At 45.8% G+C, this 288,358-nt stretch overlaps 3 protein-coding genes across 8 annotated transcripts; 2 read left to right on the plus strand and 1 right to left on the minus strand.

The window, feature by feature from the left end:
- Positions 1-684: 684 nt before the first annotated feature.
- Positions 685-148,131, minus strand: CAPS (calcyphosine). 6 transcript variants are annotated; one of them, XM_063916585.1, is made up of 6 exons: positions 148,044-148,131; positions 145,077-145,122; positions 26,831-26,974; positions 25,931-26,108; positions 2,637-2,846; positions 685-1,772 (listed from the first exon to the last, which is right to left on the minus strand). In XM_063916585.1, the coding sequence occupies exons 3-6, from the start codon at positions 26,965-26,967 to the stop codon at positions 1,671-1,673; spliced, it is 627 nt and encodes a 208-aa protein (XP_063772655.1). In that variant the 5' UTR covers positions 26,968-26,974; positions 145,077-145,122; positions 148,044-148,131; the 3' UTR covers positions 685-1,670. The 6 variants fall into 6 exon arrangements, with proteins under 6 accessions (XP_063772655.1, XP_063772673.1, XP_063772691.1 ...); XM_063916603.1 differs by lacking the exons at positions 145,077-145,122; positions 148,044-148,131 and adding an exon at positions 107,413-107,519; XM_063916621.1 differs by lacking the exons at positions 145,077-145,122; positions 148,044-148,131 and adding an exon at positions 54,428-54,452.
- VMAC (vimentin type intermediate filament associated coiled-coil protein) lies at positions 141,870-150,056 on the plus strand. The gene is made up of 2 exons (XM_063916635.1): positions 141,870-142,759; positions 148,066-150,056. The coding sequence occupies exons 1-2, from the start codon at positions 142,590-142,592 to the stop codon at positions 148,373-148,375; spliced, it is 480 nt and encodes a 159-aa protein (XP_063772705.1). The 5' UTR covers positions 141,870-142,589; the 3' UTR covers positions 148,376-150,056.
- Positions 150,057-207,309: 57,253 nt separating this feature from the next.
- NDUFA11 (NADH:ubiquinone oxidoreductase subunit A11) lies at positions 207,310-255,243 on the plus strand. The gene is given in 5 exon segments (XM_063916647.1): positions 207,310-207,489; positions 207,924-208,016; positions 250,368-250,490; positions 255,072-255,137; positions 255,140-255,243. Coding segments are annotated over 5 exon segments (408 nt in total). The 5' UTR covers positions 207,310-207,410; the 3' UTR covers positions 255,187-255,243.
- Positions 255,244-288,358: the final 33,115 nt, after the last annotated feature.

A 288,358-nucleotide genomic window follows, 5' to 3' on the forward strand; every position in this document is an offset into this window, starting at 1 on the left:
GGCAGTGCGTGAAAATAGAAGATGCCCTTACCCTTGTCTATTTTTTGTCACACAAATGTTCCAGTCAGTCATAGGGCAATATTCAATTGATAAATCGCGCCCAATCTCCCATCTAAAGTGATGGGCGATTTTCAATTGTCCCCCATTATCGCCCCTATCGCACCCATATCATGGCTAAACCCAACTAGTTTGGGTCACTTTTTGAGCATTTCAGCTCACGACCCCTAGGGGTAGCAATCTGAAATGCTATCACACCAGTCGGCAGAAACAACTGAATAGCTGCCGACGGGCGCGATAGAGGGCGGGGGGGGGGGGGGGGGGGGGCAGAAACACTTGAATTCACCCATAGAGCTTATTTTACAAGGTTAATCATTGTGATTAAGTGTTTTCTTGTATACTAAACAATGGAATGTAGTTTATTTTTAGGTAAATCTTTTGTGAAAAAACAAAGCCATCATACACATTGCATACTATACATTTCCAACATGATTTCAGATTTGTTCTATGACAAACTTGTGTTGCTGTAGTTTTGTAACAGTCATGTTTACTATAAAGCGATGATAAAGAATTTACTATTGCCAATTATAGCAGCAACAGAACACTTTGTACCGACGACGCATTTACTCATGCTCACCAGATTCATTCCTACTATACACCGAGTTATACAGTTATAAATGACACTAATTAAAGAGGACATTTTTGTTTATTATAAGTATATTTAAGTTGGAGTCATGCAATAGTTACACAATATACTGCTATAAATCAACGTAGAAAGTATAAATAAGGAGAAGGAGCACCTTTGTTGCTTTGTTTATATTTAGGTTAAACGTGCAAAGTCACAAATTGTACAAATGTAATTTATATACCACATCTAACTGTAGGTTAGATACCTTCTATAGAAGAGTGCTTCTATTATATATATTTTTTCCTGTAGATTTTAAGTATGCAGGGGTTTGGAAATTTACAGTCTTCTGTCTACATCTGCCCCCCACCCCAAACTGAAAATCACCTGGCTGTCATCAGCAGTTTACACTGAATAGTATTAAGGGGTTTAGTATGAAATACGTGCAATCAAAATCCTGACAGTCAAAATTCCGACAAGGTCAAAATTCCGACATGGTCAAAATACCGACATTTAAAATGTTGACAGGTCAAAAAGTCGACATGAGGTTTCACTGTTTTTGTGTGTAGGTCGACAGGGACACCGTATAAGTGTACCGTGGCCCCTCGCATGGCTCTCCATGCTTTGGGTACAGTGCCTCGCTGCGCTCGGCACCCTATTATATTCCCCCTCCAGGTCCACTGGGATGGTAAAGTATCAACAAGTCAGTTTCGATTAAAAAAAATCATCAAAAGCTCATGTCGACTTTTTGACTTGTCGACATTTTAAAAATGACGGTATTATGACCTTGTCGTTATTTTAAATGTCTGTATTTTGACCTTGTCAGGATTTTGATATATGGTCAAATGACCACATCCCGTGTGAAGCAGTGTGTGCTACTTAGTTGAAACCCACCTGCTTTGATTTTTGTAGCATGATAGTGCTGGCTGGCCATAGACATCCTTGCAATCCCCTGCATGTGCAGGAATGGGTCACTGTGATATATTTTATAGGATCTATTCTTCTACATGTCAGATTACTTTATTAAGCTTTATAGTAAGTAACAGTGTTACATTTTCCATGCATTCTTCATCATGACAACAAAATAAGCATCACTGTCTATGGACGCGCTGACCCCACTGTAGTAGTTCAGGAATTCTTCTGCTGTCACCTGAACAAAACAAACACATGGTTAGAGACACAGACGTACAATATGTTGTCGGAAGGTGAATGACACCTTGATTGAAAAGTAACCAAATTAAAAAAGGATCCATCAGGGGGACAACAGTTAAGCACAGGTTGAGTCACCCATATATAAAAGGCTTGGGACAAGTCACAAGAAGTACTTTGGATATCGGATTATTCCGTAGTTTGGCAAAATTGAGTACCATAATAAAATATCATGGCGATGGGACCCAAGTCTAAGCACAGAATGCATTTATGTTACATATACACCTTATACACACACAGCCGGAAGGTCATTTTAGCCAATATTTTTAATAACTCTGCATTAAACAAAGTTTGTGTACATACACACAATTCCTTTATGTTACATATACACCTTATACACACAGCCTGAAGGTCATTTAATACAATATTTCTAATAACTTTGTGTATTAAATAAAGTTTGTGTACATTGAGCCATCAGAAAACAAAGGTTTCACTATCTCAGTCTCACTCAAAAAATTCTGTATTTCGGAATATTCCGTATTTTGGAATATTTGGATATGGGATACTCAACCTGTATGGGATCAGTAGCTAGAGGGAGTGCTTGGGCAGCCTCCAGGTGAGTTAGCTCTCCATTTAGAATCACATGAATATACGTATGACCAATAGTGGGGCTATTATCATGTAGTGTAGGACCACCTGGCAGAGACGCCTTGACGTGGCTTATGACCTACCATATATTTGCAAATGAGTGTAAATGAGACATCTGTGTTTTATTAATTAATATGTAGGATGCAAGTCTCTTATGCTGGCCCATTGTAGAGTGCTGGAGGAATTTATGTCTTATTGTTTTTCTTCTTGATCATACCTGTCCATCCTTCTTGTTTGGTGAGTCGAAGCTGTCCAGAAAATGTTGGAATACCTGTCTCTCATTCCACTCTCCATTCTGATACTTCTGGTGACATTTTGGGTTGTAAACACCCTTGAGGTCTTCAATAGTAACAAGTCCATCACCTGTTTTGTCCATTTTATGAAAAGCCTCTAGTATGACTTGCCTGCGAGCGTTAGACATTGGTGGCTATGGAAGACAGTACATGAAATCATTGTTATTACAGCTCCCCTGTTCTGTAGGGGCTGTACACCCCTAGACTACCACATTTCCTTATTATCAGCACCAGTTCAAACTGTGCATATTTTCCAGTCTACCTTTTCTATGATGACTGCAGTTTCTCCTCTAGGCCAGGGTTACTCAGTTAAATTTAGGAGGAAGGAAACATATTCATTATTAATTATAGAACTTAAAAAATATATATTATTAAGTATTATAAAGATAGTAGGGGTTCCTTAATGTGCTATTGTTAATCAATGTGGTAGAGTTCAACAACGTCAACAATAGAACAAATCTGTTTTCCAATATAAATATCTAGGCAGCTTCCCCAGAAAAAGAGCCCTTTGCCGATATTGGGCCTACGAGAGTTAATGTAAAGGTGGTTATCTCTGAGGAGCGCTCTAATTTAATAGATACTTCAATTACTATAATACCTATGGATATGAACTGAGGATGTTCTGCTAATACCTTATATGCACATACACCCAAATAATAAAAACTTTTTTATTGTTAAAATACCATAAGATGTATATTAGCTGATGTAAGCCATCCAAGTTGTTTGGTCTTTGAAAGATTGCCATCCCTAAAACGTTTTAGGAGTGTTCGTGCACACACTAAGCGCATGTCTAATATTTTTTTTCCAACAGCTGTCCAGGTGTTAAACAACCACCAGGTTAAGTGCTAATCTTTTTTAAAATGAAGCATGTTTACTGTTTACCCTATCGCGCAGAATGTTCATATTGAAATTTTATTGACATCTCGTTGCTGTTTTGTTAATGACAAACAAAGTGTATTATTATTATTATTATTATTATTAAATGACATTTTCCGACAAGAGAGATGTCAAAGAGCTCAAGGGCTTGTATGCCTATTAAATTTTTGCTAATATAATGATAATAAAATATTATAATAATAAAATATTTTATTTCAACCAACGCATTACATCTGTGGCGTCTTCTTCAGAGGTGTTAAAAGCATATATAGAACAATCTTAACTGGATTCCACAGCTTAGTAGCATTTAGCTGGATTTCATATTTGTAGAGTTCTACGGACTTAAATTAGAGTCAAGAATCCTAAATGGATTGTATAAATGTTCTTAACAGACTCTGCATTTGGATTTCAGACCATACAGATGTATTTGTTTGATTGCTGCTGGTCAAAATAAGAATTTGGACAACTGTTAAGAACATTTATACAATCCATTAAGGATTCTTGTCTCCAATTTAAATCCATAGAACCCTACAAATATGAAATCCAGCTAAATGCTACTAAGCTGTGGAATCCAATTACGGTTGTTCTATATATGCTTTTAACACCCCTGAAAAAGTCGCCACAGACTAAACACGTTGGGTGAAATAATAGGATTTTAATACCTACCGGTAAATCCTGGGGACGCTTCAAGAACCATGGGGTATAGACGGGATCCACAGGAGACATGGGCACTTTCAGACTTTTAAGGGTTGTGACCTGGCTCCTCCCTCTATGCCCCTCCTCCAGACTCCAGCTATAGGAACTGTGCCCAGGGAGATGGACATTTCGAGGAAAAGGATTTCATTTTAAACTAAGGTGAGATACACACCAGCTCACACCACAAACACGCCGTACAACATGGCATTCAACAGAACTCCAGTCAACGGCATGAACCATGTCAGCAACAGGCTGACTATAACAGAAACAAAACCTGTGTGTAAACATAACTTATAACTGCAGATAGAGTCCGCACTGGGACGGGCGCCCAACATCCTCTACGGACTAAGAGAAAAGGATTTACCGGTAGGTATTAAAATCCTATTTTCTTATACGTCCTAGAGGATGCTGGGGATGCTTCAAGAACCATGGGGTTTATACCAAAGCTCTAGAACGGGCGGGAGAGTGTGGATGACTCTGCAGCACCGATTGGCCAAACATGAGGTCCTCATCAACCAGGGTATCAAACTTATAAAATTTTGTAAAAGTGTTTAAACCCGACCAAGTAGCTGCTCGGCAGAGTTGTAATGCCAAGACCCCCCGGGCAGCCGCCCAGGACGAGCCCACCTTTCTGGTAGGGTGGGCCATTACTGATTTTGGTAACTGCAATCTAACCGTAGAATGAGCTTGCTGAATCGTATTACAAATCCAGCGCGCAATAGTCTGCTTGGAAGCAGGCGTCCCAATCTTGTTGGCAGCATATAGGACAAACAGAGCTTTCGTTTTCCTAAGATGAGCCGTTCTGGTGACATAAATCTTTAAGGCCCTGACAATATCAAGAGATTTCTCTGACGTCCTAGTGGATGCTGGGGACTCCGTCAGGACCATGGGGAATAGCGGCTCCGCAGGAGACAGGGCACAAAAGTAAAAGCTTTAGGATCAGGTGGTGTGCACTGGCTCCTCCCCCTATGACCCTCCTCCAAGCCTCAGTTAGATTTTTGTGCCCGGCCGAGAAGGGTGCAATCTAGGTGGCTCTCCTAAAGAGCTGCTTAGGGTAAAAGTTTTGTTAGGTTTTTTATTTTCAGTGAGTCCTGCTGGCAACAGGCTCACTGCTACGAGGGACTTAGGGGAGAGAAGTGAACTCACCTGCGTGCAGGATGGATTGGCTTCTTAGGCTACTGGACACCATTAGCTCCAGAGGGAGTCGGAACACAGGTCTCACCCTGGGGTTCGTCCCGGAGCCGCGCCGCCGACCCCCTTGCAGATGCCGAAAAGTGAAGAGGTCCAGAAACCGGCGGCAGAAGACTTTTCAGTCTTCATAAGGTAGCGCACAGCACTGCAGCTGTGCGCCATTGTTGTCAGCACACTTCATAGCAGCGGTCACTGAGGGTGCAGGGCGCTGGGGGGGGCGCCCTGGGCAGCAATGATAGTACCTTATTCTGGCTAAAAATACATCACATATAGCCCCTGGGGGCTATATGGATGTATTTAACCCCTGCCAGGTCTCAGAAAAACGGGAGAAGAAGCCCGCCGAAAAGGGGGCGGGGCCTATTCTCCTCAGCACACAGCGCCATTTTCCCTCACAGAAATGCTGGTGGGAAGGCTCCCAGGCTCTCCCCTGCACTGCACTACAGAAACAGGGTTAAAACAGAGAGGGGGGGGCACTTATTTGGCGATATGACTATATATATTAAAATGCTATAAGGGAAAAACACTTATATAAAGGTTGTCCCTGTATAATTATAGCGTTTTTGGTGTGTGCTGGCAAACTCTCCCTCTGTCTCCCCAAAGGGCTAGTGGGGTCCTGTCCTCTATCAGAGCATTCCCTGTGTGTGTGCTGTGTGTCGGTACGTGTGTGTCGACATGTATGAGGACGATGTTGGTGAGCAGGCGGAGCAATTGCCTGTAATGGTGATGTCACTCTCTAGGGAGTCGACACCGGAATGGATGGCTTATTTAAGGAATTACGTGATAATGTCAACACGCTGCAAGGTCGGTTGACGACATGAGACGGCCGGCAAACCAATTAGTACCTGTCCAGGCGTCTCAAACACCGTCAGGGGCGTTAAAACGTCCTTTTACCTCAGTCGGTCGACACAGACACAGACACGGACACTGACTCCAGTGTCGACGGTGAAGAAACAAACGTATTTTCCTTTAGGGCCACACGTTACTTGTTAAGGGCAATGAAGGAGGTGTTACATATTTCTGATACTACAAGTACCACAAAAAAGGGTATTATGTGGAGTGTGAAAAAACTACCTGTAGTTTTTCCTGAATCAGATAAATTAAATGAAGTGTGTGATGATGCGTGGGTTTCCCCCGATAGAAAATTATTGGCGGTATACCCTTTCCCGCCAGAAGTTAGGGCGCGTTGGGAAACACCCCTTAGGGTGGATAAGGCGCTCACACGCTTATCAAAACAAGTGGCGGTACCGTCTCCAGATAGGGCCGCCCTCAAGGAGCCAGCTGATAGGAGGCTGAAAAATATCCTAAAAAGTATATACACACATACTGGTGTTATACTGCGACCAGCGATCGCCTCAGCCTGGATGTGCAGCGCTGGGGTGGCTTGGTCGGATTCCCTGACTGAAAATATTGATACCCTTGACAGGGACAGTATTTTATTGACTATAGAGCATTTAAAGGATGCATTTCTATATATGCGAGATGCACAGAGGGATATTTGCACTCTGGCATCAAGAGTAAGTGCGATGTCCATATCTGCCAGAAGTTGTTTATGGACACGACAGTGGTCAGGTGATGCAGATTCCAAACGGCACATGGAAGTATTGCCGTATAAAGGAGAAAAAGACAACGTCTTTTCAGCCTCAGTCCTTTCGTCCCCATAAGGGCAAGCGGGCAAAAGGCCAGTCATATCTGCCATGGGATAGAGGAAAGGGAAGAAGACTGCAGCAGGCAGCCCATTCCCAGAAACAGAAGCCCTCCACCGCTTCTGCCAAGTCCTCAGCATGACGCTGGGGCCGTACAAGCGGACTCAGGTGCGGTGGGGGGGGTCGTCTCAAGAGTTTCAGCACGCAGTGGGCTCACTCGCAAGTGGACCCCTGGATCCTACAAGTAGTATCCCAGGGGTACAGATTGGAAATTCGAGACGTCTCCCCCTCGCAGGTTCCTGAAGTCTGCTTTACCAACGTCTCCCTCCGACAGGGAGGCAGTAGTGGAAACAATTCACAAGCTGTATTCCCAGCAGGTGATAATCAAAGTACCCCTCCTACAACAAGGAAAGGGGTATTATTTATTCCACACTATATTGTGGTACTGAAGCCAGACGGCTCGGTGAGACCTATTCTAAATCTGAAATAGTTGAACACTTACATACAAAGGTTCAAATCAAGATGGAGTCACTCAGAGCAGTGATAGCGAACCAGGAAGAAGGGGACTATATGGTGTCCCGGGACATCAGGGATGCTTACCTCCATGTCCCAATTTGCCCTTCTCACCAAGGGTACCTCAGGTTCGTGGTACAGAACTGTCACTATCAGTTTCAGACGCTGCCGGTTGGATTGTCCACGGCACCCCGGGTCCTTACCAAGGTAATGGCCGAAATGATGATTCTTCTTCAAAGAAAATGGACGATCTCCTGATAGGGGCAAGGTCCAGAGAACAGTTGGAGGTCGGAGTAGCACTATCTCAAGTAGTTCTACGACAGCACGGGTGGATTCTAAATATTCCAAAACCGCAGCTGTTTCCGACGACACGTCTGCTGTTCCTAGGGATGATTCTGGACACAGTCCAGAAAAAGGTGTTTCTCCCGGAGAAGAAAGCCAGGGAGTTCTCCGAGCTAGTCAGGAACCTCCTAAAACCAGGAAAAGTGTCAGTGCATCATTGCACAAGGGTCCTGGGAAAAATGGTGGCTTCTTACGAAGCGATTCCATTCGGTAGATTTCACGCAAGAACTTTTCAGTGGGATCTGCTGGAAAAATGGTCCGGATCGCATCTTCAGATGCATCAGCGGATAACCCTGTCTCCAAGGACAAGGGTGTTTCTTCTGCGGTGGCCTGCAGAGTGCTCATCTACTAAAGGGCCGCAGACTCGGCATTCAGGACTGGGTCCTGGTGACCACGGATGCCAGCCTGAGAGGCTGGGGAGCAGTCACACAGGGGAAAAAATTTCCAGGGAGTGTGATCAAGTCTGGAGACTTCTCTCCACATAAATATACTGGAGCTAAGGGCAATTTACAATGTTCTAAGCTTAGCAAGACCTCTGCTTCAAGGTCAGCCGGTATTGATCCAGTGGGACAACATCACGGCAGTCGCCCACGTAAACAGACAGGGCGGCACAAGAAGCAGGAGGGCAATGGCAGAAACTGCAAGGATTCTTCGCTGGGCGAAAAATCATGTGATAGCACTGTCAGCAGTGTTCATTCCGGGAGTGGACAACTGGGAAGCAGACTTCCTCAGCAGGCACGACCTCCACCCGGGAGAGTGGGGACTTCATCGGGAAGTATTCCACATGATTGTGAACCGTTGGGAAAGACCAAAGGTGGACATGATGGCGTCCCGCCTGAACAAAAAACTGGACAGGTATTGCGCCAGGTCAAGAGACCCTCAAGCAATATCTGTGGACGTTCTGGTAACACCGTGGGTGTACCAGTCGGTGTATGTGTTCCCTCCTCTGCTTCTCATAACCAAGGTACTGAGAATTATAAGACGTAGAGGAGTAAGAACTATACTCGTGGCTCCGGATTGGCCAAGAAGGACGTGGCACCCGGAACTTCAAGAAATGCTCACAGAGGACTCATGGCCTCTGCCGCTAAGAAGGGACTTGCTTCAGCAAGTACCAGGTCTGTTCCAAGACTTACCGCGGCTGCGTTTGACGGCATGGCGGTGGAACGCCAGATCCTAAGGGAAAAAGGCATTCCGGAAGAGGTCATTCCTACCCTGGTCAAAGCCAGGAAGGAGGTGACCGCAAAACATTATCACCACATGTGGCGAAAATATGTTGCGTGGTGTGAGGCCAAGAAGGCCCACGAAGAAATTTCAACTCGGTCGATTCCTGCATTTCCTGCAAACAGGAGTGTCTATGGGCCTCAAATTGGGGTCCATTAAGGTTCAAATTTCGGCCCTGTCGATTTTCTTCCAGAAAGAATTGGCTTCAGTTCCTGAAGTCCAGAAGTTTGTCAAGGGAGTACTGCATATACAACCCCCTTTTGTGCCTCCAGTGGCACTGTGGGATCTCAACGTAGTTCTGGGATTCCTCAAATCACATTGGTTTAAACCGCTCAAATCTGTGGATTTGAAATATCTCACATGGAAAGTGACCATGCTGTTGGCCCTGGCCTCGGCCAGGCGAGTGTCAGAATTGGCGGCTTTGTCTCACAAAAGCCCATATCTGATTGTCCATTCGGACAGGGCAGAGCTGCGGACTCGTCCCCAGTTTCTTCCTAAGGTGGTGTCAGCGTTTCACCTGAACCAGCTTATTGTGGTACCTGCGGCTACTAGGGACTTGGAGGACTCCAAGTTGCTAGATGTTGTCAGGGCCCTGAAAATATAGGTTTCCAGGACGGCTGGAGTCAGGAAAACTGACTCGCTGTTATCCTGTATGCACCCAACAAACTGGGTGCTCTTGCTTCTAAGCAGACGATTGCTCGTTGGATTTGTAGCACATTTCAACTTGCACATTCTGTGGCAGGCCTGCCACAGCCTAAATCTGTCAAGGCCCATTCCACAAGGAAGGTGGGCTCATCCTGGGCGGCTGCCCGAGGGGTCTCGGCATTACAACTCTGCCGAGCAGCTACGTGGTCGGGGGAGAACACGTTTGTAAAATTCTACAAATTTGATACCCTGGCTAAAGAGGACCTGGAGTTCTCTTATTCGGTGCTGCAGAGTCATCCGCACTCTCCCGCCCGTTTGGGAGCTTTGGTATAATCCCCATGGTCCTGACGGAGTCCCCAGCATCCACTAGGACGTCAGAGAAAATAAGATTTTACTTACCGATAAATCTATTTCTCGTAGTCCGTAGTGGATGCTGGGCGCCCATCCCAAGTGCGGATTGTCTGCAATACTTGTACATAGTTATTGTTACAAAAATCGGGTTATTATTGTTGTGAGCCATCTTTTCAGAGGCTCCGCTGTTATCATGCTGTTAACTGGGTTCAGATCACAGGTTGTACAGTGTGATTGGTGTGGCTGGTATGAGTCTTACCCGGGATTCAAAATCCTTCCTTATTGTGTACGCTCGTCCGGGCACAGTATCCTAACTGAGGCTTGGAGGAGGGTCATAGGGGGAGGAGCCAGTGCACACCACCTGATCCTAAAGCTTTTACTTTTGTGCCCTGTCTCCTGCGGAGCCGCTATTCCCCATGGTCCTGACGGAGTCCCCAGCATCCACTACGGACTACGAGAAACAGATTTATCGGTAAGTAAAATCTTATTTTTGACTCCGCAAAGGCGTCAGTAGGCACCGCTACCACAATAGGCTGGTTCATGTGGAACGATGAAACCACCTTCGGCAGAAATTGTTGACGAGTCCTCAACTCCGCTCTATCTTCATGGAAGATTAAATAAGGACTCTTGTGAGACAAAGCCGCTAACTCAGACACCCACCTTGCGGATGCTAAGGCCAATAGCATGACCACTTTCCAAGTGAGAAATTTCAACTCTACCTTCTGTAAAGGTTCAAACTAATGTGACTGAAGGAAATGCAACACCACGTTAAGATCCCATGGTGCCACTGGGGGCACAAACGGAGGTTGGATGTGCAAAACTCCTTTCACGAAAGTCTGAACTTCTGGAAAGAAGGCCAATTGTTTCTGAAAGAAAACCGATAAGGCCGAAATTTGTACTTTAATCGAGCCTAACTTCAGGCCCGCATCCACACCTGATTCCAGGAAATGGAGGAAACGCCCTAACTGAAATTCTTCCATAGAAGCCTTCTTGGATTCACACCAAGACACATATTTTCTCCAAATACATTGATAATGTGTAGACGTTACTCCTTTTCTAGCCTGAAGAAGTGTGGGAATGACTTCACTGAGAATACCGTTTCGGGCTAGGATCCGACGTTCAACCGCCAAGCCGTCAAACGTAGCCGCAGAAAGTCGTGATATACGCACGGCCCCTGCTGTAACAGATCCTCTCGTAGAGGAAGAGGCCAGGGATCTCTTATGAGTAATTCCTGAAGATCTGGATACCAAGCCCTCCTTGGCCAATCTGGAACAATGAGGATCGCCTGAACCTTTGGTCTTCTTATGATCTTTAGCACCTTTGGAATGAGTGGAAGTGGAGGGAACACGTACACCGACTGAAACACCCACGGTGTCACCGGCGCGTCCACTGCTATTGTTTGTGGATCCCTCGACCTGGAACAATATCTCTTGTTGAGACGAGACGCCATCATGTCTATTTGAGGAATTCCCCAAAGACTTGTCACCTCTGTGAAAACCTCTTGATGAAGATCCCACTCTCCTGGATGGAGATCGTGTCTGCTGAGGAAGTCTGCTTCCCAGTTGTCCACTCCTGGAATGAAGATTGCTGACAGAGCGCTTGTATGTCTTTCCGTCTAGCTGAGAACTTTTGTGGCCTCTGCCATTGCCGCCCTGCTCTTTGTTCTGCCCTGGCGTTTTATGTGCGCTACTGCTGTTATGTTGTCCGACTGTATTAGGACGGGCAGGTTGTGAAGAAGACGTACCGCTTGAAGAAGACCGTTGTAAATGGCCCTTAACTCTAGAACGTTTATGTGTAGACAAACTTCCTGGCTTGACCATTTTCCCTGGAAGGTTTCCCCCTGTGTGGCTGCTCCCCAGCCTCGGAGACTCGCATCCGTGGTTACTAGGGTCCAGTCCTGGATCCCGAACCTGTCACCCTGTAGGAGATGAGAGCTGTGCAGCCACCACAGGAGTGAGATTCTGGTCCTGGCGGACAGGATTATTTTCCGGTGCATGTGCAAATGGGATACGGACCACTTGTCCAACAGGTCCCACTGAAACACTCTGGCATGGAATCTGCCAAATTGAATGGCCTCTTAGGCCGCCACCATCTTCCCCAGCATTCGAGTGCATTGATGGATTGACACTCTCGCTGGTTTCAGAATTTGTTTGACCAAACACTGAATTTCCAGAGCCTTCTCTTCTGGAAGAAAAACTCTCTGTAATTCTGTGTCCAGAATCATTCCCAAAAACGACAGCCGTTTTGTCGGATTCAACTGTGACTTCGGCAAGTTTAGGATCCAACCATGTTGTTGTAGAACTGTCAGTGAGAGCGTAATGTCCTGCACGAGCTTGTCTTTGGATCTCGCCTGTATCAGGAGATCGTCCAAGTACGGGATAATTGTGACTCCTTGCTTGTGAAGGAGAACCATCATTTCCGCTATTACCTTGGTGAAAATCCTTGGAGCTGTGGACAGCCCAAATGGGAACGTCTGAAATTGGTAATGACAATCCTGAATAGCAAACCTCAGGTAAGCCTGATGCGAAGGATATATGGGGATGTGTAAGTAGGCATCCTTTATGTCGACCGACACCATGAAATCCCCTTCCTCCAGACTGGAGATCACAGCTCGGAGAGATTCCATCTTGAATTTGAATATTCTTAGGTAACGATTGAGGGATTTCAGGTTCAGAATTGGTCTGACCGAACCGTCCGGCTTCGGGACCACAAACAGGCTTGAATAAAAGCCTTCTCCCTGTTGAGACGGGGGAACCCTGATAATGACTTGATTTAGATACAACTTTTGTATTGCATCGCATACAACCTTCCTGACCGGAAGAGAAGCTGGTAAGGCCGATTTGAAAAATCGGTGAGGGTGAAAGTCTTGAAACTCCAGTTTGTACCCCTGGGACACTATTTCTAAAACACATGGGTCCAGGGCCGAACAAGCCCAGAATTGACTGAAGAGCTGGAGACGTGCCCCTACCGGTGTGGACTCCCGCAGAGGAGCCCCAGCGTCATGCGGTGGATTTGGCAGAAGCCGGGGAGGACTTCTGCTCCTGGGAACCTGCCACAGCCGGAGATCTTTTACCTTTTCTTCTTCCCCTATTAGCAAGGAAGGAATAACCCCGGCCTTTTTTGTATTTATTTGGCCGAAAAGGACTGCATCTGAAATTGGTGTGCTTTCTTTTGTTGTGGAGGAACATAAGGCAAAAATTACGACTTACCCGCGGTAGCCGTAGATACCAAATCAGTGATACCCTCACCAAACAAGACACTACCTTTATATGGGAGAGACTCCATAGCTTTCTTAGAGTCAGCATCAGCATTCCATTGATGAATCCACAATGCCCTCCTAGCTGAAACCGCCATGGCATTGGCTTTTGATCCCAAAATGCCAATATCTCTCGCGGCCTCCTTTAGGTAGGCCGCAGCGTCCTTGATATAACCCACAGTTAACAGGATACTATCCCTATCTAGGGTATCTATATCAGATGACAAGTTATCTGCCCACTTTTCGATAGCACTACTCACCCACGCAGATGCGATGGTTGGTCTGAGCAGTGTACCCGTGGTGACGTAAATGGATTTTAATGTATTTTCCTGTCTACGATCCGCAGGATCCTTAAGGGCTGCCGTTTCAGGAGATGGTAAAGCCACCTTTTTAGACAACCGTGATAGAGCCTTGTCCACAATGGGGGATGACTCCCACTTTTCCCTATCCCCAGAGGGGAACGGATACGCCACCTGAATCCTTTTGGGAATCAGAAACTTTTTGTCAGGATTTTCCCACATTTTTTCAAACAGAGTATTCAGTTCATGAGAGGGAGTAAACGTTACCTCAGGCTTCTTTCCCTTATACATACAGACCCTAGTATCAGGAACCGCAGGGTCTTCAGTGATATGTAACACGTCTTTTATTGCCACAATCATGTACTGAATGTTCTTTGCCAATTTTGGGTCTAATCTGGCATCACTATAGTCGACACTGGAGTCAGTGTCCATGTCGGTATCTGTCTGACAACTGAGCAAAGGAACGTTTTGTGACCCCGACGGGGTCTGAACCTTTGATAACACATCCTCAACAGATTTCTTCCATTCCTGGTTCTGAGAATCAGATCTATCTAATCTCTTATTAATTAAGAGCCACATTAGCATTCAAGGCATTCAACACATTTACCCAATCAGGAGTCGGCGGTGCCGACAGGGTCTCTCCCACAGCCGTTTCTGCCCCCAACACAGTCTTCTCCTGGGAAGAGCACTCCGCCTCAGACATGCCGACACACGCATACCGACACCCACAGACACACTGGGCCAAAGGGGGACAGACCCACAGTAAAGCCTGTCAGAGAAACACAGAGGGATTTTGCCAGCTCACACCCCAGCGCTCAATCCCGGTTCTGAAACGTTAACATAAAGCCTCAGACCCTGCAGCGCTTTTATAATACTTATATTTGCACCAAATCAAATGTGCCCCCCCCCCTGTTTTGCACCCTGTCACCTGTACAGCAGTGTTGAGGAAGGACCAGCGTCTCTGCAGCTCAGAGAAGGGAAAATGGCGCTGATGAGAGCTGTGAGGGCTAAGCCCCACCCCCTCAATGGCGCGATTCAGCCCCGCTATTTCTAAATATAATCACACTGGCGGGGGTTAGGATTTTGTGCCTAGGCCAGAAGTTCCCAAACTGTGTGCCGTGGCTCCCTGGGGTGCCTCGGGACACTTGCAGGGGTGCCCTGGGTTGGTGGTCCAGGACCAATTCAAATTATTCATGGTCAATATAATAGGCAAAACCAGTGCTGGTGGCTGCCATTCATAAAATATGTGACCAAACAGAAGCAAATCTTGTCCCTTACCACACAACTGACCCTAAGGATGACATATAAACGCGATCTACTTAATGTAATATTTATTTCTAAATTTCTCAATAAGAAAATTTTGGCCTAGCGTCACCGTGAAAAAAATTCTTATATTCTAGGGTGCCGTGATTCAAAAAAGTTTGGAAACCACTGGCCTAGGCACTTAAAATCCACTTTGCCAGCCTTAATGAGGAGTTTTATGCTGCCCAGGGTGCCCCCCCTGCGTCCTGCACCCTGTAGTGCCGCTGTATGTGGGAGCATGGCGCGCAGCGCGATCGCTGTGCGGTACCTCAGAAGCCGTCACTGAAGTCTTCTTTCTTCTTCTACTCACCTGTCTTCTTACTTCTGGCTCTGCAAGGGGGGTGACGACGGGCTCTGGGAGTGAACCCCTAGGCGTACCTAGTGTTCCAAACCCTCAGGAGCTAATGGTGTCCTGTAGCCAAGAAGCAGAGCCTTTAAACTCACTAGAAGTTGGTCTGACTTCTCTCCCCTAAGTCCCACGATGCAGGGAGACTATTGCCAGTAGTCCTCCCTGAAAATAAAAAACCTAACATAAAGGGGTATGTGCAATTAGCGGCGAATCGCGGCAAATTATCGTCCGTTTTTCAATTCGACACAATTCGACAGGCTAATTTCGGCAAGTGGGTGCCGAAATTGACCATATGCAATAAAAACGAATTCGACAGTCCCGCTGCCGAAAAACGGCCGACTTGACGGATTTGTTCCGTTTTTTTAAAAACGGGGAAAAACTCGGAAAAAAATGGCGTTGGGTCCCCCCTCCAAAGCATAACCAGCCTCGGGCTCTTCGAGCTGGTCCTGGTTCTAAAAATCCGGGGGGAAAATGGACTGGGATCCCCCGTATTTTTAAAACCAGCACCGGGCTCTGCGCCTGGTGCTGGTGCAAAAAATACGGGGGACAAAAAGAGTAGGGGTCCCCCGTATTTTTTACACCAGCATCGGGCTCCACTAGCTGGACAGATAATGCCACAGCCGGGGGTCACTTTTATACAGCGCCCTGCGGCCGTGGCATTAAATATCCAACTAGTCACCCCTGGCCGGGGTACCCTGGGGGAGTGGGGACCCCTTCAATCAAGGGGTCCCCCCCCAGCCACCCAAGGGCCAGGGGTGAAGCCCGAGGCTGTCCCCCCCATCCAAGGGCTGCGGATGGGAGGCTGATAGCCTTGAGAAAATGTAAAGAATATTGTTTTTTCCTGTAGTACTACAAGTCCCAGCAAGCCTCCCCCGCAAGCTGGTACTTGGAGAACCACAAGTACCAGCATGCGGGGGGAAAACGGGCCCGCTGGTACCTCTAGTTCTACTGGAAAAAAAATACCCAAATAAAAACAGGAGACACACACCTTGAGAGTAAAACTTTATTACACACCTGCCGACACACACATACTTACCTATGTTGACCGGCCGACTGCAACGTCTCCTGATCCGACGATCCGGGGTACCTGTGAATCAAATTATACTCACCTCAATCCAGTGTCCAGATATAAATCCACGTACTTGGCAAAAAAACAAACCGCATTTACCCGGACCACGCACTGAAAGGGGTCCCATGTTTACAATTCAGACCCCTTTCCCCGAATGCCGGGACACCACGTGACTGCTGTCAGGAGGAGAGGGGGCATGCCAGCAGCTCACGGAGCGCTGGGCATGCCCCCTCAGTGACCAAAACGGGGGCGTGGCTTGCGATTGTGGGTTCTCCTTCAAAGCCATGCCCCCTTTTCAATAAGCCACGCCCCTGTGGGGTAAATGTATTATAGTGGCACAGACCGTGCCGCTATAACATTTCCTGCTTCACCTCATTACCGAGACAAAGCAGGGAGAGACAACGACAAGATGTACTAACATCTTGTCTGCCGAAGCGCGGGAGCGAAAACTCCCCCCTCTGGCAATGTGCCCCGAGCACACAGCGCTTCAGCTCAGTCTGAAGCGCTGTGTCTCCCTGGCCTCCAAATTCCCCAGATCTCAGTCATATGTTATACACTCAGCAACCATAACATTAAAACCACCTGCCTAATATTGTGAAGGTCCCCTTCGTTCCTTCAAAACTGCTCTGATGTAGACTCCACAAGACCTCTGAAGGTGTTCCTTTAAGTCAAGTAAGTTGTGAGGTGGGGCCTCTCTGGTTCGTACTTGTTTATCCAGCACCTCCTACAGATCCTTGATCTGACTGAGATCTGGGGAATTTGGAGGCCAAATCAACACCTTGAACTCTTTTTCATGTTCTTCAAACCATTCCTGAACAATTTTTGTAGTATGGCAGGGCACATTATCCTGCTGAAAGAGGCCACTGCCATCAGGGAATACCGTTGCCATGAAGGGAGGTGTACTTGGTCTGCCACAATGTTTAGGTAGGTGGTATGTGTCACATGAATGGCAGGAAACAAGGTTTCTCAGGAGAGGATTTCCCAGAGCATCACACTGCCTCCGCCGACTTGCCTTTTCATGGTGCATCTTGGTGCCATCCCTTCCCCAGGTAAATGGTGCGCACACACTCGGCCATCCACATGATAAAACGAAATGTGATTCATCTGACCAGACTACCTTCTTCCATTGCTCCATGGTCCATTTCCGACACTCATGTTCCCATTGTAGGCATCTTGTCGGACAGAGGTCTACAGGGACATATTGACCTGCAGCTACACAGACCCATATGCAACAAGCTGCAATGCACTGTGTGTTCTGACACCTTTCTATCATAGTTTGCATTACCTTTTTTCAGCAATTTGTGCTAGAGTAGCTCGTCTGTGGGATAGAACCAGACAGGCTTTCCTTCACTCCCCATGCGCATCAATTGGGTGCCCTTGACCCTGTCACTGGTTCATGGTTTATCCTTACTTGGACCACTTTTGGTAGCTACTAATCACTGCATACCAGGAACACCCCACAAGACCTGTCCCGGTTTGGAGATGAGTCGTCTACTGTAGCCATCACAATTTGGCCCTTGTCAAAGTTGCTTAGATCCTTATGCTTGCCCATTTTTCCTGCTTCCAACACATCAAATTGAATAACTGTTCACTTTCTTATTAATATGTCCCACCCCTTGGCAGGTGCCAGTGTAACAAGACTATCAGTGTTATTCTCTTCACCTGTCAGTGGTTTTAACATTATGGATGATTGTTGTTTAATAAAATATAATAAATACAATTATGCGGCCGGATGTAATAGCGCCTGACTTCGGCGGCTGTGCGGGATGCTGGCCGAACGCAGACAAATCATTTACAAGACAAAACCATGACTTGTACATAATTGCCCCTTTAAAAAAAAGTCCTAGTTCAGCCGGCATCCCGCACGGCTGCCAAACTCAGGCGCTATTACATCCGGCCCATAGTGTCCACTGCAGCACAGAGTTGGGTGACATTAGGCTCCTGATAAGTGCTGGTGTTACTGTACACTGCTTCATCAGTCTGGTGAAAGTTGAAATAAACTGAAACATTGGGGCGTGGCCACGGCGGTGAAGGAGTAGGCAGCGGATCCCGGGAGCTCCCCGATTTTACAACTCCTGCACCCATCCTGTGTCCCTCCGGAGTGTCTACCCCCCGGTGCTGGTCCCCCCTCACCTCCGAGCAGCGGCGGGCACCTTTGTCCGGGATCTCTGGGTGCTGGCTGGCCGCGGCGGACGACTTCCGGCATTGCGGCCTGTGACTCCTCCGGATCCCCGGCCTCGAGTTTGGCGCTCCCGGCCGCGCGGCTCCAGGGCCCTCTTGACGGACGGACGAACGGGCGGGCGGCGCTGTCTGGTGCTGGGCACATTGCAGGAGACACTGAAGGCCCTCCTGTACCTGGCTGAAGGGGACCTGAGACTCCTGGCTGGACAATAAGGCGCAGGTACTCCAGTGAAGGGGTGAAGTGCTTAAAAGCCTGGGGGCCATTTTGGGTGCAGTTCCATAGACAGCCTCAGCACACAGCTCTCCCTGTCTACCCTGCAAGGACTGCATGCACACTGCAACTCAATGCACTATTGTGTTACACTAATAGCTCACAGTGTATTACACACCAATACCCTGCTTCTACCTGGAATTTGCTGCAGGACATTCTCCCCTCAACAACATCAATATCATATACTATTTTTTATTTTTACACAAAGCCTGTGCTCTTGTCCATTGATATTTTGACCCAAAGATCCGTCACGGCTGCTTCCCAGCTTTAGAAGCATATAGCCTGCTGTCTTCTAATTATACTTTATACTACAACTCTACCTGGAGGAGTGGGTGACCGACATCTGTCAATATGGTTAAGGGTGGCCAGAGTGCGGCCGCGGCCAAACTAGAAAGATTTGCTAGGCAACCCAACCCCAGGGGGTCATCGGCTCCACCTCAGGGTGCCTCTCCAACACACTCAAGCTCCCCTCCTGCGTCTACCGCCAACTCCCCAACGGCAGCGGAGGCGCCGTCTATTCAGCAGGTGTTGGAGGCTATAGCCGGTAGTGAGCAGCGTCTCTCCGATAAGATGGAAAAGGTGCAGTGCGACCTCTCCTTACTTCGACAAGATGTTCAGCGTATACGTGAGAGAGTAGGTGAGGCGGAGACGCGTGTCTCCAACTTGGAGGATGTGTGTGGCCCCCTTAAGCAATCCGTGTCCGCAGTGACCCAACAGGTCTCATCTCTCCAAACCAAGCTCCTAGACATGGAGGGTCGACTGCGCAGAAACAATGTCCGATTTGTGGGTCTGCCTGAGAGAGAGGAGGGCTCGCAGCCGGAGGACTTCCTCGAATCCTGGCTCAAAGAGATCTATGGTGCTGAGTCCTTTACAGCACAATTCACGGTGGAGCGAGCGCATAGGATACCATCTCGGCCGCTACCTCCTGGTGCCCCTCCTCGCACCTTCATCGCCAAATTCCTGCACTATAAGGATCGTGACTCGGTCCTCCGCCTTGGCCGTACGAAGGGCCCATTGGTCCGCAACGGAGTCAGAGTGTCGGCCTTCCCGGACTTTGCCGCGGACGTCCAGAAGGACAGGGCCCAGTTTATGCCTATCAAACGACGTCTGCGGGACCTCAACCTCTCATATTCCATGCTGTTTCCCTCTCGGCTCCGAGTGGTGGCGGATGGGGAGACCAAGTTCTTTAATTCTCCTAGAGAGGCGGCCCAGTGGCTGGACGGATATGCGCCGGGTGCCCGTCAGCTAGCTCCGGACTGATTCCCTGCGCTGAAGATGCTGGGATCTTGACCACCGGAGGAGACGACCACAATTCGGGGAGCCCCCCACCTTTTGCATTGGTGGCTCAAGACTTTTCACGTTCAAGTGCTACTGGTTAAGAGGGTTTAGGTTAAGTTGAGAATCTGGGCCTTCTTAGCATTTGGTAGTTGGGATTGGCGTTTTGGGATATAAGTATGCCAGAGTTCGGGGTGGTGTACGGGGAGGGGAGGGATGGTTGGGAAGCTGCTAGTTGCGGCTCTTCTTGTTGTTTTTGGTTTTCTTTCTTTAGTTTATTATTTTTCATATCTATGTTTTTTCTGAAACTAGGATGTTTGATATACCAGATATTATGGCTTATAACGCAGAGCTCTTATGAGATATATGTTACTATGGCTAGTGGTGCTGATTTTTGGATATATATTGTGAGATGTCTATCCGTGTGGCACATCGAGTATATCTGGGGTCATGAGTGACTTGAAATTTCTGGCATGGAATGTCCGGGGTCTAAATAACAAAATCAAACGTTCTTTGGTTCTAAATATGATTAGGAAATATGACCCGGATATTGCATGCCTTAGCGAGACCCACTTGCAGGGAAATAGGTTGTTATCTCTAAGACGGGCCTGGGTGGGATGGGCTTACCATGCCTCTCATTCCTCCTTCTCCAGGGGTGTGTCTGTTCTGATTAAAAAAACGGTGCAATTTGAGTTAATATCGGTGAAAACTGACACATATGGCAGATTTGTATTTCTGGAATGCAAACTGAGTTCCCAGCCCTATTACATTTTGGCAGTGTATGTCCCCCCTCCTTTTTCATACGCTGTATTGCAGCAAGCTGCATCTTTTATAGCTTCCTCCCCTACCACTCCGGTGATATGCCTGGGCGACTTTAACAATATATTAGATGTCTCTTTGGACCGATGGCGGTCTCCGAATGATGTGATGGTGGGTAGTGGTACTACCAAATTTGCTGATTTCTTGAATAATTTACAATGGGTAGATGTGTGGAGGCTTCGCCACCCTGCAGTCCGTCAGTTCTCCTGTTTCTCCAGCACATATGGCTCCTTTTCTAGAATAGACCTGGTACTGGTGTCCCCCGCCCTTATCCCTGCAATCACTGACGTCCGCTACGAGGCCCGAGGGATCTCTGACCATTCCCCTTTGCTGATGACTCTCGCTGTGAAGGGTCAGAGGGGACACTCTTATTGGAAGTTGCACCTTTCTTGGCTGACTCAGCTAGGTGACTGCGGTGACCTGGAGACTCAGTGGGAGGGTTACTTTAGCGACAACACAGGATCTGCCCCGGGAACTATGGTATGGGATTCATTCAAGGCTTTTCTGAGGGGCTCTTATATAGGACGCATAGCAGCTCATAAAGTGTCCTCTAGAGAAAGGGAAAAGGCCCTGGAGAGTGACGCCAGAGATTTAGAGTCCCAATACTTGCTAGATGGTACCCCCACGACGAAAGCACGTTGGCTGGTGGCCCAGTCGGCCTGGCTTGCCCACCTGTCCGATAAAAACTCACGGTCCCTCCTCTTTAGGGCCACTAATATTTATATGCAGGCTGATAGGACGGGTGGCCTCCTGGCCCGGCTGATACATCAGGATCGTCCTGGGACTGTAATTACACAAATGTCCGATGGGGATGGGTCCTTTGTTGACACCACGCCGGACATTGCGCAGTTATTCCGATCCTATTACACCAAGGTTTATAGCTCACAGTCGACATGCTCCACTATGGATCTCTCCCACTATTTGGCGGGTATTCCGCTTCCCGCGCTCCCCTCTGAGGCCCGTGAGGTACTGGAAGCGCCCTTGACACTCGCGGAGGTGACTGCGGCTATTGGTGTGTCCCCCAATGGCAAGGCCCCGGGGTGTGACGGAATTCCCTCAGAGATATACAAAACTCATGTTGATTTTTTTGGGCCAAGGCTCCATGCCTTATACCTAGATATGTTTACCAATAATGAACTTCCCCCCTCTATGTCAGAGGCAATTATAATAGTGATCCCAAAGCCCGGTAAGGACCCTAGGTCTCCGGACTCCTATAGACCGATATCCCTAATCCCCACCGACGCTAAGATCCTGGCAAAGATATTGGCAGTACGACTTAACACAGTGATCACCTCCCTCGTTCATCCAGACCAGACTGGCTTCATGCCTGGGAAGTCCACGTCTATTAACCTACGTAGACTGTATACCATTTTACAACTCCCACATGACTACCCTTCTGACTCGGCTGTGGTCTCGCTGGACGCGGCCAAGGCCTTTGACAGTATTGAATGGGCTTATTTATGGGAGGTGATGTCTTGTATGGGCTTTGGGCCCAACTTTATCAGATGGACTAAATTACTGTACCAGCATCCGAGTGCCAGGATCTTGGTAAATGGCTATGTATCCCCCTCCTTTCAATTGTCCCGGGGTACCAGACAGGGCTGCCCCCTATCCCCCGCACTGTTTGCTTTGGCCATCAAGCCCTTGGCCTGTTTGGTACGATCGCACCCAGATATTGTGGGAATTTGCACGGGCTCACGCGAGGATAGGATAGCACTTTATGCCGACGACATGTTATTATTTTTGCAAGACTACGCCAGGTCAATGCCCGTTCTGCTGCGTGTGATTGAGGACTTTGGTGCTCACTCGGGCCTTCAGATCAACTGGTCTAAATCATATATTATGCCAGTCATAGGCCCCCCTCCTACTGTTCCAAAAATTTCCCTACCATTATGTTGGACAATACAATTTAAATACCTCGGAATTCAAATAACTAATGACCCTTCTGATTTCATCCCTCTGAATCTGGACCCGATCATGCAGCAGATCATGTGCAAATCCAAAACCTGGTGTAGGCTTCCACTGACGGTGTCTGGCAGGGTTAATCTCATTAAAATGATCATACTGCCCAAACTTTTATACATTATTCTTCAGTCCCCTGTATATATCTATCCAACATTCTATAGGAAACTAAATAGTGTTCTGTCCTCACTCGTTTGGGCTAACAAACGACCTAGGATACAATTAAATACCCTCACAAGGCTGCGCTCTGATGGCGGCCTAGCTTTGCCTAATTTCCAGATGTATTACTACGCTGCTCAGCTGACTCATATTAGTGTATGGGTGCAGGATTCTGGTGATGATTCCTTGCAGTGTGAGTTTATTCGCTGCTATTTTCCTCACCTCTCTCCTATGCAGGTGCTGCTGAGTGGGAGCGTGGCCCGGTTTCTTCCCCCTATTATTTTTCAGGCCTTAAAGATATGGCGGGCCCTGAGAGACCTCTTAGGGTACGACGACCTGGACCCAGACACCCCCCTTTGGTACTCTGACTGGCTTCCTGAGTTGCATGCGCTTGAGGGACGGGAGGTGTGGGCCCCTAGATCTGTGGTCTCTATTTCCCAACTCTATCTAAATAATTTATTCAAATCCTTTAAGCAACTGAAAGATGAGTTTGGGTTACCTAACTCCTATTTTTTCAGATACCTTCAACTTCGACATGCCCTCCAGTCCCAGTTTGCAGAGTCCCCCCCACGAATCCTCCCATTTCCCATCAAGACTTTTGTAACTACATTGGGTCGAACTAAGATGGTTTCCCTTGCGTATGGATATCTTCTCACCAAACTCCATACGGACCCTTTGACGCGTCTCCGTGGAAAATGGGAGGAGGATGTGGGTCTCATGGGTGAGGAGGACTGGGCCCTTGCTCTGGAATACCCTGCTACAGTCACCAAGTCCCTCAGATACCAACAAATCCAATTCTTCATTCTACATAGAACATATATGACTCCAGCTAGACTGGCCTCTTTTGGGACTGGCAGATCTGGCCTCTGCCCTAAGTGCGAGGCGGATATGGGAACATTTTGGCATATGGTGTGGGATTGCCCAAGACTACGAGTGTTCTGGTCGGGGGTTAGGTCAATACTGGAGAGTACGGGAGTGACTGGCGGACTGCTTACCCCACAATTCTGTGTTTTGGGGATAGGAGGCTCTACTTCTGAGACTGGCCCGGTGGATCTATATGCTCTCAATGTATGTGCCTTGGCTAAAATTTGCATTGCGAGGCTCTGGATGGCCCCTAGCGGCCCTTTAGTTTCTGCGCTCAAGACCTTGGTTAATGATACAATATTCAAGGAAAGATATATTTATATGAAACAAAACGCATCAGCCAAATTTGAAAGAGTCTGGTCTCGTTGGCTGGAATCTCCCCACTCCCACCTGGTCCCTCAATCATAGTGGATATCGAAGAGCTATTGTGCCACTGACCTACTGTATAATGATGTATGTTTAGATGGTTGGCAGCTGAGCTCTGCGGGCTCGCCTACTTACATATACGACTGATAAGGTCCTGGTTTAGATGACTATTTCTTACTATGTTTCTTTCTATGTTTCTTACTTCTTTCTTTTTCTTTTTATGTACCCTTTTTTGGGTTAGTTTAAGGGCGAAAAATCCAAAAAAAATGTCATGGTGATTTATATATTGGTTGCGGATGTTGCAGGCTCAAACGTGCCGATAAACTGTATGTAAACGAGGATGTGATTAATTTGATATATGTGATATGCCGTTGATATGCAATGTCTGTAACTTAATCTCCATATTATTGAATAAAAATTACTCTATTTAAAAAAAAAAACTGAAACATTGATGAGCAGCTTAAGTGTTTTTCACCAAAGTTTGTTACTGTACAGACAAGTCCTGTGAGTGCTGCGGTTTCTCCGGACACTCTATATACTCCGAGTGTACTGTACATATAAGTGGTGGAGAAGCTGCACTATTAGAGAAAGTCCTTGCTGCTCTGGGGCACAGCCACATTCACTGTAAAAGTTCTTGAATTGTGCACTAGTTCTCTGCTGGCAGAGATCAGATCTTGTCCTGTCTATAGAATGGCTGTGGTATGGAAGGTAGATAGTAACTAGGTCGACAGTGTCTAGGTCAACCACTCTTAGTCGACAGTAACTAGGTCGACAGGGTCTCTAGGTCGACATGGTCTAGGTCGACAGGTAAAAAGGTGGACATGAGTTATTTATGTTTTTTTGGTGTCGTTTTCTTCGTACAGTGACCGAGAACCCCAATTAGTGCCCCGAGTCCCCTCGCATGGCTCGCTTTGCTCGCCATGCTTCGGGCAAGGTGCCTCGTTCTGCTACCGATTCACTCAGCACAGATTACCATTCCAATCGTAGTCCACGTGGATCGTTAAGTATGAAAAGGTCCAGCAACAAAAAAAAACAATCGGTAAAAACTCATGTCGACCTTTTGACCTGTCAACCTAGAGACCCTGTCGACCTAGTTACTGTCGACCAATAGTGGTCGACCTAGATACTGCCGAGCTAGAGACCGGATCCCCTATAGAATGGGACGTGTATTTTACAAAAGCGTTAAACACAAAAAAGAGCCACATGTAATAAAGCAATACTGATGGCACCTCCCTTCCATGAATAATATAATGCATACATTAGGATAATCTGAGCAATATTGTTTTTCTAACAAAATGGGTGGTTGTAAAGTAATAGTAGGTATGGCTTTTGTTGTATATTCTATCATATTCCAATGGAGTCATCGCAAGCCTATGCTCACTTCTAAAGTTGCGGAAGCGGCTCATGATACTGCATAGTTGTTGCACTCCACCAGGTGTGATAGACAGACTATATAGATGTAACATTGCAACACATTTTACCCTGCATCTGTACTGCCTTCGTAAAGCAGGCCTCTTTCTTTAAGAAATAAGGACATGTAATTAAAGTCCATCTTCCTCAGTTCTTACCCTGACCGAGTTTAGGAATTCATCAAAGTTGATGGTCCCATTTCCATTTGTGTCAAATTGCTCGAATATTTTCTGTACTTCTTCTGGCTGTAGAGGTACTCCATAGTTTTGGAGACCGTTGGAGAATTCTTCTAGATCTACAGAGCTACTGTAGTTATCATCCATGATACGAAAAGCCCTGTTTTGGGAAAAATAGAATATGTTTGGAAAAGGAACAGGAAGGAAGAGGAGAAAGGACTGACTACTCCAGGTGGTAAATTTACTAAAGGTCGATTTAAAAACAAACTTAGTCAATGTTAGGTTCCAGGGGCTGAAACACATAACAGGTGATTAATAAATGTGTGTTTTGGCCTTGGAAGTACAACATTGATTTTGCAATGGGTCCTGCAACGTCGGAAGCAGGACAGCAGCAGACTGTCTGCTGCCGTCTGTGGGGTTGCGAAGGCCTCCATTTGTGAATATGGAGATGTGTCGCCACCATTTAGGGGAAAGGAAGAGGTCAGGGATCTCCATCATAGGTGTGTTTGAAAAATGGCAGTTAGGAGCTGATTGGCTGGTATTTTATCTCTTTAGAAGGGGTTTCTCTTCATGTTACCCTACTCTTGCCAATCTTCCATGTTACAAATAAAGGTATGAAGAAAGGGGTAGTTAATTCAAGTGCATTAATTTCTAGAAATCTCTCAGTGATTACTTTTGTTAGATCTGCTACAAGTTAGACAATGAAGAAAGACATGTGATTGTTTGCTATGGGATTTTCTGCACTCGCAGGGAATAAGCCACAAATAAAACTTTAAACAGTGAAGAAAGACTATAAAAATGCATATAAGGCAGGAAGAAAAAGTACTGGAATGAATAACTCTATTAGTAATATCCCAGATTTCCTTTGTCCGTTTGCTGTACCTTCCCAAACCTTTAATTCCAGATGCCCCTCTTGCAAGACACTGCAATCTCAGCTTCTCCACTGGGTCCTGGCACTGTGGAATCTGGCGTCGAGCCTTTTCCATCATGTCTCGCTCCAGTTGGGATATTGCAGCCATGTGTTATCTGCCACAAACAACAGACAGCATTAATGATTAATGGATATAGACAGGATAATTTTAGTTGGGTGCAAGCCCTGTTTTTTTAACACATAATCTGTATTTTACTAATATGCAGGCACACCAACAATGTATGCCTGTATCTGTTTTATTATTACTCCATACCCCTGGCTCCTGCTTCCTTATAGCTGGAAGCAGGGAAGGCCTGGGGGCCAAAATCAGCCCTGGCACGTGCGTGCACGCACGCGCCTTTGGCCCTGGCTGGAAGCCGAAAAGGGAGGTACAGCGTGTGCAAGCAAAGTCACAAGACATTAAGGCCCTGATTAGGATTTGGAAGCAAGGCAGAACTGCATGTGAGTTTGTATCTGAAACAAATAATTTTGCAATACATGTATATTTTTCCTGTGCAGGGTAAATACTGCCTGGTTTTGCATGTAGCCCACAAATGTTAAACAGCTTTATTTTTACACTGCAATTTATATTTCAGTTTGGACATGCCCCACCCAAATCTAACTCTCTCTGCACATGTTACATCTGCCTAGGCTTACCATACTATCCCTTAAAACCGGCACACTCACAAATTACCCAGGTTTTACGGCTGTTTAAAAGCAGCTGAAATGCAGGTTTAAATTAAGCCTGTGTAATTCATGAGTGTCCCGGTTTAACAGGACAGTAAGCCTATGTGTGACCCACCTGAATCACCTGCCCCACCTGCAGTGCCACATTGTTTTGCCCAGTTGTCTGCTTTTTTTAGTTTGCTTCCACATCTGAATAACCCCGTAAAAGTGTGCTCACATATTTGCAATGTTAATAGAGGTTGAAGCAGCAGCAGAAATTCATGTGAAAAGGTACGCAACCACTAGTGCAAAGAGCCATGCTGTTGATGTTGTAGTCTTATTAAAAAAAAAAAAAGTTTATATTTATATTTTAAAATGTAAAACTATGTTGAGGTCCCCTCCATAATTGATCTAAGTAGCAATGCTCTTGGGCTGGTTGTGATAATTGCAGATGATTACTGAGGGGGTAATTCAGACCTGATCGCTAGGCAGCGATTTTTGCTGTCCTACGATCAGATAGTTGCCGCCTACAGAGGAGAATTTGCTCTGCAAGTGTGCGATAGCATGTGTAGCAGAGCTGCACAAACTGATTGTATGCCATCTCTGCTCAGCCCAGGACTTACTCTGCCGCTGCGATTGTTTGCTGCTGATAGGGGCCAGAGCTGACGTCAGACACCCTCCCTGAAAAAGCCTGATCCCAACCGGCGTTTTTCCGGACACTCCTGTAAAAAAGTCAGTTGCCACCCACAAACACCCTCTGCCTGTCAATCACCTTGTGATTGCCCGTGCGGTCCGTATTTTTGCACCATCCCATCGCTAGGCCGATGCCTGGTGCTGCGGTCGCATGCGCAGTTCAGATTTGATCGCCCACTGTGTGAAAACGCACAGCGGCAGCCAGGTCTGAATTACCCCCATAGTGTGGGGCAGTGACGTGAGGTGAGGCTTTCCTGTCATACTCCAATATACACCAGAGTTTTGACTATATAAAGTATATGAAAAATCTAGAGAATATATTATAAATATGTTTTTGTATTATTCTAATCAATTTTATAGTGAAAATTCTGGAGTAAAAAGTCTATGGCAGGTGAGGCAACCTATCTTTTCCGCACATCTCTGATCAATGCTCACCAAATTTACAGCAGCACTGTATATACTGCTGCACCTGTGTATAATGCCCACATGAACTCTTGGCATAGGCATTTCTATCATGGGTGCAATGGATCCAGGGATCCCGCACCGCACACACTGCACTCATATTGTCTTAATACTTACCTTCCAGAGTCCCACAACTGGCGCTGCAGCTGCCGCAGCAAATAAACCACTTCCAAAATGGCTGCCACTTATGCGCAGTAGTTAAACAGTCTCTGGACCATGGCGGGCACCATCCATTTTTCCGGAGACCTGTGCATGTGCAGTAGACTACGTCACAGTGCAGTAGCCTATGGCGCCGTGAGGAGGAGGGGGCCCACCCTGAGTCTGTACACGGGCCCCCTCCTCTCTTAAAATGCCCCTGACCCTTGGGCTCATATTTTGTGTGTAAATCTGGCTCTGGTACTAGCCAGTGCATTACCAGCCATTTACCTCACCGCACGTCCCTGGTGTGGGGTGACCCTACAAAGGCTGCAGACAGCACCAGGCCATTAGAGAATTACTGTGGGTTTAGGTGAGTACTACATTGGGAAAAGAGGGATTAGGGAGTCTTTAGGGAGTTTTTCTTTTTATATGACACTACAGTGGGCCCTGGATACCAGTGTATGCTGGCTCTCAAAGTCATACAAGTGCTACAGTAGCAGGCTCTGGCAGCCATGAGCTTCCTACAACTTGTAAGTCTGTAAGAGTCACCATACCCAACCATTTTATGGTAGTGAGGGCTTGCTGGGGACAACATCCCAAAATAAAAAGAAGTATACTATTTAATACTACTACCCCAACACCCACCACATTGGAGTGATGGGAGGGATCCCAACGCTATCAACACTTTTACAGGCCCAATTCCCCAGGGAAAATCAGGCTAGGTCTGGGCCACATTATTACAGGGGGTTCAGCAATAACTGCTGCGACCTAGCCTGTGAAAGCTGACATACATTAGATTACTTTGGTTAAAGGGAAAAGCCAAATCAATGTGTCCATTTTTTTATTTACAACCTTTTAAGCAAATTAAAATGACATTCATCTTCATGCAGACACATTTACATGTTTATTTTGAATTTAAAGTATTGAAACATATATACAACTCAAAATAAGTGGTAGTGTGGTATATACATTATATAGACAAAAGTATTCGGACGCCAGACCATTACACCAGGAAGAACTGTAATGACATTGTAGTCAAATACATATACTTTAATATGGAGTTGGTCCCCCTTTTACAGCTATAACAGCTTCCACTCTTCTTGGAAGGCTTTCCACAAGATTGAACTAGAAATAGATGTTGAATTGGCGCTCCACAAAATACACAAACCCAGTTAGACTCTGACGGCCGCTCACCAGTTGTGGGCGGGCTGCCCCAACAAATTATCAATAAGATACAAAAAAAGAAAAGTGGGAGCGCTGAGAGAGTCTAATTATTAGATTTATTAATAAAACAGTGTTTTAAATGACACATAAAATAACCTAGTGGAAAATACATACAGTTTATTTGATAAAAACCATATAAGACAATGTATTATACGGCTGCAATATATCACCTGAAATGAATAATAAATAAATATTTAGGGGGATATTCAATTATCGGCAAATTCGCAGCAATTTTTCGCCCGAAAATTTTTCGCGGCAATCGGCCGAAAATTGCCGCGAAAACGCTCCGTTTTTCAATTTTTCGCAAATTCGCGGCAATTTTTCGCCCGAAATTTTTTCGCGGCAATCGGCCGAAAATTGCCGCGAAAACACTCCATTTTTCGACCTATTCAATTCCGACCGGGTTTCACGTGAAAATTCTTGCAGTGAAAAGTGCAGGTGAAAATGGGGAAATCAGCCTGTACCCCAAAAAATGCTAAACTAACATAGGAAAACAGAAGAGAAGTGTGTTAGAGATCACATTAGAGAGTTTTTGGGGACTTAAATTGTGTGAAATGGCGGTTATATGCATTTTTTTTTAAATGCAAAAAAATGATAGAAAGCAAGTTTTTTTGAGCAAAATATATGCTCTCATTAAATTTGGGGTACATGAAAATGGGTATAAGTATATATTTGGGTCATTTTAGGGTACTTTAAAAAAAAGTGGAAACAGACCGATTACTCCCATCTGCAAGCCTAAAAAACACCTGTCCCACTCATAAAGCACCCCAATATACCTGTCCCATACCTTGAACCCCAATTTCCATCACTTTTTACTTTTTCACCCCAAAAATGACATGTCATTATTGGCCAATTAAAAATAATTAAAAACTTCAACGTGCCTAATTAGTCATAAAGGGGGGTGTCCCAGGAGTTCTGTACCATATCCAAACATTTTTACCTTAAAATAGTGACTTTTCCCAACTTTTCACCTGCTTCAGAGAAGGTGAAGTGAAATTAGTGAAAACATGATCACCGATAAATTTTCCAGGATAATTGAATAGGCTGTAATTGCATTTCACGTGAAAAGTCCGGTTTTTCACCCGAAAACCGGACTTTTCACGTGAAAAGTCCGTTATCACTGCTAATTGAATATGGCCCAAAGTCTTTATGGACTGATGTGAATGATGAAGTAACACTTCATATAAAACAATATTTCGGCCGTGCGTCCACAGACTGAAATGTATTATGGGTGAGAGACTAGCCAGAGGTACCTCTTATTGTAATCGCTGCTGTTGGAATGAATATAGTCTCTCCTCTCCTTATGCGCATATGAGCCCCGCTGTGATGTTAAAGACGGCTCGACTTAGCCGAGCGGGCAGCGTCTCAATGCTGGAATCGTGGACGCTGGCACTGAGCTAATTATATAGTGCTGGTTAGAAAGAGCCAATCTCTCCTGTTATGCGGTGTCCGATGGAAAGAAATCTTTTGATTGTAGACGCTGTACTGAGCCGGGTATGCAGCGGCTCGATGCAGTAGGTGTACAGACAGTTACACCGCTGGTAAATTGTCTGTGAATAGCGGTAAAAATCCAATCGGTACACCCGGTATAGGAGGATGTCGGGTGAATATGCAGTCAAACAGAGTCCTTTAGTGGAGTGCCTTAGATTGTGGGTGTTTCTGTGGGAATTTGTGCCCATTCATTCTGTAGAGCATTTATAAGGTCACGCACTGATGCTGGACAAGTAGGCCTGGCTTGCAGTCTCCATTTCAGTTCATCCCAAAGGTACTTAATGGGGTTGAGGTCAGGTAACATTCTTTCACACCAAACTCATCAAACCATGGCTGGGATGTAATGAGAGCTGATAATCCTGCCTGTGAAATTATCTCACCACATCAGACATTTCAAATGTGCGTCTATTTCCCGGAACGCGGCAAATGTGATGGCGTACATCTATTCTCCAGCTTCTGCATATCAGATCTGAGTTGTCATGGTATTTAGACTACAAAACGTCCGATATTTTCTGACCAACTGGAATGCGTCTTGAAATGTAGGAGGACCACAGTGTCAGAGAAAGTCTCCCATTGGCCCCCCATAAGTCCCATGATTAAAGCAACACACACCCTAAATAATCCCCAGTCCTCCAGGATATACAACAGAACATGTTTAAAATGCTTCACAGTCCAGTGTCTGTGTGCTTTACACCACTGACCACTCCATCTGATGCTTGGCATTGGAGTTGGTGATGTGAGGCTTGATGCAGCTGCTTGGCCATGGAAACCCATTCCATCCCGCCACACAGTTTTTGTGCTAAAATTAATGCCAGTGGAAGTTCAGAACTCTTCAGCTACGGAATCATCAGAGCTTTGGTGACTTTTCTGCACCATGCGCCAATGCAGTCGTTGACCTCATTCTGTGATTTTACGTGGTCTTCCACTATGTGGCTGAGTTGCTGTTGTCCTAAACGCTTCCACTTTCTAATGCTGGGGCAGATGTATTAAGCCTGGAGAAGTGATAAAGCACCAGCCAATCATTATGGGTTTGAAAAATGACAGTCAGGAGCTGATTGGATGGTGTGTCATCACCCTGCTGCCGGCATACCCAAGACTGGAATCCCCGTCGGTATACTGATGGTCGGGATCCCGGCCTCTGGTTTTAAGTACTGATCCCACAACATGCATCCCAACTGTTCCAATTCCAGTGGAATTTTTTCGCAATTCGTACACTGCTCCGCAGTCCCGGGCGGGGGGAGGTGGAACCTTTGATCACTGCTGCATTGCAGTGGGTGATCCCTGAATAGGCATTTAATCAGTACAGAGAGGTGACCTGGGGGCTATCCAGCTGCTCGGGGAGCACTGGGCATGCTCCCAAAAATTATGGAAACAGGTCCATTCTGCAAGGCCACGCCCCCTCTCACCTGAGACCACGCTCCCTTTGCGGGTCACACGCGAAGGTCCAGATCTAAGGACAATAAAAGTTGGGAGGTATGCAACTAGCTACCCTTAATACAGTCCACACATAACTTAACATATGTTCCCTATATACACTCATAGAACCAACTAATCCCATGACAACATTGCTGTGTAACTGGATGATAGAACACATAAAGATCCTGTCGGGTTGCCAGATGAACTCTTACTTATTTTAAGGGGTAGTCATTTACAAGGCATGGTTTTGCCTTATAAATGATTGCCCCTTTAAAAAAAAAGTTTGGCCGACTTCCCGTACCTCTGGAATACTTGGGTGCCATTACATCCCACCGATGGTGTGTGTGTGTATACAAACGCACACAACTTACATAATTATATAGAAGCACTCTCAGCTGATCTATGGAGACTCTCAGCTGGTCAATGACTGATGGGTCAGGGTCAGACTCACGAGAATCAGCCGTCTGCAGCATACAGAATCAGTGTTCACCGGCGGGTCCTGTCTCTGTCCCAGGAGCTATCCTGTCCCCTATCGCAGGTGTTAGCATGGCTCTTGGGACAGAGCAGATTAACTATGCAGCAACAGCAGCGGTTGCACTGTAGAGCTCCATTGGTAGAGCAGCAGTCAGACTTGGATCCCGCTGTGAAATCCACAGGTGCTGCTGTACATGCAGACAGAGCCGGATTAAGGGGGGAGCCCAGGGGACACGTTACCCTGGGACCCCCATAACTAAGGGCCCCCCTGTGCATGCCGTCAAGCACTGGCAGTTTTGCATATTTTTTAATTTTTTATTTTTTAATAAAGTTCAGCCATTAGTGGCAGTGGCGCAACCTTTCCCCCCTGCAGACGGATTGTGTGTTTCAGAGACGGAGACAGCCTAGTCTCAGTCTCTGCACCCGGCGTGAATGCTCCTCAAAGAGAGCTCTGGTCAGCAGAGTTCTCTGTACTGGACATATAACTCACAGTGGAAGGAGCTGCTGAGCATGTGCAGCAGCAGCTCCTGTGTTTAACTCACATGGACTCCGGAAGAGTCTCCTTCTCTTCTGTTAAATTGGTTAGTGCTGTGTGTGTGTTTTTGTAGTTATGCTGTGTGTAGGTGTGTAGTGTGTGTGTGTGTATGTGTGTGTGTGTGTGTGTGTGTGTTTGTGTTTGTATGTACGCATACTGTTTGTGTATGTGTGTGTATGCTATGTATTTTTGTTGGTATGCTGTGTGTTTGTAGGTGTGCAGTATGTGTGTGTGTGTGTGTGTGTGTATGTTGTGTGTGTATATGTATATATGTATGCTATGTGTGTTTTTGTAGATATGGTGTGTGTGTGTGTGTATGGTGTGTATGTTTTGTGTGTATGTTTTGTTTGTATGTATGCTATGTGGATGTAGGTATGCTGTGTGTGTGTGTGTGTGTATGTTAACAGTTTTCTTCTTGTAGTACTGTCGGGTTTAGGATTAGCTGATGTACTTCATTTTGTGACAGGCAGATTATACAGACCTGTACTGTTGAATCAACAGCTTGCAAGGAAGTGATAGCAACTCCAACCTCATCTGAATTAGCCCCATTGTGCTGAGCTACATATGCTAAGTGCTTGATTATGAGTTGGATGCAGCCACAGCCATGTCTGCGCCTTTTGTAGCAATGAGTAGATCTACCCTGGTGTACAGGGTGTCGCCATAGCGTTGGGGGTGTGGTCCAGACAACGGATCCGTGTCCGGACCGTTTGCTGGGTGGGCTGCGGCAGATGAGCAATGTCACATACAACCGTTGTGACCCAAAACATGGTGGCCCGGCGTCTGGCTTGACAGCTAGGCTGCCAAGGCAGGGGGCTAGCCTTACGATGCGACTGCATCGCTGTTTAGTGATGCACTTGCATTTTAGCAGGGAAGGGGGGACCCGGCATGTGAGGCGGCCTTGCCCTGTGCTGGGTGGCCCCCTATATGCTAGAGAACAGAGTGGTAGTTTTGTGATTTTTTGCAAAACTGTAACTCAAGCTGAATTAGGCCCTCTGCCACAAAGTGTGGTGTTGTAAAACATATAATGTATGTTAGTCAATGGCACGTGTTATAAAGCTGAGCAGTTGGAAACACTTTAGGGAGGTAGACCAATAAGAGTAATGTATGTGAGCGGTGGTACTGGTAGGTGCAAATGGTTCAAGACTCATCACACATTGCCACTGCATTGCCAAGTCCCTTCACTTGCTGGATCTGGCTGTCTCTCTCTTGAGATACTTGGATACTGGATCTGGCTTTCTCTATCTTGAACTACTTAGAAGGTTGCCTCAAACTCTGGCTCAGATCCCCTTCTGCATGCAGTATACCTGGGAGTCCTTCTCTTAAAGGTGTCCCAGTTAGCCGCACATAATCAATACAGATCCGTCTCTGTATGCTGCTACTGCTGGTTTCAGTTAGCTGCAGGCCCCTCTTCTGGTCTTGACAAAGGAGGCTCACCTCTGAAACGCGTTGATGCCACAGACGGGAGCCTACTGAGGAGGAGATGGAATGCAAGGGAGATCATGGACACCCAATGCCCGAGGCTGTTGCCGCACTAGCTGTCTGAAACCACCCGGGATGCTTTTGCACGTCTGCGGGGGGGGGGGGGGGAGGGGCATGTGCCCGGCATGCGGGGTGGACTAGCTCTGTGATGGGCGTCCCGCCGCATGCCTAAGATTTTGATCGTAGATGTGCGTTTTTTCACACATCTACGATCAGGTCTGAATTAGGCCCTATGTGTGCACAAAAAGTGGAAGGCAAGCATGAAGGCAGATTAAGACTGAGTTTATTGTCAACTATTTCAGCTGTAAGTATTAAAAAAAAAATCATCACTTAGTTTTTCATATATAAAACAGTGTAAAGAGAGAGCTTCCCCTTAGTGTGCATGTGATACATTTGGACTAATAGGAAGCAATGAGGAAGTTCTGTTCGATTTTGCAGCGGATTTTAATGGGGATTTGAAGTTTGATTTGGTAAGACATTTCATAAATTCAACTCAAAATCGACCAGCATCTAATTCGATTTGAAAATCAAATGCAAAAACGATTTTTAGGAAATAAGGGATTTTTCTAAATTTTGGAAACTCAAAAGAAATCGATTGCAATCAATTTTGAAGATTCATAAAGTGCTTATCAAAACTGAATTTTAGTAAATATACCCCCGGTCTCTAAGGGAGTAGGTGTGGCCCACGGGGGTTTTCCCTGTACCCCTGTGGGCCAGTCGAACCTTTTAGTGAACCGAAAGTCATAGTGAAGTAATCAAATGTGAACATGGCTGCACAAACTGTATGTGACTTTACTCATCTGCTTTTACTCCATTGGATCATTTATGGTTTAATCTTATTGGTAGTGATATAGCCACAATGGGGCTAATTCAGATGTAGTTGGAGTTGCTATCACTGCTGGTTCCTTGGAAGTAGTAGTGATAGCGTTGTATGGTAATGCAGCAGGAGGCATTTACGTATTACAAGCAGAAGCCTCCTGGTGCAGTAGTGATCCGACCCACATCCCAGGATGCAGGCATTGGATCAGGCACTCACCATCAGGTGTTTTTTGGCACCCATGGAGACGTGCAAGCCACCCGACGCAGAGGCCAAGTCTCCAGGCAACCATGGAGATCCCTGGCCTCTCTCCCCCTTCCCCACAATTGCGGCAACACTCCTCCGTTTTGGCAAACGGAGGCCGTCGTCACCACCCATCCCATAAACAGCAGCAGTCAATCACTGACCTTTATCGCAGGACGCATTTGTGCACATGCATAAGGGTCATGTGCAAAGTACCGATAATCAGTACTTTTCAGTGCATAATAACACAACAACCACAATAACCCCCAATGTGTGTAATGACCCTCTAAAATGAGATTTTGTTTTATGTGCAGAATACTAAAATGAGTTACAAATGTAACCACTTGCCTGTACACCAGTAAGAAATGCCTGCTTCTAGCAGCCGCATAGCAGCTGTCACTCTCAGAGGCACTTCCCGAACTGCTTCCTAGTTCCCTCCCTGTCTCTACCGCGCTGCCAATCAACGCTGATTGGGAGGACGGCAGTACCCCCCACCCAAAGGTGTATCTAGGGGTCGAGCGCACCTGGCAAAGTAAAGGACTGGTATATATATATATATATATATATATATATATATACACACACACACAAAGGAATTGGGTGGTTGTGCAATCAATGTCCTTTGTTTTTGTCCATATAAGTGTCCGTATTAGTGATTGATGTGAATGCAGGCACCTCTTGTAACCAACACTGTCATTCCAAATGTATAGCAGCTAAAATAGGATTTTAATTACCTGCCGGTAAATCCTTTTCTCGTAGTCCGTAGAGGATGCTGGGGTCCATATTAGTACCATGGGGTATAGACGGGTCCACCAGGAGCCATTGGCACTTTAAGAGTTTAAGAGTGTGGGCTGGCTCCTCCCTCTATGCCCCTCCTACCAGACTCAGTCTAGAAACTGTGCCCGAGGAGACGACATACTTCGAGAGAAGAGATTACACAGATAGTGGCGAGATTCATACCAGCTCACACAAACATGCGAATCCGGCCAACATGCCGCAACAACTCAGCAACAGCTGAAACATAAAAATGCAGAACTTACCTAGGAACCAGGCAATACTGAACCATAAAACCAATGCAGGAAAACGAAGCACTGGGCGGGTGCCCAGCATCCTCTACGGACTACGAGAAAAGGATTTACTGGCAGGTAATTAAAATCCTATTTTCTCTTACGTCCTAGAGGATGCTGGGGTCCATGTTAGTACCATGGGGATATACCAAAGCTCCCAGTACGAGAGGGACAGCGCAGAGGCTCCTGCAATACTGCCTGACCAAACTTGAGGTCACCAGAGGCCAACGTATCGAACTTGTAAAACTTGGCAAACGTGTTCGAACCAGACCAAGTAGCAGCTCAGCACAGCTGTAAGGCTGAGACACCCCGGGCAGCCGCCCAGGAAGAACCCACTTTACGAGTAGAGTGGGCCTTAACCGATTTCGGACACGGCAATCCTGCCGTTAGAATACGCATGCTGGATAGTGAACCTGATCCAGCGCGAAATCGACTGCTTAGAAGCAGGACACCCAATTTTCTTGGGATCGTAGAGGACAAATAGAGAGTCAGATTTCCTATGACGAGCAGTCCTCTTCACATAGATCTTCAAAGCCCGTACAACATCCAAGGCCTTTGAAGCAATTGAGGAGTCAGTAGCCACTGGCACCACAATAGGTTGGTTTATATGGAAAGCCGATACAACCTTAGGCAGGAACTGTGGACGAGTCCTAAGTTCCGCCCTGTCTTCATGGAAGATCAGATAAGGACTTTTGCAAGATAAAGCCCCCAAATCCGACACGCGTCAGGCAGAAGCCAAGGCCAACAGAGTGAGAAACTTGATGTCAGCCTCTAGTAGAGGTTCAAACCAAGCAGATTGTAGGAACTGCAACACCACATCTAGATCCCAGGGTGCCGTTGGTGCCACAAAGGGAGGCTGGATGTGCAGAACCCCTTTCAAAAAGGTCTGAATCTCAGGGAGGACAGCCAACTGTTTTTGAAAGAAGATGGACAAAGCAGAGATTTGGACCTTGATGGATCCCAATCTCAGGCCCATATCCACTCCTGCTTGCAGGAAAAGGAGAAAACGTCCAACTTGAAACTCCACCGCAGGAAACTTCATGGCTTCACACCAAGAAACATATTTCTTCCAAATACGGTGGTAATGTTTAGACGTCACCCCTTCCTAGCCTGAATCAGGGTAGGAATGACGTCACTCGGAATACCTTTCCGAGCTAAGATCTGGCATTCAGCCGCCATGCCGTCAAACGTAGCCGTGGTAAGTCTTGATAGGCGAACGGCCCCTGCAGCAGCAGATCCTCTCAAAGAGGTAAGGGCCTTGGATCTTCCAGGAAAAGACCCAGTAGATCCGCATACCAAGCCCTCCTTGGCCAGTCCGGAGCAATGAGGATTGCCAGAACCTTTGTTCTTCTTACCAGCTGAAGGACATTTGGAATCAGAGGAAGTGGAGGGAACACATACACTGATGTGAACACCCACGGTGTTACCAGTGCGTCCACCGCCACTGCCTGTGGATCCCTTGACCTGGAACAGTACCTCCCCAGCTTCTTGTTTAGGTGGGAGGCCATCATTATATGAGGAACCCCCCACCAACCGGTTACCTCCTCGAACACCTCCGGATGGAGGCCCCACTCCCCTGGATGGAGATCGTGTCTGCTGAGAAAGTCTGCTTCCCAGTTGTCTACTCCCGGAATGAAGATTGCCGACATCGCTACAGCGTGCCTTTCTGTCCAGAGGAGGATTCTTGACACCTCTAACGTGGCAGCCCTGTTCTTCGTTCCACCTTGTCGGTTTATGTAGGCCACTGTGGTCACGTTGTCCGACTGCACCTGAACAGCCCGATCCCGTAGAAGGTGTGCTGTTTGCAGAAGAGCGTTGTACACGGACCTTAGCTCAAGGATGTTTATTGGGAGAAGAGATTCTTGATTCGACCACCTTCCTTGGAAGGTTTCCCCTACAGCGACTGGTCCCCAACCTCTTAGACTTGCATCTATGGTTAAAAGGATCCAGTCCTGAATTCCGAACCTTCGACTTCCAGAAGGTGAGGAAGTTGTAGCCGCCAGAGGAGTGAAATCCTGGATTTCGGAGACAGGCGTATCCTCTTGTGCATGTGTAGGTGAGAGCCCGACCACTGGTCCAATAGGTCTAGCTGAAAAGGTCGAGTATGAAACCTGCCATACTGCATAGCCTCGTAGGCGGCAACCATCTTCCCCAGAAGGCGCATGCATTGATGAACCGATACCCGGGTAGGCCTTAGGACATCCCGTACCATTGCTTGAATCACCAATGCTTTCTCCACCAGGAGAAATACCCTCTGCACTTCCGTGTCGAGGATCATTCCCAGGAAAGACATCCGCCTTGTCGGTTCCAGATGAGATTTTGGAAGGTTTAGGATCCAACCGTGCCTCCTGAGCAGTTGTGTCATGAGCGCGATGGACTGCAACCACATTTCCCTGGACGACGCCTTGATCAGGAGATCGTCCAGATATGGAATTATGTTGACTCCCTGTTTGCGGAAGTGAATCATCATCTCCGCCATCACCTTGGTGAAGATCCTTGGTCCTGTGGAGAGGCCAAACGGCAGCGCCTGGAACTGATAGTGATCATCCATCAGAGCAAACCGGAGATATGCTTGATGCGGCGCCCAAATGGGAATGTGGAGGTAAGCATCCTTGATGTCCAGAGACACCAGGAACTCCCCCTCCGTCAGTCCTGAGATGACAGCACTCAGAGATTCCATCTTGAATTTGAACTCCCTGAGATAAGGGTTCAAAGACTTTAAGTTTAGAATAGGCCGTACTGAACCATCCGGTTTTGGTACCACAAAAAGGTTTGAATAATAACCCTTGTTCCACTGCTGAAGTGGGACCGGAACAATGACCTCTGACACCACCAATTTTCTGATGGCCTCCAGAAGAATTGTCCTGTCTGCCAACAGGGCTAGCAAGCCTGACTTGAAGAAGCGGTGAGGCGGGGGAGTTTGAAACTCCAGTCTGTACCCTCTGGACACTATATCCAGTACCCAGGGGCTCAGACCCGACGACAACCAGACGTGGCTGAACTGCCGGAGTCTTGCCCCCACCTGACCATCCTCCATGCGGAGGACTTAGGGGTATCAGAAGCGGGCTTCTGGGTCTGGGAACCTGTGGGAGCAGGTTTCTTTCCTTTGGCACAACCACCTCTGAGGAAGGTGTTCGAAGGCTTATTTTTTCTAGGCTTTGCGGGCCGAAAGGACTGTGAAGTGGTAGAGGAAAAAGGCTTCTTCGTAGCCGGTGCCGCTGAGGGGAGAAAAGGAGACTTACCCGTGGTAGCCGTGGCAATCCACGCATCCAGCGCCTCCCCAAAGAGAGCCTGACCTTTGTATGGCAGGCCCTCCACACACTTCCTGGATTCCGTGTCCGCAGACCATTTGCGCAGCCAGAGACCTCTGCGAGCCGAGACGGACATGGAGGAGATCCCCGCAGCCATGGAACCCAGGTCCTTCATGGAATCTACCAGGAACCCTGCAGAGTCCTGAATATTACGTAAAAATAAATCAACGTCACCTTTGTCCAGCGTAGTCGATTCCTCCTGCAGAGTGATTGACCACCTGGCAATAGCTTTAGCAATCCAAGCACAGGCTATAGTAGGCCGCAATATAGCCCCTGAAGCCGTGTAAATGGATTTCAGTGTAGCATCCACCTTGCGATCTGCCGTGTCCTTTAACAGGACCGGTAATACCACCTGTTTGGACAGCCTGGAGACAGAGGTGTCGACTATCGGTGGGGACTCCCATCTCTTCCTATCTTCCTCAGGGAAGGGAAAAGCCACCAAGACCGTCTTGGGAATCTGGAATTTCTTTTCCGGAGTTTCCCATGCCTTTTCAAAGATAGCATTCAATTCTTTGGATGCCGGGAAGGTGAGGGGGGCTTCTTATGATCTGTAAAGAAGGCTTCCTCCACCTGTTCTGGAGCTGTGTCAGAAATGTGTAAAACATCCCTAACAGCCTCGATCATCAACTGCGCCCCCTTGGCAAGTGATGCCGTTCCCCTCAACACATCCCCGTTACCGTCTGCAGCGTCAGAGTCGGTGTCCGTGTCATCCTGCATAATTGCAAGTGCACGTTTTTGCAAATGTACCGCAGGGGACCCCGAGGAAGCAGGATCAGACCATACCACCATAGAGGAATGGAGGACCTGAGTGGCATGCTCAGTCCTAGCAACTATATCAGAAATCTGAGAAATAGTCCCACTCAGAGAGACTAACCATTCTGGCTCTCTAGCTGGGATCTGCGCTAAAACAGTGCAATCCTGATTACAAGGAATGGAGTCTTCCTGGGAAGATAAATCCTCTGCAGCATATGAAACAGTGTCCCTAGACATGTTGTCACACACACTCAAACACCCCACAAACACACAGGGTATTATGTAGACAGAGTTTCCCCCCCAAAGAATGGCAGAGAGACACAGAGATTGGAGCCAACCCACACACAGCGCTATTAAAAGGTACAGGGAGTCCCCAACCAGCGCTGACTGTGCCCCATAATAGGTGACACAACCTGTTTACAGCCTCCTCCCCCCCCCCCTTCTACAACCCCCTTGGTACCGTACAGATAGCTGGAGATTGCTCTGGAGGGACCTGGATCCACTTGGTAGTGAGTGCAGGTAGGAAAAATGGCGCTGAACGTTGCTGGGTCCGCTCTGAGGAGAAGCTCCGCCCCCTCATTGGCTCTGTCTTCCCGCTCACTGAAAGATTATACTGGCCAGAGGGGTTGTGCTGGCCTGGATCCGCAGACCCCGACAGACTTGCAGTGGACAGTGTAGGGTCCGGCGCTGGCCCAGGGCGCCCCTCCCAGCGCCACACCACAGTACAGCTGAGCCATCCAGGAGCGCGGTTAAGACCGCGCTCCTTACCCTCTGGCTGCCTTCTTCACACTGTCCCCCCGCTTGCAAGGGGGGACAGTGACTCACTTGCCACATCTTCAGCTCCCTGAGGGGGTGGCGGCCAGCTGCAGGGGCGAGCGTTCCCCTGCGGCGGGGCGCAATCAGACCCCTCTGGAGCTTAACGTCCAGTCAGCGAGAGCAGTGGCTCAAGACTCCGCGAGGCGGACACCCCGCCCCCCCCTCAGTCCCTCGCTGCAGGGAGGCTGTCGCCAGCAGCCTCCCTGTAAAATAAAAAACTCTGAAAAGAAAGAAAAAAACTCTTTTCCTAAGAGAACTCTGTAGAGTTCCCCTAGCTGTGACCGGCTCCTCCAGGCACATTTTCTAAACTGAGTCTGGTAGGAGGGGCCAGCCCACACTCTTAAACTCTTAAAGTGCCAATGGCTCAGGGTGGACCCGTCTATACCCCATGGTACTAATATGGACCCCAGCATCCTCTAGGACGTAAGAGAAAAGAAAATGACGGCGCACTCAGTGAGATAAGATATCAAAGGTATTTTACTAACAAATATCAAGCTCACGTACATCAAAGTTTAAAATCACAAGTGTATGGTTGGTTCACCGAAGCCTCCGGAAAGCAACAGCGGCACGTTCCACACAGCTCCAGTAGCAGTAAGATCATCAGCGTCTCAGCCTACGGACATCGTACTCAACAGGTGTAAGTCAAACAAGTCCTTCCAGGCCACGTCCAACGCGTTTTGTCACTATTGGACTTCGTCAGGGGGTGTGGTCTCTGCCCTTACAGCTACCTTTTTAAAGCTGTGGCTCTTAATTGATCTAATTATTTATACAAAACACTCTAACACAACCATTATGATAAGATCAGCATAAAAACAAACATAATCCATTCACTAATCAATCTTTACATTTAAAAGTATAAGAAGACATCTAACCGTACACTTGTGATTTCAAACTTTGATGTACGTGAGCTTGATATTTGTTAGTAAAATACCTTTGATATCTTATCTCACTGAGTGCGCCCTCATTCTCTTTTAGCTGCTATATATATATATATATATATATACACATAACATATATTTCTCTTACGTCCTAGAGGATGCTGTGGTCCATATTAGTAGCATGGGGTATAGACGGGTCCACTAGGAGCCACTGGCACTTTAAGAGTTTAACAGTGTGGGCTGGCTCCTCCCTCTATGCCCCTCCTACCAGACTCAGTTTACAAAATGTGCCCGGAGGAGCCGGCCACAGCTAGGGGAGCTCCATAGGAGTTTTTCTAGTTTTATTATTTTCATAGAGTTAGGCACAGGGAGACTGCTGGCAACAGCCTCCCTGCTTCGTGGGACTTAGGGGGGAAGTAGTGTCCAACCCTGAGAGGTTAAGGGCCACTATCTCCGCTGAGAGGACACGGAGCTCCTGAGGGTGATGATCGTTAGCCGCCCCAGGCGATTGCTCGCTCCCGCAGCATGCCGCCACCCCCTAACAGAGACAGAAGATTGCAGTGGCGAGTGAGTCACTGGCCCTCACAGCAAGCGGTTAGCCGGTGTGAAGACGGCGAAACAGGGTGGGAGCACAGTACTAACTGCGCTCCGGAGGCTCAGCGGTACACAGTGTGGCGCTATGAGGGGCGCCCTGAGCCAGCGCCTATACCCTACACTGGTCACCAAGGCTGTCAGGGACCTCGGTAACACTGCCAGCACATTTCCGCAGGCCAGAATAAAGAAGTGAAGAGCGGGAAGCAGCGCCATGTTCAGGGGGCGGAGCTTCTCTTCAGAGCGGAACCAGCAGCGTTCAGCGCCATTTTCCTGCCTGTAGATCCAGTACAGAGACGCTGACAGGGAGAGCTGTCCCTCCAAGCAACTCCAGCTATCCTGTGCGTTACCAGGGGTTTGTAGAAGGGGGGGGGGGGGGGGAGGCTGTAAAATGACTGTTTAGTCTATTAAGGTACACAGTCAGCGCCAGGTAGTTATATTATAACTACCTAGGGAAACGCTGTGTGTGTGCTGGCTCCAAGCTCTGTGTTTCTCTGTGGCATACTTGGGGGGAAACTTGTCTGACATTTTCCTGTGTGTGTGTGTGTGTGTGTGTGTGTGTTTGTTTCTCACATAGCCATGTCTAGGGACTCTGGGGGTGATTCCGAGTTGATCGCAGCCAGCAACTTTTTGCTGCTGATGCACTTGCCCAGATTATGCAATATGACACGGATACCGACTCTGACACAACTGACGGTGATGGGGATGTGCTGAGGGGGGCGACATCCCTGGCTAAGGGGGTGCAGCTCATGATTGAGGCTATTAGATATGTGTAAAACATGTCTGACACAACAACCTGAGCAGGTTGAGGAGGCTTACTTCACGGATTATAAGAAAGCTAACCTTCCCTGCGTCTAAAGAATTAAACGCTTTGTTTGAAAAATCCTGGAAAAACACGGAGAAAAATTTCCAGATTCCCAAAAGGGTTTTGGTTGCTTTTCCTTTCGCTGAGGAGGATAGAAAAAAATATGAAAACCCACCCATAGTTGACACATCTGTTTCCAGACTATCAAAGAAGGTGGTTTTACCTGTCCCTGGATCTACCGCGTTAAAAGAACCAGTTGATCGTAAGATTGACACTACACTCAAATCCATATACACTGCTTCAGGAGTGGCATTAAGGCCTACTATTGCCTGTGCATGGATTTATAAAGCTATAGCAAAGTGGTCAGGCACATTACTAGAGGACTTAGATACAATGGACAGAAGTGACATTGAACTGTTTTTACGTAATATACAGGATTCTGCGGGGGTTCATGGTGGAATCCATGAAGGACCTGGGTACGCTGAATGCACGGATATCTTCCATGTCTGTCTCAGCTCGCAGGGGACTCTGGCTACGCCAATGGTCTGCAGACATGGAATCCAGGAGAAGTGTGGAGAACCTACCCTACACAGGTCAGGCTCTATTTGGGGAAGCGTTGGATGTGTGGATTTCCACGGCAACCATGGTTAAGTCACCTTTTCTTCCCTCAGCTACACCTTCTATGAAGAAACTATTTTCATCCTCTACATCGCAGTCCTTTCGGACCGCTAAGACGAAAAAGTCCAAGCCTCCTACCATCTTCTTTAGAGGTGGTCATGCAAAATCCAAAAAGCCTGCTCCCTCAGGCTCCCAGGACCGGAAACCTGCCTCTGGTTCCTCAAAATCCTCAGCATGATGGTGGACCGCGAAGCCTGGAGGACGGGCTGGTGGGTGCGAGGCTCAGACATTTCAGCCACGTCTGGGTGTCGTCCAGCCTGGACCCCTGGGTACAGGATATTGTATCCCAGGGGTACAGACTGGAGTTTCATGAACTCCCTCCTCACCGATTCTTCAAATCAGGCATGCCAGCATTACTGATAGACAGGGCAGTCCTACAGGAAGCCATTAAAAAATTGGAAAGGTCAGCGGTCATTGTTACAGTTCCACTGCATATGCAAAGCAAGGGTTACTATTCGAACCTTTTCGTGGTACCGAAACCGGATGGTTTGGTCAGACCGATTTTGAACTTGAAATAGTTAAACCCTTATCTGAGGGAGTTCAAGTTCAAAATGGAGTCTCTGAGAGCGGTGATATCAGGTCTGGAGGAGGGGGAGTTTCTGGTATCCCTGGATATCAAGGATGCGTACCTCCACATTCTGATTTGGTCGCCACACCAGGCTTATCTCAGGTTTGTACTGTTAGACAGTCACTATTAGTTTCAGGCACTGCCATTCGGTCTCTCCACGGCACCAAGGGTGTTCACCAAGGTGATGGCAGAGATGATGGTTCTCCTCCGCAGACAGGGAGTGAACATAATTCCATATCTGGACGATCTGCTGATAAAGGCGTTGACCAGGGAGACCTTGTTGCAGTACATTGCTCTCACGACTCGTCTGCTCAGGTAACATGGTTGGATCCTGAACCTTCCGAAGTCACATTTGGAGCCGGCAAGGAGATTGTCTTTCCTGGGGATGATCCTCGACATGGAAGTGCAGAGGGTGTTTCTACCAGGTGGAAAAAACGTTGGTGATTCAAACAATGGTCCAGGATGTCCTGAAGCCAGCCCAGGTATCGGTTCATCAGTACATTCGCCTTCTGGGGAAGAAGGTTGCCTCCTACGAGGCTCTACAGTACGGAAGATTCCATACTCGATCCTTCCAACTGGATCTCCTAGACAAGTCGTCGGGGTCTCATCTACATATGCAGCTGAGGATACGTCTGTTGCCAGAAGCAGGGATTTCACTCCTCTTGTGGCTGCAAATGTCTCACCTTCTGGAGGGCCGCAGGTTCCGTTATTCAGGACTGGATCCTTCTAACCATGGATGCAAGTCTCCGGGGTTGGGGCGCAGTCACTCAAGGGGAAACCTTCTAAGGAAGGTGGTCAAGCCTGGAATCCAGTATTCCAATAACCATTTTGGAACTATGATCCGTGTACGGTCTTCTCCAAGCGACACATCTTGTGCGAGATCATGCCATTCAAGTACAGTCGGAAAATGTAACGACGGTGACCTACATAAACCAACAGGGCGGAACGAAGAGCAGAGCTGCAATGTCAGAGGTAAAAAGGATCCTCCTCTGGGCAGAAAGGCATGCACTGGCGCTGTCAGCAATCTTCATTACGGGAGTAGATAACTGGGAAGCGGACTTCCTCAGCAGACACGATCTCCATCCAGGGGAGTGGGGCCTCCATCAGGAGGTGTTCATGGAGGTGACAAATCTTTGGGGTGTACCTCAAATAGACATCATGACCTTCCATCTCAACAAGAAGCTTTGGAGGTATTGTTCCAGGTCGAGAGACCCGCAAGCAGTGGCGGTGGACGCCCTGGTGACTCCGTGGGTGTTCCAGTGTTTCCTCCACTTCCACTCATTCCAAGGGTTCTAAAACTCATAATGAGAACAAGAGTTCAGGCACTCCTCATTGCTCTAGACTGGCAAAGAAGGGCCTGGTACGCGGATCTTCTGGATCTACTGCTGGAAGATTCGAGGCCTCTTCTTCTTCAGGAGGACCTTCTCCAACAGGGGCCGTTCACTTATTAAGACTTACCATGGCTACGTTTGACGGCATGGAGGTTGAACGCCAGATATTAGCTCGGAAGGGCATTCCGAACAAGGTTATTCCTACCTTGATACAGGCTAGGAAAGGAGTTACGTCTAAACATTACCATCGCATTTGGAAAAAGTCTTGGTGTGAATCCAAGAAGTTTCCTACGGTGGAGTTTCAACTGGGACGGTTTCTCCTCTTCCTGCAAGCAGGTGTGGATATGGGCCATCGTTTGGGATCCGTAAAGGTCCAGATTTCGGCCTTATCCATTTTCTTCCAGAAACAACTGGCTTCCCTACCTGAGGTTCAGACTTTTTTGAAAGGGGTTCTGCACATCCAGCCTCCCTTTGTGCCGCCTACGGCACCCTGGGTTCTTAACGTGGTGTTGCAGTTGCTCCAATAGGATTGGTTTGAGCCTCTACAGGAGGTTGAGGTCAAATTTCTCACGTGGAAGGCTGACACTTTGTTGGCCTTAGCTTGTGCTAGACGTGTGTCGGAGTTGGGAGCCTTGTCTTGTAAAAGTCCCTACTTGATCTTCCATGAAGATAGAGCTGAGCTCCGGACACGTCAGCAATTCCTTCCAAGGGTTGTGTCGGCTTTTCATATCAACCAACCTATTGTGGTGCCAGTTGCTACTGACTCTTCCATTCCATCAAATTCCTTGGATGTGGTAAGGGCTCTGAAAATTTATGTGAAGAGGACTGCTCATCACAGAAAATCGGACTCTCTGTCCTGTATGATCCCAAGAAATGTGGGTGTCCTGCTTCTAAGCAGATGATCTCTCGCTGGATCAGGTTCACTATCCAGCATGCGTATTCTATGGCAGGATTGCCGTGTCCAAAATCTATTAAGGCCCACTCTACTTGTAAGGTGGGTTCTTCCTGAGTGGCTGCCCGGGGTGTCTCGGCTTTACAGCTTTGCCGAGCAGCTACTTGGTCTGGGTCGAACATGTTTGCTAAGTTCTACAGGTTCGATACTTTGACCTCTGAGGACCTAAAATTTAGTCAATCAGTTCTGCAGGAGCCTCCGCGCTCTCCCTCCCGTTCTGGGAGCTTTGGTACATCCCCATGGTACTAATGTGGGCCCCAGCATCCTCTAGGATGTCAGAGAAAATAGGATTTTAATTACCTACGGTAAATCCTTTTCTCGTAGTCCGTAGAGGATGCTGGGCGCCCACCCAGCGCTTCGTTATTCTGCAGTGGTTATTTGGTCAGTACTGCTTTGTTCTTAATTAAGTACTGCGTTACTAGTTGTTTCAGTAATGTTATTCAGCTGCTGCTGAGTTTTTAAGCTAGTTAGCTTGGTTTGCCTTGTTGTGTGAGCTGGTGTGAATCTCGCCACTATCTGTGTAATTTCCTTCTCTCGAAGTATGTCCGTCTCCTCGGGCACAGTTTCTAGACTGAGTCTAGTAGGGAGGGCATAGAGGGAGGAGCCAGCCCACACTGTTAAACTCTTAAAGTGCCAGTTGCTCTTAGTGGACCCGTTTATACCCCATGGCACTAATGTGGACCCCAGCATCCTCTACGGACTACGAGAAAAGGATTTACCGATAGGTAATTAAAATCCTATCATAAATAAATAAATAAATATATATATATATATATATATATATATATATATATATATATATATATATACATACATAATTATTGCACATTTAGAGACAGCAGCTGAGCCCCTCAACGCCCCCACCCGGGTAGTTCCTCACCTGTTGTGACAGCCAGCAATTAACACAGCAAGCAGCAGCGGCAGCCACTGTAAGTGGTGCCGGGGTCTGGCACTGCATCGCTCTACTAACAATAAACTCTACATAAACTACACCTCCCAGCAGCCCTTGCTGCTAGGAGCTTTTGGTTGCAAGGGCTGCTGGGAGGTGTAGTTTATGTAGAGTTTCGTGTTTGTAGTGCGGTGCAGTGCCGGACCCCGGCGCCCACTGCTGCTTGCTGTGTTCACAGCTGGCCCTTACAGCAGGTGAGGAACTACCTGGTGCGGTGGGAGGAACGGATTCAGCTGCTACCTACTGGCCGTGGGTGGAATCCCTCCTCTGCTGGTGCCCCTGGCGAGTGCCATCCTGGCCAATAGGTAGATACGCCCCTGCCCCTACCCCCACCCTGCGGCTGCACACATTAGCAGTCCTGGGGGAAATGTAATAGAAGCTGCCCTTACCTTCCCTGTGTACACCGAAAGGCTGCAGAGAGGAGCAGCCACCGGAAAATGCAAGTTTGCGATTGTATTGATCAGGGCCGGTTCTAGACTTTGTAGCGCCCTTTGCAAAAGTTTCCTTTGGTGCCCATCCCCCACTCCCCCATTCAAAACACAGTTAGTGCGCAATATAGGCACACGTAAAAAAATAGGGGAGTGGCTTCATGGGGAAGGGGCGTGACCACAGAATAGTACTAATTCACATTACACCGCACAGTATTGTCCGTCAGTCACATTACACCACATAGTAGTACCCCTTATACACATTAGGCCAGGTAGAGCCCCTTATAAAACATAGGAAAAACAAAAACATAGAGGAAAAATAAAACCATGTCCTTTACATTATTTGTAATTTTTCCTCCTTATATTAATGCCCTTTACACATTCTGCCTCACACTGTAATGCCCGCTACACATTATTCCACACATCGTAATGCCCATTACACATTATGCCACACACAGTAATGCACCTTACACATTATGCCACAGGACGTAATGCCCATTACACATTATTCTACACAACATGATGCCCATTACACATTATGCCACACATCGTAATGCCCATTCCACATTATGCCACACACAGTAATGCCTATTCCACATTATGCCACACATCGTAACGCCCATTACATGTTATGCCACACCGTAATGCATATTACAACTTATGCCACACACTGTAATGCCCATTACACGCTATATCCCACATACCATAATGCCCATTACAACTTATGTCACTCACTGTAATGCCCATTACACGTTATGCTGCACACGGTAACGCTTATTACAACTTTTGCCACAGACTGTAATGCCCATTACACGTTATGCCACACACCGTAATGCCTATTACAACTTATGCCACACACTGTAATGCCCAATACATATTATGCCACACACCGTAATTTCATTACACGTTATGCCACACACAGTAATGCCCATTACACATTATGCCACACACCATAATGTCTATTACAACTTATGCCACACACCATAATGCCCATTACACGTTATGCCACACACTGTAACACCTTTTACAACTTATGCCACACATAGTAATGCCCATTACACGTTATGCCACATACCTTAATGTCTATTACAACTTATGCCACACACCATAATGGCCATTCCAAATTATGCCATACACCGTAATGCCTATTACAACTTATGACATACACTGTATTGCCCATTACATGTTATGCCACACCGTAATGCCCATTACACGTTACGCCACACACCATAATGCCCATTACACATAATGCCACATACAGTTATGCCCCTGACACCATTTTATGCTCCACACACAATAATGTCCCTTAAAAATGATGCCCCACAGTAAGGTTTCTAATTACTTTTAAATTGTCTGCTCATTGCCATGGGTCTAATGCTTGTTGCCAGGAGTCTTATGCTCATTTCCGGGTGTTTCCTGCTCATTGACAAGGGTTTCCCGCTTTGGGATCCATGCACGTTGTATGGGGTTTTCTGCTCATTGCCAGGGGTTTCCTGCTCCTTGCTAGGGGTCTCATGCTTGTTGCCAAGAGTTTCATGCTCAATGTCAGGGGGTTCATGCTCTGGGTTCCATGCTCATTGCCAGGGGTTTCCTGCTCATTGCCAGGGGTCTCGTGCTTGTTGCCAGGAGTCTTATGCTCATTTCCGGGTGTTTCCTGCTCATTGCCAGTGGGTTCATGCATGTTGTTTGGGGTTTACATGGAAGAAGATGCATTTCTGCATCTTCTCCTGCCGCCAGAGTTCCCAGAGTTACTAGATGCTAGAGGTCTAGTAATACCTCTAGCGTATGTCTCCCTGCTTTCCTCCAGATGCTAAAGGTCAAGTAGGACCTCTAGTATCTGTCACCCTCTCGGTGTCGGCTGCAGCGGGCACCCACGCAGCTCCCGGCACCTATTGTGAGTGTGTGGGATGCGGACGGGCCCCTGCGGGGTGACTGCTGTTGCACCCTCAGGCCACAGCGCACACCAGGTTGCCTCACTGCTAGCCTGCACCTAAAACCACTCCTGTTTTGATGGTCCAGTATATCTTGATGTTTAACTGATGTAAACAAAAATAATAAATGGTTATTATTTTATTTTTTTGTATAAAATCATGTTGGATATATTTTAAATAGATGTTCTTAACATAATTCAGTCATAAAAATCCCTGACAATTTCTGAGCTTTTGTAAAAAAAATTAAGCCAGTTAAGTGGTTAAGACATTCCCAGAAGTCCCAGAAGACATTCCCTAAACATAGACAACATGCCTCCATTTTCAAAAATGGGGGGTCAGCACCACCCCTCCCCGCCCCAGAAATGTAATCAGACTGTCAATCAATGACAGTTTGATGCCAGCCTGCATCCTATGCCACATGTCCTTGGTTTTGACCATGCTCAAAGTAACAAACAGCGGTACTTTGCAGCGATGGGCGCAGGTGCAACTGCACCTGAATGAGGCCCTGTGCTGATATAAAACAGATAGTTTTGCCATGGCTAAAAACGATCAATCAAAACAATCAAATTACAAATCTTTATTAACTGCTGCGGTGCCTATACAAGCTGCAGTCAACAGCAGCTGTCCATTGCATGTTGGTGATGTTAGAACTGTATCAAGCCACAGCCTATGCAGTTTAATCATTTAATCGTCAGTTATTATCACTGTTCCTGACATTGCCAGTGGATATGTCCTGATTATTTATTTCACACACACTTTGATATATTTTTTATTACTAGATTTTAAATTATTGTAATTTTATAACATTATTTCTGCCACGACAATACTGTTTTGCATCAGCGCAGCTCCAGCTATTAATAGTTCATTGTTTTGCATTTCCTACTGAGTGTCTACAAACTTACATTAGGCTGCTGTTGAAACATAAAAACATGGATAGAATATGATTGCTTATTACATACCAGAGCTTGGGGGCCTAAGCAGCAGTGCTGGTAAAGGTAGTAAATGGAAGTCGCAGTACATTCAGTGCACAGTGGAGGCAGCCCAGCAGCTGCTGCAGTGCTGGGTTCGCTCCAGCGTGAAGTGAAGCCGCAGTACATTCAGTGCACAGTGGAGGCAGCGCAGCAGCTGCTGCAGTGCTGGACTCGCTCCAGTGTGAAGTGAAAACAAGGGGTTGGGGGGGGTCATGTGAGCATGCCCCAAAAAACATCAGTATTCAGGGTACATGGCTTAGCGGAACTAATGCCACACCCTTTGAGGGTGTCCCGATCTTCACATCTCAAATATTGGGAAGTTATAACCGTATTATTAGCTATTAACATATATACTTATAAGTACCAATTTAGTAATTGATATTAGCACCTAGCACTGCAGTCTGATTCAGGGCTTTGCTCTTTACACTATGAGCCTGAGTTGCACACCTGTTTTCAGCCTCAAACCTGTGACTGCGTCACACTCATCTATTTTCTGGTGAAAGCAGTCCTGATCGTCATCAGCACACATTTTCAAAAGCCCTAATCTTGGTGCAAGAAATCAGTCTAAAGTTGGATGGACCACTGCATACACTCCCCACTGACTGAGATGTTCTGCTCCTAGTGACCAGTCAGGATACTCCAGTATGCGTGGAGAATTTTTTTTTTTAAAGAGAACAATGTGTAGTAAGGTCTTTTTAAAACAAATGGTAAGTATTTGATATACTGTAAAGGATTTATTCACTTATATCGTGAATGGTCAACCCAGGGTATGTATATTACAAATAATGAGAGGCTGATGGAAACACACCTTACTTACACAAGCAAAGGTATAAGAAAACCTATAAAGGTATCTTTCTTGATATTTCCCCAATTATATAGACTAATACCGTAGGAATTTTGAAAGCAGTTGTCTATAATGAAAACGTCGATAGGCAATTATGTACCTGGCACTCACAGTTAAAACTGTTGTGATCCTCATATAGCGGTTTCTTTGGATGGCGATCGGGGTACATAGGTTCTCTCACCCTGATGCGATGGTTTGATTAGACGCTCAGATATATGTGGAAGAATATAATACAAAACACAATATGTGTAGTACTGTTATGATTTCAAAAAATATTGCTGTGGGGTAATGTTAAACCCCCTCGCAATAGTACCAGTGAGCAAAAGGTGGTGTCCTTCAATTAAAAGGGATCTCGTCCCAAAAAGACACACCTGACTTACACAGAAAAGGTGTTTTACAAGCTTATAAAGGTATCTTTTTCACCGTCACGGCTCAAGTTGGGCCGGTCAGTATCAACGGATATACAATGGACCAAATGAAATAAGATGGGTATCAGCGTACCTAGCACTCACATAGCGGTTTCTTTGGACATCATTTCGACCGTATTCATAAAAAATATGTATTTATTCGGTACAAAAATTATATATAACAAAAAAGTGAATTAAACAGCATAGAGAACTATATTGCATGGGGAAGCTCTGAGTGAAGTAGGAACCTGGGGGACCAAAAGTGGCCAACTTGGGTCCCAATTGACAGATAAACAATGTATGTAAAAAGTTGGTGTCCTACCTTCCTTCAGAGTGCCGCACCCAAATCCACCAGTATAGTATCCCCTCTTGCCCAACGCGTTTCGGGTCTCTGGGGACCCTTTTTCAAGGCATGAGGGGAAATGCCCATCTCTGGGCTTTATATAGCAGTGTGTGTGATCAATAGAGAATGTACTTCCTGTTCCAGAATCCTAACCGGAAGTGCGTGGTCCGTGACCGGAAGTGAGCGGGCCGCGACCGGAAGTGCACGGGCCGCGATGTTTATGTTATAAATACTTTATTCTTAAGGTCTCCGCTGGCTTCTTAGGTATATTTCATCCACCAGCGGTGCTTAAATAGCCTCTCTCTTACATTCTTTCTTGTTTTAATGTGACTGATTGTCACCGGAAACGGAGGCATTCTGTGTAATGTAGTTTTCTTGTTGTGAACAATGGAGGATGCACTTCCTGTTTCGGAATCCTAACCGGAAGTACGTGGTCCGTGACCGGAAGTATGCGGACCGCGACCGGAAGTGCACGGGCCGCGATGTTTATGTTATAAGTACATGTTACTTAAGGTCTCCGCTGGTTTTTTAGGTATATTCCATCCACCAGCGGTGCTCAAATAGTCTTTCTCTTACATTCTTTCTTGTTTTAATGTGATTAGTTGTCACCGGAAACGGAGGCATTCTGGGTAATGTAGTTTTCTTGTTGTTGGGATGAAAGACTACAAACAAAGAGTCATAACATCCGGAAACGGGTTTCCTGGGAAACGTAGTTCTTTCTGTCTATGCAATAAATGCAATAAAAGCAGAGTCCCTTGATAAAGCCTAATATTTATCTTACCTAAAACCCTCTAAAAGGTGAAAGAACACAGTACGCTATTGGCGTATGGTATACCGTAAGGGTACGCACGTTGCGTAACAATCGTTAAGCCGTAGTCGAGACGCTCGAGCGTCACGTTCGCTCACGGCCAAGAGATCACAGGCAGGCACGCAATAGGCTGCCGACTAACGTAATGATATGCTACTAGCGTAGCGGACGCTTGGGACCACGAGGAGATCACAAGCGGCGCTGATGCTCACAATGTTAAACCTTTATAACTATACCATAAACAATGTATTTATGCAATAAACCTTGGTGCAGTGATAGGGTGTAAATGTAACACAGTGTAACCTTATTAACTTGAAAGCTGTACGAGCGTCTCCGACGCTCTGAGAATACTTAGAAATATAATAAATACACAGATACCGGTATTAGGTTCTAACACCTTATATGAACGTTCTATTTGCAAAAGAATAATACAATACAAGTCATACACTACCAAAATAACATTGACTACCTAACCAGATAACTACACATGAAATACAATAGCAGTACAATAACACTTAAGAGAAAGAGAGAGAAAGAGGAGAAGAGAGAGAGAGAGATATGGCTCACAATAACAATAAAGGCAATATGGTTGCGGAGAAACTTACGCTCAAGGGAAACAATCGCATGCGCCTCTGGATATCCAGCTCCCGATTATCAGTGGTGAGAACCGTTGAAGAGAATAGAGAGCTGGCCCAGGTCGGCTTGTCCTTTTATACCCTACACATAATACAGTACAATGGTCCCTATATTCTTATTGTTCATTGGACACAGGAATTCGTCTTCGCATTATAACAAAAGGTCATAGGTTGATTCATACAGGTGGGCTGTGACTATTTCCAACTGCTCAGGTGGGTGGGAAACTAGGTTTCCCGCCGCATGGATAATAAAGTGCAAATAATAGCAAATGTCCATAAACTTCTTATGTCCATAACTATTCGCACGAGCGATTAATCTGCTTCAAACCAACACCGGAATATTGCTAATTAAATACTCTTCCGATGGATACTAAACACCACTGTATAACCTCTGTCTGACCCTTCGTATCAAACAAAGAGGGATCTCTTTGTCTATGAACATGCTACATTAACTAAACTTTCAGATTCTATCAAAGGGACCATAATCTACAAAATACATTATATAGTTAAAATATGTTACGAACGAGTCGCCTGCTAGATGCACATAAACTTTACCGTAAATGCGCACACCGTGCGCCTGCGGGTGCCCACAGCGGCGAGTATGCGCACGCACGGCAGGGCTCATGAACGTGCAACAGGCACTCGCATGAGGTGCAAATATGACAGTGTGTAGCGTGATATTTTTCTGACTTTGACAGTCCACCCTTTGGCAGTCACCAATAACTGCCACTTTCTAAAACATTTCAAAAAGAGAAAAATATATGTCATGTGTAAATATTTCTATGGTTGGGTAGGGGAGGAGAGGAGAAGGTGAGAAAAGGGTATGACCTAGTGAGATAGCAGAAGCATGTGTGTATGAATCCATGTTTGGGGGGTCATGTATCATCGTGCCGTACGTGTCTTAAATCAAGCTTCGAGGTATTGCGAAGTATACATTTGAATTCCTTCTTATCCCGTGGTACGGGTCTGTGGATGGGCTGTCAAACTTTACCGAGCTCTTTTCGGCTTTTGGTTGCAACAAAATGGGGGAGCACATTTTAGTTGATGATACATGAATGGGGGAATATGTGAATGCTGATATCTGTGCCTGTATTCCCTATCGACTATGTGTGTTATTACCTGAAGGTTGTAGAGATGAAGATAAAGAACACTTATGGTAAATGCATTGATAAACTATGTGAGTTTAATATACATTTGCCGATTGAGGTCTTGTCTTGTCTTGTCTTGATGTACATGTTGACTGTAGTCTCTTTGTGCTTTTGCTAATAAACGTAAGCAAAGCTTTATCAATGTCCATAGACTTACAAAAAATGTTGGGCTAGCGTAAAATTAAAAGTACTAGGGATATGGGGGTCTATGGCATAGTCCATCAGTTGTCTGTGTAAAAGGTTGTCAAATTCTTCTTTAGTCCTTCTGTTGTCTGCATACAAGGTCGTCAAATTCCTCTTCCAAGCGGGTCTTTTTACCTTGGAGAAAAACGAGAAACAGGTGAAAGAAACGGACCGTGGAATCACATTTTCATCACAACATTGTCTCTATCGTTGGGTCATAAATCACATCAGTCGTTGTTATTACAGTATCTTCACTCCTTAAACTCATCACTCGGGCGCTACGTTTACACTTTGTTAAAATCCGAACGCATCTAAATATCAGACCGACCAATATGATGACACCCAGAACACACAAATGGAATTTCCCTACATCCATGATAATACCTTGGGTCCATTCTCCTAAACCAGAGAACCAATTTCGCGGGTTCAACCATGACACCCAACTGGTCAGCTCATTACCCACAGCGGCAAGGGTGAGATTGTGTTTCCTTCGGAACTCCCATTTTAATTGGAGAATGTCGTCCATCTTTTTGTCTATGACCTCGACCGGGTCCTCGGTGCTGTTTGTGATATACGTGCAGCACTTTCAATTATTCTAGGGATACCGTATCTACACACAAATTCCTGCACAATTTTCTTAGCAGTAAACATAGCGGTATTTGTGGCCGCTGGAAATGCTTCGACCCAATTTGAGAACACATCTATACAAACAAGTACATATTTCAAATTTCGACAAGGGGGTAATTGTATAAAATCAATCTGTATTACCTGAAAAGGGCCGCTTGTAGGTGGGATATGAGATGGTTCTGTTGGTATTGCCTTTCCGATGTTCTTCCTCAAGCAGGTAAGGCATGACATTGCTCTCTTACCTGCATGGGATGAGAATCCTGGGGCGCACCAATATGCTCTTACCAACTTGCACATTCCCTCCTTGCCCAGATGAGTCAGCCCATGTGCTGCTTCAGCTAAACATGGAAGGTATGCTCTGGGTGCCACTGGTTTACCCTCTCCATCTGTCCAGAGTCCTGAGGACTCCTGGCCATATCCTTTTGACCTCCAAACTGCCTTTTCCTGTGTGGAACACAAATTTTGCATTTCACACAACTTCTGTGTGTTGATGGTATTGAATACCATCAATTGTGTGGTGTCTGTCTGTCTGGGGGTACCAGCTGCTAACTTAGCAGCTTCGTCTGCTCGGCTGTTACCAAGTGATACTGGGTCTTGGCTATATGTATGTGCTTTACACTTGATAAAAGCCACTCTGTCGGGATCCTGTATTGCTGTTAGAAGTCTTTTGATGTGGGCTGCATGCGCTATCGGTGTACCAGCTGCCGTCATGAAATTTCTGAGGCGCCATAGGGCTCCGAAATCATGGACTACCCCGAAGGCGTATCTAGAATCGGTGTAGATATTGGCTGATTTTCCCTTAGCCAATTCACATGCTCTGGTTAGGGCAACCAGTTCAGCAACCTGGGCTGAGTGAGGTGGGCCTAGCGGTTCTGCTTCTATGGTGCCTTGGTCATCTACGACTGCGTATCCAGTACACAAGTCTCCCGAGTCCGTCTGTCTGTGACAACTACCGTCAGTGTAGAAAGTGAAATCTACATCTTCCAGTGGGTTGTCACTGATGTCAGGCCTTGCTGTGAAATTTTGGGTCAAATATTCCATACAATCATGTGTGTCATCCCTTGTATTAAATCCTCCTTCCCCATCACTCTCATCCTCCACCCTTTGTGCCTGTCCAGGCACACCTGGGCGATATGTTGCAGGATTTAATGCACTGCATCTCCTTATGGTGATGTTTACGGGGGCCATTAATGCCAATTCCCATCTTGTAAACCGCGCTGATGAGACGTGCCTGGTTTGGGCAGAATTCAGCAAGGCTGACACTGCATGTGGTGTATGAATTGTGAGGTTGTGTCCTAACACTACATCTTCGCTTTTTGTAACTAGCAATGCTATTGCAGCGACACTTCGCAAGCATGTGGGGAGGGATCGCGCTACCGTATCTAGCTGAGCGCTGTAGTATGCTACCGGCCTGCTGGTATCACCGTGCTTTTGGGTTAGGACGCCTGCCGCGCAACCAGCACTTTCTGTTCCGTACAGCTCAAAGGGTTTCCCATAGTCTGGCATACCTAATGCTGGTGCCTGCGTTAGGCACTGTTTAAGTCTCTCAAATGCCATCTCGGATTCGTCTGTATGCGAAATACGATCAGGTTTGTTTGATGAAACCATCTCCTGCAAAGGTAATGCTAGAATGGAAAACCCTGGGATCCAGTTACGGCAATACCCACACATTCCTAAAAACGTTCTGATCTGTTGCTGGGTTTGTGGCAGAGTAATGTCTCTAATTGCTTGAATTCTATCAGCGGTCAGGTGTCTCAGTCCTTGTGTTAGACAGTGTCCCAGATATTTTACTTTAGGCTGGCATAATTGCAACTTGTCTTTGGAAACCTTGTGTCCTGTGTCTGAAAGATGAAACAGGAGCTGTTTCGTATCCTTCAGGGACGCTTCCAGTGAATCTGAACACAGTAGTAAATCGTCCACATACTGTATCAATATTGATCCACTCTCTGGTTGGAAAGACTGTAAACAATCATGCAAAGCCTGTGAAAATATACTTGGACTGTCTATGAAACCTTGTGGTAATCGAGTCCATGTGTATTGGACTCCTCTGTATGTAAATGCAAACAAATATTGGCTGTCAGGATGCAGGGGTACCAAAAAGAAGGCGGAACAGAGGTCAATAACAGTGAAAAATTTTGCAGTGGGAGGGATCTGCATAAGGATGACAGCTGGATTTGGCACTACAGGGAACTGACTCTCAACTATTTTGTTAATCCCCCTTAGATCCTGCACTAGCCTGTAACCCCTCCCCCCACTCTTTTTCACAGGGAAGATGGGACTATTGGCAGTGCTGGATGTTCTTACCAGAATGCCCTGTTGTAGCAAGCGCTCTATTACGGGGTATACTCCTAATTCCACCTCTGGCTTCAGAGGGTATTGTGGGATTTTTGGAGCTATCCTACCATCTTTTACTTGCACAACTACTGGAGCTACGTTTGCCATTAATCCAGTGTCTTGTCCATCTTTAGTCCACAGTGACTCTGGTATTTGGGATGTCATTTCTTCTACCTGGGATGGATTCCTATTTATCATAACAGTATGTGACATTAATTTTGATGGGGAGTCTAACATGTCTCGCACTTCCTGAGCGTGATTCTCAGGTATGTCTAAGAATACACCTTCAGGAGTGCAATAAATGACGCACCCCATTTTACACAATAAATCTCTTCCCAGGAGATTAGTCGGTGCCGATGCTGCCGGCAAGAAGGAATGCTTGGTATGCAAAGGCCCTATTGTAATCTCTGCTGGTTTGCTAACAGGGTAGTGCTGGACTACTCCCGTTACTCCCATGGCTGGAATTGTCTTACCAGTGGTTCTCATGCCCACTGTCGAATTTATCACTGATTTGGCCGCCCCCGTATCTACAAGGAAATTTAATGATTTACCAGCTACATCAATTGTGACCTCGGGTTCACTTCCAAGGCTTGCAATCAATTTCACTGGCTGCAGATTACAGGTATGGCCACACCCCTATTGGGTATGGTGACCTCCCTGAATCGCGCTGGCAGCAACTACTTGAGAAGGGGGTAAATGGGAACTACCAGAGACTTGCCAGTCTCGTTTTGGGGGATACCTTTTTGTTTCCCCTGCATGTGGCTCATGACTCCGTCTCTGCGGTCCCTGATCCCAATTTCGTGTGTCATATCGTTGTCTAGGGGGTTGATATGATTTTTGTGTGTTTTTCACTTTACAGTCTCGTGCAAAATGTCCCTCTCTATGACAGGAATAACAAGTTACCACATCTGACTTACCCACAGGGTTTGGAGATTTATACAAAGGTTGCCTTGTGGTCAGGGCCTGTATACTTACTGCCATTAACTTATCACTTTGTGACTCTCTGTGTCTGGTGATATTGCGATCATGATCAACAGCGGCCTCTCTCAAAGTAGCCACCGACAGACCTCGCCAACATGGTTGCGTGGTCTGTACTCTTGTCTTTAATGCTTCTTTTAAACCATCCATTAGCACAGATACTGCTACTTCTCTATGATTTACATTTGTCTTAATGTCTTCAATGCCTGTGTATTTAGCCATTTCTAGTAGTGCCCTATGAAAATACTCAGCAGCTGTTTCTGACTCTTTTTGTTTAATGGAGAAAATTTTGTTCCATTTAACTACAGCTGGAAAATACTCTTTTAACTGTAAATTTATCCTCTTTACATTGTCTTGGTTGTACACATCCGTAAGGGGTACATCCTCATCTAATTTACAGTCAGCTAAGAATTGTGCTGAGTCGACATTGGAGGGTAAACATGCCCTCAGCAATATCTGCCAATCTTTGTTATTGGGCTCTACCGTATTCCCTAGGTCTCTAATGTATTTCTGGCTAGCAACTAGATCTTTTCTAGGGTCAGGGAATTCAGACACTATTGCTCTTAATTCCATTCGGGAAAATGGGCAGTGCATGGCAATGTTTCTGACAGGAGTGACTCCTGAAGTGTCCGTTTTCCCATTTGGCACTGCTATTACCCTAACGGGATTAAGTTTAATAACATCATTCTGAGTAGATTCTACAGCCTGTGGTGATATGGTTTCAGCATAGTGTATGGTGCCGTACTTACCCGTTGATACGACCTCACCTGTCCCTCCGCTAGGGGCTTTTGATACTAATCTCGGGGGTTGGGACGTGCCTACTGCTGTTTCTGATATGGTGGCTGCTAGAGAGAGCGCCGATATTGTTGCCGATTCGTCCTCTTGATCACACTCCTGGGGAAAGTTTAAAAAAGGGTACAACTTGCACGGGTTAATACTTGCATTACTCATCTTATTCATATTATCCTTAACATTTATACAGTTACTAAGTGCCTGTTTATTACACATTAGTGCGTCATTCTCCGCAACCAACTTCTCTCCCGTTATGTAAGGTGGCGGTGGTGCCGTAGCTATCAGTTTCCTGATAGGGTTAGATCCCGCCGCCTGAGCCAATCCTCTCTGTATTTCACCCTCCTGTTGCCATAACTGTAAATAATCATAATGTTTGATCCGTCTCTTTGCTGATTTAATGAGACATATCCTTCTCCTTAGATTTAGTAACACATCTGGGCTAAAGCTGCCTACTCTTGGGAACTTCTCCCCGTCATGTACAGTCATTCTTTCCCATTCATCACATAAAACCTCTGTGTGTGAACCGTATTTTTCACACATTACATACCTTGCCGACCCGATTGGTCGGTTTACTGAATCAACCCGAACCGAGGTTGATCGCCCCCTACCTGAACAACTGGCCCCCATAACTTGCAGGTGTTGCTTTCACTACCTCTGACCTTCAATCAGGGTCATCAGCGAACCCTTACAAAAACCAAGATGTCCGGGGCAGGCCGGCGGTGGCGGTTTACCGAGTACCCCACTCACTCCTCGCCCACGTTGGCCAGTACTGCAATCACTGTATCCAGAGCTGTTGTACCCAACCTAGGGCCCCTATAAGCCTTTATTTACTGGGGCGTGTTGGACCTACCAGTCCCCAGCAAGTATCGGTTGTTGGATAGTTCCCGAGTGACCAGCGAACCTCCCTTAAAATAAAAAAAATTTCACAAATCACGTTAAAATGTACAAATAGCGTTTATGACCCCTCTAGCATACGCAAATGGTACTGGGTCAAATTACTAACTAATGCACACAATTACGTGCGGTACAATCGTTCGGCACATAAGCAACTAATCTTATGTGCGGAGCGACCAGTGGAATCGAAAATTGCGGCTGCGAATTCCTTCAGCCAGAGCTTTAATGGCCTATATGGGTTCTGCACCAACCCCCTGGGTTGTGCTCTTTTCTCTATAGCGGACTTCTTAGTCTGCTGTACCTGGACCTCCTGGTCTGTTCCGGACCTCCTGGTCTGTGCTACAGTAGACCTCCTGGTCTGCTATACTCTAATGCTCAAATTTATGTTTAACAAGGGATGCCTCCCCAGCCACCATGCACATCACTTACATGTATGTACCTCACGAGAACTCGACTTCTTGTGGTTCAACCCAAAAATTGTAAAAACATATATATGCAAACACTCACTCACCACATGTACACTTTACTTTTGTTTCTATTTCTGCGCAGAAATTTCTTTCCTTTAGACCAGATGAGTCGTAAATTTAGAGAAGGATCTATTAGTTTAAATTTCGGACACTAAAATTGACTTGCGCTATTTATCGCGTTGCCACCTTTTCGCCTGTTAAAATAATACTATAGTGTGATTTGAATTATGTGGGCTTACCCGGACGCTCCGTTGCGTAATATACGCTGCGTGCGTCGGCCTTTACGTTGCGTACACTAGTCTAACCCTTTTGTTAGAAACACGTGTATGCCAGCCAGATATGTCCACAGAAATACAATTAACACGTTTATCAATGTAGATGGTCTTCAATCATCTACAGAGCACCACCCAGATCTCTCCTTGTATCTTAGGCAAAGCTGTGTGCGTGCTTTACAAATTACCCCTTAAATGTATTACTTTTACTCTTTAACTACTAATAGCAACAAATCTTTCTTAGCACGTTATTAATTGTGAAATGGCAAACAGGAGAGTGATATGTGAAAATACACGAATGAAAAGAACTGCAGATATATGCGTGCGTGCGTACGCAAGACAGAAATAAACAGTTTTAAAAGACACTAGCGTATTGTTCTTACCTCCGGTTCCGGATTCCTTCAGCACCCTTTACTAAGCGAAGCAGACGCTTATCCAGTCAGCACTACGAGGAATATGACCTCCCGCCCTTTCCTGATGGATAATGTCTGCTGAAATTACCTAGTGCAGATATGTGAAGGACGGACGAGCCGTCAATTGATAAAGCCTAATATTTATCTTACCTAAAACCCTCTAAAAGGTGAAAGAACACAGTACGCTATTGGCGTATGGTATACCGTAAGGGTACGCACGTTGCGTAACAATCGCTTAGCCGTAGTCGAGACGCTCGAGCGTCACGTTCGCTCATGGCCAAGAGATCACAGGCAGGCACGCAATAGGCTGCCGACTAACGTAATGATATGCTACTAGCGTAGCGGACGCTTGGGACCACGAGGAGATCACAAGCGGCGCTGATGCTCACAATGTTAAACCTTTATAACTATACCATAAACAATGTATTTATGCAATAAACCTTGGTGCAGTGATAGGGTGTAAATGTAACACAGTGTAACCTTATTAACTTGAAAGCTGTACGAGCGTCTCCGACGCTCTGAGAATACTTAGAAATATAATAAATACACAGATACCGGTATTAGGTTCTAACACCTTATATGAACGTTCTATTTGCAAAAGAATAATACAATACAAGTCATACACTACCAAAATAACATTGACTACCTAACCAGATAACTACACATGAAATACAATAGCAGTACAATAACACTTAAGAGAAAGAGAGAGAAAGATGAGAAGAGAGAGAGAGAGATATGGCTCACAATAACAATAAAGGCAATATGGTTGCGGAGAAACTTACGCTCAAGGGAAACAATCGCATGCGCCTCTGGATATCCAGCTCCCGATTATCAGTGGTGAGAACCGTTGAAGAGAATAGAGAGCTGGCCCAGGTCGGCTTGTCCTTTTATACCCTACACATAATACAGTACAATGGTCCCTATATTCTTATTGTTCATTGGACACAGGAATTCGTCTTCGCATTATAACAAAAGGTCATAGGTTGATTCATACAGGTGGGCTGTGACTATTTCCAACTGCTCAGGTGGGTGGGAAACTAGGTTTCCCGCCGCATGGATAATAAAGTGCAAATAATAGCAAATGTCCATAAACTTCTTATGTCCATAACTATTCGCACGAGCGATTAATCTGCTTCAAACCAACACCGGAATATTGCTAATTAAATACTCTTCCGATGGATACTAAACACCACTGTATAACCTCTGTCTGACCCTTCGTATCAAACAAAGAGGGATCTCTTTGTCTATGAACATGCTACATTAACTAAACTTTCAGATTCTATCAAAGGGACCATAATCTACAAAATACATTATATAGTTAAAATATGTTACGAACGAGTCGCCCGCTAGACGCACATAAACTTTACCGTAAATGCGCACACCGTGCGCCTGCAAGTGCCCGCAGCGGCGAGTATGCGCACGCACGGCAGGGCTCATGAACGTGCAACAGGCACTCGCATGAGGTGCAAATATGGCAGTGTGTAGCGTGATATTTTTCTGACTTTGACACCCTATTGTCGGAAGTGACGATATCCAAAGAGCAGTAGTTGAAATAAATATCTAAAAAGGAACCAAAATAAATGAATTTTTTCAAAAATTGTATTTAAAAAAAACCCCATAAAACTTGAATTTAATTGGTTTAAATAGCTGGTAATAAAATTAATCTTTACAAATCCTATAGTTGTATATATCTAATAATTTAGAAGAATGTGGTAAGTACATCCTCATATCTCCTTCTAAAATTGTAAAACTGAGCTCTATGGCTGGTATAAAACCGGTGAAGCGGTGTGGATTTTTATATACAATGATTATGGTAGATCACATTGTGCTTCTATATCTAAATGGGGGATGGTATGATATATTATGCCTATAAAAGAAGCATAGGTTTAGTAATTCCAGCATAATATAAATATTAAAAAGTTGGACGTTATAGTGCACATTATGTGGATGACTTTTAGCGAAATAAAAGTGATCGGAAGGAGGTGCATAGAAAGGAAGTTTATTTAGAGAAACCATTTCAACTCGAAGTCATGGTTTAAACCATTTGGAGTGAGAGTGTTCAATGAGAATATCGTTTTCATTTCAAGACTGGCTAAGTTCTTTTCAATGTTCTTATCCCTCCATGTTGACTTAACATGCTTTAGTCCAACAAATTTGGTTATATGTTTGGTAGAACAGTCATGTTTATTTTTTAAATGATTGGAAAGATGGTGGGTTTCAACTCCTTTTTTCACATTACGCAGATGTTCTCCTATTCTTGTCTTTAGCGGTCTGGTGGTCCTTCCGATGTAATTCAGGCCACATGTGCATTCTATCATATAAATGACGTTGGCAGTATTACATGTTATGAAGTCTTTGATCTTAAAACGTGTATCATTGATGGTTATCTCGCAGTGTTTACTTGTTGGATCTTTTATATTTCTGCATCCAATGCAAAGTCCACATCTGTGGAACCCCTTAGTCCTTGTAAGGTTACGGGTCTGTATAGGTAGTGCGCTTCTGACAAGTTGGTTCTTTAGGTTTCTGGATTTCCTATATATGAATTTCGGTTTATTAGGTATAATGGTTTTTAAAATAGGATCTTTCGTAAGGAGGTACCAATTTTTTGTGATGATCTTTTCAACTTGTTTGTGTTGGGCATCATATTGCGTTATAAATGCCCATTTTAATTGGTCATAAGATGAATCTTCTCTCTCCTTTATGTTCCGTTGTAAAAGAGTTGTGCGGTCAATTGATTCTACCGCCATGATTACTTTATCCAGATCTTCTTCATCGTATCCTTTATCGATGAAGTTTTTTTTTCATTTCTAGTGTTTGTTGTTTGAAGACTTGGTTTTCGGTACAGTTTCTTCGTACTCTCATAAATCGGCTTTTGGGGACTCCTTTGAGCCATATGTTATGGTGTTGGCTGTCTCTAGGGATGTATGTGTTTACATCCGTAGGCTTATGGTACGTCATTGTATTCAGTTTATTATCTTCCTGGTAGATGGTAAGATCGAGAAAGTTAATCTTCTCTTGACTGCTGGTGAGGGTAAATTTCAAATTCATGTTGTTCTCATTTAGTTGTTCAAAATACTCTTGTAGATCCTCTTCAGTACTAGTCCAGAATAAAAGTACGTCATCAATGTACCTGTAGCAATGTGAGAGGGACCTGCCCCAAGCTATGCCACCGTATATGGTGTTATTCTCCCAGTAGCTCATGAACAGGTTGGCATAGCTTGGGGCAAATTTAGTGCCCATAGCTGTGCCGTTTTTTTGCAGATAGAACTCTCCATTAAAGAAGAAGTAATTATTTTTTAAAATAAAGTCGATGGCTTCTAAAACAAAATCCTTTCTTTCTTGTTTGAGGTCCGTTTTCTCCAGAAACCATGATGTTGCTTCCAAACCTTGTTCATGTTTAATACAGGTGTAGAGAGATGTGACATCCGCGGAGGCCATACACATCCCTTCCTGCCAACGAATGTCCTGTAGCTTGTTAATGGCATCACCAGTGTCTTTTAAATAAGAGGGGTTGGAAATAACAAGGGGTTGTAGAATGGAGTCCACTAGAGATGATAAATTGGATGTGAGACTACCAACTCCGGCTATGATCGGCCTGCCTGGTGGGTCCACTAAACTTTTGTGGACCTTGGGTAATATATATATGGTGGGGGTGACAGGATTGTCGATGTTCACATAGTCGAATTCCTCCTTTTCTAGTCCCCTTTGGAGGTGATGTTTGTTCAATAATGTCAGGAGTTTGTATTTTATTGCGCTGGAAGGATCATTCTTTAATTTGGTATACGTTTCTCCATCAGCCAATTGTCTATTCACCTCTTTGATGTAATCTTCTCTGTTCAATATCGCGATGCCCCCACCCTTGTCGCACGGTTTAATGATGATACTTTCATCTTTGCTTAATTCTTCAATAATCTTCCTCTCTCGTTGGTTAAGATTGAATTTTATCTTGGGTTTTTTGAGATTTTTGACTTCGTCGAGCACTATTTTGGAAAAGGTTTCAATGAAGTTACCCTTGATGTGTGCGGGATAGAACTTGGATTTTTTTCTTTTTGTTGCTTGCATTCCTCAATGTGTCTTCACCTGCAGTTCCCGGGGTGTCAATATTCTCCTCCAATGGCCTTCCTGTATTCTTCTCTTTTTGCGCAAAAAATTTTTTCAAGGTAATCTTCCTGATGAATTTCTGAATATCTATGTATTTGTCGAAATCATTCATATAAGTGGTTGGAGCGTATTTTAAACCCTTATTTAGGACCCTCAATTCTTGATCTGTGAGTGTTCTTTTACTTAGATTGAAAACTAAGTTGATGTTGGGGGGTTCTTTCTCACCAGAGTTGGGTTTAGGTTTACTTCTCTTTCGTTGTATTCCTCCTCCTCTGCATCCCCTTTTCTTATAAGGTGGTTTCTTCTTTGGATTGGGTGTTTCGGTGGTAGATTTTTTTGACTCTGATAGAGTCTTGATTGATTTTTTGTTGTCTTTGTGGTTACTGTAATTACTCTGGGGGCTCATGTTCGACCCGTTTGTGGAGATCTTTCTCCTAAAAAAGATTGTCTATTTGATGGTTCCTCGACTTTCTCCAGGGATCTCTTTCTGTCCCTCCTCTGTTTGGTCTGTTGACGGTCTATTTCTTTTCGTTCATAGTGAATATGTCTTGGGCTATAACGCCCCCCGGTGTGTTGCTCCCTTTGATAATTCCGTTCTTCATGACTGCATCCTCGTTGGTGTCATTTCTTTGAAAAGGATCTACGGTGACCTATATAATAGGTGTCCCTGTCTTCGCGATGGTGTTCCGACCCATATTGATATCGTTTCCTTGAAAATGATCTACGGTAACCTCTATGATGAGTGTCCCTATCCTCATAACGATGCTCCAATTTGTGTTGATAGTTCCTGTTGGAATCCTTTCTATATTGATTTTGTTCATAGAAGTTTCTTCTTTCCTGAATAGGGGTGATATTCCCTTGCCTTCTTCCTCTGTTGTAGGTGTTCCATTGTTTCTGTTCGACTCTTGTGTCGTAGCGTTGTCTTGCATCCAAGTGGTCATGATAATTCTGTGGATTATACCGTATTTGATGTGTCCTTATATTATACCTTGCTCTACTGGTGCTAGGTTTTTGTCTTTCCCTGATAGGATCGTCTCTTTGTCATCGTGTCTGGTCCTTTCTCTTGTTACCTCTAATTATTCCAAATTTATAGAAGTCGTAGTCTCTCTGTAGTTTACCCTGTTTTTTCTTCTTAAGGAAATCCGTGTTTTTATGTATTTTTTCTATGATGTCTTTTTCCAAATTTGCAAACGTAGGTAATTTGTTGAATGGTTCTATTAGTGTCTGTAGTATTTCTATCCTTTCGTTGGTTTCTTTTAACCTGATTCTTCTTTCTCTTAATATGATCAAAAGGAGTGAGAGCGAGCACTTTTCTAGAATATTGTTCCATTCGTTATGGAATTCCTCTGAGCCATCTTGAAAGGTTGGTGGTTTGGTGATTCTGAGGCCCTTTGGTACGATTTGTTCTGCTTGATACTTTTCAAGAGTGGCAATTTCCCACCAAAGTCTATTTTCTTTTAATAGCCAATCTCCCAGACGATCCATTGCTGTTTCAAGATTATCGTCGGTCATTTCGACCTCGTCACCCTTGAAATTCATTTTGAGTGCTTCTTCAATGATGGCTGTTCTTCCTTCACGATGCTTGAACATGATGCTGCCGGAAGGGCTTCAATGGGATATTTGAAAGGTCAAAAAATAGTGTGGAGAAGTCCTTCGTGGCGCTTCTAGTGTGACGGTTGTTGCCTGCAAAATACACTGGTAACCCTATCCCGAAGGGTATAAGTGATAGAAAAATCTGTGGTTGTGTGGACTAGATGGCGCTACCGTTCAAGTGGTGAAGGTGGAGAGAGCAAGAAAAAAAACGCTTGGACTTAGCTTAAAGTTGAGGTCTGAGATGTTCTGCTCCTAGTGACCAGTCAGGATACTCCAGTATGCGTGGAGAAATTTTTTTTTTTTAAAGAGAACAATGTGTAGTAAGGTCTTTTTAAAACAAATGGTAAGTATTTGATATATATCATACCATCCCCCATTTAGATTTAGAAGCACAATGTGATCTACCATAATCATTGTATATGAAAATCCACACCGCTTCACCGGTTTTATACCAGCCATAGAGCTCAGTTTTACAATTTTAGAAGGAGATATGAGGATGTACTTACCACATTCTTCTAAATTATTAGATATATACAACTATAGGATTTGTAAAGATTAATTTTATTACCAGCTATTTAAACCAATTAAATTCAAGTTTTATGGGGGGTTTTTTTAAATAAAAAAATTTAAAAAATTCATTTATTTTGGTTCCTTTTTAGATATTTATTTCAACTACTGCTCTTTGGATATCGTCACTTCCGACAATAGGGACTCTGCTTTTATTGCATTTATTGCATAGACAGAAAGAACTACGTTTCCCAGGAAACCCGTTTCCGGATGTTATGACTCTTTGTTTGTAGTCTTTCATCCCAACAACAAGAAAACTACATTACCCAGAATGCCTCTGTTTCCGGTGACAACTAATCACATTAAAACAAGAAAGAATGTAAGAGAAAGACTATTTGAGCACCGCTGGTGGATGGAATATACCTAAAAAACCAGCGGAGACCTTAAGTAACATGTACTTATAACATAAACATCGCGGCCCGTGCACTTCCGGTCGCGGTCCGCATACTTCCGGTCACGGACCACGTACTTCCAGTTAGGATTCCGAAACAGGAAGTGCATCCTCCATTGTTCACAACAAGAAAACTACATTACCCAGAATGCCTCCGTTTCCGGTGACAATCAATTACATTAAAACAAGAAAGAATGTAAGAGAGAGGCTATTTAAGCACCGCTGGTGGATGAAATATACCTAAGAAGCCAGCGGAGACCTTAAGAATTGAGTATTTATAACATAAACATCGCGGCCCGTGCACTTCCGGTCGCCGCCCGCTCACTTCCGGTCACGGACTACGCACTTCCGGTTAGGATTCCGGAACAGGAAGTACATTCTCTATTGATCACACACACTGCTATATAAAGCCCAGAGATGGGCATTTCCCCTCATGCCTTGAAAAAGGGTCCCCAGAGACCCGAAACGCGTTGGCCAAGAGGGGATACTATACTGGTGGATTTGGGTGCGGCACTCTGAAGGAAGGTAGGACACCAACTTATTACATACATTGTTTATCTGTCAATTGGGACCCAAGTTGGCCACTTTTGGTCCCCCAGGTTCCTACTTCACTCAGAGCTTCCCACACCCCCATGCAATATAGTTCTCTATGCTGTTTAATTCACTTTTTTGTTATATATAATTTTTGTACCGAATAAATACATATTTTTTATGAATACGGTCGAAATGATGTCCAAAGAAACCGCTATGGGAGGATCTGAACCATTTGAACTGTGAGTGCTAGGTACGCTGATACCCATCTTATTTCATTTGGTCCATCGTATATCCGTTGATACTGACCGGCCCAACTTGAGCCGTGACGGTGAAAAAGATACCTTTATAAGCTTGTAAAACACCTTTTCTGTGTAAGTCAGGTGTGTCTTTTTGGGACGAGATCCCTTTTAATTCAAGGACACCACCTTTTGCTCACTGGTACTATTGCGAGGGGGTTTAACATTACCCCACAGCAATATTTTTTGAAATCATAACAGTACTACACATATTGTGTTTTGTATTATATTCTTCCACATATATCTGAGCGTCTAATCAAACCATCGCATCAGGGTGAGAGAACCTATGTACCCCGATCGCCATCCAAAGAAACCGCTATATGAGGATCACAACAGTTTTAACTGTGAGTGCCAGGTACATAATTGCCTATCGACGTTTTCATTATAGACAACTGCTTTCAAAATTCCTACGGTATTGGTCTATATAATTGGGGAAATATCAAGAAAGATACCTTTATAGGTTTTCTTATACCTTTGCTTGTGTAAGTAAGGTGTGTTTCCATCAGCCTCTCATTATTTGTAATATACATACCCTGGGTTGACCATTCACGATATAAGTGAATAAATCCTTTACAGTATATCAAATACTTACCATTTGTTTTAAAAAGACCTTACTACACATTGTTCTCTTTAAAAAAAAAATTTCTCCACGCATACTGGAGTATCCTGACTGGTCACTAGGAGCAGAACATCTCAGACCTCAACTTTAAGCTAAGTCCAAGCGTTTTTTTTCTCGCTCTCTCCACCTTCACCACTTGAACGGTAGCGCCATCTAGTCCACACAACCACAGATTTTTCTATCACTTATACCCTTCGGGATAGGGTTACCAGTGTACTTTGCAGGCAGCAACCGTCACACTAGAAGCGCCACGAAGGACTTCTCAACACTATTTTTTGACCTTTCAAATATCCCATTGAAGCCCTTCCGGCAGCATCATGTTCAAGCATCGTGAAGGAAGAACAGCCATCATTGAAGAAGCACTCAAAATGAATTTCAAGGGAGACGAGGTCGAAATGACCGACGATAATCTTGAAACAGCAATGGATCGTCTGGGAGATTGGCTATTAAAAGAAAATAGACTTTGGTGGAAAATTGCCACTCTTGAAAAGTATCAAGCAGAACAAATCGTACCAAAGGGCCTCAGAATCACCAAACCACCAACCTTTCAAGATGGCTCAGAGGAATTCCATAACGAATGGAACAATATTCTAGAAAAGTTCTCGCTCTCACTCCTTTCGATCATATTAAGAGAAAGAAGAATCAGGTTAAAAGAAACCAACGAAAGGATAGAAATACTACAGACACTAATAGAACCATTCAACAAATTACCTACGTTTGCAAATTTGGAAAAAGACATCATAGAAAAAATACATAAAAACACGGATTTCCTTAAGAAGAAAAAACAGGGTAAACTACAGAGAGACTACGACTTCTATAAATTTGGAATAATTAGAGGTAACAAGAGAAAGGACCAGACACGACGACAAAGAGACGATCCTATCAGGGAAAGACAAAAACCTAGCACCAGTAGAGCAAGGAATAATATAAGGACACATCAAATACGGTATAATCCACGGAATTATCATGACCACTTGGATGCAAGACAACGCTACGACACAAGAGTCGAACAGAAACAATGGAACACCTACAACAGAGGAAGAAGGCAAGGGAATATCACCCCTATTCAGGAAAGAAGAAACTTCTATGAACAAAATCAATATAGAAAGGATTCCAACAGGAACTATCAACACAAATTGGAGCATCGTTATGAGGATAGGGACACTCATCATAGAGGTTACCGTAGATCATTTTCAAGGAAACGATATCAATATGGGTCGGAACACCATCGCGAAGACAGGGACACCTATTATATAGGTCACCGTAGATCCTTTTCAAAGAAACGACACCAACGAGGATGCAGTCACGAAGAACGGAATTATCAAAGGGAGCAACACACCGGGGGGCGTTATAGCCCAAGACATATTCACTATGAACGAAAAGAAATAGACCGTCAACAGACCAAACAGAGGAGGGACAGAAAGAGATCCCTGGAGAAAGTCGAAGAACCATCAAATAGACAATCTTTTTTAGGAGAAAGATCTCCACAAACGGGTCGAACATGAGCCCCCAGAGTAATTACAGTAACCACAAAGACAACGAAAAATCAATCAAGACTCTATCAGAGTCAAAAAAAATCTACCACCGAAACACCCAATCCAAAGAAGAAACCACCTTATAAGAAAAGGGGATGCAGAGGAGGAGGAATACAACGAAAGAGAAGTAAACCTAAACCCAACTCTGGTGAGAAAGAACCCCCCAACATCAACTTAGTTTTCAATCTAAGTAAAAGAACACTCACAGATCAAGAATTGAGGGTCCTAAATAAGGGTTTAAAATACGCTCCAACCACTTATATGAATGATTTCGACAAATACATAGATATTCAGAAATTCATCAGGAAGATTACCTTGAAAAAAATTTTTGCGCAAAAAGAGAAGAATACAGGAAGGCCATTGGAGGAGAATATTGACACCCCGGGAACTGCAGGTGAAGACACATTGAGGAATGCAAGCAACAAAAAGAAAAAATCCAAGTTCTATCCCGCACACATCAAGGGTAACTTCATTGAAACCTTTTCCAAAATAGTGCTCGACGAAGTCAAAAATCTCAAAAAACCCAAGATAAAATTCAATCTTAACCAACGAGAGAGGAAGATTATTGAAGAATTAAGCAAAGATGAAAGTATCATCATTAAACCGTGCGACACGGGTAGGGGCATCGCGATATTGAACAGAGAAGATTACATCAAAGAGGTGAATAGACAATTGGCTGATGGAGAAACGTATACCAAATTAAAGAATGATCCTTCCAGCGCAATAAAAGACAAACTCCTGACATTATTGAACAAACATCACCTCCAAAGGGGACTAGAAAAGGAGGAATTCGACTATGTGAACATCGACAATCCTGTCACCCCCACCATATATATTACCCAAGGTCCACAAAAGTTTAGTGGACCCACCAGGCAGGCCGATCATAGCCGGAGTTGGTAGTCTCACATCCAATTTATCATCTCTAGTGGACTCCATTCTACAACCCCTTGTTATTTCCAACCCCTCTTATTTAAAAGACACTGGTGATGCCATTAACAAGCTACAGGACATTCGTTGGCAGGAAGGGATGTGTATGGCCTCCGCGGATGTCACATCTCTCTACACCTGTATTAAACACGAACAAGGTTTGGAAGCAACATCATGGTTTCTGGAGAAAACGGGCCTCAAACAAGAAAGAAAGGATTTTGTCTTAGAAGCCATCGACTTTATTTTAAAAAATAATTACTTCTTCTTTAATGGAGAGTTCTATCTGCAAAAAAACGGCACAGCTATGGGCACTAAATTTGCCCCAAGCTATGCCAACCTGTTCATGAGCTACTGGGAGAATAACACCATATACGGTGGCATAGCTTGGGGCAGGTCCCTCTCACATTGCTACAGGTACATTGATGACGTACTTTTATTCTGGACTAGTACTGAAGAGGATCTACAAGAGTATTTTGAACAACTAAATGAGAACAACATGAATTTGAAATTTACCCTCACCAGCAGTCAAGAGAAGATTAACTTTCTCGATCTTACCATCTACCAGGAAGATAATAAACTGAATACAATGACGTACCATAAGCCTACGGATGTAAACACATACATCCCTAGAGACAGCCAACACCATAACATATGGCTCAAAGGAGTCCCCAAAAGCCAATTTATGAGAGTACGAAGAAACTGTACCAAAAACCAAGTCTTCAAACAACAAACACTAGAAATTAAAAAAACTTCATCGATAAAGGATACGATGAAGAAGATCTGGATAAAGTAATCATGGCGGTAGAATCAATTGACCGCACAACTCTTTTACAACGGAACATAAAGGAGAGAGAAGATTCATCTTATGACCAATTAAAATGGGCATATATAACGCAATATGATGCCCAACACAAACAAGTTGAAAAGATCATCACAAAAAATTGGTACCTCCTTACGAAAGATCCTTTTTTAAAAACCATTATACCTAATAAACTGAAATTCATATATAGGAAATCCAGAAACCTAAAGAACCAACTTGTCAGAAGCGCACTACCTATACAGACCCGTAACCTTACAAGGACTAAGGGGTTCCACAGATGTGGACTTTGCATTGGATGCAGAAATATAAAAGATCCAACAAGTAAACACTGCGAGATAACCATCAATGATACACGTTTTAAGATCAAAGACTTCATAACATGTAATACTGCCAACGTCATTTATATGATAGAATGCACATGTGGCCTGAATTACATCGGAAGGACCACCAGACCGCTAAAGACAAGAATAGGAGAACATCTGCGTAATGTGAAAAAAGGAGTTGAAACCCACCATCTTTCCAATCATTTAAAAAATAAACATGACTGTTCTACCAAACATATAACCAAATTTGTTGGACTAAAGCATGTTAAGTCAACATGGAGGGATAAGAACATTGAAAAGAACTTAGCCATTCTTGAAATGAAAACGATATTCTCATTGAACACTCTCACTCCAAATGGTTTAAACCATGACTTCGAGTTGAAATGGTTTCTCTAAATAAACTTCCTTTCTATGCACCTCCTTCCGATCACTTTTATTTCGCTAAAAGTCATCCACATAATGTGCACTATAACGTCCAACTTTTTAATATTTATATTATGCTGGAATGACTAAACCTATGCTTCTTTTATAGGCATAATATATCATACCATCCCCCATTTAGATATAGAAGCACAATGTGATCTACCATAATCATTGTATATAAAAATCCACACCGCTTCACCGGTTTTATACCAGCCATAGAGCTCAGTTTTACAATTTTAGAAGGAGATATGAGGATGTACTTACCACATTCTTCTAAATTATTAGATATATACAACTATAGGATTTGTAAAGATTAATTTTATTACCAGCTATTTAAACCAATTAAATTCAAGTTTTATGGGGTTTTTTTTTAAATAAAAAAATTTAAAAAATTCATTTATTTTGGTTCCTTTTTAGATATTTATTTCAACTACTGCTCTTTGGATATCGTCACTTCCGACAATAGGGACTCTGCTTTTATTGCATTTATTGCATAGACAGAAAGAACTACGTTTCCCAGGAAACCCGTTTCCGGATGTTATGACTCTTTGTTTGTAGTCTTTCATCCCAACAACAAGAAAACTACATTACCCAGAATGCCTCCGTTTCCGGTGACAACTAATCACATTAAAACAAGAAAGAATGTAAGAGAAAGACTATTTGAGCACCGCTGGTGGATGGAATATACCTAAAAAACCAGCAGAGACCTTAAGTAACATGTACTTATAACATAAACATCGCGGCCCGTGCACTTCCGGTCGCGGTCCGCATACTTCCGGTCACGGACCACGTACTTCCGGTTAGGATTCCGAAACAGGAAGTGCATCCTCCATTGTTCACAACAAGAAAACTACATTACCCAGAATGCCTCCATTTCCGGTGACAATCAATCACATTAAAACAAGAAAGAATGTAAGAGAGAGGCTATTTAAGCACCGCTGGTGGATGAAATATACCTAAGAAGCCAGCGGAGACCTTAAGAATTAAGTATTTATAACATAAACATCGCGGCCCGTGCACTTCCGGTCGCGGCCCGCTCACTTCCGGTCACGGACCACGCACTTCCGGTTAGGATTCCGGAACAGGAAGTACATTCTCTATTGATCACACACACTGCTATATAAAGCCCAGAGATGGGCATTTCCCCTCATGCCTTGAAAAAGGGTCCCCAGAGACCCGAAACGCGTTGGCCAAGAGGGGATACTATACTGGTGGATTTGGGTGCGGCACTCTGAAGGAAGGTAGGACACCAACTTTTTACATACATTGTTTATGTCAATTGGGACCCAAGTTGGCCACTTTTGGTCCCCCAGGTTCCTACTTCACTTAGAGCTTCCCACACCCCCATGCAATATAGTTCTCTATGCTGTTTAATTCACTTTTTTGTTATATATAATTTTTGTACCGAATAAATACATATTTTTTATGAATACGGTCGAAATGATGTCCAAAGAAACCGCTATGGGAGGATCTGAACCATTTGAACTGTGAGTGCTAGGTACGCTGATACCCATCTTATTTCATTTGGTCCATCGTATATCCGTTGATACTGACCGGCCCAACTTGAGCCGTGACGGTGAAAAAGATACCTTTATAAGCTTGTAAAACACCTTTTCTGTGTAAGTCAGGTGTGTCTTTTTGGGACGAGATCCCTTTTAATTCAAGGACACCACCTTTTGCTCACTGGTACTATTGCGAGGGGGTTTAACATTACCCCACAGCAATATTTTTTGAAATCATAACAGTACTACACATATTGTGTTTTGTATTATATTCTTCCACATATATCTGAGCGTCTAATCAAACCATTGCATCAGGGTGAGAGAACCTATGTACCCCGATCGCCATCCAAAGAAACCGCTATGATGATCACAACAGTTTTAACTGTGAGTGCCAGGTACATAATTGCCTATCGACGTTTTCATTATAGACAACTGCTTTCAAAATTCCTACGGTATTGGTCTATATAATTGGGGAAATATCAAGAAAGATACCTTTATAGGTTTTCTTATACCTTTGCTTGTGTAAGTAAGGTGTGTTTCCATCAGCCTCTCATTATTTGTAATATACATACCCTGGGTTGACCATTCACGATATAAGTGAATAAATCCTTTACAGTATATCAAATACTTACCATTTGTTTTAAAAAGACCTTACTACACATTGTTCTCTTTAAAAAAAAAAATTCTCCACGCATACTGGAGTATCCTGACTGGTCACTAGGAGCAGAACATCTCAGACCTCAACTTTAAGCTAAGTCCAAGCGTTTTTTTCTCTCGCTCTCTCCACCTTCACCACTTGAACGGTAGCGCCATCTAGTCCACACAACCACAGATTTTTCTATCACTTATACCCTTCGGGATAGGGTTACCAGTGTACTTTGCAGGCAGCAACCGTCACACTAGAAGCGCCACGAAGGACTTCTCCACACTATTTTTTGACTCCCCACTGACTAGTAGAGATGTGCACTGAACCATTTTTGCTGTTTTTGGTTCAAATTTGTCGTCCGGATTTGGATTCAGTTTTGGATTTCGATCGTGAATTCACAAAAAAAGCTAACTTCACATAATTTGGACCATTTTATGTTTCTAAAGTATTATTAACCTCAATAACATTACTTTCCAGTAATTTTCAGTAAATTTTGACCACCTCACAGCTCACAATATTGTTTTCAAAGGCTGCAGCAAACTGGTTGGTTACTAAGCGACAGAGCAGCAGCATAAACACACGGCAGTTTAAAGCACATCTAAGAAACATTGCCACACAGCAGAGGCAGAAATGAAAAGTGGTGCAATATGGAATTGCAAGTCCTTGGGCCTTTCCACCCAATCTTATGTTGGATATTAAAAAGGACATGCATAGTTTAACAAACAAAGTACTTCAGCGACAGTGACTGACACTTTTGTGGCAGTAGTGCTTGGTTTCTTTCAGCCCCCACAAAACAAACTACAAATGGGCTTAAGGCAGCTATGCGAACAGCTCTGCAGTGGCAAGATGACATTGTCACTACCATCCTCATCTTCACCCTCATCGGTGTGTACATCATCCACTATTACAGAAGTCTCTGTACTTTGATGTAATTGCCGGTAAAGGTCTTCCTCGTGGAATTTATAGTTCATTTTGATGAACATCATCTTATCCACATTTTGAGAAAACGCTACGCTGATCAGTGATAAGGTTGCCGGCTGTGCTGAAAACTCTTTCTAAGTACACACTGGAGAGTGGGCAGCTTAAGTAATGCAAAGCCAGTTTGTACAAGGGTCTCCAAATTGCATTTTCTTGTTTCCAGTAGTTAAAGGGACTCTGTGACATGTCTATTTGTATGGTGTCATGAAAATAATCCTCCACCATTCTTTTGGATTATGACCATCTCGGATGGAGTTACGGCAGAAGTGTCACTTCTTAGACTTATATATTTGTTCTTTTTCTTATTTCAACTGATAGCTTGGATCACACTTTGTGGAGTCAGACCACTTTTATGCATGCACATTGGGGTACAAAGAGTAATGGGGTGCAGAGCACAGAACAGCACAGTACAAATTATACAAAAAGATATATTTTTATTTTTTATCTTTTTTTTTAACTGGCAGCTCGGCTCACACTCTGTGGAGTTAGACCGCTGCTATGCATGTTCACTGGGGTACAGTGCGCAGCACAGTACAAATTATACAAAAATATAATTTTTTTTAACTGCCAGCTCGGCTTTGATAAAGCTAAATATTTATCTTATTTAAAACCCTTTAAGAGGCCTAAGAACACTGTACGCTATTGACGTATGGAGTACCGTAAGGGTACGCATGTTGCGTAGCAATCGCTTAGCCGAGGTCGAGACGCTCAAGCGTCACGTTCGCTCACGGCCAAGAGATCACAGGCAGGCACACTATTGGCTGCCGACTAACGTAATGATTTGCTATAGCGATGCGAACGCTCGAGACCACGAGGAGATCACCAGCGGCGCAGACGCTCACAATGTTAAACCTTTGTAACTATACCATAAAACAGTGTATTATGCAGTAAACCTTGGTGCAGAGATTGAGTGTAGATGCAACACCGTGTAACCTTATTAACTTAAAAGCTGTTCGAGCGTCACCGACGCTCTGAGAATACTTAACACTATAAGAAATACACAAATACCGTGCTTAGGGTCTAACGCCTAATATGAATGTTATACTTGAAAAAGAATAATACAATTACAAGTCATACACTACAATATAACATAGACTAACTAACCAGATAACTACACAGTAAATACAATACAATACAATTACGTTTTAAGGGAAAATGAAAGAAAAAGAAGAGAGAGAAGAGAGATATGGCCCATAATAACAAGAAAGACAATATGATTGCGGAGAAAACTTACGCACAAGGGGAACGATCGCATGCGCCTCTGGACATCCAGCTCCCGATTTTCAGCAATGAGAACCGTTGAAGAGTGAGCTGGATGTGATCGGCTTGTCTATTTATGCCCCACACACAATACAATTCAATGGTCCCTACAATCTCATTGTTCATTGGACACAGGAATTCCTCCTCGCATTATAACAAAAGGTCATAGGTTGATTCATACAGGTGGGCTGTGACGATTTCCAACTGCTCAGGTGGGTGGGAAACTGGGTTTCCCGCCGCATGGATAAGTAAGTGCAAATAATAGTAAATGGACATAAACTTCTTATGTCCATAACTATTCGCACGAGCGATTAATCCGCTTCAAACCAACACCGGAATATTGCTAATTAAATACTCTTCCGATGGATACTAAACACCACTGTATTACTCCTGTCTGACCCTTCGTATCAAACAAAGAGGGATTTCTCTGTCTATGAACATGCTACATTAACTAAACTTTCAGATTCTATCAAAGGGACCATGATCTACAAATACATTATATAGTGAAAATATGTAACGATTGAGTCGCACGCTACGAACACATGAACTCTACCGTAAATGCACATACTGCGCGCCCGCGGGTGCCCGCAACAGCGAGTATGCGCACGCACGGGAGCGCGCACGCATGCGCAGCGCGTACCTGTATGAGGTGCAAATATGGCAGTGTGCATCGTGCTATTTTTCTGACTTTGACAGTCCACCCTTTGGCAGTCAACAATAACTGCCACTTCCTAAAACATTTCAAAAAGAGAAAAATATATGTCAGGGGTTAATACATTTACATGGTTGGGTAGGGGAGGAGAGGAGAAGGTAGGAAAAAGGGTATGACCTAGTGAGATAGCAGAAGCATGTGTGTATGGATCCGTGTTTGGGGGTCATGTATCATCGTGCCGTACGTGTTTTAAATCAAGCTTCGAGGCATTGCGAAGTATACATTTGAATTCCTTCTTGTCCCGTGGTACGGGTCTGTGGATGGGCTGTCAAACTTTACCGAGCTCTTTTCAGCTGTGGTTGTAACAAAATGATGATACATGAATGGGGGAATATGTGATTGCTGATATCTGTGCCTGTATTCCCTATCGACTATGTGTGTAATTACCTGTATATCAAATACTTACCATTTGTTTTAAAAAGACCTTACTACACATTGTTCTCTTTAAAAAAAAAATTTCTCCACGCATACTGGAGTATCCTGACTGGTCACTAGGAGCAGAACATCTCAGACCTCAACTTTAAGCTAAGTCCAAGCGTTTTTTTTCTCGCTCTCTCCACCTTCACCACTTGAACGGTAGCGCCATCTAGTCCACACAACCACAGATTTTTCTATCACTTATACCCTTCGGGATAGGGTTACCAGTGTACTTTGCAGGCAGCAACCGTCACACTAGAAGCGCCACGAAGGACTTCTCCACACTATTTTTTGACTCCCCACTGACTAGTAGAGATGTGCACTGAACCATTTTTGCTGTTTTTGGTTCAAATTTGTCGTCCGGATTTGGATTCAGTTTTGGATTTCGATCGTGAATTCACAAAAAAAGCTAACTTCACATAATTTGGACCATTTTATGTTTCTAAAGTATTATTAACCTCAATAACATTACTTTCCAGTAATTTTCAGTCAATTTTGACCACCTCACAGCTCACAATATTGTTTTCAAAGGCTGCAGCAAACTGGTTGGTTACTAAGCGACAGAGCAGCAGCATAAACACACGGCAGTTTAAAGCACATCTAAGAAACATTGCCACACAGCAGAGGCAGAAATGAAAAGTGGTGCAATATGGAATTGCAAGTCCTTGGGCCTTTCCACCCAATCTTATGTTGGATATTAAAAAGGACATGCATAGTTTAACAAACAAAGTACTTCAGCGACAGTGACTGACACTTTTGTGGCAGTAGTGCTTGGTTTCTTTCAGCCCCCACAAAACAAACTACAAATGGGCTTAAGGCAGCTATGCGAACAGCTCTGCAGTGGCAAGATGACATTGTCACTACCATCCTCATCTTCACCCTCATCGGTGTGTACATCATCCACTATTACAGAAGTCTCTGTACTTTGATGTAATTGCCGGTAAAGGTCTTCCTCGTGGAATTTATAGTTCATTTTGATGAACATCATCTTATCCACATTTTGAGAAAACGCTACGCTGATCAGTGATAAGGTTCCCGGCTGTGCTGAAAACTCTTTCTAAGTACACACTGGAGAGTGGGCAGCTTAAGTAATGCAAAGCCAGTTTGTACAAGGGTCTCCAAATTGCATTTTCTTGTTTCCAGTAGTTAAAGGGACTCTGTGACATGTCTATTTGTATGGTGTCATGAAAATAATCCTCCACCATTCTTTTGGATTATGACCATCTCGGATGGAGTTACGGCAGAAGTGTCACTTCTTAGACTTATATATTTGTTCTTTTTCTTATTTCAACTGATAGCTTGGATCACACTTTGTGGAGTCAGACCACTTTTATGCATGCACATTGTGGTACAAAGAGTAATGGGGTGCAGAGCACAGAACAGTACAAACAAATTATACAAAAAGATATATTTTTATTTTTTATCTTTTTTTTTAACTGGCAGCTCGGCTCACACTCTGTGGAGTCAGACCGCTGCTATGCATGTTCACTGGGGTACAGTGCGCAGCACAGTACAAATTATACAAAAATATAATTTTTTTTAACTGCCAGCTCGGCTTTGATAAAGCTAAATATTTATCTTATTTAAAACCCTTTAAGAGGCCTAAGAACACTGTACGCTATTGACGTATGGAGTACCGTAAGGGTACGCACGTTGCGTAGCAATCGCTTAGCCGAGGTCGAGACGCTCAAGCGTCACGTTCGCTCACGGCCAAGAGATCACAGGCAGGCACACTATTGGCTGCCGACTAACGTAATGATTTGCTATAGCGATGCGAACGCTCGAGACCACGAGGAGATCACCAGCGGCGCAGACGCTCACAATGTTAAACCTTTGTAACTATACCATAAAACAGTGTATTATGCAGTAAACCTTGGTGCAGAGATTGAGTGTAGATGCAACACCGTGTAACCTTATTAACTTAAAAGCTGTTCGAGCGTCACCGACGCTCTGAGAATACTTAACACTATAAGAAATACACAAATACCGTGCTTAGGGTCTAACGCCTAATATGAATGTTATACTTGAAAAAGAATAATACAATTACAAGTCATACACTACAATATAACATAGACTAACTAACCAGATAACTACACAGTAAATACAATACAATACAATTACGTTTTAAGGGAAAATGAAAGAAAAAGGAGAGAGAGAGAGATATGGCCCATAATAACAAGAAAGACAATATGATTGCGGAGAAAACTTACGCACAAGGGGAACGATCGCATGCGCCTCTGGACATCCAGCTCCCGATTTTCAGCAATGAGAACCGTTGAAGAGTGAGCTGGATGTGATCGGCTTGTCTATTTATGCCCCACACACAATACAATTCAATGGTCCCTACAATCTCATTGTTCATTGGACACAGGAATTCCTCCTCGCATTATAACAAAAGGTCATAGGTTGATTCATACAGGTGGGCTGTGACGATTTCCAACTGCTCAGGTGGGTGGGAAACTGGGTTTCCCGCCGCATGGATAAGTAAGTGCAAATAATAGTAAATGGACATAAACTTCTTATGTCCATAACTATTCGCACGAGCGATTAATCCGCTTCAAACCAACACCGGAATATTGCTAATTAAATACTCTTCCGATGGATACTAAACACCACTGTATTACTCCTGTCTGACCCTTCGTATCAAACAAAGAGGGATTTCTCTGTCTATGAACATGCTACATTAACTAAACTTTCAGATTCTATCAAAGGGACCATGATCTACAAATACATTATATAGTGAAAATATGTAACGATTGAGTCGCACGCTACGAACACATGAACTCTACCGTAAATGCACATACTGCGCGCCCGCGGGTGCCCGCAACAGCGAGTATGCGCACGCACGGGAGAGCGCACGCATGCGCAGCGCGGACCTGTATGAGGTGCAAATATGGCAGTGTGCATCGTGCTATTTTTCTGACTTTGACAGTCCACCCTTTGGCAGTCAACAATAACTGCCACTTCCTAAAACATTTCAAAAAGAGAAAAATATATGTCAGGGGTTAATACATTTACATGGTTGGGTAGGGGAGGAGAGGAGAAGGTAGGAAAAAGGGTATGACCTAGTGAGATAGCAGAAGCATGTGTGTATGGATCCGTGTTTGGGGGTCATGTATCATCGTGCCGTATGTGTTTTAAATCAAGCTTCGAGGCATTGCGAAGTATACATTTGAATTCCTTCTTATCCCGTGGTACGGGTCTGTGGATGGGCTGTCAAACTTTACCGAGCTCTTTTCGGCTGTGGTTGTAACAAAATGGGGAGCACATTTTAGTTGATGATACATGAATGGGGGAATATGTGATTGCTGATATCTGTGCCTGTATTCCCTATCGACTATGTGTGTAATTACCTGAAGGTTGTAGAGATGAAGAAAAGACATAATTACGGTAAATGCAGTGGTATTCTATGTCAGGTAAATGAACATTTGTCGGTTGAAGTCTTGTTCGGTGTCTGTTGAATGCAGTCTTCTTTGTGCTTTTGCCAAAAGGCGTGTGGGCAAAAAGCTCTGTCAATGTCCATAGACTTACAAAAATGTTGGGCTAGCGTAATTTTAAAATTTCTAGGGAAACTGGGGGTCTATGGCAAAGTTCATCAAATATCTGTGTATAAGGTTGTCAAAACTTCTTCTTTAATCCATCAGTTGTCTGTATACAGGATCATCAAATTCCTCGTCCAAGTGGGTCTTTTTACCTTGGAGAAAACGGAAAAACAGGTGAAAGAAACGGACCGTAGAAATAGCATTTTCATCACATCATTGTTTCTACATTTGGGTCATAAATCAAATCCATTGGAATTACAATTCCCTCACTCCTTAAACTCATCACCCTGGTACTTCGTTTACACTTCGTTAAAGCCTGACCGCATCTAAATATCAAGCCAATCGTTATGATAACACCTAAGATACATAGGAGAAACTTCCCAACATCCATTATGACTCCTTGAGCCCATTCTCCTAAACCAGAGAACCAATTTCGCGGGTTCAACCATGACACCCAACCAGTCAGCTCATTACCTACAGCAGCAAGAGTGAGATTGTGTCTCCTGCGAAATTCCCACTTCAATTGGAGAATATCGTCCATCTTTTGGTCTATGACCTCGACCGGGTCCTCGGTACTATTTGTAATATATGTGCAACATTTCACGCCGTACTGCGTTGCCAGTGTGACACAATATCCACCTGTTACTGCCGTGAGATAATTGAGAATCAATCTATGCTGAACCAGTTCTGTTTTATAAGCTTGAAGTTCTCTTCCAGTATACCTAAACGTGTCATCATACATTTCTGTGATATTGTCTAACAAATTTGCGAGCGCAGATATGTATTTATAATTCAACACTCCTCTGGCGGTGCGAGTGATGTCTAACGCGATTAGAAACTGAATCCCGGTGGATTCATGGATCATGTCAGAGGCCGGATGCTCTGTTCTTTCTATCAGGTGCCGTTTAACTACGTGCTCGTAATGGGTGTGAGTATAAGGAGCTTGGGCAACACGGTGTATATCTTTCATTTTGGCATGTGATACAGTCATTACTTCAGGCAATACTTTTCCAATATAACACAATCCTTCAGAGTTTGGGGCAAGCCACTTATACGCCTTCCTCCCGCATATGAAATATGCATCATCGGGGAGAACATATGGGACGGAGTAGGACATAACCATATTACACATCTTCCATGTGAAATCTCCTAACCCTAATTCTCCCATCTGTCTAGTACACGTATCAGCTTGTACGATATGTGCACAGTATCCTGGTGATACCTCTCCAACTCTCGTAATCCTATTTCCTAGGGTATACCTATATCGGAAAGATTTTCCTCTACTGGCTATGTGGCGTATAAGCTCTGTATCTGTCGGCATTCTATCTGCTCTATATGAAAATGTCATGGTTTGGTTACTCCATGACACTTCCCAATTTCCCGGCTTTCGGGGATTGGAAATGTTAAAACATATGAGGGATCTATCCACATGATATTGGTGGAGCTTCAAACTAGAAGGACTGGAGATATTAAACCTCCTGTCCACCGGCCTCCCACCACTTAGCTCAAGTACCTCCCCTATCGTTAAAGGAAATGGTACTAGTCCTGATTTGCTATGACCTTGAGGTACTTGAGAGCATACCCAACAATCTGTTTGATTTAGCACACTACCCACTAAGGAGTGATAGTCACTCAAGGGATGCCGGTCCATGTGGATATTAAAACTGGATTGGCATTTCTTGATGCGTCCATCCTCAACTACATTGTCACAGAGCCTACAGATACAGTTTTCTTCAGCTAACAATCCTTCACAATTCCTTCTATGGTCAATGCTATCGGATCGTTTTCTGATACTCGCCTTTGCTTGTTGATTATGTTGTTCTCGGAAAACTACGCCTCCATCTCTGTCATCAGAACCCATTCCAGAACCTCTCTCGACCTCCATGGTACTCTCGCCGGAACAGACTGCTCTGGTCAACATCATGGTCAACAGGAAAATCCGGATCACAGTCTCTTGGGGCAAGTCCATCTTATAGGAGGAAACGAAGAAGAATGAGAAGGGGGAAAAATAATTTGAGGGACGGGGGATGGGAAGTGGAGAAAAACAATAAAAGGGAACAGGGAATCGACAACTGCTTTTGATCTTGTGATTCTCAATGCTCAGGTGCCGCCTCAGTCCTCCTGGAACAGACACTCCAGTGATACAACTTCCTCTACCGTCTGTTCCTTATCACGGGACCTCTCTGGATCAGCAACCTTCTTACAATGGGACGAATGAACCCAAGTCTCTCTCTCGGCAACTTTCAATGCTGTAGTGCTTGTCAATAAGACTTGGTATGGTCCTTCCCATCTGTCAATAAGGCAACCTGAGCGTAGAAAATTCCGTATCATTACATAATCCCCAGGTTCAATGTCATGACAATTACTATCTGGTAAATCAGGAATCACCAACTTCAAATTATCATTTTGGTTCCTTAGCTGTTTACTCATGTTAATCAAGTACTTTACAGTTACTTCATTGTTACACTTCAAATCATCCTGAGGGTTAATCATAACATGCGGTTGTCGACCAAACAAGATTTCAAAGGGAGACAGATTAAGAGGGGACCTGGGAGTGGTTCTGATGCTGTACAATACAATGGGTAGAGCTTCTGGCCATGTCAATCCTGTTTCTGCCATAACTTTGCTCAGTTTATTTTTAATAGTGCTGTTCACTCTTTCCACCTTCGCACTCGCCTGTGGACGGTATGGAGTGTGCAGCTTGCTATCAATTCCCATCAACTTACACATTCCTTGAAAGACATCACCTGTAAAATGGGTACCCCTATCACTTTCAATTATTCTAGGGATACCATATCTACATACAAATTCCTGCACAATTTTCTTAGCAGTAAACATAGCGGTATTTGTGGCCGCAGGAAATGCTTCGACCCAATTTGAGAATACATCTATACAAACAAGTACATATTTCAAATTTCGACAAGGGGGTAATTGAATAAAGTCAATCTGTATTACCTGAAAAGGACCGCCTGTAGGTGGGATATGAGATGGTTCTGTTGGTATTGCCTTTCCGATATTCTTTCTCAAGCATGTAAGGCATGACATTGCTCTCTTACTTGCATGAGATGAAAATCCTGGGGCGCACCAATATGCTCTTACCAGCTTGCACATTCCTTCCTTGCCCAGATGAGTCAGCCCGTGAGCTGCCTCAGCTAAACATGGAAGATATGCTCTGGGGGCCACCGGTTTACCTTGTCCATCCGTCCAGAGTCCTGAGGACTCCTGGCCATATCCCTTTGCCTTCCAGACTGCCTTTTCCTGTGTGGAACACAACTTTTGCATCTCACACAGCTTCTGTGTGTTGATGGTATTAAATACCATCAGTTGTGTGGTGTCTGTCTGTCTGGGGGTCCCAGCTGCTAACTTAGCTGCTTCGTCTGCTCGGCTGTTACCAAGTGATACTGGGTCTTGGCTATATGTGTGTGCTTTACACTTGATAACAGCCACTCTGTCGGGTTCCTGTATCGCTGTTAGAAGCCTTTTGATGTGAGCTGCATGCGCTACCGGTGTACCAGCTGCCGTCATGAAATTTCTGAGGCGCCATAGGGCTCCGAAATCATGGACTACCCCGAATGCGTATCTAGAATCGGTGTAGATATTGGCTGATTTGCCCTTAGCCAATTCACATGCTCTGGTTAGGGCGACCAGTTCAGCAACCTGGGCTGAGTGAGGTGGGCCTAGCGGTTCCGCTTCTATGGTGCCTTGGTCATCTACGACTGCGTATCCAGTACACAAGTCTCCCGAGTCTGACTGTCTGTGACAACTACCGTCCGTGTAGAAAGTTAGATCTACATCTTCCAGTGGGTTGTCACTGATGTCAGGCCTTGCGGTAAAATTTTGGGTCAAATATTCCATACAATCATGTGTGTCCTCCTTTGTATTAAATTCTCCTTCCCCACCACTCTCATCCTCCACCCTTTGTGCCTGTCCAGGCACACCTGGGAGATATGTTGCAGGATTTAATGCACTGCATCTCCTTATGGTGATGTTTACGGGGGCCATTAGTGCAAATTCCCATCTTGTAAACCGCGCTGATGAGACGTGCCTGGTTTGGGCAGAATTTAGCAAGGCTGACACTGCATGTGGTGTATGAATTGTGAGGTTGTGACCTAGCACTACATCTTCGCTTTTCGTTACTAGCAATGCTATCGCAGCAACGCTTCGCAAGCATGTGGGGAGGGATCGCGCTACCGTGTCTAGCTGAGCGCTGTAGTATGCTACTGGCCTGCTGGCATCACCGTGCTTTTGGGTTAAGACGCCTGCCGCGCAACCAGCACTTTCTGTTCCGTACAGCTCAAAGGGTTTCCCATAGTCTGGCATACCTAATGCTGGTGCCTGCGTTAGGCACTGTTTAAGTCTCTCAAATGCCATCTCGGACTCGTCTGTATGCGAAATCCGATCAGGTTTGTTTGAGGAGACCATCTCCTGCAAAGGTAACGCTAGAATGGAAAACCCTGGGATCCAGTTACGGCAATACCCACACATTCCTAAAAATGTTCTGATCTGTTGCTGGGTTTGTGGCAGAGTCATGTCTCTAATTGCTTGAATTCTATCAGCGGTCAGGTGTCTCAGTCCTTGTGTTAGACAGTGTCCCAAATATTTTACCTTAGTTTGGCATAATTGCAACTTGTCTTTGGAAACCTTGTGTCCTGTGTCTGAAAGATGAAACAGGAGCTGTTTCGTATCCTTCAGGGATGCTTCCAATGAATCAGAACACAGTAGTAGATCATCCACGTACTGTATTAATACTGATCCACTCTCTGGTTGGAAAGACTGTAAACAATCATGCAAAGCCTGGGAAAATATACTTGGACTGTCTATGAAACCTTGTGGTAATCGAGTCCATGTGTATTGGACTCCTCTGTATGTGAATGCAAACAAATATTGGCTGTCAGGGTGCAGAGGTACCGAAAAGAAAGCGGAGCAGAGGTCAATAACAGTGAAAAATTTCGCAGTGGGAGGGATTTGCATAAGGATGACAGCTGGATTTGGCACTACGGGGAACTGACTCTCAACTATTTTGTTAATCCCCCTTAGATCCTGCACTAGCCGGTAACCCCTCCCCCCACTCTTTTTCACAGGGAAGATGGGACTATTGGCAGTGCTGGACGTTCTTACCAGGATGCCCTGTTGTAGCAAGCGCTCTATTACTGGGTAAACTCCTAACTCCACCTCTGGCTTCAGAGGGTACTGTGGGATTTTTGGAGCTATCCTACCATCTTTTACTTGTACAACTACTGGAGCTACGTTTGCCATCAATCCAGTGTCTTGTCCGTCTTTAGTCCAAAGTGACTCTGGTATCTGGGATGTCATTTCTTCTACTTGGGATGGAGTCCTATTTGTCATAATGGTATGTGACATTAATTTTGATGGGGAGTCTAACATGTCTTGCACTTCCTGAGCGTGATTCTCAGGTATGTCCAAGAATACACCCTCAGGAGTACAATAAATGACGCACCCCATTTTACACAATAAGTCTCTTCCCAGGAGATTAGTCGGTGCCGATGCAGCCAGCAAGAAGGAATGCTTGGTATGTAAAGGCCCTACTGTAATCTCGGCTGGTTTGCTAACAGGGTAGTGCTGGACTACTCCTGTTACCCCTATGGCTGGAATTGTCTTACCAGTGGTTCTCATGCCCACTGTCGAATTTATCACTGATTTGGCCGACCCTGTATCTACAAGAAAGTTTAATGATTTACCAGCTACATTGATTGCAATTTCGGGTTCACTTCCAAGATTTGCAATCAATTTTACTGGCTGCAGATTACAGGTATGGCCACACCCCTATTGGGTATGGTGACCTCCCTGAATCCCGCTGGCAGCAACTACTTGTGAAGGGGCTAAATGGGAACTGCCAGGAGTTTGCCAGTCTCTGTTCGGGGGGTATCTTTTTGTTTCCCCTGCATGTGGCTCATAACTCCGTTTCTGCGGACCCTGCTCCCAATGTCGTGTGTCGTGTCGTTGTCTAGGGGGTTGATATGAGTTTTGTGAATGTTTCACTCTACAGTCTCGTGCCATGTGTCCCTGTCTATGACATGAAAAACAAGTTACCACATTTAACTTACCCACAGGGTTTGGTGATTTATACAAAGGCTGCCTTGTGGTCAGGGCCTGTATACTTACGGCCATTAACTTATCACCTTGTGACTCCCTGTGTCGGGTGATATTCTGGTCGTGATCAATAGCAGCCTCTCTCAAAGTAGCCACCGACAGACCTCGCCAACATGGTTGCGTGGTCTGTACCCTTGTTTTTAATGTCTCTTTTAACCCATCCATTAGTACAGATACTGCTACTTCTCGATGGTTTATGTTTGTTTTAATGTCCTCTATACCTGTGTATTTTGCCATTTCTAGTAATGCCCTGTGAAAATATTCTGCAGCAGTTTCTGACTCTTTCTGTCTAATGGAGAAAATCTTGTTCCACTTAACTACCGCTGGAAAATACTCCTTTAACTGTAAACTTATTCTTTTTATGTTATCTTTGTTGTACACATCTGTAAGAGGTACATCCTGATCTAATCCACAGTCAGCTAAAAATTGAGCTGCGTCGACATTGGAGGGTAAACATGCCCTCAGCAATACCTGCCAGTCTTTGTTATTAGGCTCTAAAGTGTTCCCTAGGTCTCTGATGTATTTCTGGCTAGCAACTAAGTCTTTCCTAGGGTCAGGGAATTCAGACACTATGGTTCTTAATTCCATTCGGGAAAATGGGCTGTACATGGCAATGTTCCTAACAGGTGTGATTCCTGTTGTGTCTGTTTTCCCATTTGGCACTGCTATTACCCTAACAGGATTAAGTTTACTAACATCACTCTGTGTAGGTTCTACAGCCTGTGGTGAAATGGTTTCAGCGTAGTGTATGGTGCCGTACTTACCTGTAGATACGACCTCACCTATCCCTCCGCTAGGGGCTTTTGTTACTAATCTCGTGGGTGGAGCCGTGCCTACTGTTGTCTCTGCTATGGTGGCTGCTAGAGAGAGCGCCGATATTGTTGCCGATTCGTCCTCTTGATCACACTCCTGGGGAAAGTTCAAAACAGGGTACAACTTGCACGGGTTAATACTTGCATTAGTTAACTTATTAACATTTACACAGTTGCTAAGTGTTTGTTTGTTACACCCTAATGCGTCATTCTCCGCAACCAATTTCTCTCCTGATATGTATGGTGGCGGCGGGGCCGTCGCTATCAATTTCTTGATAGGATTAGATCCCGCCGCCAGAGCCAATCCTCTCTGTATTTCACCCTCCTGTTGCCATAACTGCAAATAATCATAATGTTGGATTCGTCTCTTTGTTGATTTAATGAGACATATCCTCCTCCTTAAATTTTGCAACACTTCTGGGCTAAAGCTACCTACTCTTGGGAATTTCTCCCCGTCATGCACTGTCATTCTCTCCCATTCATCACATAAAACCTCTGTATGTGAACCATATTTTTCACACATTACGTACCTTGCCGACCCGACTGGTCGGTTTACTGAATCAACCCGAACCGAGGTTGATCGCCCCCTTCCTGAACAATTGGCCCCCATAACTTGCAGGCGTTGCTTTCACCACCTCTGACCTTCAATCAGGGTCTTCAGCGAACCCTTACAAAAACCAAAATGTTCACGATAGGCTGACGGTGGCGGTTTACCGAGTACCCCACTCACTCGCCCACGCCGACCAATACGACCTACACACTGCCTTAGCGCTGGCGTACTCGACCCAGGGCCCCTATGAACCTCTATTTACTGGAACATGCGAGGGATATCCGCAGAACACTTACTCTTTCCAGTAACTATTGGTTGTTGGACAATTCCTGAGTGACCAGCGAACTTCCCTTCAAAAAAATAAAAAAATTACACAAATCACATCAGAGTGTACAAATAGTTTTACGACCGGGTTCGTACACAAATGGTACTGGTCAGACTAACTAATGTACACAATTACGTGCGGTACAATCGTTCAGCACATAAGCAACTAATCTTATGTACTGAGCGACCAGTGGAATCGAAAATTTCGGCTGCGAATTCCTTCAGCCAGAGCTTTATTGGCCTATATGGGTTTTGCACCAACCCCCTGGGTTGTGCCCTTTTCTCTTATTTATGGCAGACTTCTTAGTCTGCTGTACCTGGACCTCCTGGTCTGTAGTATGACCTCCTGGTCTACTATACTCTACTGCTCAAATTTTATGTTTAACCAGAGATGCCTCCCTAGCCACCATGCACGTCACTTACATGTATGTACCTCTGCGAGAACTCGACTTCTTGTGGTTCAACCTGGAAAATTGTATAAACTTATATATACAAAACACTCACTCACCACATGTACACTTTTGTTTCTATTTCTATTTCTGTGCAGAAATTTTCTTTAGACCAGATGTGTTGTGAATTTGGAGAAGGATCTGTTAATCTATATTTCGGACACTAAAATAGACTTGCGCTACTTACCACGTTGCCACCTTTCCGCCTGTTGCAATAACACTATCGTGTGATTTGAGTTACGTGGGCGTACCCGGACGCTCCGTTGCGTAATTTACGCTGCGTGCGTCGGCCTTTGAGTTGCGTACGCGAGTCTCACCCTTTGTTAGAGACACGTGTACGCAAAGCAAATATCCACCGTAACACAACTAACACGTTTTATCAATGTAGATGATCCTCGATCGTCTACCGCGCAACACACCAATCTCTCCTTATACCTTAGGTAGAGTTGCGTGTGGGCTTTACACTTTATCCCTTTATATATTACATTTACACTTTAACTATGAAATAGCGACAAATCTCTCTTAGCACGTTTTATCAATTATAAAATGGCAAACAGGAGAGTGATATGAAAATACATGAATGAAAAAGAAATGCAGATATGTGCGTGTGTACGCAAGACAGAAATAAACAGTTTTAAAAGACACTAGCGTGTTGTTCTTACCTCCGGTTCCGGATTCCTTCAGCACCCTTTACTAAGCGAAGCAGACGCTTATCCAAACAGCACTACGAGGAATATGACCTCCCGCCCTTTGCTGCTGGATAATGTCTGCTGAAATTACCTAGCAGAGATATGTGAAGGACAGGACGAGCCGCCAATTGATAAAGCTAAATATTTATCTTATTTAAAACCCTTTAAGAGGCCTAAGAACACTGTACGCTATTGACGTATGGAGTACCGTAAGGGTACGCACGTTGCTTAGCAATCGCTTAGCCGAGGTCGAGACGCTCAAGCGTCACGTTCGCTCACGGCCAAGAGATCACAGGCAGGCACACTATTGGCTGCCGACTAACGTAATGATTTGCTATAGCGATGCGAACGCTCGAGACCACGAGGAGATCACCAGCGGCGCAGACGCTCACAATGTTAAACCTTTGTAACTATACCATAAAACAGTGTATTATGCAGTAAACCTTGGTGCAGAGATTGAGTGTAGATGCAACACCGTGTAACCTTATTAACTTAAAAGCTGTTCGAGCGTCACCGACGCTCTGAGAATACTTAACACTATAAGAAATACACAAATACCGTGCTTAGGGTCTAACGCCTAATATGAATGTTATACTTGAAAAAGAATAATACAATTACAAGTCATACACTACAATATAACATAGACTAACTAACCAGATAACTACACAGTAAATACAATACAATACAATTACGTTTTAAGGGAAAATGAAAGAAAAAGAAGAGAGAGAGAGAGATATGGCCCATAATAACAAGAAAGACAATATGATTGCGGAGAAAACTTACGCACAAGGGGAACGATCGCATGCGCCTCTGGACATCCAGCTCCCGATTTTCAGCAATGAGAACCGTTGAAGAGTGAGCTGGATGTGATCGGCTTGTCTATTTATGCCCCACACACAATACAATTCAATGGTCCCTACAATCTCATTGTTCATTGGACACAGGAATTCCTCCTCGCATTATAACAAAAGGTCATAGGTTGATTCATACAGGTGGGCTGTGACGATTTCCAACTGCTCAGGTGGGTGGGAAACTGGGTTTCCCGCCGCATGGATAAGTAAGTGCAAATAATAGTAAATGGACATAAACTTCTTATGTCCATAACTATTCGCACGAGCGATTAATCCGCTTCAAACCAACACCGGAATATTGCTAATTAAATACTCTTCCGATGGATACTAAACACCACTGTATTACTCCTGTCTGACCCTTCGTATCAAACAAAGAGGGATTTCTCTGTCTATGAACATGCTACATTAACTAAACTTTCAGATTCTATCAAAGGGACCATGATCTACAAAATACATTATATAGTGAAAATATGTAACGATTGAGTCGCACGCTACGAACACATGAACTCTACCGTAAATGCACATACTGCGCGCCCGCGGGTGCCCGCAACAGCGAGTATGCGCACGCCTGGGAGAGCGCACGCATGCGCAGCGCGGACCTGTATGAGGTGCAAATATGGCAGTGTGCATCGTGCTATTTTTCTGACTTTGACAGCTTACACTGTGTGGAGTCAGACTGCTTTTCCGCATGTGCACTGGGGAACAGAGAACACTGGGGTGCAGTGCACTGGGGTACAGTGCACAGAACAGTGCAAATTATACAACTATATATATATATTTATTTTTGACTGGTAGCTCAGCTCACACTGTGTGGCGTCAGACCATTGTTTTTCATGTGCACTGGGGTGCAGAGCGTACTGGGGTGCAGTGTGCAGAACAGTACAAACAAATTATAAAATTTCTAAAAACTTTTTAAACTTTTTTTAACCCACTGCTTATATGAAAGCAGTGGGTAGGGCCAGCAGCAGCATCACTGAGATGATCACAGCACAGCCATTGAGATGGACACCACACAGCCATTGAGATGGACACTGCACAGCCACTTGTGGATAAACACTGCACAGCCATTGTGAGATGGACACAGCACAGCCACTGTGAGATGGACACCACACAGCCACTCTAAGATGGACACCGCACAGACACTTTGAGAGGGACACCACACAGCCACTTAAAGCAGAGCGCAGCATACAGTAGCTTGCCCTGGAGTGGAGTGAAATGACACGAGTCCCCTTTATATCGAATCTATAACCCGCAAGAATCTGACACTGGGAGGATGACATTTTGCCTAGATTTGGAATCTGAGCCTGGCATGAAAACCCGGCTCAGAAAGACTCAGATGTCGGGATCCTGACGTTCAGCATCCCGGGTGGCGGGATCTCATACTGATCACGTGAGATATTGCAGTGTATATCTGTGTTCCTTCACAGGGTAAGAGATATTTAACCATTCCTCCCATGTGAACGAGCCGGGGAAATGTCTGCCAGTCAGCTGCGGCAATGCATACACAAACCCGATGCAGCTGACTTGCAACTCCAAAAATATTGCATCGGATGGACATACTAAACGATTCAGTACATCCGACCGATTGATAATTGTGATCAGTAGCGCAAGTACAAAGTACAATTATCTGGCCGATCTGCCGATATTAGGCGGATCACCCACGTAATGGTGTAGTGTATGCTCAGCATAACCAATATGACAGATAAAGTGATTTGTAGTGGAATGACTCAGCTCGTTAAGGTTTCCTGGTTACTGTTGCTACTGACTCTCTGATGATTAAGCTTCTGTGCAGCAGGAATTCCCAGTTGATATTGTGCATTTACCTCTTGCAATATATAGATCAGAAGCCAGAAATAGGTAACCTCATTAGCCTTTCTAACTATCAGAGAGACACTTACAGCGTGTTATAAATACAGTGATACTATACTTCATTCTGCTGTAAAAGTGTAAATAGTAAAAAGAAAAAAAAAAGCATGAACACAATTTTGGCAATATAAAGCTTATCGTCAAGGAATAGATTTATTTCTATGTGGCAGTGACTGTATTTTACGTTGCCTATTATTATATAATGTGCTACTATAATATTTTAAAGATATTGGTGGTCATTCCGAACCGATCGCAAGCTGCACTTCCTCGCAGGCACGTCATTGCCCGGTGACAACCGTAGCCAGGCAGCGACGCCGCTAGCGAGGAAAGCAGTCGCAGCGGCGATCGCAAGAAGATTTACAAGAGGGAGGCGGAAGCGGGAGACAACTCATCGTTTTCGGGGAGTGGTTAGTCCAATGCAGGTGTGTCCAGGCGTTTGGAGGGCAGATGTCTGACGTCAATTCCAGGACCTGCATCGCTGGATCGATTGCACAGGTAACTCTTACCCTGGTCTTCTTTTACAGGAAACTTTTTTTGCATAACAGGGCTGCACAAGCATTCGTAGCCCTGCTATGCAGAAATATACACCCCCATAGGCGGCGTCTAGTTGATTGCACGGGCAGCAAAAAGTTGCTACGTGCGATCAACTCGGAATGACCCCCAATATATGGTTTTACTATGTAACTAATGTATTATTAGAATGCTTTATACTTTTCACCTGGAAAGACCTAATAAATAAGATTTTACTTACCGGTAAATCTATTTCTCGTAGTCCGTAGTGGATGCTGGGGACTCCGTAAGGACCATGGGGAATAGACGGGCTCCGCAGGAGACATGGGCACTTTAAGAAAGAATTTAGATTCTGGTGTGCTCTGGCTCCTCCCTCTATGTCCCTCCTCCAGACCTCAGTTAGAGAAACTGTGCCCGGAAGAGCTGACAGTACAAGGAAAGGGTTTTGGGAATCCAGGGTAAGACTCATACCAGCTACACCAATCACACCGTATAACTTGCGATAACTTTACCCAGTTAACAGTATGAACAACAACAGAGCATCAGATCAACCCTGATGCAACTATAACATAACCCTTTTTTAAGCAATAACTATATACAAGCATTGCAGAAGAAGTCCGCACTTGGGACGGGCGCCCAGCATCCACTACGGACAACGAGAAATAGATTTACCGGTAAGTAAAATCTTATTTTCTCTAACGTCCTAGTGGATGCTGGGGACTCCGTAAGGACCATGGGGATTATACCAAAGCTCCCAAACGGGCGGGAGAGTGCGGATGACTCTGCAGCACCGATTGAGCAAACACAAGGTCCTCCTCAGCCAGGGTATCAAACTTGTAGAACTTTGCAAAAGTGTTTGAACCTGACCAAGTAGCCGCTCGGCAAAGCTGTAATGCCGAGACTCCTCGGGCAGCCGCCCAAGAAGAGCCCACCTTCCTAGTGTAATGGGCCTTAACCGATTCAGGCAGCGGCACCTTAGCCGCAGAATGAGCCTGCTGAATCGTGTTACAGATCCAGCGAGCAATAGTTTGCTTTGAAGCAGGCGCCCCAAGCTTGTTGGAAGCATACAGGATAAACAAAGATTCTGTTTTCCTGATCCTAGCCGTTCTGGCTACATAAACCTTCAAAACCCTGACCACATCAAGCAACTCGGAATCCTCCAAGTCAGTAGTAGCCACAGGCACCACAATAGGTTGGTTTATATGAAAAGATGAAACCACTTTCGGCAGAAATTGTGAGCGGGTCCGCAATCCTGCTCTATCCGCATGGAAAAACCAGATAAGGGCTTTTATGTGACAAAGCCGCCAATTCTGACACACGCCTAGCCGAAGCCAAGGCTAGTAGCATGACCACCTTCCACGTGAGATATTTCAATTCCACCGTTTTGAGTGGTTCACACCAGTGTGATTTCAGGAAACTCAACACCACGTTAAGATCCCAAGGTGCCACTGGAGGCACAAAAGGGGTCTGAATGTGCAGCACTCCCTTTACAAACGTCTGAACTTCAGGCAGAGAAGCCAGTTCTTTTTTAAAGAAAATGGATAGGGCCGAAATCTGGACCTTAATGGAACCCAATGTTAGGCCCAAAGTCACTCCCGACTGTAGGAAGTAAAGGAAACGGCCCAGCTGGAATTCCTCCGTAGGGGCATTCCTGGCTTCACACCAAGCAACATATTTTCGCCATATACGGTGATAATGTTGAGCCGTCACGTCCTTCCTAGCCTTTATCAGCGTAGGAATGACCTCATCTGGAATGCCTTTTTCTGATAGTATCCGGCGTTCAACCGCCATGCCGTCAAACGCAGCCGCGGTAAGTCTTGGAACAGACAGGGCCCCTGTTGCAACAAGTCCTGTCTTAGAGGCAGAGGCCACGGGTCCTCTGTGAGCATTTCTTGCAGATCTGGATACCAAGTCCTTCTTGGCCAATCCGGGACAATGAGTATTGTTCTCACTCCTCTTTTTCTTATGATTCTCAGCACCTTGGGTATGAGAGGAAGAGGAGGAAATACATAGACCGACTGGAACACCCACGGCGTCACCAGTGCGTCCACAGCTATCGCCTGAGGGTCTCTTGACCTGGCGCAATACTTCTGTAGCTTTTTGTTGAGGCGGGATGCCATCATGTCTACCTGTGGCAGTTCCCACCGACTTGCAATCTGCGTGAAGACTTCTTGATGAAGTCCCCACTCTCCCGGGGTGGAGGTCGTGTCTGCTGAGGAAGTCTGCTTCCCAGTTGTCCACTCCCGGAATGAACACTGCTGACAGTACGATTGCGTGATTCTCCGCCCAGCGAAGAATTCTGGTGGCTTCTACCATCGCCACCCTGCTCCTTGTGGCGCCTTGGCGGTTTACATGAGCCACTGCGGTGATGTTGTCTGACTGAATCAGAACCGGTTGGTCGCGAAGCAGGGACTCCGCTTGACGTAGGGCGTTGTATATGGCCCTTAGTTCCAGGATGTTGATGTGAAGGCAAGTCTCCTGACTTGACCACAGACCTTGGAAATTTCTTCCCTGTGTGACTGCCCCCCACCCTCGGAGGCTTGCATCCGTGGTCACCAGGACCCAGTCCTGAATGCCGAATCTGCGGCCCTCCAGAAGGTGAGCACTCTGCAGCCACCACAGGAGAGACACCCTGGCCCTGGGGGATAGGGTGATTAACCGATGCTTCTGAAGATGTGATTCGGACCATTTGTCCAGTAGATCCCATTGAAAGGTCCTCGCATGGAACCTGCCGAAGGGAATGGCCTCGTATGATGCCACCATCTTTCCCAGGACTCGCGTGCAGTGATGCACCGACACCTGTTTTGGTTTTAATAGGTTTCTGACCAGTGTCATGAGTTCCTGAGCCTTCTCCATCGGGAGATAAACCCTCTTCTGGTCTGTGTCCAGAATCATGCCCAGGAAAGACAGACGAGTCATAGGAATCAACTGCGACTTTGGAATATTTAGAATCCAGCCGTGTTGGCGTTACACTTCCAGAGAAAGTGATACGCTGTTCAGCAACTGCTCTCTTAATCTCGCTTTTATGAGGAGATCGTCCAAGTACTGGATAATTGTGACACCTTGCTTCCGCAGGAGCACCATCATTTCCGCCATTACCTTGGTGAAGATTCTCGGGGCCGTGGGGAGACCAAACGGCAACGTCTGAAATTGGTAATGACAATCCTGTACCAAAAATCTGAGGTACGCCTGATGAGGTGGATAAATGGGGACATGAAGGTATGCATCCTTTATGTCCAGAGACACCATAAAATCTCCCCCTTTCAGGCTTGCGATGACCGCTCTTAGCGATTCCATCTTGAACTTGAACCTTTTCAGGTATATGTTCAGGGATTTTAAATTCAATATGGGTCTGACCGAACCGTCCGGTTTCGGGACTACAACATGGTCGAATAATAACCCCCTCCTTGTTGAAGGAGGGGAACCTTGACCACCACCTTTTGAAGATACAATTTGTGAATTGCAGTTAACACTATTTCCCTCTCGTGGGGGGAAGCCGGCAGGGCCGTCGGTGAGGGGCATCTCCTCAAAGTCCAGCTTGTATCCCTGAGACACAATATCAATTGCCCAGGGATCCAACAGGGAGTGAACCCACTTGTGGCTGAAATTACGAAGACGTGCCCCCACCGGGCCTAGCTCCGCCTGTGGAGCCCCAGCGACATGCTGTGGATTTTGTAGAGGCCGGGGAGGACTTCTGTTCCTGGGAACTAGCTGTGTTGTGCAGCTTCTTTCCTCTGCCCCTGCCTCTGGCAAGAAAGGACGCACCCCGGACTTTCTTGTTTCTTTGTGATCAAAAGGCTGCATTTGATAATGTCGTGCTTTCCTAGGCTGTGCAGGAATATAAGGCAAAAGATCAGAATTACCAGCTATAGCTGTGGAGACCAGGTCCGAGATCCCTTCTCCACACAATCCTCAGCCTTCCATATGCCTCTTTAGTCGGCATCACCTGTCCATTGCATATTCTACAGGACACGTCAAGCAGAAATCGACATAGCGTTGACTATAGAACCCAGTAGACTAATGTCTCTTTGGGCATGTTTTATATATATATATCTTAAGACAGCATCTTTAATATATATATCTATATATATATATATATATAAATATATATATATATATACATACTAGGGTCTCAATCTCTGCTGATAAGGTACCTGACCACGCTGCTACAGCGCTATAAACCCATGCCGACACAATCGCCAGTCTGAGTAGTGTACCAGAATGTGCACGCTATCTGCAGGATCCCTGAGGATAGCTGTTAAGTCAAGGCTACCTTTTGGGCAAACATGACACCCTAGGGGAAGATTCCCATCGTATCCTGGCCCTAGTAGGGAAAGGATACTCCCTGAGAATTCTTTGTGGAAAATTGCAGTCTCTTGTCTGGAGATTCACGCTCTTTTTCATCATGAGAGGAGGGAAATTTACCTCAGCTTTCTTCCCCTTAAAAATGTGTACCCTTGTGTCAGGGACAGATGAGTCATCAGTGATATGCAAATCATCTTTTATTACAATAATCATATATTGAATACTTTCCTGCCATTTTGGCTGTAACTTTGCATTATCGTAGTCGACACTGGAGTCAGACTCCGTGTCGATATCAGTGTCTATTATTTTGGATAGTGAGCATTGAGAGACTCTGAAGGTCTCTGCGACATAGGGACAGACATGGGTAGATTCCCTGTCTGTACTCTAATCTTTTGTGCAATAATTTCACCTTAGCACTTAATTGCACATATCCAAACAGGTGTCGGCGTTGTCGACGGAGACACCCCTCAGACACACATTTGCTCCAACTTCTCCTTAGGGGAGCCTTTTACCTCGGACATGTCGACACACACGTACCAACACACCACACACTCAGGGAATGCTCATCTGAAGACAATTCCCCCACAAGGCCCTTTGGAGAGACAGAGAGAGAGTATGCCAGCACACACCCCAGCGCTATTAACCCAGGAATAACACAGTAACTTAATGTTAACCCAGTAGCTGCTGTTTACATTGATTTTTGCGCCTAATTATGTGCCCCCCCCCTCTCTTTTTACCCTCTTCTACCGTGTATCGGCAGGGGAGAGGCTGGGGAGCTTCCTCTCAGCGGTGCTGTGGAGAAAAAACATGGCACTGGTGAGTGCTGAGGAAGAAGCCCCGCCCCCTCAACGGCGGGCTTCTGTCCCGCTTAAATATACATTTTCTTGGCGGGGGCTCATACTTATATACAGTGCCCAACTGTATATTATGCAAACTTTTGCCAAAGAGGTCCTAATTTCTGCCCAGGGCGCCCCCCCCCCCCCCCCCCCCCGCGCCCTGCACCCTTACAGTGACCGGAGTATGTGGGTGTGTGTGGGAGCAATGGCGCACAGCTGCAGTGCTGTGCGCTACCTCAGTGAAGACTGGAGTCTTCTGCCGCCGATTTCGAAGTCTTCTTGCTTCTTATGCTCACCCGGCTTCTGTCTTCCGGCTCTGCGAGGGGGACGGCGGTGCGGCTCTGGGATCGGACGACGAGGGTGAGATCCTGTGTACGATCCCTCTGGAGCTAATGGTGTCCAGTAGCCTAAGAAGCAGGACCTATCTGCAGAGAGTAGGGCTGCTTCTCTCCCCTCAGTTGCCAGCAGAGCTCCCTGAAAATAAAAAACCTAACAAAATACTTTCTTACAGCAAGCTCAGGAGAGCTCACTGAACAGCACCCAGCTCGTCCGGGCACAGATTCAAAACTGAGGTCTGGAGGAGGGACATAGAGGGAGGAGCCAGAGCACACCAGAATCTAAATTCTTTCTTAAAGTGCCCATGTCTCCTGCGGAGCCCGTCTATTCCCCATGGTCCTTACGGAGTCCCCAGCATCCACTAGGACGTTAGAGAAAAGTAGTTGTCTTCAAGATGGCCATACAATTAGTGTTCTGCCCTATTGACTAGAAACGGAGTAGATAACATGATGTGTACGGCTTAATAAAGTGCATAGGGAGCATTTTAACAATGTAGCCATGGGCCAAACTACCAGCGGTGCAACCAGTGCATTGCACAGCTGCCCGCATTACAATGAGTCACATTGACTCATTGTATGCCGCGGCCAGCGCTGCGCCCCCACCGCCAGTGTCCACAGTCACACCTCACTCTTCTCTCTCCCCCTTTCCTCACGTGTCTCCTCGCCCAAGTCTTGGCTGCCTGCGTTACTGGAAGGCCCAGCTCTCCCCTCGGCTCCTTCCCCCAGCTCTTCTAGTGTGACTCATGATGGGGCACAGAGTCTCCGTATCAGTTACTGTACCTTATACTGACACCTTCCACCCTCTGTCCCACCCGCGCTTCTCCCAGCTGCCTGCCTTCTTAGAACAGCTTAAGTGTGATGCAGTAAGCAATGCAGGATGAGCCGGTGCCAGGCTGGAGAGGGGTCATCTTCACATCGATGTACCAGCATTATGCCATTAAAGCCCCAGAACCTGGAGCCCCCTCTGGACTAGGTGCGACACCACAGGATCTGCAGGCAGCTAAGGGTCAGGGGCACATGATGTAGTACACACCCCGTCCTCCGACCTCCTCTTCCCCAACCCTCTCTCACACGAGGAGCGACTCGCTCTGCACTGGAGGTGAGAACTGTGTGTGCAGTCTCTGCAGCGAAGCAGCAAACTGCATCCTGAAGACCTGGTTTTAGGTTTATGTTCAGCAACGACTGGTGAGTTGTGAAGGGGGTGGGATGTCTGGATTTTTGTAAAGTATGGGGTGTGTGTGTGTGTGTGTGTGTGTGTGTGTGTGTGTGTGTGTGTGTGTGTTACAGTGTATAGTGCATGGGAGTGTATAGTATATGGGAGTGGGTGTCTGGGTGTAGTAGTGTATGGGGGGGTGTCTGGGTGCTGTAGTGTATGAGGGGGGTGTCTGGGTGCTGTAGTGTATGGGAGGGGGTGTCTGGGTGCAGTAGTGTATGAGGGGGGTGTATGGGTGCTGTAGTGTATGAGGGGGGAGGGTCTGGTGCTGTAGTCTATGGGAGGGGGTGTCTCTGTGCTGTATTGTATGGGGGGTGTCTGGGTGCTGTAGTGTATGGAAGGGGGTGTCTGGGTGCAGTAGTGTATGAGGAGGGTGTCTGGGTGCTGTAGTGTATGAGTGGGGTGTCTGGGTGCTGTAGTGTATGGGAGGAGGTGTCTGGGTGCAGTAGTGTATGGGAAGGGGTGTCTGTGCTGTAGTGTATGGGAGGGGGTGTATGGGTGCTGTAGTGTATGATGAAGGTGTATGGGTGCTGTAGTGTATGGGAGGGGGTGTCTGGGTGCTGTATTGTATGAGGGGATGTCTGGGTGCTGTAGTGTATGAGGGGGTGTATGGGTGCTGTATTGTATGGGGTGGTGTCTGGGTGTTGTAGTGTATGAGGGGGGTCTGGGTGCTGTAGTGTATGGGAGGGGGTGTCTCTGTGCTGTAGTGTATGGGAGGGGTTGTCTGGGTGCAGTAGTGTATGAGGGGGGTGTATGGGTGCTGTAGTGTATGAGGGGGAGGGTCTGGTGCTGTAGTCTACGGGAGGGGGTGTCTCTGTTCTGTATTGTATGGGGGGTGTCTGGGTGCTGTAGTGTATGGGAGGGGGTGTCTGGGTGCAGTAGTGTATGTGGAGGGTGCCTGGGTGCTGTAGTGTATGAGGGGGGTGTCTGGGTGCTGTAGTGTATGGGAGGAGGTGTCTGGGTGCCGTAGTGTATGGGAAGGGGTGTCTGTGCTGTAGTGTATGGGAGGGGGTGTCTAAGTGCTGTATTGTATGGGGGGGTGTCTGGGTGCTGTAGTGTATGAGGGGAGTGTCTGGGTGCAGTAGTGTATGAGAGGTTGTCTGGGTGTTGTAGTGTATGAGGGGGTGTTTGGGTGCTGTAATTTCAAATTAAATTTTTTACATCAATTAATTAAGGGATCAATCAATCAATCCTTTAACTGCCTTCCACTGCATTCTCCACCTCAATTTCCCTGTACTGCCATCAAGCCTCTTCTCGATTAATGAAAACATTCTTTCTATTGGGTCGTATAGTTTATTAAATTATCATCATGTCTGCCACTGCTGTATGGCAATGTTTAATAGATGTGATATATTCTTTTAAAGTGTCATGTGTTTGTGCAGCTGCTCTGTAGCTTAGTTTGGCCAGCTAACCTTTGGCCAATATTTGTGAACAATATTGTGAGCCATGAGGTGGTCAAAATTGAGTGGAAATGACTGGAAATTAATGCTATTGAGGTTAATAATAGTGTAGTAACAAAACATGCCAAAATTACATGATTTTAGCTGGTTTTATATATATATATTTTTTTTTAAATCCAGATTCAAAACCAAAAACACTGTAGTTTTTTTTTTTGCAAAACCAAAAATAGAACTAAAATCAAAACTCGGGGGGTCCACACACATCTCAAGAAGAAATTAAAGTGGGATTCAGGAGAGGGGCTTACTTTGACGAGAGGCTCCCAGATATGCCAGCACAGTTTGTAAGTGTGTGGTAGTTTGTTAGTGGAAATGCGATAGGGGAATAGGAAGTTGAAGTTTCTAATAAACCAGACTTTACAGTAGAAACTGCAAGTATTATATGGTTTGTGTTCTATTGTACAGTTCTAAATCAATTTTAGGAGAGTAATAGTACTGTAGAAGAAGTCCATGAGTGCCAAATCTGAACAAATATATTTAAATGTATTACCTCATTTAGGGGCATAGTTATCAAACTACATTTGCAGAATGTCCTCTATAAACACTTATTTCGGGTGCCACCCAATAATGGCCCTCATTCCGAGTTGTTCGCTCGGTATTTTTCATCGCATCGCAGTGAAAATCCGCTTAGTACGCATGCGCAATGTTCGCACTGCGACTGCGCCAAGTAACTTTACTATGAAGAAAGTATTTTTACTCACGGCTTTTTCTTCGCTCCGGCGATCGTAATGTGATTGACAGGAAATGGGTGTTACTGGGCGGAAACACGGCGTTTCAGGGGCGTGTGGCTGAAAACGCTACCGTTTCCGGAAAAAACGCAGGAGTGGCCGGGGAAACGGTGGGAGTGCCTGGGCGAACGCTGGGTGTGTTTGTGACGTCAACCAGGAACGACAAGCACTGAACTGATCGCACAGGCAGAGTAAGTCTGGAGCTACTCAGAAACTGCTAAGTAGTTAGTAATCGCAATATTGCGAATACATCGGTCGCAATTTTAAGAAGCTAAGATTCACTCCCAGTAGGCGGCGGCTTAGCGTGTGTAACTCTGCTAAATTCGCCTTGCGACCGATCAACTCGGAATGAGGGCCAATATTAAGTATTCCCAGAATGAATGTATAGGGGTGCCACAGTCAGAGTCTGCAAGCTATGCTGTCACACAGGTCAGAGGGCCCTGGGGACTACAACGTTGCTGCTTCACAGCACTCGCATGTGTCCTAGGGGGCTACACATCACAGAATTTTCTAGAATAGGGATCTTAAGAATCGCATATACTGTAGGTGGCATGGCCACAGTCTAGTTTTTACCAAATAATGCCATTTAGTGACCCACAACTGCTGGAGACAACAATTGTGATTGTTGGGAGGCTTGCAGTATAATTTATTTGTCCATCCCCAATCCATATGAATTTTAATAAGCAACATTCCTTCTCTTACTACTGTATATGTCCTGGACATTGCATAAAATTTTGTTTGCTATGAAGGCTGTTTAAAATAAAATTGTGTGTTACTAAACAGTTCTCCATTACATTGCACTTAATGGTGGCAATTAGAGCTGCTTTCATGAATCTATGCACCAACTAATGTAATCATTTCCCTAATGTATTATTAGCTATAAAAGCAAAATATTGCCAATAAATTCAGTACTATATTTAATGCCAAGAGATAAGCCACTAATATGCGCAATTAGGGTCATTTACTGAAGCACAACAGTGCAGCACAAATGCTTTCTGTGATATTGTATGCCTACTTTTGTGCAATTGTACCATTTGTACATGAAATCGCATGGATTAAAGACTTACTGCAGCATACTGTATGAGTGGATGCAAATGTTTGCACTTTTTGATGAAAGGAGTAGAGCAAATTTGGATTTTGCATTAATGAAATGACCTTATAGGGATGGTGAAGGTAAGTTTGTGCATATTTTGGGTGTGTGCACACTCTTCTTCCAGCCACATCAGCTGGAAGGTAGGTACCAGATGAACTTTAAATAATGTTTTAAAAAAACATTCATACAGACAACGGACATGCATGTAACAAATACAGTCCTGATATCACATCACTCTAATAATCAATTTAAGACACTATAGACAATAAACAATGGAAATCTGAGCAGATAAAATCAGGAAAAGTAAGATCACTGTTACTCTAATTATGTGAAGCAGAGAATTGTGTATTTGATAGAAGCAAGTACTCAGATTCAGGAGTTACAAGACATAGAGGGAAATTAGTGAATGGTTTTCCAAAACTCTTACCTCTCCTTGGGTATTCCTGACTGTAACCTTGTGAGTTTCACAGCTTGGGACCAGTGTTGTCCATTCAGCACTTACAGCTCACTGTAGTTGCAGCTGTGGAGATGTTTTGAAATCCTGTATCCGTAGAAACATCAGCATCTCTCTGCGTCATCCCAGTACACTGCAGAACTCCCAGTATGACCCTGCCCTCTATGGAAGACTATTGTACATGATCTAAAGAACTCACTTTGACAATGTGCTATGGCAGATCTTAGATATCATGTCTACTCCATGAGGTCAATACATCTACTGTCAGAAACACACAAGAAAACCTACTCTCTCTATCTATCTATCTATCTATCTATCTATCTATCTATCTATCTATCTATCTATATATCATGCTGGGCAGCAGCTCTAGCCTATAGCTACACCTTTAGATACAATAGTCAATGGTATACAATTAAAAAATTAGAACATTATAGGGGTCTATTCATGAAGCAGTGAAAACAGTGGAGAAGTGAGCCTGTGGAGAAGTTGCCCATGGCAACCAATCAGCTACTCCGTACAGTTGTATAGTATGCAAATTATAAATGTTACTTCAATGCTGATTGGTTGCAATGGGCAACTTCTCCACTGGCTCACTTATCCACACTTTTCACTGCTTCGTGAATACACCTCTAAATAGCAATAGTTCATGTAAAGTCTGATCGTCAGAAGAAAGCGTTCTTTCTGTTTAATACACTACCCCTTTTATACTCCCCTGAAGTAGTCCCCATATGTACGAAATGTGTGGGTACCTACTAACTTACCTACCTCCTCACCTACAGCCTCAGATGTGAACTTGGTCTATTTACATTATTACCAGCGCTGTTAGGCAATTCGTGACCAAGGATGACATGTACTTCACTACATAGATTCACTGATCCTTATTAAGTCTACCAAGTCCATACAAATAAGTACCTTATTTTTTATATTTTATGTACATTTTAATGTTTCCTTGGTTTGCTGTGTTATTACAATAAATCTATTTTTAGAAAAAAATATATATTGTGCTAGTAAGATTTTCTTTTATCTCTGCATGCATTTGGAAAGTGAACTTGTACATATCCATGTGATGATGGAATCCGTTAAAAAACCAAATCACAGGGCCTAATTCAGTAAGGATAGCTCCTGCGCATGACCCGTTCTGCGCAAGTGCAGAGCAGGTCCTGCATTCGCATTATTAAAATGTGAACGCCTCTGCCTGAGCAGAGGCGTTCGGAGGTAGGTACAGGTGCCGTGGCAGCAGGCCTACTCAGATGACAGAGGGCTGTGACCATGGTGACTGATGGTTGTGATGGTGATGCTATGTCTTTGGATGCAGCACTTGGATCTGCAGTGCTATGTGTGGGTGCCTTTTGTTCTCAGAAACCTCCTGCAGCATCAAAATATTTTCTCTTTGCTGCTATGTCCAAAGACGAAGCAGCAATGAGAATAATGGCCATCTCTGAATCAGGCCCTATATTTATCTCATGGAGATTGCGAGAGTGCACATTCACATTGCTGCAGCTGATCTCTGCTCTTGCAGATCCGCAGAATAGTGTTAACAGGGAGATTCCATTACCCTCTTCAGTTATCCTCTTTCCACATTTGTACTTGCACAGCATTCTGGGGCACAAAATGGGCATGTGATGTTGGAGGTCACAGACTGCTACTTCACAACTCATGTGCATGTGTGCAGAACGGATTTCCTCTTTAAAATGATGGGTGATGGAGGCGGAGCACGGTAGCATGGGAACTATCAGTGAAAGACTGGAGTAGGTTGCATCCCATGGCAATAATTGAGCAAGTATTTTTATTGAAAGTTTTTGTAATACAAGTAAACAATCAAAGCAAAACAAATTAAACGTGGCAACACAGCAAACCCCAAAATTGTTAACAGATAGCCACATAGTGCTACACTGCATTTTTTCTGTGCTTTTATATATATATATATATATATATATATATACTGTTTTTCCTTGGTGCGCTATATCCAGTTCCAAAATGAACCAGTATTGGCAGACTTTATCTCTGTGCAGGGCCGGTTCTTGCCCTTGTGGCGCCCCGCGTGGCTTAATACAGGGGCGTGGTCAGTTACACCCCCCTGTAGAGTTGTGCCCCCATTTGTGCCCCCTGTACAGTTGTTCCCCTGTAGAGTAGTGCTGCTTACATAAAAAATAAAGAAAAAAAATAAAGAAAAAAAAATAATACTTACTATCCCCGCTCCTGATTCCCGACCGCTGCTGACCTCCGCTGCAGACCTCCGCCGGCGCCGCTCCTTGGATCTATGGGAGAGACGTCATGACGTCTCTCCCATGGCACAGCATAGATAGACACAAGAGGTCAATTATGACCCCTAGCGTCTGTGCCAGTCCCACAATGCTGTGCGGTGCGCGATGACGTCGCGCACCGCACAGCAAAGGTCCTCTCCATGAAGGGAAACCAGATGGGTAGCATCTAGTTCCCTTCACAGCGGGGGGCACAGCTGAGGGCACTGCCAAACAGTAGCGGATCTTGCCATGGTGCGGCGCCCTCCGGAAGGCGGCTCCCCGGGCAAAAGTCACGTGTGCCCGTATCAAGATCCGCTACTGTTCTGAGGTATGGAATAGAGGTACCTATAATGACATACCCTCACACCAAAAAATCACCCAACAAATAGAAGCCCAAAGGCTGAATTAGTGGTTAACAATATTTGAACATTTATTAAAAATACATAAAATAGTATACACTGGTTCGATTACAATTGGTAAAAACATAGCAACATCAACTGTCTCTACAACAGTGGTCTTGGTGGTAAACAATACCCTCCCTCACCTCAAAAAGGTGTGAGCTCTTGGGAGGGTGACAACGCCACTATGTAAGGGCCCGTACTAGATGACCCTACACGTTTCGTCAGAATCGACTTCTTCAGGGGTTCAAGAATTATTAAAATGGGTGAGAAGGAGAAAAAGATATGGAGGATTAGATATATTTATAAAAAGCAACTTTTCTGTTGTTCTAAAGTACTAAATTCTGTGGTAGTGTGGAATTACCTACCAGTAAAGAGCACCCTTTTTGGTTGCTTTAAAATGATTTCAACTTGTTTAAAAGTAATACATCTTCGAGTCTTATAGCCTTATTAGATTTAAAGTCAGCTGATACCTTTATAGAAACAACTGATTCGCTGATCGTAAATTACTGGGAAAAGGGTTCAGATAATCAATTGGTAGAATTATACGCTAAAGATATTATCTGCCTGCACTTTTATTGGTTGCTTCAAACTGGTCCTTATAACTCTTCAAATTATGGCCAAATATGGCTTAGGAATTACTTCTACCTAGTATGAAATAATGGTCAATTATGGTAGAATATTACATTAATATAGGGATGGAATATTAAATGATCTTATATAAGGATAGATAATTAACACCTACCAATACGGAACCTTTATCCGTTGACTAGGAGCAATATACTAAAATGGCCATAGCAGACCTGGTGGCCAACTAATATCTAGAAAATAATTTAATTTGATTACTTTCAATAATAGCTCATTACTAAACTGTTTTTAGATGTTTAGCTATAGATCATACCTAAAATCAGGAAATCAGAAAGTCTTGTGTCGACAATAGTGGAGGAGACAAGTCATCTTAGTAGAGAAGAATTGAACATTGTTTGCTTTATTAGGTCATATTCTACTAATATCTGTATATAAGAGAGAGTCTCATATCAACTTTTCATACGAGACTCTCTTATCTACAGGGCGCGATGAATCACCTAGTAAAAGTGTAAATTTCCTAAAGGTCGGTTTCTAATACCATAGATTTTACTCATGTTTGGAGGAGTTTCCATCCCAATATTTATCATGTAAGAATACAATAAACAGATCTATGAAGTAATGTTTTTACACACTGCTAGAAAACCCATCTAAAAAAAAAAAAAAGAAGATGCTTGAGAGCTGCGATTGCTCAAATTAAAGCCAACTGACCAATGTTTGTGTATGGTACACACAGGGCGAAACTAGGAATTTTGTCCCCAGGGCATAACAGTAGTTTGGTTCCCCCTACCCCCACCCCACAAAAATAAAATAAAAAACAGCAAACAAAAAATTAAATTAAATAAATGAAATAAAGAAATAAATACATTACCAAAAATTAGAGAAAAAAAACAGTTTAAAAACTATTTATATCAGGAGTGGGGAACTTTTTTTTCTACCACGGGCCATTTGGATAATTATAAAATCCTTTGGGGGCCATACAAAAACCATCTTAAAAATTAGCCTGCTCCCAGTAGATATGCCCCCAGTACATATGCCCTCAATCAGTAGTTATGGCCCCAGTCACTAGTTATGCCCCCTGTAGTTGTGCCCACAGTAGATATGCCCCCTGTAGTTATGTCCCCTGTAGATGTTCCCTGGTAGCGCCGCTGACACACACACACACACACACACACACACAAAAAAAAAACCCCCACAATACTCACCAGCCCCGCTCCTGCTTCTGGACTACGCTGCCCTCCGTCTGGCCGCCTGCTCCTCGGAACTATGGGAGAGACGTCATGATGGCTCTCCCATAGCGCACAGCCGCACACTGCCTGAGCCGGAAGCCGGAGCTCAGAAGTGAGCTCCTGCCTCCGGCTGCCGCTGAGGGTAATCCGGCATCTCCCTCCTGGGTTAGGTGAGCTGCGGGGCGGGTGAAGAGGCTGTGCTTGCCTTATACGACCCGCGGGCCAGACGTTCCCCAACCCTGATTTAGATGAATATAGAAGTGCTAGAAACTGCAGTATACAGTACATAAATGGTAAGTATAAATTGAAATCAGTAAGTGATTTGAAAAATCATGGACACATTAATAGGTAAGTATATGGTATTGGTTGCAGATTGGGAATAAAAGGAAGTGGAAAAATGGGATAAGATACAATAAAATAAATATATAAATAAATGAAACAAATAAAAAAAAAAATAGCCAGGTATATTGTGTCAGTGTTGATAAGGCACATGCACAGACAGAGCAATATTTACAGCCCTTTTAAGAGGTTCTGCGTGTGGGTATAGAAACAATCCCCTGAAAATCCTGCAGTATACAGTATATATAGAGATGGAACTAGCCCTATCTCTGTCCCTAAGGAGGATACCAGTTCTGAGACTCTGTGTTCCCTCCTGCCTTCATCTCCATTCCCACTGCACAGTTCTCCACGAGTGGCGGTGCAGTCCTAGAGGTTTGCGGCAGTCAGCAGTGGATCCATTCCCGGGACATGTGACGTCACCAGGTATTGTACAGTTTTCTAAGGCGGCCAAAAAGCTTCCTCCACACTCAGCAGAAGCACAACAGTAAGGGCTGAAACACACAAACCGGCTTTTACCGGCCTGGAAAAAGCTGGATGGCTTTTTCCCGTGCCGGTATTGTAGTTATCAGTGTGAGGGGTAGGGGCCTTTCACACTGCACGGCCCCGGCTCGGCTGCCGGGTTGCAGCCGGAAATATCCACTGGAAGGTCCGGCTGCCGGGCCGGGGCTGTGCCATCTTTGCAGCCACTGGACCGTGTGTGTGAAGGGGAGCTTTCACACACAACATTTTTTTTCCAAGCCGTGTCTAATGCTGGGCAATCGCACAGCATTACACACGGCTCAAAGCCGCTGTGTGTGAAAGACCCTCCCGGATGGCAAAAAGCCGGACAAAGTATGTCCAGCTTTTTGCCATCCGGGAGAAACTGGCGCGTGTGTTACAGCCCTAAATGACTACACATAAAAACCTGGCTGGCTGCATGTGGATCTCTCTGACAGCTGGGAGACTGAGGACTTTTATACACTCAGAGAAGCCTCCCTGGCCCAGCCGGCCACTGGTCTCAGCGCCCCCTCAATTCAGTGCCCGGGGCATATGCCCCCTTAGCCCATCTCCCCCTCCTAGTTGCGGCCATGGGTGCACATAAACAGGGCCCAAAATGTGTCTGCAACTGTGGGTGTTGCAAAATGGTGTTTATTTGCAATATTGTGCTTAGTGTTACAGATGTATGGTTGTGGACTTTGCAGCAGAGAATAATTAATGAGGTGGAGGAGGAGCACCTGTGACAGGCCAAAACAAGGATCCATGGAGGCCTTGCAGAAACTGTGTATTTAAAGCACGTTGTCCGGGACTCCCTCTCATGTCAGAAGGCGGTGCAAATGTTTCACCTCACCTGCACAAACCTCCTGGATCTGTATGAACAGATGAGATATGGTTTGGGGCCTGTAACATCATGCTCCAATGCAGTGTCTGGGTTGCACAAATTACCATGTGCTGTTCACTTTATAGCCCGATGCTTATTCCAGTCGGTGTGCTCACAGGTTCTAGGCATTACACTGGCACCATTATCAAGGCACTTATACTGTACACACATGATATATCTGCTTCCCCAGCCAGGGTTCACAAAGGTATGAGCTAACGGTAGCCTCCTGTAGACTTTCAGTACTATCTCATATCTTATGCTGGGCAAACGCTACGATTATTTGGCTGATCCGGCTGATATCGAAGGATTGCACAGACAATTATAGCGTGTATGCGGGCGACTGATCCAAATATATAAATCGGTCGGGCATGCTTAATTGTCCAGCACGTCCTTCCTTATTTTCTAAGCTGAAAGTTGGTCACATCGGGCAGTGTATATCCTACCACAGTCGACCGATGGACATTTTCCCTGTTCCTCCAAGGGCCCAGTGCCGAAATCATGGGAAAAAAAAACGCTATGAGAGATCTCACAGTGTATGGCCACAATATCTGCAGCGTCAGAGGCTGCTAGATAATATGCCTGTCAGTCAGACAAGCATATTGGCCCTCATTCCGAGTTGTTCGCTTGTTATTTTTCTTCGCATCGGTGCGATTTTCCGCTAACTGCGCATGCGCAATGTTCGCACTGCGGCTGCATCAAGTAAATTTGCTAAGAAGTTTGGTATTTTACTCACGGCATTACAAGGTTTTTTCTTCGTTCTGGTGATCGGAGTGTGATTGACAGGAAGTGGGTGTTTCTGGGCGGAAACTGACCGTTTTATGGGTGTGTGTGAAAAAACGCTGCCGTTTCTGGGAAAAACGCGGGAGTGGCTGGAGAAACGGGGGAGTGTCTGGGCGAACGCTGGGTGTGTTTGTGACGTGAAACCAGGAACGAAACTGACTGAACTGATCGCAGTGGCAGAGTAAGTGTCGAGCTACTCAGAAACTGCTAAGAAATTTCTATTCGCAATTTTGGGAATCTTTCGTTCGCAATTCTGCTAAGCTAAGATTCACTCCCAGTAGGCGGGGCTTAGCGTGTGCAATGCTGCTAAAAGCAGCTTGCGAGCGAACAACTCGGAATGAGGGCCATTATCTGTATGTGTATGCACAACAGCAGGAGTAATAGACTGCACCAAAGGCTGAGGTATACTTCAACTGCCACCACTATCACCTCTGAATGTACAGTCTGTGCAGTGCAAATATGAGAATAATGAGTATTGTTGCAGGATTTACAATACATGCCATAAGCATATCTATAACAGATTATCCAGAAGTCCCGAATGCCAGAAATCTGTCCATCGACGGAGCATCTTCCCAATACCTTTGGACAGATGGAACAGCACATTGGTGGTCATTCCGAGTTGATCGCTAGCTGCATTCGATGAGACAAAAAAACGGCACTTCTGCGCATGCGTATGTGGCGCAATGCACACACGCGACGTACTATTACAACAAACAATGTAGTTTCACACAAGGTCTAGCGAAGCTTTTCAGTCGCACTGCTGGCCGCAGAGTGATTGACATGAAGTGGGCATTTCTGGGTGGCAACTGACCGTTTTCAGGGAGTGTTCGAAAAAACGCAGGCGTGCCAGGAAAAACGCAGGCGTGGCTGGTCGAATGCAGGGCGTCTTTGTGACGTCAAATCCGGAACTGAACAGTCTGAAGTGATCGCAAGCGCTGAGTAGGTTTTGAGCTACTCTAAAACTGCACAAAAAACTTGGCCGCCGCTCTGCGATCCTTTCGTTCGCACTTCTGCTAAGCTAAAATACACTCCCAGTGGGAGGCGGCATAGCGTTTGCACGGCTGCTAAAAACTGCTAGCAAGCGAACACCTCAGAATGACCACCATTGAAAGCAAAGATACTAGCACTGTACCAGAGCCTTTGCTATCTTTTAGAATATTACTGGGAAGATGGCACTGACCACAGAAGGTGTATGTGTGTTTTGGGGGAGGGGGGGGGGGGGGCAAGGACTGCTGCATGGAAGAGGGGAGGCCGCTGCCATTAATATGCCCCTGCATGCCACCTACATCTTGCTCTACTCAGCCCTCTTTGCTAGCCACAATTTACTCATCTTTGTAACTTGCTGAAGCATTTTTCTCCTCAGACATTTCTTTCATCCACCTTTTACTGCCTGAAAATATCTTCCATATATTTGCATATATTTAGTCTGAAGGTCTGCCATCTTTCTCATTGCCACCTCATTACCTCATTGCCATCTCATTACCCTCTCCAAAAGTTTAATTTTAACCCTGTCGCCCAGAGTCAAGATCCACCTTCACACCCACACTCTTATGTCCAGTGCAGACTGGAAGGGGGAGATCTTCTCTACAAGGGATGGCTATCAAAGGAGTCACCATCAATGGTGCCATTGGTGCTTAGCATCGATGCCATAAAACCAAATGGGGGTCATTACGAGTTGATCGTAGCTGTGCTAAATTTAGCACAGCTACGATCATTCACACTGACACGCGGGGGATGCCCAGCACAGGGCTAGCCCGCCCCGCATGTCAGTGCCGGCCCTCCTGCAGAAATACAAAGGCATCGCACAGCAGCGATGCCTTTGCACTTCAAGAGTAGCTCCCGGCCAGCGCAGCTTTAGCGTGCTGGCCGGGAGCTACTCATCGCTACCCGCCCGCAGCGACTGCGTGTGGCGTCACGCAGCCGCTGCGGCCCACCCCCGTTTGGTCCGGCCACGCCTACGTTGGCCGGACCACTCCCATGAAATGGCGCCCAAACGCCGCCGTTCCGCCATCTCCCGCACAGCAATCGCTTCTGCTTGTCAATCAGGCAGAGGCGATTGCAGCCCTGCTACGGCCTTCGGCCATCTGGCATGCGCCGGCGAATGCGCAGTAGGGACCCGCTCACTCGGCTGCGACAAAAAGCAGCGAGCGAATGGGTCAGAATGACCCCTTATATGCAGGAAAGTGATGTATTTTCTCATTGTGGGTAGCAGGCCAATCAGGGAAGGGGGCAGTAATGAACAGGGTGGGGCTAAACAAAGGGCTATTCATAGAGGAGGACGGAACTAAGTGGTATCAGTGCTAAGCCTTATTCCCCAGTGCCTAAAAGAAAGAAAAAAAACATTGCTGCACTTTATGCTGTAGTTGGTGGAGAAACATCAGATCTTTTACATCAATGGCAAAACCATCTCACATCGGTAGCAAACCATCGATGATTGTTAATGAATGATGATTGATGGCCATCCCTACATTGACCCGGGGCTATCTTCCAGTTTCGGTGTCCCTGCTGGCAGATGCCACCCTTACCCTTATCTCATTGCCACCATCATATCTGTCATTGCTCTCCTAACTTCCACTTTTATTCTCCCTAACTACTTTCATGCTGGGACGTTGTGATGCAGCTTTGTCACATGCTCTGTGCCTATGCTGCTCAGAGAGGAAGTGAAGAAGCATAATGTGTGATTGACCTGTTATAATCTTGGCCCATGGACACAGGATTTGGGGGCATAAATCTAATGTAAGTGTCTGTGTCAGGCTTTCTACCGATGATCATGCTGACTCTGCATGGTGTCCCCTCTGAATGCTCACACAACGCTCAGACTGTGCTGCAGTCTAATTAGTGGAGTCAATCTGCAGTGTGTGTATGTGTACATGCAGGTGTGTGAGTAGTGTATGCGTGTATATGTGGGTGTGGGAGTTTTGTAAGTGATCACCTAAAATAAAATATCACCTAAAATAAAAATATATATTAAGTTAAATCTGCATAAAATAGTCAACATTGTATTTAATAATAATAATAATAATAATAATAATAATAATAATAATAGTATTAGTATTATTATTAGTATTATTTCTATTATAATACAAAGTATTGTAAATATCACTAGCAACATAGTGTTAAAATGTAATGATAATATAGGTGGGTGGCTTATTTAAAAGGTAAAGGCCTCAAGGGAGTGATACTCAGAAAGGGGGATGTTTGAAGGGGGTATGAGGATAAGGGTGGTTTAAGGGTAGAAAGAGGACAGGTAGAATAAGACAATAGGATTACAAACTGACTACTGTTCATCACTACGCAAAATAAAATTTCTTCTGCACTACTTCATGGCAGCCATTACTCTGGGATTGCATCCCATCCACCTAGTTCTAGACAGGAAGTTTTTTCACACTTCAGGGACCGCCCACTTAGGGTATATAGAGCTACTCCTCCTCTTCCTCCTCAGTCTTTTTTTTTCCTGTCTCCTAGTCAGGACAGTGTAGTTGTTTGTTATTTTGTTCCAAGGACTTACCTCATTAGCTATACCCAGTAAATGCGCCTCTGTGTAGCCGGATCGCTGCCTCTCTCCATTTGCAGCCACATGTGTTTTTATGCTCCCTGGCCCTGCAGAGCAATCGGCAGAGGTGCATGTGATGGGTGATGGCTAGTGGCTGTCCCAGGAAGATGGTCCGAACATACGCCCGCCCCAAGTTAGGGGTCAGAGGCAGAGTGGCGCCGTGCACCGAGAAATAATGGAGCTGCTGGTCCCTTCAATTTATGCTACAAGCCTATGACAATATGAAGGAGAGCCTTCTCCCCAAAAGCCTGTATGTGCCCAAAAAAGAGAGGTAAGTCCTCATAAAGGGCACTTTATTAATATAGTGTTAGTCAGGATATAGTCTGGTTACCATACTATGCTGCATTGTGTCTCCTGCATTGGAACGAAGAAGAAAACTTATAAGAAACCCCATTTATTTGCGCTGTCAGGATGCAAGAAGCTGTACCAGGGACGTGCAGTCAGGGGAGGCAGGGGAGGCAGTGCCTCCCCTGTCATTAATGATTATAATAATACAAAGAAGATACATAAGACACATATTCTGTGTCATATGTATCCCCTTTATATTATTATAATCATTTTAGTCCATGTAATAAGTTTGGGAGGCACTGATAGCTAGTGCCTCCCGTAGCCAGTGGGAACGGGACAAAGCGGGGGGCGGGGCCATGCGCTGGGCTGGAAAAGCCCATTACAAAAACAGTGGAAAGCGGCACTTACACAAGTGCCTCGCTGGCAGGGAAAGCACGCGCCTGCTAGTGAGGCACCAGTGATTGGACAGCGGATCCAGTGCTGGATTCGCTGGTCCAATCACATAGACGCGGCCGGGAGAAGCGGCGGCGGGACTCGTCAGGTACTGCTCCTGCTGCGACGGCGCCGGGATGCTCAGGAGTGCATGCGGCGCTTTCTTCATTAAGAGCGGCTCCCCCCTTCCTGCCTGCTGCCGGTCCGGCGCCTGTCACACACAGGCAGAGCCGGAAGACACAGTGCAGCAGCAGCGGTACATGGAGGAGGCAAGAAGCCAGCACCGCGAGAGCCAAGTGCAGAGAGCTGGGAGTGCTTTATGCAGTGGACGGCGCTAACTCCCTTCCTCCACTGCTCTCTCCCAGACCCAGGTAGCAGCACCGACACCTCTGCGGAAGGCACATATGCCGAGGACTCAGGTGAGGGCGTGTGAGTGAATGAAAGTAGCGTGGGAAGGGGGGCAGCTCACACCCACAGTTAACCAGAGACTCCCCCGGGTAACAGGGCTGCAAGGAGCAGTGGCGAGTTAAAGGGGGGTAGGGGGGGGGGGGGGGCACTGTACACCAGCTAGTGTCGGGCTGGTTCCGGAGACTGCTGCTTGATGGTGAGGGTTTATTTTTTATCAAAAGGGGCGTGGTCACATATCCGTGACTAAGCCACGCCCCTGACTGTGCCAAGTCTCCTGCGATCTGACTGCTGCTTTGCTGACACAGGCTCCTGCAGTCTGAGCTGGAGCCTCCAGCCTGGAGGTAGCTACTGTGGTAGTGTGTCAGTGTGTGTGTGCCTCGGTATGAGTGTATGTGCCTCAGTGTGTCAGTGTGCATGTCTCAGTATAAGTGTGTGTGCTTCAGTGTGAGTGTCAGTGTGCGTGTCTCAGTATGAGTGTGTGAATGTCAGTGTGCGTGTCTCAGTAAGAGTGTGTATGTGCCTCAGTGTGAGTGTCAGTGTGCATGTCTCAGTATGAGTGTGTGTGCATCAGTGTGAATGTCAGTGTGCGTGTCTCAGTATGAGTGTGTATGTGCCTCAGTGTGAGTTGTCAGTGTGCGTGTCTCAGTATGAATGTGTGTGCCTCAGTGTGAGTGACAGTGTGCGTGTCTCAGTATGAGTGTGTGTGCCTCAGTGTGAGTGACAGTGTGCGTGTCTCAGTGTGAGTGTGTGTGCCTCAGTGTGTGTCAGTGTGCGTGTCTCAGTATGAGTGTGTGTGCCTCAGTGTGTGTCAGTGTGCATGTCTCAGTATGAGTGTGTGTGCCTCAGTGTGAGTCTCAGTGTGCATGTCTCAATATGAGTGTGTGTGTGCCTCAGTGTGCGTGTCTCAGTATGAGTGTGTGCGCATTAGTGTGAGTGTTAGTGTGCGTGTCTCAATGTGAGTGCTTGTCAGTGTGACATTGTGGACAGAAAAACACAAATTGAATGTCTGCAACAGGATCCCCACCCTGAGCATCTGATAATGTCTCAAACAGATACAAATGGATGGGAAATATCATGAACTACTGATACAAAGCCAACTACCTAATTTATAAGCCCTACAGAGCAAATGTATAATACGGGTTGGTGGTGCTCCCCAGAGCCAAATAAACAGAGAAAATACACTTAGAAAAAAGAAGGCTCTTTTTTTTTGGGGGGGGGGGGGGGGGGGGGGTCACGCTTGAAAATGTCCGCAGGGTTGTAAATGCACACTTAGAAAAAATTAGAACATAACTTTTATTATTCCATCTTAAAAAGAGTAGAGTTCCCCAAAATACTTAGACAAACCAAACATTTAATTAATTCAAACGTAAAAGTGACCTTTAATGTATACACAATTCGTTGATCAGATAATCCTATAACCACTACTCTAGTCATAAATGACAATACCAATTAATGTTATACACCAAAAAGATCTGAAATGTTTACAAATGACTGAAATTGCATTCATTATCTGCATAACACTCGGTCAAAAGCATAAATACAAAAAACAAGTTAATTGGCATTAATGATCCTTAATCATATTGCTCCCTAACCGCCAATTATTGTGATCTTTGAAAAAGATCACATAAATATAAAATAATGTAAAGTTAGAGTAACCCAATATGGAAAAGACACAATTGTCACCTCAATTAGTAAAGTATCAAGGTCCTTAAGAATAACAGTATAGGCTTGTATTAGAGAGAACAGTATTCACCTCAATTGATCAAGCATGAGGGTCCCAGGAGCAACAATGGTGGTCATTCCGAGTTGTTCGCTCGTTATTTTTTTTTTCGCAACGGAGCGATTAGTCGCTAATGCGCATGCGCAATATCCGCAGTGCGACTGCGCCAAGTAAATTTGCTATGCAGTTAGGTATTTTACTCACGGCATTACGAGGTTTTTTCTTCGTTCTGGTGATCGTAATGTGATTGACAGGAAGTGGGTGTTTCTGGGTGGAAACAGGCCGTTTTATGGGAGTGTTTGAAAAAACGCTACCGTTTCTGGGAAAAACGCGGGAGTGGCTGGAGAAACGGAGGAGTGTCTGGGCGAACGCTGGGTGTGTTTGTGACGTCAAACCAGGAACGACAAGCACTGAACTGATCGCACTGGCAGAGTAAGTCTCGAGCTACTCAGAAACTGCACAGAGAAGTCTTTTCGTAATATTGCGAATCTTTCGTTCGCAATTTTGATAAGCTAAGATTCACTCCCAGTAGGCGGCGGCTTAGCGTGTGCAAAGCTGCTAAAAGCAGCTTGCTAGCAAACAACTCGGAATGAGGGCCAATATACTGTAAGCTTGTGATAAAGATAACAGAAACACTGATGTGTTCTAATTGCTAAAACGTTTGTTGCTTTAGAACAAGTTCAAAAGCTGCAACTTAATATTTTGTTGCTATAAAACAAGTTTATATTCACCAACTAATGTAAGTGGTAGCAACACTGTTATTTTATTACTGCCACATTGTTAGAATCTTTTGTTAAAGAAAGCAATTGATACAATTTGATTCAGCAGATAGTGCAGTAAAATAGTTATTTGCACAGGTATTTCCAGTTAAAACAGGAATACATAATTGTGTATCTGCACTGTATAATTTACTGTAAATAAAAAAATACTTCTGCTGTTGGTGTTAGATGCTGATCGTAACCCTGATGCCAAAGGACAGTGCAGGGAGACTACAACAAATTTGCCAATGAGAGAGTGCTGAAAAATAGGAAAAAATACTGAGCTAATATGTGAGGTAAATTACCGAGAGTGTAGTACAGTATATAGTGATAGAGGGTCCCTTCTGCTGTCTGCGTTAGGGGGAACGGGTCACCCTGATACTAAAAAGCATTGCAGTGTGCCGTCCACGATCGCTGATGAGAGCAGACCAGAAAAAAATGTGTGCATTTACATCCCTGCGGACATTTTCAAGCGTGCCCCCAAAAAAGAGCCTTCTTATTTCTTAGTGTATTTTCAGTGTGACATTGTGTGAGCTCACCCGTGCTGTTACACGGACCCCGGGCTGTACTGTTTATGTTGTATTTTATATTGTGCTATACCTAGTGTCACCCTCTCCGTGTAACCCACTGCTGTCATCCTCTCCCTGTCACCCAATGCTGTCAGTGTCACCTTCACTCTGTCACTCACTGCTGTCTTCCTCTCACTGGCGTCAACCCTCTCTCTGTCACCCACTTCTGTCACCCTCTCCCTGGTGTCACCCTCTCCCTGTCACCCAATGCTGTCAGTGTCACCTTCGCTCTGTCACTCACTGCTGTCATCCTCTCCCTGGTGTCACCCTCTCCCTGTCTCCCAATGCTGTCAGTGTCACCTTCTCTCTGTCACCCACTGCCGTCATCCTCTCCCTGGCATCACCCTCCCCCCTTAATATTTATTTTACAAAATTTACAATATATTAGCCGCCTGCTCATCACAAGTTTGGCAGTGGCAGCATCGGACTGAGATGCAAATTAGGGGCAGGGGGACCAGGGCCTTTGATGGCTGCGATTTTGTAGTAGATTGGCATAGGCAGCAGCCATTAGCAGCGGTGGTAGTGGGTATTGGCTTGTGGGGCGGTAGCAGACATCAGCGCAGCGGTGGTAGGGGTCATCAGTGGGCCTCAGCGTACATTATGGCTGCAGTGCCTCACCAGCCACTGACCTCACCGCACGCCACTGAGCTGGTCCTGTATTGAAGTGGTTAAAGATCACTCTCCTGATAGTGCATTCAGCACACCTCATATTATGTGTGTTGTCTAATTGCCAATTAAGGAATTGTGGGCTACACCCTGGACTTGTTAATTTTATCTGCACCAGTATGTGTTCAGTCCATCAAGTAAAATATGCCAAACTGGATATGCTTAATCTGTCTGATCTTGGAAGCTAAGCAGTGTATATTATAAAGTCTGAACCTACATTGCTAGTGTGGACTTTGATTATGATGGCAGAATGTTGGGTGATACCAAGAGAATTTATCATGTGTATCCGTTTATGATGAGCAGTTCCTAAACTGATGAACAATTCCTAGAGCTGATACTGCAGCAGCAGAGGCTGTTTCATAAGCTACCACTGGGAGAGACGACCCCGGCAACTGGTCCTCGCAGTCCCCCACAGAGAGCAGGGCTGTATTGTAGCATTGAAATAAATAAATAAATAAACAAATAAGGTATATATATATATATATTATGCATATACTGTGTACAGCAAGTTTTTTTTTCTAAGACTGATGTTACTAAAGCTTCATTGTCACAGCTTCAATACACTGCACATGCCCAATCTCTTCAGTTCCTGGCAGCTAAGCAGCATTGGGCATGGTTGGTATTTGGATGAGAGACCATCTGGGAATTGCAAGGTGCTGTAGGTTTAGTGCATTGAGACTTGGACTATGATGAACAGTCTTAGAAGAGAAAATTTCAGGACTTTATATACAGATATATAATAGCTGTATGTTTTCTCATAGAATGTGTTGGAATGACAGCTCTGTGGTGCATTGATGGGCAGCAAATCTACATAAAAGTAATCCTTGCTTATGGAAGTTCCCTGCTGTTTGGTAGCAGTCTGGAAGTGACCTCAGGATAGAAGTAGGTCTCCTATGCCATCTTCTATAGAGCAATGTTCTAGGAGCCAGACATTTTGTGCCAGCATGGCACTATGGTGGTAGATATTCTACAGGAATGCTGAGGCAGTCCTTTTGCCAAACCTTCAGAAGAAGCAGTCGATGATAACTACTATGGGTCTCCGGCATCTGTGCCAGTAGGGGGCAGTCTTCTGAAACTTAGCAGGAATCTGTGCAGAACAGATGAGTTCAGGATGTAGTATCTCAAAGGTATCGGATGGAATTGCTAAGGTTCTAAGAAGGAATCATTTTGTGAAAACTGAGTGTTCAGCCTCTCACTAAGCCCTTTCTGGCAAATTTGAAGCCTACAGTATAACCACCTTTACTTTTCAATAATCTGTTCAGAAGAGGTGTTTGTAGAACGGTGTTTTATTATTCAGTAAAGGGATCACAGATATGATGCGTTGATTTGATGTACAATACGATATGATGATATGTGATAATGAGGTAAAACTGTTAATGAAACAAGAATATGCAATTATGATATGCATGTGAAAAGCAAAATGGATATACACAAGTACATATAACATGGGCTGTGCAAACATGTGATTACATGTGCAAGTATAAACTACAGTGCAGCTAACATTACTCACTGGCTAAACAGGTTGAGATGAGACATTTAATATACAAACTCACCATCGAATGCTATATGAGAGTTGGACCCATGTAAAGCATGACTGTCTGGGACCATGAGGGAAGTAGAAAGGCTGATCCCAGCTTCTTCATCCCAGAATGCATTGCAAGACTGGCTACAAGAGGCTATGAGGGTCAAATTAATTGATGGGACTGACCACTAGATGGGGCAATAATACAACTTTCTGTAGTAAAGGTAATCAGATCTACACAAAGCAAATGCTGAAGGCATGACACTCCCCGTCTGGTATCACTGGTACCATATTTTAAACTCTAAACAGATAACAATAAGAATAGTTCAGTCACTGGTCTGAGGAACAACTTAGTCTCTCCTCGCTTACAGATCTTGACCTCAACCTTACGAACTTTCCCATCCTTGCTTGGGAACGTCTTGGTGACAAGACTTAAAGGCCATTCGTTGCGTTGTGACTGGCAATCTCTGACGAGCACAATGTCACCTGGTTTTAAGTTGGGTTTGGCAACTTGCCACTTGCTCCTTGACTGCAGGGTAGAAAGGTATTGTCTTTTCCATCTGTCCCAAAAGGTGTTTGCAAGGCTTTGAACTTGTCTCCATTGACGTTTGAACAGGTCTTTGGTATTGAATTCTCCAGGAGGAGCATAGGTAATCCCGGTCTTCTGTGTAAGAAGAGTGGCCGGAGTAAGTAGAAGTGGGTCTTCTGGGTCATTAGACACTGAAATCAATGGTCTTCCGTTGACGATAGCTGAGACTTCAGCCATGAAGGTTGTTAAGCTCTCGTGAGTAAGTCTTGCAGTTCCCACTTGCAAGAATATGGAATCAAGGATTCTGCGTATCATGCCGATCATCCTTTCCCAGGCACCTCCCATATGAGAAGAATGAGGCGGGTTGAAGGTCCATGTACAACCTTGCTCACTGAGATATCTCTCTACGCTTTTAGTGTCAATGTTCGAATTAATTTGTAATTCTTTGGCTGCTCCAATGAAGTTGGTACCTCTGTCGGACCGGATGTGTTTTACTGGGCCACGGATAGCAATGAAGCGTCTAAAGGCATTGATGAAGCTTGAAGTGTCCATTGATTCTATAACTTCGATGTGAACAGCTCTGATGCTCATACAAGTGAATACAACCGCCCAGCGCTTGCTGTTCGCATTCACACCTCTAGTATGTCGTGTGATGACAGTCCATGGACCAAATACATCAAGACCAACATTGGAGAAAGGAGGGTCTGTACTAAGTCTGTCTGTTGGAAGATTAGCCATCTTCTGAGTTTGGGAAGTACCACGAAGTCTACGGCAAATGATACATTTGAAGATTGTGCTGCTTACACACCTTTTCGCTCCAATAATCCAGAACCCAGCTGATCGTAGAGCTCCTTCGGTAAACAATCGTCCTTGGTGTTTGACTTCGTTGTGATAGTGTTGCACAATTAAAGAAGCTATGTGGTGACTCCCAGGAATGATTAAAGGATTTTTCTCATTTGTCTCCAAGTTTGCTTCTTGAAGACGGCCTCCTACTCTCAATAAATGATTTTCATCAAGAAAAGGGTCTAGCTTTTTTAAGGTGCTGTCTTTGGGAATAGGATTTCCACTGTTAATGCAGTCGATCTCTCCGGAAAAGATTTGGTGCTGCACAACACGGATGATAAGGTTCTTGGATCGTTGTGTTTCTTCTGGTGCGTAAACATTTTGACAGTGATGCCAACCTTTACATCCATTCACACTTACAGATGTGTTGCGTTTAAATGAATAGACTATGTGAGTTAAGCAGGTAATGGCTCTGACAAGTGATTTCCAAGTTGAAAATCTTTGGAATCTGTGAGGCTGAAGTTGACAATCTGAAGTTACGGTATGGATTGTAGTTATTTGTGGACGAATTTCAACATCTGAGTCTGCGTCTACTAGCTTGAATATGCTACTTTCAGGATTGTTCGAATCTGCCTTGTACAGGAATTCAGGTCCTCTGAGCCATGTAGTGTCTTTGAGGATACTGGCTGGGACAGCTCTTGTAGCGTGATCTGCTGGATTGTGAGCAGTAGATACATAGTGCCACTGTTTTGGATTGGTGGATCTTCTGATTCTTAGCACACGATTGCTGACATAAACATGGAACCGTCTGGTCTCGTTGCATATGTAGCCTAATACTACCTTACTGTCTGTGTAGAAATCTGCTTCAGAGAGTCCAATTGGTAACTCAGATGAAATGAGCTCAGCTAATTCTACAGCTAGTACTGCAGCACAAAGTTCAAGTCTGGGCACTGTGTGTTCTGGACGTGGAGCTAACTTTGCTTTGCCCATGACAAATCCAATATGACATTGTCCCTTGATGTCCATGGTCTTAAGATATGCAACTGCAGCAATTGCTTGGGTTGAGGCATCAGAGAATACACATAGTTTCTGGTTTTGTACTGCTGTAGAAGGCACGGGGGCATATGGACGTGTAATGCGGAGGTTGGTTAAGGTAGATAGAGAATCTTTCCACTCTTGCCACAAGTTTCTTTTATGGGGAGGCAGTGGGGCATCCCAGTCAATTGACTCACAGGTTAGGTCTCTGAGCAAAGCTTTACCTTGGATAGTGACAGGAGCTGCAAATCCTAAGGGGTCGTACAAGCTGTTTAGAGTAGAGAGAACACCTCTGCGAGTGAAGGGTCTTTCTTCGCTGTTTACTTGGAAGGTAAAGGTGTCAGATTTTAAGTCCCACAAGAGTCCAAGGCTACGTTGAGCTGGTGGGGAATCGGTTCCTAAATCCAAGTCTCTTAAATCGCTGGTATGATCTTGGGAAGGGAAGGCTTCCATCACTACTTTGCTGTTGGAAGCTATTTTGTGAAGCCTCAGGTTTGAACAAGCAAGCATTTCCTGAGCTCTTTTGAGGAGGCTGATTGCTGTCTCGGCTGTTGGCATAGATTTTAGGCAGTCATCCACGTAGAAGTCTTTATCTACAAGTTGTCTAACATCAGAACCATACTCTAGCTCACCCTCTTGAGCTGAACGTCTGAGTCCATAGATGGCAACTGCAGGTGAAGGGCTGTTACCAAAGATGTGTACCTTCATGCGATACTCCGTGATGTCTTTTGAGGGGTCATTGTCTCTGAACCAGAAGAATCTTAGGAAATTCCTGTCTTTTTCTCTCACAAGAAAGCAATGAAACATTTGTTGAATGTCAGCTGTGAAGGCAATAGAGTCTTTTCGGAAACGGATGAGTACTCCTAGGAGTTTGTTGTTAAGGTCTGGTCCTGTCAGGAGTACGTCATTTAAAGAAACACCTTCAAACTGGGCACTGGAATCGAACACCACTCTTATCTGACCTGGTTTCTTCGGGTGATATACTCCGAACATTGGCAGGTACCAGCATTCTTCTGTGTCTTTAAGAATGGGAGCTATCTCGGCGTGACCATTCTCAAATATTTTAGCCATAAAGGAGAAGAAATGATCTTTCATCTCTGGTTTCCTGTGAAAGTTGTGTTTAAGTGAAGAGAAGCGTTTGAGTACTTGTTCTCTGTCATTAGGAAGGCGTTGTCTGGGTGTTCTAAAGGGTAGAGGAGCAACCCAGCTGTTGGCATCATCCTTGACTAGTCCTTTCTCCATTATTTCCAAGAATAGTTTGTCCTCTATGGACATTGCCACCTGGTCATCCTTCTTTGTTCTCTGGAAGACTGCGTGTCCCAGATGATCTTGATAGTTGTCACAGATATGGTTGTCACTAGTTGAGTCTATGAAGGTACAGTGTGGTAATTCCTTTATGAGGAAATGGTTATGACATGGCTGGAATAGAGAAGGGCGTCCATTTTCTAAAGTACAGGTAAGCATGCTGTTGACAGAATCTGGTTTATGCACATCTCCAAGACATACTTCTCCTATTATTACCCATCCCAGATCCAGTCTTTGAGCGTAAGGTGCGTTATGTGGACCATTAATCTGACTTCTGGCTTTGTGGACTTGTAGGATATCCCTCCCAATGAGTAGATTTATTTGGGCATGTGGATCCAGTTCTGGTATCAGATGTGCTATGCGTTTCAAATGTGTATGGTGTTTAGCTACATCTGGTGTAGGAATCTCACTCCTATTGTCTGGAATCTCGTCACACTCTGTGATAGTTGGTAAAGAGAGACATGTCTTCCCATCCAAGGACTCAATTTGATAGCCAGTTGCTCTCCTTCCTGTTGTCTCAAAACTCCCTGCGCAGGATCTTAAGGAGTAAGGAGTGCTGGGTCCTTTAACATTAAAGGTCTCAAAGAAGATTGATCTGGCTAGAGACCTGTTACTTTGGTCATCTAGGATTGCATAAAGTTTAACGGCTTTGTCTGGATGGCCTTTGGGGTAAACTTTGACTAAACATATTTTGGAGCAGGATCTACCGCTAATGGCATCTTTGCAGACTTCGGTACATTGTGAAGTTATTTCTGGTGTGACTGCAACAGTGTCTTTTTGTTCTACACTGTGCTCCCCGCCATGCTCTGTATCGGTATAACTGTGTTGCAAAGCCCATGGGGGAGGACCAGGGTGTAGAGCGGTATTGTGGTCTGTGCTGTGGCATTCTGTGCAGTTAGCACTAACCTTGCAGTCCTTGGCGAGGTGTGATGTGGAGGAACAGCACTTGTAGCAGATCCTATTCTCCTTTAAGAAGGCTTTGCGGTTCTCCAGGGACTTTTCTCTGAAGGTTCTGCATTTCAGGAGAGGATGCGGTTTGTGATGCAGAGGACATTGCTTGGCTGGATCTTTGTCTGTGGTCTCTTGGCGATTAAAGCTGGTAGACCTGCGGAAAGAATCTGAATAATGCACATTAGTCTTGTGAACTGCAACTGATGTTTTGCGGGGGTTAGGTACCATAGGTGCAGTATTTGTCAAGGTAAAGGCAAAACTAGGATCATTCCTGGTCATAGCTTGCTGGTGTACAAAGTCCACGAAAACTGAGAATGGTGGAAATTGCACTTTGTTCTGCCGCTTATATTTGGAGCCATGGTTGATCCATTGTTCCTGCAGATTATACGGTAGTTTCTGCACTATAGGGTTAACGCCTCTGGCTGTGTCAAGGAAGGCAAGTCCTGGTAAATCTCCCTCACATTTAGCTACTTGAAGTTCTTTTAGTAAGTCACTTAGTTCTCTGAGTCTCTGATAGCCTTTGTTGGGTAACCTGGGGAAATCGTCTATTCTTTTGAACAGAGCACTCTCTATTATCTCTGGTGAGCCATAGCACTCATTAAGTCTATCCCAGATCATTCTAAGTCCATTCTCAGGGTGGTTAATGTTAATCACTCTTATCCTTCTAGCATGTTCTGCAGATTCATTCCCAAGCCATTTAATTAAGAGGTCTATCTCTTCACTATGTGAAAGGTCTATTCCTCTGATAGCATTTTGAAAAGAGGACTGCCAGGCTCTGAAGTTCTCAGGGCGATCATTGAACTTTGAAATACTAATCGTGACTAATTCACGGCGGGTGAGAAATTTAGCAAAGTCTAATGTGTCCTGATTGGCTCTTGGAGATGTCGGTACATTAACACGGTAGGTATATGGTGTGTAGTCATACCTGTTAGTGTTGTCTGGTTCCCGACGGTTGGTATCACACCGCTTCTGTGTGAAGTAGGCTGTGTCTTTCTTGGAGTTTGCAGATTCAGACATCTGAGGTGGGGAAGAGTTGTCCCTCATAGGTTCACAGTGTCTAGGATTCTCTTGCTTGCAAATGTGTGGTCTGTGGTCCACTGGTGGTGGCGCTGTAGAGTGTACTTGATTTGTTTGCATGAAGTCTGAATGCGTACCTTGTAAAGATGGAGGGTTGCTACTAGTGATGAGCGGGTTCGGTTTTACTCGGTTTTACTCGGTTCTCAAAACGGCATCTTATTGGCTCACGGATGTCACGTGTTTTGGATAGCCAATAAGATGCCGTTTTGAGAACCGAGTAAAACCGAGTAAAACCGAGTAAAACCGAACCTCGCTCATCACTAGTTGCTACTCCTTTTTGAGACTTGACGTACGTATTCTGATGTGCGTTGTAGTGAATCCTGAGATCCATTCTCTGTGTCAAGTACATTGGTTCTTCTTATATCAGGGAGTTCTGCAGTCTCCAAGATTTCTGCTTCAGCTATGGCAGCCGCTGCCTCCTTCTCTGCAGCGAGCTTCTCGCTGATTGCTTCTAAGCGTTTGCTCTCGATTTTTAATTGCATCTCCTGCTCGGCAAAGTTAGCCCTTACTTTTGCGGCTTCCGCTTTTGCACGTGCCATGATGGCTGCATTACTGACAGACAAGGATTTGGAGGAACCAGAGACTTGGGACCTTGTTTTGTATGAGGATATCGTTTTCTGTGACATGGTGATCTGGTAGAGATGTTTGATTGTGTAGAGACTGCTGTAATGCTGTCTGCAAGTAACTGTTCAGACTGTGTCGCAGATCTCTGAGGAGTCAGTATCTTTGAACTGTTATGAAGCTGCTTGACTGTGAAGAGACTGTTGTGTTGCCTTATAAGCGTGGCTGCACTGACTTGTACAGGTTTCTGTGTAGTCAAATGGCGGTACTCCTATTGCTGAGCTGCCATAGTTGGTAGACTGTATAGAAACTGTGTGGCTGTCATATGCAGATAGCTGTGGCTGGCAGTGTAACGGCTCTGTAAGTCAGTATATGTCCCCACTGCTGACAGGCAATGATTTACTGACGGAGTCAGTGTAAGAGAGTCCATCTGCTTGTAGCATTCGATGTTTTACTGTTCAGCCTCTCACTAAGCCCTTTCTGGCAAATTTGAAGCCTACAGTATAACCACCTTTACTTTTCAATAATCTGTTCAGAAGAGGTGTTTGTAGAACGGTGTTTTATTATTCAGTAAAGGGATCACAGATATGATGCGTTGATTTGATGTACAATACGATATGATGATATGTGATAATGAGGTAAAACTGTTAATGAAACAAGAATATGCAATTATGATATGCATGTGAAAAGCAAAATGGATATACACAAGTACATATAACATGGGCTGTGCAAACATGTGATTACATGTGCAAGTATAAACTACAGTGCAGCTAACATTACTCACTGGCTAAACAGGTTGAGATGAGACATTTAATATACAAACTCACCATCGAATGCTATATGAGAGTTGGACCCATGTAAAGCATGACTGTCTGGGACCATGAGGGAAGTAGAAAGGCTGATCCCAGCTTCTTCATCCCAGAATGCATTGCAAGACTGGCTACAAGAGGCTATGAGGGTCAAATTAATTGATGGGACTGACCACTAGATGGGGCAATAATACAACTTTCTGTAGTAAAGGTAATCAGATCTACACAAAGCAAATGCTGAAGGCATGACACTGAGGTTACAGTTGTGAATTTGAAAGTCACGGTGCTATGACAGTAGACAGAAGTTAGCTCAAAGGCTGTGGAGATTTTGTCAGGTCATCCAAGATAAATTAAAGTTTTTACTCTTGTATATTTCTTTTAGGAAAGTATACAGGGGGTTCAGAACTAATCTGGATCTCAAGACAGCTTGGTGAAGATAGGGTTTCCTATGGAAACACTGAAATCTATTTTGACCGTTTTAAGACGTTTTTACTGAGGATGTCAAATCTAAAATTAAAGTACCAATTCCCTTTACTATTTTTTGCTATGAATGTGGTGCAAGTCACTTTGTGCGCAATAAAAATTATATATACTTGGGATCATTTATGATGGGGTGGATATTACCCATCAAGTAATTTATCAAGAGGAGCATTCTATAGTATCAATACATCTGAAAGATGACTATTCTCATGTTCTGATATGCAGGGAATATCAAAAATATCTCAGATTCTGCATCCAAGGCAAAACATCTTCAGTTCACGTCTTCCCTTTAAAATTGACAACATCCCCAAGAACATTTACAAAGCTCCTTTGGGTCACTTAATGCTTAGAAGAACAAAAGGAATAGAAGTTTGACAGTATCTGAACAACTTACTATGTTGCTGAAAAGTCAAAATAAACAATGAATGATGCTGTATACAGAACTCTACAGATCCCTCAGTATTACAGAAGGATAATAAACTGGGAGAGAATTCAGTTAAATCCATTTAGACAAATACAGTTCTTGGAGGTACAAGTGGATACTACAGTAAGTAGTCCCTCTGTAACAAGAGATGTGGAAAGATTCAAGAACTGGCCACACTGGTACAGGCATGTGACATTACATACTGGACTACGTTTGCTGGGAATAATATCCTCAAACATAGACATATCCTTTGAGCAAGATGGAGGATGAGAAAGTTACAACAGAACTTGCTGAAGTACAGCCTAAAAGGAACCTTCCTGAATTACCAGTTAAAGCTATGTCAGGCTACAAGAGACTTTATCTTGATAAACAGGTCCGGATCTAATTCTAGAACTTCCTTGGCAGAACACCACTGCTTGGTATTTACAATCGATGCAAGTGCAACAGGTTTGGTAGTGCGTCTATTGCAATAAGGTTGTCAAGGTTTCTGGACTTGTCAGGAGAAGATGAGTACTTCAAACCAGCGAGAAATAAGGGCTATTTGGAACGCATGAAGCTGTCTAAAAGTATTCTCAGACAACGTGGCAGTGGTTCCGTGTTTAAATCAACGAGGTGGCACCAAGAGTCGAATGCTGTTAGAAGTGACAAGAATCTTTAGACTGGGCAGAGTGTCTTCTCGGGTCTCTGTAAGCTCTGTATGTACCAGGGAAAGACAACTTTGTTGCAGACTTTCTCAGCAGACATGAGGTGTTGCCAGGAGAATAGGAGGTGGACGCAAAGATATTTCAAGAGATTGTAATAAGGTTTGGATGATCGCAGGTGGATCTAATGGACACTAACCCCCCCCCCCCCCAAAAAAAACAAAACAAAAAAAACCTCTTCTTTTCTAGGTACCACCTGCTGTGAACAAGTGGATTAGACATGTTCTCCCTAACATGGAATTTCACCCTGGAATATATGTTCCCTCCTTTATTCCTACTATTGCTTGTGTCATTAAAAACAAAACAAAAAAACAAACAAACAGATAAAAGCAAATAGAAGTGATCATTCTTCCTTACCGGTCAAGGAGAGTGTGGTTACCAACAATGGTGAGTATGGCAGCAGAGAGTCTATGGATGCTACCACTCACACCAGGTCTATTATACCCGGGTCCAATATTCTATCTAAACTTGAACATTTTTATTTGATGATATGGAAACTGAATGAATTTATTAAGAAAAATAATTGTCTGAACAAGTTATTCAGTTTCAAGCAAGAAAGAAGTTATCCTCTAATTTATTATAGGATCTGGAATACCTTTTATCTCATGGGCCGAATCGGAATTTTATATCGTGAGAGTTGAAACACCCCAAATATTACAGTTTCTATATGATGGGTTGAGAAGGGTCTGACTGTATCAACCATTAAGATACAGATAGCAGCCTTGAGCATGTTGCTGGATAGGAAACGGTCTGAAGACAATTATGTCAAAGGTTTCTGTCAAGCTATGAAAAGGAATATGGCCTCAAGTTAAATCGGTCCTAGCTCTATGGGATCTGAATCTGATACTGAACTTTAGTCAGAAGGGTCAGTGAATTACAAGTGTTATGTGCCTTTCTGCCCATATCTTAATTATTGCAGATAAGGATGTTCAAAGAACAAATACAGCCTCTTTACCAAAGATGGTGTCAGCGTTTCATTAAACCTAAAAGTGAGAAGAAAGAAAGGTTGCATATGCTGAATTTATGACAAGCATGTTTTGTCTATTTGGATAGGAGTTAAAAACTTTTGGAAAACAAAGTATTTGTTTTACATGTAGGCATAAAGAAAGGTGGAGCACCCATGAAGCAACCTTTTGCCAGGTGGATCAAGGAGCTAATTATTTTTGTGTATGAATAAATTAGTCATAAAATCTGAAGGCACACTCAACCAGTGTTGCAATTTCCTGGGTTAAGGACGCTTTGGTATCAACGAAAGACATGTACAGTAGCCAACTGGCCGTCTGTTCAAACTTTCTATAGTCACTATGCTCTGGATTTGGCTGGCGCCCACTTTGACAGTGATGTCCTTGAAGGGGCATTGCGATGAATGAATAAAATTGGGTAATTACGCATGAATTTCTGTTTGCTGGACTATTTGTTACCCTCCCTATATTATGCTTTGTTATATCCCAGAGTAATGGCTGCCATGAAGCAGTGCAGAAGAAAACAGCAAATTTTATTTACCGATTAATTTCATTTCTTCAAGATACTTCATGGCAGCCTATAAGATTTTTTAGTGTGGTTTTTTTCACAGGAACCGAATGTGAGGAGACACTGAAAGGAGGAAGAGGAGGAGTAGCTCTATATACCCTAAGTGGGCGGCCCCTGAAGTGTGAAAAAACTTCCTGTCTAGAACTAGGTGGATGGGATGCAATCCCAGAGTAATGGCTGCCATGAAGTATCTTGAAGAAATTAAATTATCGGTAAATATAATTTGCTGTTATTACTTTCTGGTTAAAGTAACAATTTTCAATAGCATCCCTACATTTAGGATGAATATGCACTTCCCTTCAATTCCCCAGTATGAGGCTTAATATTTATTTATTAGTTTCCTTTTGTTTACCTTAAGCCAAGACTTCACCCAATGACAATAAAAATAGTACAGAGAAACAAACATTTTATTAGCTATTTTTATTGTTACGGAAGAAACAGGGTAAAATAGACAGAGAACCCTTTGGAATACATGAATTACACATCATAATTTGATAATATTGGCCTGTTTCTAAGTGCAGCAATGTTTTCTGTCCATGCATGCATCTGAGTCGTACCGCCCATGCTTCCTGAATTTACTTGTACAGAGTCGTAGACTAAATTTAGATGCACAGTAACAGAAATGTAAGGGACATTCTTTGACGGTGACTGGGAGGTAACGGTATGGCTAAATAGACATCTTTGAAGGATTCTAAAGTGGAAGTCAATCAAACTGTGTGAGGATGAGTTCCATAGAGCCAGGGCCGAAAAGCTACAAGCTGGACCCCCAAATGAATTAAGGGAGATTCTAGGTACTGCTAATCGTCTTCCATCTAGAGTTTGAGTTGATCGCTCGCTAGCTATTTTTTGCAGCACAGCGATCAGATAGTCGCCGCCCACAGGGGGAGGGTATTTTCGCTTTGCAAGTGTGCGAACGCTTGTGCAGCCGAGCAGTACAAAAAAGTTTTTTGCAGTTTCTAAGTAGCTCTGGACTTACTCAGCCGCTGCGATCACTTCAGTCTTTTTGGGCCAGGAATTTACGTCAGACACCCGCCCTGCAAACGCTTGGACACGCCTGCATTTTTCCAAACACTCCCAGAAAACGGTCAGTTGACACCCATAAACGCCCTCTTCCTGTCAATCACCTTGCGATCGGCTGTGCAAATGGATTCTTCATTAAATCCATCGCCAAGCACCGATCCTCTTTGTTCTCGTACAACGCGATGGTGCATACGCATGCGCAATTTTGCTGAGTTTTGACCTGATCGCAGCGCTGCAAAAATATCTAGCGTTTGATCAACTCGGAATGACCCCCTAAGAAAGCAGGGCACTAAGAAATCAGAAGCTGCTTCAGGTATCTTGAACTCCAGTAACGTAGGGTTTGAACAGTGGTGGAATTCCCACTAAGCACGTGCCCAGGGGCACCACTTGCTGGGGGTGGCACAGCAGTCAGCCCCCTCTGCATCAGAGCAGCCGGGAGAGCAGAGCCGTAACTAGCATGATGCAACCACCCTACAAGATCGCTGCTAAACTGCCCACCATTGGCTACTGGTCCCAGTAGCCTCTATGGGCGTTCCTGCGCCAAGAAGACTTCAGCCGTGGTCGAGTAGAGAATGGGTGTTATTCGGCAGGAACAGAGCGAGTTAGTTAACCTGGCAGCTGCATTTTGTACAAGCTGGAAGTGTTGTATTTTGCTGGAAGACCAAGGTAGAGGGCATTGCAGTAGTCTAGACGTGATGATACAAATGCATATATGACTTTTGGCAGATCTCCTGAGGGAATTAAGTGCTTGTTTCTGGCTATGTTCCTCAGATGACAAAAAACAGGATTTTGATCATGGCTAATACCTGATGTTTAAGTGTCAAGCCACCATCGAGGACAATGCCAAGATATTGCACATGATCAGTGTTTTGCAATTCTGAACCCCAAGCATAAATCCAGTTGGTTGGCTAAACTGTAGTCTAGTCCTTTGGCGGTGAGCTCCTAACATAACAACCTCTGTTTAATCTGGATTGAGTCACAGCTAATAGGCACTCAGTGATCGCAAAAATGCGCTATAGCGCTTATTTTACCTACTTTTGAGGTCCGGGGACTCACTTATCTAAAATGGGAGGGTCCCTGGGGACGCGCTCCGCAGCAGCTATCCGAGTGATCCTATACCTTTAAATAGAGCAGGTGGCGCCTTACCGCTCTTCTCCTGGTTATGTGCAGCGGCTTCACAGGGTCCCGGCATGATGGCGCGGCTCCCTGGAACAGTGTGTTAGACTCCCAGGGAGGCTGCGGAAGACGGTGCGTGTCTGCTGTGGCTGCTTTTAAGGGGGATCCAACAGCTGGCAGGTGCGTGTATGTGCCTCTGTGTGAGCGCCGGTGACTCTGTGCTGCGGGGATGGGGGGAGGTGACTGTGTGTGTGCTGTGCGGGGGGAGAAGTGAGAGCTGGTTGCTGTGTATGTGCTGGGGGGTGGTTTTTTTAGAGGTGAGCAGGCGCCTACATGTGTCACAATGGGCTCAGACGACTGACCCTGTCAGTGGCCATCGCTGCAGCATCAGAGCTGGAGGAGGACTAAATGTAGAGCTGGATTATAGGAAAGGCAGACAGGGCTGTTGTCCAGGGGCCCCTACACACCAGAAAACACTGACCCCGGTCTGGCCCCCCTGTACCCTGGCCGGCTCTGAGTCCCAGCAGAACAGGAGGGAGTTTGTCTTTGAGATGGAGACTGTCTCTGTCCCTACAGTAAGCCCCGCCCACTCGTGGATATAATGCCGCAAATCGTGGGTGCATGGGAATGGGGCGGCGCCTAACATTGTGAAGTGCCTGCACATATCAGTGACCTGCTGTTGCTCTAGCCCAACAGGTACTGTTTATCCAGCTTTATTCATATCTCTCCCCCTTCACTGACACTCTGTCTCGCCCCCTCCTTCCCCCGCTTGGTGCCGCTCCCCCTCACTTCCTGACTCTCCCTCTCTCTCTCACCCCCTCACTGACACCCTCTCTCTCTCTCTCTCTTCCTCTTTTCCTTTCTCTCTTGTTCCCCCTTCTTGCTCTGTCTGTCTCCCTCCCTGACTCTCTCCTGCTCGCACCCCCTCCATCTCTTTGTCTTCCTGACTCTCTCCCTCTCTCTTGCTCCCCCCTTCTCTATCTCAGTCTCTCTCTCCCTCTCTGACACCCTTTATCTCTCTCCCTCTCTCGCTTGTACCTCTCTGTCTCTTTCTCTCCCTGATACCTTCTTAATCTCTCACCCTCTCCCTAATGATAGCAACAGTGTGCACAGTCAGTTTTATTGGTGCGGGCCCCCACACCTTTGTTTCCTGGGACCCCCACTAGCCTTAATCCAGCCCTGACTATGTTGGTCATTGTCACTCCTCCCCTTGGCACCCCTACTGACATACGTGATGACTGTGAGCACCCCCTTCCCTCGCTGACACCCACGATCACTATGTATAAGTGCTCTACCTGGAGCAATGTGTGTGATGTAATGCGAATTGGTGGCCACACCCCTTCCCCACAAAGCCACACCAGGGGGGCACTAAAATGTCTAGTTACAGCTTTGGTGCAAGTGTCATGTATACTACACAGCCCAGAAGCATTGTCACCCCTTCACTTCAGTAGTGTCCACATCAAGTCCTTGTTTTTATATTTGAATAATTAATAAGATTAATAAGAATATTCATTCCGATGGGACCCAAAAAAGGACAGGTAGGACCCCAATTTTTAAAAGTGAGGGGTCCCTGGGACCCACTTTTTTTGGGGCTCAACGCCATCACTGGGCACTCATTCACTTCTGGATCTCAGCTAGACAGACATTTAGGATTTGTATTGTGCTTTCAGTACTTGTAGCAAAAGGCAGGTACACATAACATCTGATTATTTCAATTTTAGCATTTATACTGCAAAAAAACATGGGAGACAGGGTAAGAACCCTGTGGAACAACACATGGCAGTGGCACTGGTAACGATGAGTATACTCAAGAAGACACTCTCAGTGACCTGTTGGTAAGAACATATTTGAACCAGCTAATGACTGTGCCATCGAGTTCACAGCAGTTTTTTAGGTGCTCCATGGTATCAAACTATGTATCATGAATAGTCCATTCAAGGCAATATGTGAGATTTTTTTATTGCTACTTGTCATGGCGTTAATAAAATTCATATCCCCATAACTTAAAAAAAACTTGCCAGGAACCTTCAATGAGATTTAGCACGGCCAGGGCTATAAGAATCTAATTAGTTGTGAAAAGCATAAATAAGCATTGCTCCCACTGAAATATGGAAGTATACTGGACATTCCAGGAGTGTAGCCAGTTATGGTCCTTGCAGATGTGCTCATGCGTGATTCAGCTTGCTAGATTTGGTATTTTTCCTCAATTAAGGTAAAAACTATTTGTTTTGGGGGGGGTTTTAATAAAAAAAAAAGTTTAGAAATTTTGAAAAACCTTTCCCCTATTAAAGAAAGCTTTACTCAAAGAATTAAGCATCCTTTAAAATATAAGATAGCACTAATATAAAACAGTTATTACAGTGCTAAGTTTGCATCATCGTGGCACCACTCTTGATTCAAAGCCACGTTTACAGCAGGAAGTGGCGCAAACTGGAAACTTTTAGTGTCACTGAGCATACGCAAACTGGGTAGCTGTGTCATGCATGTGCTTATTCCAAGAAATTGGCCCAGTTAATCCTTACAACTTCATATCCGTATTGTGGAGGCAGCAGAATATATTGCTAAGCTACCCAGACAATATTTTACCAATCGATTGTGTAGATAAGTGATTTTGTTTTTTTAAATTGTTGCATTAAAAACATGAAAAACAGCATTATTACCAAATTATCTATCACACACAAGCTGGGGTCCTTTATTGTTTAGAAAATTAACTTAGTATGTTGTTGGACAGTAAAAGGAGAACAGAGCACCCAGAGAAAACTGGGTTGTGTATGAAATGCCAGCTGTCGGGGTGCTGGCGGTCAGGAGACCGACAGCAGCATCCCAACAGTTTAAATCCCAACAGGGGTTGGTAAAGTCATCAATCCCTCTCCATACCCTACTCTAACCGAACCCTCCCTTTTAGGTGCCTAACTCTACCCCTGCTTCCCGCACCCTAATAGTTCGTATTCCCCCCCCCCCCCCCCGGCGGTGCCTAAACATAACCCCCCCTCCCGTAGCCTAACCCACCCCAGTAACCTAACCTTAATTCCCCGGGGAGTGGATTAAACCTAACTCCCCCATCCCCGGCGTAGTACTTACCAGGACCGCTGTGGATACGTTTGGGATTCAGTGGGTGGGGATTCCGGCGTCAGGCTTTTGTTGTGTACCATATCCCGAGAAGACCCATTCAAACAAATTCTGCACAGTATTATAATTTTATTACATTTTTTAATGCATTCCTTTCTGTGTTTATTGCAATTTAGTATTACAAGGTAAGCTTACTTCTTATTTTAATAGGCCTGACCGGCGTCAACCCAATTTAAGAGATACAATTCTTTATTTTGATGACATTACCCTTTCCTTTCAAACAGCCAAGAGGGACTGTAGAGGTCTCCAAAAAGCCCTTCATTCTGTGCAAATGATAACGCTCTGCTTTTACCAAAATACAGGAGAGAGGAGGAAACAATATAGTGTAATATGTTTTAGACCAGCAAGATTAATCAATTTTCCAACTACTTACCTTAATTAGGGTTTCCATGATTTATCTTTTGTGTCATAGATTCTCCAAATTGCGCTGTAGGGATTGCAAATACACAAAATACAGATATTTGAAATACTTAAAAATAACCTAAATATTAGAAGAGCAGATGGAAAATTGATGGTTTATCTTGCTGGACTAAAACAGACTACACTATATTACTGCCTCCCTTTTATTTTAGTTTTGTGTTAAGGGATATCAATTGCATGCTTTTCCTATTGTGATACAATGATGCACAATGAAACTACCTTAGGGCCTGATTCAAAGCAGTACACACAGCTAACTGATTGTGTACTACTCCGATGGCAGGTTGTGCGTGTGCAGGACCGGTTCTGTGCATGTGCACAACGTGTCTTGTGCTATCGCTCACAGTGCAGGGGGCCAAAAGGCTAGCTGCTCTGATGCGTCAGTGGGAGGGTGGAATGCAATGTGGCGCCACTGCTCAGATGGGGGGAGGCGGAGATTGCTGTGCCACTGTTCTGATGCAGGTAAAGTGTGTGTGTGGGGGGGTACGACTGTCATTCCACTCCCCTCTGTGGAGGAGGAAATGCCGTGCCGCTCTACAAATATGGGAGGGGGGGGGGGGGGGGGGGGCTGCTGTGCCGCTCCACTGATGCGGAGGAAGGGGCAGGGCCGGTTGTAGACCTTGTAGCCCAGGGCAAACATTTCCTTTGTTGCCCCACCCCCTCCTCACTGAAAACAGGAACAGTGCGCGCCGTAGGTCCTCTGTCACCAACCTGAGGCACCCTGCAAGTGTCCCGGGGTACCTGAGGGTGCCACGGCACACAGTTTGAGAACCACTGCCATATACACATTGCGCCAGGTAGAGCCTCTTACACATGTTACACCAGGTTGAGTCCCCTTATACACACTACACCAGGTCGAGCCTCTTATACACATTGTGCCAGGTGGCCCCTTATACACATTGCACCAGGTGAGAGTGGCAGAGAGCGTTTGAGTGTTTGTGTCACTCACCACCATCTGCGCTGGCTCCTGTCACTTGGCTCCCAGCTCTTCCAACGACAAGTGGGTAGCTGCTGGGGGAAGAGGGGGTGCGACCAGCGGGAAGCAGGTGGGTAGGGGGTGAGCAGCGGAGGAGTGCGGGCAGCGGAAATAGCGCTGGCGGGGTGACGGCCCACCCTGCTAGCCCCGCTGCACTTAGAACTGTCACGAGCAGGGGGGAGGACTGCTCTGCTGCTCCTCTGGTTTGGGGTGGTGGGGGGGAGAGGGGACTGCTGTGCCTCCCCCAGCAGGTGCCACCCATAGGCACGTGCCTAGTGGGAAATTCGGCACTGCAGAACCTGGCAGACGGCATCTATTACTATAAAGACGCCTCCTGCAACTTGAGCATATTTGCACACAGCAGATGATCCTCCAACACAATTTGGTGGTGTGGGTGGATTTACACAAAGGGTTTTATTAAAAAACAAAAAAAACAAAACCTTGTTGCACCTGTTTTACAGATTGCTTTTAAAAAACATATAGGAAAAATCTAAGAATGAAAATAGTAATGCCATTCTTTTAGTATTGCAATATCTCAGCTGCAATGCCTTCCACAGGTTACAATGAGCAGCACAGTGCCTGCGTGTTTAGCTGATGATGTTGAGCTGGCAGTCACTGCTGGCTGAAGCACGGACAATGAACAGTTAAGCATTCCCCAGCTCTATTCTCTCCAGCTTATTACAAGCAGCCTCAGCATCAGTGCAGCCAATGAGCAGCCTATGCCTGCCCCTTACTGTTCCCCAATCACCTCCCAGTCCTTGCACAGGAAGCTTCCTGCATCGACAGCTGCTTAAAGTTAAATATTAAGTTTTCTGAATATTTACATTAGTAATTGGCTACTAGGTTTCCGGTACACTGACAGATTGTACCCATAGCTTTTGGTCAGCCAGCTGCTTTGGCAGAGTGCTTGTGCTGTCCTCATTTTCGAGGGATTGAGTACTCAGTTGTGGATTTTCACTTAACCCAGACTTCTGAACTGCGGAGCTTGCACTCTAATGGATTGATGTGTGCAATGGCTGGATAGGATTGAACCTAGATTTAATTTGTCTCTTGCCCACGCAGACTTTTCTTAATCTTCTAATAAACAAGGTGTAAGGAGACTTGGACTGGGTATGTGGTTACCTAAATTGCCTGTCTTGCTCGTTGGTTAACCTTGGATGAGGCAGATAAGTGTGAGATGCACACTGTGACTTCAGGCAGACCTCAAGCGTCAGAGTATGTAATTTTAGAGCCCAAGATAATTTACTCTATGATGTGTGACATGTACTCCTGAGTCAGATCTGCTCCTTTTGGTTTCATTGGCCTCATTCTGTGGCCTAAAAAACTGTTCACATGATGCATTATTGGAAACATCCTGGCACAGAAGTGGGCATCACACCTAAAAGTATAGTGGAGCTTTGACAGATCCAGTCTGAAGACAAACTAAGCAGGTACAGCACAGTGCTCTCAATACTACAGACATGTCTGCTTTAAGCACTGTTCAGATTAAAGAAGCGAATGCTCACTTGGCAGCACTACACCACAGAGTGGCAGAGCTGGAAGGTACAGTGAGGGAACAAGCTGAAAGTCTCATTCGTAAGGACGAGCAATACCGAGCTTCTATAAGGGATATTGCAGATGCCAAAAACAGGTCAGTTGCATCATCCTAACATGTAACATTGTACACTCTATATGGCGGTAGCAACTTTCACTACATTGGGCCTTACTAAGCATCAGTCTGAAACGTAACTGCGAATGCAAATTATTTTTTTCTTTCAAAAAAGTCGCATCTCTGCAACACGGTCAGTCGATCGCATCTGCAAAACTCAAGCTGTGACTCCCCAAGAGTGAACTGCAACTGGAGGCAGGTAGGGACATGCATTGAGGTAAATGGCCCAGGAGGCACTGGCTAGTACCAGAGCCAGATTTAAGCCCTAAACACACTAGACGAGAAAGTAAAAGATATCGCTCGGAAGGGCCATTCTGAGCTATATCTTTTACTATCACTTCTAGTGTATGCGCTCAACATCGTTAACGATGTGCACTCCCACACCTCTTTAACGACCTCCTCCGTCACCTAAACAGTTCAGACGAGGGAGGACCTCGTTAATGAGGGCCCCGCTCCCCCCCATAGAGTCCCCCGCCGTCGCTCCCTCCCCGGAGCCATCGGCAAGTATGTATGCACTTGCCGATGCCGGCACCCGCCAGGTCCCCGCCGCTGCCAATATTGCCGGGTACACACATCGGCTAGTGTGTACCCGGCTTAGCACACAATATATGAACCAAAGGGTGCATGTGGGCATTATACACAGGTGCAGCAGTATATACATGTGGGCATTATACACAGGTGCAGCAGTATATACAGTACATGTGGGCATTATACACATATGCAGCAGTATATACATGTGGGCATTATACACAGGTGCAGCAGTATATACAGTACATGTGGGCATTATACACATATGCAGCAGTATATACATGCGGGCATTATACACAGGTGCAGCATGGAAATTTGGTGCGTTTTGATCAAAGGTATGCAAAAACGATAGACAGTGTCTCACTTGTGAGACTTCAGTGTTTTGACTACAAAAATGATTAGAATAATACAAAGAAGATATTTCTAATATATTCTTTGTGTTTTTCATATACTTTATAGTTATACAGTCAAAACTCTGGTTTTGACTATATAAAGCAGAGATTTTCAACTTTTTACATCTCGCGTTACACTGAACAAGATTTAAATATTGCCAAGGCACACTCAAATATAATGGTGATGCATGGTGCAGTTGCGTGTCCTAGGAGGTCATAACGCAGCTTCTTCATAGGTAGCGTCTAAGCCACATCTAAGAACGCCAGAGGAGCCCAACACTGCCCAGGTCCAAAATTAGACCTGGCTCTGCAACCACTAAACCCACCAGTATTGATCGTTCCAGGGCCTCAGTAGCGGGAAAAGACTGATGGGCCTGGCTCTGCTTCTATGGCGGCACACCTGGAGACTGCTCAGGGCACAGTAGTTGAAAAACACTGATATAAAGTATTTAGCTCTGTTTCATGCATTTGAATAAATCAGTGGTTCTCAAACTCAGTCCTCAGGACCCCACACAGTTCGGGTGTGGTATTGAAGGTCGACCACACTTAGGTTGAGAGTGTCTCTAGGTTGACCACTATTGGTCGACAGTAAGTAGGTCGACAGGGTCTCTAGGTCAACATGGTCTAGGTTGACAGGTCAAAAGGGTGACATGAGTTTTTTTTTAAATTGTGTCGTTTTCGCCGTACAGTGACCGGGAACCCCAATTAGTGCACAGAGTCGCCTTGCATGCTTCGGGCCAGGTGACTCACTCCGCTACTGCTGTGCTCGGCACTGGTTACCATTTCCAATCATAGTCCACGTGGATCATAAAGTATGAAAAAGTTCAAAAACAGAAAAAAAAGTGAAAAACTCATGTCAACCTCGGACTCTGACAATCTAGAAACCCTGTCGACCTAGTTAATGACCAATAGTGGTCGACCTAGACACTGTCGACATAAGTTTTGTCAACCTAGAGACAGGATACCCACAGTTAACGTTTTCCAGGTCACCTAGCAGGTGCACAGGTGCAGTCATTACTCTTTGATCCATTTTAAAAGATCCACAGGTGAAGCTAATTATTTCACTAGTAATTCTCTAAGGAGACCTGATAAACATGCACTGTGTGGGGTCCTGAGGACTGAGTTTGAGAACATGTGGAATAAATTGATAGGTTTTCACAGGTGCTGCCAATCAGACGCAGTCATAATTGTCAGCTTTTCAGTCATCTATAACACTTACACCAGGGTCTGAGCTGATGCAGCTCAGACCATGTCAGGAGGCTGCATTTGCGACTCTTCCGGAGCCATGTTTGTCTTAATTTGAGACTACATGCCCATAATGGGCCCTAACTGTACTTTTGTAGTGACTTGATGTCCATTGCCGTGGCATTTACTCTCACCTGTTCCACCCTCTAGTTGTAGCAAGACAAAGCTTAGACTTGAGACCTAAAAAAAAAACAAGATTGTGAAAAGACTTGTGTGCCCAGTAAAGGAAATTGCTATTTGAGAGGACAATAAAAAGGCTCAAATTACATGTACAACTGACTCTGAGTGATGGCCATTGTGTTTATGTAATTGTTTGACGGTGACCTCAGTAAACTAAATGAAACAAAAGTTTGGTTCCGACTGAAGAAACAACTTTTAAATACAAGTACAGGTTGAGTATTCATTATCCAAAATTAAAAATCCCACATATTTGGGTCCCCTACTGAGATAAATATATATATATAATGTGTATATACAGAAATATTATATAGATAGATAAAATTATATTGTGTGTGTGTGTGTGTGTGTGTGTGTGTCATTATCTCAGTAGGGGAACAAAAAATGTGTGATTTTGAATTTTGGATAATGGATACTCCACCTGCACATGTAAGGTGTAACATGCTTTATCCATACACAATCCTCATGTATGTAAATAAAACACTACACAGTTTAGATGGTAAAGAATGGACGTTACAGCTTTATTCATATTTTCCATGAATATGACAACAGTCCCATCTCTAGTGCTGCACTTCCTTACACTGAGGCCACCCGAGTGACACCTGGATACAGTAACTACATAGCCACTAGTCAGCAGCTGGACTCTGCTAGCAACCAATGGCTGCCTTGACAGACCTTCACTCTAAGCATCAGGCATGGGTGGTCTTCAGTTTGCCGGCTGTCGGGATCCCGGTGCACAGTATACCGGCGCCGGAATCCCGACAGCCGGCATACTGACACTTTATCTCCCTCTTGGGGTTCCACGACCCCCCTGGAGGGAGAATAAATAGCATGGCGCACGAAGCACACCACCGTGCCCGCAAGGGGCTCATTTACGCCCTCCACGGTGTCGGTATGCCGGCGGTCGGGATTCCGGCGCCGGTATGCTGGTCGCCGGCATACCATAGTACACCCATCAGGCATGACCTCTCTTCACACATGTTCTCCTAGGTGTGGCATTAAGATGACATTTAGAATGTCAACACAAACATAATGTTAACATTGCTGGTATGTCAACATTGTGATTGTAAACAGACGGCACGTCAACAATATGATTTTACAAACACTTGCATCCACCCCTAAACCTAACCTAGCCCTGAAATCGTGTCCACATATTTTCAATGTCGACATTATATTAGTGTCTACATTGTAAACATTAACATTCAATGTTGACATTACGTACGTCAAAGTTCTGGGGCAGACATTCTGCACACTCAGACACAATAAAGCCCTAAGCCAAAACTCACACCCCAGCCGCATCTCCCTTCCCACTCCTGCCCACCAACTACATTCTCCAACAGACTAACACTTCTCTTCCCAACTGATTACATCCTTCCACTCCTGACTCCAAGACTTCACCTGCACTGGTACCCACCACTGAAACTTTCTCCTTCTCAGACTCTCAACCTCTCTCCAAAGCTTCAAATGGGCTCTCAAAACCCTCCCCTTTATTAAAGGCTTACAGCTCTCATAACAAACACTACTCACACTCACATACTGTTTCTCCTCTGTGTGTCACCTGTCCGCCCCTCCCTTATAAATTGTACATTTTTACGAAGCCCTCTTGCCTCATGTACTTTTTCTTCCCTCACTTACCTGTATACCATCATCTCCTTTCCTGTGCCAACAGTGGCACCAAACATTTGGGTCAGCTGGTGCTGTTTTTTGTGGCTATTATAACTGCATATGCAGCAATTTTTATATGGCTTGTATGCTAGGTTCTACAGTATTTGCACTTTTTTTTTGCAGACCACCTTTTTTTAAAGTTTTTTTTTCTCGCCCCCAGAATGTACCTGCATGTGACATGTCTGTCTATAAAAGCCACACCTAAATGTTGTTTGTCCGCCATAACTTAAAGCTGCTGTGATTTCCATTAAAACATATCCATCCAGGTGCTTTAGTTGTCAGAAAATGTTTGTTTTAAAAAAGCTGATGTACCTTTTCCCCGTGCCTAGAACGTAGGATTACTGTGCATAAACTCACTGCTTCCGCGTAAACTGCGGAATTAATGGGTTGTCCTTGCACATGAACCCCTGATTCCTGAAGCTGCAAGGAAAAGTACACGCTCAGAGAATCACGTGGAGATGAATCCCAGCTTAGTGGGTCAGGCTGGCACTGTGAACCCGGCAGCTAATTCAATATGACCCCATATGTTTCTCTTTGCCCTTTTTTGCTACTAATCTGAGCTTCATCAGCTATACACTTTTGTTATAATACAGTATGCTATTACAGTTGGTACTCTATCATGAGTGTCCAGCCTTTTCAATAAAACTTTATTTCTCTACCTGTAACATACAAATCCCAGCAAAACACTTTGCATTTAAGAAGGAAAACCTTTAAAGACACAAAATGGGCCTGATTCATGTCCCGTTGTAGTAGTAGCCATTGGGGTGGCAATGGCCTCCGTTTCTCAAACCGGAGGCCTGTTGCCGCCAATGCGGGATAGGATAAGGCCAGGATCTATGTCTGAGGACAGAGATTACCTGGCCTCTTTGTTGTTGCTGCGGCGGCCCACAGGTTACACAGCCGGCTGATGGTGTCGCAGATCTGATACTGCATCCTAGGACGCAACTAAGTTCAGTAGTAGTGCCATCACTGCTGCCTCCATGTAGGTAGCATCGATAGCAACTCCAACCACATCTGGTCCAATGTGTCCAAGAATGTATTTTGCCAAACAACCAGATATATTTCCCTGTTGACCACATATGTGGATGGTTAAACTGAACATGTGCAGTCATTTTTGAATGAGTGGGACAAAAGTTCTCAGCATTTCCTGATACCTGAGCCTGACATACACAAGCAATCTAGTCAATGTATGGTAAGATTTTTACATAGATATGTGGCCAGCATTACTAAAACAAATTGCGTATTAGTCCGGGAATTACCTTTTTGTTAACATTGTTATAGGGAGATTGCTGAATTTCAGAAGAGGTTGGCACAATCGGAAGAGGAAACGCAAAGACTGGTGGCTTCCATCAAGGATAAGGACAGGGAGTTGGAGCGCCTTCGGCACCACAGTCGCCTCCTGGCCCAGATGTGTCACAGCCGTCCGCTTTTGGATGCTTTAGTTTCACTTATGGCAGAGGCTGAAGGAATTCCACGTTTATCTACCCTGGAACAACACAATGGCCTTCCGAAGATACCAGACTACCCGCAAAGTGATGGAGACCTTGAAGACTCAGATGTAGACAGGACACTTTTCGGGACAACTGTCTAAAGAAAACACATGTTATTTACATTTACTATCTCTATATTTTAATGCTAAAAATATGTATTAGTATATTTTTATAAGTACATATTGTTACTAAATGTAGGGTTTCCCTTACATTCTTATCTTGGGTATCTTGTGTCATATTTTCAATTACTGGGAAAACACTATCTGATTATCTTTAATGGGCATGTTATGTTCTAAAAGTTTATTTTTAGTACATTTTACACAGTTACCATCATTGTACTTTTTTTTTTTAACTGGAACTTTTTTTGCTGGAACCCCTATTCCCACCCTTGTTTCTCTTACACCGCTTTCACACAGTTAGCACGGTTCGCACCCGGGAATTGTACACGGCTCTTTCCTGGGGGCGACCCACGTTTCAGACTGGCAACGCGACCCAGCAATATACTGGGATATTTGTGTGGCGTGAAAGGGGTATTACATACTCAAGCTCTTCACAGCCATTACCATTATTGCAAGAGAGGAAAATAATAATATGTTGTACATATATGTCATAACACATTTGTGACTAATTGGGTGCTGATATTACAAGGGAATTCTGCCAATGGAAATCCTTCAAAAAGGAAATGGGATTTACAACCAACATCACTTTTCCAAAATATGACTTTTTAGGAAAGTTTTGTTGTGTTAGTTAATTGTATGGGAAAATTTCTTATATTGGTTTTCATACTAAAAACTATTGCTATTTAACTTTATATGCAAAACCCATAAGCCTATGACATAAACACTCTGCAGATTATTTGCAGTTACTTGTGGTTCAGGTACTACTATTGGAAGTGCATTTCAGTTACATTTAGACTTACTGTAAATAGTAAAAACAAAACATTTGTTAAAGGTGAGAAAAGATAATACATTGCACCGCTAGGATTACATTGGTTGTTATAGCACTCCTGCTATGTGCACAATGATGGCCTTACCACTGATAGACAAGATATATCTTTCAGGGGCTCCACAATTGGCTCTTGGTCCCTACAAGGGTTCTGTACAGTTGCTTTGCCAAAAAGGAAAGCCAATCACATTATCAGCTCAGAGCCTTAGCATGAAGTGTTTATGCCTCTCTTTTAGAAGGAAAGCCTATGATTCAGTCTGGAGGCATTTGATATCCCGGCTGTCGGGATCCTGGCGCTCAGCATACTGGCGCCGGGATCCCGACAGCCGGCATACTGACAACTATTCTCCCTCTTGTGGGGTCCACAACACTCCTGGAGGGAGAATACATAGCGTGGTGACATAACGTAGTAGACCCGATCATCAGCTAGTCTGCTATATACACTGTGTGATAATTTCATGGCTTTAGAATCACAGGGAGGAGTACCAAAGAGGGAAAATACTCTGCACAAGGACTTAGTGGCCCCTGGGACAACTGCTGTTCCTCACCACTGTTCTATTCCTACTCTCAGGTAACTTAATCAGTGTTCCATTAACAAGTTGTTATAGGTATTATTTAATCAATTGTGGAAAATGATTTATCTCTTTTTGGTGTGCCGTATGCAAGCCCCCAATTTCCACAGTTATTGCACCATTTGTCTTTAAAATATTCATATTCTATGTATATGCACACTATTTTCTTTATTTGTGAATACAGCATAAACAAATGGGTAAATTTACTAAGATGGGAGTTCTATTTAAGATGGGATGTTGCCCATAGCAACCAATCAGATTCTACTTCTCATTTATCTAGCACCTTCTAGAAGATAATAACTGGAATCTGATTGGTTGCTATGGGCAACATCTCATCTTAAATAGAACTCCCATCTTAGTAAAATTACCCCGCATAGTCCTGATTTTTCACCCTGCCCTGTAAAGAGGATTCACAATATACAGTATGATGTCTAGTAAAGGTAAAAAGCATTATATGCTTTGGCATGATTCATCTGTGCATAAGAAAGAAGCCCCGTCTACTTATGTCAGTTAGGAGGAGATGTATCAAATCTTCTAAGAGGGACCTGTGGCCAATAGCAGACAGTCAGATTCTAGCTATATATACTGTTTATATAGTATATCCTATAAAATGGTAGCGCTTGGAGGGGCTGCCTCCATTGTCAGAAAGTAGGTGTGGCTATGTTGGAAATGTTGGTAGACATAGGCATGTTTAGGAGGGGCTTGGGTGGAACAGGCATGGTTTGGATGGATCATGGGCACTGATTTATTTATACTTAATTTGCTTTCAAATATGATGGGAACTATGCAACAGTATCTCTCCCATTTGGGGTGTGGGTAAAAAATGCATTAGCTGATTTCTACAACATAATAAAAGCAATACAACATATGAATACTGTATGCAAGATGTGTGCTTACTATGTTTTTATATATGTGGTATTTGGTTCCAATATAGCACAATATTGCCAGGCATTACATTCACTGTTGGCCAACTAAAGATGCACACTTGAATGTACTGTAGTGATGATGTTGCTGCACATGGCGGGTGTATTACCTAGCTTTTACCACAGAAAATAGTTTTTTCTTTATTTACATCTACAATATAAAACGATTAACTTTTGGCTTTATATACACATTATGTTTTCTAACTTTATAAGGATACTGTATGTGTGTTTGGTTTGTTTGTTTTTTCCAATAGTTAATTTAGTGACCACTGTTGTATCTCCCATAGCATATGGAACTCTGCTTACAAACTGTGATTTGTTTTTTTTTTTCCTTTTATATCTTAATTACAGTTCATACATCAAAATTACTGGGTGGTGTTTTGGTATCTATCTGGAATTTAAAAGCATACAATAAATATTTGCATCACTATAATTTCTGATGTTTTTGTTGTGTTTGTAAAAGATCAAAATATAGTTAAGTCATTGTGATCGTGTCTACGTTTTTTGTGTTTTAATTTTTGACACCAAGGCTAGGGCCACACATAGCGGCCAAACGGGTCCCGCTGAACCGGACACGCTAGGTTGGGAGTGTGGTTTTGTGTGCATACGGTTCGTGTTCTGTGGGATACCGCAGAACAGGATCCGGCCAGTGACACACAGGATTTCAATAGAACACAGTGCGGCACAGCCGTGTATGTGTGAACACATACATTGAAATGTATCTGTTTACATTGAAATCCCGCCGTCCTGTCATCCGGCCCAATCGCAGCATGCTGCGGTTGGATCCGGTGGCAGCAGGATGTGTGGGCACCTACACAGGTTCCCATGTGCAGTCTCCTTCCGGCCAAACAGGTCCGCTTGATCGCTATGTGTGGCCCTACTCTAAGGGGGATATCCAATTAGCCCCAGTAATTTACCGGGGCTAATTGTCCCGCCGGGCACTATCTAATTAGCCCCGATAAGCCGGCACAAGTGGCACCTTATTGGGGGTTACCTTATGCTGCACCGGGTGCTTGTTCAGACCGCTCCCAGTCAGTGCTGCAGAGCCGGCTCCCTTTGGTCACATGACCACTCTCCATGTGACCGGGGGCGGGGAAAGATGGGGGATTCGGGTGGTGGCGCTGCCCTGGCTTCCCTGCTGGGGTTAAGCTCCCAGGGACGCAGCGCCCTCCCTGCAGTCCCAGCCTGCCGCTACTGTGACGGGCAAGAAACACTCAGGTCGCCGTGGTTATCGGGATTTTGTATCACCTGTGTCAGGCAGGAGAAAACAAATCCCCAGAAACAACCCTGTTTTAATGCAAAAACTTGGCTGTTTCTACCAAAAACACACGTTTCACTGAACCTGTGTGTTTTTGGGAGAAAGGGCATTTTTTTTACAGGCGATCTATTAGCATTGCCTGTAAAAAAAATTAAAAAAAATGGGTGAAACATTGGGAAAAATAGTGAAAAACATAAGTTTTTTGCACCCGATGTTTTACTGGGGCTAATTGGATATCCCCCATAAAAGTTCCATGAACAGCTTTAAACTAGTTTAATGTAAAGGCTTTTCTAAAGGGCCAACAAATAAAGATGACCATCCAATACTTTTGGTTGTGGCTTTTTCCCCCCAGCAAGACTAAACCTTGTGGGAGGAGCCATGCGGTATAAATGAAACAAGGAGTCTTCTTAATACACTATAGTAGGAAAATAACAATGGAACATATTTCATAAAAATACTCCCATCTTGTTTGTTTTTTAAAAGGTGCATTTTAACAGGATCAACTTTTTTATGCCCATCCAGTTGATGCCCATCCAGTAGCTGGAGCTAGAACTGTTGTAATAAATCAGATCATCAGTGTATTTCTGGAGATGACTGTGCTTGTCTTGTGGGATAAAGTCATCTATCAACTTTATATGCTTGTGTAAGTCCATCTTACCCCTGTGCTCAGTTGTGTGGTAGCAAAATCATCTTTCATTATGGACACACTCTAAAACTGCTGAACTTTACATTTTGCCATTTGGCGCTAGGGCCCTGTGGTTTGATATATCCAAAGGCAGTAATGCCTTTTATTACATTTGGAAGATAACTGCACACACAATCATGGTTGTTTGGGCATTCTGCATGATCAGGTTGGTTGCCTGATATAGACTGAGTGTTTGGCCAGTCTTAAAGATGCATACTTCCCAACAGCCCAGATCAATGGACTGTAAAATTAGTTACGGTTTTATTAAATGTGAGCATGATAGTGTGAATTGTGGTGAAGTTTGGTTAGTTTGGGCTTATTTGTCCTGATTATACTTTTAAATGTTGAGAGACAGTAAAGGGTCGGTGTCATGGTGTAGGGAATGGAGGCAAGCAGGAAGCCAGAGACTTCGTGAGACAGTGGAAGATGCAGGGTTTCCAGGATTCTAGCATAATAATGATCCTGTTAAACTGTACATGAAAATATTGGACTTTCAAATGCACCTCTATGAAATTAAGTTGTTATTTAAATAGGTATATTTCCAACATAAAATGTATGAAAAATTGAAAGACTATGTTAGCCAGGGCAAGGTTTGGCAAAATGATAAAAATAGTGGTACATGAACAAGGTCTGGTACTGTCTACATAACAAAAGAATGTTTTGTTTTGTAGACAATGTAACACAACAAGGTGACACACGAATAGACATAACAGTCTTTGTAGTTTGCTGAAAATAAATGTGTTTAAAAACATGAGATTAAAAACATGTAGACAAAGACAGACATATTACAAATACATTGTAACAAGCGACCTTCCACCAGACAAGACGCTGACACAGTTGTATGAAAGAAATGCAGTCTGTTTACTTCCACAGCACAGTAAACAGACTTTTCACAGCATGTTCAAGGGGTACCTCAATTAGGCAACGGTACACAAACAGCATGTACACAGTCTCAGGCTCCCTGTCTCTGACCCACTGGCCCGCCCTCTATCGCCTGGCCACTTGTTGGCATCAGGAACCCTTGCCCTAATGAGCTTTATAAAAGTGTGGCACAGGTGTGCCTGATTGCTGGGAGCGCTTGCTCCAGTACCTGGACCGGACCTGCATGGATGGGATCTCATGTATGAAATTGCAGGGTATTTATGTGTATCAACAGCAATACAATACTATCATTTCCAACTGCCAGATAACCTTTGACACATTAAAGAGACAACCTGCTGTGTCCCAACACCTTCCTGGGCTTCCTCTTGGTCCAGCCCTAAACCCAGGTCACCTTAGCCCGGGGAACCCGAACTGTTGCCCTGTCCTGCAAAAAACACCCAGGGTGGCATCCGGACTGGACTGCCACATATCCTCCCCCTAAGCTTCGAGCCTACGGGTGAAGCAGAGTCCTTCTTTGGCGCACATACCTGCTCGCCAATCTCAGCAGGCGTACCCCTTTTCGGGTCGGTCTCTCTCCGAGTCCTCCTCCCCCCCTCTAGCTTCACCCGACAGGGCTCTGCACCTTTTGAGGACAGGAACTTCCTTGAAAGGGCATCCGCGTTGCCCTGTAATCCTCCAGCTCTGTGCTGGACCTTGAAACGGTATGGCTGGAGGGCAAGGAACCACCGTGTTACCCGGGCGTTGGTCTCCTTATTCAGACACATCCATTGGAGTGGAGCATGATCGGTGGTTAAGGTGAACTCCTGTCCCAGGAGATATTACCTCAGAGTCTCGACTGCCCACTTGATAGCTAGGCATTCCTGCTCTACCGTGGCATATCGCTGTTCCCTAGGCAGTAGTTTCTTGCTGAGGTAGAGGACTGGTTTCTCTTCCCCACCTACCTCCTGAGACAACACTGCACCGAGGCCTGTTCCTGAAGCATCCGTCTGCAGGATGAACCTTTTACTTAAGTCCGGGGCTATCAACACTGGTGCTTTACACAGGGCACTTTTAAAATCCTTCCAGGCCTTATGTACCTGGAATGTCCACACAAGCTTGTCCGGACTTTGCTTTTTCAAGCAATCAGTGGGCGGGGCTGCCCTGGTGGCAAAGTTCGGGATAAACTTGCAGTAATATCCCACCAGGCCGAAAAAGGCCCTGAGATGGGTTTTCCTCTCAGGCCTTGGCCAGGCAGCAACCGCCACCACCTTTTTGACCTGAGGTTTAATTTGGCCCCGGACCACCACGTACCCCAAGTATTTAGCCTCCGACACACCTATCGCACACTTCTTTGGCTTGGCCGTGAGGCCGTGGAAGCGCAGAGACTTTAATACAGCTTCCACTTTAGTCAGATGAGACTTCCAGTCGTCGCTGAAGATAACAATGTCACCTAGGTACGCGGCTGCGTACTTTCGGTGGGGCTGGAAGAGCTTATTCATAGCCTGCTGGAACGTGGCCAGGGCCCCGTGAAGACCAAATGGCAAGACTCGATACTAAAACAGGCCATCTGGGGTGGAAAAAGCCATTTTCGCCTTGGCAGCCTCGGTGAGGGGAATCTGCCAATAACCTTTAGTAAGGTCAAGAGTGGTCATGTATTGGCTTTGGGCCAGTTGCTCAATCATCTCATCAACGCGTGGCATGGGACAGGCATCAAATTTAGATACTTGGTTCAACCTGCGGAAGTCGTTGCATAACCGCAGTGCTCCGGACGGCTTGGGAACCAGCACTATGGGGTTATTCCACCTGCTGGTGGACTCTTCAATAATCCCCAGTCATAACATGTCCTCCACTTCCTTGCGTACTGCGTCCCTCTTTGCCTCGGGTATTCGGTACGGCCGCAGAGAGACCACTACCCCTGGAGGAGTAACAATATCGTGTTCAATGATCTTTGTACTCCCTGGAATCGCCAAAAAGACATCGAAATTTCTCCTGACCATGTCTTGAGCTTGACATGTCTTGACCTCATCGAGTGATCTGTCAATTGGGATTGCGCATGCCGAGATCTTGGCCACTCTTGCAGTTGCTGTCTCTGAGCTTTCCTTCCAAGGCTTCAGCAGATTTATATGATAGATCTGTGTAAGCTTTCGCCTTCCCGGTTGGCTTACACGATAAGTCACTGGTCCCACAGCCTCAAGCACTTATATGGCCCTTGCCAATGAGCATAAAGCTTGCCCTCCACTGTGGGTACCAGGACCAAGACCTTGTCTCCAGGGTTAAAACTCTGTTTCTCAGATGGGACATCATAATGACGTTTCTGCCTAGACTGGGCCTGAGTCATATGGTCCCTGACCAACGGAGCTATCTGCTGGAACCGCCCGTAGAGATGGTTAACAAACTGTATTACATTTGGTTCCGGGAATGTCTGTTGTTCCCATCCCTCCTTTAGGAAGTCCAGGATTCCCTGGGGCTGTCTGCCATGCAACAGCTCAAAGGGGCTGAATCCCGTAGAGGAGCTGTTCCCAATCCCTTTTGTCCTGGGTGACTGCCCACCTGAGCATCTGCTTGAGTGTGCGGTTAAAATGCTCCACCAAGCCATCAGTCTGCGGATGATACACTGAGGTGCGAATCTTCTTAACCCCCAGCAGCTGATATAAGTCGCTCATCAGCCGGGACATGAAGGGGGTCCGCTGGTCAGTGAGGACCTCCTTGGGTATGCCCAGGCGTGAGAAGATCAGCAATAGTTCTTTGGCAATAGTTGCTGTCTTCATATTTCGTAGAGGAATGGCTTCAGGGTATCATGTGGCATAATCAAGGAGGACTAAGATATACTGATGTCCCCTTGCTGATTTTTCTACTGGCCCCACAATATCCATCCCAATCCTTTCAATACTCTGTATTGGGGCTTTGGTGCGGTACGCTGGCAGATGGGACACTCCTGACAGTACTTTGCTACCGACGCTCGGATTCCTGGCCAGAAAAAACGCTTCTGTATCCTCTGCAGATTTTTCTCCTCCCCCAAATGTCCTCCCCACAACTGTGAATGGGTAGCTTCTAGGACCAGAGGCTGATGGACCTGTGGTACTATAAGCTGCTCAACTTTCTTGCCCCGTTCCTCGACAACCCAATATAGTAAATCCTTCTCTACTATGAAATAAGGGCTGCTCCCCTGGGTAAGGGAGAATAAATTTTCCCATTATAAGTACAAATGTTCTGGAAAGCATTTGCGAGGTTCGGGTCTTCCTGCTGGTCTCGTCTGAAATCCTGAAGCGACATGACAGTTCTTAATGTCCTTTTGTCACTCGCTTCCTCTGGATCAGACGGCTCTTCTGGCGTAGACGTACCGACTCCACACACACACACACACACACACACGGTTCCCAAGGACTTACTTGACCTTCGAGCCATGAAGCTGGAAGAGGAAGGCAGCTCCTCGAGTTGAAACGCCAACAGTTCTGAAAGGTCGGGGAAATCTCGCCCCAGGATCAAAGAATAGGACGACGGTTCCCACTAGCTGGATTGTCCGCCCCTGATGTTGTACTGGAAACCGCACTCTGGGGTACTTGCGAGTGGCACCATGGACGCAGAGCACCTCAACCGCAGGTAAAACCTGGTCAGCACCTTCAGGGACCAACCCCGCAGAGATAATTGACAATTCACTCCCGGTATTGACAAGCACCTGGATTGGGTGTGCTGCGACTAGGAGGGTCACCTGGAATTGGGAGGGCACAGACGAACCCTTGCTTCTGACACAGCTGTAAGCCGGTTGCCCTGATTTCCCTGCTGCACACTCCATAGGCTCAGGTTGTTTGGTACAGTCCTTTCGGATGTGGCCTTGTTCCCCGCACTAATAGCAGATGACCGGATTGGTCCAGGCCCCTGCTTCCGGAGTTTGACGGGTCCGGGGTCTTGGGACTGGTCGAGTCTCTTGGTCTAAGGGCTTAGCCATTTTCCGCAGCGTATCTCTCCATTGCGGCAGCTAGGTCCTCCATATTTTGAGGGTCACCTTGGAGAACACAACTCTGCATGCCTCTGTCTAAGACCCGCACACAGTGGTCTATGGCTATGGTTTCCACCACTTGGGCAGTCGTATTCTTTTCCAGCTGAAGCCAAGACCTCACCATTTTTAGCATTTAGCCAGCTGGATTCGAGAATTCTCTGTTGAGGTCCAACAGTAGTCCTGGAACCACTGGGCTTTGCAGGCCTTGGTTATGGCGATGCATGCCAGTATATGGGGTCAGATTATTCGCCCAGCTATCCACTGGCCATCCCAAGCGTGTGGCCGTGTGCTCAAAGGTCCCCAGGTAGGCTTCTACATCGTCTCAGGGACACATCTTTTGCAACGGCTTAGGCTCCAGGTGATGCTGTCACAGGAGACCCACTTTATCACGAATCAGGCACAGGGTTTCCTGCTGAGCTTGTACTTGTGTTTGGAGAAGCTGCATCTGGGATTGTTGACCCGCAGCCACATTAGTTAGGGCCCTTAACTCCTCCATGGTGGATAGGACGGATGCACGATATATGAATCTTGCGTCCCTTAACATACACCACCAAACCACAGTTTAACAACAACAACAAAAAACACACAAAGAGAAAAAAAAACACCTTTTTTTTTTTTTTAACTAGTTGACACACACACCCTGGCTGGTTACTAACCTGACCAGAGGACGTTTGCAGAGTCTGTGGAGACTGTCACGGCTCCGGCGGCTTCTGCAGCCACTGGGTTCCCGCTGCGCTTAGGGCATCCAGCAGAGGGTCTTTGTTCGGGCGCCAATTTGTAACAAGCAACCTTCCACCAGACAAGACGCTGACACAGTTGTATGAAAGAAATGTAGTCCGTTTACTTCCACAGCACAGTAAGCAGACTTTTCACAGCAAGTTCACAAACAGCATATACACAGTCTCAGGCTCCCTGTCTCTAACCCACTGGCCCGCCCTGCTGTGTCCCAACACCTCCCTGGGCTTCCTCTTGGTCCAGCCCTAAACCCAGGACACCTTAGCCCAGGGCACCCGAACTGTTGCCCTGTCCTGCAAACACCCGGGGTGGCATCCGGACTGGACTGCCACAACATATTATACTATAATGTACTGATTATTGGTTTTATATACAGGTTATGTTCATAGTATATCACAGGATAAAAAACACATACCAATAAATAGGTTCTATATTAAAGATATAAACCAAAACTAAATTTCCCCCCATACTGCCACATTATATATAGATACTCATGCATACAGTTAATTGGCTTTGTAATTGTTTGATCTCACCTCACTTTTATTGCAAAATGTATTCAAGATATATCAGTAACACAATACCTAAGACTTTCCGTCTTCACCTCTGGAGTTCCGAGCAGGCTTTAACCTATCAGCAGTGGCAGGGCAAAGATCATACTTGTGCTATAAAGCAGGAACAGTTTGACACAGCTAAGGAAATATGGGGCCTGTTTATTATTAACTACATTATTAATTAACATCTACATTTGTGAAAAACTCTTCTGGGGAATCTGACACTGCGCATATGCACAGTGTCTGTTTCCGGAATTGGAGCTTGATGGAGGGCTGTAGGAGAGGGATCAGAAGATCTCTCTCCTGCTACCATGCATCCATAGGCTAAAAGCTCTGAAAAGCGTGGTTGGTACATAGGAGTCAGACCGTAGTACATTGATAATAATGGCCGACTGCGATCTTTAGTGATAGTTAGCATTTTGCAGGAGATTTCTGTGACATCTCCAGCATTAGGCTATTAGTACATAGCAATAAAATGATGCAGAAACTTCACTTTCTACATAATTTAATGGGGGAAAAATCTGTATAAAGAGACCCCTTAACCATGTTTAAACTTACAGTATACAGCATGGGGTATGTGTGTTCATAACAATCATTCCAGGCGGGGGCCTAAGTTCATCCCAGTCGCCCGGAGGCAAGTTGGAATTTGGTGCCCCCCCTTTAAGAGAAGGGAAAACAAATATTGTGTGTGTGTATATACGTATGTATGTATGTATGTATGTATATATATCTTAGGTGATTCATCGCGCCCTACGGGAGCTCATCACACCGTCGTAAGGGGCTACGCCCCCTTAACCCTTGCACACCCTTCTGGCATGCAATGTTTTTATTATATGGAGTGTTACCTCCAATCATAATTGTGTGAGTGGTTGAATATTGCACGGACAAAGGGCATGCAATGGTTAAGGGGTCGTAGCCCCTTGCAACAGCGTGAACAGCGCACGCAGTGGGTGCCGCGGGTGGGGGAGGGGCGGGTGCGGTGGTGCCAGGAGGGGGGGGAGGGGCGGGTGCGGGGGTGTTGCAGGTGGGGGTCTGGAGCCACCGTGGGTGGTGGAGGGGGAGTGTGGGGGTGCCGCGGATGGGGCCCAGAGGCACTGCGAGTGGGGGAGGGGCGATTAATGCTTCTCCTGCTTCTCCTCCTGCTTCCTAACTTTGGCAGTAGCTCTCCCGGAGACTCGCACAGCAGCCAAGAAGCCAGTTACTATTGTTAGTGCCGGTGTCCCAACATGCTGCATTACAGGGAAGATGCACTCAATAAAATACAGCTCCCAGCAGCCCTTAGCGCAGGAATGCTTTGGCGCTAAGGGCTGCTGGGAGCTGTAGTTTATTGCGTCTACGTCCCTGTAATGCGGCGCGTTGGGACACCGGTGCTAACAATAGTGACTGGCTGGCAGAACTGACTGACTCGCTTAATCAATGTAAAAGGTGACAGTGCTGTGAAGTGTCAGTGACACTGCACACCCACTGCACTGCACAGCACTGTCACCTTTTACATTGATTCAGCGTCCAGACATTACCCTCCGCGATATCACCCACTCTATCCGTTACATTAGCCATCTCGGGGCTTCCAGGCCGGCAGCCCAGGTGCTGTGTTGCGGAGTCAGGGCTTCTGGGGATCTGGGCGCGGCTGTGGCGGGGAGGCACTTCTGTGACATCACGTGCAGAGGAGGCTTCGGGGCTCAGAGAGTATGCGGCGCAGGGAGGGCTATGAAAGCCTTCCGCTTTGCCGCTTTCATACACATCTATGCCGGTGGCCGCAGCAGCTTTTGTTCCACCTGCGCCATGGCTAGGGAGTGTGGATTGTTGATGCCGGAGGGGGCAGGCGGACTGGCAGCAGGACATAGGACGCTGCAGTAAAAGGATCCCCCCCCCCCCCCCCATCTACAGTGCAGAGACATAGAGTGGCATACCCTCCAACTGTACCTTTTTGGCAGGTACAGTACATTTTTTTTATTTTCTGTACCGATTTTTGGCTCCAAACTTCCATTGAAAGTATAGGAAAAATAGGATTTTAATACCTACCGGTGAATCCTTTTCTCCTAGTCCGTAGAGGATGCTGGGGACTCCAAAAGGACCATGGGGTATAGAGGGGATCCGCAGGAGACATGGGCACACTATAAGACTTTGAATGGGTGTGAACTGGCTCCTCCCTCTATCCCCCTCCTCCAGACCTCAGTTATAGGAACTGTGCCCATGGAGACGGACATTGCGAGGAAAAGGATTTTTGTTAACTAAGGGTGATAAATAACCCAACCCACACCACAACACACCGCACAACATGGCTTTTAAGCAATACCAGTTAACAGCATGAACTAAAAACAGCAACAAGCTGAACATAACCGATAAACAACCTCCATGTAACCGAAGCAATAACTAGCAACCTAACTGCAAAAACAGTCCGCACAGGGACAGGCGCCCAGCATCCTCTACGGACTAGGAGAAAAGGATTTACCGGTAGGTATTAAAATCCTATTTTCTCTTACGTCCTAGAGGATGCTGGGGACTCCAAAAGGACCATGGGGTCTATACCAAAGCTCCAGACCGGGCGGGAGAGTGCGGACGACTCTGCAGCACCGATTGAGCAAACATGAGGTCCTCATCAGCCAGGGTATTAAACTTGTAGAACTTGTAGCTGCTCGGCAAAGTTGAAGCTCCGAGACTCCTCGGGCAGCCGCCCAAGATGAGCCCACCTTCCTAGTAGAATGGGCTTTCACTGACTTCGGCAATGGCAATCCAGCCGTAGAATGAGCATGCCGAATCGTATTACAGATCCAGCGGGCAATAGTCTGCTTGGAAGCAGGAGGCCCAATTTTGTTGGGAGCATATAGGACAAACAGAGCCTCTGATTTCCTAAATTGAGCCGTTCTGGCGACATACATTTTCAAAGCTCTGACTACATCAAGAGATTTTGAAACAGCCAAGGCATCCGTAGCCACAGGTACCACAATAGGTTGGTTTATGTGAAACGAAGAAACCACCTTCGGCAGAAATTGTTGACGCATTCTCAATTCCGCTCTATCCTCATGGAAAATCAAATAGGGGCTCTTGTGAGACAAAGCCGCCAATTCCGACACCCGTCTTGCGGACGCCAAGGCCAAAAGCATGACCACCTTCCAAGTGAGAACTTTCAACTCAACCTTTCGTAAAGGTTCAAACCAGTGAGACATAAGAAATTGCAACACCACGTCAAGATCCCACGGTGCCACGGGTGGCACAAACGGAGGACGGATGTGCAGTACTCCCTTCACGAAAGTCTGAACTTCTGCAAGGGTGGTCAATTCTTTCTGAAAGAAAATAGATAAAGCCGAAATCTGCACTTTAATGGAATCTAATTTCAGGCCTGCATCCACACCTGCCTGCAAAAAATGGAGGAAACGCCCCAGCTGAAACTCCTCCGTAGGAGCCTTCTTAGCTTCACACCTAGACACATACTTTCTCCAAATACGGTGATAATGCTTCGCCGTGACCTCCTTTCTAGCCTTAAGGAGAGTGGGGATGACTTCCCCGGGAATACCTCTTCGAGCTAGGATTTGGCGTTCAACTTCCATGCCGTCAAACGCAACAGCGGTAAGTCCTGGAAGACGCACGGCCCCTACAGTAACAGATCCTCTCTGAGAGGAAGAGGCCAGGGATCTTCTATGAGCAATTCCTGAAGATCCGGATACCAGGCCCTCCGTGGCCAATCTGGAACAATGAGTACCGCCTGAACCCTTGTTCTTCTTATGATCCTTATCACTTTTGGAATGAGTGGAAGTGGAGGGAACACATATACCGACTGAAACACCCACGGAGTCACCAGGGCGCCACTGCACTGGCTTGAGGGTCCCTTGACCTGGAACAATATCTCTGAAGCTTCTTGTTTAGGCGAGACACCATCATGTCTATTTGAGGAATTCCCCAATGACTTGTGACTTCTGCAAAAACCTCTTGATGAAGACCCCACTCTCCTGGATGGAGATCGTGTCTGCTGAGGAAATCTGCTTCCCAGTTGTCCACGCCCGGAAGGAAAACCGCTGACAGAGCGCTTACATGTTTTTCTGCCCAGCGGAGAACTTTTGTGGACTCCGCCATTGTCGCTTTCCTCTTTGTTCCGCCCTGGCGGTTTATGTACGCCACCGCTGTTACGTTGTCCGACTGAATCAGGACAGGTAGACCTCGAAGAAAGTGTTCCGCTTGCAGAAGGCCGTTGTAGATGGCTCTTAATTCCAGAATGTTTATGTGCAGACAAGCTTCCTGGCTTGACCATTTTCCCTGGAAATTTTGTCCCTGTGTGACTGCTCCCCAGCCTCGGAGAGTTGCATCCGTGGTCACCAAGACCCAATCCTGGATCCCGAACCTGCGCCCCTCTAGGAGGTGAGAACTTTGAAGCCACCACAGGAGAGATATTCTGGTCCTGGAAGATAGACTTATTTTCCGGTGCATGTGCAGGTGAGACCCGGACCACTTGTCCAACAGGTCCCACTGAAACACCCGGGCATGAAACCTGCCAAATGGAATGGCTTCGTAAACTGCAACCATCTTCCCCAGCACCCGAGTGCATTGATGGATCGACACTCTTGCCGGTTTCAGAATCTCCTTGACCATGGTCCGGATTTCCAGAGCTTTTTCCGCAGGGAGAAACACTCTCTGCAGTTCCGTGTCCAGGATCATGCTCAAGAAAGACAGCCGAGTTGTCGGAATCAACTGTGACTTTGGCAAATTTAGAATCCAACCATGTTGTTGCAGCACTGTAAGGGAGAGTGCCACGCTTCTTAGCAACTGCTCCTTTGATCTCGCCTTTATCAGGAGATCGTCCAAGTACGGGATAATTGTGACAACCTGCTTGCGTAGGAGCACCATCATTTCTGCCATTACTTTGGTGAAGATCCTCGGGGACGTGGAAAGACCAAACGGCAACGTCTGAAATTGGTAATGACAATCCTGAACCGCAAACCTCAGGAAAGCTTGATGTGGAGGATATATTGGGACATGTAAGTAGGCATCTTTTATGTCGACTGACGCCATAAAATCCCCCCCTTCCAGACTGGAGATCACTGCCCGAAGAGATTCCATCTTGAACTTGAAAGTTTTCAAATAGAGATTGAGGGATTTTAGGTTCAGGATCGGTCTGACCGAGCCATCCGGCTTTGGTACGACAAATAGGCTCGAATAAAACCCTTCTCCCCGTTGAGACGGGGGTACTGTGACAATGACACGCTGTTGACACAGCCTTTGTATCGCAGCACGCACTACTTCCCTTTCTGGGATAGAAACTGGCAAGGCTGATTTGAAAAATCGGTGGGGGGGCACCTCCTGAAACTCCAGCTTGTACCCTTGGGACACTATGTCTAACACCCAAGGATCCATGCCCGAGTGAAACGAGACCTGACTGAAGAGTCGGAGACGCGCCCCCACCAGTACGGACTCCCGTAGAGGAGCCCCAGCATCATGCGGTGGACTTGGCAGAAGCCGGGGAGGACTTCTGTTCCTGGGAGCTTGGCACAGCAGGAGACCTTTTTCCCCGTCCTCTACCTTTAGATGCAAGGAAGGACGACCCTCTCCCTTTTTTGTATTTATTAGGCCGAAAGGACTGCATCTGATAGTGCGGCGTCTTTTTCTGTTGTGCAGGAACATAAGGAAGAAAGGATGACTTACCCGCTGTAGCTGTAGACACCAGGTCAGCGAGGCCGTCACCAAACTTTATAAGGGAGAGCTTCCATAGCTTTCTTAGAGTCGGCATCAGCATTCCATTGATGAATCCACAGCGCTCTCCTGGCCAAGACTGCCATGGCATTGGCCCTTGATCCCAAGAGACCAATATCCCTTGCTGCATCCTTTAGGTAAGCTGCAGCGTCCCTGATATAACTGAGAGTAAAAAGAATGCTATCCCTATCCAGGGTATCCATGTCAGATGCCAAATTATCTGCCCACTTGCCAATAGCACTACTCACCCATGCCGACACCACGGCCGGTCTGAGCAGCGCACCCGTAGTGACATAAATGGATTTTAAGGTCGTTTCCTGCTTACGATCCGCAGGGTCCTTTAGGGCTAGCAGTGTCAGGAGACGGAAGCGCCACCTTCTTGGACAGTCGTGATAGAGCCTTGTCCACATTGGGAGATGACTCCCACTTTTCCCTGTCATCAGAGGGGAAAGGATATGCCATTAGAATTCGCTTGGGAATCTGCCACCTTTTGTCAGGAGATTCCCAAGCTTTTTCACAAAGAGTGTTCAGCTCATGAGAGGGGGGAAACGTCACCTCAGGTTTTTTTTCCTTATACAAACAAACCCTTGTATCAGAAACAGTAGGTACTTCTGAAATATGTAAAACGTCTTTAATTGCCACAATCATGTACTGAATACTCTTAACCAGTTTTGGATTTAAACTGGCCTCACTATAGTCGACACTGGAATCAGAGTCCGTATCGGTATCAGTATCCGCCATCTGGGTAAATGAACGCTTTTGTGACCCTGAGTAGGCCTGCACCTGAGACAAGGCGTCCTCCATGGATTTTCTCCACGTTTGTGTCAGAGAATCAGATTTATCCAACCTTTTAGTCAATAACGCCACATTTGCATTCAATGTACTCAACATATCCACCCAATCAGCAGTCGGCGGTGCCGACAGAGTCACTCCCAGCGCCTTATCTGCCCCCACTGCAACTTCCTCCGGGGAGGAGCACTCAGCCTCAGACATGTCGACACACACGTACCGACACACACAAACACACTGGCTATAGGGGACAGACCTACAGGAAAGCCTGTTAGAGAAACACAGAGGGAATTTACCAGCTCACACCCCAGTGCCTATCCCGGTACTGAGAGCAAATACACAGTGCCTCAGACCTGTTTGCGCCGTTATTAATGGATTAATCGCACCAAACTACTCTGTGCCCCCACCCGTCGTTTTGCTACGTTACTTGTGCAGGAGAGTGGAGGTCCAGGCCAGCGTCTCTGCTCCTGTTAAGAGAAAATGGTGCTGGTAAGCTGTGAGGGCTAAGCCACGCCCCCCTCACCGGCGCGCTGTAGTACTGAAGAGTATTCAGTACATGATTGTGGCAATTAAAGACGTTTTACATATTTCAGAAGTACCTACTGTTTCTGATACAAGGGTTTGTTTGTATAAGGAAAAAAAACCTGAGGTGACGTTTCCCCCCTCTCATGAGCTGAACACTCTTTGTGAAAAAGCTTGGGAATCTCCTGACAAAAGGTGGCAGATTCCCAAGCGAATTCTAATGGCATATCCTTTCCCCTCTGATGACAGGGAAAAGTGGGAGTCATCTCCCAATGTGGACAAGGCTCTATCACGACTGTCCAAGAAGGTGGCGCTTCCGTCTCCTGACACTGCTAGCCCTAAAGGACCCTGCGGATCGTAAGCAGGAAACGACCTTAAAATCCATTTATGTCACTACGGGTGCGCTGCTCAGACCGGCCGTGGTGTCGGCATGGGTGAGTAGTGCTATTGGCAAGTGGGCAGATAATTTGGCATCTGACATGGATACCCTGGATAGGGATAGCATTCTTTTTACTCTCAGTTATATCAGGGACGCTGCAGCTTACCTAAAGGATGCAGCAAGGGATGTTTGCGCCGTTATTAATGGATTAATCGCACCAAACTACTCTGTGCCCCCACCCGTCGTTTTGCTACGTTACTTGTGCAGGAGAGTGGAGGTCCGGGCCAGCGTCTCTGCTCCTGTTAAGAGAAAATGGTGCTGGTAAGCTGTGAGGGCTAAGCCACGCCCCCCTCACCGGCGCGCTGTAGTTCCGCTCAAATTTTAAATATTTATACTGGCGGGGGCTATATTTAGTGCCTAGGCACTTCTAATATATATATTTTGGCCAGTGCTGAACTTCAGTAATCATGCTGCCCAGGGCGCCCCCCCTGCGCCCTGCACCCTGCAAGTGCCGCCCGAAGTGTGTGTGGGAGCATGGCGTGCAGCGTGACCGCTGCGCGGTACCTCATTACTGAAGTCTTCTGCCGTCACTGAAGTCTTCTGATCTTCTTAATACTCACCCGGCTTCTTTCTCCTGGCTCTGTGAGGGGGTTGACGGCGCGGCTCCGGGAACAAGCAGCTAGGCGCACCAAGTGATCGAGCCCTCTGGAGCTAATGGTGTCAAGTAGCCTAAGAAGCAGAGCCTTTGAACTCAGAAGAAGTAGGTCTGCTTCTCTCCCCTCACTCCCACGAAGCAGGGAGCCTGTAGCCAGCAGGTCTCCCTGGACATAAAAAACCTAACATAAAGTCTTTTCAGAGAAACTCAGGAGAGCTCCCCTACTGTGTGTCCAGTCTCTCTGGGCACAGAATCTAACTGAGGTCTGGAGGAGGGGCATAGAGGGAGGAGCCAGTTCACACCCATTCAAAGTCTTATAGTGTGCCCATGTCTCCTGCGGATCCCGTCTATACCCCATGGTCCTTTTGGAGTCCCCAGCATCCTCTAGGACGTAAGAGAAGGGGCATGGCCATGTCACTTTACCCATGGCCATGCCCCCTTTTCGAATTTGTACCGATTGTTATGTGTAAATTGTTGGAGGTTATGTTGCTGCAGATGCAGTGGGCATATTTTGGTGTGGGGACCTGGAGCTGCAGCTCCATCAGCCCCATTGTTAATGAGCTCCTAGCCACGCCCAGCATTATACACACAGGCATTATACACACTGGGCTATTATATATATATATATATATATATATATATTTATATACAAATCTCAGATAGCACACCAATCAACTCACGTATAAAGTCCTGTGCCAACGGTAGGTATCTGTCACTGCCACGTTTCGAAGATTTATTTTCTCCGTCGTCAGGAACAAACAACATGAACAACAAACACTGACCTTATACCATAGCACCTCCCACGTGAAGGCGACGGCGTCCAGAAACAGAGGGATAGAGTTTACAAGTGACATCATCACACTCCGTCCGTTACCATAATGCCTATCTAAACAAACATGAAAAAAATATATAGAAAAAAATAAGATTTTAAACCTATCGGTAAATCTTTTTCTCCTAGTCCGTAGAGGATGCTGGGGACTCCGTAAGGACCATGGGGTATAGACGGGCTCCGCAGGAGACATGGGCACCTAAAAGAACTTTCTAGTATGGTGTGCACTGGCTCCTCCCTCTATGCCCCTCCTCCAGACCTCAGTTAGAGAACTGTGCCCAGAGGAGACGGACAGTACGAGGAAAGGATTTTGTTAATCTAAGGGCAAGATTCATACCAGCCCACACCAATAATACCATATAACCTGGAATACACATAACCAGTTAACAGTATGAACAAACAACAGTACCGGTCCAAGACCGAGTCTAACTGTAACATAACCCTTATGTAAGCAATAACTATATACAAGTCTTGCAGATTTTCCGCACTGGGACGGGCGCTCAGCATCCTCTACGGACTAGGAGAAAAAGATTTACCGGTAGGTTTAAAATCTTATTTTCTCTTACGTCCTAGAGGATGCTGGGGACTCCGTAAGGACCATGGGGTTTATACCAAAGCTCCCAATCAGGCGGGAGAGTGCGGATGACTCTGCAGCACCGACTGAGCAAATGCTAGGTCCTCATCAGCCAGGGTATCAAATTTGGAAAATTTAGCAAAAGTGTTTGACCTTGACCAAGTTGCTACTCGGCAAAGCTGTAATGCCGAGACGCCCCGGGCAGCCGCCCAAGAAGAGCCCACCTTCCTAGTGGAATGGGCCTTTACTGAATGCGGTAACGGCAATCCAGCCGTAACATAAGCCTGCTGAATCGTGTTACAGATCCAGCGAGCAATAGTCTGCTTCGAAGCAGGCGCGCCAATCTTGTTGGCAGCATGCAGGACAAACAATGCATCTGTTTTCCTAATTCTAGCCGTCCTGGCTACATACATTTTTAAGGCCCTGACTACATCCAGGGACATGGAATCCTCCAAGTCACTCGTAGCCACAGGCACCACAATAGGTTGGTTCATATGAAATGAAGACACCACCTTGGGTAAAAATTGAGGACGAGTCCTCAATTCCGCTCTATCTACGTGAAAAATCAAGTAAGGGCTCTTGTAAGACAAGGCCGCCAATTCTGACACACGCCTCGCAGATGCCAAGGCTAACAACATGACCACCTTCCAGGTGAGAAATTTCAACTCCACCGTTTTAAGGGGTTCAAACCAGTGTGATTTAAGGAACTGCACAAAAGGAGGCTGGATGTGTAGTACTCCTTTTACAAACGTCTGGACTTCTGGGAGAGAAGCCAATTCCTTCTGAAAGAATATTGACATGGCCGAAATCTGTACTTTAACAGAGCCTAACTTTAGGCCCATATCCACTCCTGTCTGTAGGAAGTGGAGAAAACGACCCAGATGGAAATCTTCTGTAGGAGCATTCTTGGTTTCACACCAAGAGACATATTTCCACCAGGTACGGTGATAATGTTTTACCGTCACCTCCTACCTAGCCTTTATTAGAGTAGGTATGACCTCCTCCGGAATACCCTTCTCCGCTAGGATCCGGCGTTCAACTGCCATGCCGCCAAACGTAACCGCGGTAAGTCTTGGAATATGCAGGGCCCCTGCTGTAACAAGTCTTCCCTTAGAGGAAGAGGCCAGGGATCTTCCGTGAGCATCTCCTGAAGATCTGAGTACCAGGCCCTTCGAGGCCAGTCTGGAACAATGAGTATTGGGGGTCATTCCGAGTTGTTCGCTCGCAAGCTGCTTTTAGCAGCTTTGCACACGCTAAGCCGCCGCCTACTGGGAGTGAATCTTAGCTTATCAAAATTGCGAACGAAAGATTAGCACAATTGCGAATAGACACTTCTTAGCAGTTTCTGAGTAGCTCCAGACTTACTCGGCATCTGCGATCAGTTCAGTCAGTTTCGTTCCTGGTTTGACGTCACAAACACACCCAGCGTTCGCCCAGACACTCCTCCGTTTCTCCAGCCACTCCTGCTTTTTTCCCAGAGACGGTAGCGTTTTTTCGCACACACCCATAAAACGGCCAGTTTCCGCCCAGAAACACCCACTTCCTGTCAATCACATTACGATCACCAGAACAAAGAAAAAACCTCGTAATGCCGTGAGTAAAATACCTAACTGCATAGCAAATTTACTTGGCGCAGTCGCACTGCGGACATTGCGCATGCGCATTAGCGACTAATTGCTCCGTTGCGAAAAAAAATAACGAGCGATCAACTCGGAATGACCCCCATTGTTTGTACTCTTTTTCGATTTATGATCCTCAACACTTTTGTGATGAGAGGAAGAGGAGGAAACACGTAGACCGACTGGAATACCCATGGTGTTACCAGAGCGTCTACTGCTATTGCCTGAGGGTCCCGGGACCTGGCACAATACCTCCGAAGCTTCTTGTTGAGGCGTGACGCCATCATGTCTATTTGAGGAACTCCCCAGAGATCTGTTATCTCTGCAAAGACTTATTGATGAAGTCCCCACTCTCCTGGATGGAGATCGTGTCTGTTGAGGAAGTCTGCTTCCCAGTTGTCCACTCACGGAATGAAGACAGCTGACAGAGCGCTTACGTGATTTTCCGCCCAGCGAAGAATCCTGGTGGCTTCCGCCATCACGATTCTGCTTCTTGTCCCGCCTTGGCGGTTCACATGAGCTACTGCTGTGACATTGTCTGATTGAATCAGAACCGGTAGGTTGCGAAGAAGAATATCCGCTTGACGAAGGCCGTTGTATATGGCCCTTAGCTCCAACACGTTGATGTGTAGACAGGACTCCTGGTCTGACCATAGTCCCTGAAAATTTCTTCCTTGGGTGACTGCTCCCCATCCTCGGAGGCTCACGTCCGTGGTTACCAGGATCCAGTCCTGAATGCCAAACCTGCGACCCTCTAGAAGGTGAGCACTTTGCAGCCACCATAGAAGAGACACCCTGGCCCTGGGGGACAGTGACATTTTTTGATGTAATTGTAGATGGGACCCGGACCATTTGTCCAGAAGATCCCATTGAAACGTCCTTGCATGGAACCTGCTGAAGGGAATGGCCTCGTAAGTTGCCACCATTTTCCCCAGATCCCGAGTGCATTGATGAGCTGACACTCTTTTCGGCTTCAGTAGTTCTCGGACCATGTTCTGGAGGTCCTGGACCCTTTCCAACGGGAGGAAAACTTTATTTTGTTCCGTGTCCAGTATCATGCCAAGGAAGGCTAGTCGAGTTGTTGGAACCAACTGTGACTTTGGTAGATTGAGAATCCACCCATGTTGCTGAAGCACTCTCTGAGAGAGTGCCAAGTTCTCCAGTAATTGCTCTCTTGATCTCGCTTTTATCAGGAGATCGTCCAAGTATGGGATAATTGTGACTCCTCGCTTGCGCAGGATCACCATCATTTCCGCCATTATCTTGGTGAAAATCCTTGGGGCCGTGGACAGCCCAAACGGCAACGTCTGAAACTGGTAATGACAATCCTGTACCGCGAATCTCAGGTACTCCTGATGAGAGGGATATATGGGGACATGAAGGTAAGCATCCTTTATGTCCAGTGACACCATAAAATCCCCCCCTTCCAGGCAGGCTATCACCGCTCGGAGCGATTCCATCTTGAATTTGAATCTTTTCAGGTACAGGTTCGGGGATTTTAGGTTTAAAAAGGGCCTGACCGAACCATCCGGCTTCGGGACCACAAATAGGGTTGAATAATACCCTTTTCCCTATTGGCTGTTGACACAGCGTTTGAATTGCAGCTAGCACTACTTCCCGCTCTGGAGTAGAAGCTGGTAAGGCCGACTTGAAAAATCGGCGTGGGGGCACCTCTTCGAATTCCAGCTTGTAGCCCTGGGAGACTATTTCTATCACCCAAAGGGTCCACGTCTGACTGAACCCAGACTTGGCTGAATAGTCGAAGGCGTGCCCCCACCTGAGCGGACTTCCGCAGGGGAGCCCCAGCGTCATGCGGTGGACTTAGCAGAAGCCGGGGAGGACTTCTGCTCTTGGGAACCAGCCGCAGCAGGTGTCCTCTTGCCTCTACCCTTACCTCTGGCGAGGAAAGAGGAGCCCCGACCTCTTCTGGATCTATGCGACCGAAAGGACTTCATCTGATATTGTGGGGGTTTCTTTTGCTGTTGGGGAACAAAAGGTAAAAAGGTCGACTTACCCGCAGTAGCTGTAGAGATCAGGTCCGTGAGGCCGTCCCCAAACAATACATCACCTTTGTAAGGTAAAACCTCCATATGCCTTTTTGAGTCTGCATCCCCCGTCCATTGGCGGATCCACAAGGCTCTTCTTGCCGAAATAGCCATAGCATTGGCTCTTGAACCCAGTAAACCAATGTCTCTTTGAGCGTCCCTCATATATAAGACTGCGTCCTTAATATGAGCTAATGTTAACAAAATTGTATCCCTATCTAGGGTATCAAGGTCAGCTGACAGTGTATCTGTCCAAGCTGCTACTGCACTACATACCCATGCCGACGCAATTGCCGGTCTAAGCAAAGTACCAGTATGAGTGTAGATAGACTTTAATGTAGTCTCTTGCCTGCGGTCCGCAGGGTCCTTGAGGGCCGCTGTGTCAGGGGACGGTAGCGCCACCTTCTTGGAAAGACGTGTTAAGGCTTTGTCCACTGTGGGAGAGGATTCCCAACGTACCCTGTCCCTTGTAGGGAAAGGGTACGCCATAAGAACCCTTTTGGGAATCTTCAGTTTCTTATCTGGAGTTTCCCAAGCTTTTTCACATAACTCATTAATTTCATGGGAAGGAGGAAAGTTCATAACCTGTTTCTTTCCCTTAAACATGTGTATCCTCGTGTCAGGCACCGAGGGCTCATCAGTGATATGTAACACATCTTTTATTGCAATAATCATGCACTGAATACTTTGTCACCCTGTGGTGCAACCTTACTTCATCAGTCCGTGTCGGTATCTGTGTCCCTTATTTGTGAGAAGGGACGTTTCTGAGACCCCGACGGGTCCTGTGAGTCGGCACAATCTGTAGATTGATTACCTGCCGACGCTCTGGACTCTGCTTTGTCCAGTCTTTCATGCAGTGAAGCTACACTAGCATTTAACATATGCCACATATTCATCCAATCCTGAGTCGGCACCGCCGACTGAGACACACCACTCATCTGTTCCACCTCCTCTTTGGATAAGCCTTCCGTTTCAGACATGCCGACACACGTACCGACACCCCGCACACACACTGGGATATAACTATAAGTGGACAATTCCCCAAAGAAGGCCCTTTGGAGAGGCAGAGAGAGAGAATGCCAGAACACACCAGCGCCAACTGACCCAGGGAAAAAAAAACCAGATAGCGCTTTTACATATAAATGTATACAGAATTCCCCACTCACTGCGCTTTAAATATGTGCCCCCCTCTCTTATTTTCAGCCCTCTGATGTTCAGCAGGGGAGAGTCCAGGGAACCAGCGTTCTCTGCAGCCTCTGTGGAGAAAATGGCGCTGGTTAGTGCTGAGGGATCAAGCTCCGCCCCCTCGTGCGGCGGGCTTCGTTCCCGCTCGAGATTTTTTTTTAAATGGCGGGGATTCGTAGTTTACTGCCCCGCAGCCTAACTACATGCTTCTTGCCTAAAAACGAGGTTTATTGCTGCCCAGGGTGCCCCCCCCCCGCGCCCTGCACCCATCAGTGCCATGTGTGTCTGTAAATGTGGGAGCAATGGCGCGCAGCAGGTAGCTGACCTCATGAAGATCTGAAGTCTTCTGCCGCCTGACGTCTTCTTATGATCTGTCATACTCACCCGGCTTCTTTTTTCCGGCATCGGAGTATGGCGGCGCGGCTCCGGGACGAACCCCAGGGGGAGACCTGTGTTCCGACTCCCTCTGGAGCTACCTACTGGCAGTGACTATCACCTCCTGCTTGTTTTACACGATCACCGGCTTCTGGCTACGACAAAACAGCCAGTCCACCTGCAATTGCGGTTAGCCACCAGCAGAGGGAGCCGGAGCACTGTGGACGGATTCCCGTGGATATTGGCCCTCATTCCGAGTTGATCGGTCGCAAGGCGAATTTAGCAGAGTTACACACGCTAAGCCGCCGCCTACTGGGAGTGAATCTTAGCTTCTTAAAATTGCGACCGATGTATTCGCAATATTGCGATTACTAACTACTTAGCAGTTTCAGAGTAGCTCCAGACTTACTCTGCCTGTGCGATCAGTTCAGTGCTTGTCGTTCCTGGTTGACGTCACAAACACACCCAGCGTTCGCCCAGGCACTCCCACCGTTTCTCCAGCCACTCCTGCGTTTTTTCCGGAAACGGTAGCGTTTTCAGCCACACGCCCATAAAACGCCGTGTTTCCGCCCAGTAACACCCATTTCCTGTCAATCACATTACGTTCGCCGGAGCGATGAAAAAGCCGTGAGTAAAAATACTTTCTACATAGCAAAGTTACTTGGCGCAGTCGCAGTGCGAACATTGCGCATGCGTACTAAGCGGATTTTCATTGCGATGCGATGAAAAATACCGAGCGAACAACTCGGAATGAGGGCCATTGTCTCCAGATATTCTGCAGTAAATGGACAAGCACCAGCAGAGGGAGTCTTTCCAATTGGGACGGTCCTAAACAGATTGTTCTAAAGAGGTGAATGAAAAACTTATCGCCCATGGTAACTATCCATTCAAAGTGATATATGTGTGCACACATCTTTTTCGGGACATTAATTAATTAAGGACATACTCATGCAAGCAGTGTCCGTAAATGCCGAGCTCATTGGTCTATCATTAATCTATGTGGACATTTTGAAGTCAGCTTATTAAAATCCAAGCCTCAGAGAATAAACGTAAATAAGATTTTACTTACCGATAAATCTATTTCTCGGAGTCCGTAGTGGATGCTGGGGTTCCTGAAAGGACCATGGGGAATAGCAGCTCCGCAGGAGACAGGGCACAAAAAGTAAAGCTTTTTCCGATCAGGTGGTGTGCACTGGCTCCTCCCCCTATGACCCTCCTCCAGACTCCAGTTAGGTACTGTGCCCGGACGAGCGTACACAATAAGGGAGGATTTTGAATCCCGGGTAAGACTCATACCAGCCACACCAATCACACCGTACAACTTGTGATCTAAACCCAGTTAACAGTATGATAACAGCGGAGCCTCTGAAAGATGGCTTCCTTCAACAATAACCCGAATTAGTTAACAATAACTATGTACAATTTATGCAGATAATCCGCACTTGGGATGGGCGCCCAGCATCCACTACGGACTCCGAGAAATAGATTTATCGGTAAGTAAAATCTTATTTTCTCTATCGTCCTAGTGGATGCTGGGGTTCCTGAAAGGACCATGGGGATTATACCAAAGCTCCCAAACGGGCGGGAGAGTGCGGATGACTCTGCAGCACCGAATGAGAGAACTCCAGGTCCTCCTTAGCCAGAGTATCAAATTTGTAAAATTTTACAAACGTGTTCTCCCCTGACCACGTAGCTGCTCGGCAAAGTTGTAATGCCGAGACCCCTCGGGCAGCCGCCCAAGATGAGCCCACCTTCCTTGTGGAGTGGGCCTTTACAGATTTAGGCTGTGGCAGGCCTGCCACAGAATGTGCAAGTTGGATTGTGCTACAGATCCAACGAGCAATCGTCTGCTTAGACGCCGGAGCACCCATCTTGTTGGGTGCATACAATATAAACAACGAGTCAGATTTTCTGACTCCAGCTGTCCTTGTAATATATATTTTTAATGCTCTGACAACGTCCAGTAACTTGGAGTCCTCCAAGTCACTTGTAGCCGCAGGCACTACAATAGGCTGGTTCAGATGAAATGCTGACACCACCTTAGGGAGAAAATGCGGACGAGTCCGCAGTTCTGCCCTGTCCGAATGGAAAATCAGATATGGGCTTTTGTAAGATAAAGCTGCCAATTCTGACACTCTCCTGGCAGAAGCCAGGGCTAGAAGCATGGTCACTTTCCATGTGAGATATTTCAAATCCACCTTTTTTAGTGGTTCAAACCAATGAGATTTTAGGAAATCCAAAACCACATTGAGATCCCACGGTGCCACTGGAGGCACCACAGGAGGCTGTATATGCAGCACTCCCTTAACAAAGGTCTGGACTTCAGGGACTGAAGCCAATTCTTTTTGAAAGAAAATCGACAGGGCCGAAATTTGAACCTTAATAGATCCCAATTTGAGACCCATTGACAATCCTGATTGCAGGAAATGTAGGAATCGACCCAGTTGAAATTCCTCCGTCGGAGCACTCCGATCTTCGCACCACGCAACATATTTTCGCCAAATTCGGTGATAATGTTGCACGGTTACTTCCTTCCTTGCTTTAATCAAAGTAGGAATGACTTCTTCCGGCATGCCTTTTTCCTTTAGGATCCGGCGTTCAACCGCCATGCCGTCAAACGCAGCCGCGGTAAGTCTTGAAACAGACAGGGACCCTGCTGAAGCAAGTCCCTCCTTAGAGGTAGAGGCCACGGATCTTCCGTGATCATCTCTTGAAATTCCGGGTACCAAGTCCTTCTTGGCCAATCCGGAACCACTAGTATCGTTCTTACGCCTCTTTGCCGTATAATTCTCAATACTTTTGGTATGAGAGGCAGAGGAGGAAACACATACACCGACTGGTACACCCAAGGCGTTACCAGCGCGTCCACAGCTATTGCCTGCGGATCTCTTGACCTGGCGCAATACCTGTCCAGTTTTTTGTTGAGGCGAGACGCCATCATGTCCACCATTGGTCTTTCCCAACGGGTTACCAGCATGTGGAAGACTTCTGGATGAAGTCCCCACTCTCCCGGGTGAAGATCGTGTCTGCTGAGGAAGTCTGCTTCCCAGTTGTCCACTCCCGGGATGAACACTGCTGACAGTGCTATCACATGATTCTCTGCCCAGCGAAGAATCCTTGCAGCTTCTGCCATTGCACTCCTGCTTCTTGTGCCGCCCTGTCTGTTCACATGGGCGACTGCCGTGATGTTGTCCGACTGGATCAACACCGGTTTTCCCTGAAGCAGAGGTTCTGCCTGGCTTAGAGCATTGTATATTGCTCTTAGTTCCAGAATGTTTATGTGAAGAGACGTTTCCAGGCTCGTCCATACTCCCTGGAAGTTTCTTCCTTGTGTGACTGCTCCCCAGCCTCTCAGGCTGGCGTCCGTGGTCACCAGGATCCAATCCTGTATGCCGAATCTGCGGCCCTCCAATAGATGAGCACTCTGCAACCACCACAGAAGAGACACCCTTGTCCTTGGAGACAGGGTTATCCGCAGGTGCATCTGAAGATGCGACCCTGACCATTTGTTCAACAGATCCCTTTGGAAAATTCTTGCGTGGAATCTGCCGAATGGAATTGCTTCGTAAGAAGCCACCATTTTTCCCAGGACTCTTGTGCATTGATGTACAGACACCTTTCCTGGTTTTAGGAGGTTCCTGACAAGCTCGGATAACTCCTTGGCTTTTTCCTCCGGGAGAAAAACCTTTTTCTGAACCGTGTCCAGAATCATCCCTAGGAACAGCAGACGAGTTGTCGGCATTAACTGGGATTTTGGAATATTCAGAATCCACCCGTGCTGTTTTAGCACTTCCTGAGACAGTGCTAATCCCATCTCTAGCTGTTCTCTGGACCTCGCCCTTATTAGGAGATCGTCCAAGTATGGGATAATTAATACGCCTTTTCTTCGAAGAAGAATCATCATCTCGGCCATTACCTTTGTAAAGATCCGAGGTGCCGTGGACAATCCGAACGGCAGCGTCTGAAACTGATAGTGACAGTTTTGTACAACGAACCTGAGGTACCCCTGGTGTGAGGGGTAAATTGGAACGTGGAGATACGCATCCTTGATGTCCAAGGATACCATAAAGTCCCCCTCTTCCAGGTTCGCTATCACTGCTCTGAGTGACTCCATTTTGAACTTGAACTTCTTTATGTACAGGTTCAAGGACTTCAGATTTAGAATAGGCCTTACCGAGCCATCCGGCTTCGGTACCACAAAAAGAGTGGAATAATACCCCTTCCCTTGTTGCAGAAGAGGTACCTTGACTATCACCTGCTGAGAGTACAGCTTGTGAATGGCTTCCAACACCGTCTCCCTTTCGGAGGGGGACGTTGGTAAAGCAGACTTCAGGAAACGGCGAGGTGGATCTGTCTCTAATTCCAACCTGTATCCCTGAGATATTATCTGCAGGATCCAGGGATCTACTTGCGAGTGAGCCCACTGCGCGCTGTAATTTTTGAGACGACCCCCCACGGTCCCCGAGTCCGCTTGAGAAGCCCCAGCGTCATGCTGAGGCTTTTGTAGAAGCCGGGGAGGGCTTCTGATCCTGGGAAGGAGCTGCGTGTTGCTGTCTCTTCCCTCGACCTTTGCCTCGTGGCAGATATGAATAGCCCTTTGCTCTCTTATTTTTAAAGGAACGAAAGGGCTGCGGTTGAAAAGTCGGTGCCTTTTTCTGTTGGGGAGTGACTTGAGGTAGAAAGGTGGATTTCCCGGCTGTAGCCGTGGCCACCAAATCTGATAGACCGACTCCAAATAACTCCTCCCCTTTATACGGCAAAACTTCCATATGCCGTTTTGAATCCGCATCGCCTGTCCACTGTCGCGTCCATAAAGCTCTTCTGGCCGAAATGGACATAGCACTTACCCGTGATGCCAGTGTGCATATATCCCTCTGTGCATCACGCATATAAAGAAATGCATCCTTTATTTGTTCTAACGACAGTAAAATATTGTCCCTGTCCAGGGTATCAATATTTTCAATCAGGGATTCTGACCAAACTACCCCCGCACTGCCCATCCAGGCAGTCGCTACAGCTGGTCGTAGTATAACACCTGCATGTGTGTATATACTTTTTTGGATATTTTCCATCCTCCTATCTGATGGATCTTTAAGTGCGGCCGTCTCAGGAGAGGGTAACGCCACTTGTTTAGATAAGCGTGTTAGCGCCTTGTCCACCCTAGGAGGTGTTTCCCAGCGCTCCCTAACCTCTGGCGGGAAAGGGTATAATGCCAATAATTTCTTTGAAATTATCAGCTTTTTATCAGGGGCAACCCACGCTTCATTACACACGTCATTTAGTTCTTCTGATTCAGGAAAAACTATAGGTAGTTTTTTCATACCCCACATAATACCCTGTTTAGTGGTACCTGTAGTATCAGCTAAATGTAACGCCTCCTTCATTGCCAAAATCATATAACGTGTGGCCCTACTGGAAAATACGGTTGATTCGTCACCGTCACCACTGGAGTCATCGCCTGTGTCTGGGTCTGTGTCGACCGACTGAGGCAAAGGGCGTTTCACAGCCCCTGACGGTGTTTGAGTCGCCTGGACAGGCACTAATTGATTGTCCGGCCGTCTCATGTCGTCAAACGACTGCTTTAGCGTGTTGACACTATCCCGTAGTTCCATAAATAAAGGCATCCATTCTGGTGTCGACTCCCTAGGGGGTGACATCCTCATATTTGGCAATTGCTCCGCCTCCACACCAATATCGTCCTCATACATGTCGACACACACGTACCGACACACAGCAGACACACAGGGAATGCTCCTAACGAAGACAGGACCCACTAGCCCTTTGGGGAGACAGAGGGAGAGTTTGCCAGCACACACCAAAAGCGCTATATATATATCAGGGATAGCCTTATAATAAGTGCTCCCTTATAGCTGCTTTGTTATATCAAAATATCGCCATAAATGTGCCCCCCCCTCTCTGTTTTACCCTGTTTCTGTAGTGCAGTGCAGGGGAGAGACTTGGGAGCCGTCCTGACCAGCGGAGCTGTGAGAGGAAATGGCGCCGTGTGCTGAGGAGATAGGCCCCGCCCCTTTTCCGGCGGGCTCGTCTCCCGCTATTTAGAAAAATTAGGCAGGGGTTAAATATCTCCATATAGCCTCTAGGGCTATATGTGAGGTATTTTTAGCCTTTATAGGTACTCATTTGCCTCCCAGGGCGCCCCCCTCCCAGCGCCCTGCACCCTCAGTGACTGCCGTGTGAAGTGTGCTGAGAGGAAAATGGCGCACAGCTGCAGTGCTGTGCGCTACCTTTAGAAGACTGCAGGAGTCTTCAGCCGCCGATTCTGGACCTCTTCTGATTTCAGCATCTGCAAGGGGGCCGGCGGCGTGGCTCCGGTGACCATCCAGGCTGTACCTGTGATCGTCCCTCTGGAGCTTGATGTCCAGTAGCCAAGAAACCAATCCATCCTGCACGCAGGTGAGTTGACTCCTTCTCCCCTCAGTCCCTCGCTGCAGTGATCCTGTTGCCAGCAGGAATCACTGTAAAATAAAAAACCTAGCTAAACTTTCTCTAAGCAGCTCTTTAGGAGAGCCACCTAGATTGCACCCTTCTCGGCCGGGCACAAAAATCTAACTGGAGTCTGGAGGAGGGTCATAGGGGGAGGAGCCAGTGCACACCACCTGATCGGAAAAAGCTTTACTTTTTGTGCCCTGTCTCCTGCGGAGCCGCTATTCCCCATGGTCCTTTCAGGAACCCCAGCATCCACTAGGACGATAGAGAAATTAAGTATATACATTTGTGTATGTGGAGCATTTACATTAAAGGCATCCACTATACACAATATGCATTTTTATGTATGTCAATTTTGCTGCAGCAATATATGTTAATAAAATATGATTTATGTGTTTTAAAATTTAATAGTAATTAGCCATTTTTTAATCATTTACTGATTATCTCCGATAAATGGTGGGGACAGCGCTACTGATTTCCTACAGAGGGTCACACCTGTGTGGGTAGTTTTTGTGTTTTTTTGTTCAATATAGGGATTGCAATTATCCCTGTATCAGGAGCAGCAGTCTCCGCCATTGTCTAAAATCTCCTTGATCCAGCGGGTACTGGCGCCGGAGAGTGTATACTTCTGTCCACACAAGGTTGGTGTGTGGGCGGTTGTGTACACATCCAGTATCATTTATTCTTTGATTTAAGAAGCAGAGCCCTTAACTCTTAAGAAGTGGGTCTGCTTCTCTCCCCTCAGTCCAACGATGCAGGGAGTTTGTTGCCAGCAGAGCTCCCTGAAAATAAAAAACCTAACAAAATTATTTTTACAGAAAACTCAGAAGAGCTCATGTAATGCACCCTATCTCCTCTGGGCACAAGATCTAACTGAGGTATGGAGGAGGGGCATAGAGGGAGGAGCCAGTGCACACCATACTAGAAAGTTCTTTTAGGTGCCCATGTCTCCTGCGGAGCCCGTCTATACCCCATGGTCCTTACGGAGTCCCCAGCATCCTCTAGGACGTAAGAGAAAACATATATAAAACGTTGAAGGTAACGGGATTGGTAATCTCACATCTCTGAATCAGACAATAAATATACATAATCACGATTATAACATCGAAATAGTTATATGATTAATTCAAACAAGTCATAAGTAATGAAATCATCTCCTGTAAAGCTGATAGTATCAGTCTCTATGTGTAACAAAAACTATTTGTTACACATATTGCATAGTAACACAGTGTATTCCAAACAATGAGATACTCTGATAACTACAAAATCATATACAGGCATAGATGCCGGACGGCTCTTTTAAACCCCGAGGGCATAGTGTCTGCAAGCAACGGATCCAACGTGCCTCACATCTAAGTAGTGACAATGCACAATCACCTGTTTTGATGTTAAACGGAATGTGATGAATGATCATATAGCGAAGAGTGGCCAAACTGTGGCACGCCTGGGAAAAAATAAGAATTTACTCACCGGTTATTCTATTTCTCATAGTCCGTAGTGGATGCTGGGGACTCCGTAAGGACCATGGGGATTAGCGGCTCCGCAGGAGACTGGGCACAACTACAAAGAAAGCTTTTAGACTACTGGTGTGCACTGGCTCCTCCCACTAAGACCCTCCTCCAGACCTCAGTTAGGATACTGTGCCCGGAAGAGCTGACACAATTAGGAAGGATTTGAATCCCGGGTAAGACTCATACCAGCCACACCAATCACACCGTATAACTCGTGATACAATACCCAGTTAACAGCATGATAACAACTGAGCCTCTCAACAGATAGCTCAACAATAACCCTTTAGTTAAGCAATAACTATATACAAGTATTGCAGACAATCCGCACTTGGGATGGGCGCCCAGCATCCACTACGGACTATGAGAAATAGAATTACCGGTGAGTAAATTCTTATTTTCTCTAACGTCCTAAGTGGATGCTGGGGACTCCGTAAGGACCATGGGGATTATACCAAAGCTCCCAAACGGGCGGGAGAGTGCGGATGACTCTGCAGCACCGAATGAGAGAACTCAAGGTCCTCCTCAGCCAGGGTAATAAATTTGTAGAATTTAGCAAACGTGTTTGCCCCTGACCAAGTAGCAGCTCGGCAAAGTTGAAGAGCCGAGACCCCTCGGGCAGCCGCCCAAGAAGAGCCCACTTTCCTTGTGGAAAGGGCTTTTACTGATTTAGGATGCGGCAGTCCAGCCGCAGAATGTGCAAGCTGAATCGTACTACAGATCCAGCGAGCAATAGTCTGCTTAGAAGCAGGTGCACCCAACTTGTTGGGCGCATACAGGATAAAAAGCGAGTCAGTCTTCCTGACTCCAGCTGTCCTGGAAACATAAATTTTTAGGGCCCTGACTACATCCAACAACTTGGAAGCCTCCAAGTCATTCGTAGCCGCAGGCACCACGATAGGTTGGTTCAGATGAAAAGCTGATACCACTTTGGGGAGAAACTGGGGACGAGTCCTCAATTCTGCCCTATCCATATGGAAAATCAGATAAGGGCTTTTACATGACAAAGCCGCCAATTCTGAAACCCGCCTGGCCGAAGCCAAGGCCAACAACATGATCACTTTCCACGTGAGATATTTTAAATCCACGGTTTTCAGTGGCTCAAACCAATGTGACTTTAGGAAATCCAACACCACGTTGAGATCCCAAGGTGCCACTGGAGGCACAAAAGGGGGCTGAATATGCAGCACTCCCTTAACAAAAGTCTGAACTTCAGGTAGTGAAGCCAATTCTCTCTGGAAGAAAATCGATAGAGCCGAAATCTGGACCTTAATGGAACCCAATTTAAGGCCCATAGTCACCCCTGACTGTAGGAAGTGCAGGAACCGGCCCAGCTGAAATTCTTCCGTTGGGGCCTTCCTGGCCTCACACCACGCAACATATTTTCGCCATATGCGGTGATAATGGTTCGCGGTTACTTCTTTCCTAGCTTTTATCAGCGTAGGAATGACTTCCTCCGGAATGCCCTTTTCCTTCAGGATCCGGCGTTCAACCGCCATGCCGTCAAACGCAGCCGCGGTAAGTCTTGGAACAGACAGGGCCCCTGCTGCAGCAGGTCCTGTCTGAGCGGTAGAGGCCATGGGTCCTCTGACATCTTTCCTTGAAGTTCCGGATACCACGCTCTTCTTGGCCAATCCGGAACAATGAGTATACTTCTTACTCCTCTTCTCCTTATTATCCTCAGTACCTTTGGTATGAGCGGAAGAGGAGTGAACACATAAACCGATCGGTACACCCACGGTGTTACCAGAGCGTCCACAGCTATCGCCTGCGGGTCTCTTGATCTGGCGCAATATTTTTCTAGCTTTTTGTTTAGGCGGGACGCCATCATGTCCACCTGTGGTTTTTCCCACTGGTTTACAATCATTTGAAAGACTTCTGGATGAAGTCCCCACTCTCCCGGGTGGAGGTCGTGCCTGCTGAGGAAGTCTGCTTCCCAGTTGTCCACTCCCGGAATGAACACTGCTGACAGTGCTAACACGTGATTTTCCGCCCATCGGAGAATCCTTGTGGCTTCTGCCATCGCCGTCCTGCTTCTCGTACCGCCCTGTCGATTTACATGGGCGACTGCCGTGATGTTGTCTGACTGGATCAGTACCGGCTGGTTTTGAAGCAGGGGTTTTGCCTGACTTAGGGCATTGTAAATGGCCCTTAGTTCCAGAATATTTATGTGCAGGGAAGTCTCCTGACTTGACCATAGTCCTTGGAAGTTTTTCCCTTTGTGACTGCTCCCCGGCCTCGAAGGCTGGCATCCGTGGTCACCAGGACCCAGTCCTGTATGCCGAATCTGCGGCCCCCTTTAAGATGAGCACTCTGCAGCCACCACAGCAGAGACACCCTTGTCCTTGGAGACAGGGTTATCAGACGATGCATCTGAAGATGTGATCCGGACCACTTGTCCAACAGGTCCCACTGAAAAGTTCTTGCATGAAACCTGCCGAATGGAATCGCTTCGTAGGAAGCTACCATTTTCCCCAGGATCCGCGTGCAGTGATGCACCGACACCTGCTTTGGTTTTAGGAGGCCTCTGACTAGAGATGACAGCTCCTTGGCCTTCTCCTCCGGGAGAAACACTTTTCTCTGTTCTGTGTCCAGAACCATCCCTAGGAACAGCAGGCGTGTCGTAGGGACCAGCTGTGACTTTGGAATGTTTAGAATCCAGCCGTGCTGTTGTAGCACTTCCCGAGATAGTGCTACCCCTACCAACAACTGCTCTCTGGACCTCGCCTTTATCAGGAGATCGTCCAAGTACGGGATAATTAAAACTCCCTTCCTTCGAAGGAGTATCATCATTTCCGCCATTACCTTGGTAAAGACCCTCGGAGCCGTGGAGAGACCGAACGGCAACGTCTGGAATTGGTAATGACAATCTTGTACCACAAACCTGAGGTACTCCTGGTGAGGATGGTAAATGGGGACATGTAGGTAAGCATCCTTGATGTCCAGCGATACCATGTAATCTCCCTCGTCCAGGCTCGCAATAACCGCCCTGAGCGATTCCATCTAGAACTTGAATTTTTTGATATATGTGTTCAAGGATTTCAAATTTCAAATGGGTCTCACCGAACCGTCCGGTTTCGGTACCACAAACATTGTGGAATAGTAACCCCTTCCTTGTTGAAGTAGGGGCACCTTTACTATCACTTGTTGTGAATACAGCTTTTGAATTGCCTGTAACACTGCCTCCCTGCCTGAGGGAGTGGTTGGCAAGGCAGATTTGAGGAAACGGCAGGGGGGAGACGTCTCGAATTCCAGTTTGTACCCCTGAGATACTATTTGAAGGATCCAGGGATCCACCCGTGAGCGAGCCCACTGCTTGCTGAAATGCTTGAGACGGGCCCCCACCGTACCTGGCTCTGCCTGTGGAGCCCCAGCGTCATGCTGTGGACTTAGAGGAAGTGGGGGAGGACTTTTGCTCCTGGGAACTGGCTGTATGCTGCAGCTTTTTCCCTCTACCTCTGCCTCTGGGCAGAAAGGACGCGCCTTTAACCCGCTTGCCCCTATTGGGCCGAAAGGACTGTACCTGATAATACGGTGCTTTCTTTGGTTGTGAGGGAACATGGGGCAAAAATGTAGACTTCCCAGCTGTTGCTGTGGAAACGAGGTCCGAGAGACCATCCCCGAACAATTCCTCACCCTTATAAGGCAGAACTTCCATGTGTCGTTTGGAATCTGCATCACCTGTCCACTGCCGAGTCCATAACCCTCTCCTGGCAGAAATGGACATTGCACTAATTTTGGATGCCAGCCGGCAAATATCCCTCTGTGCATCCCTCATGTATAAAAGTGCGTCTTTTATATGCTCTACGTTCAGCAAAATAGTGTCCCTGTCTAGGGTATCTATATTTTCTGACAGGGAATCTGACCACGCAGCCGCAGCGCTGCACATCCAGGCTGAAGCTATAGCTGGCCTCAGTATCACACCTGTGTGTGTATATATAGATTTCAGGATAGCCTCCTGCTTTCTATCAGCAGATTCCTTCAGGGCGGCCGTATCCGGAGACGGTAGTGCCACCTTCTTCGACAAGCGTGTGAGCGCTTTATCCACCCTAGGGGATGTTTCCCAGCGTGACCTATCCTCTGGCGGGAAAGGGTACGCCATTAGTAACCTCTTAGAAATTACCAGCTTTTTATCAGGGGAAGCCCACGCTTCTTCACACACTTCATTTAATTCTTCAGATGGAGGAAAAGCTACTGGTAGTTTTTTCTCTCCAAACATTATACCCTTTTTTGTGGTACCGGGGGTAACATCAGAAATGTGCAACACATTTTTCATTGCCTCAATCATGTAACGTGTGGCCCTACTGGAAGTTACATTAGTCTCTTCGTCGTCGACACTGGAGTCAGTATCCGTGTCGACATCTGTGTCAACCATCTGAGGTAGCGGGCGTTTTAGAGCCCCTGATGGTTTTTGAGACGCCTGGGCAGGCACAGGCTGAGAAGCCGGCTGTCCCACATTAGGTATGTCGTCAAACCTTTTATGTAAGGAGTCAACACTATCACGTAATTCCTTCCACAGCACCATCCACTCAGGTGTCGACCCCGCAGGGGGTGACATCACATTTACAGGCATCTGCTCCGCCTCCACATAAGCCTCCTCATCAAACATGTCGACACAGCCGTACCGACACACCACAAACACACAGGGAATGCTCTGACAGAGGACAGGACCCCACAAAGCCCTTTGGGGAGACAGAGAGAGAGTATGCCAGCACACACCAGAGCGCTATATAACACTGGGATCCCACTATCAATGAGTGTTTTCCCTATAGCTGCTTTTTTATATATATTACATACATATATATCTATACTGCGCCTAAATTTAGTGCCCCCCCTCTCTTTTTTACCCTTCTGTAGTTTTCTCAGACTGCAGGGGAGAGCCAGGGAGCTTCCTTCCAGCGGAACTGTGAGGGAAAAATTGCGCCAGTGTGCTGAGGGAGAAGCCCCGCCCCCTTTTCGGCGGACTTTCTCCCGCTTTTTCTGTGATACTGGCAGGGGTAATTTTACATCTATATAGCCTCTGGGGCTATATATGATGTATATTTTGCCAGCCAAGGTGTTATCTATTGCCCTCAGGGTGCCCCCCCCCAGCGCCCTGCACCCATCAGTGACCGAAGTATGAGGTGTACATGAGGAGCAATGGCGCACAGCTGCAGTGCTGTGCGCTACCTTGGTGAAGACTGAAGTCTTCTGCCGCCGATTTTCCGGACCTTCTTCGTGCTTCTGGCTCTGTAAGGGGGACGGCGGCGCGGCTCCGGGAACGAACACCAAGGTCGGGTCCTGCGGTCGATCCCTCTGGAGCTAATGGTGTCCAGTAGCCTAAGAAGCCCAAACTACCACCTGTTAGGTAGGTTCGCTTCTTCTCCCCTTAGTCCCTCGCTGCAGTGAGTCTGTTGCCAGCAGATCTCACTGAAAATAAAAAACCTAAATATACTTTCTTTCTAGGTGCTCAGGAGAGCCCCTAGTGTGCATCCAGCTCGGCCGGGCACAAGAATCTAACTGAGGTCTGGAGGAGGGTCTTAGTGGGAGGAGCCAGTGCACACCAGTAGTCTAAAAGCTTTCTTTGTAGTTGTGCCCAGTCTCCTGCGGAGCCGCTAATCCCCATGGTCCTTACGGAGTCCCCAGCATCCACTTAGGACGTTAGAGAAATGGCTAGCCACAGGTTGATCACTCCTCTTTGTTGTGAGGGCATTATGGATGGCAAATTGATGCATAGCCATCCGTTCCCGTAGAGTGCGTTCAGTTTTGGCTACGTAGCTCAAACCGCAGGGACAGTTAATTAGATAGATAATAAACGAGTTGTACAGGTCACACAATGTTTTATAAAATATTTCTTACCGCTATAGGGATGACAAAAGTGAGTGCCTACTACAAGTGATCTGCACGTAGTGCAATCTAAACAGCGGTAACAACCATCCTTACATCCCAAAAAAACTAGTATCATTCTGTACCCGCATGTCAGTGACATCCGCCCTGACTACCATGTCTCTAATATTTTTCCTTCTGGTGTAACAATTCATGATATCAGTATTTGTTAAATTCAAAGACCTGATTTAATAATGGGCAACAGTTGTTTACTAGTATGGTTGATAATATTACTTGCTTCATTAAAGTGGGTAAACCCATGGCATCTTTGATTTAACCATTTTCTTCTCTCCCTTGCAAGAGTTTAGAGCGTGGTATACTAAGTGCTTTAGAGTTAGCCCTATTTAAATGATCAAGGTTGTAACCCCTGACTAAAATGTCAGAGATCATTCTGTTGATATTCTCAATGGCTGTACTAACATCACTACAAATGCGGAAAGCTTGAATGAATTGAGAATAAGGGAGGCCATATATCAAAGGCTTCGGGTGGCAACTACCCGCATGTAGGATAGAATTCCTATCAGTGTTTTTTTGAAGAGTGCAGTGATAAGTTTGTCACCCTGAATCGTGACCTGTACATCTAAAAAATTGACACTTGCTTCATCAATGACGTATGTAAATTTTATCGGACAATCAGTCCGATTGTGTGTTGTCATGAAGGATTCTAGAGATGTTCTAGTTCCTGTCCAGATAATAAAAACATCATCGATGTAGCGGCCATAAAATAAAACATAACTTGCTATTACCGGATTAGAAAAGAAGATATCTTGTTCCATTTTGAACATAAAGGCATTGGCATACAATGGGGCCACATTCCACCCCATCGCAACGCCAGATGCCTGCAGATAAAACCCCCCCATCATAGAAGAAATAATTGTGGGTCAAAATCATCTCCAAAAGCTCACAAAACATGTTAGTATCAGGGCCAGTGTAAGCTGGATGTCTAGAAATCAAATCACGTATAGCACAAATAATAGGATTTTAATTATCTACCGTTAAATCCTTTTCTCGTAGTCCATAAGGGATATTGGGGAATTAGTACGATGGGGTATAGATGGGATCCAAAGGAGCCGGTGCACTTTAAATTCTTCAACTGGGTGTGCTGGCTCCTCTGCTCTATGCCCCCTCCCACAGGCAGTTATAGGTACACTAATGCCCCAAGGAGAATGGACATACTTGAGAGAAGGAACATAACAATAAGTGGTGAGATTCACACACCAGCACACCAACAACAGAAAACGACCAGCAACGGCTGGTAACAAAACAGCAACAGCTGAACAGGTAACCATATAAGAGAAAACCTGCAGAAAAGTCAACACACTGAGGCGGGCGCCCAATATCCCTTATGTACTACGAGAATTTTACTGGTAGGTAATTAAAATCCTATTTTCTCTAGCATCCATAAGGGATATTGGGGAATTAGTACGATGGGGACGTCCTAAAGCTTCCAGAAAAGGCGGGAATGTGCAGAGACTTCTTCAGCACCGCCTGCCCAAACTGGGTATCCTCTATGGCCAGGGTATCAAACCTGTAGAGCTTCACAAAGGTGTTCTTCCCCGACCAGGTAGCAGCCCTGCATAGTTGCAAGGCCGAGACTCCACGGGCAGCCGCCCAGGAAGACCCCCACCGATCTCGTAGAGTGGGCCTTCAGAGACTGTGGAATAGGTAAAGCTGCTGACACATAGGCCTGTTGGATAGTAAGCCTAAGCCAACAAGCAATGGACTGCTTTGAAGCATCATAGAGCACAAACAAGGAATCCGTCTTTCTGATCCGAGCTGTTCTCTTGATATAGATCTTCAAGGCTCGTATCCAATGCCTCTGGAGGAGCAGATGTGCCAAAACCTGATGGAACCACAATAGGTTGATTCAAGTGGAATGCAGAAATGACCTTCGACAGGAACTGCTGCCGAGTCCTGAGCTCTGCTCTGTCCTTGTAAAAGACCAAGTACAGAGTTTTACACGATAAGGCCCCCAAGTCATGCCTAGCAGAAGCCAGGGCCAGTAACATCACCGTCTTCCACGTGAGGTACTTGTCTTCTACCATCATCAGAGGTTGAAACCAGGAGAACTGTAGAAATTCCAGCACTACATTCAAATCCCAGGGTGCTGTTGGCAGCACAAAAGGAGGTTGTATGTGGAGTAACCCTTGCTAGAAGGTCTGAACTTCTGGCAACACTGCCAATTTCTACTGGAAGAAAATAGAGAGAGCTGAAATCTGCACCTTAATGGAACCCAGATGTAAGTCCTTATCCACACCAGCCTGCAGGAAACGTAAGAAACGTCCCAAGTGGAACTCTGCAGGTGGATACGTGCATTCCTCACTCCAAGAGACATATCTTCTCCAGATATGATGATAGTGTTTTGATGTCACAGGCTTCCTGGCCTGAACCATGGCCTTCCAGGCCTTTTTGGAAAGGCCTTTGTGAGCTTGGATATTCCGCTCAACCTCCATGCCATAAAACAAAATCGCCGTAAGTCCATGTAGACGAACAGCCCTTGTTGAAGATCTCTTCTCAGCGGCAGATGCAAAGGGTCTTTGACGGACATGTCCAAAAGATCCACGTACCACGCCCTCCGAGGCCAGTCCAGGGCAATCACAATTGCCTGGACTCTTTAATTCCTGATTCGCATTAACACCCTCAGGATCAATGGAATCAGAGGAAACGGGTAGACCAGCCGGTAAGGCCAAGGCAATGTCAGTGCATCTACTGCCCTCGCCTGAGGGTCCCTGGTTCGTGAGCAATACCAGCGAAGCTTCTTGTTGAGTCGAGAAGCCATCATGTCTATCTATGCGCAGCCCCACCGGTCGATGATCTGCTGAAACACTTCATGGTGGAGCCCCCATTCTCCCGGGTGGAGATCGTGACGACTCACGAAGTCCGCTTCCCAGTTGTCCACTCCCAGAATGAAGATTGTGGACATTGTTCTTGCATTTCTTTCTGCCCAGAGGAGTATCTTGACACTTCTCACATGCAGGCCCTGCTTTTTGCCCTCCTTGTCGAGTTATGTACACCACCGTCGTGGCATTGTCTGACTGAACTTGGATTGCGTGATCCCTGAGTAGAGGAGAGGCCTGAAGCAGAGCATTGTAGATTGCCCGAAGTTCCAGAATGTTGATCGGAAGTAAGGCTTCATGGGCTGACCACCTGCCCTGGAACTGAGCCCCCTGGGTGACAGCTCCCCATCCTCTCAGACTCGCATCTGTCGTGAGCAGGATCCAATCCTGAATCCGAAATTTTGACCTTCCAATACGTTTGAGAACTGCAGCCACCACAGGAGGGAAATCCTTGCCTGAGGTGACAGCCATATTATCTGGTGCATCTGAAGATGTGATCCAGACCACTTGCTCAGGAGATCCAATTGAAATGTTCTGGCATGGAACCTTCCATACTGGATCGCCTTGTATGAGGCTACCATTTTCCCCAACAATCTTATGCAAAGATGGATGGATATTCGAGTAGTCTGTTGAACCATTCAGACCATCTCCTGGAGTGTTCTCGCTTTGTCCTCTGGGAGGAACACTTTCTGGGCCACAGTATCCAGCAACATTCCCAGGAACAGAAGCCGCTGAGATGGCTCCAGGTGGGACTTCTGTGAATTGAGGATCCACCCATGGTGTGACAGAAGTTGGATAGTGTGGTCTATTTGGAGCAATAAAAGCTCCCTGGATCTCGCCTTTATCAAGAGATCGTCCAGATAAGGGACAATATTGACCACCAGGACCCGGAGTTGGAACATTATCTCTGCCCTCATCTTCGTGAACACCCTCGGAGCTGTGGACAGGCCGAAGGGTAGCGCCTGGAACTGGTAGTGATCGTTCAGCAGGGCAAACCGCAGGTAAGCCTGGTGAGGTGGCCAAATCGGGATATGGATATAGGTGTTCTTTATATTCAGTGAGACCATGAACTCCCATTCTTCCAGGCCCGCAATCACTGCTCGCCAAGATTCCATCTTGAACTTGAAAACTTTTAGGTAAGGGTTCGAGCATTTTAGATTCAAAATGGGCCTTACCGAACCGTCCGGTTTTGGTACCACGAACAGGTTGAAGTAGTAACCCTTTCCCTGTTGTTGCAGTGACACTGGAACAATGAATTGGGACTGGACCAATTTTAGGATGGCCTGTTGCAGCGTAACACGCGTATCCTCCCCAGCTGGTAAGCTTGATTTGAAAAATAGTTGGGGAGGAGCGCCGTCGAACTCCAGCTTGTTGTCCTGAGAAATGAGGTCCTTTACCCAGGTATCCTGGCAGGAGCTTTCCCAGATGTGGCTGAAGTGACGCAGCTGAGCTCCCACCTCGAGATCCCCTTTGAGATCCCCTTTGCTGAGGCCTTAGTGGAAACTGAACTGGTGCTCTGTTCCTGAGAACCTGCAGTTGCTGGGTTTCTTGTCTTAGCTCTGGTGCCTCTAGCCGCATTGGCGGCACCTCTGGCCCTAGATCTAAATCTGTTAGACCGAAATGACTGGGCAGATGGCCCTGGGTAGGAACGTCTAGCCGGCGGGGGCCCCAGAGGGGAAAAATGTGGATTTCCCCACAGTAAGTTTAGAAATGTGTCAGCTATGTCTCTCGTGGGGGTACGGCGGGTCCCCGCCGCGTCCTGCACTGATTGGATGTGAGCGCTCTAGCTAAAAGCTTCCCTGGTTTGTTACCCCATTGAGAAAAGCGGTTTCTGCATAACCTATAGTCCTTTTCAATACCCTTGAATAACAGAGCATTGAGGGCTGTCCTCATCTCGTTCACTTCAATCAGAACCGTAGGAGATGATCCTGCCTTGTGCAGGAGCAAGGCAATTTTTTTGCCTAGTTTTTTTAGTTTTTTTTTTTGTATTTGCATTGAGCCTAGCTGGATAAACTTATCATGCAGGACGCACTTATGCGCCTCCCACACAGTGACTCTGGAGACGTCCGACATCTCATTAGTTACAAGGTAGTTCTCAATAGTCTCAAGCAATTGAGGTTGAAACCGCGGATCCATTAAGATCTTTTTGTTTAACCTCCGAGTACACTGTTTAAAATGTGGGCAGGACGTCTCCAGAGTCAAGGAGACGGAAGCGTGGTCAAACTAAGTGATCAACCCAATATCTGTGTCCCGGATTAAATGCAGAAATCTGTGGGCAAAAAGAAATAATCAAGTCTAGAGCAGGTGTCGTGTGGCCTAGAATAGAATGTATAATCCCTGTCCCGTGTGTTGGAGCCTCCACGTGTCAACCAGCTGTTGTTCATGGCGAGAACGGCGCACCCTATGATGCGGAGCAAGGGAGGGTCTAGCTGGTGTCCCAAAGATATCCATCTCTGGCTGGAGAGACCAATTGAGATCTCCTCCTATTAATGGGATACCTCGACCAGCGATGCAATACGATTCAGAATTGTCACGATGAAGCTAGGTTGTGATTGGTTGGGGGCGTAAATATTTATAAAGGTATATATCAGATCAAACAATTTACATTTAACCAGGAGTGTACTGCCCTCTTCAAGGGATATGGATATTATGTCTTGAAATGGTAATCGTTTGGATAGCAGAATAGCGACTCCCAGAGACTTGCTATTGCTATTGTTACTATAAAAAGAGTATGGGTAATTGCGGTCCTTAAGAGCTAGAGCAACCCCAGTTTTCTCCAGAAGAAATGCCACATCAGCCCTGAAGGCAAAAAGGTCTCTGAGCACTCTGGAGCGCTTCTCTGGGATGTTAAGCCCCTTCACATTGAGAAGCAAATTTTATGATTATCGTTTTAGAATCAATCGCCAATGTCTATTGTATAGGGAGCAATATGGGGCCCCGCGAGGAGGGCAGCCACTCTCCTGGAGCAAAAAGAAACACACAAGGGGGGGGGGGGGAGGGGGAGAAAAAGAAAGGAGGGAGAGAGATACAAAACTAGACAATACATTTGGAAAACAGTTAAAAAATCTAACTTAGTCAGTAGTATGTAATACAACCTGTGAAAATAGAAATAGAACACACTACCACCAATTGCGAGCTCTGTCGTGAAAACCACATCGGAGACCAAGAACACCAGGGTGGTGTGGGGGTAACTGGGGGTCGGTGTCGACCCCAGCCCTAATAACAAAATCAATATAACAGTCAGGAACTAGAATAACAGTTCAATCACATAACCAGAAGGCAACTATAAAACATTTAGCTAATGACAACATACACCAACTCGGGAAAGTCGGGTGAATGCCTATCAGGCCGGTAACAGTCTTGTTGCCACGAGTATACCTCCAGAAAAGGGGAGGCACATCGCGGCAAAGAACCTCCTCAACCCAACAGTATTAATTTATACTAAACAAAGACTCCCAAGAAGGAGCAAGCAAACCACCCACACCACCAGGAGTCCTTCACTTCTTTGCCATCTGTGTGGGGGTTTGCTGCACCTTAGGGGGCCTTGGGTTGTGGTGGGCAGGGTGCCAGTCGTTGTCAGGGTGAGAGAGTTCCAGTGGTATAGAGCGAGTCAGGGGCTCCTGCCAGTCCGGAAAGGCGACCAGGGGCACTCCGAGCTCTTGGCAAAAAGGAGACAAATCAGTTGAGTCTTTAAAGGAGTACAGCTTTGCATTATGCGAGACCTGCAGGCTGAAAGGAAAACCCCATCTGTACTTGATTCCCAACTTTTAGAGTTCCGCAGTAAGCGGCTGTAGAGCCCTGTTTTTTTGAAGGGTCGACCACGATAAGTCTTGGAAGATCTGAATCCTATGAATGTCAATCTCTATTACATCCAGGCGGCAGACTTTGCGGAAGATATCCTCTTTTTCCGTGTAATAATGTAAGCGACAAATGATGTCACGAGGATGGTCTGATGGCGCCCCTCAGGGTCTCAAAGCCCGATGAGCTCTGTCGAATTAATTTATGGAAGCAGGATGCCGGCCTAGGAGCTCATTAAAGAGCTTTGTGAGAAAGTCAATAAGTCCATGGGGCGAGATGTCTTCCGAGACCCCCAGGACCCTGAAATTATTTCTCCTTCCATGATTATCCAAATCATTGAAGCTGTTAGAGACTGGTCGCTTGCCTGATGACTATGGCTCTGAGGGTGTTGTGAGTCATGGCTGGGTCAGAAGAAAAGCTTTCCAATGAAGTTGAGATCCAATGTGAGATATCTCAGACTGAACGGTGGTTGTCTCTGAATGGACCATTTCTCTGAATCTACTCTCCAGTTGTTCAAAGTCTTGTTTCGTTGGCAGGGCCCGAGGAAGGTTTAAAATCTGTGATAGGCTACCTGGCTCTGATGTGTGCAGATCTGCCACGTGGGCCCCAGCTTGAGAGAGAGAGTCTGTGAAAGGCGTGGTGTAGAGGGCGTAGAAGTGTCATCCAGGGGGGCAGAGCCCTGGGTAAGGAGATATTGTCTCATATCGGTTGAAGGTGGGGTATTCTTTGCATGAGCAGAGGTCACCTTTCGCAATTTCTTCTCCCTTGTGAGCATCTCCTACCTCTCACCATGAGGCACCTTAGTATCACCAATGGAACGTCAGTAGTGGCTACCTGATTAGAACAGCAGCCGTCAGGACCAGCATCGGCACATTCCCCCAGAATAGAAATGGCTAGCTGGGCATCAGTATAGAAGTAAACTTGCAAGGAAGGGTGTAATAATTATATGCTGCCACTGGAGGGCACCAGAGCATCATAAATGAGAAACAGCAGGTGTGTAAAAAGCGAACTCATACTGTAGTGCTGTATAGATATAGAATACTGCTGTGAATACGGGGGGAGCAGAGCAAATGGTGGGTAATGGAGGGGAGAAGTGGAAACATATGTGACCCACTCCAGATGGGTAATCCGCCGGGTATGTAAACTGGGCTAAAGAAGGAGGGAGAGCAGTGCTTATGGCTGCTGAAATTACCCGCTCACCTCCCAGTAGTCACGCCGCTGCCCAGGGCCTGGTGGTGCAGGGGGCGTGAGGCGCCAGTCACAGTGCTGCCAGTGACCGCGTCACCTCAGAAACCGCCCGGCCGCGCAGCAGGGTGATTGCGGGGTCAGGTGCAAGATGGCCGCCGCCCTCTGATGATGAGAGCTCCAGCCATCTCTGCCAGCAAACTCCCAGGCGTCCGGCCGCCTACAGGATGGTGGGGCCCGATGTACGAGGGACCAGGGGATGGAGAGCAGAGTCCCGTCGAGCGGGGAATCCACGATGTAGGTGGAGCGAGTCCCGGCAGCCTGACGCCTCCAGCGGCCTCCGTCTGAAATCGAGGTCTCGGCTCCAGAGAGGAAGATAGGCCGAAACCCGCAGGGAGCAGCTCAGGTCTCCCCCGGCTGTGCAGCGCAGACCTTCGGGTACAGGGTGGCTCAGCAGGTTTGGGAGACTGTGTCCCAGTATAAGGGATTGCTAGAACAGGGGTAAAAGTCCACTTTTATTGGTGCTGCAGGCTGGGGGGTTACACCACCACGTCTTCCCCTGATGCCAGCCAAGCCACCCCTACAGCAGTTTTTAAGCAAGCAGACAACTGGTCCCTGAAAGTATCAGTGGGATCACTGTCCAGAGGCCTATATACCTGGGCATCTTCAAGTTGACATTCTATTTCTAACTTGTATCGTGCCAAATCTTGAATTACAATCACCCCACCTTTATCTGCGGGGTGAATTATAATATCCAGGTACCCAGAAAAATCCTTTAGAGCCCGCATCTCCACTCTAGATAGGTTATTATGCACAATCTGATTAGAATGCAGCTTATTTTTATTAATTTCACAATCCAACATCAGAATCAGAATCAGCTTTATTGGCCAGGTATACTTGCGTATACTAGGAATTTGTCTTCGGTTTCTATACAACAGCCAATTAGGTAACAGATAAGCAGATGGGGGCAAGAAAAGTCATACAGATAGGAATACCGTAGGGACACAAGTGAGTTACATGTACGTCTAGTCAGTCAATATACAGGAGTTCAGCAAGCAGACCGCTTGGGGAAAGAAACTTTTGAAGCTTCTGGTGGCCTTGGCGGGGACGGCCCTGTAACGCCTGCCCGAAGGAAGCAAGTTAAACATGCTGTCGCCGGGGTGAAGCTGGTCCTTACCTATTTTCGTTGCCCGCTTTTTAGCTCTGGACAGGTACAGGTCCTGGACTGAGGGAAGGTCGGCCCCGATGATCTTCTCTGTGGATCTGACAACCTTATGGAGCCTGCATCTGTCCCTCACGCTGGCGGAGCTGTACCATACCAGTATCACGGAGCAAAGCACCGACTCCACAATCGTGGAGTAGAAGAGGAGCAGAAGCTTCTGTGGGATGTCGAGCTTCCTTAGTTGCCTGAGAAAGAACAAACTCTGCTGTGCTTTCCCGACAGTGGCGTCAGTGTTGGACCCCATTTAAGGTCCCGGGAGATTGTGGTCCCTAGGAACTTGAAGGAGTCCACTAGTGATACCACACTGTCAGCAATCGTTAGCGGAGGTGCACTAGCTGACTTCTTCCTGAAGTCCACTATCATCTCGACAGTTTTGAATGGGTGGAGCTCAAGGTTATTGTGGCTGCACCACTGGGCCAACTGGTCTACTTCCCGTCTGTAGGCCGATTCATCCCCGTCCTTGATGAGGCCGATGACGGTGGTGTCATCGGCGAATTTGATGATCTTTACTGATAGCGCCTCTGAGGTGCAGTCATTTCTGTACAGGGAGAAAAGCGTGAGAATATGTGAGAATGTCTTGATAGATGCATTACTAGTATAAGGTTCGAATGTAGATTTTGGTAATAATTTACGTAATGAAGTAAATTTGTTCAAAATGGAACAAGATATCTTCTTTTCTAATCTGGTAATAGCAAGTAATATTTTATATTATGGCCGCTACATCGATGATGTTTTTATTATCTGGACTGGAACTAGAACTTCTCTAGAATCCTTCATGATAGGTAGTTGCAACCCGAAGCCTTTGAAATATGGCCTCCCTTATTCTCAAATCATTCGAGCTTGTTGCATTTGTAGTGTTGTTAGTACAGCCATTGAGAATATCGACTGTCAAAGTCAAAAATATAACATTCACACAACATGTAAACTCCAAACAGAGTCGCCTCTCTGTGTGCGCGTTACCGCCGTGCGTATGCATACTCGCAAGTTACGTACACAGGCTCGCCATGCGTTTTAAAAATGGCAAGAGTTTATACAGTAGCAAACGCACTCGCACAGAAAAGCCACAAAGACATATTCACTACTTTATTCACATAGTGCATAATTTACACATAGCCTCCATACACATTGTCAGCAACTTGCATACATTTTTAAGGTAAAACAATGGAGCTATTCATCTTTACATGGTGTGAGGGGATGGATCAGTGTTAGGACTTAGTGTTTGGTATCCAGATGTGCAGTATTTTATGATCTACATTCCGGTAGCTATTTACAGTTTATCACATGTTTCTGCGTATAGATATACGCAGAAATGTAATATTCACAAACTTCTATTGTCCTGTACTTATGATATTCGGCGAGAAACTAGAGGCTAACATCTGCAAGTGCACCCTGGACCAAGCATCGCCCATCTATTCAAACCAACCTATGACCCCTCATGTACTGTAAATGACTTGCCCCTGACCTATGAAAGAAGAGCTTACATTCACATTTGTACTGTATTTGGACAAACCGTATAAAAGAGAGACCTCCTGACCAGGCTCAGTCCCTATTCTCTGAGGTCATCTTGCCAAGACTGACTGAGACCTGGATCCAGGAGACCTCACGTTTAAACGTATGTATTATTGGTTGTAGCTCTTCTCTGTATATCTGTATATTCTAAAGTAAATGCTGTTGATGCGTTGGACCACAACATTACATTTAACTACTGGTGTCACATTCCATTCTTGTTTGGGGTAAAGTGTATTCAGCCACACGTATCGCTATATCGTGCGCATAACGTGACGACGTGTATACGCAAAGTATATGCACAATTTTCCTGATATATGTATATGATTACGGCCGCAGTGGCTCAAACCAGAGTGTGCGTATGTATTGCTTTTCTTTGTAAGTTAAATGAACTTAACAGTTGGGGGCTCATCCGTTTCACCTCACACTCGCGGACTTGCAGGACCTTACAGACTTAGGTCTAACAACAAAGGGTGGAAGACGCTTCTAAAGTAAAACAATTTTGTTTTGTGCTAAAACTACCTAATGTTGTTAAACCACATCTGTCCTGTATAGTCTCAGAGGTGCTGGTGCGAACCGAGGGAAAACAAAGGAAAGCAATTTTTCTTTGGGTCTGTTGGCGCAAAAATACGCACAAGCGTACAGATATTTTGCGTATATTCTCATACATTGTTACCATAGGTTGTAGTAGTCATTATAGATCTGTACAAAATCGGATAAGTTGCCTGTTTCCCAAGTGTTTAAAATTGATAAAGTGAAGTGTTATTGTTAACGAAAAGTCGCAAAATATATGCATTTCATAAGTGAAGCTCCGTTCCTGCCTAAAAGTTTAGGTAGCACGAAGCGGAAGTTGTCCTACAGGGGACTTCCGGTGCTCGAAGGGAACGTGGAAGCATTTATCTAACTGCTACAATACAAGTACAGTGTTATTGTTGTATTACTAGAGTTGGGTAAGAGAGTGTGGTAAGCCGCGTGGAAAGGTACGCAGCGATACACACTTGCGTACGCAAGTATACACGTGTCATAGTACAATAGTACGTGGACGCGTATACAGCGACGCACGGGTACACACGTGGACGCACAGAAGGCGGGAAACGTGAGTGCATATTTACACAAGCGGAAGTTAGCCGCATAATAGAAATTGATTGTTAAGGTGGGATAAAACATATATTAACAGGTAACTATCCGATTTTAGATAGATTACTCAAAAATCTTATTATAAGTGTACTACCTCTGGGGCAAGTTACCAATCAAAGGGAGTGATTTTTTTTTCTGTACAGAAAATCTAAAAGTGTGGGTTGTTGAAAAGTAAGTGTGAGTGGATTGAACCGCGAAAAGTGGGCGGTGAGGCACTGAGTAAGCAGAGGCTTGGTGGCGTGGAGGTCAGTGATCTCACGTATTTATTGGTATTAAAGCACGTAGTGTGTATGTTTTTAAAGGTAAAACGTGCAGAGGAGCGTGATTTTTGGTGGAGAGCAGCTAGTGAATTCGACTACCGTGATCGAAAGGCGTATAGATAACAAGTATCTATAAGCCGTGCGATTGGACCGCATGTGTGTGTATGTGATACACGGCGCAATGTGATACCATTTGCGTAATTTCGCGCAATTGCGGCATCATACACGCTGTGTTAGCATATGCAGACGTGATTTGTGTAAAGAGAAAGAATTTTCGCTGAGTCTCTCAGGAAAATTTTCTGGTGGAACTCCATAGGAAGGCTTGGTGACGTTTCCCAAGCGGAATTCCTGTGGAAAGAAACCAAATAGATCAGGCTTTTAACCTCCACTGAAAAAGGCGGGGTATTAATCTATTGCTGTCAGCTACTAGCCCGTCTGGTACTGCAACACCCTAGAGCAGTGGTGGCCAACCTGTGGCTCTTGAGCCACATGTGGCTCTTTCTTTCTTCAAATGTGGCTCCTAACACACAAAGTCACATGACCACAACAGATCCGGTAACCACTGCTCTCCAGAAAAACACGCAGCAGCACTACAGGGACTTAGAACTGAGGGAGCCAGGTATTAGAGATGAGACACCCACCAGCAAACAGAGGACACATAACGGGCTGCTGCAATGGCATGAATTGGGGGAAGCTGAAGTGACACTTGAGGGTGCTGCCTGAAGTGACAGGAGGGTGCTGGTTGAAGTGACAGGAGGGTGCTGGCTGAAGTGACACATGGGGGAGCTGAAGTGTATTATGTGAATCTGGATTTTTCAATATATTTTATGTGGATCTGGCTTTTACAATTATTTTATGTGGAAGTGGCTTTTTCAATGTATTTTATACCAGGGGCATGGCCTAGAAGGCACAAGGTCACATTCCATTTTTGCATGTGCGCCTTTGGCTCGATGTCGGCTCTTTGATGTATCTAACACATTTTTTTTGGCTCTTTGTCTCTGACTGGTTGGCCGCCCCTGCCCTAGAGGATAAAGCAGTGTGAAATTGGGTCAGCATAGACACAGTTAGTGTGGACAAGTTGTGTCGCTTAAGTAGCTAGTAACTGCCGCCGCAAGGAGCAGCCGTCTTCCCCAGCGCCAAAAGCACCCAGGGAGAGGCAACCCCTTTACGCTACAGATCTCCTTTTCCAAACAATTAGTGCCTTTCCTCACAGGAGTAAGCTATAACCGTCTGAAACTGCATTGTTTAATTAAAGCCACCCGTAGAGAGAAAAGGATACAAAAACTTCATTAGTATTGCGTCTACCTATTACAGGATTACAGTAAAAAGTCCAGTGGCTAGTTAGGATAAGCTTTGCTTCTATTCGAGTGACATTCGTGTTACAATTTGTACTTATATCCGGATTCAGTGACTATCTTCAGGAAATTAAGTAACTATAGAAAGTGCACTATAAACATAAATATATATATATATATATATATATTCAGCATGAAGCCTGGCACTCCCCAAGCATAATTATTAGCTGCAGCTGGATAAGTAAGAACTTGTTGGTGGTAAATTATTTAAGCCTGGAGTGCCGCATCTTTGCAATACACATATATATATATATATATATATATATATATATATATATATATATATTACCTGATCAAACGATACCGCAGTTACAAGAAGGGGCCCCAATGGAATAGTAAATGTGAAGGTATGTGCCTTGACAATCCCAAAAGTTTGGCTTGATAAGATTGTTATTTACTTATTTTGTATTGTAATGTATTTTATATCAGTAATATAGACTGAGTGAATTTCAAAGTCGGTGTATGGTTTACCCTTTTCCAAGTTATCGCAGTGAAGGACGCATTCCGGTTGAATAAAACTCTAATTTTAAACGTTGTCATTAATGTTTACGCAAATGGTATGTTGAACATTTAATTATTTCCCAACTTATACTAACAACCACGGTAAATGGTCCAAGTTTCAGGTTTCATTCTAGGAAATCCGAAGAGCCTGTCATACCCATCAGTTGAGTCTACACTACACCTTTGTTTGTCACTTAAGTACATAAATTAGCATTTTTAAAACACAGCCTGTAAAATGATACATGATTAGTTCTTTATCTTTTCAAGGGTTGATAAATACAGCCAAAGGCAACAGTAACCAATGAGCACTTAGCTTTTATAACTACATAATGAAAACTTGTATTGCGTGAGGTGATGCTTTACTGTTAAGTTTTGAACCTAAAAATAAGAATTTACTTACCGATAATTCTATTTCTCGGAGTCCGTAGTGGATGCTGGGGTTCCTGAAAGGACCATGGGGAATAGCGGCTCCGCAGGAGACAGGGCACAAAAAAGTAAAGCTTTTACCAGATCAGGTGGTGTGCACTGGCTCCTCCCCCTATGACCCTCCTCCAGACTCCAGTTAGGTACTGTGCCCGGACGAGCGTACACAATAAGGGAGGCAATTTGAATCCCGGGTAAGACTCATACCAGCCACACCAATCACACCGTACAACTTGTGATCTAAACCCAGTTAACAGTATGATAACAGAAAGAGCCTCTTAAAGATGGCTCCTTAACAATATAACCCGAATTTGTTAACAATAACTATGTACAGTATTGCAGATAATCCGCACTTGGGATGGGCGCCCAGCATCCACTACGGACTCCGAGAAATAGAATTATCGGTAAGTAAATTCTTATTTTCTCTATCGTCCTAAGTGGATGCTGGGGTTCCTGAAAGGACCATGGGGATTATACCAAAGCTCCCAAACGGGCGGGAGAGTGCGGATGACTCTGCAGCACCGAATGAGAGAATTCCAAGTCCTCTTTTGCCAGGGTATCAAATTTGTAGAATTTTACAAACGTGTTTTCCCCCGACCACGTAGCTGCTCGGCAGAATTGTAATGCCGAGACCCCTCGGGCAGCCGCCCAAGATGAGCCCACCTTCCTTGTGGAATGGGCCTTAACAGATTTAGGCTGTGGCAGGCCTGCCACAGAATGAGCAAGTTGAATTGTGTTACAAATCCAACGAGCAATCGTCTGCTTAGAAGCAGGGGCACCCAACTTGTTGGGTGCATATAGTATCAACAGCGAGTCAGATTTTCTGACTTCAGCCGTCCTTGAAATGTATATTTTTAAGGCTCTGACAACGTCCAACAACTTGGAGTCCTCCAAGTCGCCAGTGGCCGCAGGCACCACAATAGGTTGGTTCAGGTGAAACGCTGATACCACCTTAGGGAGAAAATGCGGACGAGTCCTCAGTTCTGCCCTATCCGAATGGAAGATTAGATAAGGGCTTTTATAAGATAAAGCCGCCAATTCCGATACTCTCCTGGCGGAAGCCAGGGCCAGTAACATAGTCACTTTCCATGTGAGATATTTAAAATCCACCTTTTTCAATGGTTCAAACCAATGGGATTTGAGGAAATCTAAAACTACATTTAGATCCCACGGTGCCACCGGAGGCACCACAGGAGGCTGTATATGCAGTACTCCTTTAACAAAAGTCTGTACCTCAGGAACTGAGGCCAATTCTTTTTGGAAGAATATTGACAGGGCCGAAATTTGAACCTTAATAGATCTCAATTTGAGACCCATAGACAATCCTGATTGTAGGAAATGTAGGAAACGACCCAGTTGAAATTCCTCCGTCGGAACACTCCGATCCTCGCACCACGCGACATATTTTCGCCAAATGCGGTGATAATGTTTCGCGGTGACTTCCTTCCTTGCCTTAATCAAGGTAGGAATGACTTCTTCTGGAATGCCTTTCCCTTTTAGGATCTGGCGTTCAACCGCCATGCCGTCAAACGCAGCCGCGGTAAGTCTTGAAAGAGACAGGGACCCTGTTGTAGCAGGTCCCTTCTCAGAAGTAGAGGGCACGGGTCGTCCGTGACCAACTCTTGAAGTTCCGGGTACCAAGTCCTTCTTGGCCAATCCGGAGCCACTAGTATTGTTCTTACTCCTCCTCACCGTATAATCTTCAATACCTTTGGTATGAGAGGCAGAGGAGGAAACACATATACTGATTTGTACACCCAAGGTGTTACCAGTGCGTCCACAGCTATTGCCTGTGGATCTCTTGACCTGGCGCAATACTTGTCCAGTTTCTTGTTGAGGCGAGACGCCATCATGTCTACCATTGGTCTTTCCCAACAGTTTATTAGCATGTGGAAGACTTCTGGATGAAGACCCCCCTCTCCCGGGTGAATATCGTGTCTGCTGAGGAAGTCTGCTTCCCAGTTGTCCACGCCCGGGAAGAACACTGCTGACAGTGCTATTACGTGATTCTCCGCCCAGCGAAGAATGTTGGCAGCTTCTGCCATTGCACTCCTGCTTCTTGTGCCGCCCTGTCTGTTTACATGGGCGACCGCCGTGATGTTGTCCGACTGAATCAACACCGGTTTTCCTTGCAGGAGTGGTTCCGCCTGGCTTAGAGCATTTTAGATTGCTCTTAGTACCAGAATGTTTATGTGAAGAGACTTTTCCAGGTTCGTCCATACCCCCTGGAAGTTTCTTCCTTGTGTGACTGCTCCCCAACCTCTCAGGCTGGCGTCCGTGGTCACCAGGATCAAATCCTGTATGCCGAATCTGCGGCCCTCCAATAGATGAGCCTTTTGCAACCACCACAGAAGATATACCCTTGTCCTTGGCGACAGGGTTATTCGCAGGTGCATCTGAGGATGCGACCCTGACCATTTGTCCAACAGATCCCTTTGGAAAATTCTTGCATGGAATCTGCCGAATGGAATTGCTTCGTAAAAAGCCACCATTTTTCCCAGGACTCTTGTGCATTGATGTACAGACACCTTTCCTGGTTTTAGGAGGTTCCTGACAGGTCGGATAACTCCTTGGCTTTTTCCTCGGGAAGAAAAACCTTTTTCTGAACCGTGTCCAGAATCATCCCTAGGAACAGCAGACGTATCGTCGGAAAACAGCTGCGATTCTTGGAATATTTAGAATCCAGTCGTGCCGTCGAAGAACTACTTTAGATAGTGCTCTTCCGACCTCCAACTGTTCTCTGGAACTTGCCCTTTTTAGGTCGTGCAAGTAAGGGATAATTTAGATGCCTTTTTTCTTTGAAGAAACATCTTTTCGGCCATTACCTTGGTAAAAAGGCCCGGGGTGCCGTGGATAATTCAAACGGCATCGTCTGAAACTGATATTGACAGTTCTGTACCACGAACCAGAGGTACCCTTGATGAGAAGGACAAAATTTGGACATGGAGGTAATCCTTGATGTCCAGGGACACCATATAGTCCCCTTTTTTCCGGTTCGCTATCACTGCTCTGAGTGACTTTATCTCGATTTGAACCTTTTATGTAAGTGTTCAAAACATTTTAGATTTAGACTATGTGTCACCAAGCCGTCTGGCTTCAGTACCACAATATAGTGTGGAAAAATAATACCCTTTTCCTTGTCGTAGGAGGGGTACTTTGATTATCACCTGCTGGATATACAGCTTGTGAATTGTTTCCAATGCTGCCTCCCTGTCGGAGGGAGCCGTTGGTAAAGCAGACTTCAGGAACCTGCGAGGAGAAGATGTCTCGACTCTCCAATCTTTACCCCTGGGATAATACTCGTACGATCTAGGGGTCAACTTGCGAGTGATCCCACTGCGCCCTGAGACTCTTGAGACTACCCCCCCACCTTGAGTCCGCTTGCACGGCCCCAGCGTCATGCTGAGGACTTGGCAGACGCGGTGGAGGGCTTCTTTTCCTGGGAAAGGGCTGCCTGCTGCAGTCTACTTCCCTTACCTCTATGTCTGGGCAGATATGACTGGCCTTTTGCCTGCATGCCCTCATGGGAAAGGAAAGATTGAGGCTGAAAAGACGGTGTCTTTTTTAGCTGAGATGTAACTTGGGGTAAAAAAGGTTGGATTTCCCAGCTGTTGCTGTGGTCCCCAGGTCCGATGGACCGACCCCCAAATAACTCCTTCCCTTTATACAGCAATACTTCCATCTGCCGTATGGGATCTGTATCACCTGACCACTGTCGTGTCCCTGACATCTTCTGGGAGATATGGACAACGCACTTATCTTGATGCCAGAGAGCAAATATCCCTCTGTGCATCTCACATACATATATATAGAATGCATCCTATTAAATGCTCTACATGAATAAAATATTTTCAGTCAGGGAATCCGACCAAGCCAACCCAGCACTGCATCTCCAGGCTGATGGCGATCGCTGGTCGCAGTATAACCACCGTATGTGTGTATATACTTTTTAGGATATTTTTCCAGCTTCCTATCAGCTGGCTCCTTGAGGGCGGCCGTATCTGGAGACGGTAACGCCACTTGATAAGCGTGTGAGCGCCTTATCACCCTAAGGGGTGTTTCCCAACGTACCCTAATTTCTGGCGGGAAAGGGTATAACGCCAATATTTGCTATCGGGGTAACCCTACGCATCATCACACACTTCATTTTATTTTATCTGATTCAGGAAAAACTACAGGTAGTTTTTTCACTCCCACATAATACCCTTTCTTGTGGTACTTGTAGTATCAGAAACACGTAACACCTCCTTCATTGCCCTTAACGTGTGGCCCTAATGAGAAATACGTTTGTTTATTCACCGTCGACACTGTATTCAGTGTCCGTGTCTGTGTCTGTGTCGACCGACTGAGGTAAATGGGCGTTTTTAAAACCCCTGACGGTGTTTCTGAGACGCCTGGACCGGTCCTAATAGATTGTCGGCCGTCTCATGTCGTCAACCGACCTTGCAGCGTGTTGACATTCTCACGTAATTCTCTAAATAAGCCATCCATTCCGGTGTCGACTCCCTAGAGAGTGACATCACCATTACAGGCAATTTCTCCGCCTCCTCACCAACATCGTCCTCATACATGTCGACACACGCGTACCGACACACAGCACACACACCGGGAATGCTCTGACAGAGGACAGGACCCACTAGCCCTTTGGGGAGACAGAGGGAGAGTCTGCCAGCACACACCAAAAACGCTATAATTATATAGGGACAACCTTATATAAGTGTTTCTCCCTTATAGCATCTTTTATATATATACAATATCGCCAAAATCAGTGCCCCCCCTCTCTGTTTTAACCCTGTTTCTGTAGTGCAGTGCAGGGGAGAGCCTGGGAGCCTTCTCTCCAGCTTTTCTGTGAGAGAAAATGGCGCTGTGTGCTGAGGAGATAGGCCCCGCCCCTTTTTCGGCGGGCTCGTCTCCCGCTATTTTTGAAGTTAGGCAGGGGTTAAATATCTCCATATAGCCTCTGTGGGCTATATGTGAGGTATTTTTTGCCTCTAATAAGGTTTTTATTTGCCTCTCAGAGCGCCCCCCCCAGCGCTCTGCACCCTCAGTGACTGTTGTGTGAAGTGTGCTGAGAGGAAAATGGCGCACAGCTGCAGTGCTGTGCGCTACCTTTATGAAGACTCAGGAGTCTTCAGCCGCCGATTTTGGACCTCTTCTCTCTTCAGCGTCTGCAAGGGGGCCGGCGGCGCGGCTCCGGTGACCATCCAGGCTGTACCTGTGATCGTCCCTCTGGAGCTAGTGTCCAGTAGCCAAGCAGCAAATCCACTCTGCACGCAGGTGAGTTCACTACTTCTCCCCTAAGTCCCTCGTTGCAGTGATCCTGTTGCCAGCAGGACTCACTGTAAAGTAAAAAACCTAAGCTAAACTTTCTCTAAGCAGCTCTTTAGGAGAGCCACCTAGATTGCACCCTTCTCGTTCGGGCACAAAATCTAACTGGAGTCTGGAGGAGGGTCATAGGGGGAGGAGCCAGTGCACACCACCTGATCTGGTAAAAGCTTTACTTTTTTGTGCCCTGTCTCCTGCGGAGCCGCTATTCCCCATGGTCCTTTCAGGAACCCCAGCATCCACTTAGGACGATAGAGAAATTAGGAAGTAAACATTTGACCTGTGCTATTCCTCTGGTATTTTTACTGGTTTGAACAGTCTGCCCTCATGTGAGCCGTAGATGCTGCTGAATGGAACTCTGGTGCCACAGCGGCACTGGCCGCAGGTTTACAAGCCGTCGTTTTATTTTGCTCACAGCACACAGTTTACAGCCAATCACAACATGGCGTCAAATTAAACAAAGCAGCGTTCGAAGAGGAGGGGATACCTTCCCAAGATGGCAGCACGCCTGCAGAATTCGTGTACGCTGAGGACGTAACGACGTAACAGCCGGGTGTCTCTGTCTGCCCTTGTACACTGCAGGAAAATGGGTTACTGGGACATCCCGGACGGGACAGACTGTGTGGAGAAGACATGGTTAGCCACGAAAATTGCGGTAGTTGTGGGTAGGTGACCGGCATTCTGTGTTTGCCACTTTCCTCCTTGTGTATATGTTAGGTAGCGCCCTGATGTGTGTATTAGTATACCGGGCTGCAGACATTCCAGGGGAGCTATATACACCTGTGGGTGGTATAGACTGGTGGCCGTCCAGTATTCCATCTATAAGACCTGGAAAACTCTGAGATAAATATTGCCATGCAGGTAACTCTCCCTCGTTATTAAAGTGGGACTGTCACTTTTGTAGTGCCATTTTCTTTAGGTATACACAGTATTCATTTTGCACCCCTGGTATAGGGCATAATAACATTTATGTGGCACTTTGGCAGTCAGACCCCACAGCCAGGCTAATTGGAATTACTGTATGACATCCACTCTTGTGTATTCCAATTCTTTCCACTTCATTTAATGCTGTTTATTAATACAGTGCTTTACTCATTAGGTCTGGTTGGGTCTGCATTTCACACAGTCGCAATTCCGCCTAAAACGCTAATGGAGGGTGTTCAGCGAGCAGGAGGAGCAACGCTAACCATGGGTAATGTTACTTTTCCATCTGAGAATAAATGGAGTGCTGTTTGCACATTCACTCAATTGGTACTATCACCAGAACGACACAATCCTTCGTGTCTGGGACTCCAGGTCGACAACAAAAAGGACGACACACCTTAGGTCGACGCCAATTGGTCGACACACCTTAGGTCGACATGAACAAAAGGTCGACATGGAAAAGGGTCGACATGAGTTTTTTATGTTTTTTTTGGTGTCGTTTTCTTCGTAGAGTGACCGGGAACCCCAATTAGTGCACCGCGTCCCCTCGCATGGCTCACTTTGCTCGCCATGCTTCGGGCATGGTACGTTCGCTCCGCTTCGCTCGGCACAGATTACCGTTCCAATCGTAATCGTAGTCCACATGGATCGTTAAGTATGAAAAAGTTCCAAAAAAGAAAAAAATAAGAATTTACTTACCGATAATTCTATTTCTCGTAGTCCGTAGTGGATGCTGGGGACTCCGTCAGGACCATGGGGATTAGCGGCTCCGCAGGAGACAGGGCACAAAAGTAAAAGCTTTTAGGATCAGGTGGTGTGCACTGGCTCCTCCCCCTATGACCCTCCTCCAAGCCTCAGTTAGGATACTGTGCCCGGACGAGCGTACACAATAAGGAAGGATCTTGAATCCCGGGTAAGACTCATACCAGCCACACCAATCACACTGTACAACCTGTGATCTGAACCCAGTTAACAGCACGATAACAGCGGAGCCTCTGAAAAGATGGCTCACAACAATAATAACCCGATTTTTGTAACAATAACTATGTACAAGTATTGCAGACAATCCGCACTTGGGATGGGCGCCCAGCATCCACTACGGACTACGAGAAATAGAATTATCGGTAAGTAAATTCTTATTTTCTCTGACGTCCTAAGTGGATGCTGGGGACTCCGTCAGGACCATGGGGATTATACCAAAGCTCCCAAACGGGCGGGAGAGTGCGGATGACTCTGCAGCACCGAACGAGAGAACTCCAGGTCCTCCTCAGCCAGGGTATCAAATTTGTAGAATTTTGCAAACGTGTTTGCCCCTGACCAAGTAGCAGCTCGGCAAAGTTGTAAAGCCGAGACCCCTCGGGCAGCCGCCCAAGATGAGCCCACCTTCCTTGTGGATTGGGCATTTACAGATTTTGGCTGTGGCAGGCCTGCCACAGAATGTGCGAGCTGAATTGTACTACAAATTCAACGAGCAATCGTCTGCTTAGAAGCAGGAGCACCCAGCTTGTTGGGTGCATAAAGTATAAACAGCGAGTCAGACTTTCTGACTCCAGCCGTCCTGGAACATATATTTTCAGGGCCCTGACAACGTCTAGCAACTTGGAGTCCTCCAAGTCCCTAGTATCCGCAGGTACCACAATAGGTTGGTTCAGGTGAAACGCTGACACCACCTTAGGAAGAAACTGGGGACGAGTCCGCAGTTCTGCCCTGTCCGAATGGAAAATCAGATATGGGCTTTTGTAAGACAAAGCCACCAATTCTGACACTCGCCTGGCCGAGGCCAGGGCCAACCGCATGGTCACTTTCCATGTGAGATATTTAAAATCCACAGATTTGAGCGGTTCAAACCAATGTGATTTGAGGAATCCCAACACTACGTTGAGATCCCACGGTGCCACTGGAGGCACAAAAGGGGCTGTATATGCAATACTCCCTTAACAAACGTCTGGACTTCAGGAACTGAAGCCAATTCTTTCTGGAAGAAAATCGACAGGGCCGAAATCTGAACCTTAATGGACCCCAATTTGAGGCCCATAGACACTCCTGTCTTCAGGAAATGCAGGAATCGACCGAGTTAAAATTCCTCCGTGGGGGCCCTCCTGGCCTCACACCACGCAACAATTTTTCGCCAAATACGGTGATAATGTTGTGCGGTCCCCTCCTTCCTGGCTTTGATCAGGATAGGAATGACTTCCTCCGGAATGCCTTTTTCCTTCAGGATCCGGCGTTCAACCGCCATGCCGTCAAACGCAGCCGCGGTAAGTCTTGGAACAGACGGTCCCTGCTGAAGCAGGTCCCTTCTTAGCGGCAGAGGCCATGAGTCCTCTGTGAGCATCTCTTGAAGTTCCGGGTACCAAGTCCTTCTTGGCCAATCCAGAGCCACGAGTATAGTTCTTACTCCTCTCCGTCTTATAATTCTCAGTACCTTGTGTATGAGAGGCAGAGGAGGGAACACATACACTGACTGGTACACCCACGGTGTTACCAGAGCGTCCACAGCTATTGCCTGAGGGTCTCTTCACCTGGCGCAATACCTGTCCAGTTTTTTGTTCAGGCGGGACGCCATCATGTCCACCTTTGGTCTTTCCCAATGGTTCACAATCATGTGGAAGACTTCCGGATGAAGTCCCCACTCTCCCGGGCGTCGGAATGAACACTGCTGACAGTGCTATCACCTGATTTTCCGCCCAGCGAAGAATCCTTGCAGTTTCTGCTATTGCCCTTCTGCTTCTTGTGCCGCCCTGTCTGTTTACGTGGGCGACTGCCGTGATGTTGTCCCACTGGATCAATACCGGCTGACCTTGAAGCAGAGGTCTTGCTAAGCTTAGAGCATTGTAACTTGCCCTTAGCTCCAGTATATTTATGTGGAGATAATTCTCCAGACTTGATCACACTCCCTGGAAATTTTTTCCCTGTGTGACTGCTCCCCAGCCTCTCAGGCTGGCATCCCTGGTCACCAGGACCCTTCCTGAATGCCGAATCTGCGGCCCATTAGTAGATGAGTACTTTGCAGCCACCGCAGAAGAAACACCCTTGTCCTTGGAGACAGGGTTATCCGCTGATGCATCTGAAGATGCGATCCGGACCATTTTTCCAGCAGATCCCACTGAAAAGTTCTTGCGTGAAAACTGCCGAATGGAATCGCTTCGTAAGAAGCCACCATTTTTCCCAGGACCCTTGTGCAATGATGCACTGACACTTTTCCTGGTTTTAGGAGGTTCCTGACTAGCTCGGATAACTCCCTGGCTTTCTTCTCCGGGAGAAACACTCTTTTCTGGACTGTGTCCAGAATCATCCCTAGGAACAGCCGATGTGTCGTCGGAAACAACTGCGGTTTTGGAATATTTAGAATCCACCCGTGCTGTCGTAGAACTACTTGAGATAGTGCTACTCCGACCTCCAACTGTTCTCTGGACCTTGCTCTTATCAGGAGGTCGTCCATTTTCTTTGAAGAAGAATCATCATTTCGGCCATTACCTTGGTAAAGACCCGGGGTGCCGTGGACAATCCAAACGGCAGCGTCTGAAACTGATAGTGACAGTTCTGTACCACGAACCTGAGGTACCCTTGGTGAGAAGGGCAAATTGGGACATGGAGGTAAGTATCCCTGATGTCCCGGGACACCCTATAGTCCCCTTCTTCCTGGTTCGCTATCACTGCTCTGAGTGACTCCATCTTGATTTGAACCTTTGTAAGTGTTCAAATATTTCAGATTTAGAATAGGTCTCACCGAGCCTTCTGGTTTCAGTACCACAACATAGTGTGGAATAATACCCCTTTCCTTGTTGTAGGAGGGGTACTTTGATTATCACCTTCTGGGAATACAGCTTGTGAATTGTTTCCAATACTGCCTCCCTGTCGGAGGGAGACGTTGGTAAAGCAGACTTCAGGAACCTGCGAGGGGGAAACGTCTCGACTTTCCAATCTGTACCCCTGGGATACTACTTGTAGGATCCAGGGGTCCTGTACGGCCCCAGCGTCATGCTGAGAAACTTGGCAGAAGCGGTGGAGGGCTTCTGTTCCTGGGAATGGGCTGCCTGCTGCAGTCTTCTTCCCTTTCCTCTATCCCTGGGCAGATATGACTCTTATGGGGACGAAAGGACTGAGGCTGAAAAGACGGTGTCTTTTTCTGCAGAGATGTGACTTAGGGTAAAAACGGTGGATTTTCCAGCAGTTGCCGTGGCCACCAGGTCCGATGGACCGACCCCAAATAACTCCTCCCCTTTATACGGCAATACTTCTTTGTGCCGTTTGGAATCTGCATCACCTGACCACTGTCGTGTCCATAAACATCTTCTGGCAGATATGGACATCGCACTTACTCTTGATGCCAGAGTGCAAATATCCCTCTGTGCATCTCGCATATATAGAAATGCATCCTTTAAATGCTCTATAGTCAATAAAATACTGTCCCTGTCAAGGGTATCAATATTTTTAGTCAGGGAATCCGACCAAGCCACCCCAGCTGTGCACATCCAGGCTGAGGCGATCGCTGGTCGCAGTATAACACCAGTATGTGTGTATATACTTCTTAGGATATTTTCCTTGAGGACGGCCCTATCTGGAGACTGTACCGCCACTTGTTTTGATAAGCGTTGTGAGCGCCTTATCCACCCTAAGGGGTGTTTCCCAACGCGCCCTAACTTCTGGCGGGAAAGGGTATACCGCCAATAATTTTCTATCGGGGGAAACCCACGCATCATCACACACTTCATTTAATTTATCTGATTCAGGAAAAACTACAGGTAGTTTTTTCACACCCCACAAAATACCCTTTTTTGTGGTACTTGTAGTATCAGAAATATGTAACACCTCCTTCATTGCCCTTAACAAGTAACGTGTGGCCCTAAAGGAAAATACGTTTTGTTTCTTCACCGTCGACACTGAAATCAGTGTCCGTGTCTGTGTCGACCGACTGAGGTAAATGGGCGGTTTAAAGCCCCTGACGGTGTTTGAGACGCCTGGACAGGTACTATTTTGTTTGCCGGCCGTCTCTGTTGACATTATCACGTAATTCCTTGAATAAGCCATCCATTCCGGTGTCGACTCCCTAGAGAGTGACATCACCATTACAGGCAATTGCTCCGCCTCCTCACCAACATCGTCCTCATACATGTCGACACACACGTACCGACACACAGCACACACACAGGGAATGCTCTGATAGAGGACAGGACCCCACTAGCCCTTTGGGGAGACAGAGGGAGAGTTTGCCAGCACACACCAAAAACGCTATAATTATACAGGGACAACCTTTATATAAGTGTTTTTCCCTTATAGCATTTTAATATATATAGTCATATCGCCAAATAAGTGCCCCCCCTCTCTGTTTTAACCCTGTTTCTGTAGTGCAGTGCAGGGGAGAGCCTGGGAGCCTTCCCACCAGCATTTCTGTGAGGGAAAATGGCGCTGTGTGCTGAGGAGAATAGGCCCCGCCCCCTTTTCGGCGGGCTTCTGCTCCCGTTTTTCTGAGACCTGGCAGGGGTTAAATACATCCATATAGCCCCCAGGGGCTATATGTGATGTATTTTTAGCCAGAATAAGGTACTATCATTGCTGCCCAGGGCGCCCCCCCCAGCGCCCTGCACCCTCAGTGACCGCTGCTATGAAGTGTGCTGACAACAATGGCGCACAGCTGCAGTGCTGTGCGCTACCTTATGAAGACTGAAAAGTCTTCTGCCGCCGGTTTCTGGACCTCTTCATTTTTCGGCATCTGCAAGGGGGTCGGCGGCGCGGCTCCGGGACGAACCCCAGGGTGAGACCTGTGTTCCGACTCCCTCTGGAGCTAATGGTGTCCAGTAGCCTAAGAAGCCAATCCATCCTGCACGCAGGTGAGTTCACTTCTCTCCCCTAAGTCCCTCGATGCAGTGAGCCTGTTGCCAGCAGGACTCACTGAAAATAAAAAACCTAACAAAACTTTTACTCTAAGCAGCTCTTTAGGAGAGCCACCTAGATTGCACCCTTCTCGGCCGGGCACAAAAATCTAACTGAGGCTTGGAGGAGGGTCATAGGGGGAGGAGCCAGTGCACACCACCTGATCCTAAAAGCTTTTACTTTTGTGCCCTGTCTCCTGCGGAGCCGCTAATCCCCATGGTCCTGACGGAGTCCCCAGCATCCACTTAGGACGTCAGAGAAAATTGTGAAAAACTCATGTCGACCTTTTCCCATGTCGACCTAAGGTGTGTCGACCAATTGGCGTCGACCTTTTTGTTGTCGACCTGGAGTCCGGATACCCAATCCTTCCAAGTCAATCATTTAGCAGCATAATAATTGGCTCATAAAGGAATTGTTAAATTGAATATATTATAAATAACTGAAATAAAACATGCTCTCTCTGTACTTTTCTTTTATTTATTTTTTTATATATAATTCCACATTTCTCATACGTCCTAGAGGATGCTGGGGACTCCAAAAGGACCATGGGGTATAGACGGGATCCGCAGGAGCTTGGGCACAATAAAAAGACTTTGACTGGGTGTGAAGTGGCTCCTCCCTTTATGCCCCTCCCCCAGACCTCAGTTAGGGCTAAAACACACTACCCGGCTTTTTCCCGTGCCGGCATTGTAGTTAACAGTGTGAGGGCTAGGGTCCCTTCACACTGCACGGCCCCGGCCCGGCTGCCGGGTTGCAGCCGGGTCTCACCACTGGAAGGTCCGGCGGCCGGGCGGCCGCCGGGCTGTCTTTGCAGCCAGTGAACCGTGTGTGTGAAGGGGAGCTTTCACACACAACGTTTTTTTCCCGAGCCGTGTCTGATGCTGCGCATGCGCACAGCATCACACACGGCTCAAAGCCGTCCTGTGTGCGAGACTCTGCCGGTTTCTCCCGGATGGCAAAAAGCCGGACAAAGTTTGTCCGGCTTTTTGCCATCCGGGAAAAACCGGAGTGTGTGTTACAGCCCTTAGACTTTGTGCCCAGGAGTGACTGGACACACACTAGGGGAGCTCTACTGAGTTTCTCTAAAAGACTTTATGTTAGATTTTTTATTTTCAGGGAGACCTGCTGGTTACAGGCTCCCTGCATCGTGGGACTGAGGGGAGAGAAGTCAGACCTACTTCTTCTTAGTTAAAGGCTCTGCTTCTTAGGCTACTGGACACCATTAGCTCCAGAGGGTTCGATCACTTGGTTCGCCTAGCTGCTTGTTCCCGGAGCCGCGCCGTCACCCCCCTCACAGAAGCCAGAAGAAAGAAGCCGGGTGAATATTGGAAGAAAAGAAGACTTCAGTGACGGCAGAAGACTTCAGTAACGGAGGTAACACGCAGCGGTCGCGCTGCGCTCCATGCTCCCACACACAAACGGCACTCGCAGGGCGCTGGGGGGGAGCGCCCTGGGCAGCAAGTTACTGTAAGTTTTAACGCTGGCATAAGTACATGTTCGGTGCCTGGGCACCGTTTACGATTCCCCCACCAGATACCGCAGCGGTCACGCTGCGCACCATTGCTCCCACACGCCAACGGTTTGTACAGGGTGCAGGGCGCTAGGGGGGAGCGCCCTGGGCGGCAGTATACCTATTTGTGGGTGACAACAGAGCTATACAGTGGGTAGACACTGTATAGGGACCTCCAATACCATACATAATGCTATATTATTAGCGGGCTGAAGCGCGCCGAAAAGGGGCGGGGCTTAGCCCTCACTTCGGGTTACAGCGCCATTTTCTACAGGTCCCCGCCAAAAGCATGAGGGGGCACGATGTTTAGTGCTATATGGTGGACAATATAGCGCTATTTTAGACAAATTGAGCATGTAATCTGTGAGTTATGAATATATATACATATTTGTGTGTTCCCTGTCGAATACCAGCTTTAGCTTTAGTCAACATGGGTCGACAGGAGTGAGTGCTCTGTCACTTATGGGGATCACAGTCTGCATCGCCAACTGTGGTTGGTAATTGATTCTGTAGATGCAGTGTCAGCAGGTCGGTAGTTGTATACTTATCAAAAGTAAACACTGTATGGGAGAGACCGTAGTATGTGGGTGACTCTGTCGGCACCAACTGTTATTACTGGGTGTAAATTAACATGCGGTAACGACCTTATGCCTGTATATATGTTTATATGTATGGTACGGTTCCATGGGCCTGTAGCTCGAGCGCAGACATGGTAGTATATGTGGGGCAGTGTTATTGTACTTATTTATTTATACTTCCCTCGGTCCCCTCGGAGTTACAAGACTGTTATTTTACTTGGTTAATACTCCCTGCTGTCGACTAATACTAGGTTTTCTGTCGACCATAATGTTTCCTGGTAGATCCACAACTGGGGCATTCAGTACATGGTCATACATTTTCAGAACACATTAATGTCACTAGGGACCTGTTGGTTCTGGATAATCTGAATTACCACGTATTTGGTGTATCCTGACGAAAGGGCTGATGCCCTGAAACATGTTGATCTAACACACCGTGATTAAAGGTGTTTGCAGAAGAGTCCTCAGAGTGCCTTGCTTTTCTTGTATGGATGTCTCTGCATTAGGCACCAGGACCAGTTGTTGTTGCAGCGAGGAGTGCCGGCTGAATTGGATCAGTATATATATATATATATATATATATATATAATTTATATAATATTTCTCAATCCTGAGGAACACCCCTCTCTAGGAGAACCTAATTTTTATGCATATTACAGTAGGAGGGCAGCTGTTTAAATATTGGGAGTGCCGACCACACCAGTTTTGTTATGTATGTATGTATGTATGTATGTATTGAGTATCCCTTATCCAAAATGCTTGGAACCAGAGGTATTTTGGATATGGGATTTTTCCGTATTTTGGAATAATTGCATACCATAATGAGATATCATGGTGATGGGACCCAAGTCTAAGCACAGAATGTATTTATGTTTCATATACACCTTATACACACAGCCTGAATGTCATTTTAGCCAATATTTTTTATAACTTTGTGCATTAAACAAAGTGTGTGTACATTCACACAATTCATTTGTTTCTTATACACCTTATACACACAGCCTTAAGGTCATTTAATACAATATTTTTAATAACTGTGTATTAAACAAGGTTTGTGTACATTGAGCCATCAAAAAACAAAAGTTTCACTATCTCACTCTCACTCAAAAAAGTCCGTATTTCTGAATATTCCGTATTTCGGATATTTGGATATATGGGATACTCAAAATATATATATATATATATGTATGTATGTATGTATGTATGTATGTATGTACGTACATACATAACTGGCACTCTCCTCTGGACATGCTGAGCAAAGCTCCTGCTTCGGTGCCCTCCTTACAGACCTGGCAGTCTGCATAAGTATACAGGAAAAACAATGGCGGCACTCTGGAGACTTAGTTCAAAGAAGTGAAAATATCAGTGCAGTTTAATCGACGTTTCGGGGGTGCTCGCCCCCGTCTTCAGGAAGAACGTTTTTATATCTATCTATCTATCTATCTATCTATCTATCTATCTATCTATCTATCTATCTATCTATCTATCTATCTGTGTGTGTTTAGGATATGTGTGTAATTGTGTATTACATTATGTATATTCATATTATGATTTATAATGAATGCTGAAATAATAGTATTCCTTCTCATGTGCTGGTCGCTCTGTTGAAAAAGCTCTAGGTCGGCCGTGGCGAACTGGTCTCAGATCCTCAAGGAATCCGAATGGTTATTCTTTTCCCGCTGCGGATAGAATACTGTGAAAGTCAACTCCTGGTCGACACGGGGCCCTGTCAAAAAGGATCATATACAGGAAGCTAAGTGATATTTTATTCTATACTTTGGAGCTATTTGCATTGCCTGCACATGGGGGAGTGTTTGTATTCGGTAAGGCATCCGATAGAATTACCCTATAGAGAGAGGGGATGTTTCTTATGTTGATCCTTCTCTATAACATGGAGGCAGGTTGCTGTACGACTGCAGAAGAAATGCTGAGGCTGAATCCGAGATACTGGAGTGTTTCCCTGGGACGGTGTACAGCTGTTGGGGAGGCCTCAATTCAGTCAATCTCGGCAGATACCGCAGGTAAGTCTAACTTCGTGAGTTAGATTCCCTCACAAGGGCTGGTGACGCATTCGGTTGTGGAATGCAGTCATTTTAACCGGTTAGATACCTTTCTTTTTTTCTTCTCGGTGCAGATTGTGGAAGGTGACAAGGTAAGAGTTCTGCAGCCTTGTTAGGTTCGCAGAAGCGGATGTTGGTTTCTGTTCTACCACATACACAGCATGTCGCTGGGTCTATCTGGCTGGAGCCCACTCTGGTGGGGAACTCGTCTATTATTTTTCGGTCAGTCCGGGAAGGGCCTTGAACCTGTGAGTTTCTAATAGAATCCAAAAGGGGACATGCTGGAGTTTACAGATGATTCCCCTCACTGAGTGTTTGAATAGATCTTAGGGATTCCCCTCTAGAAGGGGAGGCGGTACGCGACGCCATACCAGAGTTGCGTCAGGTTCAGGACATTGTCCTGCTGTCCCTAGAAAAAAAAAATTCTACTTACGAAGGGAGCTCCAGCACGTAAAGGTAGAATAGGGGTTAAATGCGTTTTTCTCCGCATTCGGCTTACCTGGGTTGATGTCCAGGATTGTCTTTGCCATTTCACAGGAGTGATGGCAGTATCATGGGTTTCTTTCAATAGTAAGTGCCATGGTTATTCTGTACTGAGACGCTCTCCTGATTAAGGCGAGGTCAAGAAACAAGTGGTGCAAATCGTTGGTTCTCTCTGACTGTGCTTCAACACAGGGAATGGCTGTTGTTCCCAACGACGCAGATGTCGGAGGTGGGTATCAGAGTAGATACTGAACGGTTGAGGTTCTGTGGTTTCCTGTGGAAAAAGGGTCTGAGGATCCAGAGTCGGATCAGATTTGCAGTGACAATCAAGCAATATGTTCCGTTGATGAAGAAGATGGTGCGGCCTAAGAGGTTTTTCAGTGAGCAGGTCAAATGCCAGAGTGTTTCTCACGAGGACAGTTGGAAATGCGGTCCGGGTCTCACCTGCACATGCGCCAGAATATAATCCTAATGGCACGGATATCGCTCCTGTGGTGTCTGCTCAGTTCTCACCTCCTAGACGGACGAAGGTTCGGAATCCAGGTGGAGTTCCTGGTGTCCATGCTTGCAGATCTCCGAGACTGGGGAGCAGTCCTTGCAAGGGAAGTATTTCCAGGGGAAAAGGTCAAGTTGGGAAGCTTGTCTGCAATAAGCTTTCTTGGATTAAGAGCTATTTTCAGTGAATTTTTTTTTTTTTTTTAAATTCTTTATTTTCATTTTGCAAATTAAACCAATTTCCATATGTTTCAGTATGAAAAACTTTGACAGTAGTCTCATAGCATGGTGACTGTAGTCATAAAGATGGCAACAAAGAAAAAAGGATATGGATATTCCATCATATGCTGTATATCATACAATATGAAACATAATATGTTAAGGAAAGAACTACTTCGTAACAATATTACTTATTAACTTAGTAACTATAAAAAGTGTGAGGCATCAAACATTTTGAAACAATTAGAGAGAGAAGGACAAGGGGAAAAGGGGTGGGGGGGGGGTGGGGAGTGGAAAAGGTCACAGGTATAGATCGTTTGCTAACCAGAGAGGAGGCATTAGCAACCTCCATCCTCAGTTTATATTCAGGGGTGTATAATCAGCATAGGTCTTAGTGGTCTTAAATTCTATCCAGTGAAGCCAAGTAGCTATATAGTCTGAATATTTTTCTAAAGCGGCAGAGAAAACATCCTCCATATGCATATAACAATCAATGCGTTGGAACCATTCCCATATTGTCGGCGGGTTAACGGACCGCCAGTGCACTGGGAGAACAGCTCTTGCCGCGTTATTTAAGTGCTTAAGGAGGGACTTTTTGTAGTGAGACAGGGGGATATTTGAGTGTGACAAAATCCAAAAATCCGGACCTGTTGGCACTGGGCCTCCCAAAATCTCTATTGATAGTTCAATAATTGTGTTCCAGAAGGGGGCAATAGACGGGCAGTCCCACCAAATGTGGATCAATGTGCCAGTATCCCTACCACAGCGCCAGCATAAAGGAGAAACTGAGGGGTAAAATTTATGCAAAAGAGACGGGCACCTGTACCATCTCGTCAGTATTGTGTTTCCACAACTTCCAAACTAGTGGAGCATTGTGCTATAACCGTGCAATGTGTGTCCCAGTGGATCTTAATTCCCCGATGCATCAAGTCTTTATCCCAAGCATCACAGAAAGGGACAGCAGGGAAGTAGCCCTGCAGAAGGATTTTGTAAATACCTGACACTATATGTGAGGGGGTCATCGCCTGATTGCACATGGATTCAAAGGGAGTAAGATCCTTATAAAGGTCAATCGCTCCTCTCTGTGAGGTAATGAAGTGGTGTACTTGAAGATAGAACCAATAATCCTTAGCAGGTATATCGCCAGATTTCTGTATCTCTGAGAACGTTTTGAGTTTACCATGTGCAAGCAAGTGAATCACCCTAGTCACACCTGCCCTCTCCCATCTAGAAGCAGTCTTATTGGACATTCCCGGGGGGAACGTCGGGTTATCGAAAATAGGCATAAGGGATGTTCGTCTAGACGAGACTCCCAACCTATAACGAAGCGTCCGCCATAAAGCTAAAGTGGGTCCCACAGTGGGATGTGGTGAGCGGCTAAATTTGGGAGACCAGGGCACTGCTTGTAAATTAAGAGTAGTGGATGAAGTCTCCAGGTCGACCCACTGTTTCCTATATGGACTGGGGCGGGACCAGTGTACAATCCTATGCAGTATCGTGGCATGGTAGTATGCAGAAATCATAGGTAGTTTTTGTCCGCCTTGAGATTTCAGTCTAGACAAATGGCTATGCTTGAACCTAGGTTTCAGTCCGCCCCAAATGAAGTGGCTTATCGCCTTGTGCGCTTCAGCTAAAAATTGAGGGGGAAGTTTCAAAGGGATGGTTTGAAAAAGATATAACAGCCTGGGTAGAATATTAATTTTCACTATATTTATACGGCCTAGCCATGAAAACCTCTGCGTGAGCCAATGCGTCATCTCCTGTCGCAGTTTGCGAAGAAGAGGGGTGTGGTTAATGGTAACTATAGTGTTAAGTGCCGAAGGGATTTGAATCCCTAAATATGTAATATGGGATTTTTGCCATGTGAATTGAAATGACCGCGATAAGAGGGAGGCCATTGTAGGTGGGAGCGTAACATTCATTGCCATAGATTTGGAATAGTTCATTTTAAAATTTGATAGGTTTCCGAACCGTGTGAATTCTTTCATAAGGTTAGGTAGAGAAATCAAAGGATTAGTTATGACCGCCAGTAAGTCATCTGCGAAAAGGGCCAAGCGATGGTTAATGTTGCCTACCTGCAGGCCTGCAATGCTAGGGTTGCATCTGATTGCACGGGCCAGAGCCTCCATACACAGGACAAAGATTAAAGGTGACAGCGGGCAGCCCTGGCGTGTGCCATTGGAAATTTGTATTGGTTCAGAAAGAACGCCATTCACCCTAACCTGAGCACATGGAGCTCTATACAGTGAGAGAATCCTCTGTAAGAAAACATCTCCCAGACCCAGTCGTCTGAGCACCGCGTCCATAAAATCCCAGTCCACCCGATCAAAGGCCTTCTCTGCGTCTGTGGAGAGAAGCATGAAGGGGGTGTCAGTTGCCTGTGCGTGTGCTATCAAATCAATGACTCTGATAGTGTTATCTATTGCCTCTCTGCCCATAACAAAACCGACCTGATCAGGGTGGACTATATCTGGTAATAATGGCCTAAGGCGATTAGCCATGAGTTTTGCAAATAGTTTAACATCTACATTTAGCAGCGATATCGGCCTATAGCTGGAAGGGAGTGTCGGATCTTTAGATTCTTTTGGTATGACAGTAATATGGGCACTCAGGGACTGGCCCGACAGAGGGACCGCTGATGATATGGCATTGCAGGCCTGCAGGAGAAGGGGGTTGAGCTTATCTTGAAAGGCTTTATAATAGGTGACTGGGAAACCATCCGGCCCTGGACTTTTGTCATTAGGTGATGACCCTAGAGCGGCCAGTAGTTCTTCCCCAGTGAAAGGATCATCTAGGGCCTGAGCAACGTCTGTTGGAAGAGTCGGAAAAGTAATGTCATCTAAGAATTTCTGTATGTTATTCTTGTGACCAATGCATGCAGATAATGTACGCGCGGAGGTCAGGTTATATAAGGCTGAGTAATAAGTATGAAAAATCCCAGCTATCCCTGTATCAGAGGCATGTGACAACCCGTCAGTATCCGTGAGTTTAGATATATATGTCAAGGATCTCTGAGCCCTAAGGGCACGTGCCAAGAGTTTACCAGGTTTATTTCCCCATCTATGGTATTTATGTCGACATTTACGAAATGCCTTGCGAGTACCATCGCTGAGCAAAGTATTAAGAGTTTGTCTCGCCTTTTGGAGTTCGACAAGTGTATCTGAAGCTAACGTGGATTTAAGTGAATGTCTGATGAGCTATGGTAGCTCTAACCAGAATCCCTCTTCCATCACCTATTAACATTTCCGAGACATCGGTCAGTCTCAGATGTTTAGCAAAAAGAATGGCGACACCCCTAACCTTCGCTCCGGAGTAATCATTAAAGTAACCATTTAGGAAGTGGCGAGAGTGAAGACCTGGGGAAGCCCCCCTCTTGAAATGTGTTTCCTGTAAGAAAACAACCTCTGCCCCATCAGTATGTAAGGTGTGTCGCAAGCCTGATCTCTTTTCAGGGTTATTTAAACCCTTCACATTGTAAGAAATAATTTTTAAGTTAGCCATAATGGAAGGAATGCAGAAACCAACCTTCTAAACGATGTACCATAGCTATAACACCAGCATATCCTAGCACCAAGAATTACCTGGAACTGGAGGTGGCATGGGAGGGAAGGGGTGGGTAGGGGAACACATGAGGGAAGATAGGAGGACACGGAAAACTTAACATAAAAAAAAAAAAAGACAAAGACATAGGAAACAACGAACAATAGCAACCTCTGCATTGAAAGCCATGGGGGAAAACTAAACATCCCATGGTCTAGAAAATGTACAGCAGAGAAGGGGGTCCAAAGGGTGATAACGGTTGCAACAATTCTTGATAATTGATTAAATTAGTATTTCAGAGGGATATGTCATGGGCAGGAAGGAGAGGAGCGGAGAAAAAGAAAACAACCACCGTCTACCATCCCTCCGCTCAATCCCACATAGCACACACGAAACTTCCCAGGTAAGGTACAAACAGAACCTCTACTAGTGAGAAAACAGTAAACATTCCCAAAGCAGTGTAAGCCCGTACAATTAGTAAACAGCGAGAGAATTAATGTGAGCATTTAGAGAAATAATGCAGAGGAAAAGGATATCACAAATTAGTGACGAGTGCAGTCACGGGACTTCGGAGGCATCATCAGTCCTGCCAGCACGATTGCGTCGTCTGGGGTTGCTCACTCTTTTCCAAGGCTCCCTGCGTGAGAGTGATGCAGTGGGAAGCTGTAGGGGGTCCATCCAATTTGGCAGAGATATTAACGGTAGTCCCAGTGCAGAGCAGAATGATGGAACGTCTTCATAATCTTCGAGGGTATAATGGGTCCCAGCACGGGTCACTTGGATACTTAGAGGGAACCCCCAGCGGAACCTAATATCTTTCTTCCGAAGTGCCTCCGTGAGAGGGTGGAGAAGACGTCTCTGCTGCAGAGTTGCCCATGAAAGGTCTTGAAAAATCTGTATGTGATGGCCATTAAAGTCAATATTCGAGGCCTGTCTGGATTTCTGTAGGATAGTCTTTCACTTGAAAATAATGTAGACGGCAGACGACGTCTCTAGGTCTTTCTGTGGGCGCTCCTTTCGGTCGATGTGCTCTGTCAAACATTATTTGAGAACTGGGGTCGGCACCGAGAAGTTCGTTGAATATTTTAGTTAACGCAGCAACTAAGCCGTGAGGAGGCACATCTTCCGGTAGACCTTTGACCCTCAAGTTAATCCGCATACCTCTATTATCAATCTCATCCAATCTACACCTCATTTCAGTGGTGGTACGCGAGTATCGAGATATAAGATCATGTAAGTCAGCGAGTTTGGAATCCGTCTCATCTCTGTGTTCCTCCAGGTCGACCACTCTATTCGCTACTTGCGTGAGATCAGATTGGATGATGGAGAGACTTGCTTGTAGTGAATCATGAATCCGTTTTTCCATGTTTGATAAATCTTGCTGAATGTCTTGGCGAGTCGGAAGAGAGCGTAGCTGTATTAGGACTGCCGCCATGTCGGCGGATTTTTTACTGGCAGACCCAGATTGGCGTTTTGGGGAAGAAGTCGGGACCCTATTATCCTCCATGATGTTTGACGTCAAGGATTCAAAGAGGGGGGTAGAGGTGGTGGTGTCGGATACGGGAGTGCCAAATAAAGTACGAAAGGCTGTAGCTTGCGAGGTTGCGGATTTAGCTTTTGATGATTTACCAGGATGGCGCCGTCTTGTCATTTGTCAGAGCGGAGAGTACAGAGCCCAGAACAGTGCCTCGCGGAAAGGATTGTTAGGACATATCCCAGTAGATATTGCAACACGCTACCCACTCTGCGCTGCTTGTTCACATTATAGCAGAATATACATCAGGTAGTTATCTGTGGGCACAGGAGTCATCAGCAGGGCTTCATATAAAGGAGGTAGGTTGATTATGTCCCCCCAGCTGGTGATCACACAGCCCAGGTGAGGAGACTGTGCTGTCACTGGAAGCTGCCAGGAAGATGGCCGCCGTGGTGCAGCAGGGGAGGCAGCCCACTCGGTGAGCCTCAGCCAGCCGCTTTCAGCAGGACACAGCTGCGGGGAGAGCCCTCGACGGATGTTGGAAGGGCCCAGGGTGTTGTCAAGCCGGCGGGGGGTCTCCGCGGGCGGCCGCAGCGGTCTTTTGCGGAGCGCGCGCCGCGGAGCTCACAACCCGGCCGCGGCTCAAACTAAAGGTCCCGGCTTCCGGAACTCGACTAGGCCGGAAGTCGCGAGGGTCCGCGCTGCCGTCTCCCGGCCCCGTGACTGGGGAAAACAGGTAGGGGGATTGCAGGGCACTGTCGGCCAGTACAGGGATCCAGTGGGGTACCCCAAATATGGGTAAAAAGGGGTGTAATAGCCCAGTAGATGGAGGAGCCCTTCCCCCACACGTCTGTCCACTCAGTACGCCCGGGATCACTTATCACTCAATTATTTTATTGTAAGCAATATACTGGCACCGTCTTCATAAATGCCAGATGGTAGGTGTGTGCTGAGTAATACTCGACATAAGTGCCATTTAAATATGCTGTATATAGCTGGGTTACTGATCTTGTGTCTCTTCAGTGAATATTTGCTTAGTGATCTGCCCGTGTTGATTCTGTCGGATGACTTGACAGCAGTGGTGTAAGTAAGCCGCTAGGGCGGAGCAAAGTGGCAATGGCAGATGCCGTAAAAGTTTTCCGCTGGCTGAAAGTACTGATAAACGCTATATTAGCAGTCTTCTTTCCGGATGTGAACGACCGAGAAATAGATTCCTCTGCAGATGCGATCTCCATCTGGGAGAAATAGTCGTCATCGGGAAGTTTCACTGAAGCGACAAGTCTTGAGAAGTGCCTCAATTGGACATGTTGGCGTCTCGCCTCAACGGGAGATCTCAGGGATATTGTTCCAGGTCAGGGGACACTCAAGCTATAGCAGTGGATGTCCTCGGGACACCTTGGGTGTTTTCAGTCGGTCTATGTGTCCCCTCCGTTTTCACTCTTCTGAAGGTGATAAACGTAGGATAAACAAAGGTTCAGGCGATCGTCATTGTTCCGGTCTGAACATGGAGGGATTGGTATCCAGTTCTTCAAGATTTCCTCATAGAAGTTCCCTGGCCTCTTCCTCTACGGGAGGAACTGTTACATTAAGATCCGAGCTTGTATCAAGGATTACCGCGGCTGCGTGTGGCGGTTGAATGCCATTTCCTAGCCAGAAAGGGTATTCCCAGTGAAGTCATTTCCACTTTTCTTCAGGCTAGAACAGAAATAACGGCAAAGCCTTACCACCGTGTTTGGAGGAAATATGTGTCTTGGTGTGAATCCAAAGATGCTATTACGGAAGCTTCAGCTGGGTCGTTCTCCATTCTTTGCAAGCAGGTGTGGGTGCAGGACTAAAGTTAGGCTCCATTCAAATGCGGTTTTGGCCTTATAAATTTTCTTTCAAGAAAGAATTGGCGACCTTTCCGGAAGTTCGGACCTTCGGGGAAGGAGTACTGCACATCCAACCTCCATTGGTGCCCCCATTGGCACCTTGGGACCTCGCAGTAGTGTTGAGTTTTCTTGTGTCACAATGATTGGAACCTGTCTGAAGGGTTGTGTTTAAAATTTCTCTCTGGAAGAGTGGTCGTGCTTTTGGCTTTGGCGTCCGCAGGGCGGGTGTCGGATGTAGTGGCTGGGTCTCACAAGAGCCCCTATTTGATCTTCCAGGAGGATAGAGCGAAATTGAGAACTCTGATAATAGTTCTGCCAACAGTGTTTTAGGTGTTTCGCAGAAACCAGCCTATTTGATGCCTGTGGTTACTTCGGCTGATTCAAGGTCTCTTGATGTAGTCAGAGCTTTGAATATTTGTCGCCATATTGGCTCCGATTGCGGAATCAGAGGCTCTATTTGTTCAGTATGCTCCCAGCGTGTTTGGGGCGCCTGTGTCTTTACAGTCGGTTACACGCTAGATCTGTGATCCGTTTCGGCGTGCTCGTTCTACGGCTGGATTATCGTTACCGAAGTCGGTGGAGACCCATTCTACTAGGAAGATGGTTTCTGCTTGGGCGGATGCCCGAGGAGCCTCAGCGTTTCAACTTTGCCGAGCGGCTGCTTGGTCGGGTTCAAACACTTTTGCTGTGCTTTACATGTTTGATACCCTGGCTATGGGGACCTTTTGTGGCTCAATCGGTGCTGCAGAGTCGTCCGCACTCTCCCGCCCATGGTACTTTTGGAGTCCCCAGCATCTTCTAGGACGTATGAGAAAATAGGATTTTAGTACCTACCGGTAAATCCTTTTCTCTTAGTCCGTAGAGGATGCTGGGCGCCCGTCCCAGTTCGTACTGTGTCTGCAGTTATTGGTTATGGTTACACTCAGGTGGTGTTTCTTTCTGTCAGGCTGTTGCTGACGTTGTTCATGCCATAGCATGCAGTGTTTTTGTTATAGGTTGCGTTGACACTCAGGTTGTGTTACATATTCTCTCAGCATGTGGCTGTGTATTTTTTCATGCCGTTGGCTGGTATTCTATTGAATGCCACGTTTGGCGGTATGTTCGTGGTTTGAGCTGGTATGACACTCACCGTGTTTAAACAATAAATTCTTTCCTCGAAATGTCCGTCCTCTCCTGTGCACAGTTCCTATAACGGAGGTCTGGGGGAGGAGCATAGAGGGAGGAGCCAGTTCACACCCAGTCAGTCTTTTTAGTGTGCCCAAGCTCCTGCGGATCCCGTCTATACCCCATGGTCCTTTTGGAGTCCCCAGCATCCTCTACGGACTAAGAGAAAAGGATTTACCGGTAGGTACTAAAATCCTATTTTTTCTTGGCCAACTGTTATGTTTCAGTGAGACCCCTACTCATTGCCTGCCTGGTATCATGGCTGATAGTGATTTTGCCTCTACACATGATAACACTACTGCCCTGCTTTATAAGGAGAACATAAACTGTGTTTTTATTCAGTAAGAAATCTATTTATCAGATGTGTTTTACTTTCAAAGAGGATCGTTTACAACATAAAAAATGCAGAGCAAGGTTTTAGTAAAGACATGAAATGCCTTAAAGAAAGCATAAAAGGTACAGATGATCTGGTCATTGTACACCAAAGTGACCTTGTAATCTGACCAGGGTGAAATTTCACTGACTTTTCATTGAGCAGGACACAAATTACTATTCCCAATCATAGTCCAAGTGGATGGTAAATGGATTAAAAGTTGAAAAATATGTGAAGAACCCTAAAAAAATTGTCGACTTTAAGCACCGTCTACTCTTTTTACCTGTTGACCCTTTGACCATATGGTGTTGACCTATTGACTGCCTATCTAGACAGTGTAGATCTGTCATCTGGAATCCCAGGTTAACCAGGAAGTAGTTAATTATGTCGAAAACAAAAACCAGTATTACACACACATCCATCCTTTTCCATGTTGACATGATAGTATCATGCATTTGCTGCAGATTTGTTTGCACATTCACTACACCTCAAATACTCCTTTCACACCGTACCAATAACCCGGTATCGACCCGGCATAGTGCCGGGTCGACACGGGTCAGTGTGCGGTGTTAAAGCGACCATGGTCGAATTCCCGGGTCGCCCGACCCAGTAATTCAACCCGGGAATAAAGCAGTGTTATATCCGGTGTCAGTGGCAGCGTGATCAGTCTCAACGGGGAGCTGTTCACTACATAGAGTAGAGGCAGCGAAGAGATGAGCTCATCTCCCAGCGCCACTTCCGCCCCCGCCGCTATGGGAACCAGCCTGGCATATTGCTGGGTCGGGAAGCCGCCTGTCAGGGCCCAATGCCAGATCCTGCCCGGGAAGGACCAGTTTCCAATTCCCGGGTGGGATCCGGCATTGGCAGTGTGAAAGGGGTAAAAGGTGCTCTATTGGATTGATATCTGTTGTCTGTGGGGTACATATGAGTACACTGATCTCATTGTCATGCTTGTGAAACCAGCTTGGTGTGTGCTTTATGGTTTGGCCTTATCCTGATAAATATTGGCATTAGAAGATTGATAGATTATGACTTTATAGCCATAATCTATCAATCTTGGTTTGGGAGATGGTTAACAATAGTAATCATTCAGTGGCATTTAAACCTTGCTTACTTGTTGTTAAGTGGTCTGATGTGTTCCAAGAAAACATTCCTCACACCGTTAAAGCACTACCACCAGCCTGAACCATTGACATGACACATGATGGATTTATATAATTTATGCTAAATTTTGACCCTTGCATCTACAAATTGCATCAGAAATAGAGATTTATTGTGCTGGCCACTAGGATGACGGATTGGCCATCTGGCTGATCTGCCGCACTATCTAACGATTGGTATACACACTTCTCAATGGTCGATCCGATGTCTTGTACCCGATGTCACAACTTAGACATTGACGTTGCATTTATATATACCCACCCAGTTGTGATGTCCGTCCCTGGCCGCCTCTGCAGCAATTGTACGGGTGATTGGCTAAATGCCCGTACATACTATATGTATCTACACAGCTGGCGTGATATCGCTGTGAACAGCGTCGTTCAGACATATCGTTGGTACACACCCGCTGACGCACCTACGATATATTGGCCGTTCAATAGAGCCACTGGTGTCAGGCAGACACGGATGATTGCTAATGGCTGAGGTGCACCAGGTCAGTGAGAGCATGTCCTCTGGGACCCGCTAATTTTTCAAAATGACGTCCCTCACTGCCTGTAGCGCATAAAAATATGCTATATTGTGTTTTTTGTGATCACTGTCCACTGCAACACACCTTGCCTATGATCAGCATGTTTTAATGATGTATTCATGCTGTACAATTTTATAGATCTCCAACTCGGTCAATAAAGTTGTGTCCATATTTTACACTAATATTTTAATATTTTTAGTCCTTCATTTCTTGGGTGAAAGGGGTTTGGCTGTATGGGGATATTAGTCTGACAGCTTTACTACGCTGTCCATCTGTGTCAGCAGCGGGAGCCGTTAGTGAGAGTTCACGTGCATTGTAGACCTCCACTGCTTTGGGAGATGGGACATCATTCACGATTATGCACTAAATGGACAAATTTTTATAGCTACAAGGTTCGTACATTGCTGGGCCACCTTGACACACATTGAATTCTTCTAGGCATGGATTCTCCTAACTGTTCACACGAATCAAAGGACCCAGACACTCCCATGAAAACATACCCCATACCATAAATAACATTGCTTCTGCCTGCCTGAAGAGCCGTGATGATGCAAGAAGAATACATGCTTTTGTGCCATTGTCTCCATATCCTCAACCTACCATCTGCATGGTGTAATTTAAAACCTGATTCTTCAGACCGCATGACGCATTTCCAATCATTTACTGCCCAATTCCTGTGCAAACTGGGAGCATTTCACAATGGCATACAGACAGACCTTCTTGCTTCTGTAGCCCATACAGTGTAATGTGTACGGTTTGTTGAGAGGCCATCTGAAATGGTCCCCGAGTCAGAATATCTGTAATTTGATGTACTATTTCCAGTCTGTGGGACTGAACGAATGTGTCCACTCTCCATTCCGCTTTAGCATCCAGTAGCCCTTTATGACCACAGGCATTGCAGTCAAACCATTTTTTTATTCTGCCAGTCCACTCTGTGTACAATTAAACAACAAATGCCACCATGGAACAATTTACCAGTGCAGCCGTTCTGCTAATGGCACCCCGACGGTCAGAACACTGGCGCCGGAATCCTGTCACCGCTGAGAATCCCAAACATAAGTGTGCCAGGGAGGGTTAGGATTAAGCTGCAGGGAGGGAGGGTTAGGGTAGGGTTAGTTTACCTGCCTAAAAGTGTTGGGATCCCGTACCCAACCCCTGCGTTCAAAGTCTGTCAGATGGAGTCATTTACTCATATCATGAGTGATGCACTTCATAAATCTGTAGGGAACTTTGCCTTTCTGTTATACATATTCAGACATCTTACATCAGCATTATCTGCGGAATAGCTACTTTGAATTTGGCCACTCAATAACAAAATTATTTCACTGGTGTTTTCCTTTAATCTACAGTATTTTACTTAATTGTAACTGCAACGACTAGCCACATTCTCAGTGCACATTGGGCCTAATTTATGTTTGTACACTGTGGCCGATGTTCATGCAAGTGAGTGATTATCGGCAGACTGCGCATGTGCTGCAATCCCACTGCGCATACGCCAATTTGCCGCTATGTTACCTCTTCCAATGAGGATTTCATAGGTAAGCAGTTGACACGAGTGACTGTTTGAAGGTGTTAATGGGGAGCGGTTTACGAAAACACAGGTGTCATGGCCACTTTCAGGGTGTGTATCTGGTATGTATAAAAACACTGTGCCTGCGCCGATACTGTTGTGTCCAGTCTGCGTAGCTATATGCCAACCCATTATGTATACAATTGCCAATTAATTTGCAGTAACTCCAGTTGGTGTCTCTTTTCATTCCTGGACAGCATCTTAACTTACTGATATCAGTAGTTGTGAAGCAGATAAAATAGCACATGCTAAAGTATGTGCATACAGACATGAATTAGACTCATTAACCGGTGCTTGCCATGTGTGGCTGGTAATTGTGGAAATCTATTAGATCCATATAACCCTGCACTAAATAGTATTATACTGGCTGATCCGATCTGTACCCGGAACTTGAAGACCCTATGCCCTCTGTATTGTTAGGAATCAATGTATTGTCTGGTAGCTAGCTGGATAGAATTGTGCTGCTTTAGTGGCTCACAAACCACCGCCCTCTATGAGAATGCAGGAAGTGACGGCTTCAAATTGGTGTGTGAGTCTTCTGAGATGACATGTTTCTGGACTACCAGGGGGTTTATTTACTAAAGTGCAATTTAATAGAAGTAGGGGTGTTGCCCATAGCAACCAATCACATTATAGCTATTGTCTTGCAGATGTTGCTAGATAAATAATGAGTAAAATCTTATCATTTCTCATACGTCCTAGAGGATGCTGGGGTCCACTTCAGTACCATGGGGTATAGATGGTTCCGCAGGAGCCATGAGCACTTTAAGACTTTTTAAGGGTGTGAACTGGCTCCTCCCTCTATGCCCCTCCTCCAGACCTCAGTTTAGAAAATGAGCCCAGGCAGACTGGATGCACTCCAGGGGAGCTCTACTGAGTTTCTCTGAAAAGACTTATGTTAGGTTTTTTTATTTTCAGGGAGAACTGCTGGCAACAGTCTCCCTGCTTCGTGGGAGTTAGGGGGCAGAAGTAGGAACCAACTTCCTGAATAGTGTCATGGCTCTGCTTCTGGCTGACAGGACACCATTAGCTCCTGAAGGGAACTGAACGCTAGCTGCGGCTATGTGCTCACTCCCACAGCCCGCCGTCACCCCACTTACAGAGCCAGAAGACAGGTGAGTTTAAGAAGAAATATTCAGACATCGTGACGGCTAAAGTGTACCGTGCAGCGGGCGGGAACGCTGCGCGCCATGCTACCCACACATACACAGGCACTGCAGGGTGCAGGGCGCCGGGGGCGCCCTGGGCAGCATGAAACCTAGAAACTGGCAAAAATAGAGGGCATAAGATGCCGAGGCACAGCCCTACTCCCTCCAGTATAAATATTGGAATCAAAAACCCTGAGGAGAACGCGCCATTGTGGGGGCGGGGCTTCCTCAGTCAGCCAGCACACTACTCAGCGCCATTTTCTCTCCCAGGCTGCAGAGAAGAACGCTGGTCATCCTCCACTGCTGAACAAGTATCGGGGTGCAAAATGGGGGGGGGGGGGAGCAATATTCGGTGCTATAACCTATTATTCATAATATAAAGCGCTTGAGGATCTCTGTGTACAAAGTACGCGGCACAGGGATTTTCTCTAACGTCCTAGTGGATGCTGGCGACTCCGTAAGGACCATGGGGAATAGACGGGCTCCGCAGGAGACAGGGCACTTTAAGAAAGAATTTGGATACTAGTGTGCTCTGGCTCCTCCCTCTATGTCCCTCCTCCATACCTCAGTTAGAATCTGTGCCCGGATGAGCTGGGTGCTACTTAGTGAGCTCTCCTGAGCTTGCTATAAGAAAGTATTTTGTTAGGTTTTTTTTATTTTCAGAGAGATCTGCTGGCAACAGACTCTCTGCAGCGTGGGACTGAGGGGAGAGAAGCAGCCCTACTCACTGAAGATAGGTCCTGCTTCTTAGGCTGCTGGACACCATTAGCTCCAGAGGGATCGTACACAGGATCTCACCCTTTGTCATCCGATCCCGGAGCCGCGCCGCCGTCCCCCTCGCAGAGCCGGAAGACAGAAGCCGGTGACAGAAGCAAGAAGACTTCAAAATCGGCGGCAGAAGACTCCAGTCTTCAAACTGAGGTAGCGCACAGCACTGCAGCTGTGCGCCATTGCTCCCACATTAAACCCACATACTCCGGTCACTGTAGGGTGCAGAGCGCAAGGGGGGGGGGGGCACCCTGGGCAGCAATTAGGAACCTCTTGGCAAAAAGTGAGCATATATACAGTTGGGCACTGTATATATGCATGAGCCCCCGCCATTATTTTACACAGAAACGCGGGACAGAAGCCCGCCGCTGAGGGGGCGGGGCTTCTTCCTCAGCACTCACCAGCGCCATGTTTTTTCTCCACAGCACCGCTGAGAGGAAGCTCCCCAGTCTCTCTCCCCTTTCAGTTACACGGTAGAAGAGGGTAAAAAGAGAGGGGGGGCACATAATTAGGCGCAAAAATCAATCTAAACAGCAGCTACTGGGTTAACATTAAGTTACTGTGTTATTCCTGGGTTAATAGCGCTGGGGTGTGTGCTGGCATACTCTGTCTGTCTCTCCAAAGGGCCTTATGGGGGAATTGTCTTCAGATGAGCATTCCCTGAGTGTGTGGTGTGTCGGTACGTGTGTGTCGACATGTCTGAGGTAAAAGGCTCCCCTAAGGAGGAGATAGAGCAAATATGTGTGTGTGAGGGTGTCTCCGTCGACAACGCCGACACCTGTTTGGATATGTGTAATTAAGTGCTAAGGTGAATTTATTGCACAAAAGATTAGAGAACAGACAGGAAATCTACCCATGTCTGTCCCTATGTCGCAGAGACCTTCAGAGTATCTCAATGCTCACTATCCAAAATAATAAACACTGATATCGACACGGAGGTTGACTCCAGTGTCGACTACGATAATGCAAAGTTACAGCCAAAATGGCAGAAAAGTATTCAATATATGATTATTGTAATAAAAGATGATTTGCATATCACTGATGACTCATCTGTCCCTGACACAAGGGTACACATGTTTAAGGGGAAGAAAGCTGAGGTAAATTTCCCTCCTCTCATGATGAAAAAGAGCGGGAATCTCCAGACAAGAGACTGCAGTTTCCCACAAAGATTTCTCAGGCAGTATCCTTTCCCCACTAGGGCCAGGATACGATGGGAATCTTCCCCTAGGGTGTCACGTTTGCCCAAAAGGTAGCCCTGACGAAACAGCTATTCTCAGGGATCCTGCAGATAGCGTGCACATTCTGGTACACTACTCAGACCGGCGATTGTGTTGGCATGGGTTTATAGCGCTGTGGCAGCGTGGACAGGTACCTTATCAGCAGAGATTGAGACCCTAGTATGTAGATATATATATATATATATACAGAGATATATAGATATATAGATATATAGATATATAGAGAGATATATAGAGATATATATGTATAAATATATATATATATATAGAGATATATATATATATATATATATAGAGAGAGAGATATATAGAGATAGAGATAGAGATATATATATATATATATATATATATTAAAGATGCTGTCTTAAGAGAGATATATATATATATATATATATATATATATATATATATATATATACACACACACATATACAGGTTGAGTATCCCATATCCAAATATTCCAAAATACGGAATATTCCGAAATACGGACTTTTTTGGGTGAGAGTGAGATAGTGAAACCTTTGTTTTTTGATGGCTCAATGTACACAAAGTTATTAAAAATATTGTATTAAATGACCTTCAGGCTGTGTGTATAAGGTGTATAAGAAACATAAATGCATTCTGTGCTTAGATTTAAGTCCCATCACCATGATATCTCATTATGGTATGCAGTTATTCCAAAATACGGAAAAATCCGATATCCAAAATACCTCTGGTCCCAAGCATTTTGGATAAGGGATACTCAACCTGTATATATGTATGTATATATGTATGTGTATGTATGTATGTATATGTATATATGTATATGTATGTATGTATGTATATATATGTGTATATATATACCCAAAGAGACATGAGTATACTGGGTCCTAGAGTCAAAGCTATGTCGATTTCTGCTTGACGTGTCCTGTAGAATATGCAATGGACAGATGATGCCGACTTAAGAGGCATATGGAAGGCTGAGGATTGTGTGGAGAAGGGTTCTCGGACCTGGTCTCCACAGCTATAGCTGGTAATTCTGATATTTTGCCTTATATTCCTGCACAGCCTAGGAAAGCACGACCTTATCAAATGCAGCCTTTTGAACAAAGAAACAAGAAAGTCCGAGGTGCGTCCTTTCTTGCCAGAGGCAGGGGCAGAGGAAAGAAGCTGCACAACGCAGCTAGTTCCCAGGAACAGAAGTCCTCCCCGGCCTCTACAAAAATCCACCGTATGTCGCTGGGGCTCCACAGGCGGAGCTAGGCCCGGTGGGGGCACGCCTTCGTAAGTTCAGCCACAAGTGGGTTCACTCCCTGTTAGATCCCTGGGCGATAGATATTGTGTCTCAGGGCTGCAAGCTGGACTTTGAGAGGATGCCCCCTCACCTACGGCCCTGCCGGCTTCCCCCCACGAGAGGAAAACAGTGTTAACTGCAATTCACAAATTGTATCTTCAACAGGTGGTGGTCAAGGTTCCCCTCCTTCAACAAGGAGGGGGTTATTATTCGACCATGTGGTAGTCCCGAAACCGGACGGTTTGGTCAGACCCATATTGAATTTAAAATCCCTGAACATATACCTGAAAAGGTTCAAGATGGAATCGCTAAGAGCGGTCATTGCAAGCCTGAAAGGGGGAGATTTTATGGTGACTCGGGACATAAAGGATGCATACCTTCATGTCCCCATTTATCCACCTCATCAGGCGTACCTCAGAATTGCGGTACGGGATTGTCATTACCAATTTCAGACGTTGCCGTTTGGTCTCTCCACGGCCCCGAGAATGTTCACCAAGGTAATGGCGGAAATGATGGTGCTCCTGCGGAAGCAAGGTGTCACTATTATCACGTACTTGGACGATCTCCTCGGAAAAGCGAGATCAAGAGAGCAGTGGCTGAACAGCGTATCACTTTCTCTGGAAGTGTAACGGCAACACTGCTGGATTCTATATATTCCAAAGTCGCAGTTGGTTCCTACAGCTCATCTGCCTCTCCTAGGCATGATCCTAGACACAGACCAGAAAAGGGTTTATCTCCCGATAGAGAGAGCTCAGGAGCTCGTGACACTGGTCAGGAATCTACTAAAACCAAAACAGGTGTCAGTGCATCACTGCACTCGAGTCCTGGGAAGGATGGTGGCATCATACGAGGCCATTCCCTTCGGCAGGTTCCATGCGAGGACCTTCCAATGGGACTTACTGGACAAGTGGTCCGGATCACATCTTCAGATGCATCGGTTAATCACCCTATCCCCCAGGGCCAGGGTGTCTCTCCTGTGGTGGCTGCAGAGTGCTCACCTTCTCGAAGGTCGCAGATTCGGCATTCAGGACTGGGTCCTGGTGACCACGGATGCAAGCCTCCGAGGGTGGGGGGCAGTCACATAGGGAAGAAATTTCCAAGGGCTGTGGTCAAGTCAGGAGACTTGCCTTCACATCAACATCCTGGAACTAAGGGCCATATACAACGCCCTACGTCAAGCGGAGTTCCTGCATCGCGACCAACCGGTTCTGATTCAGTCAGACAATATCACCGCAGTGGCTCATGTAAACCGCCAAGGCGGCACAAGGAGCAGGGTGGCGATGGTAGAAGCCACCAGAATTCTTCGCTGGGCAGAGAATCACGTAAGTGCACTGTCAGCAGTGTTCATTCCGGGAGTGGACAACTGGGAAGCAGACTTCCTCAGCAGGCACGACCTCCACCCGGGAGAGTGGGGACTTCATCAAGAAGTCTTCACGCAGATTGCAAGGCGGTGGAAACTGCCACAGGGGGACATGATGGCATCCCGCCTCAACAAAAAGCTACAGAGATATTGCGCCAGGTCAAGAGACCCTCAGGCGATAGCTGTAGACGCGCTAGTGACACCGTGGGTGTTCCAGTCGATTTATGTATTTCCTCCTCTTCCTCTCATACCAAAGGTGCTGAGAATCATAAGAAAAAGAAGAGTGAGAACAATACTCATTGTTCCGGATTGTCCAAGAAGGACTTGGTATCCGGAACTGCAAGAAATGTTCACAGAGGACCCATGGCCTCTGCCTCTGAGACAGGACTTGTTGCAACAGGGGCCCTGTCTGTTCCAAGACTTACCGCGGCTGCGTTTGACGGCATGGCGGTTGAACGCCGGATCCTAGCAGAAAAAGGCATTCCGGATGAGGTTATTCCTACGCTGATAAAGGCTAGGAAGGACGTTACGGCGAAACATTATCACCGTATATGGCGAAAATATGTTGCTTGGTGTGAGGCCAGGAATGCCCCTACGGAGGAATTCCAGCTGGGCCGTTTCCTTCACTTCCTACAGTCGGGAGTGACTTTGGGCCTGAAATTGGGTTCCATTAAGGTCCAGATTTTGGCTCTATCCATTTTCTTTCACAAAGAACTGGCTTCTCTTCCTGAAGTCCAGACGTTTGTAAAGGGAGTGCTGCATATTCAGCCCCCTTTTGTGCCTCCAGTGGCACCTTGGGATCTTAACGTGGTGTTGAGTTTCCTGAAGTCACACTGGTTTGAGCCACTCAAAACCGCTATTAGCCTTGGCTTCAGCTAGGCGTGTGTCAGACTTAGCGGCTTTGTCACATAAAAGCCCTATCTGGTTTTCCATATGGACAGGGCAGAATTGCGGACCCGTCCACAATTTCTGCCAAAAGTGGTGTCATCCTTTCATATGAACCAAGCCTATTGTGGTGCCTGTGGCTACTCGTGACTTGGAGGATTCCAAGTTACTAGATGTGGTCAGGGCTTTGAAGGTTTATGTAGCCAGAACGGCTAGGGTCAGGAAAACAGAATCTTTGTTTATCCTGTATGCTTCCAACAAGCTTGGTGCGCCTGCTTCAAAGCAAACTATTGCTCGCTGGATCTGTAACACGATTCAGCAGGCTCATTCTGCGGCTGGGTTCCGCTGCCTAGATCAGATTCCACAAGGAAGGTGGGCTCTTCTTGGGCGGCTGCCCGAGGGGTCTCGGCATTACAGCTTTGCCGAGCAGCTACTTGGTCAGGTGCAAACAACTTTGCACAGTTCTGCAGTTTTGATACCCTGGCTGAGGAGGACCTTGTGTTTGCTCATTCGGTGCTGCAGAGTCATCCGCACTCTCCCGCCCGTTTGGGAGCTTTGGTATAATCCCCATGGTCCTTACGAAGTCCCCAGCATCCACTAGGACGTTAGAGAAAATAAGATTTTACTTACCGGTAAATCTATTTCTCGTAGTCCGTAGTAGATGCTGGGCGCCCGTCCCAAGTGCGGACTTCTTCTGCAATACTTATACATAGTTATTGCTTAAATAAGGGAGGGTTATGTTGGTTGCATCAGGGTTTATCTGATGCTCCGTTGTTGTTCATACTGTTAACTGGGTAAGTTTATCACGAGTTATACGGTGTGACTGGTATGAGTCTTGCCCTGGATTCCAAAATCCTTTCCTTGTACTGTCAGCTCTTCCGGGCACAGTTTCTCTAACTGAGGTCTGGAGGAGGGACATAGAGGGAGGAGCCAGAGCACACCAGTATCCAAATTCTTTCTTAAAGTGCCCTGTCTCCTGCGGAGCCCGTCTATTCCCCATGGTCCTTACGGAGTCCCCAGCATCCACTACGGACTACGAGAAATAGATTTACCGGTAAGTAAAATCTTATTTTTTCTGTTAGCGCTGAGTTGTGAGCTGGCAATTCCTCCTGTGTCCTTCTGACAGACTTTACTGTGGGTCTGTCCCCATTAAGCCCCAGAGTGTCTGTGGTGTGATTGTGCACGTGTGTGACATGTCTGAGGCAGGGAGCTCTTACCCTGAGGGAGCCATTTTAGGGACACAGAGTTGTAATGTGGTGGCGCTGCCGGCACACCACGAGCCTGAATGGGTGAAAGAATTACGTGATAGTGTGAATCCAATCAGTAAGAGATTGGATAAGTCTGAGTCTCATGCAGAAAGCTGGAGAAAATCAGTGGAAGATGTGATTTTTAGTGGTTCTGCTTATTCATCCACAGGCGTCACCTCTGGGTCACATAAAAGACCATTTGCACAAATAGTACAAACTGATACCGACACGGACTCTGATTCCTGTGTCGACTATAGTGATTCCAGAGGGATAGATCCTAAATTGGCAAAAAGCATTCAATACATGTTTGTTGCTATAAAGGAAGTTTTGGAAGTTACGGAAGGTCCTCTTGTACCTCAGGAGAAGGCTTATTTTTATAAGGAAAAGAAAATTAATGTAACTTTCCCTCCTTCTCATGAGCTAAATACTCTATTTGAAGGAGTTTGCGTAAACCCTGAAAAGAAATTTCAGATTCCCAAAAGGATTCAGGTTGCTTATCCTTTCCCAGCAGAGGACCGGAAAAGATGGGAGTCACCCCCTGTATTAGACAGTGCCCTGTCAAGGTTAACTAAAAAGGTGATTCTCCCTGCACCTGGGACGGCTTCACTGAAGGAGCTGGCAGACCGCAAGTTGGAGACTACGTTAAAATCTATTTATTTAACCAATGGTACATTGCTCAGGCCCACCATTGCTTGCGCGTGGGTGAGTAGGGCTATCGAAAATGGTCAGATGACTTGTCATCGGAAATTGACACGATAGATAGAGACGAGATACTCCTAACGTTAGGTCATATAAAAGACGCTGCTGCATACATGCTAGAAGCCATGAAAGATATTGGACTCTTGGGTTCAAAAGCTGCTACCATGGCAGTATCAGCTCGGAGAGCGTTGTGGATTCGCCAGTGGAATGCTGATGCAGATTCCAAAAGAAATATGGAGGCTTTCCTATATAAAGGTGAGGCCTTGTTTGGAGATGGGCTGGATGCGTTGGTCTCTGCGGCTACCGCAGGTAAGTCGACATTCTTGCCTTATGCTCCTGCACCGGCGAAAAAGACACATCGCTCTCACATGCAGTCCTTTCGGCCCAACAAATACAAAAAGGCCAAAGGTTCCCCCTTCTTTGCAGGTAAAGGAAGGGGAAGAGGATAGAAATCTGCAATGTCTCCAGGATCGCAGGAGCAAAAATCAACCGCTGCTTCTGCCAAATCTGCAGCATGACGCTGGGGCTCCCTTGCAGGAGTCCGCTGGGGTGGGAGCATGTCTGAAACTTTTCAGTCAGATCTGGCTTCAATCTGGCCTGGACCCATGGGTCTTACAAATAGTGTCCCATGGATACAAACTGGAGTTTCAAGACGTCCCCCATTCCGATTTTTCAAATCGACCTTGTCAGCGTCTCTTCCAGACAGAGAAGTAGTAACAGCTACAATTCAAAAATTGTCAGGATCAAGTCATTGTCCTGGTATCCTTGTCACAGCAAGGAGAAGGTTTTTATTCAAGCCTTTTCGTAGTTCCGAAGCCGGACATCTCGGTCAGACCAATTTTAAACCTGAAAAATCTGAATCTCTACCTCAAAAGGTTCAAGTTCAAGATGGAATCTCTGAGGGCAGTGATTTCCAGTCTGGAGGAAGGGGACTTCATGGTGTCAGTAGACATAAAGGATGCTTACTTGCATGTTCCCATTTATCCTCCTCACCAAGCTTATCTGACATTCGCAGTACAGGATTGCCATTACCAGTTCCAGATGTTGCCGTTCGGGCTCTCCACGGCACCAAGGGTATTCACCAAGGTGATGGCAGAGATGATGGTCCTCCTTCGACAACAAGGAGTCAATATAATTCCTTACCTGGTCGATCTCTTGTTAAAAGCGAGATCCAGGGAACGGTTGGTGCAGAACATTGCACTCTCCCTGTCAGTACTCCAACAACACGGTTGGATCATGATTTTTCCGAAGTCACAATTAGAACGACGACAAGATTGTCCTTTCTGGGGATGATACTGGACACAGAAGTACAGAGAGTATTTCTTCCAGTAGAAAAGGCTCTGGAAATCCAGAGAATGGTCAAACAGATTTTGAAACCAACAAGAGTATCAATACATCAATGCATTCGTTTGTTGGGGAAGATGGTGGCGGCCTACGAGGCCATACAGTTTGGTCGATTCCATGCCAGAGTATTCCAGTGGGACCTGTTGGACAAGTGGTCCGGATCCCACCTACACATGCACCGGAAGATAATCCTGTCCTCCAAAGCCAGGATTTCGCTCCTATGGTGGCTACGGGTGTAGTATGGCTGACCGGCGGTCTCCTGACCGCCGGTCAGCTTACCGACGCCGGGATCCCGGCAGCATACCGACGCCGGGATCCCGGCGGGGAGAGGCGAGTGCAGCAAGCCCCTTGCGGGCTCGCTGCGCTCGCCACGCTGCGGGGGTTCTATTCCCACTCTATGGATGTCGTGGACACCCACGAGTGGAAATAGTCCCTGTTGGTCGGCATGCCGACCATCGGGATAGTGGGTGTCGGGAAGCTGCAGGAGGTCATGTGACCGTCTGTCTCCCGACCGTCTGTCACATGAATACCACCCGGTGGCTTCACAGTTCTCACCTACTAGAGGGACGCAGATTCGGGATTCAGGACTGGGTCCTAGTAACCATGGATGCAAGTCTCCGAGGCTGGGAAGCAGTCGCACAGGGAGAAAGCTTCCAAGGAAAATGGTCAAGTCAGGAAACCTGCCTTCACATAAACGTTCTGGAATTGAGAGCCATTTACAACGGCCTTCTATAAGCGGTACATCTTCTTCAAGATCAACCCGTGCAGATCCAGTCGGACAATGTAACAGCAGTTGGGTACATAAACCGTCAAGGCGGAACGAAAAGCAGAGCGGCAATGGCAGAGGTGACAAAGATCCCCCTCTGGGCAGAAAGGCATGCAAGAGCTCTGTCAGCAATTTTCTTTCCGGGAGTGGACAACTGGGAAGCAGACTTCCTCAGCAGACACGATCTCCATCCAGGAGAATGGGGCCTCCAACAAGAAGTCTTCGCAGAGGTTACAAGTCTTTGGGGAGTTCCTCAAGTAGACATGATGACATCTCGTCTAGACAAGAAGCTTCACAGATATTGTTCCAGGTCGAGAGACCCTCAAGCAATGGCAGTGGATACACTGGTGACCCAGTGGGTGTTTCGGTCGGTATATGTTTTCCCTCCACTTCTACTGATTCCAAAAGTTCTCAAAATAATAAGAACAAGAGTTTGAGCAATCTTCATTGCCCCAGACTGGCCAAGGAGGGCTTGGTATCCAGATCTTCAGGAGTTGCTTATAGAAGATCCTCTGCCTCTTCCTCTTCGCGAAGACCTGCTGCAGCAGGGGCCGTGCGTATATCAAGACTTACTGCGGCTACGTTTGACGGCATGGCTGTTGAACGCCGGATCCTAGCCCGAAAGGGTATTCCCAAGGAAGTCCTCCCCACTCTTATTCAGGCCAGGAAAGGAGTAACGTCTAAACATTACCACCGTATTTGGAGAGAATGTGTCTTCGTGTGAATCCAAGAAGGCTCCTAGGGAGGAGTTTCAGTTGGGACGTTTTCTCCATATTTTTTGCAGGCTGGTGTGGATGCGGTCCTAAGATTGGGTTCAATCAAGGTCCAGATTTCGGCCTTATCAGTTTTCTTTCAAAAACAATTGGCTTCCATTCCAGAAGTTCAGACATTCGTGAAAGGGGTGCTGCACATCCAGCCTCCAATTGTGCCTCCAGTGGCACCATGGGACCTTAATGTGGTGTGCAGTTCCTTCAATCGCATTGGTTTGAACCTCTGAAGGAGATAGAATTGAAGTTTCTCACTTGGAAAGTGATGATGCTTTTCGCATTGGCATCCGCAAGGCGGGTGTCTGAGTTGGGGGCCTTGTCTCACAAGAGATTGAGAACTCGCCAACAATTTCTTCCAAAGGTGGTTTCGTCTTTCCATATGAACCAACCTATTGTGGTGCCAGTGGCTACTGACACTTTCAATGAGTCGAAGTCTCTTGATGTGGTTAGAGCTTTGAAAATTTATGTTGCAAGAACAGCTCGGATAAGGAAAACAGAGGCTCTTTGTCCTGTATGCTCCCAACAAGATTGGGTGTCCTGCTTCTAAGCAGACTATTGCGCGCTGGATCAGAGGGACTATTCAGAATGCTCATTCCACGGCAGGATTGCCGATACCGAAGTCGGTAAATGCCCATTCTACTAGAAAGGTTGGCTCATCCTGGACGGTTGCCCGGGGGGGGTCTCGGCTTTACAACTTGCCGAGCAGCTACTTGGTCAGGGTCAAACATGTTTGCTAAATTTTACAAGTATGACACCTTGGCCGATGAGGACCTCAAGTTTGGTCAGTCTGTGCTGCAGGGTCATCCGCACTCTCCCGCCCGTACTGGAGCTTTGGTATAACCCCATGGTACTGAAGTGGACCCCAGCATCCTCTAGGACGTGTGAGAACATAGGATTTTAATACTTACCGGTAAATCCTTTTCTCTTAGTCCATAGAGGATGCTGGGCGCCTGTCCCAGTGCGTACTGTATCTGCAGTTATTGGTTATGGTTACACTCATGTTGTGTTACGATTATTTCAGCATGTTGCTGCAATTGTTCATGCCCGTCAGCGTGTGTTTTGTTGAATGCCATGTTGTGCGGCATGGTTGAGGTGTGAGCTGGTATGAATCTCACCGTTAAATTAAAAGTAAATCCTTTCCTCGAAATGTCCGTCTTCCTGGGCACAGTTCCTATACTGAGGTCTGGAGGAGGGGCATGGAGGGAGGAGCCAGTTCACACCCTTTAAAAAGTCTTAAAGTGCCCATGGCTCCTGCAGAACAGTGTATACCCCATGGTACTGAAGTGGACCCCAGCATCCTCTACGGACTAGGAGAAAAGGATTTACCGGTAGGTATTAAAATCCTATCTTTACATTCACTATTGACCCGTACTCTTGTAAATGTACTGCAAGGTTTATCATAGGTTACATACCACAATACATTGATTATTAAATAGAAGGCACATCATCATGAGGGAAGGGAAATTCATTGGATTGTAAACTCAACCTTTCTTACATTATTGCAGAGGTTCCCAAACTGTGTGCCGTGGCTCCCTGGGGTGCGGACATTTGCAGGGGTGCCCTGGGTTGGTGGTCCAGGACCAATTCAAATTATTCATGGTCAATATATTAGGCAAAACCAGTGCTGGTGGCTGGCAGTCCTAAAATATGTGGCCAAACAGAAGCAAATCTTGTCCCTCACCACACAACTGACCCTAAGGATGACATATAAACGCGATCTACTTAATGTAATTTCTCTATCGTCCTAGTGGATGCTGGGGTTCCTGAAAGGACCATGGGGAATAGCGGCTCCGCAGGAGACAGGGCACAAAAAGTAAAGCTTTAGGATCAGGTGGTGTGCACTGGCTCCTCCCCCTATGACCCTCCTCCAAGCCTCAGTTAGATTTTTGTGCCCGGCCGAGAAGGGTGCAATCTAGGTGGCTCTCCTAAAGAGCTGCTTAGAAAAGTTTAGCTTAGGTTTTTAATTTTACAGTGAGTCCTGCTGGCAACAGGATCACTGCAACGAGGGACTTAGGGGAGAAGAAGTGAACTCACCTGCGTGCAGGATGGATTGGCTTCTTGGCTACTGGACATTAGCTCCAGAGGGACGATCACAGGTACAGCCTGGATGGTCACCGGAGCCTCGCCGCCGGCCCCCTTGCAGATGCTGAAACGAGAAGAGGTCCAGAATCGGCGGCAGAAGACTCCTCAGTCTTCTTAAGGTAGCGCACAGCACTGCAGCTGTGCGCCATTTTCCTCTCAGCACACTTCACACGGCAGTCACTGAGGGTGCAGGGCGCTGGGAGGGGGGCGCCCTGGGAGGCAAATGAAAACCTTTTTTGGCTAAAAATACCTCACATATAGCCTCCGGGGGCTATATGGAGATATTTAACCCCTGCCAGAATCCGTTAAGAGCGGGAGACGAGGCCGCCGGAAAAGGGGCGGGGCCTATCTCCTCAGCACACAGCGCCATTTTCCCTCACAGAAAGGCTGGAGGGAAGGCTCCCAGGCTCTCCCCTGCACTGCACTACAGAAACAGGGTTAAAACAGAGAGGGGGGGCACTAATTTGGCGTTAGAAATATATAAAAAAGATGCTATAAGGGAAAACACTTATATAAGGTTGTCCCTATATAATTATAGCGTTTTGGTGTGTGCTGGCAAACTCTCCCTCTGTCTCTCCAAAGGGCTAGTGGGTCCTGTCCTCTATCAGAGCATTCCCTGTGTGTGTGCTGTGTGTCGGTACGTGTGTGTCAACATGTATGAGGACGATGTTGGTGAGGAGGCGGAGCAATTGCCTGTAATGGTGATGTCACTCTCTAGGGAGTCGACACCGGAATGGATGGCTTATTTAGGGAATTACGTGATAATGTCAACACGCGCCAAGGTCGGTTGACGACATGAGACGGCCGACAAACAATTAGTACCGGTCCAGACGTCTCAAAAACACCGTCAGGGGTTTTAAAACGCCCGTTTACTTTAGTCGGTCGACACAGACAGGGACACTGAAGCCAGTGTCGACGGTGAATAAACAAACGTATTCCTTATTAGGGCCACACGTTAAGGGCAATGAAGGAGGTGTTACATATTTCTGATACTACAAGTACCACAAAAGAGGGTATTATGTGGGATGTGAAAAAACTACCGTAGTTTTTCCTGAATCAGATAAATTAAATGAAGTGTGTGATGATGCGTGGGTTCCCCCCGATAGAAAATATGGGCGGTATACCCTTTCCCGCCAGAAGTTAGGGCGCGTTGGGAAACACCCCTTAGGGTGGATAAGGCGCTCACACGCTTATCAGAACAAGTGGCGGTACCGTCTATAGATAGGGCCGTCCTCAAGGAGCCAGCTGACAGGAGGCTGGAAAAATATCATAAAAAGTATATACACACATACTGGTGTTATACTGCGACCAGCGATCGCCTCAGCCTGGATGTGCAGAGCTGGGGTGGCTTGGTCGGATTCCCTGACTAAAAATATTGATACCCTTGACAGGGACAGTATTTTATTGACTATAGAGCATTTAAAGGATGTATTTCTATATATGCGAGATGCACAGAGGGATATTTGCACTCTGGCATCAAGAGTAAGTGCGATGTCCATATCTGCCAGAAGATGTTTATGGACACGACAGTGGTCAGGTGATGCAGATTCCAAACGGCACAAAGGTGTATTGCCATATAAAGGAAGAGGAGTTATTTGGGGTCGGTCCATCGGACCTGGTGGCCACGGCAACTGCTGGAAAATCCACCGTTTTTACCCTAAGTCACATCTCTGCAGAAAAAGACACCGTCTTTTCAGCTTCAGTCCTTTCGTCCCTATAAGAGTCATATCTGCCCAGGGATAGAGGAAAGGGAAGAAGACTGCAGCAGGCAGCCCATTCCCAGGAACAGAAGCGTTCCACCGCTTCTGACAAGCTCTCAGCATGACGCTGAGACCGTACAGGACCCCTGGATCCTACAAGTAGTATCCCAGGGGTACAATTTGGAATGTCGAGACGTTTCCCCTGCGCAGGCTCCTGAAGTCTGCTTTACCAAGGTCTCCCTCCGACAAGGAGGCAGTATGGGAAAAAATTCACGAGCTGTATTCCCAGCAGGTGATAATTAAATTACCCCTCCTACAACAAGAAAAGGGGGTATTATTCCACACTATATTGTGGTACTGAAGCCAGAAGGCTAGGTGAGACCTATTCTAAATCTAAAAAAATTTGAACACTTACAAAGGTTCAAATCAAGATGGAGTCACTCAGAGCAGTGATAACGAACCGGGAAGAAGGGGACTATCTGGTGTCCCGAGACATCAGGGATGCTTACCTCCATGTCCCAAATTTGCCCTTATCACTAAGGGTACCTCAGGTTCGTGGTACAGAACTGTCACTAGCAGTTTCAGACGCTGCCGTTTGGATTGTCTACGGCACCCCGGGTCTTTACCAAGGTAATGGCCGAAATGATGGTTCTTCTTCGAAGAAAAGGCGTCTTAATTATCCCTTACTTGGACGATCTCCTGATAAGGGCAAAGTCCAGGGAACAGTTGGAGGTCGGAGTAGCACTATCTCGGATACTGTTACAACAGCAGGGGTGGATTCTAAATATTCCAAAATCGCAGCTGATCCCGACAACAAGTCTCCTGTGCTTAGGGATGATTCTGGACACAGTCCAGAAAAAGGTGTTTCTCCCGGAAGAGAAAGCCAGGGAGTTATCCGAGCTAGTCAGGAACCTCCTAAAATCAGTGCATCATTGCACAAGGGCCATGGTAAAAAAATGGTGACTTCCTTCGAAGCAATTCCAGTCGGCAGATTTCATGCAAGAACTTTTCAGTGGGATCTGCTGGACAAATGGTCCGGATCGCATCTTCAGATGCATCAGCGGATAACCCTATATCCAAGGACAAGGGTGTCTCTCCTGTGGTGGTTACAGAGTGCTCATCTTCTAGAGGGCCGCAGATTCGGCATTCAGTTTTGGATGTTGGTGACCACGGAGGCCAGCCCGAGAGGCTGGGGAGCAGTCACACAAGGAAAAAATTTCCAGGGAGTGTGATCAAGTCTGGAGATTTTTCTCCACATAAATATAGCTAAGGGTAAATTTATAATGCTCTAAGCTTAGCAAGACCTCTGCTTCAAGGTCAGCCGGTATTGATCCAGTGGGATAAAACATCACGGCAGTCGCCCACGTAAATAGACAGGGCGGCACAAGAAGCAGGAGGGCAGTGGCAAAAACTGCAAGGACTTTTCGCTGGGCGGAAAATCATGTGATAGCACTGTCAGCAGTGTTTCATTCCGGGAATGGAAACTGGGAAGCAGACTTCCTCAGTAGGCACGACCTCCACCCGGCAGAGTGGGAACTTCATGGGGAAGTTTTCCACATAATTGTAAACCGTTGGGAATTACCAAAGGTGGACATGATGGCGTCCCGTCTGAACAAAAAACGGGACAGGTATTGCGCCAGGTTAAGACCCTCAGGCAATAGCTGTGGACGTTCTGGTAACACCGTGGGTGTACCAGTCGGTGTATATGTTCCATCCTCTGTGTTTCATACCTAAGGTACTGAGAATTATAAGACGTAGAGGAGTAAGAACTATACTCATGGCTCCGGATTGGCCAAGAAGGACTTGGTACCCGGAACTTCAAGAGATGCTCACAGAGGACTTATGGCCTCTGCCGCTAAGAAGGGACTTGTTTCAGCAAGTACCATGTCTGTTCCAAGACTTACCGCAGCTGCGTTTGACGGCATGGCGGTGGAACGCCGGATCCTAAGGGAAAAGGCATTCAGGAAGAGGTCATTCCTACCCTGGTCAAAGCCAGAAAGGAGGTGACCGCACAACATTATCACCACATGTGGCGAAAATATGTTGCGTGGTGTGAGGCCAGGAAGGCCCCACGAAGAAATTTCAACTCGGTCGATTCCTGCATTTCTTGCAAACAGGAGTGTCTATGGGCCTCAAATTGGGGTCCATTAAGGTTCAAATTTCGGCCCTGTCGATTTTTCTTCCAGAAAAAATTGGCTTCAGTTCCTGAAGTCCAGAAGTTTGTCAAGGGAGTATTGCATATACAACCCCCTTTTGTGCCTCCAGTGGCACTGTGGGATCTCAACGTAGTTCTGGGATTCCTCAAAACACATTGGTTTAAAACCAGTCAAATCTGTGGATTTGAAGCATCTCACATGAAAAGTGAACATGCTCTTGGACCTGGCCTGGACCAGGCGAGTGTCAAATTGGTGGGTTTTTTTTCTCAAAAAAGCCCATATCTGTTTGTCCATTCGGACAGGGCAGAGCTGCGGACTCGTCCCCAGTTCTCTCCCTAAGGTGGTGTCAGTGTTTCACCTGAACCAGCTTATTGTGGTGTCTTGCGCCTACTAGGGACTTGGAGGACTCCAAGTTGCTAGATGTGGTCAGGGCCCTGAAAATATAGGTTCCAGGACGGCTGGAGTCAGGAAAACTGACTTGCTGTTATCCTGTATGCACCCAACAAACTGGGTGCTCTTGCTTTTAAGCAGACTTTTGCTAGTTGGATGTGTAATACAATTCAGCTTGCACATTCTGTGGCAGGCCTGCCACAGCCAAAATATGTAAATGCCCATTCCACAAGGAAGGTGGGCTCATCTTGGGCGGCTGCCCGAGGGGTCTCGGCTTTACAACTTTGCCGAGCGGCTATTTAGTCAGGGGCAAACACGTTTGTAAAATCCTACAAATTTGATACCCTGGCTAAGGAGGACCTGGAGTTCTCTCATTCGGTGCTGCAGAGTCATCCGCACTCTCCCGCCCGTTTGGGAGCTTTGGTATAATCCCCATGGTCCTTTCAGGAACCCCAGCATCCACTAGGACGATAGAGAAAATAAGAATTTACTTACCGATAATTCTATTTCTCGGAGTCCGTAGTGGATGCTGGGCGCCCATCCCAAGTGCGGATTATCTGCATTACTTGTACATAGTTACAAAAATCGGGTTGTTATTGTTGTGAGCCATCTTTTCAGAGGCTCCGCTGTTATCATACTGTTAACTGGGTTCAGATCACAGGTTGTACAGTGTGATTGGTGTGGCTGGTATGAGTCTTACCCGGGATTCATAAATCCTTCCTTATTGTGTACGCTCGTCCGGGCACAGTACCTAACTGAGGCTTGGAGGAGGGTCATAGGGGGAGGAGCCAGTGCACACCACCTGATCCTAAAGCTTTACTTTTTGTGCCCTGTCTCCTGCGGAGCCGCTATTCCCCATGGTCCTTTCAGGAACCCCAGCATCCACTACGGACTCCGAGAAATAGAATTATCGGTAAGTAAATTCTTATTATTTCTTTCTAAATTTCTCAATAAGAAATTTTTGGCCTAGGGGTGCCGTGAAAAAATTCTGATATTCTAGGGCGCCGTGATTCAAAAAAGTTTGGAAACCACTGCATTATTGTAATCCAACTGGATTTTTCGGGCAGGTACAAAAATGAACCAATGGGTGTGGGTCACATTTCTTTGGGGCATGCTGATTGCTCCACGGGCACACGTGATGGTACAGGTTAAGTCCTACATATCCGAAATGCTTTGGGACCAGAAGTATTTAGCATTTTCGATTTTTCTGTATTTTGGAATATTTGCATACCTTAATAAGATATTTTGAGGGATGGGACCCAAGTCTAAACACACAATGCATTTGTTTCATATACATAAACCGTCTCGACAAAGCCTGATGGCAATTTTAGACTTGTTTCTTTTAATCTTTTTGTTCACGAAACAAAGTTTGTGTACATTGACCAATCAGAAAGCAAAGGTTTCACTATTTCGGTCGTGCTCAAAAATTTTGGGATATTGGATTTTCGGCTATAGGAGGCTCAACCTGTATCTGCTTAACTATGCAGAGGAGATCTATGTCTCTATAATAGATCTCCCTTTGATGATTTAAATAGTCATGTTTTGTGTAATACATATTTTGTGAGGGTTGCTGGCTGCTCTCAATTTTCCCTGACCCTTAAGATTTGTCTTCCAATTCTGTGTGCAAATATCAGGCGCTTGAACAAAATCCTTTAAAAAAAATAATAATAATAATTCTCTATGTAACGCCCGTAAAATAGATATAAAATATAAATTACATTATATCTGTATTTATGGTCCTAAAAATGCCTATCTTTGTTGTTTTTTTTTTTTTTTTTTTTTTCATTTTTTTTCTTGATACAGTGTGCAAATGTGGGTATATTAAAACCCTTTTAACATGTTGAATTATGAAAATAAAGTCCGATTTTTACTGTCCTGTATCCTCTTTCCCTCAGCCTCACTTGCTGCAGTCTTTGGCATCACCACCTGTGTAACAGCCCAGATTAGGGAGAAGCCAGATGACTTGGGCAACTATTTTGTAGGGGGCTGTGTCTCTGGTGCTTTACTCGGGGTCAAAGGTAAGTTCACTTCTACTGTGTAGACCAGTGTTTCCCAACCTCGGTCCTCAAGGCACACTAACAGTCTTGGTTTTAGTGATATCCAGGCTTGGACACAGGTGACTTAATTAGCACCTCAGTTATTTTGATTTAACCATCTGTGCTGCAGCCTGGATATCACTAAAATCTGCACTGTTGGTGTTCCTTGAGGACCGCAGTTGGGAATGCCTGGTGTAGACCATTATGTGAGGCACCTTTAATTCTATTGATAATTGCGTATTAAAAATCAGTGGTGAAAAGAAAATTCTGAACAGTCACAATTGAGGTATGTAGTCTATCTGCAATGTTTGTGATTATTATTTTTTTTCTTTAGGCTTTTTTCTGTTATTAGGAGCACTTTCTAATATATATACAAAATTACATTTAAAGAAGACCTCTATTTGTACCCAGCATTCTTGGTATTGATTGTGCTCCTCACAGGGACTATAAGAGGAGGTGCTTGGTGACCGAATGTCACATGCACTGATTATCGAGCTGCAGCATTTCTTTATTCTTTTTTTTTTCATTCTCTAAATATTCTAGATCAATAGTTCCCAAACTCTGTCCTCAAGGAACCCCAATAGTCCTGGTTTTAAGGAATTCATGCTTAATTAGTTCTTCAGTCAGTTTGATTAAACCATCTGTGCACAGGCATGGATATTTTCAAAACCTGGACTGTTATGTTGGGTACACACTATCCAATAATTATTGGTCAGATCAGCTAATAATTGGCTGATCGGCCTGATATTCGGATTGTGTGTAGTAGTGTTTAAAGCCAATTAACTTCTTCAAACGCTTCTGCAACTGTCACATCAGGGGAATTAGATCACGTGTGCTGCACAAGCGATCTTGTTCACATCCTCCCGATCCCAGGGAAATTAAGGTACATACTGAGCACCAATCCAATAATTTCTCCATCAAATCTGAGTGTTTGTTGGGTTGGTGCCAGCCGTCAGGCAATGTGTGCCAGGCTTTAGGTTGCCTTGAGGACCAATTTGGGGAATCTGTGTTGGATAATAAACATATCTGAAGTGTACTAGTTAGTAGGAAGTGTCTTCTTATTGTCCGCGTCAAGCGTGTGCATGCGAACTTCGTCTCACGTTGGTGTCCCTTTTTTGATAGCAAGTGCCGGAAAATATTTCAATAAAATTGTACATTTAATAATACTAACTGATTAACTCTATTTTATCAGGAGATAAGTTGCAGTAATATACGGGTATATGCAATAGCGGGCGAAATCGCGGCAATTATCGCCGTTTTTTCAATTCGACCAAATTCGCCAGGTGAATTCCGGAAGGTGGCTTCCGGAATTCACCATATGCAATGAAAAACGGATTCGCCAGAGTCGCGGGCGAAAATCGGCCGATTTTGCGGATTTTACCGCGATTTTAAAAAACGGGAAAAAACGGGGAAAAACCCGAAAAAAAAAATGGCGTGGGGTCCCCCCTCCAAAGCATAACCAGCCTCGGGCTCATTGAGCTGGTCCTGGTTCTAAAAATGCGGGGAAAAATCGGCCAGGGATCCCCCGTATTTTTAAAACCAGCACCGGGCTCTGCGCCTGATGCTGGTGCCAAAAATACGGGGGACAAAACGAGTAGGGGTCCCCCGTATTTTTAACACCAGCATCGGGCTCCACTAGCTGGACAGATATGCCACAGCCGGGGGTCACTTTTATACAGTGCCCTGCGGCCGTGGCATCAAATATCCAACTAGTCACCCCTGGCCGGGGTACCCTGGGGGAGTGGGGACCCCTTCAATCAAGGGGTCCCCCCCCCCCAGCCACCCAAGGGCCAGGGGTGAAGCCCGAGGCTGTCCCCCCCCCATCCAATGGGCTGCGGATGGGGGGGGCTGATAGCCTTTGTGTTCAAAAAAAAAGATATTGTTTTTTCCATTAGTACTACAAGTCCCAGCAAGCCTCCCCTGCAAGCTGGTACTTGGAGAACCACAAGTACCAGCATGCGGGAGAAAAACGGGCCCGCTGGTACCTGTAGTTCTAATGGAAAAAAAATACCCAAATAAAAACAGGACACAGACACCGTCGACAGTAAAACTTTATTACACACTGCCGACACACACATACTTACCTATGTTCACACGCCGACATCGGTCCTCTTCTCCATGTAGAATCCCGGGGTACCTGAAAATAAAAGATCAATTATACTCACCTCAACAGGCTCCAGAGATAAATCCACGGACTTGGCAAAAAAAGAAAACGAACAACCGGACCTGCGGACCGAAAGGGGTCCCATGCTGACACATGGGACCCCTCTCCCCGAATGCCGGGACATCACGTGACTCCTGTCACTGATGTCCCTTCAGCCAATCAGGAAGCGCTACTGCCGTGGCGCTCATCTGATTGGCTGGACGCCGTCTGTACTCTGACAGCGCCTCGCACAGCTCCCTCCATTACTTTCAATGGTGGGAACTTAGCGGCTAGCGGTGGGGTCACCCGCCGGTCACCGCTGACCGGCGGGTGACCTCACCGCTAGCCGCTAAGTTCCCACCATTGAATATAATGGAGGGAGCTGTGCGATGCGCTGTCACAGCGATCAGCCAATCAGGTTAGCGCAACGAAGTTGCGCTTCCTGATTGGCTTAGAGACCTGTCAGTGACAACTGTCACTGACAGATCTTAATCGTGGATAGGTGTCCCATGTGTCAGCATGGGACACCTTTCAGTCCGTTTTTGGTGCGGGTAAATGCGCTTTCTTTTTTTGCCAAGTCCGTGGATTTATCTCTGGAGCCTGTTGAGGTGAGTATAATTGATCTTTTATTTTCAGGTACCCCGGGATTCTACATGGAGAAGAGGACCGATGTCGGCGTGTGAACATAGGTAAGTATGTGTGTGTCGGCAGTGTGTAATAAAGTTTTACTGTCGACGGTGTCTGTGTCCTGTTTTTATTTGGGTATTTTTTTTCCATTAGAACTACAGGTACCAGCGGGCCCGTTTTTCTCCCGCATGCTGGTACTTGTGGTTCTCCAAGTACCAGCTTGCAGGGGAGGCTTGCTGGGACTTGTAGTACTAATGGAAAAAACAATATCTTTTTTTTTGAACACAAAGGCTATCAGCCCCCCCATCCGCAGCCCATTGGATGGGGGGGGACAGCCTCGGGCTTCACACCCCTGGCCCTTGGGTGGCTGGGGGGGGGGGGACACCTTGATTGAAGGGGTCCCCATTCCCCCAGGGTTCCCCGGCCAGGGGTGTGACTAGTTGGATATTTGATGCCACGGCCGCAGGGCACTGTATAAAAGTGACCCCCGGCTGTGGCATTATCTGTCCAGCTAGTGGAGCCCGATGCTGGGTGTTAAAAATACGGGGGACCCCTACTCGTTTTGTCCCCGTATTTTTGGCACCAGCATCAGGCGCAGAGCCCGGTGCTGGTTTTAAAAATACGGGGGATCCCCTGTCAATTTTTTTCCCCGCATTTTTAGAACCAGGACCAGCTCAATGAGCCCGAGGCTGGTTATGCTTTGGAGGGGGGACCCCACGCCATTTTTTCCCCGGATTTTACCGTTCCAGCAATAAAAAATAAAATAAAAAAAAAATATTATTTTAAAAAATATATAAATAATATTTGTGCCTCCCCCAAAAAAAAAAAAAAAACCTAATCCCTTCTAATATAAATAGATCTGCTATTCCTAAAAAAAAAAACACAAAAAAAAACATGTTTAAAATTTTTTTATTTGTTTTCACCCTCCAAAGTGTGGCGGAGTGAAAATCGCGAATTTGCTGTCTAAAAGCACTGCAGGCGAATTTCCAAACTTGAATTGAATATGCTGGAGGCGAATTGCAGCATCTGTACCATTGCAGAAAAGGCGAATTCGGAAAAAGGCGAATTGAGAAAAGGCGAATTTTGACGGGCCGTTTTTTTGCGAAAAATGACTGCACTGCATAGGCGAATTGATTTTTGGAGGCGAAAACGGCCCGGAATTCGCCTATTTTGCCAATTCGCCCGCTATTGCATATACCCCATAAACTTTTTTGAGGTAAAACGACAAGGCAGAGCTATAACAAGGAAAAGTCATACTAGCATTGCAACTTTTCTAGTGCCATTTGTCATGGACACACAATAGCGGCAGGATGTAATGGAGTCCGAGATCGCCAGAGGTGCGGCATTCCGACTGATCTCGAACGTATTTTCAAAGGGGCAAACACTTACATGGCAAAACGATGCCATGTAAGTGATTGTCCCTTCAAAAAAATGTCTAAGATCGTCCGGCATCCTGCACCTCTGGCGATCTGTTTCCGTGACATCCCACCATAGATGTTTTGGTATTATTTGCACTTTCTAGCTTGTTCATGAGCATTTAGATGAATGATGAAAGAAGATTATTTTGATACAAAGGCTACTATTTAATATTTCATCCACAGTTAAGACTGACAAGATGATTACATATGTTTGAAATAAAGTAAATAAATAAATAGAATGAGCTCCTCCATCAGAGAAACATGTATTAATGTGTACATGAAGAAAGTGTGCAATTGTACAGGATGAATGTTAAATATACAAGGTTAGAATGTACTATGGTGTAATCTCACTAAATCTGATCTTACTATTCACAGCTCACAGCTACGCAACTGCGACCTCTGCATGTATCACGTTTGGCGCCTTGGCTGCTCTTGCCAAGAGCTCAAAAGAGATGGCTGGGAATTTATTCCATCTGAACCGAAACTCTGAAGCTTTCTATCTGTTTGTGAAATTATTACTAAAAAATAAATTATGTATATGATTGTATTTTGTGTTTTAGCTTATTTTAAAATGGCTCTTCAATTTTTTTATTTTTTTTTACAAAAGAAAGTAAATTAAATAACTTAGTGCTTACACGGACATGGAATTTTTTTTTACACGAATACAAGAAAATTGGGGTTTCTGAACAAAGTTTGGTCTCCCCCCTAATTTGAAGCATTGTCTAAAATGTTCTGAGATATACTTAATAATCACCAGTATTTTCCTTCCTCGTTGAATAATATGCATCCCTGTAGGGGGGTGCACTTATTATAGCCTGTATATTTCACCTGATAATAGATCAGTAGAAGAAACCTAGTTATACTATTTAATGTTTTTTGGGCTTTTTTCCACTTTCTGGGAATCACTTTTCAAAAAGATGACCTGTAAAAAAAAAAGGTCTTCAAAAGATGGTACATCTTGATATTGAGGGCAATGTGGAGCAGTGTAGATACCTGAGTAATACCCCTTTCAGACTCAGAGCTGGGTCGCACCCAGGAATTTGTACACGGGTGCTTCCCGAGTGCGACATGACTTGAGGCCCGACCCAGCATATTGCCGGTTTGGTGACGTCACCGCTGACGCTACAGGAGGCGCCGCCTGCTCCTATGCAGAGAATGGGTGCCAGGTCACACTGCACGCATCCTGGGTCAATTCAGGCTTTAACTTAGGCCGCGTCCTGGGATAAAATCCCGGGACGTTCAGACTAGGCAAAATTCCCGGTTGATGTGCGTTCACAGTGCAATAACCTGGGAAAATGTTGATAGTCTGAAAGGGATATAATTGTGTTTGATAGTCTGAAAGGGGTATAAAGCCTACAGTCTACTAAGTAACCTGACCAGTTCTGTATAGTCATGCTATGGTGAGCACAACAGACAGGCTAACCTAAGCTTTTTGCCCTAAACCATCACCACTTGCATTGGCCTCTCCCCCCCCCCCCCCCCCCCCCCCTCTCCTCTCTCTCTCTCTCTCTCTCTCTCACTCTCTCTCTCTCTCTCTCTCTCTCTCTCTCTCTCTCTCTCGATATAGGTAGAGAGAGATTTATTTGGACAGCCACCGATTGTGCAAGTTGACCCACTTAAAAAGATGAGGTCTGTAATTTCCATCATAGGTACACTTCAACTGTGAGAGACAGAATCTGAAAAAAAAACAGGAAATCACATTGTATGATTTTTAAACCATTTACTTGTATATTCTTGAGGAAAATAAATATTTGGACACCTACCAAGCAGCAAGATTTGTCTCACAGACCTGTTACTACTTCTTTAAGAAGCTCTTCTATCCTCCACTCTTTACCTGTATTAATGGCACCTGTTTGAACTGGTTATCTGTATAACAGACACCTGTCCACACCCTCAAACAGTCAGACTGCTACCTCTCCACCATGGCCAAGACCAGAGAGCTGTCTAAGGACACCAGGGACAAAATTGTAGAGCTGCACAAGGCTGGGATGAGCTACTCGACAATAGGCAAGCAGCTTGGTGAGAAGAGATCAACTGTTGGCGCAATTATAAAAAAATGGAAGAAATACAAGATTACTGACAATATCCCTCGACCTAGGGCTTCATGCAAGATCTCACCTCGTGGGGTATCGATGATCTTGAGAACGGTGAGGAATCAGCCCAGAACTACACGGGGGACCTGGTCAATGACCTCAAGAGAGCTGGGACCACAGTCACAGAGGTTACCATTAGTAACACACTACGTCGTCATGGATTGAAATCTTGCAGTGCCCGAAAGGTCCCCTTGCTTAAGCCAGCACATGTCCAGGCCTGTCTAAAGTTTGCCAGTGACCATCTGGATGATCCAGAGGAGGATTGGGAGAATGTAATGTGGTCAGATGAGGGAAAATTTAACTTTTTGGTATAAACTCCACTCGCCGTGTTTGAAGGGAGAAGAATGATTAATGGCTTTTCTGCAAAGGGGACAGGACGACTGATCCGTATTAAGGATAGGATGAATGGGGCCATGTATCGTGAGATTTTGGGCAAAAACCTCCTTCCCTCAGTAAGAGCACCGAAGATGGAACGTGACTGGGTCTTCCAGCATGACAGTAACCCCAAACACACCGCTCGGGCAGCTAAGGAGTGGCTCCGTAGGAAGCATTTCAAGGTCCTGGAGTGGCCTAGCCAGTCTCCAGACCTCAACCCAATAGAAAATCTGTGGAGGGAGTTTAAAGTCTGTGTTGCCCGGCGACAGCCCCAAAACATGACAGATCTAGAGAAGATCTGCATGGAACAGTGGGCCAAAATACCTGCTGCAGTGTGTGCAAACCTGGTCAAGAACTACAGGAAATGTTTGACCTCTGTAATTGCCAACCGAGGTTATATTACAAAGTATTAAGTTAAACTTTTTGATTGTCCAAATATTTATTTTCCACAAGAATATACAAATTGTTTAAAAATCATACAATGTGATTTCCTAGTTTTTTTTTTTTTTTTTTCTCCAGATTCTCACAGTTGAAGTGTACATATGATGGAAATTACAGATCTCATCTTTTTAAGTGGGTCACCTTGCACAAGCGGTGGCTGTCCAAATACTTTTTTGCCCCACTGTAATAAATATATGATTTTTATAGGTGAGATTACATTTTTGTACTGATTATTTTTATCTGGGTACAAAAGTATACAATAATCAGGCAAGAAAGCGGATTTCTGACCAGTCTGAGAATTTAATAGTGTGTATGCACCACCTAGGGGCTGACAGTCACTCCAAAACCATTTGAATTGGGTCCCAATATCAGGAGTTCTGCACAACAGTCGTTGAAATATAATAGGGCTGAAAGTACTGTGTGTACGTAATTGTGACAGTCTCCGAATGCAGTTCATGTAAAAACATTACCTTTGTATTTAAATCAGCAAGTAAATGTCTTTTTCTGAGCTCTACTTAGAATGATCGAACTTTGTCAATGAAGACAAGTCTTCAGTGGTCTATTAACAGATCACATATTTATTTCTTATCAATGAGGGGGGGCAAATTATATTCCACCTACACGTTTATAAACCACTATCTACTTTTTATACCTTCAGTGCACTACTGTACATTTACATTACTTCAAGTGATGTGTTACCTGGCAACTGTAGCATCCTCCTACACGACTACTGTGTAGCCCAGGAAAAGGCAACGTACAACACGACGTGTTGTGGAACTACTCTATTACAGGTGATATGTTGGCAGATGTATTGGGTTTCTGCTATACCACATTGTCTATTATCTCAGTAGAATTCCTGATGCAGTACATTGCTGGATTGATCGTTATGTGAAGAGTAATGGCCATAACAATATTACATTTGTTAATAAACTATGAAGTTCATTTATAAGGTGTGTTGCACAGTTAGATGCAAAAAAAATTCTATGTCAAGTATATAAATATCGGCACTACGAATAGGTAGGCTGCTTCTATAAAGCAGCTGTGAAGAGGGGAGCAGTTACAGATATATAGAAGAAATACAATGCACAGCGCTACAAATTGTACATATAAATATTTGGATTTTAACTATACCATAAAAATACACAATTTCATAAGTCATATACAAATTGCATTAAATAATATTCATGCTGATGGGGTTTAAAAGTTAAAAAATGGAGATTGTTTAGGCAATATGCAGTATGAGTTAATACTTGGGGGCTAATTATTGTAGGCTTGGGTGGACATGCTCTTACTCACTGTGGGTTATAAGTCCAGCAATGAACAATATTACCGGTGATTGATTGGGTTTGGTCCGTTTAGCGGTGGTCCAGGGATGTTGGGCAACCATTGCAATTATTGTGTAGTCCCCACCTCTTTGTAGAACTGGCAAAATAATTTGAGCGCGTTGTCCTTTCAGTATCCCAGCTTAGCCTTCCAAGTGTAACCTCCTGATTGGTCCTCTGACTGTTTTGCTGCTCCTGTCAGCTTTATCAAAGGTGTCTTAACTGTCATCCAGAAACCCTTTTTATGATAGGGTAAGTGATTAAGATGGCAATTTCCCATCAGCCAGCATGCAATTAATTATAATTCTTACAATAACAACATATAGTTAGTTATATAAACAGTAGTAAGTGGGCGTTCTTTATGCGTGTTAACAGACTGAAAAAAAAACCCAACACATTTAAGACCATACATTTTATTTGTCTTATTTTCTAAGGTAAATCACGTGCCAGTTTAGTATACTCTGTTCTCATGGTAACTACAGAAGCAGTATTATTGGATAAGCTATATCACTGGATGATAAGAAGAAGCAGTATTACTGGGTGAGTTTGTCACATGACCCGGGTAGTCTGGAATTGGGTACACTGTACAAGCGCTGGTTACACCAGCTTGAAGCGGTCACGTGATCCGGACGTTCCCAGATAAGTGGGACACACCTGTGCTGGTCCTGTTACCTGGTTACCCCAATAAACAAACGGTGCGGGTTGTTATTGTAAGAATTATAAGTAATTGCATGCTCATTGTTGGCTGAAGGGAAATTGCCATTTTAATCACTTACCCTATATAAAGTGTTGCACAGTTAAACTGCAAAAATGTTGCAGCAAATAATTGCTATTAATACAATACATTTATAAATAAGTAAAATGTTGTAATGCCATTAACTATCACTTTGTGCTTGTTCTAAAGCAGGCATGTCAAACTCGTGGCCCTCCAGCTGTTGTGAAACTACAAGTCCCAGCATGCTTTGCCAGCATACCTTCCACTGATCATCTGGTAAAGCATGCTGGGACTTGTAGTTTCACAACAGCTGGGTGACCATGAGTTTCACATGACTGTTCTAAAGGAAGAACGTCTTGGGAAGAGGGACGTGAAAAAATGCAAGTGTAGAAGAGATGAGGTTGAAAATACAGATTGGGGAGAAATGATTTATATGTAATGAGGAGTTTGATTGGGATTCTAAAGGGAATAGGTAGCCAGTGCAAGTACATTATAGAGCAGTGGTTCTCAAACTGTGTGCCGTGGCACGCTGGGGTGCCTCGGGTTGGTGGTCCAGGACCAATTAAAATTATTCATGGTCGATGTAGTAGGCAAAACCAGTGCTGGTGGCTTCCCATCATAAAATATGTGGACAAACAGAAGCGAATCTTGTCCCTCACCACACAACTAAACATGTGGATGACATATAAACACAATTTGCTTAATTTAATTTATCTCTTTCAAATCTCTATAAGAAACGTATAGCCTAGGAGTGCTGTGAAAATAATTCTGATACTCTAGGGCGCCGTGACTAAAGACAAATTGGGAACCACTGTTGTAGAGTGTGTTTGATAATGCATTCTATCGTGTGTGTGTGTGTATATATATATATATATATATATATATATATATATATATATAATTACCCAGGTGCGGCACTCAATGTCTCACAAGAACAGTCTAGAGACCATTTGCTGGTTTAACCAGCAAATGGTCTCTAGACTGTTCTTGTGAGACATTGAGTGCCGCACCTGGGTAATTATATGTTTGTACACGCTGTACATGTGAAGGCACCGATGCACTAATGGAAAACATCGTGGAGTGCCGGACCCATGCTATTTCTATATATATATATATATATATATATATATATTGCACAAAATGGTAAGCTGCTCAATCAGATTGTGATGTCACTCAGGTGCTAAAAGGGAGGGGTAATTCTGAGTAGGAAAAAACAATGTGTTCCCTAATGCACACCGAGTGAAAAATATTGCTACATAATAGATAATACGGAGATCTTAGTTGCGTATATCTGCAGATATAGGGTTAAGCCCCCAGGCCGATCGACAAGGCTTCTCCATCACTGGGGGTCCCTAATACTAGGTATGGGTCCGGGGTGCAGGACCCCATAACGTCGGCACAGGTCAGCTACCCCAGGTCAGCACACAGGTGAGAATTAATAAGGGTTAATAAGAAGCACAGAAGTGCTATGTAAGTGGTGTGATTAAAATAATACAAAAATATATACAAAGTGATAGGGAAAATCATGTGTTAATAAAGTGTTAGGGTGTGCCGACCTGAAGCAGCCCAGCCATACCGACACAGGGGCCACCGCACCCCACACCCACCCCATAAATAATTACAAATATGTCTGGGTTAAATTCCTAGTGTATGTGTGTATATATATATATATATATATATATATATATACACTGCTCAAAAAAATAAAGGGAACACTAAAATAACACATCCTAGATCTGAATGAATGAAATATTCTTATTAAATACTTTGACCATTTGGCAGTGGGTCAGTAATGGTGTGGGGTGGCATTTCTTTGGGGAACCGCACAGCCCTCCATGTGCTCACCAGAGGTAGCCTGACTGCCATTAGGTACCGAGATGAGATCCTCAGACCCCTTGTGAGACCATATGCTGGTGCGGTTGGCCCTGGGTTCCTCCTAATGCAAGACAATGCTACACCTCATGTGGCTGGAGTGTGTCAGCAGTTCCTGCAAGATGAAAGCATTGATGCTATGGACTGGCCTGCCCATTCCCCAGACCTGAATCCAATTGAGCACATCTGGGACATCATGTCTCACTCCATCCACCAACGCTACGTTGCACCACAGACTGTCCAGGAGTTGGCGGATGCTTTAGTCCAGGTCATCAGGAGCATGCCCAGGCATTGTAGGGAGGTCATTCAGGCACGTGGAGGCCACACACACTACTGAGCCTCATTTTGACTTGTTTTAAGGACATTACATCAAAGTTGGATCAGCCTGTAGTGTGTTTTTCCACTTTAATTTTGAGGGGGACTCCAAATCCAGACCTCCATGGGTTAATAAATTTGATTTCCATTGATAATTTTTGTGTGATTTTATTGTCAACAAATTCAACTATGTAAAGAACAAAGTATTTAATAAGAATATTTCATTCATTCAGATCTAGGATGTGTTATTTTAGTGTTCCCTTTATTTTTTTGAGCAGTGTACACACACACACACACACAAAAAAAAATACTTAATGAAGACCTGCTATGTATCGATTTGGACATTTGTTGGTGCCCTTGTTGTTTGATGGTAGGTGCCGACAATCACTGTTTGTTCCACATTTTAAATAATATTAAGAATATTAATAATAAAAACATTTTAAATAATAAAACAAATGAAAATGACATGGATAAAAATGATGGGACCCCTAACCTAATACTGTTTTGCACAGTCTTTGGAGGCAATCTCTGCAATCATGCGATTTTTGTAGCTGTCAATGAGACTTGCCAACAGGTAGTTCAACCTACTCTTCCTAAGCAAACTGCTTAAGCGGTCTCAGGTTTGATAGGTGCCTTTTCCAGACTGCATGTTTCAGCTCTTTCCATAGATGTTTAGGCTTTAGATCAGGGCTCATAAAAGGCAATATCAGAATAGTCTCATGTTTTGTTCCTATCCATGACCTGCGACTGAGACAACTGTCTGACACTTTGTAGTATGTGTCGCTCCAAGATATCTTGATAGTCTTGAAATGTAGTTGTTCCCTGCATTAATTCAAGCCACCCAATGCCAGCTGCAGTAAAGCGGCACCAAAATATAATCAGCCTCCATGTTTCACAGTATGTACGGTGTTCTTTTCATTAAAAGCTTCATTTTTTCATCTATGAACATAGAGTTGATGTAACAGCAGGGAGGCCATCCCCAGCATCAGCACAGCATCAGATCTGAGTGTGATGAGACAGATTACAGGGAGTGTGGTACGCTGCATCCCCTTTGCTCTGCACTTTAAACATTATACAATAATCTGCAGGTCCACATCCCAATAAGGACCACGAAAGGACCAAGACTTTTAACCAAATAAGGACAGACACACATATACAGATCCACGTAAGAAACTGTCTGTATCGTGCAACATCCTATCATGGAATGTATTATTCTTTAACCACTTGCCTGGCATGGTCGCATCAGATGGGCCCATACCAGCAAGTGTCTTATCTGACCTGGTCGCACAGAATGCGTCCAGTTCTATAGAGTTTTTGCAGCAGCAGGGAAGAGAAACTTCCTTCCGCTGCTGCTGTCAAAGGGACCGGATGGTCCCGCTGCCTCCGCGCACCCTCCCCTCAGCATAGGCGTGTGCAGGGGGGGTTAGGAAAAATTACCAGGTAGGCGCTTAATACCAATTGGTGGACACAATGATATAAATTAAACCAATTTATTAAATAATTTAACAACAGATAACAAAAAACACATAAAAGTAAATAAAAATAAACAAGAACACAATACAATAATAATATAAAACTGAGGTTTACCTCTCTTTCCATTTTTGCTGTTTGTAACCTAATTGCCTGAGGTTCTTGGGCAGCAGGGCAGTCCTGTGTGTTTTTTAAATATGAATGTCAATTGCTATGCGGACAGAATCCAACGCAGACATGAAATATTGAAAAAATATACATCTGAAAATGTCTATAAGAAAAAGGAGAACTCTTTATATGATGAGTTTCTTCAGGATTCTAATAGACTCGAGGAACTGCTTAAAGCAGAATGTAGGCACTGGTGGGATAAGACCTCACTCACCAAATATATAGAGAACAACAAAATTCCTCGTGGTCTACGAATCTTTAAGAATCTCTCTTTTCAGGATAACCCTGACTTAAGGACAAAATGGGATAATGTCTTAGATAAATGTTCCTTTGCATTAATGCAGCTTTTGATTGACTATAGGGAATCCAAACTTATAGAAATTGAGAAGGAGATTAAGAGTGTACAGGAACAAATAGGGAAACATAAAGAGGAGCCCTATTATAAAGAAAGGGAATCGGTGGTTAATAGGAGAGTAGAGGAATTTGAGAGAGAAACAATTGATCGTAAAGAAAAGAAGTTTTCCAGAGATCTACTTGACTATCAATCTGATTGTGTGAGAAGTTTCTCCAAAACTCGCAACAATGATTTCTCTGTTAAACCCAAACAAGGGAAGTCCCAGTATAGGGTGAGGACAGAAAATAGAGATAGGGAAGAGTATCATTCCCCAAGACCAATTGAGTATTACCCTAATCGTGGGAGAAATCCCACGAGAAAATTCTGTTCACACCAATCACCGTCACCCGGATGGAGGGAAGTTCGCCACAAAAGGTGGGATAACAAACGTTATTCTAATTATAATTATTCTAATTATAACAACACTAACCATAGCCAAGAAGCAAAGGGGCCTTTTTTAGATTACAACAAGAGATCAAGGGACCATGCCCCCTCTCCCCACTTCCAATATCGAAACAGGTACGAACCAATATCAGAGACTCCAAAAAGAGCAAGAGAACCAGACGAGGGGGACAGAGGAGGAGAAAGAAAGAACCAGCGCCTTTATTAGGCGCGGATGCTGTCTTTAATCTCTCCTCCAAACCCCTCACCTATTTAGAAAGCAGGGTATTGGCTAAAGGTATGAACTTTGCCCCTACCTCCAAACCTAACTTTTTTGAACTCTTTATCGAACTTAACAGGTATGTTAGGAGTTTATGCAGGAAAAGATTTTTTGCGTGCACTACTAAGGATCCAGGATCTGACACACTTGTTATATTGGATCAAGACGATCAATCAGGCCTAAATATACTGAACAAGTTACTCTTAGAAAGTGCAAAGGAGGACATTCAAAATCCAGTAGGAACTCCAATTTTTGACATTAATAATACTACACAAGCTTTATTTAAAAATAAATCCCAATTTTATCCTCTACAACATAGAACTAGTGCAATAGAAACCTTTTATACTAAATCTCTAAATGATTTTTGGACACTTTGCGACAGCAAAGTACACCCTTGTTTGTTTAATTTAACCAACGAAGAACAAAAAGCCCTCAGACAGTTAGCAAATGACACCTCTATAACAATCAAGCCAGCAGACAAGGGAGGGGGGATAGTGATTCAGGACACGTGTGACTATATTAGAGAAGCTAAACGTCAACTGTCAGATAAATCATTTTATCAAATACTAGTCTCAGACCCCTCCCTTAAATATCAGTTAGAATTAAAAAATCTATTAGAAACTGCTCAAACTACAGGGCTTATTACTCGTGATGAGTATAATTTCCTCTGCCCCCTCCACCCTATCGTCCCGGTTTATTATCACCTTCCCAAAATTCACAAATCCTTGCACACACCCCCGGGGCGTCCTATTATTTCTGGTATTGGGAGTTTGACATCTAATTTATCCCATTATGTTGATCACTTTTTGCAACCGTGCGCGACATCTCTGAAATCTCATATTAGAGACACTACAGAATTCATTAAATTGGTGGAAGGCCACAATTGGGCCCCTGATTATACTCTAATTACTTGTGATGTACAAGCTTTGTACACTAATATCCCACACGCTAAAGGGGTACAATCTGTGGACAATGCACTCATTAAGATCGGCATGGATTCAGAGATGAAACGCAATTTTATCACTTCTGCTATTAATTTTATTTTAACACATAACCACTTTTTGTTTGATCACGTTCACTATCTACAGACACTCGGTACGGCGATGGGGACCAGGTTCGCAGCGAGTTTTGCTAATATCTATATGGGTGACCTTGAGCAGACCTATATATGGGAGGGTCCTTACTCGGCGAACCTGGTCCTCTACTGTCGCTACATTGATGATTTGTTTTTTATTTGGAGGGGAGACACTGTCACTATTACTAATTTTGTTGAATTTTTAAACACTAATGATTATGGGTTGTCCTCCACTTGTGTACACCACCCTTCACGAATTAATTTTCTAGACGTTATGGTGGAGGTGGTTGAGGAAAAACTACTGGTGTCGACTTATAAAAAACCGGTCGACACTTGCAGCTTTATTCCCTATACGAGTAATCATAAAAAAAGTTGGCTAAATAATGTTCCGAAAAGCCAACTTTACAGAATAAGACGTAATTGCACATTGGATTGTACATTTGCAGAACAAGCTGAGGGTCTTATTACATCTTTGAGAGAACGTGATTACCCTGAGAATATTTTGGAAGAGGCTATTGCCTATTCACATACATTAGATAGAGATTTGATCTTTAAAAATAAGGGGATAGAGTCAGTGACTGAGAGAGGGGATATCAATGAATATGTGGATCATCTATCAGTACCTGGTATTCCCCCCATTAAAATAAGCAAACAAACTGCATATAATACCAAAACTAACAATAATAATCATAGTAATAAGAGGAAAAAATTGTGGAAAACAAACGACTACAATTTGGCATTTAAATCTAAATTTAATGTAAAAGCTAACAAAATTTCCTGCATAATCAAACGGAATTATAAATTATTAATGACTGATCCGATTCTGAATGCTACCCTCCCTGCAAATCCTACAATAATTTTTAAAAAAGCTAGAAATTTGAGGAATATATTGGCTCCCAGCTTCTTTAATAGATCAGGTACAAATATAGCCCCGAGTGGACAACAAACTCTGGTAGGCCCAAAAGTTACTGGTTTCTTTAGATGTAATCACAATAAATGTACAACGTGTAATCATGTAGTTAATAAGACTAAACATATATTTGCACCGGATTTAAAAACAGAGTTCAGGATTCAATCATTTATTAACTGTAACTCACACTTTGTAATCTACTTGTTACGTTGTTCTTGCCATTTATATTATGTGGGACGTACTACCAGAGCACTAAAACTGCGATTCATGGAACATAGGAGGAATATCCTCAAAGGCTACATGAATCACAGTGTTTCCCGTCACTATACTGAATTCCATGCTAGCAACCCTGCATGTTTGCAGTTAATTGGTCTAGAACAGATTAAAGTCACTCCAAGAGGAGGGGATCGCTTTAGGACTTTATGTCGACAAGAAGCTGCTTGGATTTGGAGATTACAATCCCTAAAGCCACAGGGGCTAAATGAAACAATAGATCTTGAATTCATATAGCCTCTTTTAGATATTTGTAAATCTCTTCCTCTAGATGGTTTATTTCTGTTCCCTTTCCCTTATCATTCATTTTCCGATTTTTTCCTATTTCCATAGTTCTCCATTTCAAATAACATTACGTCCAAAGGGGTAGCCTTGGATGAAAGAGAATAAGTTGGCTGATGCCCATGATCGTGGGTGGACCTGACATTCTCTCTATATTGCTAGCGACATGTCAGTTCCCTGGTCTGCTCACGTTTTTGAGTATCAGTCTATATGTCAGTCTGAAACATTTTATCTGACTATCCATGTACTTTTCAATTGGGCCCCCCTAGTGAGAAAATGTTTAGAATGTTTTTTAAAAAAACATATATGCTAGTAAAAATCACATAGTAACAGAGTCCTCCACTTTATATACTGTGAATCTATGTGTAAAAATATAGAGTTTGAGATGTCTTGGCATTACAGCTATGTATATGTAAAAATAAATATAAAAATAAAAATATAAATATAAATAGAAACAAAAATTAAAATGAAAATAACAATATAAACAAAGTAATTTAAACATGAGTGATCTATCCAATTGAGAAATTCATATGTGATAAAGAATGTAGTAATATTGACTTGTTTATTATTAAAATAGTTAATATCCTGCTTTACAATTGGAAAATATAAAGTATCACATTTTTGTCCGCATTCTGTCCGCATCGCAATATTATTAATATGTTAATATTAAGTTTTTAATGTCAATTATTGTTGTATATTTTATATGGACCACTTTTAACACTCTAAGTTAAGCATTACTATATGAAAGTGCAAATGTGAATGCACCTGTTGAATTTTCATATACACCTGCTCTCACTAATTAGAACTGATAAGGTATAAAAGAGTGAGAAGCAATGCTCTGAGTAGAACACTCTGCCTCTTGAAGAAGCCGCCTGGGGTGCGGAGAAACGCGTTGAGGGTACAGAGAGAAGGAGCCCCAGTACCTATTTCCAACAAGAACTCAAGTGTGTCCTCCCAGCAGCTCATCTAAACTACTGCCGGTATTTGTTACATCTTCAGCGTGACCGATTTATTCAGTCCCTTGGATCACACTGGGAACGCCTAGTGATTTATTGTGGTGAACATCATTCCACCAGCACTGGGGGTGGAGCACGCTGTACCGGTACACTCACACTCTGACGGAGGAGAGAGTGGTCTTTCAGCTGACGCTACAAACTGCTCACGCCACGGACGAGTCCTGCCGCTGACGGATGTCTCACCCGTGCTAAGGGTGATAGAGAGCGGCTATGCACGCCGGTACCATTGCGGTACAATATAAAGTATCACATTTTTGTCCGCATTCTGTCCGCATCGCAATATTATTAATATGTTAATATTAAGTTTTTAATGTCAATTATTGTTGTATATTTTATATGGACCACTTTTAACACTCTAAGTTAAGCATTACTATATGAAAGTGCAAATGTGAATGCACCTGTTGAATTTTCATATACACCTGCTCTCACTAATTAGAACTAATAAGGTATAAAAGAGTGAGAAGCAATGCTCTGAGTAGAACACTCTGCCTCTTGAAGAAGCCGCCTGGGGTGCGGAGAAACGCGTTGAGGGTACAGAGAGAAGGAGCCCCAGTACCTATTGCCAACAAGAACTCAAGTGTGTCCTCCCAGCAGCTCATCTAAACTACTGCCGGTATTTGTTACATCTTCAGCGTGACCGATTTATTCAGTCCCTTGGATCACACTGGGAACGCCTAGTGATTTATTGTGGTGAACATCATTCCACCAGCACTGGGGGTGGAGCACGCTGTACCGGTACACTCACACTCTGACGGAGGAGAGAGCGGTCTTTCAGCTGACGCTACAAACTGCTCACGCCACGGACGAGTCCTGCCGCTGACGGATGTCTCACCCGTGCTAAGGGTGATAGAGAGCGGCTATGCACGCCGGTACCATTGCGGTACAATAAAAGAAAACACCGTCCAGTCTGTGAGTAACAGCTATCTTTCTACTGCCTACCTCTGCACCGTTTATACTAAAATCGGCAAGTGATGAACTCTTTCCTAATTGGAATCCAATATATAATGTGAGGACACCCACATGCACAATTGTGCCAAGTACTCTTGTGTCTTTTTACATCTGGGCAAGAAAATCCATATAGCTAAATAGCTATTAAAGAATTATTCTCTAATATCTAGGTACTGTGACGGCCCTCTGAGTATACTTAATTAAGGTTTAATTCATTGGTCAACCCAGAGGTCTCCGGAACCTCAGTTTTATATTATTATTGTATTGTGGTCTTGTTTATTTTTATTTACTTTTATGTGTTTTTTGTTATCTGTTGTTAAATTATTTAATAAATTGGTTTAATTTTTTATCATTGTGTCCACCAATTGGTATTAAGCGCCTACCTGGTAATTTTTCCTAATTGCTCTGTTTGCTGAGGAGGCCGGCTACCTCCTCACCAGGTGGCAGCTAATCCCAGGGTGCACACATACACAGGCCTGCCAGCGCCATCATTACCTCTCTTTCCATTTTTGCTGTGTGCAGGGGGGGTGCCTGGTGCGCACAGGCACCCCCTAATGTCTGGCACCCGATTTCATATGCCTGATGCAGCGATCATTGAGCAGGCTGATTACTGTCCCCTCTGTGCTGCACCCTGTCAGGACTGCATTACTGACTGGACGCCTGGGTTAATCAAGGGTGCCACTGCCACCGGCTTTCAAACTCCCGGCTCCACCTCCATGTACAAAAACAGCGTGATGTGACGTGATTACGTCATGCTGCTCGCATGCCCACCTCTTTCCTTCTATGCTATGCCAACGCCAGCCACTGATGAGGAGCAGCATGCAGCTAGCATTCCTCTTAGGAAGACAAATTCAATACTGGCAGGCGGCCGGCAGCAGCATTGACACGTCACTCGTTTTTCCAGCAGAAGCAGTACTAGTCTGTGACTGTCAGTGTCAGTGAGTGACTAACTTGTAAGTAAGCTGCTGCAGCTTGCAGGGGAAAGAGGGGGAGCCAGACCAGGCTGAGGAGGAGCAGTGTAATTGCAGTGAGTGCCATCAGGGGTGTTTGTTTGGTGCACACCACAACATCTGACAATGTATCTGCTTTATTAGGATTGGTACAAAGGTGGATATTTTATATGCGTTGACCATCAATAGATGGTGCTAGACACGCCCAAAAGGCGATGATAAACACACCCCTCCGATGGTGCACCCCCTAATAAAATGTGCTGCGCACGCCAGTGCTCCTCAGTGTTGCCGTACTGCCGATCTTTGCTGATCGGTCAGCACGGCAGGAACCCCATACAGCGGCTGCAGACAATGGCAGCCACTGGGAAAGTGTAAAACAAGCTGCCTCGGGTGTAAAAAGTAATGTTACCGATCTTCCTGACCGATGTTTGAGAAAAATGATTTAAAAAAACAAAAATAGGATTTTAAATACCTACCAGTAAATCCTTTTCTCGTAGTCCATAAGGGATATTGGGGACACATTAGTACGATTGCTATAGACGGGGTCCAAAGGAGCCAGTGCACTATAAATTTCTTCCACTGGGTGTGCTGGCTCCTCCCCTCTGTGCCCCCTCCCACAGGCAGTTATAGGTAAAACAGTGCCATACTTGAGAGAAGGAACATAACAACGAGAAGTATGGTGAGATTTACACACCAGCACACCATAACACAACTGGGCCAGCAACAGCTGGCAACATAAACAGCAGCGGCTGAACATGTAACATCTAACAGAGAACCTGCAGAAAGTCCAATATACCTTATGGACTACGAGAAAAGGATTTACCGTAGGTATTTAAAATCCTATTTCTGCTGCGGGGTACACTGGGCTCCACAGGGAATGGGGGGGTGTAGAGTAGGATCTTGATCCGAGGCACCAACAGGCTAAAAGCTTTGACTGTTCCCAGAATGCATAGCGCTGCCTCCCCTATAACCCCGCCTCCATGCACAGGAGCTCAGTTTTGTAGTTGGTGCCATGTAGTGCAGGCATACAACAGGGGGGCTGCTCCGGCAGCCCTGAGAAGAGCTTTTCTAAGTGAAAAATGAAGACTTCAAGGGCTGCAGCAGAGGCACTGTGTTAGATGTCAGACAGACATCTCCTGCTGCCGCTCCATCACCTCCCCCAGCGGCGCTGTATACTCCCGCGCCCTGGTTACCGGGTACTTACAGCGGTGGCTCCGGTTTCCCCCAGTCAGTCACACACACCACCGCTGCTCTCCTGGATCGCATGGCCGCACTCAGGGAGGAGGTAAGAGGGTCCCCAAGACGGGACCCACTGGAAATTGCCATCCCACGCTGCCGGTGGGAGGCGGGCTGTGCACGCTGGCGTGGACACTGTGGTAGTACAGGGACCCCACTAGACCACCAGGGCAAGGGCACAGGTCGGTTTCACTTAAAAACCGTTTATCATAAGCCCACAGTACCCGGTGGTGAAGTCCAGCAGGGGGATAAGGCTTTGACCTGTAGCCCCTCCCCCAGCCCCAGGGCGCCATTTAGAGTAAATGTTCCCGCCCTGGAGCTGCATATCTCTCTCTCCCTCACTCCCTGTCAGCGTTTGGGCGCCATTAGGTCAAACTGAGCTGATCTTGGGACTGTTTGGGCAAATCCTCCTCTGTAAAGCCGCTTGCATGTCAGCACTGTGCATTTTACAGGACACTTAAGTATTCTACATGTCTGCTGACAGTGTTAGTTAAGAAAGAGTGCATTTAGTCAGGGTTATGTAGTACAAGTACCATGTGATATACATCCAGTCTTTACTGTGCATTGTTATATCTATTGAGTGTATAGCTATACTTAGTATTACTCTGTATTGCTAGGCCAGTGCAGTTTTATTGCATGTCATAATTTCTGCATTGTACAATGTGACTATGTGTGTGTGCATATAGCTGCTGTGTGGCTTCCATTCTGTGTATCTCACTCAGATTGCTATCCCTATATTCTGTAACCTGAGAGGGCTAAGTGCGTCAGGTTTATTATTTAATATAGGTGTTCACAGGATATACTTACTGTGTATTTTTCACTGTGATTTTTAGTCACCATATACCTCTTTCATTCCCTGTTTGTGATAATATACCGAACAGGGAGTTCTTGTCAGGTATTGTGCTGCTGGTATTGTACTGTGTTGCCTTAAATTGAACTTTCAGATGTCGGCTGCAAAGGGCAACGGAGCTGAGGCTGATCCCACATTGCGTGGTGTTGACGCTGCAGACACGTTTGAGGAAAACATAGCAGCAGAGGGTTCTGGTTCTGGGGGTTCCCTTCCTCCCAGTGGGACTGTGGCAACGGGGGTTCAAAATGACCCACCTTGGGCTACTTTCTCCACGTTACTGAATACGCTGGTAACTAGACTTATGCCCCCTATGGGACCTCCTGTGCCGGTGCAACCGCTTATGGTCTCTGCGGTTAATCCGCCTTGGGCAGATCAACTGTCCAATCAGTTACAGCAATTGAACCAATCATTGACTAAACACAAATCTGACCTTCGCCCCCCTAAGACCAAGGGGTCCCCTAAGCGGGCCATTACTTCCTCACAATCAACCAACGTCCCAGACACCTCGTCTGATGAGGATGGCATATATACTGACCCCACAGACACTGATACTAATAATTCTGATGGGGAATCTGTTTCACAGGTGGATGTTCCTGGCTATCAGAAGAATTCTTCAAATTACTGATGACCCAGAGCCTGAGACTGCCCCTAAGAAACCGGACAGGTTTAAACGTCAGAAAGTGGTTAAACAAGTTTTACTTCATTCTGACCATTTAGTTGACATACGTCAGGAATCCTGGGAAAATCCAGGAAAGAAATTCACGCGTCACAAGCAGATGCTGACTTGCTAACCCCTCGCTGCGGAGCTAAGTAAAAATTGGGAGACATCCCCGCCAGTGGATTCGCAAGTGGCGCGGCTGGTAGTATCCTCAGCTCTGCCTGTCACTACCGTCACTTCTCTGAAAGAACCGACGGATAAGCGTGTGGACGGTTGTTTAAAGGCGATTTACACCCTTGCAGGTGCTGCGCATCGGCGCATCATTGCAGCGACTTGGGCTGCAGAGGCTGTTGAAGCATGGGCTCAGGAGTTGGAAGCTGAGCTGCCTTCCAACGCTTCTGATCATGCTAGACCAGGCCTGGCCAACCTGTGGCTCTCCAGCTGTTGTAAAACTACAAGTCCCATCATGCTTTGCCACAGTTTTGCTATTAAGGAATGCTAAAATCGTGGCAGGCCATGCTGGGATGTGTAGTTTCACAACATCTGGAGAGCCACAGGTTGGCCAGGCCTGTGCTAGACAATGTCTATTGTATATTGTCACAGCTTCTCATTATATTAAAGAGGCAGCTTCTGATGCCGGTATTCTGGCAGCCAAGGCTTCTACTATGTCCATTTTGGCTCGCCGGACTTTCTGGCTGCGGTCCTGGTCGGTGGATCTGGACTCTAAGATGACCCGGGAGGTGCTTCCTTTTAAAGGGAGACATTCTTTTTTTTTTTTTAAACACATTTTATTAGGTGGATCACAAATTTGTTACATTGATAACAGAACGTCAAGGCAAAATGGGTGTTCAAAGAACAAATGTAACTGCAGTAATTTGAAACATCAACTGAGTGGATCCCCTTTTTTTTTTTTTTTTGTTAATTAAATGAAAGTTAAGGCAATTGAAGTGGGTAACTCTCGGCGACGGAGTGGCCTTCCGTCAGAGAGAGTTAACGGAGGAAAAGAGAAGAAAGTGATATTCAGAGAGGGAGTAGTAGGAGTCAGAAAAATAGAGGGGATAGATCAAATTCAATCAAAGAAGCAAGAAGGGGAGTAGAAAGGGGTAGAGGGGTGGCCTTCAAAGACAAGAAGTAGATAAAGCTGCGATGCATGGTGTCATGTTACAAATGGGGAAGGAACCTGTTGTAAGATTAGCCATGGGGACCATACTTTATCAAATTGTTTCGAGGTGTCACGGATAACAGCGGTCATATATTCCATTTTGAGTACGTACCAAATTCGGGAGATTATCACCGGTATTGGGGAGGGGGTCGGGCTCTTCCAGTCTGTGGCTATTTGGCATGTCATTGCCGAAACAACATGTCGAAATAGCTTGTTTTGATGTCTGTTAAGAGTAGGGAGGGACATGGGGAGCAGAAATTATTGGGGGTCAGGAGGAATAGAAGTGTCAAATAAGCGTGAGAGCAAAGTAATAAGCTCACCCCAAATCTTACAAATTTTTGGGCAGGTCCACCATTTGTGCAAGAACGAGCCAACGGCCGCACAGCCCCTCCAGCATCTATCCGGAGTGTCGGGAAACATAGCGTGTAGACGGGAAGGGACATAATACCAGCGATAGAGTAATTTGTAGATGTTTTCTTTAATTCTTACACATATGGAACTGGAGGCCGCATTATCCCAGATATCCACCCAGTCTTCGTTGGCTATAGTGAAACCCAGCTCCTTTTCCCATGCTAACTCATGGGGCACCCGGGACGAAGTGGGGTGGTCGCTAAGTAAAGCATAAATATCTGAAATGAGGCCCTTAGTATTGGTGCGTTTCCAGCTAATGTATTCGAAGGGAGATAATGTTCTGTGTAGAAGGGTAGTGGTGATGGTGGAGTGAAAATGTCTGATTTGCAGATAACGGAAAAAGTCAGAGGGAGAGATTACTGTTCCTTCTCGAATATCTGCAAATTGTGGGACGGTAGCGTTGGAGGTGATGTCATTAACATATAGCATACCGCTCGAGCGCCAGGATGTATACGAGGCTCTACACATACCCGGGGGGAAGGCTGGGTTGTGAAATAACGGAATTAACGGGGATGGGTACGGGGCCAAATTGAACCGCCTGTTAGTCAGATCCCATGTCGCTAATGAGCGACTTACCACAGGATTTGAGAGGGCCATACGGGGGCGCTGGTTCCGGCGGAGCCAGAGTAGGGAAGATAGTGTAGCTAGACCCGTTTCCTCAGCCTCAATCCCCACCCAAACTTTCTGCATCCCGCCCTCGTTGCACCATTGTGCACATTGAGAGAGTTGCGCCGCATAGAAGTATTTCCTAAAGTCCAGGATACCCAGCCCCCCACCTCTGGAGGGGCGCTGAAGCAATTTAAACCTGACGCGGGGGCGCCTACGATTCCAGATAAAAAAGGAGGATTGGCATTGCAGGGTCTTAAAAACATAGGTGGGAACATAAATCGGGAGAGTCTGAAATAAATACAGAAGTCGGGGGAGCACACTCATCTTGACAGAGTTTATCCTGCCTATCCATGAGATGAAGTAGCTGGACCATTCCAACAAATCATCCTTAATTTTCTGCAATAAGCGGGGGTAATTTGCTTGGAAAAGTTGGTGGTGATGATGGGTCAAGTACACACCGAGGTACTTGATTTTCTTTGTATACCAGTTACAGGGAAGGATAGTTTGTAGGTCTTGTTTGAGAGCTGCCGGGATATGAAAGTTAAGGACCTCTGTTTTGTTGACATTAATTTTATAACCGGAAAACTGTGAATAGGAACGGATCTCAGTTAATAGTGAGGGGAGGGACTGGGCTGGATTTGTGAGGGAAATCAGGACATCATCAGCATATAACGCTATCTTGTGTTCGGATAGGCCTGTGGAGACTCCGTGGATAGTGGTGTTATTGCGGATCTTTGCTGCAAGAGGTTCCATAACCAGTGCGAAAATTAAAGGGGAGAGGGGGCATCCCTGCCTGGTGCCATTGACAATCCCAAAACTGGCGGATGAAATACCGTTAACCAAAACCTGGGCCGATGGGGAACGGTAAAGTGCTTTAATCCCCTCTAGAAATTTTCCAGAGAATCCCATTTTGCCAAGGACTGCGAAGGCAAAAGACCATGAAATGCGGTCGAAAGCCTTCTCTGCGTCAAGAGCCAAAATGAGAGCAGGAGACTTCCGTTTTTGAATAGAGTAAATTAGATCTATAGCCCTTCTAGTGTTGTCGGACGCCTGGCGTCCAGGAATGAAGCCGACCTGGTCCGGATGGACCAGGCCGGGCATCAGGGGAGCCAGGCGGTTGGCTAATATTTTCGCATATATCTTCAGGTCGACATCCAATAGTGAGATTGGTCTATAATTTGAACAACTAGTCGGGTCTTTATCAGGCTTTGGGATTACCACTATGTCGGCCCGGGTCGTCTCCGGCAGAAAGGAGGCTCCCTCAAGAATATCGTTAAATAAAGAGGATAGGTGTGGGGCCAGCTCTTTTGCAAACAGTTTATAATATTGGGCTGTGAAACCATCCGGCCCTGGAGCGGCCGACGAACGCATAGAGCGTATAGCGGATATTGTCTCCTCCTCTGAGATCCGACTATTAAGGGTATCTAACTGAGTGTCAGATAGGGCTGGAAGGGGGGTATCAGACAAGTATGAGTGTACTCCTCCAACCCCGTCAGGAGACGGAGGGGGCGGGTCCGACAAGTTATAAAGGGAGCTATAAAACAAGCGGAAATCCTCAGTCATCACTTCAGGGTCATAGGTATAGGTTCCCCTTTGTGGCGAATACAACTTATCTATTGCGCCCAGCGCCTGTTTACGACTTAGTTTGTTGGCCAGTAGGGAGTCTATTTTATCCATTTTATCATAAAAGCGTTGCTGCAGCTTCCGGAGAATTAGTGCTGCACGGTTAGAGAGGAGGGTATTAAGTTGTCCCCGAAGGGAGTCGATCTGAGAGAGGAGGGAAGCGTCGGGGGATGCTTTATGCCTAGCTAGTAAGGTGGCTATTCTGATTCTAGTAATGTGATCTCCTGCGTCGCTTTTCTCCTAATTGCCGACGATTTCGCCAGCAGAGCGCCGCGAATCGTGACCTTGTGAACTTCCCACAGGACACTAAGCGAGATATCAGGAGACATATTTTCGGTGAAGTAGTGTGTGATTGCTAGTCGAATTTCCTCCAGTGCAGAGGGGTGTTGCAAAAGCGAATCGTCTAGACGCCATTTATATTTCCTACGAGGTGAACGGTATATATCGATTAGAATGTAGACCCCAGCATGGTCCGTCCATGTCAGTGGCGTGATACCCGCATCAGAGATCAGTGGTACAAGGGCAGAGGAGATATGGATCATATCGATCCTGGAATAGTGTTGATGTGGGGCTGAGAAATGGGTAAAATCTTTGGTGTGGGGTTGTTGGGATCGCCAGGTGTCGCAGAGGCCGTGTTGTTTCATGGTGGCAGTGAGAGTGCGGGAGGCCGGAGGCAGGGACATCGCGGAAGCGTGTGGTGGAGGGCCAGATCTGTCTAACAACGGGTCGATGATGGTATTAAAATCACCACCCATGATAATGCTTCCCTGTGCTTCTCGTGACAAGCGCTTAGAGAGAGAGTCAAAGAACAGAGATTGGTCTTGGTTGGGAGCATAAGTGGAGACCAAAGTGAGAGCCACAGAGCGGAGGGTACCCATCACCATAAGAAACCGTCCGTCCGGGTCCGTCACAGTCCTAGAGTGGATAAACGGAATAGTACGGTGAATTAAAATGGCTACGCCACGTTTTTTACAGTCTGCCGAGGCAAAGTAGGACTGGGAGAACCATTTACCCTTAAGTTGGGTATGAGAACCCGTGAGATGTGTTTCCTGAAGGAATGCTATGTCGACCCTCTCTCGCCTACAAGCACTCAGGAACACAGTACGCTTCCTAGGGGAGTTCAGGCCATTTGCATTGACCGAGAAGATTTTAAGGGACATGGCTATTCACATAGGGGAGTATGACATATCGCAGTTCCTGATCCGGTAAAGGACCATTTGAGTCAGGAGGAGGCCACCCCTCGGGACAGAAAAAGAGAAGGAGCGGAAAGGTCAAACAGAAGCCACAAGAAAAAGGAAAAGGGGAAGAAAGTGGAGTAGAGAAAGCCCAAACGGGGAAAAATCCCTGAAATTGTGGGTCCCATTCAGGGACCGCAGGCAAAGAAAACAGTTTAAGTAACAATGTATACAACAGAAAGGGATTGTGGGGGGGTGACTGAGGTACCATGTGAGAGAGGGTAGACTACCCGGGCCACAAGGGTTGAGAATGGTCGTGGCCACTTTATATCTATAAAGAACATAATATAATATAGAACATATAGGACTGTGTCCAAGCAATAAAAACATAGACAAAAAAAATTAAAGGGGGGGAATAATAAAGGGAGAGGAAATAAAAAAAAAAAAGGGGGAGGGGGGGGGTAATACGGGAGAGCTAGTTAATTTAACTTAACTATAACAGTAGTAACAGAAATAGATACAACATTGAATTGAATTTTGGACGGAGGTCAAATCCTCCGCAGCCTTCGCTCTTCACGCGGCACGGGGGTACTGCTCCGGCATTTAGTGGGCAAACCACTGCAGGAAGTCCCCCCAGGTCAGGGAGGATCTCTGTCCATAGTGCGCTGGCGGGTCACTCTCGTCCAGTCAGGAAGGGGAGGTTGAGAGTGTGGCGATTTAGACGATGAGGTCGCCAGGTCGGCTGCAGATGATACTGGGAGAAGGTCCAGCTTTGCCAGAAACTCCTGTCCTTGGATCAGAGTCTTGACAGAGTGTACAGAGTTGTTGACTGAGACGTGGAGCTTAAAGGGGAATCCCCACCTGTACCTAATCTGGTGCTGTCGCAGGACCCTGGTGACCGGTTGGAGGTCCCGCCGTTTTTGGATAGTGGAGGGAGCCAGATCCTGAAAGATCTGTAACTGCAGACCTTTAAACAGGATCTCTGGGGAATCCCGGACAGAAGATAGGATTTTCTCTTTTGAGCGGAAATAGTGGAAACGGACAATGACGTCCCTGGGTGGTTGAGCGGGAGACGGCTTTGCACGAAGTGCTCTATGGGCCCTATCACATAGACACTCTTCGTCTGTGAGATCTGGTACGAGGTGTATGAAGAATTCTCTCAAGAATGACGGCAGCGATGGGCCGAGGACCGATTCTGGAATATTGCGTATTCGTAAGTTATTTCTACGCGAGCGATTTTCCTGGTCCTCCTGTCGCTCTTTGAGGGACTCCATTTCCTCGTGCAACCTAATGAGTTCTCTGTCGAGGCGGCGTTGGGAGCTGCAGAGATCATCAGTCTTTGTTTCCAATGCATCCGTTCGGTTGCCGAGAGCTGTCAGGTCTGATTTAAATTCTGCGATCGCGTTAGAAAGTTCTTGTTTGAACGCATGCTGCACTCCCTCCAGTAGGCTCGACATTACCGCCTGAATCTGGGGATCGATACCCGCTTCTGAAGAGCACGGAGAGGGGGGAGAGCTTGTGGCCATGTTGGGGTTCTGCGGGCCCTTAGACTTTGAGCCAAAGAAGTTAGACGGTGCTTGCGTTACTTTCTTGTTCTTGGACATAATGGAATATATAAAATAAAATAGAAGGGGGATAGTAGTGGGGGAAAAAAGAAAAAAGGAGGAAAAAATATTGGAGAGGACACAGTCCGTAGGTTGTATAGCAGTCAAACCGCCCAGGCAGGTCAAATTGCTGACTTACCGCTCCATCCCAGGCTCCTATGGAGACGGGAAAGCAAGTGTTTCAGGCTTTAGGGAGCTTGAAGGGCGGAGGCGGGAGCCGCAGTGAGTTCGTTAAGAGTAACCGAGGTCCAAATTGCGACTGTTTCCAAGCTTCCGTTAGTGTAGGGCAAGTAGCCAACAGCAGCGGCCACCAGAGGGGTGCAAGTATGTTAGCTTCAGGTACACCAACTTCGGAGTTGGGAGGAAGGTGCCAGGGAATATTACATATAAAGTCCAGCTACCTCATTATGGCACGCGTAGTATTTTATTCTAATGTATTAAATCATCATGCAAGTGATTCGAGGATATGTGGATCTGAGTGTCACAATAATGGAGCCGTAACTCTGTCAGGTGCTATCCCTGCAGCTGTGGGAAGTCATAGCCCAACCTTTTATCCAGTGGCCCAGGTACACATGGTAAGTATTAAAGCATTTTCATGGCTGTCTCAGCTACGGGCAGTAGTGCGAGCAGGTTCTGCAATCTGTATTCCAGGTAGGTTGGGTACAGAAGGTTATGCCGCCTTCTTGCGCCTTGTCTCAGGTAAGCACCCACAGGATCCCCAGTGCAGCTGGAGTGTGGAGGATCCCTCAACAGGGGAACAGCCCGGGATGAGCGCCGGTGTCTCAGCTGCTCCAGGCTTGTGTGCGGCAGCAGTATTAACAGGCGCCTTCACCAGTGGTGTAGGGGCTTCAGCAGTAGATATCGGTCCAGTGCCAAGGGGACAGCGTCAGCGGTGGTCCCGTCAGAGGTGCTGCGACGAGCGGCCGCAGGTTCGGAGCTTCTGGTTCCCCCTCCAGGCAGGATCAGAAATTGAGGCCCCGGTCTTGAGGTGGAGGCAGGCCACAACCCGCAGGAGCGTTTTCCAACACTCCCCGGGTCCGCGGCGCTAATCAGTCCACCTCGGGGGGGTATGCAAGGGTGAGGGGAAGGTATATGGAATTAAAGGGCTGGTAGGAAGGGGCAGGGAGAGAATTTTGGCCCAAAAAAGACGGGAGCTTGGGAGTTCTGCTGCCACTCTCCTCAGCCGCCTGGTCACACCTCCCCAGGGAGGGAGTGTCTTAACGGAGCTGGAGCCCCTGCGTATTGTCCCACGAGGGTACCCCGGTATTGAGGGGTACAAGGGGCCGATCAGTGCGGGGTTCCCACCAACCCCCCAGCAGCAGGAACCAGGTGGAGTGAGATGGTCAGCCAGGCAGCAGGGGCGAGGGCTGCGTTGACGTTGGTGGGTCGCCTCAGTGGGCTCAGAGCGTCCCCCGACCCGACCCGATATCAAACAAGGGGGGTACTGCCGGGTAGAGCAGATGGCAGGTAGGGGGGCCCAGCCGGGTGCTGTAGATGTGGCCACAAATGTGTCCCCGGGCCTCAGAGGAGCAGAGCTAAGGCAGCAGCCGGGGAAGCACTTAAGCCCATTCTATCCCCTTAAGCATATATTGCATGCACCAGCGCCTGTGCCTCGGGGGACCAGGGCCCGGCCATGGCGCCTGTCAACGGAGCTCCGGAACCAGTTACGTAGAGGAGCAGGAGGAGAGCGGGTGCCGGCGGGTAGGTCTGTGAAGCCCGAGCGGCCAGCCGCACAGGGCCGCGGGACCCAGGCTGCCGAGGGGAAGGAGGGGGCGAGGGGGGCGATACGCGGCAGGCGGCCTGGCGGCTCCGGGAGACAGCGGGTATGAAGATCGCCGCCGGAGCTCCGGTGTCAGAGCGGACTCACCCTCGCGCCCGGATTCAGCCCCCGGCCGTCTGGGGAGGGTGCAGGGGAGCCGGGTAGAGCTTCGGGAGGCTGATGGTAACTGCTGGATGCCAAGCCGCGACGGAGCCCCACTTCCGGATCTCCGACCCGGGTCATCCTCAAACTCCAGGCCCCGGTTTCACGCTGGGGGAAGACCGCAATCCGCAGGAGTGCTGAAAAGCACTCCCCGACTCTGCGGGTCCCCCACAGCGGCTATAGAAACACAGTAGAGGGCTCAGAGGGCAAAATGGAGTATCCAGGGATCAGGTAGGATGGGTAAGAGGCAGTAGAAGGGCCACATTCACAGGAGCTGGAGAGAAGCACTTCCACTCTCCACCATAGCCAGGTCACGCCCCAAAGGGAGACATTCTTTTTGGAGAAGACCTCAACAAGATAGCGGCTTCTGCTAAAACAGTTTGTCTTCCTAGTACTGCTCCTTCAGTACCGAAGGCGAAGAGTACTTCCTTTCGATCCTTTTGTCCTTCAGGGAAAGCAAAGGGTCAGGCGTACCCGAAACAGGCCCGCACTTCCAGGCCCACTAAGCCCAAGCCCAAACGAGCCTGGGCTGCCTGTCAGCCTGCTTCCAAAACTGACAATCCTGCTGCATGACGGGGCGGGCCTCCATCTGGGGAATCCCAGGGTGGGGGGCCGACTTCTTGGGTTTACCTAGGAATGGTTGAAGACCACTTCAGATTTCTGGGCACGGGAAGTCATCACTCGAGGTTACGCCGTATCCTTCAAGAATCGTTCCCCTCACCGATTTTGCCTGACAGACGTCCCTTCGGATCAGGTAAAGGCAAAAACTCTTCATTCGGTAGTACAGTCCCTCCTGGACACAGGAGTGGTGGTACAGGTGCCTCTGGCTCAGAGAGACAAGGGGTACTATTCACAGCTGTTTCTAGTCCCGAAACCGAATGGGTCCTCCCAGCCCATTCTCAACCTCAAGTCCTTGAACAAATTTGTGAGAGTCTCCAAGTTTGTATGGAAACTCTTCGCTCTATTGTTCTGGCCTTGGAGCCCTGGGATTATATGGTCTCGCTGGACATACAGGATGCTTAACTGCATATTCCTATTGCAATGTCGCATCAGCAGTACCTGAGGTTCGCGGTTGGCAACCTCCATTACCAATTTTGGGCGTTACCTTTTGGTTTGAGCACGGCTCTGCGAGTCTTCACCAGGGCGGTAATGACGGCTATACTCTGCCGTCAAGAGGTCAGGATCCTACCGTATTTGAACGACTTGTTGATCCTGGCGAATTCCCCATTCTCCTGCACCATCTGGATCTGACTGTCCAGTTTCTGCAAACCCACAGGTGGCTCATCAACTGGAAGAAATATTCCATGGTCCCTGCTCAGAGCATGGTGCACCTGGAGGCGTAACCAGTGGTTGTTCCTGTCTCAGGAGAAAGTCCTGAAACTTCAGGACAGGATTCAATGCTTCCTATCTCGTCCGCGAGTGTCGATACATTAGGCGATGCAAGTGTTAGGTCTCATGGTGTTGACTTTCGACTTGGTGGAGTACGCTCAATTCCATTCCCGCCCTCTGCAGAAGCTGATTCTTGCCAAGTGGGATGGCCTGCTACATTGGATCAGGTCTCAAATTGTCTTGTCTCCGGAGATCCACCTGTCACTGAGCTGGTAGCTTCAGGACCAACGATTGAGCAGGGGTCATCCCTTCTGGATCTCCAACTGGGTCCTTCTGACGATGGATGCCAGTCTGAGAGGTTGGGGCGCAGTGTTGGAGCAACACTCCCTTCAGGGTTGGTGGACCAAAGAGGAGTCTCTGCTCCCGATAAACATTCTGGAATTGCGGGCAGTATTCAATGCGTTAACACTAGCCCAGCATGTGATACAGAACAGACCTGTTCAGGTGCAATCGGACAATGTCACCACGGTGGCATACATAAATCATCAAGGCGGCACTCGAAGCTGCGTGGCAATGAGGGAAGTATCATGAATTCTTCAGTGGGCAGAGCGCCATCTGCCAGCCATATCGGCAGTGTTCATTCCGGGGGTTCTGAAATGGGAAGCGGACTTTCTCAGTCATCAGGACGTACACGCCGGAGAGTGGAGCCTCCATCCAGAAGTGTTTCAACTCCTCGTGGACAAGTGGGGCCTTCCAGATGTGGACCTGGTGGCGTCTCGACACAATCACAAGGTTCCGGTCTTCGGAAAAAGGACAAGGGATCCTCAAGCAGCATTCGTGGACGCACTGGCAATTCCATGGAACTTTCAACTGCCATACGTGTTCCCTCCAGTGTCACTCCTGTCCAGAGTACTAAGGAAGTTCAAGCAAGGAGGAATCGCTTCTGATCGCTTCCGCGTGGCCCAGACGGCATTGGTTCTCAGACCTTCAGGGTCCAGGGTCTCTCGATAGAGCATCCCCTCCTATTCCGCAGTGCCCAGATCTTCTCGTTCAGGTCCCCTGTGTGTATCAGGATTTATCCCGGTTGGCCTTGACGGCGTGGCTCTTGAAGCTTCCATCTTGAGGGCCAAAGGATTTTATGAGGCGGTCATTCAAACCATGTTGAAGCCACCGGAAACCAGCTTCTGCTCAGATTTATCACAGGGTATGGAATTCTTACTTTGCTTGGAGCGCATCTCACAATTATGACGCTTACAAGCTTAGTATGGCCAAACTTTTGGCCTTTCTACAACAGGGCCTGGATTTAGGCCTTCGTCTGGCCTCCATCAAGGTTCATATTTCTGCCTTGTCTGTGTGGTTCCAGAGAAAAATTGCTACTTTACCTGATGTTCATACATTTACTCAGGGTGTGTTGCGGATTCAACCTCCTTACGTCCCGACTGTGGCTCCTTGGGACTTGTCGGTGGTTCTAGAGACGTTGCAAGGGTCTCCGTTTGAGACTCTTGAATTGGCAGACATTAAGTGGCTTTCTCTTAAGGTATTGTTTCTGCTAGCTATTGCCTCTGCTAGACGGGTGTCAGATTTGGGTGCCCTGTCTTGTAGGTCCCTTTATCTGATTTTTCACCGTGACCGGGCGGTACTTAGAACGCGTCCCGGGTTCCTACCTAAGGTGGTGTCTTCTTTCCACCTTAATCAGGAGATTGTGGTTCCAGCATTTGACTCTCCTGAGCTGTCTTCCAAAGAGCGGTCTTTGGATGTGGTACGGGCTCTCCGTATCTATGTGAAGAGAACTGCCTCCATTCATGAAGTCGGATTCTCTGTTCGTTCTATTTGGTTTTCACAAATCTGGCTGGCCTGCTCACAAGCAGACCTTGGGCAAATGGATTAGAATGGTGATTGCACATGCTTATGTACAGGCTGGCCTTCCAGCTCCTGCTACCAAAAAGGCCCATTCTACTCGGTCTGATGGACCTTTTTGGGCGGCCCGCTGTGGTGCGACCCTTGAACAGTCGTGCAAGGCGGCTACATGGTCCTCAGTGAACACGTTTATAAGGTTCTATGCCTTTGATACTTCCACCTCCCTGGATGCTTCCTTTGGACGACGGGTTCTTATGCCCGCTACAGTGCATCCCCTCCCATAAGGAACTGCTTTAGGACATCCCCAATGTCATTCCCTGTGGAGCCCAGTGTATCCCGCAGCAGAAAACGAGATTTATGGTTACAACTTACCTTTGTTTTTTTTTCAAATTTTTTTTATTGAAGCATCAATAAACTATTATTCAGACATTGTGACAAATCGTAATGAGATTTTCCGGATTACAAAAGGTCATCATACATGAACAGGAAATAAGAAACCTCATCGCACAGTTGGGTGATACAATGTCACAGCAGTGGGTTATTAGATATGTGTATACATATGCACGCTCTGTAATTGTACCAAAACCAGAAATATCACAGTCATATTCAATGTTTGCCGCGTCACCAGTGTCCCGCCATCTCCCCCCCCCGCCACCCCCGGCCGGAACAGGCCTCATTGAAGACACCCCCTCCCGCCTCTGTTGTTCATTAAAGTATAGTATTACAGAGGAATCGGAGGGTCATTTGCTGCCACTTGTAACATGTACCAAGTCGTGTCTTTTAGACTATTGTGAATTTGTGTTCGTATTGGCAATGATAAAGTGGCTATGTATGTCTCCCATGTGAGGAAAAACCTCTCCACCTTAGCCTCCCTATCCAAAGTTACCTCAATCCACTGCATTCTAAATAGATAATGTAATTTAGCTTTAAAGAGTGACAATAGTGGCTGAGATGGTTGTAACCAGGTTTGCAAAATGGTCTTGCAGCCCACCGCTCCTATAGCTAACAGAAGACGTTTGCCGCCATATGATGTGCGAGCATTGGGGGGGAGCATGCCAAACAGAGCCCATTCTGGTGTCAGAGGGATATAATTAACCAAATTTTCAGTCGAATATTTTCTAACCTGAATCCAAAAACTTCGGATTATGGGGCAATCCCAAAGACAGTGAAATAAGTCTGCTGAGCTAGCTCCACATTTATAACAATTGGAATTTGGCGATTCCCCTATTAAAAATCTTCTATTTGGAGACAAATAGGCTCTATGTAAAATATTCAAAAACATAGCCGTATATGAGGAGTAAGGTAATAATGCACATGCCTTAGCATGAGAGCATAATATATCGTTCGAAGACACATTAGGAAGTTGGGAGAGCCACGGGATGAGGTTCTTTTCAGACTTATCTGGTATAAACACCTGACGTATGCAGTTATATGTTAAGGAAATAGCTTTTTTTGTTAAGCATTGGTTTTGTAGTAGTGTGTCTAGTGGGTTATTCCAATCCAAAGGTGAAAAAGGTCTTATAATAGCACTAATATAATGCTGAGCCTGAAGGAATGCAATAGGGTGGCTCGCCAACCATGGATATTTTTCCCTTGCCTCCTGGAACGTGGAGGGCCTCCCCGCCGCCCCATTCACTAGTCCCCTCACGGTGTTCACCGCATAGGTTTCCCAGATGGAAAAGGGATAAGAAGCCTGACCATTCTGAAATTCGGGATTGTCACTAAAAGTGAGGAACAGAGATTTATATGCATTTAATCCAAATTTATGTCTCAATACATGCCATGTTTTCCTAGTGTGCCATAGCAGTGGATTATCACGTAATTCCGTTGGGATTTCTTGATCATGCATATGAAGGAAGCTGGTAAGATTGATATCCCCCAGAAACTCTCTTTCTAAAGAAGTGTTCGCATAGAGGTCCCGACCGTGCAACCAATCTTTAATGTATCTCGTATGTGTTGCGTAAGAGTACAATTGAACATCAGGAAAATTAATTCACCCATTATTTTTTGTTTGTTGCAATTTATTCAATCCTATTCTCGGATGCCTACCCTTCCAAATAAATTGTCTAAAGCTACGATTAATTGATTGTGCGTCTTTATTGGAAATTACATAAGGAAGCGCCTGTATCAGAAACATTAATCTTGGAAATGAAATCATCTTGATAAGATTGGCCCTGCCCAGATATGACAATAACAAATTCTTCCAGCCATCCAATTCTGTTGCTATGGAGCGTATCACTGAAGAAAAATTAAGGTCATAAAGGAAAAAGGATTGCAAGAGATCTTAACCCCAAGGTAGGTGAAGTGTTGGCGAGCCCACATTATAGGGATGTTGGACTTAAACGATACACGAGAGGAGGGGTTTCCAAGACGAAGCGCCACTGATTTGGACGTATTAACTTCGAAGCCAGACACCAGTGCAAAATCAGCCAGAAGAGAAAATATTCTCTAAAGAGACTCAGAGGGATCGTGTACAAACAGCAAGATATCCGCAAAAGCGGTTAACTTTATTTCTCCATGACCGATTTTAATTCCCCGAAAGTAGTTTCCCTCTTGCAAGATTTGGAGCAGTGGATCTATGGCTAGGTTAAATAAAATAGGGTATAGGGGGCAACCCTGTCTGGTGCCTCTCATCATAACAATTGGGTTGCTGCAACATCCATTTATCAGCAAGGAGGTGGAGGGGCTAGTGTAGATATATTTTATAAAATTAACAAAAACGGAATCAAATTGTCGCACCTGAAGAACTCGTAGTAAGTGCGGCCACAGGACAGTATCAAACGCCTTAGTTGTATCTAAGTTTAAGAGAATATTTTGAGTGCTAGATTCTCCATAGGATTTCACCACTGCCGCTATTGTTGTTCGAATTCCTTTCACCAAGTGTTTGTTACGGACAAACCCCAACTGGTGATCTGTAAGGAGCTGAGGGAGCAGCGACTGAAGTCTGTCAGCCATAATTTTTGTCAGTAGTTTAATGTCTGTATTGAGTAACGTGATTGGTCTATATGACTCAATTAGCTGGGGGTCTCGTTGTGGCTTGGGAATCAGGACTGTATGCGCGTTATTAAAATGCGGAAAAATTGTATTATTGTGTAGAATGTCGTTGAACAATTCTTCTAAAGAGGGGGCTATGTGTCCCTGTAATATTTTATAATATTCGTTGGACAGCCCATCCGGGCCTGGTGATTTGTGCAATTTCAGATTGGAGATAGCATTTGTTATTTCCTCAAGTGTTATATCTTGTTGAAAGATTTCATTTTGAGAGCTTGATAATTTGGGAAGATGTGCCTCCGATATTATACGATCATGCAATACCTGATCAAATGGGCGGGTATCATAAAGATTGGAAAAATATGTTTCAAAGTGTTCCAGGATACGTGATGTTACCGTGTCAATTGATGTCGAATTTGGGTCTTTAATGGCAGTAATTAACCTCTTTGGGGCTTGTAGTTTAGACATAGTGGCTAATAAACGGCCAGGTTTGTTGCCCCATCGAAAATATTTAGATTTTGAAAAGGTCAGATCGCGCTGTGCTTGAGATAGTAGAAAATCGTCCAATAATTGACGTGCTTGTGTGTATGCCAACTGAGTATCTGGGGAGGGGGAATTTATATGAGTGTTTAAAGCAGCCGTTAATGAGGCATGAAGAGTCTAATACTGTGCTGCGGCTTTTTTTTTCTGTTTGGAAACATACTCTATTATGCACCCTCTCATGGTAGCCTTAGAGGCTCCCCAAAATATGGACGGTCGCTCCCAGTAGTCGATATTGTCATCAGTAAAAGTCATCCAGCTGTTCATAAGAAACAAACGAAATTCTTCTGAATTGTATAGATAAGCCGGGAATCTCCATTGTTTGAAATTCCCAGCCGATGTGGATCTCGTGAGATGAAGTGTAATTGGGGCATGGTCAGAGACCAGAATAGTATGAATGTCTGCTTTTACAACTT

The sequence above is a fragment of the Pseudophryne corroboree genome, chromosome 1 (genome assembly GCF_028390025.1).
Source record: "Pseudophryne corroboree isolate aPseCor3 chromosome 1, aPseCor3.hap2, whole genome shotgun sequence".
NCBI classification, from domain to species: Eukaryota; Metazoa; Chordata; class Amphibia; order Anura; family Myobatrachidae; genus Pseudophryne; species Pseudophryne corroboree.

What these genes read in the sequence shown, in the direction of transcription:
- CAPS (XM_063916585.1), bottom strand. Translation starts at nt 26,967, where the DNA reads ATGGCTGCAATATCCCAACTGGAGCGAGACATGATGGAAAAGGCTCGA. An exon ending in GGAATTAAAGGTTTGGGAAG is followed by an intron (nt 26,109 to 26,830) that starts GTACAGCAAACG and finishes TTCCCAAAACAG; the next exon opens with GGCTTTTCGTATCATGGATG. An exon ending in CAAACAAGAAGGATGGACAG is followed by an intron (nt 1,773 to 2,636) that starts GTATGATCAAGA and finishes TGTTTTGTTCAG; the next exon opens with GTGACAGCAGAAGAATTCCT.
- VMAC (XM_063916635.1), top strand. Translation starts at nt 142,590, where the DNA reads ATGTCTGCTTTAAGCACTGTTCAGATTAAAGAAGCGAATGCTCACTTG. An exon ending in ATTGCAGATGCCAAAAACAG is followed by an intron (nt 142,760 to 148,065) that starts GTCAGTTGCATC and finishes ACATTGTTATAG; the next exon opens with GGAGATTGCTGAATTTCAGA.